General features: G+C 37.9%; 13 protein-coding genes across 14 annotated transcripts in view; 5 read left to right on the top strand and 8 right to left on the bottom strand.

The window, feature by feature from the left end:
* Window positions 1–2,739: 2,739 nt before the first annotated feature.
* On the bottom strand, window positions 2,740–7,686 carry pop4 (POP4 homolog, ribonuclease P/MRP subunit). The gene is made up of 7 exons (XM_087783130.1): window positions 7,636–7,686; window positions 7,287–7,342; window positions 5,845–6,077; window positions 5,669–5,743; window positions 5,542–5,603; window positions 3,509–3,610; window positions 2,740–3,182 (listed from the first exon to the last, which is right to left on the bottom strand). Exons 1-7 carry the CDS (start codon window positions 7,640–7,642, stop codon window positions 3,046–3,048), a joined length of 672 nt encoding a protein of 223 aa, XP_087639256.1. The 5' UTR covers window positions 7,643–7,686; the 3' UTR covers window positions 2,740–3,045.
* Window positions 7,687–8,737: 1,051 nt separating this feature from the next.
* Window positions 8,738–33,146, bottom strand: tpcn2 (two pore segment channel 2). The gene is made up of 25 exons (XM_087785432.1): window positions 32,906–33,146; window positions 25,989–26,044; window positions 22,826–22,902; window positions 22,514–22,691; window positions 21,148–21,264; window positions 19,325–19,431; window positions 18,959–19,031; window positions 18,490–18,589; window positions 18,362–18,427; window positions 18,221–18,285; window positions 17,814–17,896; window positions 17,381–17,462; window positions 16,930–17,019; window positions 16,667–16,786; window positions 16,132–16,191; window positions 15,315–15,443; window positions 15,119–15,165; window positions 14,929–15,028; window positions 14,780–14,851; window positions 13,700–13,770; window positions 13,005–13,113; window positions 12,503–12,585; window positions 12,360–12,441; window positions 11,693–11,784; window positions 8,738–11,626 (listed from the first exon to the last, which is right to left on the bottom strand). The coding sequence occupies exons 1-25, from the start codon at window positions 33,054–33,056 to the stop codon at window positions 11,548–11,550; spliced, it is 2,289 nt and encodes a 762-aa protein (XP_087641558.1). The 5' UTR covers window positions 33,057–33,146; the 3' UTR covers window positions 8,738–11,547.
* A 3,041-nt stretch (window positions 33,147–36,187) lies between these two features.
* LOC148087233 (anoctamin-9-like) lies at window positions 36,188–49,998 on the top strand. The gene is made up of 24 exons (XM_087785431.1): window positions 36,188–36,341; window positions 38,739–38,804; window positions 38,883–39,002; window positions 39,091–39,230; window positions 40,149–40,198; window positions 40,359–40,417; window positions 41,190–41,269; window positions 41,509–41,643; window positions 41,712–41,805; window positions 42,263–42,323; window positions 42,391–42,473; window positions 42,544–42,648; window positions 43,047–43,211; window positions 43,738–43,774; window positions 44,482–44,593; window positions 45,055–45,109; window positions 45,780–45,877; window positions 46,387–46,568; window positions 46,641–46,793; window positions 47,635–47,779; window positions 47,847–47,969; window positions 48,032–48,125; window positions 48,250–48,362; window positions 49,598–49,998. Exons 1-24 carry the CDS (start codon window positions 36,321–36,323, stop codon window positions 49,629–49,631), a joined length of 2,325 nt encoding a protein of 774 aa, XP_087641557.1. The 5' UTR covers window positions 36,188–36,320; the 3' UTR covers window positions 49,632–49,998.
* Window positions 49,999–52,635: 2,637 nt separating this feature from the next.
* tmc3 (transmembrane channel like 3) lies at window positions 52,636–68,933 on the top strand. The gene is made up of 22 exons (XM_087783129.1): window positions 52,636–52,748; window positions 54,099–54,245; window positions 55,066–55,141; window positions 57,704–57,785; window positions 58,200–58,306; window positions 59,111–59,209; window positions 59,727–59,869; window positions 60,426–60,573; window positions 60,658–60,701; window positions 61,087–61,234; window positions 61,532–61,641; window positions 61,713–61,788; window positions 62,068–62,313; window positions 62,968–63,096; window positions 63,219–63,286; window positions 63,936–64,064; window positions 65,272–65,382; window positions 65,453–65,578; window positions 66,730–66,808; window positions 67,155–67,197; window positions 67,457–67,730; window positions 67,844–68,933. The coding sequence occupies exons 1-22, from the start codon at window positions 52,636–52,638 to the stop codon at window positions 68,817–68,819; spliced, it is 3,474 nt and encodes a 1,157-aa protein (XP_087639255.1). The 3' UTR covers window positions 68,820–68,933.
* Window positions 68,934–72,165: 3,232 nt separating this feature from the next.
* On the top strand, window positions 72,166–78,528 carry stard5 (StAR related lipid transfer domain containing 5). Its single transcript, XM_087785429.1, has 6 exons — window positions 72,166–72,567; window positions 74,064–74,113; window positions 74,465–74,597; window positions 75,417–75,534; window positions 75,882–75,975; window positions 76,392–78,528. The coding sequence occupies exons 1-6, from the start codon at window positions 72,478–72,480 to the stop codon at window positions 76,540–76,542; spliced, it is 636 nt and encodes a 211-aa protein (XP_087641555.1). The 5' UTR covers window positions 72,166–72,477; the 3' UTR covers window positions 76,543–78,528.
* Window positions 78,529–78,582: 54 nt separating this feature from the next.
* On the bottom strand, window positions 78,583–100,728 carry il16 (interleukin 16). Its single transcript, XM_087785430.1, has 26 exons — window positions 100,586–100,728; window positions 96,033–96,276; window positions 95,702–95,951; window positions 94,066–94,184; window positions 93,213–93,342; window positions 92,854–92,925; window positions 92,676–92,757; window positions 91,944–92,086; window positions 91,484–91,594; window positions 90,572–90,686; window positions 90,387–90,460; window positions 88,579–88,813; window positions 88,396–88,513; window positions 88,001–88,133; window positions 87,762–87,849; window positions 87,479–87,693; window positions 86,775–86,906; window positions 85,847–86,005; window positions 83,862–83,931; window positions 81,867–82,849; window positions 81,297–81,448; window positions 80,995–81,157; window positions 80,706–80,807; window positions 80,075–80,288; window positions 79,888–80,013; window positions 78,583–78,754 (listed from the first exon to the last, which is right to left on the bottom strand). The coding sequence occupies exons 1-26, from the start codon at window positions 100,596–100,598 to the stop codon at window positions 78,588–78,590; spliced, it is 4,410 nt and encodes a 1,469-aa protein (XP_087641556.1). The 5' UTR covers window positions 100,599–100,728; the 3' UTR covers window positions 78,583–78,587.
* Window positions 100,729–104,387: 3,659 nt separating this feature from the next.
* On the bottom strand, window positions 104,388–194,768 carry tlnrd1 (talin rod domain containing 1). Its single transcript, XM_087785427.1, has 2 exons — window positions 194,754–194,768; window positions 104,388–106,456 (listed from the first exon to the last, which is right to left on the bottom strand). The coding sequence occupies exon 2, from the start codon at window positions 105,755–105,757 to the stop codon at window positions 104,693–104,695; it is 1,065 nt and encodes a 354-aa protein (XP_087641553.1). The 5' UTR covers window positions 105,758–106,456; window positions 194,754–194,768; the 3' UTR covers window positions 104,388–104,692.
* mesd (mesoderm development LRP chaperone) lies at window positions 107,859–110,106 on the top strand. Its single transcript, XM_087785426.1, has 3 exons — window positions 107,859–108,019; window positions 108,575–108,807; window positions 109,458–110,106. The coding sequence occupies exons 1-3, from the start codon at window positions 107,864–107,866 to the stop codon at window positions 109,699–109,701; spliced, it is 633 nt and encodes a 210-aa protein (XP_087641552.1). The 5' UTR covers window positions 107,859–107,863; the 3' UTR covers window positions 109,702–110,106.
* Window positions 110,972–185,571, bottom strand: cemip (cell migration inducing hyaluronidase 1). The gene is made up of 30 exons (XM_087785424.1): window positions 185,457–185,571; window positions 161,567–161,631; window positions 150,012–150,165; window positions 145,812–145,949; window positions 143,537–143,675; window positions 142,891–143,127; window positions 140,148–140,327; window positions 139,724–139,794; window positions 138,898–138,993; window positions 138,037–138,158; window positions 137,038–137,185; window positions 135,686–135,877; window positions 132,655–132,824; window positions 131,638–131,847; window positions 131,368–131,573; window positions 126,238–126,307; window positions 125,830–125,958; window positions 120,657–120,742; window positions 120,362–120,493; window positions 120,165–120,200; window positions 118,999–119,154; window positions 117,855–118,035; window positions 117,278–117,493; window positions 115,515–115,726; window positions 114,672–114,857; window positions 114,393–114,597; window positions 114,114–114,200; window positions 113,864–114,021; window positions 113,513–113,613; window positions 110,972–113,316 (listed from the first exon to the last, which is right to left on the bottom strand). Exons 3-30 carry the CDS (start codon window positions 150,064–150,066, stop codon window positions 113,189–113,191), a joined length of 4,047 nt encoding a protein of 1,348 aa, XP_087641550.1. The 5' UTR covers window positions 150,067–150,165; window positions 161,567–161,631; window positions 185,457–185,571; the 3' UTR covers window positions 110,972–113,188.
* On the bottom strand, window positions 193,287–207,591 carry abhd17c (abhydrolase domain containing 17C, depalmitoylase). Its single transcript, XM_087785428.1, has 3 exons — window positions 206,882–207,591; window positions 198,106–198,285; window positions 193,287–195,662 (listed from the first exon to the last, which is right to left on the bottom strand). The coding sequence occupies exons 1-3, from the start codon at window positions 207,343–207,345 to the stop codon at window positions 195,443–195,445; spliced, it is 864 nt and encodes a 287-aa protein (XP_087641554.1). The 5' UTR covers window positions 207,346–207,591; the 3' UTR covers window positions 193,287–195,442.
* Window positions 207,592–230,318: 22,727 nt separating this feature from the next.
* Window positions 230,319–269,492, bottom strand: arnt2 (aryl hydrocarbon receptor nuclear translocator 2). Of its 2 annotated transcripts, XM_087785422.1 has the most exons (20): window positions 269,109–269,492; window positions 262,532–262,643; window positions 259,668–259,715; window positions 258,423–258,470; window positions 257,002–257,215; window positions 255,492–255,705; window positions 249,502–249,604; window positions 246,207–246,272; window positions 245,413–245,498; window positions 243,818–243,894; window positions 243,314–243,448; window positions 241,291–241,365; window positions 240,934–241,085; window positions 236,400–236,475; window positions 235,938–236,061; window positions 235,455–235,557; window positions 235,176–235,314; window positions 234,718–234,868; window positions 232,112–232,257; window positions 230,319–232,035 (listed from the first exon to the last, which is right to left on the bottom strand). In XM_087785422.1, exons 1-20 carry the CDS (start codon window positions 269,137–269,139, stop codon window positions 231,937–231,939), a joined length of 2,199 nt encoding a protein of 732 aa, XP_087641548.1. In that variant the 5' UTR covers window positions 269,140–269,492; the 3' UTR covers window positions 230,319–231,936. The 2 variants fall into 2 exon arrangements, with proteins under 2 accessions (XP_087641548.1, XP_087641549.1); XM_087785423.1 differs by lacking the exon at window positions 258,423–258,470.
* A 1,871-nt stretch (window positions 269,493–271,363) lies between these two features.
* Window positions 271,364–279,759, top strand: ctxnd1 (cortexin domain containing 1). Its single transcript, XM_087783128.1, has 2 exons — window positions 271,364–271,510; window positions 278,063–279,759. Exon 2 carries the CDS (start codon window positions 278,132–278,134, stop codon window positions 278,312–278,314), a length of 183 nt encoding a protein of 60 aa, XP_087639254.1. The 5' UTR covers window positions 271,364–271,510; window positions 278,063–278,131; the 3' UTR covers window positions 278,315–279,759.
* Window positions 279,760–283,104: 3,345 nt separating this feature from the next.
* fah (fumarylacetoacetate hydrolase (fumarylacetoacetase)) overlaps window positions 283,105–288,358 on the bottom strand; it is a 6,830-nt gene continuing 1,576 nt past the window's right edge. Inside the window, exons 5-14 of the mRNA XM_087783127.1 lie at window positions 287,838–287,928; window positions 286,864–286,961; window positions 286,732–286,784; window positions 286,557–286,656; window positions 285,603–285,733; window positions 285,315–285,390; window positions 285,065–285,111; window positions 284,880–284,981; window positions 284,697–284,814; window positions 283,105–283,407 (exon numbers count right to left, since the gene is read on the bottom strand). Coding sequence (XP_087639253.1) covers window positions 283,331–283,407; window positions 284,697–284,814; window positions 284,880–284,981; window positions 285,065–285,111; window positions 285,315–285,390; window positions 285,603–285,733; window positions 286,557–286,656; window positions 286,732–286,784; window positions 286,864–286,961; window positions 287,838–287,928 — 893 coding nt within the window. The 3' untranslated portion in view covers window positions 283,105–283,330. The remainder of the gene's footprint in view (window positions 283,408–284,696; window positions 284,815–284,879; window positions 284,982–285,064; window positions 285,112–285,314; window positions 285,391–285,602; window positions 285,734–286,556; window positions 286,657–286,731; window positions 286,785–286,863; window positions 286,962–287,837; window positions 287,929–288,358) is intronic.

Genomic DNA, 288,358 nt, shown 5'->3' with positions numbered 1-288,358 from the left:
GCGGGTATGAGGGTATCTAGGTTGTTTAGAGAAAGTTTAAGTCATTCAGTTATTGTGTATGCCTTTAGGCCACGGAGGGTTTATGATCCAGATCAGGAGTACTACAGGAGAAGAGACAGGATCCACGGGACTGTCATTCCATCTACACCCACTGTAATGTCATCGTCTTCGCTCACCAGGACTCAATGTCAGAGCATGAGGCAAACGCTGGTAGAGCAAGCAAATCTGCTGGTACCAGAAACAATGGTTCACCAGCTTATTCAGTACCTTACAGTTAGTAAATATGTTCTTCCAACGGTTCTTTACATTTTCACACCATTCTTTTAATGTACACTATTCCAATCTAACAGTTTAGCAGGTACATAATTAGGCTCTATTATCTTAGACTGATAATATGTGATTGTGTGTTGTTGTTAATGTGTAGAGGTTCAAGACATCCTCAGAAGAGATAAGGATGTAGATGGAGAGGTCTAAAATAAGAATGAAACTCTCCTGGTGGCCCTTGAGCTCATGGAATAGTAGATGAATAATAGCATTTAAATACACACAGAGATACCATAGAATAACAATTACAACACACAACTAATTCAAACTAAACATCAATGCAAACTAGTTAACAACCAAAGCTAAGTTAGAGAAGATCTGAACAGAATGCCGATTATCACTGGACGCACTATGTGCAAAGTCTCCAGGAGACTTCCACACAAGAGAAGAACACTGTACCAGGATACATCTCAGTGAAAAAGTCAGCATTAGGGTTTTAAAGTTGGGGAACTGATTTATTTGTGAAGGGAATCTAATTGTATTTATATGCAGTTTTAAACTGCTTATGAATGTTGAATTTCTCTGTGAGATTTCTCTATGGAGATCAATATATAATAAAGTATATTGAATGGAAAACTTGTCAAGACCATCACAGAAAAAATAAAAAAGTCCATTGTATGTTTAGTGTGTCTTGAGCTAACTAATTTGGTTATGCTTTTACACAAATGTAATTACATTTATAACTATATTAAATGTGGAAAGCTAAGAGCCAGATTACATGGTCCCTGATCTTTTGGAAAACCTGATCTGTGAGGAATAATGTTTAATAAAACAGAGATTATGTTGTAGTTTAAATGCTGTGGTGTATTATACATTATTGGTGCAACTATACAGTGCATGAAACTGATTCACAGACATATGGTACAGCATTGACATTAACAAGGGGTTATACGTTTACCTGTATTTTTGGCCATCACATCAATTTGGCTCTATGCTACAGTGTACTGATTAAGCTGAACTGTTCATAGGGATTTACCTTATGCATTGCATTGATTTGGAAAGAATGTATTTTGTGTTTAAATGTCTTCATGTGCAAAAAAAAAAGATGTAAAACATTCCTTTGTTGGTTTAAAAATAGTTTTGTCAATCACAAATCTGTGACCAGAAGTGGAAGTGACATTGTTATATTTTATTTAAAACGCTATATAGTCCATCATATCCCTTTTTATATTTTTGTTCACACCAGTGTCAAGATTTGAGTTCCCATAACATAATCACATTTATAAATATAATTATACTTGTCTTAGTGAAGATGATATTCCTCTTCAGTGTTGATAGTTGCCAGTTGAGCTATTTTTAGGAGTTGTGAGCGACCTTAATGTATACAGTATATCAACTCTGTGACCCCAGAGTTCCAGCACCTCCTGAAGACATCCAAGGTTGATGTGGATTCAACAGGCAGGAAGTGTAAAGAGAGGATGAAGACAGTTCTGATCGAAAGACCATCCTGTGGCACACATTGGTATGGAAAATAAATGAATACACACACACACAGGGGTTGATTTATAAACATGGGCTCAAATGCCAACCTGTGTAACCTGATAGCAGCAATTTTATTTCATTTTAATAGCACAATTTTAATGCTCTCACATAATCTTAGTTAGTCAAAGAGAATCCATGGTCCAGCCCCTTACATGCAACAACTGCATGCACTATTTAAAAGTTGCCAATACGTTACACAATTAACATTTTGTTATGGAAGCAAAACCTTATGTAATGTTTTTCTCCTTCCACCCCAGTCTTCACAGCTTTGAAATTAGGCATTACCAGACTGCAGCACAGTTGTCTCATATATTCCACCAACTGCATCTTGAAGAAATTTACCAACAAATTGAGAACTCCCCCCGTGACTGACCCAAATATGGCAACCGTGGCAACAGGCCTCTTGGACACTTAAAATGGTCAATTGATATGGACAAAACACCTCTTTCATTGAGGAACTGACATTTAAATTAACTATTTTACTGTGGTGACTGCTACATGTCCTGAATCAAGAAAATCAAATGGTCTAATATACTATTTTACGGTTTATCTGAATAAAGTAAAAAAAAGAAAAAAGAATCAAAGTATGGTCTCATTGTGGTTTTGGTGTTAAGAGTATAAAGTAGCTATATACCTTGACTCTTTTTAGTTGTACAGAAGTTTTGAGATCATAAGCTTATCACATTTATCGTTTTCCTACTCCTGTAAGAACACTTCTGAAGGACAACTGAATATCTTAATTATGAGTAGATTGATAGTTCATCAAATTAATTACATATTGTCCACGGTAAAACCATAGATCGTATTTCTTCATGTCATATCCAACTGGTAACAAACTGGTGGATATGACATGAAGAAATAAACTGAGGTTGATTATTACTCATCAAACAATCCAAACAAGATAAGATGGAAAATATGTAAAAAGAAAATGACTATGGTACTGATAATTTATTGACATGAGCTACGAGAACAGATTGAATTTAAGCTCATATTTAGCTGGGCTCCGCTGTCATTGATAGTTGTATGGAAGTTGCTGAATTCCAGATACACAAAAATGTAGATGCATTGAAAGTTTTAATTTGGTGCCGGTCTCCAGGATGTTTGTCCGTAAAATAAAATAAAAGGCAAACAATACAACATGTTTTATCCCACAAAACCTAATGTACAAAATAAAAATAGGTTAACATTTAAAAAAAAAAAAAAAAAAACTGTGCGTCTCAGCCGTTCTTGCTCAACATGTCACATGTCAATGATTCCTTTTGTCTTGAACTTCTTGGCGGAACGTTCACTGGCTCGCAGTTCAAACCTGCTGCCGTAAATGTGAGAGACAAAGCCATTGATCTCTACAGCGAACACACTGTTCCTCTTTGGGATCACTGAAAGAAGCCGAAAGAAGAAATATCACACAGCGTTGTCACCATCAGAATAACAGCAGTCTTATGTACAGAGAAGAGCAAAGCAGATGTGAGATACCTAGACACCTGTACTGAAGTGTCATAGTAAGACATGGATGCATTTGATCATAGAGATCATCAGAGGAGAGTGAGGGAACGGGAAGAAGAAAAATAATGGACAGAAATAAAAATACATTAAATATGACATATTCTAGTGCAGATACATTCAAAATCTACTAAAATAGAGTAACAAAGCATTTTTTATCTCATATCTGGTTCACAAAAAAATGAAAACACTTCGTCTATACCTTTCAGTTTGTCCTCTTTGGTGATGACTTTGAAAACATGTTTGAATTCTTGAAGGAGAATCCCAGTTGTTCCCACATAGGAAGAACATTTAGAGCGGATCACTGCAAGTAAAAATGCAATTTTGCAAATCAGAAGACTTTTTAATGTACAGCAGTCAAAGATCTCATTAGAACAATGGGTGAATTAGTGGTTGGAATTGTATCAACCTACTACCCTTGCTACAAGACTAGGGCCGGACTGGTTCAATCTTTATTTATACATATTAAAATGATTGCACAAAATTCATTTAACCAAGACCTAACAATGTGTACTGTATATAAGGGGTCCCTAACCCCCGGGCCGCGGGTACGAGTCTGTGGCTCAATCGGTGCCGCGATCACCAGCTGTAGGCAAACCTGAAAGACTTCCTTCGCCACGTTATGTTAGAAATTTGGCTCTATTTGTCATAACTTTTGCTTGTCAACAGATCTTAGGGGAAGGCAGTAATTATCTAACCTAACTTATTAATGGTGCACACAGAAATGCTTCCTGCCATGATGCATCCCTGCCTAATAGCGAAAGCTGATTGTCACTAAAATATTGATCAAATATTAATACACGTATACAAGGACAAGTGTAGTTTACGAGAGTCTCAGACGTTCGCTCGAAAAACAAAATAATGGCATGATTTGTTAACAAAAAATGTATGACTAATACAAAATATAACTTTTATACGCTCGCAGATGAGCCTCACATTTAAATGAAGCACAGAGACATCCAGACAATCATCATCATCATCATCATCACAACTCAGCGCTTTATGTTACTGATTTGCAGTTTTACTTGTTAAATTTTATCTTAAGATGTTTATCCGTATATTAAATGTAAACATTTACACAAGAGCTCGTCTAGACTAATCTCCAAAAATTCATGTCAGTTATCCAGTTCAAAATCATGTTTTAATTTGTTTTCCTGATCACAGACAAGAGAATCACTGGTTCATTTAAATATCATTGACACATTTTAAGCGACCAATCAGCTTTCGCTATTGGGCAGGGATGCATCATGGCACGAAGCAGTTCTGTGTGCACCATTAATAAGTTAGGTTAGATAATTATTAATATTGTCTTCCCACAAGTTCTGTTGACAATTTCAAGTTGGAACTGCTGTTCAGCTAAAGTCTGACTTCAGCGACGGCTCGCGGCAGATTAACTGTCTTTTGTTTGACTCTAATTGCAAAGACCGGTAAAACCAGTCCGTGGTGCAATAGATATTATTTAATGATTAAATGAATAATCCAATATTTTTTAATCGCTATGCCAGTAATTTCAAGTGAAAACATTTTAACAGGCTCACAGACAAAAACACCAGCAGGCTCATCCCAGGGGCCATAGATAATTCATTTCAGAGATGACTGCACATGAGGCAAGAGAAGACATTGCAGGGAGATTTCTGGCCGAAACTGAAAGTCAGTCATACAACATGGCAGTGCAGGGAAATACAATTTTTGCTCAAAATAGTTTTTGGAAATTATCCGACTCATGTTTTACGCTTTGATAGTCAAGTTCAGTGAAACCCTGTCTGTTGTAGTTCAAGTTATTATTTAGACCCTGATAGAAGTGATGTGCTCATTGGGCTTGATTTATTTTTAAAAAGAAAGTCAGAGGAAAATCTGTACCGCTCAATCAAAAAGCTCAACATCTAATTTGTATATAACCACGACATGACTGGAAAGTACTTTTTTCTGCACACTGACCACCAAAAACAATATCAACCACATAACAGGAAATATGTGTTCTAAGAATCTAATTAAATACTAATTCATTCATTAATTCATTCATTGTCTACCGCTTTATCCCTTACCGAGGTCGCGGGGAGAATGGAGCCTATCCCAGTATTATAGGGCGAGAGGCTGGGGACACCCTTGACTTATACTGGAAATGTATTTGGGAAGCAAAAGAGAGGACTTTTGAATGCAATGGTGGATGCTACTTTATAACAACTAATGTTGCTGGTTGCATTTAGACATTTGTTTGCAGTGCAACTGACAAACCTGAGATAATGGCACCATGGAAATCAGCCTTCAGGAGCTTCTGCTGTACCAACTGTGGGTTACTAGGCACAGACACAGAAGTGAGAAGATGAATGTGAGCTGTACAAGTATACAAGTGTTTGCTTACCTGGTGGGTTTAAGACCACATAGGTCAATGATGTATTGTCTCCAGAGTTCATGCAGGGGCAGGAACAGTTCATATCTACATAGACCGGACATAGTGAAAACGTGTTTTCTTATCATCAACCTTGGTCAACTTACTATGATGATTATTGAGACAGTTTTTTCTCAATCACCGCTTACCTCTGATGTTCTTCTTTGATCTGAAAGATCTTCATTTCTCTCTTCTGCCTGGCTGTCAGTCCCTTTGACGTCTTGTTCTTCTTCTTCTGTTGCTTCTCCCTTTTGGGTTTGATGTACTCCAGAGTGACAGCTTTGTGTTTGAGGAGGTCCTCTGGATCAAGTTGGGTTTGCTGTTTAAGGCTGTTCTTTAAAAAAGCCTGGGTGAAAGTCTTGGCTCTGGTATGGCTCGGTGACTGGAGGACCGGACCAAACAATTTGTTTTTAATTTTGATGTTATTTTTCTGCCATGTTAAGCATCTTATATCATCATCCAAATGCAGTATACAGACCTATTCAGTTTCAGTTTGTTGAAGGAAGTTTAAAGAAACTAAAAACAACAACATTTATGTCAAAATTAAATATATTTATCTTACCAACTAATTCTGGGAATGTACAAAAATTATATTTGCCATCAAATCAGTCATCACAAGATGCATGAAAATGAAAATAGCAAGCAGGTATAAAAACTACATCTCATTCCCTTCAAAGTTTTTTGGCAAATTAAACCTTTTGAGTGGTCAGTTAAGAAGTCATTATTGGGGCTAATTAAAGAAGGACATTTTTTTTTTACTTTTCATAAGTCATTATTTAAAAATTGCATCATCATCTAGTGTCACATATAATTTACATTTATATAATCATTTTTTAGTGCATTTTTCTTGTCTTTTGGGAATTTTGAAATGAATTATTGGCATTAATTTGACATACTAGTATGAATGAAGAGCTCCATCATGAAACCAATTAAAACCACAAATTTTACAGCACCATTGAATTATCAAAAAGATCATGTTTCTCCATATCACAGATCTATTTTGTTTAATAATGCAGGTAAGGATATTCAGCTCAATCAGGCAATTCAATGAAAAACTTCACAAGTCAAGACATAGGAAGACAATGCCAAGGACCACAGTACTGCATTTGACACTGTTGGGCCCACAAAAATCCGCTAACACAACTACAGTCCTGTAATACAGATATTAAGTTCTTGATGACCCAAATTATTCTTTTACTGAACTCAGACAAAACTGGGGTTCTATTAGTTGGTCCACAACATATTAGACAACCCCTGACTAACTAGCTACCTTTTATATAGGACTTGCTCCTGCTGCTAGCACCACTGTAAAGAATATTGGTGTATAAGGTAAATAGAATAGAATAGAATAGAATAGAAAGGCTTTATTCATCCCCAGAGGGGAAACACACTTTCACAACAGCGCAGTTGGAAGAAAATAAAGTGCAAGGAGAAAGAAATAGTACAAGATTGGGTTTGCTGTTTAAGGCTGTTCTTTAAAACTATAACACTTATTCGATTTTAGAGCAAATGGCAAAATAAAAAATTAAGTATATTTGCTTCACCCTGCTGTCACTCACTCTATTTGATTTACAGGTGAAGGGTTACTTACCTCAACACCCAGAAGCTTCTCCAAATCTGGAGGAATCTTGGCTTGAACTATTTTTTCTAGTACAAAGAGAACAGAAAATTACGATTTTTTTTGTCATTAAGTCACACACTCACTTTCTTTATTTCAAAACGATGGTATTATCAAATCTCATCAATCACTGTAGTTTTATCACACCAAACCCATTTAATAACATGACCAAATATACACATCCACAGATGTATCGTGACAAAAACAGCAAACAAACGGAACTCCTGAGTGATTTAAGTCACTTCATTTGCAGGCCCCAGCACTATGCAAAAAGTAAGAGAACAACCAGAGAAAGAAAAGGTTTTTTGTAACTGTCAACTACCTTCCATTTGAACCACGTCCAGACTGTCTTCACGTTTGTTTGATTCGCTTCCGGGCGTCTTTTCTTCTATGGCTCTGGATCACGCTCAGCCAGGCCATAGCGCCCTCTTTGACCACATTAAGTACTACGGCATGATTTAGGCACTGCATCGTGTTTATTAAGATTTTATGGAGTAGCTTCATTAGGTTTTACTAACTTTACCGCAGCTATTATTTCACCTTTGTCCTGTCTATGTTTGAAGTACCTTACCAACATTTGTGTTATCTTAGGGGCAAAGTGACCCAAAGGCCCAAAAACAAATGTGTTTGTTTTATCCCTTGTGTTTTCTCTGGGTCAAAGTGAACGACCTCCCCGGCTTTCAGAAATACATATGCTGTGGTGGAGGTTGAAATCAAATTTGTCACGGCAATACACATGTAATAAAAACACAAAATGTTATATTGATGGTCTTTTCCCATTCATGCCAAAACTAATAATTTTAACCACCACATAGTTTTCTTTCAAAAGGGTTGATGCTAATGGTTGCCAAGTTATTATCTTGTGCTAACAATAAATATTTCTACTACTTAAAAATGGGTTCATTGAAATGACAGTGAACAATATACAGCTAAAATACATACTTTAAAAGGTCAAGAGACATAAGACAAACACAGGAGTCCCAGAAAATTAAGATCTCTTGAAGGAGTCCCATGTCTTGCCCACAAATACCATACCAGCTGCGAGTCCAGTGGTTTCTTTCAAATGTTCTGAAGACACAATAAACTGATAACATGTAAAATTGTAAGTGAACCCTAAAATACTCCCTAAACCATTTTGTTTTACACTAAATTATGTTAACACTGTTGGCCTACTTTAAGTACGTCTTTGTATAAAGAATTCAACTAATAATAATTAATTAGAACCAATGACTGGCGGTCATTAACTTGATTTATTTCACTTCAAACCAATAATATTCCCTTTCATGTTTGCTTTCAGTCTGGGATATCAGTAATTACCGTCCTGCCACGATTGCTCACATGCATTGAGTTTTGACCATTATTTTCTATTAGTATCTCTCACACAGACCAGTTTGAATAATTTTGCTAAAATCACCACTCAGTCACATGTTTCAAGAAATACATTTAAATCATATATGTGCACAGTACAGTCCAAAAGAAAAAAAAAGTTTTAGAGACAAGAAGTACAAGGTGTACAACAGATATTGGTCAGTTCAAATACAGAGTCCATTGTGCCCCATGCCAACAAAATATCAATAAAAGTAAAATAACTGTACTGCTTTTTTCTGGTAAATCCCACGTGGAAGTGAAACAACATCTGAAACATGTGATTTTAATTTCCAGTACATTTTAAAATGAATCAAATTCAATTTCAGCTTGATCATAACTACCCATTAAAGTACATCATACACAAAAATAAAATACAGTAGTTTCCGGAATATAAACTGATACCTTGTCCACACGCTTTAAACCCTGCTGCAAAGACGGAGCATAAAATTACTCCACGTGTGCTCTAGCAGGAAGTCGTTGCGAGGATCAGACAGGACAAAGAGATAAAAAAAAAAACAAGGACTGGAACTGGAAGCCGTTTAACAAGAAGAAATCAACAGTTGATTTGTTTTAAAAAAGTCAATTTGTACTTTATTTACGCACAGACACATGTGATTTTTTTTTACTTTTAATTTAAGAATTATCATTTTGTTTTTTGAAGAAAGAAAAAGAGATGCTGCATTTACTTGGTACTTGGTATTTACTCACTTGGCATCAGTAAATATATGGTAAGACATTGGAGAAGGCAGCGTAAAGATGTGATGCAAAAAACAACAAAATCCTTTAGAGAAAAAAAAGCAGATGGCCCTATATTGACTGCTCAAAATTCAAATGGAAATCTGTCTGTCATCTTTTTTAATAAATAGGTTTGGCTTGTAAAGTAAAAGTGCAGGTTATATTCAGGTTCATTTTACAAGCAAAGTGTTAATTTTTATGGTTGTCATTTCTTCTTATCCCGGACTATAGCTCACCAAAAATACATAATTAAAATGAAAATCCAGTAATCTTACATACAGTGCAAATGTGAGGAATGGGTACTGAGACATTAAGTTTGAGATGGAAGAGAATGATAAAATGTTGTCTTTCCTGCATGTATGAACAAAAATGTTATATTTTAGGATAGGTCTATTATAGGGTGGCACCAATAAATATCAAGTATTTACCTTGAGCAAAGATGATTCAGTTTGTGCCATCAATTCAGATGAGAGGATAATAACTTTTTGGAAAATTATTTGTTATCATGAGCATTGTTAATCTGCGAAGCAAAAAATATGCAATTATAGATCAAGACTATATTCTATTTCAGCTTGCCATGAATTTGTAAACAAGGACCATTGTGTTCCCTTTACTTCTCTTGTAAACCTGAGTATGCATATTTTTTTTTGCATACAGCATATTTAAAAAGGAATTAAACTTATGACTTATCTGACATAGAATTCATTTTAATTTATGTATTTTTAAGACTACAGCACAAAGTATTCCATGTTGAGTTAAGTTTATTTTTTTTGGCACTCAAAGCACAACTTTTTCACTCATACGCAACGTACATTGGCAAATCTACTGTGCATTGCACAATTTTATTCAGTTTTATATGTAAAATAAATTAGAAAATAGAAGGAAAACTTCCACATTCTTATGTTGCCAGGGGTAGAATGTTTTTATTCTACACACTATGTTGTACATTGATTAAAGGCTATACAATACAATATAACTTCTGTTTATATAAACTGTACTATTATTATTATTATTATTGGTTTTAACGTTATATTTGTAACATTGCTCCTAAGTGTCTGTTCTATTTTTGTCTTTCTGTTCTTTTTTCTCAACAGCAAAGTCAAATGTTGCCAATTTGGCACTACTAGGGTGAGACATAGAGATTTTAGTTGTGGTAAAAAGCTATTTTACCTTGTTGTGAAGAACATGTGGATGACAACAATCGGGATTAAAGGGTGGAGTTAAAGATTGGAAAACCACTGTTTCTGCTTTTCATCATTTCTGATGACATCATGACAATACTACATCTCTAGAGCCTGGAATATACAACATGCATTTTACTCAGCTCTTGAAAAAAGTTTGATGCCAGTACAAATACCCTCTATTGGCATAAGTACACTGCTCTTCAGTGTTCTGACCCAAACGCTCTTGCCTCAAGTCATTCATCCATTCAACCTTACACTCATCAGCTTTAGCAGGACATGGATTTGCTGAATTGACAAATCCGATTGCACATTTCATCTTAGTCGCTCCTTATAAACTGATACCTTTAATGGTGTAAGGCACCTAAAGATAATGTATTACATTTAACAGTTTTTTTGCACATTTGATAAATGCAACAGTAAAATGATGCAATTACAACGTATTTAAAGTCTGAGTCTTGAGCAGGTACTGAATGTTGTGTTCTCATTGTTTTTGTTATAAATTGTGTTTAGAATACTTATTATACTCATTATTATTTTAAAACTCCTGTGTGCCATACATTTTTCTTTATCCACACTCTGACACACACATTTTCTGGTTTATTTTGATTGATTGACTAAGTTTTGTTCTTACAAATGTAACAAACAATTTAGTATTGCTCTTGTTTAACGTGATCTAATATGAAATATAAATATTAATCATTATGACTTGTGCAGTAGCATTAGAGCATGACAAAACAAACAAACGAACACATACATCTGATATATATTAACGATATATATTAACTTAGGTATAGTGGCCGCTGTATCCAAGAGTTGTTCATGACTATCTGATTTGCTAGACCTACTTTGGCCAGATGGCATTTCACGAGAACAAATGAAAGTTTGAAGAATAGTCAAGTATCGACACAGTCAGCACATGCAGAATCCCTCTGCTGCGCTTACATTTGTCACCAATGTAGGTTTAAGTGCGGATGCTTGTGGAGCTGACACAGTAACTCCTCCTCTGTCGGCTCCTGGACTTGCTCTCTATGGAGGAACCAGTACACAGATGAGTGATTACAAACTTTGTGAATTGTTCGCATCTGCACCTACTTGAACATCAGCTGGACAGAAGTTTGATATCGAATCTTCTCCACATCCGAAACTGTGCAGGTATGACTCCGGTCCCATTTGAAGATGAAGTTCTGGCCAGAGAAGATTTTTTAGCATTCATCAAATTTTTTTTTTTGTTTTAAGAATTCCATCTCCAATTTAAGCGCAAAGATACGCAATCAAATATTTGGTATCATCAACAGCCTTGAGATACCTTGGGACGATCTCATACACCAACAAAGAGGAGCTTTTTAACTATAATGACAACATCAGCCACTTTAGGAAGCAACATTTAAAGAGTTATCGGTTATTTGAACTTGCTATACACCTGAGGAAGATATATGAGTTAACATTAACAGAAATTCACGTAATATTTGTAGTTCTAGATTTCCTGAGGAATCTTTTTTGTATATTTGTTTATAGCCTTTCAGTGACTACATTCCTTCATATTGTTAATTTATTTATTTACCAGCTCAAATAAGTACATGCTGTTGCCTCTTTTTGACTATCACTTCATTCACCCCAAACTAAGTAACAAGTACAACTTTGTTTGGCTTTCATTACGATTGAAATATAACAATGTGCAATACAATACAATCCAGAGATGTGGGGAGCCGGAGAAGGAATGTTTAACAATGACAAAGAAGTTCATGAACACAGAACTGACCTCTATGATGAGAGCCACAAACAGGTTAACCCACATGACCGAGGAGATGAACCACCAGATGACGAAGTAGACCTTAGACCATCTAAAAGAAGCATCCACATCAGCATGGTTGGAAGCTTACACCAGGACAGACTTATTCTTACCCAGTAGTATATCGGCTGTAGGCCTCCAGAAACACCTGCCAGTTGTTGACAACCATGATGTCAAATAGAACCACCAAAGAGGCCTTGTGAGGAACAATCGGTGGAAGATTATTTCTATTATTTCTCTGTAAATATTCTCCTTGTAAGAATTTATTTCAATTCAATTTTATATAAACGGCAACTGTGTAGATTTAAGTGTCTAAATAGATTTCGGACCTCTATTCTACTCATCAGTATGTTTGTACAAAACTCTCTTTTAATTGAAATATACATACATTCAAAAATGTACTTAAGGCCCGCCCACTGAAAACACTTTGTTTTTCTGGAGATTAACTTTTAATACTTTTTGTTAATAGAGGTCCAAGATTAATTTAAGAGCAGCTTAATTCAACACGTTAGTTGCCCTTACATTTTAGACACAGTTATAACCATAAATCTGATGGTACTAAAAATGACCATAATTATTTTCATTTTAGTGCATCCCTACTGTTTGTTTACTTACAGCAAAGTCGTCAAAGTTGTTGGGCCAGTATCCAAGCTGCTCATATGTCCCACATATGGCTGTGTAGTTAGTAAATGTAACATTGTCCATCGTGTTGTTGGATGGGAAACTTGCAAAGATATGCACACACATACATGCAATGGTTATTCACCTTGAACTGCACTTGATGGAGTCTACTGACTCCTTCAAGAAACATCTGAAGGCATTTTATTCGTGCAGGCTTTTCCTTGATTTTCTGAGACTCCTGTGTTGTTCTCAGTGTTATCTTGACCTTTTAAGTAATATTTTATTGAGTATTGTTTTTATTGTATAAGCGCTTTGTAACCCTGGTCTGGAAAAGCGCTCTACAAATATAATTTAAATTAGCTACTACAAAAACTCCATTGTTGTCCTTTTCTTTTACCTGGTGCTTTTAAACACTGTATATTTAACATGTCCCCTGTCTCTTGTCATCATGTGTCCAAAACAAATGTTGTTTTCTAAACAACTTGTGTATGTATATGTTTATTTACCACTTTTCACTTCTACTGTTAATCCATTAGATATTTAACAATAAGATCGATAGTCTTTTATTAATTTAGCTACTTTACTTAAAAGATTCAAGGATTAGAAAAACATTCCATTCACATTGAATGGAGCAAAAATTACAGTATTAATCTGAGTGAGGAAAATATGTTTCCACTCATACATCATACCTATCTGAGGGGGGTGTTATGGCGCCCTCAAACAGCCAAATCCCAAACACTGCAAACGCATAGTAGATAACCTGCAACAAGAAGAAACAACATCTACTGAGTCCTTATCACCAAACTAGATATTTTAGATGTGGCAAGCGTTCCTTTTCATTAAAATGCAGGCTTGTGTGGCAAGCTCAGATTTTCCTCCTAAATGTAAATATTATTCAAAGCTATTCAAGCTTTAAAGGCCTTTATATTGGTTTAGTTATTCATTTCAGTACAGATAGTTTCACATTTTCATTCTTCTATCATTGTTACAATATTTACTTCTGAATATAATGACAGTAGATGTGTGCACAACTAGTTATATTGTTCCTACATTTAATTACTGTTCATTTATATATTACAGACACAAATGTATTATATTGTATTCAATAACTATGTTCATAAATATCTTGGTGGTTTCCAGATGAAAATAATTGCATTTTCTCCTAAGAGTACACGTGTGAGGGTGTATTCTCAATAGGGTTGCAGTCCGAGGCCAAAGTCTGTTTGATTCAGAAATATGTCGTGTGAACACAAGACACAACCATAACAAGGCCTAACAAGCTATATATTGCAACAAGGTGAAGGAAATACCTTAGTCATTAGGCAGCAGTGTGCCAACAATAGTTGTATTGTGAGGGTACATCTATCTTCACAAACGATTGTGACACCCATTAATAACTTTTTCTTCCAACAATTGTTAATAAAATATGTAAAGCACTCAGACTTTGTTAATGTGCGTCATGTTCTTTAAAATAGATTTGGAGACATTCTGTAACATATTTTCAAAACCATATGTGTCTGATGTATCTGCCGGACCTTTAAACTGAGGGTGTGGGTGAAGTGACAACCTGCTGAAGAAGTAGCACATCAGGTGAGACAATTTGGTTGCAATTAATGAGCTAGACTTGGTGGCAGAGCTGAAGAACAGATCTCTAGAGTAACAAACTGGAGCAACAAAAATTGTTTTTGCCTTGATCAGTTATACCAAAATGTAATATATATATGCACGTTTTTATCAATGAGCACCAGTTGGGAAAAATCCAAGCTCACCACCAGCATTCCTGCGAAGGCTCTGAGGTTTTTTAGCAGGTCCAACAGTGTGCTTGCAACCAAAGCCATCAGCTGCAGGAAAATGATTGATTGAAAAAGAAGTTTAAATTGGGATTCAAACATTTACCCTTGAAGAATCTTGGTTGTACCTTGATATTTGGGATGATTCGCAGGAATCTGAAGACAATCAACATGTTGATGAAGCGGACCATCTCCCAAAGAGACATTATTCCATGGTCGGGGGGGTCCCTGTATAATCACACACATTTGCATGGAAACATCATCTATGTTTCAGAAACGATATTATAACGGAAAAGTAGGTAGTAACAAAATTCAAACCTAGAGAATGGCAGCCTGTAGGTGGCATATATAGTTATCTGGAGTGCCTGTTGGGGCCAATGAAGTATTAAGTTAATGTCCGTTACAAACATTAAAAGTTAAATAATGGAAAATAAACATACAGAGAAACTCAATGAACAGAGTCACTTCAAAACTAAACTCTCAGAGAGTTGGTGTTTATTAAAAGCAGATTTACCAGCAGCAGGATGGTAAGGAAGCCGTCAAATATGTTGTTCTTGTAGGAGATGTAGCCCTTCCAGCCGAAGGCAAATATTTTCACACTCATTTCAAAGAGGTAGTAGAGGATAAAGCATAGGTTGATGATCTACACAAGGAAAGAAAGACGTTAATAAAAAACATTTCATGAATGCATTCTCTTCAAATGCACATGCAATGTAATATATTTTAAATGCGCTTGTGGTTTTTGTTTTTTTCCTTAAGTAAGTAAGTAAGAAAGCACGAAAAGTAAGAAATTAAGAAAGTAAGAACCCAAGAAGGTAAGAAAGTAAGAAAGTAAGAAAATAAGAAAGTCATTTATTTCCTAGTACAGCAAGTACAAATACCCCTTTTTGCCAATACTCATGGGACATTTCTTTACTTTTATTCTGCTACATTTATCCACTAAGAGCATGCTTTTTGAGATTATGTTTAAGGATAAAGGCATTTAGACAATAGAAAGTATGCACATAAAAATTAAACTGCTTTTTTTCTTCTGTTTTCTACCTCAATGTTGTGAAGCGTGTGTTATATATGCACTTGTAATATGAATTGAACAATTTGAGTTATTCAAGACCATTTCTACTAAACATTTTTATTTTTTTCTGAATTTTAGAAAAATAAATTCCATGTGATTTCCTTATATTTTCATTTCACACAGCTGTAGCTGTCTCCGGGAGAAAGCTCTATTTCTCAAACCCCGATATCAGACACAGACAAAAATATTTGTGGTTCTAAATAGTGGTAGGAGTTACACCTTCAACACTCAAGACTTGAACATACAAAGTCGAGCTCACCTCCATATAGAAGTTGTTTCTCTTTGAGGTTTCCAGCTCTGAATTCAGCACCAGCACAGTCTGGAAGAAATTGAGAGGAAGAGTGGAGCAGATAAGATAAGCAAATACTGAAATAGAAAAAGGAAATAACCTATATTTAGAAAAAACAACAATGTAAAATATTTTACAAAGCAGAGTGATTAGAGCTTCTAAGGTGGCCTCAGTAACAATAATGAATATATATAAATATATATGTTTCCATATAGTTCACCAATCCTTCATTCAATTGTTCTCATTTAGTAAATCCCTGTTAGTTTAATTCCTTCTAGATTACGCTTTAACCGGTGCATAGAATACAATCATACAGTACCCTTGTGTTTTTGAAAAATATAAAACTTGCATTGAACAGGGTTCATGAAGATAATTTGGAATATAAACTTGAACTCCTCATACTCCTCATTATAAACCAGTGTTTAAGAGTCACTTAATCATGTATTTCCATAAGAAAATATATATAATTTCATATATATATTCTATACATCTTTGTGCTACTTACACATATACACATGACGTTGGCTAGGGCCACTACATTTCCAAAGACAGTGAGGTAGTAGTGACTGAAGACCACTTGAAGTTTCTGTAGAGCTGGAGATTCATAGTCCGGCAGAGGTGGGTGCTGATACACACACACACACACACACACACACACACACACACACACACACACACACACACACACACACACACACACACACACACACACAATGAACAATAACCAAGGCATTACACGTATAATTCATTGATGTAGAGCAACATTACCTCCTTGATCCGATCTTTGTCGAGCTCATCTAAAATCTTCATAAATTGTTCTCGATTCATGTGACCAGGTGTGGCATACTGGCGCACCTTCTAAAACAAACAAAAAAAAATAGTTCTATGTTCATTCTTCTTTTCCTTTCCATGGTTGTCACATCAAGTTAGCCTCTTTCCACCTTAAAGTAACTTAAACCTCACATACCCTGCAAATTCACTCTTCAATCTGCAGCATCCAGACGGAAGAACAGCTTCTATTTATTTAATTTTGTTAAAATGATTATATCTGTTTTGTATTGTTTGTGATTTTCAAAGACCCGATGTCAAAGACTGTCAAAGTAATTGATATAGTTATAGGTGTGATCTATTCACACTCTCACAAAAGGACAACAGAGAAATGGAAACTATACATCGACTTGTGTGCCATGTAGCTGCAAAGTTAAATCTGCTGACTAACCTCTGCAATGGCAGCTCTGTAGTAGCTCTGCATCTGTACTCTGGAGATGACCTGCAGCGCTGAATCAACACAAACATGCTCTCTGGAATGAAAGGAAATACGGAGCAGACTTCAACAAACACTCAACACATCAGTCTAGTTGCTTCTTCACAATTACAAATTATAATGTTTTTTTAATTGAATAGTCTCTAGTCTTTAAACTGTTTGTGTATTAGTGAAGCTGTGTTGTGTGTTTCCTGTTTTACGTGTGAAGATGTGTGTGTGTGCGTTAATTGCGTGAGTTCTGTTTCCTTAATCATGTGTTCATGCTTTAAGGTGTGTCTGGAGTTGTTGGTTTATGTGTGAGTCAGTCTACTTTGGGAGTAGACATGTTTATAGGAGTGATGAATACATTAAGGCATGACTGCATATGTGACTGAGCGCTTGTGCTTACTCTGAGTGTTCTTTGCAGCTGAGGACTTGATAAGCTGCTCGGATCCCAAGTCTTCTGCGGATGATGGAGGCCTGGACCGCCATCTAAACAGCACAAGTTAATTCATGAAAGAATACTGAACCAAAATAATACATTTCAGGAAGGCTGTTCCCCTTGTAAATATATATTGATATTTGAGATTATAATTTGAATTGATGCATTTCATATCCACATCTTGGCTGTTTGAACAAGTCAGTAAGATTAAATAGTCCCCTCCACCCATAGTCTACATTCATTTTTTGTCTTGTCATTTATTGACTCTCTTGACACTGTAAACCTGCAGCTCATCAGGAACTACAGTAGTTAGAACAGAGCTTTTTTGCAGAACACACATTTGACCACTAAAGCCTTGGCCTGGCGACAATTACCAGTAAGTATCCTCTGAACTGGTTATAGATGATGGCGGTCAGAAGATTCATCAGACAGAATGTTCCTTAAGAAAAGCACATGAACATAAAACAATGTGTTTCCATTTGTTAGCTGTGCTTAATCAACTGTGCTTAACTTACCGATGATGCTGTACAGGGCGAAGAAAATAGAGTAGGCCCTGTTCAGCGAGTAGGCAGGGATCATAACTGTGGCAGAGGGATGTGTTGAACATAAGACACCAAAGGCACTTGCTGACAGCGTGACTTACCATCAGGGTTGTTGGCTGTGGTGAGCAACACCAGCAGAGATGTGAGTGCGTTTGGCAGATTCCTGAAATGCTGCTCCCATTCTACATTTTTTTCAGGATCCTGAAGAAAAATACAAAAAATATTAGCCTTTAGTGAAGGAGTGCCTAATCTCTAATTGCATTTTTGTTTGAATGCCTAGAATCATGAATGGTTATGTAGGCAGTAGGATTAAAATGTAAATAATTAAACTAATTCAAACTAGATCTGTTTCATTGTAAAAACACATTGTAGTTCTGTGACACAACTACACTCCAGAAATATGTCACAAAACAAACGGTATTTTACATTACACTCAACAACCCTATAAAACGTCCCATGACAAGTAGTTTAACACAAACAAAATTGAGAAAGTAACAACGTTTTTGCAAAACTAGTGTCAATAAGTGTAAAATCACTATAATAGCCACTCTACTTTAGTTAAGAATTCACCTCTGTTTTTGGGAAGAGCAGCATCCCGATCATGGTGAAGATGGCAAGGTGAAGGGCCAGCAGCAGGATCACACTAGGGACAAAGAACACACGCATAAATCTTTCTTGTCTTTCTTGTCACTGGAAACTATGACACTTTTATACTCGCTGGCTGTACAGAGAAATGTTATCAGTCATAATCCCATCAATTATTAAGCAATTATTTGTTGGTTAATTATATTTAATTTACCTTGACCTACATTTATGTCTTTATGTATCTCATGTTGAGTATCAACCTGCTAACAACAAGTGGAAAGGATGCAATAAAATAAATAAAATATAGGTATTTTGCTATGCAATTATGAAAATGGATACTGCATATGTTACCTTGCTATCTCTGGCAGGGTCCTCTTGATGCATTTCAGGGTCTTCTTCATCAGTGAGGAATTTTGCAGGAGAAAGAAAGGACGAAGTAGACGACGCACTCTCAGTTTCTAGTTTGATGGAGGTCAAAAAAAAGTTTAATTTAATTTTGTTTTGTTTAAATGAAATTGTTACTTTTTCCACAGAATATACAGTAACCCTGAGGTACAAAAAACTCATTGACATTTTGTTTTATATTGTAAATAACTTCATGGCAATTCTTGGGGAAATCATTATACAAAATCAGAATCTGCACTAATCAGCAAATCTGTCCTGGTACTCCTCATCATCTTTTGGTTGATATGATTATTGAATATTTGGATTAAAAAAAAAAGCGGTTTTAATAATCATAACAAACCCCCAGTAAATAAAACATTGTCTTTGGCAACATACTTTGCAATCCTCATAGATTCTTTGTCTAGGAGGCAGAGCTACACATGGTGTTCTTTGGGGAATTAGCCCAAGGCAATTCATTAGGGATCAGGTCAGTGCCGTTTCTTGGTCTTTCTTACTGAAGTTAAGAATTTAATGTTTTACAGATTGTGTTGAACTGATGTCACTGGGATTATCCTTCAAAAACTCAATTTTAATAATACACTCCTAACCATCTCCGCATAATGGAATTAAAATTAAAACGATTTAGAACAAAACTGATAACTAAGGTAGTTATTCTGCATTAGCTATTATTGGTGCAAATCTTCATCGTCCTCATTTCAAAAATTCTGGAGAAAGTGGTAACAAGTCAGCCCTGTGATTATCTCCATGACAATGATCAATTTGAGGTGTTTCAGTCTGGTTTTAGGGAACACCACAGCCCATAGACCGCCCTGGTTAGGGTAAGTAACGACCTTCGGATGGCCTCTGTTCAGGGCCGTGTTTCAGTTCTTGTTCTTCTAGATCTCAGTGCTGCATTTGACACTGTTGACCACCAAATCCTTCTACAGGCGCTAATAAACCATATAGGCATACGTGGAACTCTAAACTGGTTTAAATCTTACCTGTCTGATAGAACGCACTATGTACATGTCAGCTATGGTGTCCCACAAGGTTCTGTTCTTGGTCCAATCCTATTCACAATCTATATGCTCCCACTAGAGGACTTGATCAGAAGACACTCTATAAACTTTCACTGTTATGCTGATGAAACCCAACTCTACTTGTCCATGAAGCCAGATAAAAGAAATCAGCTAACACAACTACTACAATAAAATGGAATAAAATTGAATTGAAATATGTATGAAAGGAGAAAGAAACTTAGCTTATTATACACACAATAAACTGTATTTTATTATACACATACATTCAAATTAACAAATATCAAAAAGATATTTTCAATGAGAAAAAACTTTAGTTGAAAAATGTTTGATCAATAAAGTTTCAAGAGTCTTTGTCTTTCGGTCTGTGGCATCAAACAACCAATAAAGATACTAGCAGCTATGGTTATACCTGCTTATTTATTACAAACCCAATTCATTGTATGAAACTGTTAGATTAAAATTATTATACACTATACGTATACACCATACTTAAATGAATGATAAAAGATAATCAAAATATAAAGTATTAGTTACTCGCTTGATCTAAGAGTGTGAACGTTTGACTACACATTCACAATCAACATTCCACTCAGACTGATTCACCATGGTTCGAGGCAAGCTTGGATCAGAATTAGAGATACGAAACCTGTAATTTAAAACATCTGTCTATCTGCAAGCAGTTACAACATAACGATTAAATGTATGTAAACGTATCCACATTATTAAAAGCAAGAGGGATTCATTCTTTACCTCATCACATTCCATGCTGATGGACAAAACCCAATCGATGATGGAGACCGATAGCACCACTGTGTAGCTAATCAGCCACTTGTTCTTCCGGAATTGCTCCCAGCCAATCAAATAGCTCTGGTAATAAGAAAGATGTCAACTTTAAAAAACAAAGTTCAATACATAGCCTGTTATACTTACCAAATGAGTACTGTTATAAAGACAGATAGATAACCAAACATAATCATGATGCACTGAATGCACTTGATGAGGTCATCAAGGAATCTGTCACAACCTATCCCCCAGTTGACTGAAAATTGAGCTGTTCACTAGCTAGAGGACTCATACCATATCCAACCAACTGGTGATCTGTTCCCCTGGTACAAATTATATGACAATTATGAAAGCATATTAGAACTTTGTGGTTCAGTACTTGTTCTTCTGGACCTCAGTACTACATTTAACACTGTTGACCACCAAATTCTTCTTCAAAGACTAGAACACCAAATAGGTATAACTGGGACTGCTTTAAACTGGTTTTAATCTTATCTATAAGCATTATGTTCATTTTAACCGCCTGTCATCGACACACACTAAAGTCAGATATGGTGTCCCACAAGGTGATGTTCTTGGTCCAATCCTATTCCCAATCTATATGCTTCTATTTGGCAACTTTATCCCAAGTCACTCTATAAACTTTTCGATTTGCTGTTACTCTATACTATCCTACTCTATTCTCTCCTATTTTCTCTCACTGTATCCTTTCCTTCCTCACTCTTTTCTTTATCCATCTGTCTTTTAGGCTATTGCTCCTAAGCTTTTGAACAATCTTCCTCTCACTCTGAGCTTTATGGAGTCTACTGACTCTTTCAAGCAACATCTTAAGACATTCTTATTTGTGCAGGCTTTTCCCTGATTATATGGGACTCCTGTGTCTGTCTTATGTGTCTTGATCTTTGAAGTATATATTTTAACTGTGTATTGTTTGTGATTGTTAAAGCGCTTTGTGACCCTGGTCTAGAAAGATGCTCTAGAAATAACCATTACTTACTTACTTATTTACACACTTGATGATAATCCTTCACTAAAGTTTACTTAGCCTATGATCTCATTTTCCATTTCATCATCACAATGGAAGTGTGTGAGATATGCAGAAGCTGACTGTGTTTTTTATGAAGATGCAGCTCTTATTTTTAACAGTAACTAGTGGTTTATATGTATCTTGTTTTCTGTACTATGATTTAATGAAATCACTCGTATCTCCTAAAAGTTTTAGTCTCAGTGAAGGAGACTCTCTCCCACAGCTTCACAGTGAAATCACACAATTTGCCCATATCGCGCAGGCCTACTATAAATACATTCTTGACTTTTGTTGTTGCTGGTTCACCTTCACGGCCAGGTCCAAACAGAAGATGATTAAGCAGGCCACCTCGAAGACCTCGGTGACACCACAGGGAGGCTGCCATGCTGGAGAACGGCGTCGCAGGTCAGATGAGATGGACAGAGAAGAGGGACGTTCTACAAATGCCAGCAACAACACCAATGCGATGGCCAGACCTATTAGCCTGAACAAAGATAAGGGCGATGTACAGTAATCCACAAATGTCCTTTGCTTGTTTAAATTATTTGATTATTTTGAATAAAACCAAATTACTAATCACAATCAGGCCATAACTTCATAGTAAGTGCCTCAACTCACCCTTGACAGATTCTTGAATAATACCATCTGTACAGACGCAGGGAATTTGCATCGACTCTGTGGTTAATCGACCGATACTGGAAAATAAGAGAGAAAGTTGTTAGAGTAGGGATTCGACTCACATTAACAGGAGTATCTCTCAGTGATACAATTACAATTAATAATATCACTGTTGGCTTATGGTGATGTGGCTTATTCATTGCATTCTTGAAATTTCCCTATTTTAAGAGTTGTTAAAATAACACAATATTGTGCACTCATGGTAGTTCCGATAAGCAAATAAAATCTAGACATGAGCAAACTGCTGTCAGAAAAAGACCAAAAGACCATAGTTCACCATTGGCGGTTAATGGCTGCTGCTTATGTGCCTTATTGTATGGTGGATGGCTTTGTCCAATTCAATACCACCCCTCAAAGAGGCAGACATACTGTGCTTTGTATCATCTGCTGCAGGAGACCTTGTTGTCTCCATAGGAGCTCAGAAAGGCTCACCTCATAGCTCCTACAATTTTGAGGATCTTAAGTGACTCGTCATCACCTTTTCCACGCCTACATCCAGCTCAGCCACCAGCATCAGCCAGCATGGCTGGATGACTCAGACACATTGTCTGCAGACACCATGCATACAAAAGGTTGCAAAGCATAGAATGGCAATACATGAATATTTCTTCTTACAATTTTATAACAAAAGAAATATAAAAACCACTGAGATTCATAGGAATTCTCTAAGCTGAAGTCAACATTAATGCCAAGCAGGCGTAACAGGCTCAAAAAGGTCTGCTGCACCCCTTAATCACTTAATGGTTTCACAATGGGACACCATTGAACCCGCGGCTAAAGAATGGAAAATGGTTTATTTTCCCAGTCCCTCCAGGATCATTGTCTTATTGATGCTCTTTCATGTTTCTTCCTTGATCAGAGCGGAGCCACAGTCCAATAGCATTTTTTTTTATTATCGGTGGGCTCCTGTCATGAGCACTTTAGGAAATAACTCAGATGATGAAAGATGGAAAAAAAAGAAAAATAAAAAAATTGAAAACACGCAACTAATCTAATCAAGAAGACAGGAGACAAGGTGTCCTGGGTCTGCCCAGGGAATAGTAAGCTATTCTACTTTGAGTCCCACTGAGTGACCTAACTCCTTGCCTCATCTTTAAGGTTGAAACCACCATACACCCTGAGAAGGAAGGCTATTTCAAATTATTGTGTAATCCATTAGGGACACATTCACAAGACATTATGATGCATTTATAAGGCTTTGCAGGAGACTTTATAGCTTTTTATTGTCTTATTTGGCAATGTAAAGCAAGGTTGATGAAGCATTATTAGTGATGATCTCAGAATCAAGGTGACTCGAAGGCCCAAAAGCAAATGTAATTGTTTTATCATTTGTATTGCTCTTGGATAAAGATGAATGATCTGGAAATATTCACCTTGAACCCTGAGATAACACAAGGGTTAATACCTACCAATACAGTATAAGTACTATCTTGCTTGCAATTTACACAATAATACTCTGAATAGATGTTCAAATTGACAGAATAAAGTTTTTCTTGATTTATTCTTCATTAATTCTACCACTTTTAATACTGTACTTGTTGCGATACCTGATTATAAACTTCTTTTTTTTTAATAAAGTCAGTCATAACATTGTTTTCATAATAATTGGATTGTATTCTAAAGTTAATTTTATTTTTACTAAAAAAAGTAAACCAGTTTGAACTATAATATGTATTTTTTTTTTAACTTTTTAAACTCAAAGTAAATGAAAAGATTGAGTTTAGTAAACAAAATATTTGTTTTGTAAAAAAGGTTGTGTAAAAACTTTTGCCTGATGTGAAACAAAGGGAAAAAAGCCCACCAGTGGTTAATATTCTCCAATAGCAGCTTCTTAATGCCTATTTTTTCGCAGGGCCAACAACGAGAACAGGTTGTGCCCAAGATGTTACATCTCTGTCCCTGTTTTGGCGTTTTGGTGTCTGACAGAGAGGTCAGTTGAACTCCTATGAAGCTCCTAGATGACTTTCTGACCCTGTCCAGAGCTTTCTTGCCAGCCCTAAAGCTGGTCTAGTGTCTATGGATCAGCCACACCACAGTAGTGTCATCTGCAAATTTGTGAATGACGTCACCGTGTTTTTGGTGGCGTGAAGAGTGAGACTGAACACATAGCCCTAGGGTACCTTGTGTTTGTTTTCAGAAGAAAAACTAGCCTAGCCTGACTGTGGACAGTCATAGAGAATGTCTATAATCCATCTAAGAAGGGGGGGGGATCTAAGAAGGTATCCTACTCAATACTCACACTGTTGAGTTTAGACAACAGTCTTTTTTAGTTCAGACACTGTGTGGAGTTGTTTGTTACCTGTGGGAGTGTTGGATTTGTATGTGAATTAGGCCTGATCCAGGCTAGACAGTGATGCATCCGACTAACAGAGCCCAAGACTATCAAAACACCACATCATAGTGGAGTTTCTTGGGAAGAGCGCCATTGTGCGGGATTTGAGACAGCTTTTAGACTTACAACTTACTACCCTTTTAACTGTGAATAAATAATAAATAAAAGCAAAGTTAATTGGCATCATCATTGTAAAAATCTTATACTTGTATAGCGTTTGCCATGAACCACCGTTTACCACCAAAAGCAGTTCACAGACATTTTTGGCATAATAAATCAATCAATATATTTACTACCTGGTTTTGTTATAAAACGATTAGCTCTTGAAAAGCCCTTTTTACAGTTAATAATGAGAGAGAAGGAAAAAATGGTTGAATAGGCTGATTTCCCCAAAGACGAAAGTATAAGAAATATCAATCTATCAATACAAGACCAATTTTTTTTGATGATTATGATTTATAAGCATAGTTAAATTATTGATATATGAAACAAATGTAAAAACATGAGGAACAATGGAAAAAATATAACAGTTGTTAAAGGTTAATGTATTAAAAAGGTGGAATTCTGCAAAATACTGTATAAATAATGAAGCTTTGAAATGCAATTCTACATAAACACTCTTCAATATCAACAGAACACTAGTCTCTTCTGTCAATTTACAATACCAGACTCAAAGTTCAGTTCAAAGCTTGTTCTTAAAAACAACACACTGCAGGTGATCACAAGGCCTCGTCATTCCCCCCTTAATAACCCAGTAGTCTCTGAACTTACCTTGATGGCATCTTCTATGAAGACAACAGCTTGTTGAATAGATAGTTCCTCATTATCTGTGGACAGAGCACACAGTGAGAGTCCGAACACCATCTGGGAGCGATTCCAGGTTTTTAGAGTGTAAACAGGATTGAAGATGGTCCACAGGTCTCAACGAGGTTCACTGAATGCCATCGACATTTCCACCTCTGAAACTAGAAGTCTCAACATCCCGTCAAACTTCAACAAAATGGAAAATAATCTTCGTCTTAGATAGATAAGCAGCAGGAGTGACTATTTGTCTGACAATTTTATTCTTTTGCCAGAGGCAAAATGTGGGAAAACCGACTCTGGAGAGGAGCAGTGAAGGTGTGGCCTAGTAATGATAACAGGATATTCGGCAAATCCAGCTGGTTATATGACTATATAGTCTCAATGCTATGAATTAATTTCAGGAGGTAAATAGTTCAGTTTTTGTCAATTTCCTACACTAGTGGTCGCTGACATTTTTAGTGTTAAGTCAAGAAATGTAACATAGACATTTAAAATGACCTAACTATTGCAGCAAGACAAAATGATTCAGCAGATTCATCACCGTTTTCTTGACAAATGGTATTATAGGAACAATCTTAAAAGACACAGGGATGTTTTATTTGATTGTTAGCTTAAAATTCAAAAATACATTTCAACATGTTAGGTAACGATTAAAAACACCAGGACAGAACTTCAGTAATCACAATGGTAAGAATTCAAGAAATGAAATGCATCAGCCAAACAAAAAAATAAATAATGCCTGACAACACATAACATTGAGCTATCTTGACGAACGAGTAGAAGTACTCACACACCAGACAATTCCGCAGGTAGGGGTTTGATGGCCCACAGTGGCCATGGGGATAAGCTCAACTTCATAACTTTCTCATGGAAATTCCAGAGTTGAAGATATACCACTTGTCAAAACATCCATAAAAAATATAAATATATTTCAGTTTATCTTATCTGTGCTCTTGCTGCTCTTGTCATGGGCTTTTTGTGAAGTGACAATGCAGTGGGTTGCAGTATTGTTACCTTATCTCAATATTTGCAGATATAAAAGGTCAACTTGTGAAAGTTCATCATGAGCATTGTTGTTTTGTCCGTGGTACAGTATTTGAGACGGATGAATAAAGTCACATCAATAATTAATGTTGTATTTTTAGTCAGATGTAGACATTTATTTAATGAAAGGACTGATGTCCGCGTATACAAAATAAGAAATTTTATCTGGCGTATGTTTGATATCCACTTGTTTAACACAATGCTAGGGTTGTCAAATTACTCTGCAGCGACAAATGAAACCATTAATTTATCAATAAATTGTTAAAGTCTTTGGTTAAAATGTTTTAATTCTGTACCGTGCTGATGCTATGTGCAAATGCCAATGTGATTAAACATTTACCATTGAGATTATCACGAGTAACCTTTAACTCTGCTTCACACTTTAAAAACAGATGTATGAACGGAAATGAATTATTAAGGTGTGACAAAAATATTTTTTTGTTGAATTACTGCCATTCCTTCTTTTATTTTTGTTTCAGATGTATTGTTGATAGGCCAGGAACACCTCATCAATAATCTTTTACCTGTAGCACGGTTTTGACAATAGAGGTCTATTCTCCTATTGCTGGAAAGGTGAACTAGTTATATTCTTATAATACTGTACTGTGATATATTTCTGATGCTCCATTGAAGCTATAAAACATAACTGCCACAGGGAGATGTACTGTATTTACCAAAGATTTAGACAGTATACATATTATACATTCACTTTACTTACATCAGTGATCTGATCCAGCCTTACACCCCAGCTCGGGCTCTGAGGTCTGTTGATCAGAATCTACTGATGGTTCCTCGCACACGTTTCAGGACCAGAGGAGAGAAATCCTTCCAGGCTGTTGCTCCCAAGCTTTGGAATGATCTTCCTCTCTCTCTGTGTTTGATGGAGTCTACTGACTCCTTCAAGAAACATCTAAAGACATTTTCATTTGTGCAGACGTTTCCTTGATTCTCCAAGACTCTTTGTCTCGGTGGTGTCTTGACCTTTTAAGTATATGTTTTATTGAGTATTGTTTTAATTGTTTAAGCGCTTTGTAACCCTGGTCTAGAAAAGGGCTCTACAAATATTACATTCTTACTTACTTACTTACATTTATAAATATATCACCTAACATATCATCAACTGGATCTGAGAAATGATTCTAGTTGTGATAGTGATGATAACAAGGGCCCCTTTAAAAACAGTACCTACAGAGCGAGACTAGTTCCCTAAGCTCTGGTAAGAATCTGCATTTGGTCTCCAGTGCTGCAATCATTCACAAAAAAAAAAAAATAATAATAATAATACAATAGTAAGATGAATCATCGTTCAGGATAGTCACTGCTGTAAACTGAGTAGGTTACCTCACAGCAACAAGGAAGCTGTCAGGAAGGAGGTGACTAAACTTCCACAATGACTCCTCTTCACTCACAGACAGAGAGGCTAGTCAAGATGTCAGGAAAGATGGGTGGGTATTAACCCCCCCCCCCCCCCCCCTGTTTTGGGTTACCCAGTGTGAAAATGGTTGGACCTTTTTTTTTTGGAAAGTACAAAATTGTCCTTTAATGGGGGATTTAGATGTGCCATGTAAACGACAGGGCCAATGGTTTTGATGTTAAATATTTGAAGTGATCAAATGACTGCTCATAAAACAACCCATAGCAAAGCAAAATTAAAGATGAGATCTTATTTATGTCACATTTACATCGACTACATATAAATGAGCACTAATTGAGACAAAAGGGGTTTTCTCATTCTTCTCAAATGTGTCTCCTGAGAATTAAGTCTCACAGTGAGCACTGTGCAAGTTCTCTAGATTCTCTCGCAGCTGTCTCTTTTCCCGATCTCAACTAAGAGAAAAAATGAGACATACTGTGCCACCAGTTATCTCTTTTCTAGTGGATCAGCAAAACAAAAAAATGAGAGGAGTGCAAGCTGTCAAATTAATCTCAACATGAGCTCAAGAAAGCCTTTGTCAACAAATGTAGGGCCAGAGCAGGCCTGTATATTATTTTCAAAATAAAAATTAGTTCAATGCTAGATTTGCACTATGATGAAACAAGTGACGATTCACTGGTTTCTCTTTTGTATGGATGGGAATTCAAGTTCAAATAAAATAAACAAATAAACAAATATGAAGTACAGTGTGGTTATTAATTGATTAATTTAAATAAATCCTGGATCAGGTGTGTTGCACAGTGCTCACTGTGAGACAATCATTATCATGTATAGCACAAGTATGGAGTGTTATTGCTCAGATGGTAGAGTGTTGGCCCATGGCCTGAAAGGCTGCCAGTTTAATCCCCAGCTCTGGATGAAATTTCGTAAGATCTGTTTTAATGCTAATACTTCTCAGATCCATCTCATTTTATTCTCTTTAATTGTCATTCAAAGGTTATCAGACATAATTAAGATCAAGGGTATCGCTCAAATGGTTTCTTCAATTCAACCTCTTTTGTCTTACTGGGGTCTTGTCTCTTTTTAGCTTATGTCTTGCGCCAAAGGGTGCTTTGGGAGAAGTAATTCAGAAGCAAATGATCACAGAATGATATGAATATGAGAATCTCAAATTGATCTCAAGAGATGAGATTGAACAACAGATGAGCAACACATTTTTCCTATGGTAAGGTCTTTGCTGCTGTATTAATTGAACTTCTACAACGACATTGGACACTGGTCTTTGCTCTGTCACACCGTACAATTATTCCAAACAGGCTTTTTGAAGTACTGCATTCTCCACAGGCTACAAAATATATAAAGGTTTCATTATTGTGTTAAATTAATGGCTTGTTTTCACAAAGTAGTCCAGTAAGGTTCTGTGAGCTTTCAAAGATAAAAGGGGGGCAAAATAATCTACCCAAATCACCATTTTTGTACACTTCCTGAGTAATACAGATATGAGGCAATGCAGTACTGATTCATGTGAGACAACTACAGGTGAGCAGACAAACAGGAGTGAACAAACAGCCAGAGCCAGAGATGCATAATAATGTTGTGATGAACACGACAAGTCAGTCTATAATTCTTCATCTTCGTAATTTTGCCGTTGCTTTCTTACCTCCAATTTTTTTTTAATCCAATAATTTATTTTCTTTAATACCAAACATTTCTTTTTTTTACCATATTTTTACACCTTATGGAAATTACATTTCATAAATAACTTAAAATCTATCCTGGGCAAGCTGACACAATGGAAAAATTGAGTTAGGTTGTGGCCTAGAGGCCGCGAGCTGCCTTTTACTTAAAAAATGAGGTCAAATTAAAAATATTTAAAGGACACTAATGGTTGAGAAATGTTACTGCAACCATTACTCATTATAACTGCAATGTCATTTTTCTTCTTCTTTGGATTGTCCTCTTTGTAAGTATTTTTTTTGTTTCTCACATAAGGGTTTTTTGTTTAATTGTGTTCCGTCTTTCTTTTGGCTTGGCAGCCTTTATCAACAGTCACGGTACATAAAGTTGGCCCTGCAGTTGACACTAACTGTGTTTACCTGTGACTGACACAGTTAGGAGCAATTGTGTGTTTGTTTGTGTGACGTGTGTGAGTGGCTTCTGCCGCTGGGTATATAGTCAGAGCTAGTGTCTGGGAGCATTATGAAAAGCTCTTAATATAAATAAACCCTTGAGGACAATAATATGCAGGATCAAGCCATTGAATGGCTGAAGGACAACCTAAAATAAGACAGAAAATTGTCGTGGTCATTTGCCTTGTAGTTTGGCCTTGTCAAAATTAAGGATTTAGTGTTCCTTCATCACCCTCAAGAGTACAGATGAGCAAAAGAGCTTGTGTTTCCCATACTTAATCAAGGCTTTTAATGGTCTTTTTGGAGAATCTCTGTTTGCCTATTTTTTTTCTATAATGTAATTAGATGTGAGGTGTGTATTGTAAGATACATTATATTTCTGATAAACAGGATATAAGAAAGACATATCTCACAAATGATAACGATGTATTACTTTTTTTTTATTAACACACATATTAAGTAGTTAATATCTCAAGATCATTGTCAAGTGAATACTTGTTGACACTAATGTCCGAGTTCTTCCTTCTTTCTGTTTTATTTTGATAGTTCACTTCCCCCTCCTAATGACAGACATGATCAGCACCTGAGAGCCAGCTTTGTTTAAATGACACTGATACCTCCTACACATTGTCAGAATGTCATCTCTTGTACTTCATTGTTTCTTCCATACTTGCAAGTATAAACCGTTTTGGAATTGTTGAGTTGTTTTCTCCTACTATTGTTGGATCTGCCACAGAGTCATTAGCTTTTTTCTGGACTTTTTTTATTCGGCAGAATGACTTCTTTCGTCATCGCTCTGTTTGATTCTCATTCTCATTGCTGGGCTCAATCCCATTTGTGTCCTACTCTTGATTTGTTTTCAAATCATTTTACTTCTTCTCTTGTGCTAGCCATGTCTTCACAAAGAGAACTAATTACTTTCTTTAGATGAATGCTCTTAAACATTATGCCTTTATACATATTATTGCTATATTTGCTACCTTAGCTAAACTAGAATTTACTAAACTGAAATTTACATAATTTACTTCAGTATTCCTTTCTGTCTGATTTTGATTTGAGGGGAAAAACTGATTTTAGTCACTTCACTGTTTACTGGCATACTCAAAATGGAAATAACTTATCAGAGGTTTGTTAGAGGTGGCACGGATTCTGGCCTAGCTAGAAATACTTGTTTTAATAAGTATCTGGCTGGGTTCTGCCTCATTGATTTCTTCTCTCAAGGGTTCCTATTTCTACCTAGTCAACGCTGCAGTTATATTGTCTGTTTATTTGAAGAGCTCCGCTTAAAAGGTTCACTTCAAATCAAATGAAAAGACCCCAGAGATAGGAAGAGTATGATTAGTAAAGTTTACCTTTCCTAGATTAGAATATCGGTGAGACGAGTACAAGATCGGAGGCAGAATCTAAACTGATCTCGAGTTTCTCAATGAATAAATTGAAAGTTTAATTGAGGGGTTGAACATGTATCAAGTAAAAGATGATATTCAGACAAACTAATATGAAGTTTAGAAGTTCTAATTTGCTTCTACCTGCTGTCTACTTGAGATTGGCATCCATGATCAAAATGTTTAATGCTGTATCAAATGATATGGATTAGATACAAGTAGTGCAATAACATTAAACGTATAAATAAAATACCATAAGAGGGTGTACATGAGCAGCAGCACCTTGCATTCACCCCTCTTCAAACCTCAAACACATCAGCACAGGAATCCCACGCTTTGCGACGAGCTTGGTCCAGCAAAAACAAAAAATCCTTCATCGACACCACAACAATGTAAGACCACACTGCCCTCTGTAGGTAACACTCGGTTCTACACTTCACTGCTTGGAGTCGAAAACGAAAGTTTCAAGCATGTTTTCGACCCAGGAAGTAACATCTGCACTAGAGATGAAGCATATCAAGGTCAGATAAGATAGATCATCGATAAGTATGTAGATGGAACATAAACCGGAACCCATTTCAAAAGTCATATATTCTTGTGATGACATAAAATCCACATATTTAATATTTCTGGGGAACCTTATTGTATTGATGAATGTGTTGTCCATTTAAAAATATTCTAATAATTAAGCGTGTTAAAAACGTTTCCCTCCTGAATGTTAGTTTGACGTACAGATGTGATCCAGGTGGTATAGAGGACATATTACATACTAACCATAGGTGCTCTGATTTCACAAAGTACACGTTGGCTGTGTGACGACGTCATGATATGAATAAAAAACATGAAAAAGGCTAGTTTTGTACTTCAGTTGTCATATCTCAAGCACTATTTTGCTGATACATAAATTTATTAACTGCTATTTTTGAAAGTCTCGCGTCCACAGGAACGTACCTGCCTCCCTCTGGACAGTGCAAGACTCTCCCACCACCTTGAAGGACATCCGCCGGTCCCCCGGAGCCCCTCCGCGCCTCGAGCCCCACCGGGTGCCATAGTCGGCGGACTCTGCGTTGACACTTTCCCCCAGCAAACTGTCGGACTCCATTCAGGAGAACCAGTTCGTATTAAGAGTATCAACTTGTGGATTGTGACATGTTCAAAAGTATGAGAAGATTCACAAGTGACTGTGTTTTGGGGAAGTAACTATTTCTCCTCCCAGCAGTGTCACTTTACATTTAGACTCCACCTCTTCTACACTCAGGAACAGGGTTCGAGTCCTCGAAATGACGTCTATAAACTACATTACCTGGTCAGCTTTTGTAATTGTGTTTGTAGCTGCCTATGTATGTTTTTTACTTCAATATAATACCTGACATTTATTAGTGATCTTCATTTTTCTTTTTTTTTTTTTTTTTTTACAGAAGACCATGTTGTTTCATCTATGGCCCTAAATAAAATTTCCAAAAAAAAAATCCTTTTTAGTGTTTTTTTTTCTGGGTTTATGTTATTCAGAATTTGATTCTTCACATGGTTTACTTTTCATAAATATATAAATATGAACACATTTAAATTATTTATATTAACTTAATAAAACACCCACAGAAATAAAGATCTATTTCCCAAGGACGATTTTGCCTATTACAGCAGCACACATCAAAGTTGAACAAAAACGAAGGCAACATCTACAAAACAAACACTGATTCCAGTGGTAATTTATAGTACTGCAACATAGGCACAGAGGATTTTCATTGTCTGTCTTTAAGGATAGAACAGGAAGTTTAAGTTGGAGAGTATTCCAAGAAATGGGGGCAGAGAAACTTTTTTTTTCTTGTTTTTATCAGAAGGGGTGGAGCAGACATGCGCACAATTTCATTTGAACATAAGGCATAATGGCTTCTGGTCCGTCAAAGAAGAGTGCTTAAATAGGTAGGAAAAAAGCTGAGAAGAGCCTTATAGACCAGAGTCATCCAATATATGTAGTATTTTCAGACAGACGACATGGAAGCTTTGGTGGGTGAAGTGGCTACAGCCAGTGAACCTCAGCACAATGATAGACTGAAGTCAATGATGGAAGGCAGGTGTTAGAGGTGCACGTGTAGACAACATTGTCATATTTCAGTATTGGTAAGAACATCGCTGATACAAGGACCTTCCTAGCTCTGAGCTAGAAACGAGACTTGTTTCTATAAAAGAAACTGAGCTTCAACCTTAATTCAGAAACCAATTTCATAACATTCTCTTTGAAAGAAAGCTCCTGATCAATAACAAATACCAAGTACTTATAACTGGTAACCAGCTCAAGAGCTCTGCCGCAGGAAGTTATTATTAAAGGTACCTTTTCTATAGGAACAGATCAGTTAGAAAATAGCAATATTTGGGATTTTTATGCATTTAAAATGTGATTATTTTTTTCTAGCTTTGTCTATACTTCAAAGGCGGATTGCAAAAATGTAAATGCTTATTCAAGTAAGGGCAGCAGTGCTAGTATGTAAGTAAGTAATTTATATTTGTAAAGTTCTTTTTACAGACCAGGGTCACAAAGCTCTTATTGCTTCCTAAAACCTGATTGAAGAGAGTCTAGAATGTTGCTTGATTCCAAAAAGTAAGTCAGTAATTTGTATTTATATAGCACTTTTCCAGACCAGTTATTTGATTAATCACAACAACAAAAAATGCAAATACTTTTTAAATTTAGAAATTGGCCTATAATCGTTTGTGTTTGAGGGTTTGCCCCATTTAAGCAGTGCGATTGGGCATATTTTCGAACTTTGGAGGTTTGTTTCTGCAAAGGCTCAAGTTGAAAATACAATTTAGAGGCTCTGCAATTAAAGCAACAAAAAAAAGATCCGAAACCATCAGGAACTGCACATTTCTTTTGGGATTACATTTTTCCAATGCACTACAAACTTCAGAAATAGAAACATAAAGTAAAGTTTTCTGCTTTGATAAAATGTTCATTAAAGCAATTAATCACATTGGCACATTTATCGGTCAAGTGTACAGAATATTAGAGTTGATGAGAAAATTTAACATAGTCTTCTCAGCGATGAAGCAAAAGGACCAATTATATACATTTAGGCTAATCTTGAGCAGTGGTCCCCAACCTTTTCCAACTCAGGGCCCACTTTTAAGTCTCAAAAACCTTTGCGGCCCACCTCTGACCCCATAAATATGAAGGCATTGTAATGCGTTCTCAGAGCACTGAACATAAAGGACTGAAATCAATAAAGGAGAAACATATTGGAACCTCCTCAGTCCCTAACACAGCATCTGTAACATGTTGCTTTCATTTCCTTGTCACATGTATACTACTAGAAGGAAAAACAATTTAATGAAAATAATATTTAAAAATGTTTAATATCCTTCTAAACTCAACGTGTTTAAACATTTAAAACATTTTTATGTGTATTTTTATTTTAATATAATTACATCCACCCTCCCACAAAAACATTATACCATTTTACAAACGATTTCGCGGCCCACTTGCAATACCCACAGGTTGGGTATCACTGCTCTAGACTTGCAGCAAATCCGATACTCCACATAATACACCGTTTAGTTGTTTTTTACATTTCATTGTAGTATTATTATTGTTACCATTATTATTATTATTTAAACTCGACATACATATACATTAGTCCTACACAAAATGTGTTCTACTAAAAGATCAGAACAAAGGACCACATGGTCATAAAAAGATAAAGTTAAAATAAAATAAAAAAGATACACATGAAAAAAGTTCACTAACTATAACAACAAAATCCAAAGTATTACGAATTCCGGTCGAATCCTTGAGTAAAACATATAAATAATTCCCGTTTCAAATATTTATAGTGTAGTTTTTTTAATTCACAAATAAAAATTGCAAGATTACAGATGCATTTTTGAAATTCATTCACTCATTATTTTTGTCTTGTTGTTAATAATAGAATATTGAGTTTCAGATTTATGACTTACTTTAATACTCTCCGCGATAAAATCTGTATTTTTTAGATTTAGGACACACAAAAACCAATGCTGTTCGTGTTGACTTTGACTGAGTTTTCATTTTGTATTAATCAAAATGGATCGAGATACTTAATCTTAGTGGCTAACATGTTTTGAATGAGCTTCATTGTTTAGGAGTTTAAACCGTCTGTATCAGCTGTGATGACGTCTCCAGGTGGAGGTGGATGGCCACGCCCACTCGCCACCAACTGCCCTGACGCTTGTTCACGAACTGGAAGAAAGTTTCACTTGAGAAAACACGGAAATCTCGGTGCTTCATTGCACGGGCCGAGTGTTGGAATCACCGAGAACCATCTTTCAAGAAGGCAGATGAGGACTTCTGTTTGGAGGTTTTCAATACCAGACAAGTGGAACTTCCAACATGTTTTCCAAGAAAGTGGAGGTAAGAAGACGGGAGCAGATGTTCAGCCGTAAGAGTGTTTTGTCTTGTTATTTAGTGTCTGGCAAAAGGGATTTCGTCGAATCAAAGGTTTTGTGTGTCAAGGGTGACATATTATCAAATCATGAAATGACAACGATTTAAAAAATGAACTCGACTTTTCCCGAAAATTGAATAATAAAAGTGGCCTTTAAATGAAAACTTTAAGCCACGTACTTGCTGCAAAAGACATCTACTGACATCTTTACTGACTCAAAGAAACATCTTCAGACATTTTTATTTGTGCAGGCTTTTTCTTGATTTTCTGGAATTCCTGTGTTGTTCTCGGTGTTATATTGAACTTTTTATTATACATTTTATTGATTATTGTTTTGATTGTCTAAGCGCTTTGTGACCCTGGTCTAGAAATGTGTTCTATAAATATAAATGACTTACTTACTTACTTAAAGGGGGATAACAGTGTGTACAAGCAGATACTATTAAATCTGATCAAAATAAAATGTGGAACGATCATTAAAAAAAACTTAAATAACACATCATACATAAGAATATACAAAGTTATACATAAGTAGAAAACATAATAAAAATGCACGCCAATAGTTTTTGAATATGACTGATGAAAAATGATTGCGAAACCATAATGGATCATATTAAAATATGTAACATGAAAAAGATCACGACACAAACAATGTTGGACACTTATATTTATTATATTTTTTAATTATATGATCACTTGCAGCATTCCGTAACGTCAATAATCTCATCCATATAATAACACCTAACCTAAGTAGGAAATAAATAGAAAGGTAGTATAGTAGAGGCAGAATTAATTAGAACTATTCTTCTTGGCTCCTTTTAAAAATAAAATCTTGTTTGTTCAGTTGATAATTATTTGATTTTCGTTGATTATTGTTTGATGAAAGATGAAATGATTAATCATAGTTGAAAATGTTTCAATGACAGTTAAAATTGGTTTGATAACGCTTGATCATTTGTAAATATGTTAAAATAGAAGATAACTCTGCAGCTTGGTATCCTATCCATATTCATATTGTTTAAATCTATATACAGTAGCTCACAAAAATGAATACACCCCTCACATTTCTAAAAATATTTTAATATTTATTTTAATGGGACAACACTCAAGAAATGACATTTTAATATATAAAGTGGTCACTGTACAGCGTGTATACTAGTGTAAATGTAATGTCCCCTCAAAAAAAGAAAAGTTAGTACACCCCTGAATGAAAATTCCCAAAGGATGGTCTCTAACATCTTTGAGCTCTGCTAAGTCAATATTGAGGAGTAGAAAAAGATATCAATGCAAACCTGTAAAACTCTAGTGCATGAAAGCGTTAAGGCAGTTCTGGAAACTAACCTCACAAAATATGGACAATTAGGGCTCAATTTGAACATATTCATTCAGGATTCTAATTTTTGTTGCCAGCAGTTTACACTCTAATATGAGATGTGCGCTCACTACTTTAGATTGTATCAAAGTCAGTGTTGTCCCCTGAAAAAAATATAATTAAATATGAGGGGTGTACAGACCTTTGTGAGATACTGTTTCTATTTATCCAGTCAATAAAATCCAAACAACAGCTTTCTGCTCAGAGTAGAAGAGGCATCATTGAACACTTTCCACTGACGAAATGTGAAGACGTAGTTGGTCAAAACAAAGTAATCCTTCAACTCCCACAAATACTGCTTGTCCCAACATGTCCTTGAGTGAAAACAACAACTTGCTTTGCCCTGTTTTATTTGTCGTTACTTCTGTGTAAGACCACTCCTCAGGATCAGTCACTCAACAGTTAACAGTTTGGTCTACGGTCCATATACAGAGATAAGTACAATGGTGTTGTCTATCAAGGTGGTAAATCTACAGCCAGATAAAAGATATCCCCCTTAGGCAACATGTATTCTTGTTAGGCCTCTGTAAGGGCAGCTCAGACTGATCACTGAAGAATGCATTTATCATGGCAGCAGCTTGGTGTTTTCAGTTCTCTTGGTAAGAATTTGTGTCAAAAGTATTAGTTCTACAAACTGCACTAGACTAAAAGCACTAAACAATTCAAATGATCTCTGTACCTACCTTTCCATCTTCTTTAAACCCTTCTGCCGACTTTTTTTAAGGGGACCGTTTAAAGTATTAATCTTCACAGTTAATATTGTTTTCTTTTTAATACTTGACTTGATTTACCTTCTCAGTGTAAAATCTTTATTATTTAGTGTCTTGTCTGGCTAGGAAGAGTTCCCAAGATCTATGCCACTACTTTGAACATGACACGAGACTTAAAGTTGGGCCCTTTTTGACAGAAGAAGTGAAGAAGTGACAGAAGTTGTTAGTAATCTCCCTTCAGTCATCTGACTTCCAGTACACTTTATGTCCATTTCTTCTAGGAGAAGTTCGAACTGTGGGGCAGAAGTGAGGCCCGGTCTGCCTCTGTGCCTCTACTTCATTCACTGGTACTATGTATTTCTTCAACTATATGTGTACAAACATGCACATGCACACAAATGTTTGATCATTATTTTCTTGAACAGCCCATACCAAAAACCTATGACTACGTCCTTGTTGCTGAAAAGGTAGATGATGAGGACCAGAGAGCTCTGAAACAAAAGGCCTTCATTGAGGAAGTTAAAATGAAGAACATTGCTGTCACGGTGAGTCCAAATACTCATCATGAGGATGATGATGTGATGATGAATATGGAAATCACACAGTTCTCTTAATGTTCCTGCTCTCTGTTAGAAAGTACTTCATGATGAAAAGGTATTTTATGGCCTTCGAGCACCAAAAGAAATATTCGAGGACTATCAGTACCTGCTAAAGGTGTCAGACTCGTGCAACTGGTGTAGTGATGATCGATGCAGTGTTAACCAAGCTACCAGGTAACACACAAATTTTGTTTTTGATTCACATTTATCTAAATGACATTTCATGTGTAAAACATGCTTTAACTTTTCTCATCGAGGTATTGTCCTAGTTAAACTATTCACTAATACTGTATCTTTTAAATAAATGACCAACCTTGTACCTTGTTTTTTTACTTTATCTAACATTAACTTTATTAGTTGCCATACAGCTTTCTTCTCTAACCATCCACAAAAACATTTTATTGGACTATATTGTAACTTCTAGGCCTAGGGTAATTTAGAATTAAAGAAATAGCAACTTTGTCTTTGTTGTTCTGTAAGTTCTCATCATCTGGCAGCAAAATTGCTCCACCCATTGCACATAACTTCAAGGCACAATTGTCATTTTTCCATAGAAGACTAGGTCTGTTTTGCAAAACACACCTGCAGAAAAAAGAAAAGAAAAATGCTGCACTCGTTTAACTTTACTGCTGACCTAAAACAGTTTTTTTTCCCTTTAACTACTACTTTTTTAGCTTTTGTTTTTTTTAACTATTTTGTAGAAAAAGTACAACCTCGGTAAAATTGATGGTTTTGTACTCTGATGTATGTACAGTATGTATGTATATATATGTATATATATATATATATATATATATATACATATATATACATATATATATATATATATATATATATATATATATATATATATATATATATATATATATATATACAATTATTCTTGTGTCAACAGTCCCCCGACATACAAGTTCAAGTCCCCCCAAAAATGTGAAATTATATTACTACTTACTTACTCAATTACTAGGTAAAATATGTATTACTTTATCTTATGAGATATAATTAAAGTTACATTTATTATTGTCTTTTCTTGTTCTGATGGTACAGAGGACAAATTGTAAAACTAGAAATAAATGTTTTCCATCCTTGCAGGATCAGAATTGTCCACTTCATCCTCTATAAGACCTTCATCAATGAAGGAGGTAAGCGTAATCATGTATCACAATATCTGGAACTAAACATTCATTTAAAAATGGTGATTTTATTTAAAAATAAAAAAATAAAAATAACCTCACATGGTCAATTTACCAGAGAATATCCCTGATACAGTCAAATGTCTAATATTGCTTTTTTCACCCCCAGAGAATCTAGATGAACTTCTGGAGAAAAACGTCTTTGAGACAATATTCTGCCTTCATGAAGTGAGAAAATGTTCCTTTTTAATTCATTGTCCTGTTGATTATCGATGTAGCTTAAACACAGTCACAATGCTGGTGAAACCAAGGAATGTAAATCAATGTGCCGTTTAGTTATTCATTATGAACTATTCAGTCAATCATTAAGATCAGATTTTTCTTGATGAAATGATTAAAGGAAATTACCATTTATGATATTGCCAGGAATAGGTCTCTTGTTTTATTCTTACTATTTGCAATAGTCTTGCTCTTTCTGTCAATGACACGTTATCAATGTGTTTTGTTTGATTTTATTCTTATTCAAAATTCATTATTTATATGTAATTAAAGTTAATGTCTCTCATTTTATTTAAATTTATTGTATTTTTATTATTTATTATTTATTTTATTAATTATTTTATTCTGTACTGCCACCACAAAAAATCCTGTGTTGTGTTTACAACACTAATGATAAAAGTTTCTGATTCTGATAAAAATATATACACACATATAAGGTAGCAACAACAATTAATGTCCAACTAACAATTAAAACTGGTGGAAAAAAAGACGATTTACAGTGGTCATTTTATCACAATGGTGATGTTGGTCATAATGATTCCAATTTTGTTCTAATATTCTTAGTGTGCTCCTGAAACTATATCTGCAGCTAAAATGCGTGAATTGTAATTTGCCAGTTAATTCAATGCAACTGATAATGTCTGGCACATTTGCGAATGTTGTATAACCTTGAGTGAAGCGAAATATATTCACAAGTGTTTCTGTATTATGCTTGGTTCAGAGGAGAGAGCAGAAGCACCTGAAGGACAAATGGGCTCGATGGACAGCACTCTTCACCGACCAGCCAGTGGATGAAGTAAAGTCAGTGCCTCTTGGTCTTTTTGAAACGTTCAGTTATGAATCTTTCAACTTAAAAAAAAAAATGCATCTCTATAGAGCCACACAAAGGAGGTCAACAAGTAATTCATACTCATTTCAACTTAACATAAATTACTTTTTAATATCTTTGGTCATTAAAGTTTAATAGTATCAAAAAACTTCATTAAAGAATTCTAAATAATAATAATAAATAACAATCTTACATCACATCCTTCCTGCAGGTCTTATTTCGGAGAGAAGGTGGCGCTCTACTACCTTTGGCTAGGCTGGTATACAAAGCTGTTGATACCAGCAGCAGTACTTGGTGTCGTGGTGTTTTTGTATGGGATGGCCTTCTTCAACACCAATCTTCTCATGTAAGCTATATGATGATTGATACACTGTGTGTACACAAAACCATGTAACTCTCCATCTGTCTGCATAGTAAGGAAGTGTGTGATTCCAATGCTGTAATGTGTCCTCGCTGTGACAAACGGTGCCCTGTCTGGAAGCTGTCGGACACTTGTACATATGCTAAGGTATGCCCTTGCTGACATCTTGCTATTCTCGGAACCACTTTGCCTTTCTCTGTCTCCATCTCAATCCTCACCCGATGAAACTTTGCCAAGTGATTTTATTTTATCTCACAAAGTTGTATGCTACAAAATGTAATCAGAAAACATTGTAAATTTTCTCATGATCCATTTAATTAAAAAACAAAATCATAAATAATGTTTAATCACCAGTTTTGGACTCCAATGAGACTGTAATTAAAACATAAAAAGCACATTTTCCCAACATTCTAAGCTAATCTGTAGTCGAATTGAGTGTTTTGTGTGCTCATCAGTTATAATGCAGTAATAACAGTATTGTGATTTTCTAACTTTTACTTTAAACTCTTAAGGGACCATTTTGCTTTTTCAGGAGTACATGTTTATGAGTTTATTTTAACTGTTTCTTAAGGAACATTTTACTGTACTTCCTCCGCCTTTGCAGGTCAGTCATCTGTTTGACAACGAGGGCACTGTAGCATTTGCCATGTGCATGGCCATCTGGGGTAAGTGTGAGAGCCACTTCTTATTCAGTGCCTTGCTTCTCTGGACTGGTTTCTGATGTACCTGCAGCAACTCTCTTTTTGGAGCTGTGGAAGAGGCACAGAGCTCGACACGTGTCCAAGTGGAAGGTCTATGACTGGTGTGAGGAAGAGGTACTGCTTAAATGAGCTCTCATGCTTAATGTCCGTGTGTTTAACCAATATTTTGTTTGTTTGATTACAGGAGGAGTTGATACTGGAAATCGTTAATAATCCAAAATGCGAAATCCAGAAGTTCAGACATTCTTACTTTCGCAGCACTCTAGTGTTGGCTCTGGTGACCCTTGTGGTGAGGAAATTACTTTAATTTGCATTTTTTCTTTCTAAATAAACCAGGGCTTTATATTCAAAAAATGGTAATGCAGAATTGAAAGAGTGTGCAAGAGCTTCTCAAAAAAACCTGTTATTGGTCTCAACTTTCAAAACTGAACTTTCACCTTGTGACATTTAGATTTTGTACACTTCCTTTAAACATCCTTTAAACTATAGCCACCCAATATTTCAAACAATTTGAGTACTTTTTTTTATATACGTATAAAAACCTGAATAATTAATTTCCTTCAATTGAACGTTTCTTAAATACTGTACATAACTTGAATAAAGCTTGTATACAATGTATCTATTTTAAAGCCTTCAGTGTCAAGATTTGATTTTTGCATTTCTAAAAGAAGATTTCTCTTTGTTCAGTTGATTCTGATCATCGGGCTGGCTCATGCCTTGGTGGTGTTCCGGGTCGTGGCAGCCCCGTTGATTTCTGAAGGGAGTTGGCAGTTTGCTCAGGACCATGCCAACACTGTCACAGTGATGATCGGAGCAGTTCTACACTACTGTACTATCCAGATCATGACCCGCGTGAGTCTGCCTTTAGAAATAATGGAACCCTATCAACTTATCTGGCATATTGATGGTGGAATTAAAATGAAAGTGTCATTATTAAGCTGATCTTATACATTTGACATTTGCACAGTAAAAATGATGTGGTCTTATTGAATAATAATGCAACTCTTTTGTTGAAAAATGATTCCCACTTTGCTGCATTTAATACGTCACTGACTTTGGAATGTGGCTGACTAATGTCTGATAGACTTTGTCATTGGATGCAGTCAGAGAAACAGTCCATGTGCAGGTGTATTTTAGGTTTCTTAGGTGTGTTGTTGAGTGTAACATTACCTGCGTATGACGCATCCCATGATTGTGTTGCTTAAGAGCTACCCAGTGTGACCCTGAAAACCAGTTTAACAAGTGCTTCAAAAGTCTTCAGTTTCTGGTTGTTAAATAATGTAAAAAAAAACAGTTTGTTGTCACCTAATCAATATGAGACAAATTTATCAAGGTTTCTGTTTATCAATAAATTACTTTACCTGTGCGTCTGCTGCAGGTGAACAGATGGGTGTCTCTGAAACTGTGTGAAATAGGTAAGTATTTTTTAACGTTATGTTTATAAATATTGTGTTCATCAAATCAAAAACATTTTAAGAGAAAAACACAATATGATTTTCTATTTTAATAACTAAGATCAAAAGATATTGGCGAATTAAATGTTAAAAAAGTCAACCAAACAGTGCGTGTGTCTTTCTGTCTTCCTCCTTTTATTCTGACTATTATTATCATCATTATGTTTTTAACTAAATAATCAAAATTCCTGCATTTCAAGTCCACACCGTGGTGGCATTCAGAGGACCTGCTAATTGTGGAAAACTATCTAATCACTAAATAAACTAAAAAGAAAATGAAAGCGCCGTTTTGTTTACATTGCTAAATATATTTTTGCTTGTCTTGAATGCCATTGAATTCCTTACAATTTCAGCTTATCATATATGTTACTATTGGGGTCAAGATGTGTACAAGACACGCTGTCTGCATTTACATTGAAAACATGGTGCTTAAGCATATGTTAATCATTGTTAATATTTAAATAAGGATGAAAAAAATCAACTATCTGTATTGTTGTTACTTAATGTTTTTGCTTTGTGTATTTCTCAAAAAATCGAAGGTTGCTTTTACTTTTTAGCCTCCATATAAGTAACTGTGAGCCGTATCTGTCATAAAAACCTTTGATTTGACTCTTTGTGTCCCTCTCTTTTGACACAGTCAATTTTCACAATATATTTTGTTCCAACAGAGAAGCATAACTCATTTGCTGCCAAAGAGAGAAACTTCACCGTCAAAATGTTCACGTTCCAGTTTTTTACTCTCTTCTCTTCCCTCTTCTACGTGGCCTTCTTCCTGGGCAGGTACTGAAACACTCTGGGTATGCTCAACTCCTAAACCAATCACTTAAATCAAATCCAAATGATTGGTGCCATTACAAAAACCTGCACCTACCCTGTACATTCACTCTTTTACCTTCTTCATTCTGTGAAAAGACTGCAGATGATCCAGAGCAGAACCACCAGACTGAGTGACAGCTCTTTCCCTTAGCTTGCCTGTATTTTTTGTGTTACGATGTTTCGTGTTTCATCGTCTGCTTGTGATACTCAAAAATATTAAAAGCATGTTATCGTTGTAAGGAAAATGTTTATATAGTGGGAAAGATCACAATTATTAAAATTGGAAATAAAATAATAATTTATGTATATTTTATCTACATTTTTTTTAAATGATATTTGCAATGAACACTGAAGTTTTCATTTTGTCTTCACTTCTAAGTCTGTATTTGGAACTCTTGGATTTAATATTGTGTGTTTTATTGCAGGATCAATGGTCATCCTGGCAACTATAGTCGCATTTCCAAATGGAGACTCGAAGAGGTATTAATGATCCCTTTTTCTGATCATTTCCCCTTCACAAGGCAGCTTCCTTTGTTTTGTTGTTAACTTAGGGACCTTCAGAACTGTGGATATCATGATAACTTTCTTGAGCTTGTATTTTGGGGTTAAACCCGACGCATTAAAGATCTCAGAGCACCCACACTAGCCATTAGCTACTGGAAGGTGCCCTCTAGGGTGACTCCATATTATTATGAAGGAATAATCATGAAAGAAAAAATAATTGACAGATCAGATTGTTTCTTGACATGTGATTAAGGTGATGAAAAGAATAAATAGATTTAATTTTGTCCCGCTTATACATTTCTGGTACCATGCTTTTCTCTCCATGGTAGTTTATTCAACACGTATGTGAAATCTTAAAAAATCTTCTTTGTTGACAGTCAGTTATCATTCGTTGTTATCAGTCTGTTGTGATTATGTGAGATTAGCAACTTGGATCAAGCATTTCATTAGAAAAAAAACATCCATTCGCTCAATGATTCACAATTTACTTTTGACCACTGGGGTAGGTTTGGTGTGGGGCAGGGTTTGTAGAGCATGTGTGTGAATGAGTAAATGCAAGAAAGTGAAAACCAATTATAACAACGAAAAGAACATTCCTTTCATTTATTTTTTTTGTCTCTCTTTCTTTCACATTCTTGTGGTTAAGTGTCACCCGAGTGGTTGCTTAACTGACCTCTTCATCCAGATGGCCGTCATAATGTTGCTCAAGCAAACTCTGAACAACATCTTTGAGTTTGCAGTGCCGTAAGTCTGTTTTTTTTTATAGATTGGTTCATTAGGCAACTGTTTAATGCAGTTTTGAGTTTCACTTGATGCATCACTTACAAAATAAATCATTTTTAGTGTAAGGACTACAGAAGTTTTTGTCTTCAAGTCACTGTAGCCACTGTCTTTTTACAAAATACAGAAAATAACAATAATGGTCAGACAGACTAACCATGTAGATTCTTTGTTTTCTCTGTTTGAAAAATGCTTGTTGTAGATATGTCTGATATTATATCTTGTTTTTCAGTTGTAGTAGACACAGGGAGGCTGATGTTGTTCACAATCCAGAGTAGAATTTACTGTTGTCTAACCGACTATTGAGAAAATTGTGAAAATATGTGATGGATTCTGATTGTGGGAATTTTTTTTAAGATACAATGTTTTCTGGCATAATCCCAGAATCATTTAAGTATCTTATCATCCAATCAAGATGTGAAGTATATATGTCCGCCCTGTAGTGTAAACTGTTTCCTTATTTCTGTTTTCAGGCTTGTGAAGCGTTCCTTTCTTAGGAAAACGGCAAAGAAACTACATAGGAAGTGCGGTCAATGTTACAGAAAGTCATGTCGGGACGAGCCCTGTGACATCTGTAAACTTCGGGACTGGCTAAAAAATTATCAATTGACCAATACTAATGCTTTCAGCCTCTTCAATGAGTTCTTAGAAATGGGTCAGTCAATGAACATTCAACAATCATCATTTTACATAAAATAATCACGTGATGCTTTTTTTCTCTCTCTAGTGGTTCAGTTCAGTTTCACAACCATATTTGTGGCGGCATTCCCTTTAGCACCTCTGCTGGCTCTCATCAACAACATCTTTGAGATTCGTCTAGATGCCATCAAGATGGTTAGGTTGGAACGACGGCTGGTACCCAGAAAAACAAACGATATAGGTCAGTGTAGCATGGTGAACTCAACAAATATGTATCCTGCTTCCCTTAGCACATGATACATATCAACCACATAACTCAGAGCACCCAACAAATAATTATCACTTTCAATACATACTCATAGCCCAGTGGCTGTATGGATATATTCAGTATTTCAAAAAACCTTCGACAAATTGTTGATTCTAAAGGGGCCCTGATAAAGTGACTCAAAAGTCACAACAAAGTAAAAGGGGGTATGAAGGTTACTTGTGCAGGAATAAAAATATAAAAAAAATAAAGAAATAAATGTCCTTATATACACTCCTACATATAATATAGAGACTGCATCCTGGGACATCATTTTTTACTCAAATGTTCATTATACTCGATTTGACATAAATTATATTTTTTAATTAATTCAGTTCTAAGCAGGTGAAACGGACAAGATTGGCGTGGGAATGAAAGAGAAGCCGAAAGAGTTTTGAGTGAGAGTTATCTGGTTCTCCTTTATGTATTTTTTTTACCAGCGTTTAATGGTCAAAATCAGGGGTTATAAAGTTTATCTGAAAATATTTGTTTCATAAGCCACAACGTAGATTGTGTAAAAGCAAAATCTCAAATCAGTTAATCACTTTTCTGAAAAAAAAAGACTTACCACAACAAAATAAAATAATGTGATGCCAAATGCCTGAAATGAGAGAGATGTTAGGATTCCTTGTTCCTTGTTCTTGTTCTGGTTTCCTTGTTAAAATACTTACAATCACACCTGCCAAATTAGATAACATCTTGATAGTTGCTGACTTGCAAGACAAAACCTACAAACCAAACCTTTGTTTACTTGAATATTGTTTATGTTTTCAATTAGGAATATGGACACAGATTTTGGAAGCTATTGGGGTTCTTGCTGTGATAGCCAATGGATTGGTCATTGGCGTGTCCTCTGATTTCATTCCTCGTCTTGTGTATCGCTACCGCTACGGACCTTGTGCCACTGGCAACTCAACTATTCCGTGAGTACAAAGATTTAAAAGTGTCAACATCTGGACCCCGTGAGAGATTCGGACTATTTTGCTACAGCTGCATGCAGGGATACATCAACGACACATTGTCAATGGCATCTATGAAACACAGCAAAGTCAGACAAGACTTCCAGGCCAATCAGATGCTCTTAGACGGTAACTTCACCGTCTTTGAGTGCAGGTAGGACCTTTATACACTTCTTGCCGTCTTGATGTGGTAGTCAGTGTATGCTATGTCTGCAGCTACAAAGACTACAGAAGCTCTGAAGATTACTCTCTAACCTCGCAGTTCTGGACAGTGCTGGCTGTGAGGCTTGCTTTTGTCATCCTGTTTGAGGTCAGAATATTATTTGATTTCCATTGAATACAACACATATTTGAGCTGCAATCATTTTGTTAAACAGTCCGAAGCAGAGTTCACCACTAAGTTCTCACAGATCTCTCTTGTCTGTTCTCAACAGCACGTGGTGGTGGTGTGTAAGTTCATAGCAGCCTGGTTCGTTCCTAACAATCCAATGCTTGTGAAGAACGAGCGGTTACATGACAAACTCGCTCGGTTAAAAGAAGAGCTCCAGTAAGTTTCAAAATCAAGAACTGTGTCTGATCTCGTTCTCACTAATGTAAAAGTGCATGCGTGTGTGAACCTCAGAATAGGTATATAGTCCTACCTTCTTTTGTTGATGACTTTTACGTTTGCATGATTTTCATATCAACACACCTTCTTGAGAAAGTTTAAACTTTGGCTTGACGTCAGTAATGCAAGGTGATGTGTCATGTGCAGTCGGTTTCAATTGTCAAAAGATACAAACAATACAAACATTGGAATGTAGGTGGAATTACATTTTGATTCACAGCTTGAATCACTGCCTTCATAATAAGACAAGTATTAATGGTTCCAGATTTATACCTCATGTTCACTTTAGTTAAGGTGTTTACTCTTTATGTCAACATGGAAAATTGTAGTATTACGTATTAATAGAACTTGATTCATGATGGTAGGCTGAACAAACCTCTGTCCATCATGGATGATGACAGTAATCCTCTGAACACCGTCATCAGTGAACAGAGAAGCAGATGAAGTGCACGAATGCTCCTCCCCAGGTGCAAAACTAATAGACTCAGGGACTCATTCATTCCTCGCGTTATTAGATTGTATACTTCTGAGTTTGGGGGCAGGAGTGGAGTGAAAGGATAATTCTATTCTATGTTAATCTTTTTATCTTTTTCCGTGTTATTTCTTTGGATCTATGTTCTTTATATTTGCACTTTGTCATCCCTTAAACTTTGTTCTTTTATTTTCACTTGATTCTTGTTCTTGTTTTTATCAAACTTTCATCTGCTGTGTACTGGAAACCCAATTTCCCAAAGGAGATCTCCAGAGGGATTAATAAAGTTAATCTAATCTAATTTTGTACACACTTAAAAAAATATATATATGGTGACACACATTTTTTTTCCAGGACAAACCTAAAAAGAATGGTTATCCATACGGTGGTGCTGTAGAGTAATCTGTAGAATTAGGGCAGTGAATAGAAGAGGGAAGATTATATAGTGGATGTTGGTGCTGAATTTTGATCAGAGTTAAAATAGGTGTGGATTGTTGGGAATAATTATAAGCAAAATTTCTGAAACACACCAAAGAGAAGGTGTTTTGGGGACCCTCAGGGCACAGAAAGGCTACTTGTCTTAGTGGTTGAATAATGAGGAACAGCAGTTGTAGTTCCATTTTATGATTAACTTTAAGTGACATATATCTAAATGGTAGAAATTTCATGAACCGCTTAAAACCAAGTGTGTTTCTCTTTGCAGGGACAAGAAACAAAACAAGTCCACAGATGTTTGAGTCACCTCAACAGATGGGCACTCCCAGAAACATTTTAAAATGCATTTTTATGTGCTTTGATCACTGCATCTTTTGCCAATTATTTGGGAATTGCATTGATGTCCATTACAATGTTCTTGTCCTCACAGTCGGGTGCAACTTGTTCAAATCAGGGGACAAATCCTTTAAGACGACAGAACTGAACATTTTGCCTAGAGATGTCTCCCAGAGTGAAGCAGCTGTAGACCAGCATCACTTCCTCGTTGGTACACTGAAGGCTACACTTTTTATAGCATAGCCATGACAATGTTTTTTACATCTAATGTGGCAGTTTACATGATACTGTAATATCTCAGGGTATGCATAATATTTTTAGAAAAATAAAATCTTGAAAAAAAAAGCACTGTTTGTAACTTTTTATTGTCTTATCAGTGTTGTGTGTGTATGTATATGTGTAAATATATATATAAATATATATATATATATATATATATATATATATATATATATATATATATATATATTAGTGATGTGACATTTTATTGTCTCATAGATGTTGCGTGTGTGTATATATATATGTGTGTGTGTGTGTTTACATCTTGTGACAGGAATATTCAGTTAGTTGTTTCCCTCTGAGGAGACAACATTTGCTTTTGTTACACAAATTCCAATTTACAGTAGGAACAGAGCCCCTTAACACAATAACCTTGAACATAAAACCCAAAAGTGTGTGGCTAATACAAAAATAATCCAATAACAAGTCTACAGGGTATACAGGGCATTGCTTTCATGCACAACAACATTGAGAGGATTCAAATTTTATCAAATTACTTAATAATATGTTTGAAAGAAATCCCAGTCCACTTCTAAAAAAAGAACTGAAGGGGAAAAACACATCCAAATGAATCAGAAACCTGTATTGCCAGTGTTGTAAACACCACAACATTAAATAATAATTATAAATAATTATAAAATAAAATGAATGAATAAGAAAATAATGTTTTAATGATTATTCACACTGAGATTATTGTGGCTAGAACTCACTCTGAGGAGCATCCACACATGACATTAATCATCATTCATGTTCATCATGTTTTGCAAATATTACATTTCGATGTCTTTAAATGCAATATCAACGCAAATAAAAAGGTGGTCTGCTATAAACAATCTCAAGTTCCATTTGAACCTGGGTGACCCTGAATTTGAGGTCATCACCATGATCATCCTGCTCATTCATACTGTGCAAGGGACACAAGCCTTGAAATAGTTCTGACCGATCTAATCAAACAGATTAGTCTTAATGTGTAGAAAGACTCCCAAACTGCTTGACAACATAAGTTTAACTTTTAGGAAATGTAAACCATATACTGCATACAAAAGAGTGAATTCCTTCTATTCATCGTAAGGAGGGGCAAATAGGATCAGTTGAACACCCCGGAAGTTAATAATGTTTAATTTAAATTCAATGTAAGCCCTATTTAATACAATTTAAAAAGGCTAGTTTCAATAATTGCAGTTCCTTTCTACAAACCAAAGGTCCACAGTAAACTTACTCTCTTCTCTCTTACAATTTTTTTTTTTTATTATTATTTTTTTTAATTTAATAATATAAATATAAATTCTACTAAGGGGTGCGGGCAAACCAACATACAAAACATTTGTAGAAGTGGAACATTAAAGCGTAATACATTTTTTTTATGATGCAATCATTGTCTGTCTGTCTATCTACCGTATCTGGAATTGTTTTTGTCCAATGTTTACACGTGGAGAGTTTAACACAGTCAGTTAAGATCAATTGAGAATTTAAATCTATACAGAAAAAAATGTTGTTTTTTTTTGAGAAATTGATCAGTGACACTTAAGGGTTAAGTTTTATTTAGTTTTTGTACAGGTGCAGTTAGTACAATCAAAGTCATTTGGAGAAAAAAATGAAAGTCATCAAGTTTGTGTTTGAACGTCTCCGAGGAGTGTGCTTCAGTTATTGAAGCACTAATTAAACGAGGACATCTGTCCAGGCTCCACTGTCTCGTCTCAGCTCTGTGATCTCATCCTTGTCTTTCAGGGCCACAGAGCAGAAGGGACATTACTGTGGAATTAGGCATTTCACTGGCTAATGGGGACATAAAGAGACATCCAGAAGTGTTTTATTCCCAGTATATTATCTAATGTAAAGATAAAAGGGGGAAGTCGTGGGAGCCAGGAAGAGAGTGAGGGGGCTGCAACCATTTTTCAGCTTTCATTTACGGACAGACGCTCAACCTTGTTAGAGGTTATCAACTTACATGTCTAAAAGTTTGTGTGTCTGTGCGTGTGTTCGATATGGTCACATTTATTTACAATCTGAAATTGTAAAATCGGATTAGCATCATGAATTAACATTTCACTGACATGGTTGTCTCTCCCCTTTACACCAAGTTTTTCAATTGTATTACTGACACACTGGGTGAACAAATCTCCCTATGGGGGAATAATGTATTCTCATAATCTCTATTTGACATTAATTTATTATTTCACCCTTTCCTAGTTGTTTCTCTATCAATGAATGAACTCGTCAATGAATCCCTGCTTTTATACTATTCTCTTTTCCTAATCCTAATCGTCTCTCTTCCTACAGTCTCTTATATTAACCACCCAATCAGCCATAGGACTCCACCTATCCACACCTTTTTAACTTGATTAAATATTGGCTTCTTTTGTAATGAGAATTATCTGTGTTAACTTAAGCACCATCATCCAACTATCTTTTCGTCCCTTCAGCTGTCTGTTTCTAATATAGACCACACCTCACACATTCTTAAATGTTTTGAAATTCCATTTTACAGTTAAACTTGTACTTTTAAAAGTGAAGTGCTAAAACATCACAATTTTCTGATGTAGTACAGACCAGCGTAAGCAAGACGTACTGGCCCTTTAAGAGTTGAGCAAATCTTCTGATGAGTGTGTTCTATATATTGGGCTGAAGAGTGTGAGTCTTCTGGGGGGTCCAGAGTAGTAAGGGGACTACACCTTGACTGGGAGAGTCAGGATGAGCTTGGTGTTCGAGCATCGAGTCAGCAGCAGGTCTGGGACCAAGAAAAAGAAAAGCATCAGGAAGAATTCCAGGAGGATTTTCTCAGCGTATGAGGATCACCAGCAAGGGTAAGTCACAATATTCTTCCACACAACATCATTGTATTTCTCTTTGTGTGCTCCCTGTCTTTGACTTTCTTTGATAAATGCATGAAACACAAACAACAAACCCATTTTAAAACTAAACTGTAAACTATTAGTTGTATTTTTATGTTTAAATTAAATTACTCTGCACAGTCGCTTGACATTCTCCACAGTCACATGTAAAACACAATTAATATTTGTTTAAGTTTTAAAGTTGAGATCAGATTATACCTGAATAAAAGTAAAAAAGTGTGTACTTGTTAATAATTTAAATTCCCCTTATGAAATCCATAGATTCAGATACAGAAAAGCTTACAATTCTTTATTTGCCTTTTTTTTTTTTATATATAAATGATGTTCAATAAAACTATGGATCAAACTGCTCTGGAGAAACATGCTCACTAGAGATTAACTGTGTCATTGGTACATCCTTCTCCAAACTCGACTTTTAAATGTGTTGAAATATTACTTGTTTTCTAAAGTAAAGGTCACACTAGTCTAGTAAAAGTCACTTTAAAGAGGAACATGAAACAATGTCATGAAATATAAAGAAGAAATTTGGTTATATAAGAGATTTTTTTTTTTTTTAATGTTTGTGTAAATGTGTGTTTGCGACACAACTATTTTTCTATTATGTTTTCCTGTGAGCTACACATGGATCGAGGGGGAAGGAGAAAATGTCAGATTAGCAGGTTATATATCCAGGATGTAGGTCCGCTCCTCCAGGATGAATGAGAGATAGTTACATCTGCACTGCTCAGGGGAAATGGCCCATGACTGATGCCCTTTAAAACACATTTGGCTATCACACTACCATGATAATTAAATATCAACATTTATCACCACGCTATGATAAGATCACATAAACCTAATGACTCATATTCATCAATATTTGATGTCCTGCACATTTAAGTTCAATCAGTGTTTTTATGATTAAAGATCTTCATTCAGGTGCTGCTAGATGGTCTTCAAGGGCAGTTATGGATGTGGAATTTCAAGGGAAACTGGAATAGGAGGTTCAAAAACAAAAGCTACCAAAAGATAACTACATATTCTGTGAAATTTCTGTTAATTTGTTATGCTCCTAAATCCATTTTTGCAGTGCAGAAACGACAGTGAATCCTTTTAACGCTCCTGCGCAAAGCAGTGTGGAAGACATGTTTCTATTACCTGTTTAATAGTGCATTACCTCTGCTAATGGATGGAGAGTTTTTAGATAAAATCTTAAATCTTTAAGGGCTTTCTTTCTTCTTCTCTTTTTAGCTGAATAGAAAATCATCTCTTAGTTTTTACGTGTGCAGTTTATCTTTTACCTCCTCTGTTTTGTCTGCCCAGCTTCTCTGACAATGAAGACAAAGATGACGAGCGGGTGGAGAGCAACGACCCAGAAGAAATGTTCCAGAACATTCAGTACCAAAAGGAAATTATTGCCAACATCAGGACCAGACCCTGGCCAATGAGACGCAAGCTCAAAGTCCTCAAGTAAGATTCAGCTTATCATTTTAATGATAATGTTTTTTAAGAGGTCACTAAATGGACAAGTATGCAGTGTTTGGTTATAAAAAGCGTGTTTGTAAAATGTTCAAATGCTCAACTGAAATTTAACATTCATGGCACATGGCTTCAAATCCTTTCTCAAAGGAAGCAGCAAACTGGCCTTAAAACCTTTTCAAACCTCCTCTCAGCCATCAAAGTGTATAGATGTGTCACCAGACCTTATTGAAATGGATGTGAGAAAAACAAATGTGGAGGAGCTTGTGAAGATAAAAAGTGATGATTATGTGTAGCCAATACCAGTATTTTATATGCGTGTGATTGCTGCAAATGGTTTATGAGCATCATCAATGACCACATTCAAGGTTTTAAACCCTCTTGAATCTTAATCACCAGTTTGTGCTGCTCTACCATTTGCTGTTCTGAGTATTGCCATTCTCTAAAACATTATTTACCTAAATGTCTTTTGATACATCTACTTAATAAGGGATACAAAATGCATAACAGCGAAAGGACAGGTGAACTAATGCAGCTTACTCACAAATTATTTATTTGGATGGCTCTCTCTGAGGGTTGCTTTCAGAGATGATAGTCAAAAACATCTCCCATTGCAAGACAGATATCTCCTTTTAAATCTTTTTTATAACTCAATCATCTCATTTCATACCAGATGTCACAATTTAATGTTGTGTGTACGAAAATTATTTTTTTTTAGTCAGAAATATTTCATTAAGTTTTTTCACCTTATCACCTTCCAACATCTGGACGTTAACTTTAAAACATAATATTCTTGTTTTTCCTTCTCCAGACATGCCCGGGAGATCGTGCTCAAGTATGAAGGTCGACTCACTCGAACCAGAGGTTACCAGACAGCCGGAGCAGATGTAGGTGATCAGTCTTCTTTAAAGGGGCCCTATCCTATTTTCCAAAAATCTCTCCTAGAGATGAACCTAGTCTACCTCTACCTAAATGGACCTAGTCATAATCATTTAGTGTTTAAATTTCGACTTGATCATCTATTTACTCTGCTGTGTGTGGGAAGATCAGTTTGGATGCATCGTTACAGAGTCAATCATCAAAGATTAGTTTCCGCTGAGGTCCTTTTTTTACCAGAATGTTTCTTCAATGAACGTATTTGCTGATCAGAGATGTTTCCACTGCACTGCAGTATCCCGATCTCATTATCTGAGCCAGAATCATAAAACATTCTGGATTCTATTTGTGCAGGCAGCACAGTTTGGGTCTTAACAAAAGCTGCTGGTTCTTCTGTCGACTCAAGATCTCTTCATCTCTTTTATGTGTCCAACACGCACGGACACACACGCCAGGCAGATTTATGTCCTGATGTTATCGCTCAGTTTAATTACAATGTTGGTCTGCTCAGGCTCATGACAATAAATTGATTTTTATGATCAGGTCAAGCATGTATTAGAAATTAGTTGTTTGATTTGGTCTTGGTTAATTAAAACAGAGAGGCGTGTAGAGAGTGTGTGGGAGCTGTATTTAAGACATGTACTTTTAGGACACATTGTGAGTGGTAGTAGTAACAGTTAATCAAGTTTCCACTTTAGGCTTGCTGTAGAAAGACCAGAAGAAATTTACACCCCAGCCAAAAACCTTTTATTCCATTAAAAAACGTATTTACAGGTATTTACAGCTCAAAGGGCAACACGTGTAAAAACCCATTTCTGCTGACTCACCTACATGTTTCAAATGTTAAAATGTTGTTAAATGTAAGTATTCCTCTCCAAGATGCAGTGAGTCAATTATCAGGTAGATGTTTTAAAGTTATTACTTTATAAAGTTCTCAACCTTCTAAATCTTGGCGAATAAGAGGTTACGAGTGTGAATCCCATTATGACACAGTAATGGCTTCACTCCACCTCCAATCATCTGTAATCACGCCCGCTTTGTTTATATAATGAGTCCTTGGAGTTGGAGACTTCCGGAATTGATGACCTGCAGTGATAACCCCGATGTTTGACCAATCACACCATAGTGGGTGTGGTAATGGTAAACAACAATTAATCTGAGAAAAATTTAAAATTTTTAGTGTGCAGGGCTTAAGTACATTTTTCTAATGTAAATATTTTAAATGAAAAAAGAGTTTTGTACAAACAGACTCATACGGATGAGTACAAAAGAAAATCAAAACATTAGTTATGCCATTAAGTCTTAAACACTAATTTCACTATAGGCACACACTCACTTTTCATTATATTCCAATATTTTGCTCAATCACATTTCAGCCTATTTATAACAGAGTCTGAAAGAATGCATTTCGAAGATGACCTTGACCATGGACAGTAACAGATAACATGAACATTTTTTGGACAGTCAAGGAGTATGACCCCTTCAAACAAGACAGTGTAAAAACCTTTCATGAACATTTCTCTGCAAACCAACATGACACAAGACAACATGGTTGCACACTCTGAAAACATTGGCCTGTCAACTGTTTCCTCAAGCCAATGTTTGCCTACGAAACCTCACAAACCTCTGTAGAAATACGTTGGATTGTAAATGTACACTGAATGAAAACTTAAGCCACTGTCTGAGAGTCCTTATAAGGTCGTGCCTCTGTCCATTGGAAAGATTATAGCTCACAGAGAGGCAATAAAGAATAACATTTAATTCAATATGTATATCTATCTACACAAGTCAGAACAGGTGCAGTTTGTCAAGTTTTAACCAACCAATGCTTACTTATCACTGAGTAGTGAACTTGATTAACATCATATTGTTCAACACATGTTGGTTATTATTTTTCTGGTTCAGGATGTAGGTGTAAGGACTTGATTACTTGGCCGCATTGAGATTCTCAACCATATTTTTTATAAGGTTAAAATATACATAACAAATTCAGATGAAAGAATGCAAAGGAGGTTTAATTATTAACCAACCAACTAGCTATAACTAACTTACTAACACGTGGTGGGGCTACTGTCACTTGAAAGAAATACAAACAGCATCTCAGATGTAACGAAAGGTATATTCCAAAATGATATTTTGTGTTGTGATTATTCCAACTTCTCTGTAGCAAACCCAGTGAGCACATAAACACTCAACCCTTTCAAGAAGACATAACATCAACAATTATTAAACCATGTTAACCAACATGTCATCAACAAGTTTACATGCAGGACAACTACACATTAGTTCATTACATAAATTGCCCAAAACTTGATTTCCTTTAATATTGGAGTTTTGAAGTTACAAGAAGAAATGATGATAATAATATGAATACATTTGGAATTTGGAGGGCTGTAGTGACAAGCCAGCTCAAAGGGTCAACCACAGAGATAATTTAAAGAAAAAACTAAAATCATAAATGTAACAAATTAGTCTTAAGATAGGATGGACGGAGAAACAGAGTTGTATTAATTAATTTAAAAAATGTATTGTTTGTCATAATACTAATTCATGTTTATTCTACTGTTCTGCAGCTTTTGAAGAAGTTGTCTCGGCTACTTTACAATATTATCGTCATCTTTATTCCATGGGAAGTGAGGATCAAGAAAATTGAGAGTAAGTTTTGATCTAGATTTCAGGAAATGTTGAAAAATAGAAACAAATAATCATTACATGAAGCACATAGTCCATAAACACATTCAACATACACTGGGTTAACTTGGTCGGTTTGATCAGCTCCAGATGTATTGAGGGTTCCTAAGCAAGACTCAATCCTGATTCTTCTGAAGATAAGCGATGTTAAGACAACATGTTAGAGGGGGCCTAGGGCTAAACGTGTGAACATGCCTTAACGGAATACTTAGTAGTTGAGAAGGAATTGTTCATTTATTTTGTCAAATTATTAAAATGTTCTGTTGGTTAAACAGGTGTTTGTGTGTGTGTTTGTGTGTATGTTTGTTTGCACTTTTGCATAAGCTTGCTCTGCAATGTGATTGTTAACATTGTATTTTGATCTTTTGTCTTCATGAGGTCACTTTGGTTCGGGTGTGGCATCATACTTTATCTTTCTCCGCTGGTTGTTTGGGATTAATATTGTCCTCACTATCATGACTGGAGCCTTCATCGTCCTACCAGAGGTCAGAACCCTTTGTTTCCCTTCACAATCACACACATACAGTTTAAAGTCCTTTATCACCAATCATGTACTTATTTTGAGAAATAAAAGATGTGTCCAGAGGAGATAGACAACAGGAAGTTGTCCTTGCCTGTCCTTCTGTGTTGTTGTGTTTAAGAGAGTATTATACATGCATTCACTTTTCTTTAAAATACAATACATTCTGTTCATGTGGCTAACAACACAATAGTGTGGGACTACAATCACTAGAAAGGACAGAGAGGGGCAAGATTAATTAATTACTAATAAATATAACCCTTACAGAAGGCTCTGACTATTACATTTTCAATTGATATATTCATAGAAGTTTAATGTTACTACTATTATATGCAAAATGTGGCTCCAACACGGCCTTGTGGTTTGTTTGTCTTCTGTCCAACTATTATTATTCTCACATTATCTTATTAACTTTCAGCCACAGAATCTTCAGTACAGATTCTGTGGCTGTATCTAACAACATAGAAACTGAGTCTCACAAACTGCTATTGCTTTTTGAGTCTTTCTTTCTTTTACACTATTTGACCAAAGGTTCTACCCTGGCTGCAGGACATGTGAGGTGTTTGTTTAGCCACATGTTTGTTTAGCCACATACTGCTCTGAGGGGAAGTTGCCAAACATATAATCCTGAAGCAGCCTCTGGAAGTCAAAAAAGAGGTCTCACACTCATTCACACCATTCATGACAATTTTATGTGGATGTTTAAAATGTTTTAAAAGATCTTACAAAATTATTATTGAAAAAATGTGTTTTTGTCTTTGTGTACAAGCTTCTGGCTGGAGCGCCATTTGGAACAACAAGAAGTAAAACTATTCCCAAAGATAACCTGGCCTCTGCTCAGGACTTGGACACAATTTGGTCACTGGGGGTAAGAAGTTTCCGCTTCTTTCACTGCCAATGTCAATGTGGATGTAATTTTCATGTAACCTCCTCTATAACTCCTGACACTCAAACAGGTTGAAAATAATCTTTACTGTGTTACCAGGGTTCTCGCCAGTGCTATTCAGCGTGGGGGCCCCTACGCTTTGATTTTAATATCCTATGGTGTGAATTAGGCCCTGATGCTGTGTCTCAAGTGGCAAAGGGGGGATTTTTTTTTTGTCGTCTTAATTGTACTGATTAATGATTTAAGTTTGAAAAAAATGTTCCTTGATCCTTTGTTTATACCCAGAGGCCCGCCTAGGCAATGTGTGAAGAGGAACAATGTAATCACAGAATGTGGCCCTCAAAATGCAGGAAATAGTGTTTCAGAGTGGTACAAATTTTCAAACTTCCCCCGGACTCCCCCTACAGTACTCGCACCGTGTACAGGTCCCCCTACACTGTGGTACTATCCTGGTGAGAACCCTGGTTACCATTAAGTCAAATCTCCTTTGATTTCACAGGGATATCTGCAATACTCTGTACTGTTCTATGGTTACTATGGGAGAGTGAGGAAAATTGGGAGCGCCGGTTATCGTCTGCCTCTTGCTTACTTCCTGGTGGGAATGGCTGTCTTCGCCTTTAGTTTCATCATCCTCTTAAGAAAGTAATTTTGATATTCTTTACATTCACAGTTCTTCAGTTCTTCTGTGTTAAATTTCCTCAAGACTGATGTGTACTACTAGAACTTGGGTCAATTAAAAGTCTTAAGCTTACTTAAATTGGAAGATGGTTGTATCACAAAATATAAATATACCTAAGCATTCGTACAACTGTTTTTTTTCCCCCTCACGACAAGCCAGATAATTTTTCTTTATAAATCGGCTACAGTGCTGAAATGAGCTTCTGCTAAGACTCTATCAATCCCTCCAGCTAGTCGGTTGGGTGTGCTTAGCTTCACTATTAAACTACACAGCTGTCTCATAATGAATTTGTTATCTTTATATGAGTGATATGAAAGGATTTATATTCTTATAAAAATGTCTGATAAAATCTTTGTAGATTATTGTAGATTGGCAATAAATTTGTGTAATTGTGAAGATGTGTCTATAAAGTATCCGTTGCCGTGAATGAGTTAAATGTGCTATAAAGACTTACTGTGTTTTCTGTAAAAAATAAACAAGAACTTGTATTTTGAATAAGAACGTATCATTATCGCCTAGAATGGCCAAGAATTCCCGTCTCAGCCTTGCCAGTGCTTCAGATGAGAACTTCACTTTCTGTTGGAGGATATTCTGCGCATGGGACTACTTAATTGGAAACCCAGAGGCTGCTGAGAGTAAAGGAGCCGCCATTGTCAATAACATCAGGGTAGGATTTTGGAACACTCAAATTTAATCATTATTGTTAAAAAAATGTACGTTTAAGATTAATTTGATACATTTCTATCTACAGGAAGCCATTGTTGAGGAACAAGAGAAGAAGAAGGATACTAGTCTGTGAGAACATGTCTTGTGTCATGACATATGCAATGAACTCTACTCTATAAAATGTGCCTTTTTATTACACATTATGAATCAGAGGTCACTGTTTTACTGTATAAGATAAGGCTGACATTTTTGCCAATTGATTTTTCAAATCCAGGCTATTGATTCAAATCGCAGGAGATATTTGGGCAGTTTACACAGCAGTGGCATTGCTCCTGTCATTTTAGGTAAATAGTTTATTTATTCACATGTATTAAGACTCCCTTTTCGATTCCACTCCTTCTTCCTGGACAGTTTTTTCAATACTTATTTAAGATTTGACTTTGTTAAGAACGCAAATCATGGATTGTCAATCATCTATTAAATGGCCTATATCTATTTGTTTGTGCGTCCACAGTGCTGTTCTTATAAGTCTCCGGATCTTAGCCAATATCCTGGTGCTGCTGTCTCTTGCTGGCAGCATCTACATCATCTACTTTGTGGTGGACCGCTCTCAGAAACTGGAGCAGGAGAAGCCGGAGCTGACGCTGTGGGAGAAAAACGAGGTAGTAGAGCAGACGTTTGTTATCTGTTGTGTTATCAGATTATCAAACACACAATAGAGTTTCAGAGAGATCCGTGTAATTGGAGACGTTACACTAATCTAAGGAGAGGTGCATTGTCAAGGACCGTATTGTTTGGTTTAACATGCTTCGTTGGATCATGACTGCAGGATGTATTTCATAGTCTTCATTCTTTTTCTAATATTAAGATTATATTGATTTAATGTTGTTTTGTGGTGTTCATTTGTTGTCCTGGGCTGTCAACATTTAAAAACAAATATGTATGTGTGTGTATTCCAGGTGAGTGTGGTGGTCTCTCTAATCACAATGATTGCTCCCTCTGCATTTGAACTGGTGGCTCAGCTGGAGATGTATCACCCTCGAACTTCCCTGAGATTCCAGCTTGCAAGGTTTTCTGAAACACGAATTGGTGGCTCATTTATCGACATGTTAGGTTGAACAATGTGTCCATTTTCCACAGAGTTCTGGTTCTATACTTGGGAAACTTGTATAGCCTCATCATTGCCCTGCTGGACAAAGTCAACAGCATGAGTTCTGTATGTATGAGTGCTGAAGCAACTTTATAATTTGTTTAATGTGCCCATCAAATGTGTTATTATATTCAAGACAATAGTGGTGCAAAACCCAATTAAGAATTAAAGCAAACATTTGAAACATTCTTTCCTAAAAGCAGAAAGGGAGAGTGATACTTTCATTACTTTCTGTACTTGTGTACAGTTTTTGAGTGAATGCATTTACATTTTAGCATATTATTTGTGGTACGTTTACTCAAATGATCTGTATGTTTAATCAATTTATTTATTATTTGTTTTCAGATCACAGTAAGCCACAGTAACTCGAGCGAGTCCAGTCCACTCCTCGCTGCTGTCTCCCAGTCTGCTCCAGAGGTCCTGTTTACTGCTGGGGCTGACCTGCTTGTTACTCATCACAACACTACCATTAGCCCAGCTGTCATAGAGCTCAGCAACAGGGTCATTCCAGTGTCCATCTCCAACCACACAGCTCTGTTTGAGAACATTCGCTCCCAGCAGGACCAGTGCTGGGAGACCTATGTGGGACAGGTTTGTTTAATGGACTTTCTGTACTAGTAATGAATGACGATTATACTTATTATCTACTCAATAAACCACTGTTGAAAAGAGGATAGAATCTAAACAGTAAGGTTGCTTACTCGAGTTTTGCATGTACTTTAGTTCATAAGAAACCTTTAGCTTGCACTAACAAAAGTAAAACAGTTGGAGTGGGCGATAGCAGTTCAACAAGAATGACATTTTGTCTGCTACAGTTGTAAAACAAGCTTCGATTTTCTAGAAAAACGGCATACCAGGAAGGGACGATTCATGGAGTCCAACAGGAAGCTCAGCCAAGATAAAATTAGTAAAGCCGTTTCCATTTGCAGCCTGAACCACTTAGACCAGTCGTTCCTAACCTTTATCAATAGCATAGCTTTGTGGTTGTTCATAGCTAAGAAGTTGTGGGTCCAATCGCAGCTCCTGATGATGCTGGTGGTACTTCTTCTGTGATTACGTGTTTAAATGGTTGAATATTTTAAAGCTCTTTAATGCCAATTAAGCAAAGATGGCTCAAAATAAGTAAGAACCATATACCATTTACAGAAGGACGTTCCCACAATTATTGGTGATGAAGATTTATTATTTTTATAACTCCTAATTTGATCTGATAATATATGTGTGTGTGCATGTCTCTGCCTGCAGGAGATGCTGAAACTGTCAATCATTGACATGATCTTCACAGTGGCCAGCATATTGCTAATCGACTTCATCAGAGGTTTAGTTGTCCGTTATCTGAGTGATTGCTGCTGCTGGGACTTGGAGAGCAAGTTTGTAAGTCAACCATGTCTAACATTTGTCTGTTACATATCACATGCAAAGTCCACATCAACAATTAATCCGTCTAAGTTTAGCAATGTATACAAATGTCATTAACAATTTATTTTTTTCCTCAGCCTGAATATGGAGAATTTAAAATAGCAGAGAACGTCTTGCATCTGATTTACAACCAAGGGATGATCTGGTGAGTTTTACCATGGGATAGAAACTATTTTTGAAAAATAACCATACCATGCCTTAAAAGATACAAATCTGGAATGTTAATTAATGAAATTTGTCTGAAAGATCAGCAATAAAATCAAATGCCAGGTGCATGACGAATACATCTCATGACATATAAAGATTTTTTTGAAAACTTGACCAAAAATAATTGGTCACAGGCTAATATGTATATGTAACTGTATATGTATGTAACAAATGACGTATAGATCAACACCAGGCCCCAGCCTGAAAAACACCTAGAAAAATCCCATTTTCGTGCAACGTGACGTTTATTCTTCATTACTAGTGAAGGGCAGCAAAACGATACTGCTATATAATCTGCCCTTGATTATGCTTCCTTTTATTATTGCTGCTTCAAACCTTTCTGCTAGAGGAGATGAGGCACAGATCTCATCAGCGGTATCTAACCCTTCCTCGCTACACTGATGCCATGAGTGTAATAGAAAATGTAAGTCACTGTCAGTGGTACTGACCACATCCTTCCTGATCCTTCACCCTCTACTGTATAGTCATTCATCACCCATGTCTCTGTACAAAGAAGAACACAATGATGATTTTCACCAGTGTCATGACCCACTATGAGTGTGTTTAAGAGTCTGTATCCACTTTAGGATGGGAGCGTTTTTCTCTCCATGTCTTCCTGCGTTTAATGTGCTGAAGCTTATTGGTCTGATGTACCTACGGAGCTGGGCTGTTCTCACCTGTAATGTTCCTCATCAGCAGGTATTCAGAGCATCCAGGTATGAAACTCACCCAATACAACATGTAGACAAACATAATACACTTAATTATTCGATTCAATTCCATTTTATTAAAGTGTCATAACAGTTATTTCAAGACACTTCACAGCCTAACTAAGACTATTTTGGAGAAAAAAAACAGATCTCTGTGAATCAACATTTTTTTTAATAAAGTATCAAAGAAGGAGTATATTTAAGTGAAATAATAAAGTAAATAATGATTAATATTAATGATATTATTCAGGCTATTAGAGAACTCTTCCACACACACCGACATATACAAGGCCAAGTTTCAAATATTTAATATGAGCTTGTCTTTTGTATAAATAGTGTGTTTTTCTTAGAGATACAGCCGAGTATAGAACCAGTCATGAAAACAGTCTGATAGATTGGAAAGTGATTTTTGGTGATCAAAGTGAGAGTATGCAGGTCATTAGAGTGGTTCAATTTCGTCAAATATGACCACAAACTAAAGGTCCATTATTATATGTTGTGAAGATTGAACAATTTAGCCATCACACTGAGAGAAGCATTGGGTGTTTAAGTGTGTACAAATCAATTTCTTGGCTTCTGAGCTATCCGCGATTTATGGGATGAAACAGTTATCACCTTCCACGGCCTTTATCAGTCACTCTCAGACCTGCTGGAACACACACTCATCACAGTTGAGTGAACACTTCATATCCATTAATTGCAGTTTTGCTGACGTACACTCACTTCTCTCTCCATTCCTCTTCATAAACTCTCCTGATTGGACACTTATAGTGGTAAACAGTGAACGCATCAGAGCTCCAGCTTGTATAGTAGCAATTCCAGCTTGACCTGATTGAATGTTTCCCAGATATCACTTGTTACTTCAGGTTTTTTCTATACTTACATACAATGTCAAATGTCAGGGTTGTGTTTTGTGTTTTTGTCTTTTGATGTTCACTATTTAGACGTATTTACTATAATATACGGTGGTCAGTGCACACTTGAGTAACTAGCTAAAAGTCTTTGCATAGATAAAAAACACCAAGTCTTGTATATTTATTCGACTTCAAAAAACACTTTACATATGAAATTTAAGTTTGGATTTAAAGAATATATTTTAAATTTGGATAAATACCACAAACAAGGCATTTATTTATTTTTCAGGGTGTGAGCTGTGTTTATTTGTTTTGTATATACACAGTATATACCAAAATGAAGCTTTCATCTCTTGCAGATCCAACAATTTCTATCTGGCCATGTTGCTCTTTATGCTGTTTCTGTGCATGTTGCCCACCATCTTTGCCATCGTCAGATATAGACCCTCCCAGCACTGTGGACCTTTCAGGTATTGATAAAAGTCTTGGCACCATGAAATACCCATACTAAGAATTGAAGTGTAACCGTGTGTCTTGCAGTGGTCAAGAGAAGATTTATGACATCATCTCAGAGACAGTGACCAATGACTTCCCCCTCTGGTTTAGCAAGGTCATGAGTTACGTGACAAGTCCAGTTGTGGTACTGCCAGCCCTTCTGCTTTTGTTGTAAGCAAATACACACTTGTTGCATGTTTTCATCCACACAAACAAATATCTTCTATCTCAACCTGAGCTACACAACACTTCACAGAAGTGTTTTTACACAAATATGCATCTTATGCTATATTTACTGAACGATAAAATTGTATTACAATGTATCTTAATGTATCATATTAACATATGACCACTTATAGATTCCATACCCAAACAGCATCTGTCTGCACTGGTCATTATTTCTAAAAATAAATGGTTTCAGGAAAAGAAAAGTCATTTTGATTTTCAAAGAACATAAACAAATAATCAAAGACAAACTCGGATGTGTAGTTTATGAATAGGTATGGCAGCTGATGGCTCAACAAGATGTAATCTGTGTAGACTCTGAGTAGTTGAATTGAGACTTCCCATACCCATTTTAAAAGATTCAGAGCAGCACTGCTGAAACCATTTTTCAATTGATGTTAGGAATAGTTGAGGTTCCCTGAGAAATCTTCACTATAATAATTTAGAGCTGCTACAAGAAACAAGGTAAACGATACATTACAATTGATTTCAGTCCACGGACGAAAGTGGGTTGTTCCTTTTCTGACAGAATATTGTTAAACAAGAATGAAGATAGAATTTTTCGATGTTATTTTATTATTTTTATTTATATTTATATACTTTGAAAATATAACATTGTATGTTTGAAAAACAACACACATATTTTAAATAAATACCATAAACTGTGTGTAGGTGTGGGTGTGTGCATGAATGGTTCTGTGTGCCCTGCGACGGACGGGCGACCTGTTCAGCCTCTAGCTTTATAAGAAACTAGCTTGTTCATCCACTTTTAGATTCTTCTTTCCAGTTCTAGATTAAATTACCTCAAGAAACTGTATTTCTACTTGACTCTTACTTTCAAAAAACTTGCCAAATAACTTTATCGTGGCATGATAATATCACCAATGGAGCAGTATTCTGGCCAAGATTTTAGACTTGCTTATTTTATTCTGGTTTTCCATATTGATCTTCTCTTTAAAGGTGTTTGGTCAAGACAAGGGAGGATGCATAGGGTAGCTATAGGGAATGTTGTCTTGTAGCAGCTACTGATGAAGAGCTCTGCAGCTTAACATGACAGCTATTGTTTGTTGTTTACATATGTGCTATATTCCTCTCAGCATGTTGATCTACTACCTCCAGGCCATTGCCAGGTCCCTGAAATTTACAAACAACCAACTGAGGATGCAGCTGCAGACCGTGAGTTTCCATCAACATGTTCTGAGCAGTAACTGTATAACAATAACTATAAACTATTTACTGTCTTTCTTGTTCTTTTCCATTTTGTTTAACTGGATGTCTTTCTTCTAAGTCTTATTTAAATGTGATATATTATTTTAAAAAGATTGTCTTTTGATGAATGTTGACATTTTACATCATATTCATCCATTTATTTTTCAAACTTTCATAATTGCCCACCCCTGGTTAGGATGGCAATTTAATTGTTGTGGCTGTCTGTGAGAATTTAGAGATTGTTTGCAGCTACATTCATAAATACATTCATGACACCTACATTTTGTGGGTTTCTTTTTTTTTTATCTTCCAGGAGCGCACTGATGATAAGAAAAAGGTGTTCCAGATTGCTGCAGGTATAATGAATAATGAATGTATTAAGATGATGGTGTGATTTCAGCATTCCTTAGCTGTATATGCTTTTAATTAGGCAGTATTATACTGGCATCTGCTGGCCATTCTAGGCTACTGTATTTCACCGTCCAGGCCTAAGCTATATGAACCGTTCCTCTTTGTTATTACATAACAATATTAAGTGATGCATTGCTGTGTAAGAAGTATGGATCACTGGTTTAATGTTTAGTGTTTTCTCATTATTTCTGCCCAAACCCTCAGCCCGTCTGCAGACTCCAGATTCAGATGGCAATAAGAATTCTGACCAACAGGAGAGTGACATCACAAGTCAAGAGGTGTCTATGAACACACCATCTCCACAAAGAAACGGCAGTGTGGCAAACTTTCAGGCGAAAGGTCTGCTCAGTAATAGCATTCACACCATCACCCAGTCAGCATCCAAGGCTGACCTGAACAGGGGTTGTGTTGCCGGCCCCTCGAGAAGTCCAACCAGGTCCATTCTGCCCAAACAGAGACTTGAGCAGATTCCCAACAGGTGAGTACAAATATGATCAATCCTTTTTTACTCAAAGTGGTAAGTGCCACAGAGAGAGTTGGTTTGAGTTCAGTTGTAGTCAGTTATTGCCTTTTAACTTTTATTGCCAACAGACAGCAACTGTTTCTTGGAGGACCAAGTAGCTCCACCAGGTCCAAGTCCTATCACCACATGGCCTTCAACCCCTCATCTTGTCATTCTGCTAACAGTCACTCAGAACCCCTTTACAGGAGGACCCCTCGACCTCTACATCCAAATGAAAATGCAGGACTCATCCCTGCACAGGGTTACAGAGGTCGTAGAGGTCATGCCACCCGCTATGTAATTCTCAATGAGCAAGAACCCAGGAGGAAGCTACTTCGCTCTACCACGAGGATTCCCCGGCATTACCTCATGGAGGAGTCCACGGAAATCTTAGAGTTGTACCCATGCAACGTTAAAAGCTACACCACCCAGACTCCAAACCTTCACAGACCAAAGTTCTCCCAGGAGCACTTGAGTGAGGAGGCAAAGGACACGGTAGGAAAAAGTCGTAGAAGACATATTTCACTTCAACAGACACATCGTTCCCTGTCTGACCTGCATCAGCCGGCCCATTTCTACATAGGTGAGCGTGCAGAAAGTCACATGTCATTGATGAAAAACAGAATGAAAGCTAGAGGACGCTACAGAACCCATGTGTTGGATCAGGATGAGGAGGATGGTGAAGAAGGGAACCAGAGAGATTTAAATTCACACCCAAGATTACAGGCCGAGACCCGAAGTGCAGGACCACATGTGTCACGTCCTAGACGCCTTATCCATTCTTCAGCAAGATCCGAACTGACCCCGGTTACAGGCAAACATATAGAGTCTTACAAAAGATCAAAGTCTATTCAAAAGATGGAACCCCCAATGACAGAGTCTGACTCCGCCTCCCTGGCTTCCAGCAGCGACCAGCAGAACAGCAGCACTGACCAATACATTCAAGTCATTCATAACAAGGAGCGCCATCCCAACTCTGACTCCAGGCAGATTATTGTCAAAAAAAAGTCTGTGACAACTTTTGATTTGAATGAGTCAAGGGACTTGGTCTGTTCCAACGTATGACAACACAAATCAACAAGTGCAATAATTAGTACAACTCTCCCATGAGTAAGAGCTGTAATTTGTCTGATTATGTTAGCCCAACCTGTTATAGGAGATTTCTCTAAGTCATTTTTTAGACGTTCTTGGAATTATATTATATTGTGGCAGGTACTGGGGGTTAGGTTTTCTTGTAAAGTGGATTATGGGAAGGGTTGTGTCACTGGAGTTTCTATATTTCATGTGTGGAGCATTTGTGCTCTCTCTGTTTTAATGCACTTCAAAATAAAGACTCTGAACAGAACCTGTCTCTGCGTTCCTCGTATTTACATATTGGTGACCCCCTGTCATTGGACATAAATTGCAATTGAGGCAAATGATAGCTTTACTTCTTCATCAGGAAAAATCTCATTTTCTTCTTCAGTGACAGTAGCTCGGATCACTTCTACAACCATGACGCCCGAGCTATATGTCTGATCGGCTTCACTGGTCATATTAAACTGCTTGAGTTTTGGGTAAAGGCTTTGGTGCATGACAGTTGGCCTGCTCTTCTTTTCGTCTCCACCACTGCCCACTCTCTAGTCGCATGGGTTGCTTGGCCCCGTAATGTCTCTATGACACAGGCTGACTGTGCTACAAAGGTTCCCCCTCCATCCTTTGTATGATGGTCCGTGTAAGGTGCTGGAGATGGGATCTAGGAATTTTGATCTTGATTTTGGTGGGGGTACGGAGAGTGTTTAATTTCTTAAGTAGCTTGGGTTGAGGTTGTCTCACCCAGTGGAGTCACATGAGTTTATATTCATGTGTAGAGCATTCAAGCTCTCTTCTTTATAACACACTTTCATTAAAGACTAGTGCCTGATTGGTGAAACGTACACATGTATGAATTCCTAATCTAAAAATATGGAAAAAGAGAAGATTATATATATATATATATATATAGTATTGAGTACATGTTAGTGTGGTCTCTCATCTAATGGATAGTGGGTAGTGACCTACTGAAGATTATATATATATATATATATATATAGTAGCAAGTACATGTTGGTGTGGTCTCTCATCTAATGGATGGTGGGTAGTGACCTACTGAAGATTATAAATGTTCATGCTGTGTAGGACTCTGAATCTTCTCTCTGATCCAATACCTCTTAATAAACAGTTGACTCCACTAACGCTTGATGATTTGAGTAACATACATCTTTGAGTATCATACATTCTCTCTGATCCAACACCTGTATATATATATACTCAAATCATATATATACAGTGCCTTGCGAAAGTATTCGGCCCCCTTGAACCTTTCAACATTTCGTCACATTTCAGGCTTCAAACATAAAGATATAAAATTTTAATTTTTTGTCATGAATCAACAACAAGTGGGACACAATCGTGAAGTGGAACAAAATTTATTGGATAATTTAAACTTTTTTAACAAATAAAAAACTGAAAAGTGGGGCGTGCAATATTATTCGGCCCCTTTACTTTCAGTGCAGCAAACTCACTCCAGAAGTTCAGTGAGGATCTTTGAATGATCCAATGTTGTCCTAAATGACTGATGATGATAAATAGAATGCACCTGTGTGTAATCAAGTCTCCGTATAAATGCACCTGCTCTTTGATAGTCTCAGGGTTCTGTTTAAAGCGCACAGAGAACCATGAAGACAAAGGAACACACCAGGCAGGTCCGAGATACTGTTGTGGAGAAGTTTAAAGCCGGATTTGGATACAAAAAGATTTCCCAAGCTTTAACATCTCAAGGACCACTGTGCAAGCAATTATATTGAAATGGAAGGAGTATCAGACCACTGCAAATCTACCAAGACCCGGCCGTCCCTCCAAACTTTCATCTCAAACAAGGAGAAGACTGATCAGAGATGCAGCCAAGAGGCCCCTGATCACTCTGGATGAACTGCAGATAACTACAGCTGAGGTGGGAGAGTCTGTCCATAGGACAACAATCAGTCGTGCACTGCACAAATCTGGCCTTTATGGAAGAGTGGCAAGAAGAAAGCCATTTCTCAAAGATATCCATAAAAAGTCTCGTTTAAAGTTTGCCACAAGCCACCTGGGAGACACACCAAACATGTGGAAGAAGGTGCTCTGGTCAGATGAAACCAAAATCGAACTTTTTGGCCACAATGCAAAACGATATGTTTGGCGTAAAAGCAACACAGCTCATCACCCTGAACACACCATCCCCACTGTCAAACATGGTGGTGGCAGCATCATGGTTTGGGCCTGCTTTTCTTCAGCAGGGACAGGGAAGATGGCTAAAATTGATGGGAAGATGGATTGAGCCAAATACAGGACCATTCTGGAAGAAAACCTGTTGGAGTCTGCAAAAGACCTGAGACTGGGACGGAGATTTATCTTCCAACAGGACAATGATCCAAAACATAAAGCCAAATCTACAATGGAATGGTTCACAAATAGACGTATCCAGGTGTTAGAATGGCCAAGTCAAAGTCCAGACCTGAATCCAATCGAGAATCTATGGAAAGAGCTGAAGACTGCTGTTCACAAACGCTCTCCATCCAACCTCACTGAGCTCGAGCTGCTTTGCAAGGAAGAATGGGCAAGAATTCCAGTCTCTCGATGTGCAAAACTGATAGAGACATACCCCAAGCGACTTGCAGCTGTAATTGCAGCAAAAGGTGGCGCTACAAAGTATTAGCGCAAGGGGGCCGAATAATATTGCACGCCCCACTTTTCAGTTTTTTATTTGTTAAAAAAGTTTAAATTATCCAATAAATTTCGTTCCACTTCACGATTGTGTCCCACTTGTTGTTGATTCATGACAAAAAATTAAAATTTTATATCTTTATGTTTGAAGCCTGAAATGTGGCGAAATGTTGAAAGGTTCAAGGAGGCCGAATACTTTCCCAAGGCACTAGGTGTTGGATCAGAGAGAATGTATGATACTCAAAGATGTATGTTACTCAAATCATCAAGCGTTTTTATGTGGAAAGCTATTATTTACTCGTGGTTTAATTTATTGTTAAATAATTTATTTTACTGTTTTACTGTCGTAAAACTGAGCACAGGTCATCTTTGCACAAACGAAGCATTACTACAACTCCCAGCATGCTTTCTTTCTCGACAAACGGGTGCCGGAAACAAGGATCCCTACTGACTTCATTCAATGAATGTCTGCTTCATAATAAAGCATTCGTGGCACTACATCGAATTAACCGAGTGTGAAACCGTTAGGATTTTAGTGTATTGTTTCATTTTATTTACGTTGTTTAATTTATTTAAACATATACAAAAACAATTGGGCTATTGAAGTGGTATTTCATTTCCAATGAGACTTATTCTGAAAATCTTTTTCGGAAAAGGTATATTTTCAGCTGATTTGACGTGTATTTTTCTTCTATTTTTTTTATATATACATATATACGTTTTTCCTACATGTGACATTTCAATTGGAAATCCATCACCTATGTACCCTAAATCTGTACAAGGTGGTTGAGTCCTTGAAAACATTTAGCGCGTTTTCCATTGCTGTCGAGTCGCTGAAGGATGCTACATCTGCACGGCACTTTCATTCATTTGCCGGCCTACTAACATTGTGTACTTTTGACTGCTTGTCATACGAAGCAACGCCCAGATACACTGATTTATTTTCCAAAGACTCAAGTGCAAACACTGCAGCCAGCAATAGACATACTCTGATCCTAGCATGGAGTATGAGGTGAAAGCGAGTGAAGTGGCAGAGTGCCTTCAAAGCTACAGAAAGGACGAGTCCGGCTGGAAAGTCTGCAAAAAATCGGTAAATATGTATTTGTTATTTAAGCACTAACACAAACAAAGCTTTTTCATTGTCCACTTTCGAAAATTATCGTTAGAATGTTCGGGGTAACATGTAATATTCCGTGAGAGGTACGTAGTTACGCCATTGTTACATGACGTAAGGCGTGAGTCAAAACTGGTAAGATTCGTCTTTCATGTTTATTTATGGGACAGAATAAAAACGTCCATTGGATGAAGGTTAAACACGACGGACACTATGACACCTGACAAGAGACTAAAGTTTACTTTGACTTAAGTTGAGACAGTTGTGGATGTTTTCATGGATCACTAAGTTTGTAGTTGAATTAGATGTATCTGGTTTAAGTCCAATAGTTAAGCTCTTTGACAATCACGTATTAAAATACCTGACAAATGAAACCTTGACAAAATTAGATTATGGAACACTTGAACTATTGCTATAGTTGAGACACTACCTTAGATCTTAACATTGTATGCATGCAAGAAGTCCAGAACATATTGAAACAATCAACCATAAATATTCGGGTTGGCTAGATGTTTTACTTTACTTTAGAAATCCAGATAAAAACTTGAAATGAAGTTGTTTTTTTCAACAGGAATCAAATTATACTAGCACAGCTCTTTAAATTGTCCAGCATGTGGCCTTGTGGTTGTTGCTTTAGTCTTGTAGTGAGGATCTCAAAGTTCTGATGAAGTCATTCATGCCACAGAACATGGTGTTCAGCTGCAGTTGTACATTTCGGATTTAAGTCAACAGTGTTATCTGGTTGTGTGCTACTGGTGAGGAGAATCTAAATGAATGGATAAAAACATCCTGCACATGTTCAAGTTTGTCTGCCAAAATATAGTTGTTTTTTCTCTCTCATTGATTCCATGATAATAACTACACAAGCGTTTATTCAAAACACATGATTCATATTATAATGCCTACATCTACGTTGGCAATTGGAATTATAGAGTGACACAATATATTTTTTTAATTGGTCTGTGCTGCTAGAGATGACAACGTATATACATGTGGATTTATTCCTTTATTGTGTCAGAAAACTAAAGATAGTGCAGAGAGGCTCTGAAACTGGTGATCCAACAATTATTAGAATAACATTAGAATAGAGCCTTTGAATGTAAATCCATTTACGTAAGTTACTCTAATAGATATATTTGATCAATAGATTTACTATAAGGAGTAACAACTGCACATCAAAAAGATAAACTTATCTTGTTGGAAGTGGGAAAAATACTTACATAATGTTTTATTTATTTTTCAAATGATTGTTATAAGGCATCTTATAAACTCTGAGCCATTCATTTATTTGTCTGTATGTTCTTGCTTTATTTACCATTATTTAAATTTTTCTTTATATGTGAGTCTATATGTCTGGTCAGGCCAATTTAATGTTCTTGAAACATGAAAGAATCCAAAACAATAAACAGCATTGATCTATTAGCTCTGCTTAATTCTTATTTCTGATGTGTTTTTTATGTATCTATTGACAGGGTGATGTGGTGGTTTCTTGGAGGCCCTCATCAGAGTATCCTGGAAATGTGTAAGACATCTCATGTTTCTCTTTGATTTCATTTTCAACCCATTTACAGCATTATCTGAGGCTTTTTGTTTTAAATGTTGTTCCATTGATCTAGAACGTCAGTTCAGTATGGCTCGAGTAGGCTGCGATTGTAGTGACCGTAGGGTAACTGAACATTTGTATTGAAATTTAAAGGTTACTGTAATGTTCCCCAGCTTTTCTGGTTCTAGTAATGATTAAATGAAATTAACTGGTGTCTGAAAACTCCTCTCCTTTACTTTGGGCTGAAAAATTCACCATGTGTTGCAACTGACGTGTGCTTTATGGTTTTAACTAATTTCTAACTAACTAACTTATCTTGGCTCTTCACAGGTACAAGGGTGAGGGGCTCGTCAGCGGGAGCCCTGCAACAGTATGGGAATGTCTCAAACCAATTCCTAATGGTCTTCGAGTCAAGTGGGACAACAACGTGAAGAAGTTTGAACTTCTGGAGAAAATAACTGAGGTGTGAATGCATATAGACATCAAACTCATTCCTAGTCACACTAAATCTTTTTTTGTTATTAATGTTTGACCTGTGACTCTGAGCTACATGCAGTCAGGCCCCTTTTTCTTTTTATATCTTCCTCTCGGTCAAATGAATGAGGGCCCCCATTCATCTTTTCACAGCTGCCAGACATGCAGATTTACGTTCCAATTAGGGATATCTTTAGATCAACCAATGCTACAGCTCAGCATTTAATATCATAATCCTAGACCTCCTGGTTCCCAAGCTGTCCAACCAGGGGAAAACGTCCCGGACAAGGACACTTTCCACCCCGGCCTGCTGCCCTCTGGCAGGTGCTACAGGTCACTGCACTCCAGGACAAATTGACTGGAAACTCTTCATTCCAAGAGCTAGTGCTGCACCTAACTTGAACCTGTAATGACAAAGTACACTGCACTTGACACATTTATATATAGTAAGTAAGTAAGTAATAGTTATTTGTGAAGCGCCCTTTCTAGACCAGCGTCACAAAGCGCTTGAACAATGAAAAACTATAAACATATAAAAATGACAATGAAGACTATTCTGATTCTGATAGTGATTTTGTAAAAGAGCATTACTAGTCCTTTCCTCACAAACCCCAACTGGCTTGTCAGAGATGAGCCTTGGCTCATTTTTAAATCCTGAACATCATTTAATACTCAACTAAAATACACTTTCCAATCCTCTATAGGTATACAGTATGTTTACATATCTTGCCTAGAATGTGCTGTATGAATACATTTCTATATACTTATACGTAAATATTTGTTCCACTCTCTTGGCTATCATTTACAGGACGTGAACATCTGTCGAACCGTCACACCCTCTGCAGCCATGGGCATCATAGCCCCACGAGACTTTGTTGATGTCATTTTAGTCAAGCGGTATGAAGATGGCACCATATCATCTAACGGTGTGTATTGATGACACATTCTTCAATGTCTGTCACTTACCTGTTCATTTACCCTCCGCCAAAAAATAATGTCTAAACCTTTTATCAAGTCACCATGTATCACAGTTTGTTGAGTTGTTGTAGCTGCTGACCATGATGTTAGTTCAGCACATACCTACTACAAAGATTTAATTGATTATCTAATTTTGGCCGACAAACCTTTGACATGCATACATAACTTACCGTTCTCGACAAAGCAGCTTATTACAGTGTCTTGTTAAGAAGAGTTAAAGTGCTTCATAAATGTATAGAGTAACACCACAGTTGTTGTAATTAAGCTAATTCCATGTGTGTTCTGTGCAACCCAGCCACCAATGTGAGTCATCCCGGGTGTCCCCCTCAGTCAGGCTTCGTACGAGGATTCAACCATCCATGTGGCTGCATCTGCGTCCCTGTTTCAGGGTGAGTTCACACATAGCAGTATGTGTATGGGTATGTATGTGTTTTTAAATAATATTTCTATTAGAATGTTTAATAAGAGTCACTTGGTTATTTCTTCTGAAATACGTATTAACTATGAATACATAAAAATGCATCTCTCACTGTATACCACAGCTTGTTTTATTGTGTATGGCATCCAGATCACATTATTTGTATTTGTATGACTAACTGTACTAGACTGTGCTGGACTTCATTATCACGTTAATCTAGTGTGAGGCTGTTGTCAGAATGAGTTAATCAGGAAGATGCATCTAGTGGATGAGTTCTCTGTAGGCCATATAATACCAACAGACCCTCCTTCCTAAAGAAACATTTCAAATGCCTGCCGTCATACATGTCAAGTATTTACTGAATGGAATTCTTTTTTTCTTCTTCAGAGATTCCACCAAAACACAGGTCTTCACCTTCTTCCAGACGGACCTGAGCGGCCTCCTCCCTCGATCTGTGGTCGATTCTTTCTTTCCCTCCAGCATGACTGAATTCTACAACAACCTGAGCAAAGCTGTCAAATCCGTCAAGGACTTCTGACACATTGGAAGAAACAATCAGGCAACTGCAACCTCACCACCCATAATAAGACAACCCATAAGACACCACATTTTTCCACCAAGGCAATTCTGTCAACTAGTCTGAACCTGATCAAAAATATCCACATGAAGTATTTTGATTTTGTTTGGATCCTTAAAGTTCTTTACTAAGTACTTTCTTAATGTTATTAAGATCAAATTGACCATTCAGATATGATGAACAGACATTTCCCAAGAACCCATCTTTCTGTTTCCAACCTGCCATAGAGGGATGGACATAATTTCCTCTGTTTCTCCTATGTGCTAACTAGCATGCACTTGGTCCATAATTTAAAAACTGAAATAATCATGTGAGTCGATGAGGTGTTCCATAGATGGCCTCTGGTCCACCTGACCATATAAAAAAACTGTATTTTCTCGTCTCTAGAAGTATATGTTGGGATTGAAAGTACAAGGTGCAGGTTAGCAGCCAAATACAGCTCTGTTTTGTTCCAAATACTTCGATATGTGAAACAGTCGATCATCTGTTAACATGCATGTTGCACAAACTTTGTTTTTTCTGACAGTTTTAGTCAGAAACTGATTTGGATTGCTGAATCAAACCTAATTCCATTTACAATTTTCTTTATGCTGCGTTCAATTGGTGTTGAAGGGGGTACTGGAAACAATCATAATTTAGTTCGTTTTTGATTTCGCAAAGCACTACAAAAAAATATAAATGTCAACTATTTCAACATAACACCATGATACTTAATTCAAGTTCCTTACTAAGAGCTTTCTTAAACTATTTTAGTCAGATATTTAAATTGACAGGATATCTCGGCCTAAATATGTCTGCAATACAGTTATTTAAACACTACAGGTCACCTTGGAACTCGTACGACCGAGACAACTCAAGCCCCTAACCCACAGTCGACGCCTGGTATCCAGATAATACTTCTGAACCAGATGTCAAGTTTGTTAGTTACTATGGTAACTAACCAACATTCAACAGTAGAAGAAGGTAGAAACATCAATGCCAGTATACCTACATTTCCTGCTCTAGTGGACCATTTTGAAATAGACACAAACATTGGATGCAGCATATATCTCTAGTTTGTGTGTAGTTGTTACTCTGTCTATCTTTTCCTGTGCTGGACTGAGGGTCAGTATTGTGTACAATTTGTCAACTAAGTTCATGTCTGAAAATACCTCAACTTAGCATAACTCATAATCGATGTGGATGCTTCAGTGCTGATAGCAGCAGCAGCAAGAGACCATGGAAAATAAGCGGATGTCTTTAGATGTGCTAACCAACTTTTCCAGATCCGTCTTTGAGAAAGCTTTCACTGATTTTGACGCTAGACCAAAATCCTAGCCAAACATTCCTTGATCTGACTGAACAAGATATTTTTATTCTTTTGATTATTGACACTATACCTGATCGAGACTGTGTACACAGTGTTTTCAACTGTGGATTAAACTAACAGTTGGTCAGTAAACTCCTAGATGCTCTGATTTCTATCACATATACAGGTTTGAGAGAAAGTATTCTCTTTTCTTGTAAAGGGGATGACGAGTGTTTATCTAGCTGCCTGTTTTATGTTATGGCTGATCTGTATAGAGATTTGACTACGCGGAAACAGTCGAATAGACAACCTCATCTTTAATGTAATACATATTTACTGACAAGAAAATATGAATATGTTTCTGATCTTTGACCTGTAACTCTTTGATTTGATTGACCTCCTGTGTCCATGTTTTGCTGCCATGGTATCGATGTGTTTCTATATTAGTGACGGCATGTTCCAGTCTCCATTGGAAAACTTGTATTTTAAACTTAGAGTTCTGAATTTTTTATATATATTAAACTCATTTCGTCTGAATCAGGCACTGGACTGGTTTCTTTTAATTTACCGTCTTACACTGTAGATTCCATGATCCCCTGAATTCTTTAAAAAAGGGAACACCAAATCAAAGTGATTAAATCTAGTATTGTTGGTGTAAAGCCTTTGTTTCACTTTATTGGAAACTTTGTTACAGAACATAAATATATTTAAGTGTCCATTACTTCTGAGCAACTTCAATCCTTCTGATCGACACGGTGACTGGCCCATCAGGTAAAGTTTTTATCAAGTTCCAGACCTCAAAGCGGGTCATTTCTTGCACATTGAGGTTATGGATGTTAACCACTTCATCGCCAAGCTGTAGGTTGTTCTGCTCTGCCGCTCCACCTGTCACACACAAAACACAAATATGTAATCGATTAATTTGATAAACATCTTCATTAAGTCAGGCACGTTTAAATGAGGTGCATGTATTCATTGTTCCAGAAATGTGATGGTTCCAATGACAATAATGCATCGGTTTGGTTTGAATCTATGGTGCCAATGACACTGACCGATTCTTGAACTATCAGATTATGTCGGTTTTTGAGGGGTGTGTAATTTAATGTTGACATTATGTCTATTATTGTGAGGTGTTTTTTTCAGTTTAAATAATTATACTGTCTTTATATGGGAAATGGGAAAACATACTGACTTGTGAAAAAAAAAAAGAAAGAGAAAAACAAAAAAAAATGTCAATAAAAATGTCAAATATTAATTCTAAACCAAAATGGGCTACACTTTCTATGAAGGTCTTGTTGTCAATGCATTATGAGCACAATCATAGACATTAAATGGAATAATAATACTTACAAGAAGCCTTATAAAATATTACTACAGTGGATGAGTGGGAACAATCTTGCAATCACGATGTAATCACAAATAACAGAATGTTGCATTCTAAAAATGAGTTCTCATTGATCATATAATTACTTACTTGAAAAACACAATGACAACTCAAAGGTCTGAAGTCATCCTATACTGAGTATACCTATAACATTTTAATTTTAATTTATTAAAAATAAACGATTCTTATATATCTGAGCAGTTCTTTGAGTCTTGAAATGAATGAAGTAATAATATTAAAATTGCAATATTCAGTTATTTGTTTAAATCTCAGTTGTCACTTTTGCAAGACTTGAAAAACATTTAAAAACAACACTTACAATAATAACCTGGTTATAAGTTGCCGTTCATAATTATGAACCAATCTTTCAGATGCATCATAATGTTCTGTGGGGTTTGTTTAGAAAGTATTACACATTCAATAGAAAAGATATATTAAAAGCGAGATTGGTGAATATGTGTGTGTTGAATACGTTTATTAATGATCAGTTTTATATTATCCATCCTGCCTAATGAGGAAAGACAAAGGGCTGCATGTTGCCCAAAGACTTGTGGAAACGGGTAGTTACATCTTTTAGTTTTTTTCCAGAAACACAGAAGAGCTAATATTTGAATTTTAACATCATCATCATCACCTGTAAATATCCTCCTAATAACCAATGGCCTGTCTCCCTGAATGGATCCTTTGCCTCCCTCCAGAGTGAAGCCCATTCCTCCTGCCCCCTTCTCCAGCACCACAGTCTTCTCAGAACCTTGGTCCTCTGCAGTTACACAAGGAGTGAGTCATGATGTGCCATTCGTGACGGACATATTCAGCCTTACCTGCAGAGACCGGCTCTTTTGCTGCCTCCCCCTTCTCTGCTCTCTTGCAGACGACCACTACGGCCAGCTTTAGGGTTCGTGCCTGGCGCAGAAGAGCAGTGGCTTCTGCGTGGGTGACTCCTCGTAGAGTTTGACCATTGATGGACAAGACCACGTCTCCTTTCTGGATTGTGCCCTCCTGAATGGCCAGACCGGTGGGAAACACTTTGTGCACCTTTAAGAAAAAGGGTGAGTTTATAAGTGAAAGAACTGTTCAAGCAGTAGGTGGGCTGAATGTCATGATTATCGACAGTAGGATTTATCGCGATTATTCTGGTTTTTGGAAGGAATCTATATCCATCCCTATAAGTTTATAGTCACTATCATCTTCATAGAGATCTTTTTGGTCCTAGCTCTGAACCTCTGGTATAGATGCTTCCTCTGACAACGTACAGTAGTCCCTAGACTCTCTGCTGAACACTGATACATATACTGGGCTCTCTCTTCAATCTCATTACAGCCAAATAAGTCATGTTATCTTTCCAGAACCGAATGTTTCATTCTTCAACATTTAAGGAGAGGACAGTGATATCTGTTAACTTGGAAGAATTACGACTGTGTTTGCCACAGCACTGGTCATGTAATCACTTACTGTAAGAGCTTTGCTCTCTAGGTCGGACCCACCAGCGAGGCTGAAGCCCAAACCTGCTCCTTCTTCTTTGTGCAGAATAACAACATGAACATCGGACAGTTGCTGCGAAAAGACAACAGTCACAGTCATGTACCTGTGTGTGTTTGCATGCAATGTGTGCATACATTGGTGAGTAGCTGTTGAATACTACAGGTGGCAAAGGAGTATTCACTCACTACACAGGTGTCAGTGGTTGTTGTTTTTATGTTGTCATACAAGATCTGGTTTAATCGTGCTCAGTGTCACTCACCCTCAATGTTTCTTCATCCAAGGACCCCACTTCCTGGATCATCTGATCGATTTCCTGCGACGGGATGGCAGAGATGACAGCCTCTGCGCAGGCTGAAGGGGTTGCTGCCTTCAGTGAACCCTCCTCTTTTTGCTCGATTGTGCACTCCCTCAGGGTGGCTAAGCTGTGAAGACACATACTGGTAAAACATCATCTGAAACAGGAAGTATGTTAAACAAAAAAAAAGAAAGAAGAAACCGCTTCCTTTTTTAAGAGCTGACACATACAGAGAAAGTTGCTACTTCTCGCCAAAATGACTTTACCTTACGGAGAACCCTGTGTCACAACAGTGGAGGGCAGGGTCATCATTCTTATGCTCGGTTGAGGGGGCATGTGTGGCATGCTGTTTCAGAGAGTGGGGCTCTCCATTGTAAAGAGGGTAATCTGGCAAAGTACGCATCAAGGCCTGTGACACCTGAAATTGACCAAGTCACATATGTAATTACAGAAATAATATCAGTTGCTAATGCTTATAGCTATATTAAGTATTGTGATTACTGAATAAACCTACGTTGTATTTGTCAGTTTAGTTTTATGTTTTATTTCTGCCTTAACAGTTTCAGCAGGGAAAGACTTTGTCCCATTTTAAATGAGACATGCAGTGGTCAGTACTGTATGTGTCTTTTTTCACTTTTAGAGTTGTTTGTGGTGTAACATGGGGATGATGAAAGATAAAAGAGTGAACATGACGATAGAAACCACTGACTAATATTGCTATTTAAAAGACATGAAGAAAGTCATTGTTATAATAAGGCATTTTGCACTTAATAAGGGTTGATGGAAGCAATAACCACAGGAACCATGCTTGTAGATTGTGACAAGTTTGTCAGTACCTGGTTACTGAAGACGAGAATCTTCCCCAAACTTTCCTCTTTACTATCTTGAGGGGGTTCAGTGAGCACTGGGGGCATCACACTTCCGATAACTCTTTGTCCCTGTGGTCGACCTTCTTCTATCTCCTCGGCTAGATTGTCCACAGCAGTCGAGATAAAGGTCTCAGCACTAAGACTTGATGCTTTAGAATCCAGATCATGGAGGTCATCTGGTTTAGGCTCTTCATCAGACGACACAATATTCAGAGTCTTTTCAGTGTCTTCGATGGCTGGCAAAGCAGGATCAGTAGAAGCAGGGACAAGTGAGGACAAGGCAGGTTCCATTCCAGACTGTGGAAGTTTTGTATGGCCAGAGTCGTCAAGTTGGACAGTGGGGGGAGCAGGTGCAGGATTAGAGTGCATTGACCCACTTGCGCTTTCAATATGGATCACTCTGGGAATACTAGCTTTTTCACTTTTTGCCATGTTTGATGCCTGACCTCTAGACTCTATCACCATCAGAGGTAAAGAAGCGGAGGACACCACTGGGCGCCTCCTGGTCCCCATTGTGTCGGGACTCTCTGTGCTGCAAAACGCCTCAAACGAGTGGATCTTTTGTTTAAAAGACAAGCTTGGGGAGGAGCTTCTGCTGTAGCCTGGTCTGAGCTCAGGGTGCATCTTTCTATCATCTTGATCAGGCTGAATCTTCCTGAGACTCTGGCGAAACCAGGCAGGTTTTGGGGCCACCGGGGGTCCCACTTTTGCTGAGGGAGGGTTTTGTGTTTCAGTGGTCAGGTGGTGTATGCTCTGTGAGGCTATATCACCGGAGACCATCTCCAGGGATTTCTCTTTATCGTCCATGCTTGAAGAGAGCTGTTTCAAGTGGGGGACCACAGAGTGAACCTCTGTCTCTGAATGGCAGACCCAGGGGTCTTGAAACTGCTCAATATGGTTCTGCCTCTTTAGAGGAACTCTCTTAGGATGAGTGTTACAGGATGCTCCACCTGTTGACATCACACAGGAATGAGGGTCATCGGATGACTTCAATTAAACAAATTTCAGGTCCACTCATGGAGATCATGATATGCAAAACAGGACGTATGGTAATAATTACCTACTTAACATGTGTCAGTTTCCACTTTTAATGGCAAACTTGTTGATAGTCTTATTTTTCAAGTTTGTAAATTAATAACTTAAATTAGCTTAAATTAATACTTTGTAGTAGTGAGGAGGGCAATATTTTGGTTTTATTGAACCAAAACACAGTTCAACCCTTTTTTAGTTACTATCTCACAACCTGTGGGTCATCATACAAATGCATATTTTTTTAATCACCTACAGTTGTTCAGTTGTTGACATGTCAAATGGTGTTTTATTGTATGCAAGGGAAGGTTATTACTTCCAATGAAAAGATGATGGTCACACTTGTCATGAATAAGAACCCTAGACTTGGAAGGCCAGTAGCACTATACACAAATCATTTTAGTTAAAGTAAGGAATTTGTAAACTTTCATTGAGATAAATATTTAATGTTATTACGTATATCCCCTAGTTTGCAAGATGTATTATTAAAAGTCTATTTAAAACAAAGTATATTTTGAACCAAGCTACAGAGTGTTAAAGTCAACCATTTTTTATGACTGATAGATTAGGCGTACAATGCAAGTATAAGAACATCAACATCCGAAATGAAGCATTTCGGAGACAAATGCTTATTTTCCCTTTATTCAAATGTTAAATTTTTAGTTCACCATTCATTGCTTTCATGTTTGACAGAAACTACTATCAACTGAAGATATACCATCATGGCAGCATTTGCGATGACATCACAAACATTACAACCACATTAAAGTTGGTGTGATAATCGGATCTGTAAACAGTGCTGATGTCCCTCATTTGCTGTTCATCAAATCTTCTTAAAGTATGTCATTTTGGTTCCATTTCCTCCCTAATAAAAACCAAAAATAAAGCCAAACGTCTGCATTTATGTAAGAAAGAATATCTGAATGGGCTCACCTTTACTGGATGTAACACTGGTGCACTCGCCTCTGTTCTTCTCAGAGTCTCCTCTCAAGACTTCTTTTTCCTGAAACAAACAGGAAACATTGAGTGTAACTTGTTCTCTAAATGTCACCGCAGAGAGGTGGAGTAACAGCAGTCAGCCTTTACACAGCAGTCACAAGAAACTCAAAATGCTTAGTAGAAGAAAGGAGTCTGCATAGAGGAGGGCTATAAGTTTGTGTGGAGTAGGTAATGAAACGGATGTTCTGAGGAAGGATCAGCGATAGAAGCAACTTAAATTGTCAATGGAGCATGGAAAGTAAAGCTTTTGAAGGAGACATAATCAACTATATCATGCTTGTAATAGTCAATGACAGACATACGTTCCTCAAGAGCAACCTCAGAATATTTCTCAAAGCTTTGTATAAGCTGCTGAAGAACTGCAAGTGACAACAAAGAAGAGAGGAAAGATGAGAGGTTAGTAATGTAAGCAATACAACCACTAAAGATATTTATACGTTCACAGTTAAAGAATGTTTCAAAGGAAAGTCAATGGAAATAGGAAGTGTAATAAAGAACAATTATGATTTATGAAGGCTTGACATGGAATGTAACACAGTTCTTTGATGACTTTACATTATAGGACATAAAGAAATATAGTGGTAACAGATCACAGGTCGGGAAATTGTGAAAAACCATAACAATAGAACATGTTATAAAAAAATCTCTAAAATATAAGTAAGTAAGTAAGTAATTATATAAGTATTTATAAAGCGCTTTTCCAGACCAGGTTCACAAAGTGCTCAAACAATCAAAAAATGCCCAATAAAAAAAAAACTTAAAAGGTCAAGACAACACCGAGACAAACACAAGGAAAAGCCTGCACGAATAAAAATGTCTAAAATGTTTCATATGACTAAGAGAGGAAGATTCCGGAAATTCGAGTGAAAATTTAAAAATAAAGTACTGCAATATCTTAGAAAAACAAAATTAGTAAAGAAAATATGAAAATGTGTGACTCATGAGTATAAGTTGTAAATAGTCTATTCTTATAGGCACCATAGATTGGCTGCTTTGGTGCTTGGGTCTTTGTTCTATTGCTTATTTTGTGTGTTATTTTATTTTATTATTTGATTCTGTACTGACACCACAAAAAAAATCCTTTGGCTATACAAGTTTCTGATTCTGATATACTAATTAGTAAATAAGATGAAATGCGATTACGACCCACACTTCACACCAGTAGGTGGCGGTAATGCACCTCTATGTTGTTTGCCAACCTCCATAAAAAAAGAAGAAACAGATGAAGATCTGATCTTTTTTGGACAAGCCAGCTGGTGTCCACTGAGGAACTAGGTTCCAAAAGGCTACTATAAGGCAGCACTACTACTGAGTCTACACATTTTGGGCCTGAAAAGTGTAACAGCACTGTACTACTTCACTTCCTTTGCATGTCTAACAACACACAAACCTGTATCTCATCACAGCTATTTTTAAGCCCAAACAGGTGATTAAGAGTCATTTCAACACACCAATAAAGTAGGCAATCGTATAACACACGCAAGACGTTTGTATCACTTGTAACAAAAGAAGTGACCTTGTATCTGACTTGTACAAATGTTTTCTTATTACAATGTGAGTCGGGAGTGACGAAATGGTCAGAAAACATAGGAATTTTATAAACTTTAAATAGAGTTTAACTCTTCAATTCTGTTTTGAAATAACAGGTTCGTATTTTACTCGTTGGTTTAAGTTTCAGTAAATAGTTAATTTTACAACAATTTGTTTATGCGAAATTCAAACAGGTGACAACTTTTTTAAAATCAGCTTTCTCTGTTTGCCATGCAATTTGCCCTCAATGTAAACATTTGTGTGCATAACACAGCGCAGGTATATGTAATATCTGCATTTAATTGTTCTACTAATCTGGCTGTGTAGACACAGATTTGCAGCATGTGGACAACAGTACATATGAATGATGATTTAAAATGCTGACTGACCAAACAGTGGCTGTGTGATTGAAGCTTCACTCCATTTGCTTCCACTGGAGAACCTCGACTAGACCCACTGGAGTCTCCAATATAGCCTTCCTCTCCTGCATCATCATCCTGATGCCAACAGTGGTGAGTTGGTGCGATACACATCCTAGCAGACTCTGACTACAACCAGAACCACAGAAAAATAAAGCAAACCACTATTTAGCAAGGTAGGCATCAAATTACATTCAAGACTAACTTTTTTGGGGTAGGGATAAAAAAAACTTTGCCATTGATATGCCCGCCTTATCTTTGGGTCTCCGTGCTAACCGGACCCACTGGAGAACCTATTTTCAATACTTTCTGAAATCCTCTGTTCATTCTCGCTATCGCATCAGATGTGTATCTTCAGACATGAAAAGCCTAATAGAACCCTTTTAGAAGTATGACATGTCCCTTATTGATAACAGTGATTTGGAAAAACGAATATTTTTCAATCAGTTAATCAAGGTTAGTAAATCAGCAATTTAAATATTAATCTAAAATGACATATTATGTTATTTTAGATGAATATTTAGATGGATTCATCAAACTTTTTAGAGAGAGCTGCAATGCAACTACAAACTGGCTTTGACTACTCAGCGATTTTTCATGTGCAAAAAGTGTTATTATATGGATAAAATATAGATGGGGAAAACAAAAAATACATTTATTATGGTGAACCTGAATGTGTTTTCCAAGAGTGATCTTGATCGCAACAAAATATTAAATAGTTTAGCTACTTTTTCAGAAAACTCACTTGAGATTAGCAATTTGCACTGGATGGCATCAGAGTTGTTATATTTACATAAGCACTTAATAAATATGCTTCACGGGGGATTGTTTAAAGTTGTTGTAATTTATAATTAACAAAAAAATGTATTGGAAAAAGAAACTTACACTCTCAACTCACCTCATTTGATCTGCGGGGTGATTTCTGAGTAGACAAATTGCTAGGTGCAGAAAGGTATGGTATATTATACTCATCCTCAGGATACGCAGGCGGTGCTGATAGTCTGTTGTCTGGTAAGCCATCTGCAAGAGACTGAAGTGTAGGATGATATCAAAAACAGTTCCCCACTTCTTCCGCCTCCAGGTGTGTGTTTAAATGATGAAAGTATAAAGTCATTAATACATTTTTAAAGATAAAACTTTGTCATAATGTACATTTTTGAGACTCCGGCTACACCTCAAACAGTTTTGACCTGGAGCTCATCCCCTCAGGGTAATCCTTCCACATATAGGTTTTTTGCATTGAAAAATCCTGCACACCGCTTGGTGCCTGTCGTTAGCTTCCTCAAGAGTCCCACAAGCAAGTCAAGACCTTCTTGACTTCTCAACTGGATGACACACAATACCTTACAGCTCATATGTATTCCTGGTCAGAGAGCTGACATATCATGTCCAAAAAGATTGAGGGATTGAACTGCCAATGCCTTTGGCTGGTGCCCAATCTCCTCTGCCACCAACATTATATTCTCTCTTGTTGGTATTAAGCCAACGACAGAGCAGATCTGCTCCATTATTTCAGGCTAATCCTGACAAGGTCCCGAAGATCATAATCTGGCCGATGATCATTACTCACTCATATCATGTCAATTGGTGGTGACATCTCACCTTGGATGTGCACAGACTATGGTGTGTGGTCGAGGGAGGGTTGGTTGGAAATCGATGTTTGTAATGGTTGTGAAGGTTGTGGTGGCGAGTACTGGTGTTGTCACTGCAGGAACGGGTCATGGTTTTCTGAGCTCTTCTGATTGTGACTTGACTGAAACTCCTCTCCAGGCAAGGGTCACATCCTATCCTGTTTCGAGAGTCCAGTCGCTGAAGTTCTGAGCACAAAACTTTGACTGAAGGTCTTTTCTTTTAGTTTTCATTTTAAATTCTGTTGAAGCCTTACCATCGATGCTCCACTGGCTCTTCTCCTTCCTTAGCCTACTGGTCTCCACTGCCCGAGCAATTGTATCATTCAGTTGCAGCTCTGAGATCTGAAGCAGAAGAGTGAATCATCAGCAGAAGAAATAGAAGTAGAAATAGAACAAATAGAAGATTTTTAACATGTTGAAGGATTTTATCCAGTTACTGCGTATATATATCATCTTCTAGCTATGAATGCAACATATTGCAGAGATGTCTTACTTTTGGGTCTGGGTGTCGGCTGATGATGATGTGGACTGGGCCGGGTGGGCACTGGCTTAGCACGGTGTAGACATCATTCAGTGCCATGTTGTAAACAACAGTGTCATTGATCTCCATGATCTCGTCTCCACAGCTGTAGTATAAAAGCCAAATATGGAATGTGAATATGGAATTCATTTAAAGGGGCCTAAACAAATAGTAAATGTTGAAAACAGGTAAAGCTTGTTTATTTCCATGCTATGTAAAACTGCCAACTTTGCCAGTTTATACATGTTAAGACAGTTAATATGTTTATTTAGTTCTAGATAAAAACACTCCGTTTTCACTGCCAGACAATTAGTAAAGAAATTGTGTAACAAATTCAGTACATAATAACAATCTATGTATGTACCTACCAAAGCCTTCCATCCATATGAGCCACAGATCCAGGAGAGAGGGTGTGGATGAAGATTCCAGGATACCCATCAGCAGTTGGAACACAACAAAGTCCAATTCCAAGACCCACGCTGGCCTCTACCAGGTAAATTCAATTAACACTGTGATCTTAAATAAAGGTTTACAATTGTCAAGCAGCTGACCTTTCAGCAGGATGATCTCCATCATGATGCGATCCTGTGCTTTGGTCTCCTGTCCAGTGTTGCAGCTAGTTATGCAGCTGAAGCTCCTGATATCATTGTTACTGAGGTGGGCCATGCCTCCAGTGGAGCTAAGGGAGCGAGACCGGCACAGCTGAGCCACCGCTGACTGCCCACACAAGGAGCCCCCACGCAGGCTGGTACGGACCACTAGAGTCAACAGGCCCTTCCGGATTTGCTGCAATAGAAACAATTGTAGTTAGTTAAAGTGAAGGGGTGCCTACAGGGATATTGTTCTGCTGACTTCAAGCAAAATACAAATAATAGCCGAAATAACGTAGTTACACGTTTTAAGATCATTCTGCAATCCTCAAAGGGCCTTCAGCCAAACTATGTCAATTCCCTAATGGCTGTGTCGGGATTGATTTACACAGTTATTTTAAGATAGAATCTAACGCAAATTGCATCATTGTAAGTAAATAACAGCATTTCAGAAATGTGTTTTAGAAAACACATTTGATACAAACATTAGTTCACGAAATATAAGGAATTGGAATTGAAGACAAATTTAAGATTTATTTGAAAACAATACTAAAATTTGCAAATAAATTAGAAACGTGTTTAAAGAAGGCCCATCTGTAATAATGCTGTCCTTCAATTTAAGTACATCAATGTATTTCTTCACCAGAAACAGTGAATTAATAGAACACAACATAAAAATGCATAAGAACGTTCTTTATATTTTACTGAACACAGATGAATTATCTGCGCATTCCAGTCACTCTCAACTACTCTGCCATGACACAATGGACACAATCATGAAGTTTGCAAGTGATTCATTGAAAATAATAGACAGACAGCCCAAACTTCTCACTACAGCTGAGGTAGTAAAATCCCAAATTGCAGACCTACACAGAACAGTTAGTCTGTGAACACAGCTCACGAATTGAAGCGGGTAAAACCGAGGCTGTTCTTACTCAAGAAGCTTTTCTTAACCTTTGGCACACTGGCTGGGTGAAGAGGCTAGACTATTGTCAGGGTTGAAAATGTTCAATAACTTTTGCCAAGAGTCTGTGACACAATGTTGTAACTATGTACACATTCTAAACCATTGTAATTACTTAAATTAGATGTCAATTCATTACGTGGCTCTACTCAACAATATTAGCAACGCTACCAAAATGTTATCCCTCCATTTGAAACATCTTATCTAACTTGAATAGAAGATATTTATTTTCAAATGGTTGAAAAGAAACAAGATAATCGCTTGCTAGAACCTATTTTTTTGAGTGCTCCAGTAAATCATTCTCCTCTGCACCGGATTGAATTGTAACGGCCAAACTGCTTTTCAAGACGATTAGTGTTTCTAAAGGGTTAACTCTTGGGGACTACACTTGGACACATTGCAATCTGCTATGTGTAGGTCATTCCGTGACCAAACACTAAAAACCTTCCCAAACTTCGATTTTTTTGAGCTGAACAAAGTTGTTTCAGGGGTCTGGTGACCCAATTCAGCTAACAGCCGTGAATGTCGGCCTTCCGCAACAGTTTCCTTTTTTTCATGTTACATCCACTGGCTTCTTACCTCCTGCTCCTCCCTGCTGATGTCCTTAACCAGTCTCATCCTGATCTTCCTAATTCGCCACATCTCGTCGTCAATTCATTCATTCACTCATAGGCAAATGGGAAAGATGCTGTTCATGCATTACTGTTACATTGATTAATGTGTGTTTGGGTTTATATAAAATTGAGGTAACACAATTCAGAACATGCGACAGAGACTGTATGACTGTTTAGGAAATATTTCTTACTTTAAACTGTAGCAGGGCATCATCATGGCTCAGACCATGGAGAGATTCTCCATTAAGCTCTAGTATCTCATCGCCTGCCAAAAACAACAACAACAACAACAAAAATAAAAAATCAAGAGCTTAAAATAATGACTAAAAATGCAGTTAAAAGTTAGTCGTTTTTAAGTGATATATGCTTTGTTTACCCTCTTGTAGTCTTCCATCTGCAGCTGCTGCCCCTCCTGGGAAGATAGTCTTGACATAGATCCCCATTGGACCATGCATGCTGTCTCTTCCACCAACTATGCTGAACCCTAAACCCTGAATAAAAAGTGGAACACATGAATTAATACAGGTATAACACCCAAATAGAATAGACTGCTGGCAACCACTGAATCTCAAGGGGAATCACAACAATAAGGGTGTCAATAGCATCTCTGGGTTTATCAATGTTTCTGAAATACCACTTTCTTAGTGTTGGAAACTTCAGCAGCACACTTAGAGATGAAGCTGAGGGTACCTTAGATGTACCCCTCGATATTTGAAGCCTATCCAGTGGTAAATTATTTAAAGAACATCCTTAAAAAATGATGTTACTGAAGCAGACAGATTTACTAACTGTTTGACGAAATATCTTGAATATGTAGTGTGTTCTGGATCTGTACATTTGCCCAAAGACCAGTAAATTGTCAGCCATATCACTTATATTTCTCAATCCAGCCAAAATTCAGAAAAAGAACAACATGAATAAACATTTAGAATAATCTGTAATGTGTCAATTTAATATCTAATCCTGAGTACAATGGTGTGTATAGCTGCTGTACATGTACATAGCACTCACATTACAATACACATAAAGAACATTGTGTGTCTATTACACTCTCAATGCAACAAGCAAGAGATAGTGTTAAACATGCACAAAATTAAAATTTTGCGACGATAGCAAATAGATGCATCCTGTCTCGCAAAACACATGGTAGCACAAAATAAAATTCATCCACGAGTATTATAGTTATATGGTTTTGTTTTAGTTAAAAAATAAGTTCGCATATGTTTTGCTGGACACGATCACATAGAAGAGATAAAATCTGTTGTATGTACGTATGTGGTGTTCTTACCTTCCCATGACCTTTCATCAGCACAATATTACAAATAATAAAGGCCTGAGCGTTGCTGCCTGAGTGAAGGAGTTGGGCCGAGCTGAGAGAACGTGACGGCCTCATTACGGTCTGGAAATACACCTTATGCTGAACAGATAATTACATTATTTGTGATGGATTAAAGCATTTTTCATATCATCTAAGCCTTCTTAACAACTGGTTAAGGTGACGACACAGTCATTTTGATAAGAAGAACAATTGGAACTCGTAAACTCTGCTACAGTTATGCTGACACAAACACACTTTGGTGTAATATTTGGCTTCATAATTTAATGTTTCAAAGATAAAATTAAGCTTTGTTTAGCATAGTGATACATATCCAAGTCAGAAGAGGTTATAAGAGGTTATTATCTCTCTATTGTTATGCCTTCTTAATTTCTTATTGTTTATTTTCAATGAGGAATTGCTGTGCAACTACCTGGGATTGGGTTTGACAAAAATCCAGCTGTTGGGAGAGTGACTTCCTGTTTCCGCTGAAACTGCTGTTCCCCTGAGTCCGGTACAGCTCAGGGCTCTTCATTATGATGCTTTCTAGATCCCCGATCCAGTATGGCCGCACACCTGCCACAGTGATGAGAATGACCTTAAAAATAAATGCTTGTCAATCAGGATTATGAAATGTTATTTTTGGTGTAGTTTAATCTGGGTCCAAATACTGAAGAAAATATAATATAATTTTACATCATCTCTGACTTGGATCAAACGGGGACCAATTACAATCATCCAGGTGACTAGTGTTGACCCTGTGATAACACAAGGGTTAAACCCATTGCAATGCTTTGATCAATTGGTCATTATATACACATTATTTGCAATAAAAAAAAAGAATTGTATGTCCTGCAGAATATTTGCATATCATGGTCATTAGTTTGATCAACAAATGTTATGTAGTCCTCAAACTTGAAAATAAAACCTGATTTCAATCCATTTGAAATGAACAATTTCCCGAAGGAGATCTCCAGAGGGATTAAAAAAGTGAATCTATTTTCATTTTTGGATTTAATTGGTAGTTAAAGGCTTCATCATGATAGACACACTCACACACACACACACACACACATGCACACACACACATATTTATATATACTTGTATGCAGTATATACTGTAAATACAGTATATATACATGTTTGTGATTGGAGTGTGTCCTACTTTCAGCCACCTGTCCTGGTGGACTCTGTTCATTTTTGTCGGACTCCCAACTTCTCTCCTCATTTACCTCTGGAATGGGAAACTAAACATGATGCACACAAACAAAGTTATGGATTAGAGGGCCCAGCTCTCTACCAGCTCTCAAGGGATGCAAATATGTTGTTGCTTAAAATGATACCTTGAGGTGGTTGTTGTTGACAATCATTTCGTCATCTGTATAACCTGATACGTTAACACACGATGAAAAATGCTGCAATAGACAAACAAGAAAACAAGATCATTTTAATGGTGTCTAATTAGGCAGAACAATGTGATTGGGAGGAGGAATCTCTGGCTCTTAAGCTTCTGTCTCACAACTCTCTGCAAGACAAAAAGGGTAACTAGAAAGTGCAAACATCTAGAAAACATTAGACGGTACTGACACATGATCTGATCATCAAAGTGGTACATTAGTGATGCATCGCTGCCATCCAACTTCCTCTTCACTTAACTCATACACAATGGAATCTAGAGTATACCTAATAATCCTTCCTTTACCTGACTGTGGTCCTTAACGTGTACACTGCTCAGCCCTTCCCCCTCCAGCCAGGCAGAATTATTTAGACACTCTCCGTTAAAGGGTGCCAGATTGTCTGGACTCATGATGCTGGAGCCTCTGAGAGGATATCTGAAATGATGAGATGAACATGAAAATAACAGCTCATCACATATGCAATTATGCTACATTTTTGTGTTTCTTTTAGATAAACTTTTAGTTAAGAAAGACTGATTTTAAATTTTTAAACACTGTGTTGAAATAACCAAGTCACCTTCTATTGGATTGCTTGAAATATCCTTGTCTATCTCAAACTCATAAAACCACATGATTCATGGATCTAACAACCATCCTCAATGACCATGTTCATAGCAGATATGCATGTGGTCTTTTTCCACGCAAAAGCTGATCGTTACATCCTCCTTTCTTGTCCAGGAAAAAGAATGGTGTCTCTCGGCTCTTGCTGTGACACTTGGAAAGATCACTCTCTCTCTGATCTTTTTATTCTTTCTTCTCTGTCTTCTCAAGTGTTTCCTGATGAAAAATGCATGATGTATATGTTTAGTTTAGATTAGAAGAATTTCAAATACTAAACTAGCTCACTGTAATAGTTACTCATTATAGTGTCAATAAATTACAAACAAACTTTTCGAACTTGAATCCAAGCAAGATCTTCTTAATTTTTCCAGGCTTGAATATGGCCTCAATGTTAGTAAAAAGTAGTAGGTTGATGTTGAAAAATAATTGTGCCTTTGAAATGGAAGATTTATAATTGTGTAATAAATGTTGTGGTATGTCTGGAACTGCTGGACGGTCAAAAAACATCTCTTAAAAGAATCACAGGCTGACATTTACCTGTGTGGGTCTTCTCTGCTCTGCTGTTGCTCAGTCAGGATACGGTTATTAGCAATTTGTGATTCATGTACCTCTTCAGATGTGCCAGTTGCTACACACATTCTCCAAATACTGCTCTCCTGAATCAAGACACACAATAAACGAATGAACAGATATAGTACGTAGGTACATACACCACACATGTGCCTTATTATCTAACAAGTCGAGGATGACCCAGAGCATTGTGGGTGCTATGAGTCATCTTGTCCTTTTGACATTTGGAAATAATGGCTTCCCTGTTTGACTGCTTTGTTAAGTCTCCGTTTGAGTTCTTACTGTTAAAAAGCAGAGCTACATAAAGCCTACATAGAACAATATACTGTAGATGTTTCTTTTTTGTTATTCAACACAATGCATGTGAATATTTATATTAGGTATATACTGTTTGTTAAACTTTCCTAATATTGCAAAGGCACTAAAAATGTACGTCGCTAGAATAACAAACAAGTGGTTAACTTACGTGTTGTGACATATAACTACAACAAACAGACAATAGATAGACAATAGATTCTTCTTCTTCTTAAAACATCAATTACTTGTTTTTTGTCATGTCTTCCATTGCAGCAGTATATTGCAGACCAGTCCATTAGGGAATTAAAGAATGTTATTGTTCTTATTTTGCTGGTACGTCTATCCTGTCTGTTTTAAACATGTATTAAGTCATTGTACAACTTTTAAAATGACAACAGTCCTTACAATATTCTATAGCATCATGCGGATGAGCTTGTTTTTGCAAACCTTGTCTGAAATGATCAAATCTGTAAAAGTTATGGACTTGCCTGGATTAAAAGAACAGCACACGCTCCGTGATCATGGTGTTAAGCAATGATGTAACTCAAATCCCAGCTACTGAAGTTTAAACTGCTGGAAAAGCTCCATGTTTGTCTATCTATTAAAGTTATAAGTGCATCACCTTCTCTATCCTGAATTTCCTTCTAGAGTAGCTTCATAGTAGGCAACACAACAGCAGAAAGCTTGCAGAATGTTTCATCCTTTTTTACAAGTAAGCTATTGGTGCAAAAACTACCCACAGGCTGATCTGAGGGGGCCACTTGACCAGTTGGTCTCCAAATGCTTTAGCCACATCACTTGCCACTCCATATAGTTTATTCATTTTAAGTCTTTTATTGTCCTTGTTGTAGCTTGCCGAGTGTCCACCGTTATCAGAGACACTTTACATTCCAACACCTCTGCTCTATGCTACCAAGTTGCCATAACCGTCGTTGTTTCCTTCTCTGCATGGAGAGACTTTCTATTCCTGACATTTTTGGAATGTGCTGAGCATCTGATCTGCAGACACACAGACACACAACAAAGCCATCTTTGTCAGGATGTTTGACATCCAGACTGGCCAATCCTGTAGCCATGCATCAATCCATGTGATTATCAGAACATGAAGAAAACATGGTGCTAGTTGTTATACACGCTGTTGACTCTTTGTACCCAGTCAGAATGTGTAGCGACAAGCCATAAAATTAAGTTCAACATTCCCCTTATGTGTGACCTATAGTTTAAAGAATATTGTCACACACATTTTGATATTCATCAGAAAAAATGGATTCAGAATGTGTAACACACTAAACCCCAGTGGTCTTACCTTGAGGCTGAATGTTCTCCTCAGGCTACGCTTGTGTTCGTTCATCTCGGTTAAACGTGGTTCGGTTACGGTCCCCATGACTCCCTCTGTCCATGAGTTCCCAGTTCTCCACTTCTCTGGTTGTTTATCGTTGTATCCTTCAGCCGATTGAATCCTGCCATCTGTGGCCCATTTTGACACATTTCTGGGCAGTCTCTCGTATTCCAGAGGGTTGTCATCGGTGGTCTTAGAGTGACATAGGATCAAAGACCTGCTCAAACCACAACAAGGAATGTATTACAATGTTGACTCTGGATTTAAAGTATTAGAGAAAAGTAGTTGTTGTCAGTACCTGGAGAGCATGACCAGCTTCTTGGAGCACTGTTTGTGACTGCTGTTCTGGTTGTTGTTGTTGTTCCTCCCCTGCTCCCTACGCCTCCTCTCCATCCTGCGAGCTGCTGCCGTACTTGCCCTCCTCTTCTGGCGAGAGTATCTTTGAGGCATGGCTGTCGGCATTTGTGTATGAGTGTGTGCTGGGATCTCGGCAACTACCACACCCCTCCCTCCTTGCCTGAAGGCTAATGGAGTGGGACGCTCTGAAAGGCAATTAGGAAATCCAGTTAGGACACTCTCACTGCAGCCCTGTTTGTGTGTTTTCTGAGAAACTGTTGAAGTTGTTGTGGATGCTGGCATGAATTAAAACATAAAATAAATAAATAAAAAGTATTCTTCAAGTCCTTTTGATGGCAGTTCAATGACACTGTTGTTTAAGGACACGCAGATGCCTAAAAATATCACATCGACATGAAAAACAGCAATAATTCTAGACTCATTTATTTTTGAATTAGTCCCTTGGTTTAGTCTATTTCTCTTATGTGAGAACAATTTCTGTGAGTCCAAAACCAAACACTGTCAATAGTAACCAGACTCTTATTTGTAAACAACTATAAACAGAAAAAAAAAAGTTCTATTTTAGGAGCATGAAGTCAGCAAAAGGAGGCGCAATCAAAAGATTGATAGCTTCGCTGGGAAAACAAATTCAACCAGATCCCATGTCCAAAGGTTAGCCTTTATGTTGCCTCTTGGTCAACAAGCTTCCTGGTTCCCAGAAATACATATGCAGTGGCAGATGTCACCTTAAAGCACAGACAACTCAAGGGATACCTCAAACACATTTGTTTTTGTGACAAACCTCATTTAATTGAGATTTTGGGGAAGTGTGAAAGCTTCATGCACATGTGCTATGTTTAATTTCGAAAGGTAACCGGTCTCCCACTTGCTGGCTTGGCTGCAGGTTTCTGTGCTCCCGCTTTGACAGAAGCCTGGTGCATTCACAGAGTTGCCATAAGCTACAGCAAAGCTGCAGCAGAACGTCCTGTTCCACAAGAAGCATCTGTCTCGCTATAACTGTCTATGACAGTGTTTCTACCAGGAATTTTTGTCCAAATGGTTATAAACAAATCAGGAAGTTTATGTTTCAATATTCATGTAAGTTACATGATCTTGTCATGTGAATGGTTGAGCTGGTTTTCAATTTGTTTAATCACCTTCTGTGAATAAGCTTTACAAGAATGTTTTCAAGTTCTTTTTTTCAAGACTCAGTTATGTACTTATAGCATTAGCGTGTGTGTTTACTTCTGAAAATAACACAGATAGTTTTTTTTAGATTTTTAGTTTTTTTGTTCTACTTCTTCATCACATGTTGCAAGCTAATTGTTTGACAGTCACCGTGGACACATCTATTTGTGTAATGGTACTATTTGTGTAACAATAAATTCTGCTTTAGACAGAGTATATTCCACGACTTTCTCTCATTAGCCTTTTGACGATTTATCAGGAAAACAACTTAGTTCTTATCTGATTTCTTATTATGTTTACATGCACTGAAAAGTCTGGCAAAAGCTAGATAAAACCAGTTGGTCCATGTGTCCCAGTTAACGCCATTGTCACATTGTTACGTTCACAGATTGATCCAGACGGACCAAGGTGAGTAAAAATAAGTATAAATATGGGTCTGAATCAAGAGACTCTTTGGAGAAATAACAAATTAAATATTTTAAAGGGACTGAACCATATACCACAATAAATAAAATGTTCTACTTCCTGACCACAAATTACATCTGGGGCCACTATGATGGAGGAACTGAGCCATCGAGGAATCCCACTGATATATCACTGTGATCTTAACCTACAGCCAGACCTAGGAAATGCGTCTATATGTGCAATCAAATGTTGTCCGTTTGTTGTTCACTTGCCTACATTCTGGTGACTCCATAGCTTTGTTGAAATATTTTAATCCTCATGTAAGTAACGGCAACGTGACCTGGAATCAGTTATAACTTCCTCTCTAATCACAACCTGTGTGGTCGCTGCTGGATGTTAGTTTGTCACAGTTTATTTGTGTTGGAGTAAGGAGTCAGGAGTGGACCAGACCTGTTGATCACCAGCTGGACCTAAGACCCTGGGCTGCAGGCCGACTGAAGCCACATAACTACAGGCTCTGTACTAAAGCTTGAGTGCCCCCACACAATGGGATAATATGAAAATTCCTTTACCTGCGGCAGCCATTGACACTCTACCTTTTGCCTAGCTCATCTTTTGGCCAAGTGTAAATCGTGGCAACTCGATCCTACTGCGGCAAGCGCACCAGCGAAGAGGCTAGGCTGCACTCAGCTGGGTTTGACCAATAGCAAAGCTTCCTTAGAGGGCAGCACACTAGTAGTAGATTTACTTTTGCTCAGTCTCAACGATATTCTTGAGAACCATGTTGCTTAAGGAGTGGGAAGCACTGCCAATTCCAAACCCAACTCCGATCATTGTTGGAACGGACAGTTGAGTTTACCTTTTTGGGGGAAAACCAAATCATGTTCATTTTACCCTTTACTACTATCAATTTATATAAGCCTAAACAATTTCATTTTAATTTTTTTGGCCAATCAACAACCATTTAAATTTTGTATTAAAAATAGGAAAATTGTTTGCGTGCGAGAGAGCTATAGACTTGAATGAATGACAATCAGCAGTGTTAGGTCACATGCCCGCACCAGACTTAACTGTGGTCAGCCTGATGTTAAAATTAGGTGTACTCAATGGGATTCTGTTTTTTGTCCTCAAGTCATCTCTGGGTTTGATTCCGATTCAGAAATGGCTTGTAACATCATGTCACATCTGCACAATATTCTGATTATATTGTGCAAATCACTGGATAAATAAGTGAATGCTAAAACATTTTATTTTTACTTTCTTTGTAAGGATTACATATACTGTATATTATTGACCCTTTGAGTACCCAAAAGCTATTTGGTTATATATACATATGATTTTTATGTGGAATGATCTAACATTTTAAACTACAATATTCAGTGATTGCAAAGTTATGTTTTCTTTCCTGGGGAGTATTTAACTGTGATCTTGAGCGTGTGTTACTAATTATGTAACCGGAAACAGAGTTCTCCGTGCTGGAGGCTCACAGGCTGTACAACAACAGTTTTTCTTGAGAGAGAAAATCAGTCTGTGTGTGTGGATGTCATGGTAAACTTGATGGTTCCTGGGTGTGGTTTCTATATGAGTCAACATTGTCCTACCAAAGACTGCCACTGAAATCACAAGTTCTCAGTCTTATATTTAATTATTTGAGGTTGTCAACTGTCTGCCTCATATCTCACAGAAATACCTGTTATTTTGTAGTTTATATACTCCACTGTTGGTGATAGGTTAATGTCATGTTTGACATATTCACCTTGACTGGCTTCCATAATCACAGAAATAGAGACAACGATGTAAAACCTTATATACTACTAATTTGGTGTGGCACAATATTTATCCCCTGATGTCCAGCTCCATGGCTAAGGTTTTTCAGACAGGGGTCCTCCTCCACCCAGAACCACTTGTGTCATAGCACACAGATAACAGATTGTGTGCCATGAATACTTTGGCCGAAGGGGAAATATTAAGGTTATGGCCAAGGTAAATGAGCTGTTTGTGATGGCTGAATGAACACTCACATGAGTTTGTGTCAGTAAGGTTCAAATAACAACAGGGCCTCTGTACAGCAGAAGCTGGTGGGATCTTCAAAAGAGCAGCAGATTAAACCTCGGCTGATTGAGAGAAGTAGATAGATGGGTTAATATTGGTATTGATGGGTGCATGTTTGTGTGTGTGCTTGTATGTGTGTGTATTAGTTTGCGTGTTTGAATGAATGTACCGTATTTGTGTGTTTGTCTGTGTGCCTGTGTTAATTAAGTTAGTGTTGGACTCACATGAGTGTGACACGACATAGTTTTCCCAGACAAGCTGTATTCTACAAAATAATGGTTATAGAGCCTAACACTTTCATTTTGTCTCTAATATACATATTTAGTCTACATTAGAACTCCTTGAATCCCTTTTCACACACACACACACATACTCTGAAACACATATACTTGGGTATTCAAACACACATCTATCCCATAGACGTACATTCATAAATCACTAAAAAATGACTTTGATGCTTACAATGTTTCACATCTTTCTTTAAAACCTTCAACACACTCAAGTCATTGTCTGTATTTTCCCAGAGCAACCACACACACTCCGGCAAACAAATACACATGAATAATGCCTTTCACATGTGGGCATAACTGTTGCTCGTCACAAATGTAATGTTCTATTGACACACACACAAACATATGAGCTTATACATGTTATATACTTTACAAACCTCTTGACATATTTTGCTCTTGCAAATTAGAAATACATGCAACTTTCCTCAAACACAAACGTATGTGCAACACACAAACACATATCCTCATCACATCCAGGAATTCTGTGCAGATGTAATATGTTAGTTACCTGGACTGCAACTCAGAGGACTTGAACCTAACCCTTGAACCTGGCAGTGAGAATTTGGGAACTGTTACTCACCACAATCTATCATGATGATGAAACCGCCACTGCTCCTTCAGAAGATCCAACTGGATTTCCGTCCATTTAAAAAAACCTGGATGTAAATAAAAAAAACGCTTTCGTCTTCTACACTTCTGATGTAATGTGCATATATACCTCCTTCTCTCTCCTTCCCCTCACACTCATTCCTCCCAATCTGTCTGGAGGGTAACAGTAAGTCTCAGTCCTGCTTGGCTCCTCAAATTCCCTTCCCCTTTCCTGTGTGACTGGAAACTTCACTGCAGTGAGCTGCACTCACACCTTCTCTGCATGGCACACACATGCCCGTCTCTACAAGACTTCCAGTGTGTGTACATGAATACAGGCTCTGTGGCCAGTGCTGGTCTTCTCCTGAACACACTCCTCGCTTGTGTTTAGGTCAGGTTTGCAATGCTGGTCAGTGGTTTAGTAAGACTGGCAAAAAAGACTCTTGTGGGAAACAAAGCATTTGGGAGTTTGTGGGACTATTTCAGGAGCTTTGAAAGTGTCCCTTTTAAAAAAAAACACATGAGACACATGCTCACACACACAAACATAAACAAACATGCACACACATGATCACATACGGTTTGAACACTTATACATATACATGTAAATGTCGATACTGTCACAGCCATTCACAGAGTATAAATTGTATGATGGAGGAACTGAGCCGTTGAGGAATCCCACTGATATATCTGGGAGTAAAAAAGAGGAATATTTTGCGCTACAAAGGGTCACTGTGATCTCAACCTACAGCCAGACCTAGGAAATGTGTCTCTATATATAGAGAGAGAGAGAGAGAGAGAGGGGGGAGAGAGAGAGAGATGGGAGAGAGAGAGAGAGAGAGAGAGAGAGAGAGAGAGAGAGAGAGAGAGAGAGAGAGAGAGAGAGAGAGAGAGAGAAAAAATGGACATTTACGTTATTATAGTAGTTTAGCCCCATCTGCTGTCAGAATGAATGAACAACATCTAATTTTTCTGCTATTGTATTTGTAATTTATTAACCATTTATTTTATAATGTAATTAAATTAGGATCTGACTTGTCATTTTCTTTGTTGGTTTATTTTCCCAGTGGCATTGAACAAGTTGAGTCAGTTTTTTTTGGTCGTCTAATCTAGGAACCATTAAATAATGTTGATTAATAAATAGCCATACATTTTCTAGATGGAATACAGCCAAAGCCAATCGTCTGTTTCCTGTACCATCATCAACACTTCTTGAAAAAGTCATAGAAACAAAATCAGAACTTTGGCCATCAGGGTCACAAAAAGACAGCCTCTTACAGAAACATAAGCAGAGGTAAAGATGGAGATGACCGGAGCATGTGGATAGAGACTGCACCGGTTGGAGGTTCTTGTAAAATGTTTCTCATAAAAGACCTACCTCAGGAAATACCTTCCACTTCTTGGAGACTCATAGGACGTTGACCTCACAGGGATGTTCTTTCTTCATAATTCATGGACTACCCAGGATGTCTTACACAATGAGGAGACCTGTAAAAGCAGATACAGAGTAGAGAGAGAACTATTAGGAAGACCCAGCACCAAGTAGCATGAGGACACCTGTGTAGACCCTTCACCAGGAAGAGACGTTCAGTGAACAGGTTCAAAAGCTATCTACCTTAGAAATTATATTTTACGAGTGTCCCATAGGCTCCAGGACCATCGCTGGCCAGAGAGTGGTCTCGACCCACACAGTGTCCTGCAACATGTATCTGTACCTAGAAGTCTGATGCTATTCGCTCAATTATTTGAATATATCTGTCACATAGAAGTTGGAAACGCATACTGCTTCATGTAGGGACGGGAGGGGATAAGGACAAGAAAGAAAAAAAGCTTCTCCAGGTGATATTTCTAAAAATGTGATTCAGTGGGTTCAGCTAGTGATTCCTCATTGATTGCAGAGGTTCAACTTATCTAGTTAATAGCCAGGGTGGGGTCCTGGTCCGCAGCAGGAAGTCATGTGTGAGCTTCTCAGAAGGAAACTCTCTCAAAGAACCCCTATTCTGTTTTTACAGCTTGCTGGGATTTACCCACAGCATATATTTAAATGTTGAACTCTTGTTTTACATGATGTGCTACATCATTTGGTTATTGAGGTTTTAATTTTGAAGCCACCTGATACCACTATATCCTCTATATAGAATAGCCTGTTTTCTATTATTATTATTATTATTATATATGTAGTTTCTTTGTGTGTATTTGTTACTAAATATCCTGCTGTAAACGACTTGAAATCCACACAGTGATTACATTTTAATAACAGCAACACGATTAACAACAAAAACATAAATTATCTAGGATCTAAGACAGAAACGTGAGAATAAGTGACAGAAATTCTAAGAATTGTTCTGGACCAGTCAATCTCTGTAAATCTGTCTGACTCGTAGAAAATATAAATGACTGTATGTACATGTAATATGAAAACTGATGCCAACTGACAATATAATTCTCCCAATACACTTTTCTCCTCACACAAATGTGTCAATCTGATAGCAGATTAAGCATATAAGAATTTAATTTAGAAGGGTGGTTATCCAGGTCACATAGTAAAGGGGATGCAGTGTCACATGGTGTGGGAATCCTGTTTGCTGCTTCTGTGATCCGTTAATATTTTTAGCATCTAAAAGTTAACGAGTGAGAGGATGGAGGTTGTGAACCAAGTAGAAAAGAAACTTGATGAACATAATTGATATTGGATGCTAGATGGTGTAACTCTAACTGTCCCACTTCAAAGGCTACTGAGCTAGCTATTGAACTAGCTCCAGTTCTGAATTATTTAAACTGTATCAGTTAACTTCTCATGTGACCACAACAGCTGATGACACAAACACCTCATAAGTCTGGTTAACAGCATGCTGACAACACACCAATGATGACTTCCCTGTTCTATATGGGGTTCACGTCGGCACTGGAGGGCTCTCCCCCGCTATATGGTTATAGGAAAATGTTTCCCTCCTGCTGCAGGAAATGGGCGAAACCTTCTCCAAAATTATGACTGTGGCATAAAGGAAGCTACTCCTGATAGCCCCAGCTATAGGTTTCCTGTTTGCCAATAGTCTGGGCTGAACCGTCTGCTGACAGGAAAGCTGAAGAATGCTAGGTCAACTTTGCAAAGAGTTGTTCAGAAGAGGATGCAGCATTTATTCGACATCAGTCCAGTACACAGGATGTAAAAAGCCAGTGCAGCTGTGAGTCAAAATACTACCAAATAATACTTGTAATATAACTTTCAAGCGTTCCAGGTTTATTTCCAGCTGAAAATTAGTAGATATAGTTTGTGTCAGATTTAAAGTTGGGAGTTCAAGTTTTTAATCTGTGAACAAAGGAACATTCATCTAACGCTATACATTCTAAATACTGTAGATGTTTTTGATAATTTTTATGTCCTGTAAACTATCACAACCCCTGAAATTATTTTATTTTATTCTTATTGTATTTTATCAGACATGCTTGTCATAATAATTAGTTGTTCATTATGTCCCTATATCTATAATCATTTGTATTGTAACTGTGCAGGCAGAGTATGCTGTATTAATGTTTAATTCTCATTAAAGACCTTAATATGAGATAATACTTGTGTAATTTATACTGATGGCATTCATTGATCATGTTTCTCCAGTTTATGGATTTTAGTATTGTCTATTAACTCTTTTAGTTGATTCATATTATTTTACAAAAACATGCTTTATGCTGCTTATTGACTGATTTAATATCCTTGAATTTGTAATGGAATATATTTGTTTTAATATACATCTATTAATGTAGATTTTTTCATATCAAAAGGCACAAAATACAGATTTTTAAGAACAACATTTTAATAGTTGAAATAAATACTCAATAACATGCAGGACCAAGAGCAGTTCAAATACTAGGTGAAGTCTGGTAAATAGTGTCAAATCTATGGTGCAAGCACACACTCGCACAGCATTTCATTCTCACACAGCACATGAAAACTGAGGTAACTTTGGAGGTTTCATCTGAAGCCAGGGTGGTGGGTGACCTTTTTGGATGAATGTCAGGGTGTGTCACATCCAGCGCGACGCTTTACCCATGAGTTCTGTTCTAACACCTTCTTGCTCAGGCTTCTGGTATTGGGCATCCACTAATTCACAGAATGAGAGTTGACCGGCGGCAGAGTCCGGGGAGACGAACGTTCTCGCAGTGCCTGAGTGAGCAGTGTGCAGCCGTCAGACACGGCACATGCAGAGTTGCGCAGTCTCTCTTTATAGTCCACCATTTTGGAGCTGTTCTCTGGATGCTGGGCTACGTCTCGGAGGCCCTGAGTGAGCAGAACACAGGCAGACACCACACTCATGGCCCCACCCAAGACTGCAGTCTGTACCCCCTTTCCTTCAGATGAGATACTAGCTGCCCTTCCAAGGAACTGAGGCTCTGTGGCGAAGCCCACCAGCGCGCTTACTGCTTGGACCAGAGCAGCACTGAAGAGAACGCAGCGACTCCTCGTCAGCTCGCTGGGCTGCGTCTTCACCTCTTTGACACAGGCCAAGAAGGCTGTGCCACTGGTGCTCATGCTCTTCACACTTAGCTTGAACTGCTCTTTGGCAAAACGGTCCCTTGACCTCTCACTGGCCAGCGATGAGATGTCAGTCAAAGACTTGAGGTTAGCAGAAATGTTCTGCGAGATCTCCAGGAGGAGCTGAGGGGTGAGCTCCAGCAGGGCCGTTACTCGGAGAATGCTGCAGCTTTGCTCCACCTCGTGCCGACAGCGCGTCACTTTATATCTGTCCACCAGACCTGGGAGACAGGGTTGAGACCCGGTGGTCTCCACCGCCGCCAGGTACGCAGCATGAGCAGAACACTCGGTCAGTGAAACCACCAGATCGGCCATCTCCAGCAGTCTGTCCCCGACCTCCGTGAAGCGGCCCATGTTGAGCTGGCTCTGGATGTCATGGGTGAGAATGGAGAGCTCTTTAGTCCTGGCGATGACTGTGTCACGGCATTGATCAAAAGTATCAGCTATGGCCGCACCCTCAGAAGTCATGACCGGCCGAGTCTCGCTGGACAGCAGCAGCAGGTCGGCCACTAACTGCATCTTGCCCTTACACGAATCGCAAACCGAAGAGAGCCGCTTTCTTTGAGGCAAACTGCCGACAGGCGTGCTGGCAGATCCTTCGCTGGCCGATTTACCAGATCCTCCACTAGCCATAATCAGTAGGAGGATGAAGCCGTTCAATGGTTTCAGTATGAGTTGTTGCTTTATATTCAAAGTGTATTAAGGTAAGACATTTAAAAAAAAAATTAAAATATGTAAAAAATAATCACTGGCCAAACAGTCTTCCTTGTACTCCTTCAAAGTAAAGTGGATATCAACTCTTGAATAATCAATCACGTTTGATAAATCTCAACATCTATTAAATTCCCCATTTATCACTACAATTCTGTTAAAGGTAAATTAAGGATTTACATCATGTGATAAGAACGTGGAAAATAAAACCTATTAGATCAGACTGCAAAACTTCAGAAAAGACTTCAATGTTAATGCCCTGACCATCATTCAAAGTCTATGTTCAGCTGTGGAACTGAAGGATTCACAGGTTGGTCGTGGAGCTTCAACTGCCAGAGATATGCCTGCTCAAGTGCAGGTTCAAGGGGAAGAGATGGTGTCAATCCTGCGGAGAAGAACTCCCAATGACCATTTGAAAAGATGAAAACACCTTCACTGCTCAAAAGTCTCCTTGTGCTGCACGTCACGCATCATCTCGTGTCCACTCGCAGCAGAGGTCTCATCCAGACGCTGGGTCGAGGTCTTGTCCTGCTGGTTCCCGCGGCTTGTGTCCGGCCTGGCGTGCTCATGCTGCCCGGGACTCCACCCGAGCCGCGCTTCTTCTGGACCGCAGCGAAAGTTCTGGTCCTCCTCAGCACCATCATGTCATAGCTTGTTGGAGAAGTTACAGTGATCCACAGAGTCGTCAGTCCATCTGGAAAGGGATCTTCTTCGAGCGCGAGCCTAAAGGTGTGACTGCGGCTCCAGAGGTCCGCGCGCTTGACCGCCTCGTCCCGCCTCGTCCCGCCGCTCAGCTGCGTGGCACCAGGCTCGCGGCACCGCGCGCCCAGAGCTTTGTTCGATCCATTCCTTTAAAGGATAGTCCCTCGCTCGAGGCTCTGCAGGAAGCAGCTGGAGGAAGTGGCTCTTGTTCCCGGTGGTTCGAGGCGAGTCCCGCCGCAGGACTATGAGGAAGCGGGGAGGGTGTGGTACCCCGCTGGACGAGGCACACGGCAGGCGACACAAGTGGCCATGGGCAGGCTTCTCCACTCTTCCCCGTTCAAGGGTTCACAAGACAACGTTGGCGAGGGGAAGTTCCATGTTTGAGAAAGGGCGAGAGTCGAGGAAAGTTTATCATAGTTTGAACTTTTGTTTTCGGCTTCGGCGTGAGAAGTCGCCGCTGTGTCAAGTCAACCGTCAACCGGCGAGAGCGCCTTTTCAAAATAAAAGCTTTGAGCACAACACATGTCTGGTCGTTTGTTCAAGCGTGGTGCTTGTAGGGTGTGTCTTTCAACTTCATTTTACGACATAAACGTCAACTTTTCAGGGTGTATTGTCTAGGTGAACGTTAACCAACATTAGTGTATACATTTTTTTTAAACATTCAGGCGTGACACGTTTATTCTTTCTATCAGAATTCATTGACAATAAAAAAAGAAACATCTTGTGCACCCTTCCGAGTCACTACCACACTTTTCTGTCCTCTTTCCACGCAGCCATAAACCTAAATGGCCGCTTTATCTTCTCTTTTCAATTTGAACATTCTCTGTCCAACTTGTCTTCTGTGTCTAAACCATCTTGCTCTGGTTTGCTTAACTTTGTGGTCTATTTAAATTGATAATAAATTACAAAATAATATCATTATAAAATTGAAGCGGTTTTGAAGTGGACAGGGCTCAAGCACATTTCCTAATGTAAATATAGAAATGAAAAGAGACACATACTGATGATGAGTACAATTGAGGTCCAACATCTATTTAAGAGAAAAACCCATCAACACATTAGTTGCCCTCAAAGACATATTCTGTCAACAGAGCTCTTATTCTTCTTCTCCACCTTATTATAGCCAAAAAGTAATATCGCCGTTAAGGTAAATAAGGTAAAGAACTATTTGTGAAAATACTGTTTCAACGGTTTCAGTCCATGAAATATGACTATAACGTTTAATTTTATGACGTTTAGTTTGAAATCCTTTTTCCTTGCCTGCCCTCGCCTCCCGGTCTCGTGACCACTGAGCCATCAGCCAATCGCTGCACTCCATCTGGAAACATGGCGTCCGACTGCAGGTTTAGTTTTTTCCTGCTGCTGTTGTGCGTGTATCTGTTGTGTTCCGCGGCTTCAGACAGCAAAGAAAAGGTCAAGAAGAAGAAAGATATCAGGGACTACAATGACGCAGACATGGCTCGGCTCCTGGAACAGTGGGAGGTACTAAAACGTTCCAGCTTCATGACTTTCCCCGCAGGCTAGTGCATCGTCTAGTCAAGATATACCTGTGAGAAATGTGAACACCTGTGTGTGTTTCTAGCTCTACTTCACAACTTCTTTATTTTACTCAAAGCAAAACATTTCTAATTGATCGCAGGTGCTCGTGGTTTAACAACTTTATTCACAACAACACTATAACTTATATTGTAAGCGCAAGACAACAAGTTTAATAAATTGTTGGTGCTCCACAAATAAACGATTGTTACAACTAAACTCATTTCTATAAACAAATGGCTTAGAACTTTCAACTACAGGCTTATTGGGGTTATATGGTCAACTATCTGGAAGATGTCAGTTATTCTCCCCTCACGCTTAATCAATTTGAAAGTCAATTATAAACGTTTTTTGGGAGCTCAATAAATAATTAAAAACATGTATGAATATAGTATATTGCTAGAAAACGATTGATTTGGTTTTCATTGTGTTTTAATCTTTTTAGTCTGGTATTACTGATTATATTTCAATAGAATTCATCATTGGTCTTCTTTCTGGCAGGAGGACGACGACATTGAGGAGGGCGACCTACCAGAGCACCGCAGGTCTCCACCTCCTGTGGATTTTTCCAAAGTTGACCCGTCCAAACCAGAGGAGCTGTTAAAAATGTCCAAAAAGGGCCGTACACTCATGGTCTTCGCTACAGTGTCTGGTGACCCCACAGAGAAGGAGACGGAGGAGATCACAGGCCTGTGGCAAGGCAGCCTGTTCAACGCCAACTATGACATCCAGAGGTAGAAGCATTTAGCATAAGTACTTGATTTGTGTTTCATTTGGAGCATTGCGCCCTCTACTATTCAAGGGTCACACTGGGTGGCATGAACCATGAACCAAGCAAACATGAAATATATAAATATGACTGGTATAAACATACATGTACAAGACAATTACAGTACTAAACTATGAATTATTTAATAACAAACTAAAGCTGTATAACACAGAATACACACCTTTATTGATACATTTGGCATCAAAGGCTCAACTTGTTTGTCATGTCCTCATGTGTGCCTCAGTATTGAAAATTCAGGTTAAAAATCATGATAATTTAAATGAAATGATGATCCTGACTAGATCACTATTTAAGCCTGTGCAATCTAGCTATATTTAATTAATGGCACCATCTTGTGGCAAGATTATACAACTGCACATACAGTGCGTATTTACCTAAATTACATCATATGGTGTTCATATTTGTCTTTTGAATGCCAGGGAAACGGGATTACATTCATATATTTGATATGTTTGCTCTCTTTATATGACGATCATCCACCTATTCAAATAATGAATGAACAAATTGTGACGCGAGGTCTTGCACTCAAAGACACTTTTATTATAAATTGTTCTTGTAATGATCTAATTACTGTCTGTCTTTCTGGTGCTGCAGGTTTGTCGTGGGTTCTAACCGTGTGATCTTCATGTTGAGAGATGGCAGCCTGGCTTGGGAGGTGAAAGACTTCCTGCAGGGTCAGGAGCGCTGCCAGGAGGTCACTGTGGAAGGCCAGGTGTTTCCAGGGAGGGCGGCAAAGAAGGAGGAGGGTAGTAGCAAACAACAGAATGAAACAAAAAAGAAGGGCAAGAAGAGCAGCACAGACAAGATCAATGTTGGCAGTCTGAAACAGGAGCTTTAATGGTTATCACACCTGACCTTTCTGGACATTAAAGACTCATCACCTTGACTGGCTTTTCAAAGACAAACTTCTATAATCATTGACAGTTAAATCCTGATCACATAATGGTACATATTTCTGTGTGGGAGGTTTTTCTCCAAAGAACCTGTTTCCTGCAGTTGTTGAACGGGTAACAAAAGCCTTAGAAAGGGAGATTTTCAATTTTTGAAGACAACTGTTAGTTGCTTTCAAGACACAACTAATCAACAAGAAAGTATTACACACCTGTCCAGATCAGTGATTGTTGTCGTGATGCACTGGTTTCTTGCAGTCTTCTTTGACTTTGATGTTGCACCAAAGGCTGATTTTTACACTCTTGATTATCATTCAATGTAAAAAATAAATAAAATTTGGATAAGATCTGAATGTCCTGCAGGCGGTTATGAAGTTCCCATTCTTGGTAAGATGGTAATAAGTTAAAAATGTATGGCATTACGACCACACCCTTAAGACTTTTATGGAGTTTTAGGGAAAACACTGTTTATTATCCATCTATATCTATAGCAATGTCTTAAAATGTGTATAAGATTCGGTATGTTTTTTTTTTAGTGAAACTACATAATGTCAAATGATTTACTATTGTATTGTAATTAAAAAATTACAAATATATAATCTAAATATGTAAACTAAATCTAATGTAAGTAATAACATAATAGCCTTGTTACTTGTTACATAAAGCTCTTAATCCTATAGCCTTTTCCCATTCCTGAAACTAAACATTTATTACATATCTAAGAAAGTTCTATGACTAAATTTCCCTCATAATGGTAAACATGTGCTATGTGCAACCCAGAACAATACTTTTTCCCTCCAAAAACTTAAAAAATGCCTTATTATTATAAATATTAATCATGTATTTCAACAAAATGATTCAAACAAAATCTTTTACATTTTTTACTTACTTGAAATGTGTTTTAAAACTGTAAGTGATAGAGTTCTATATCATGTAGTCCAAACATTCACACACTATGCTAAATTATAATATACTTTTCGACAATATGAGAATACACTACAAACGGTACGGATTATGCTCATATACTTAATTGACATGCTATTTGTGTGGAAATGTATGTCTTATTCTTGTCACTTTGTTCTACCAAAGTTTATTTGGTTTGTTTCATCAAACTGTGAAATATGGTCTCATCATTTCTTGTCATGTTGATTGAAATGTAGCTTTAAGGAAAATTACGTTTTTATTTAGTCAACAATGAGACACAAAGAGAGGTTCTCATCATCATCGTTTATTTCTGTACAAAAGTCATAAAGAAAAGGGAGGAGCTACATATAAGTTACACAAGAATGAAAGATTCACTCACCAGAGTGAGAAACCAGATGAAGCTAATTACAGAACAGCAAGGACATTACAAGTGAAAAAGATCCCACCCCACAGTGCTGTACAATAAATAAGTATAAAATATATCTCTTATCAATCTGTGGAGTTTTAAAAACAAACATACAAAACACCAATTCACTGCTACAACCTCCGAATAAAGACCAGCTATTTCGGAATTATTTTTGTTTTTTGTTTTTACTCCAATGTTTTTGGGCCAGATTGTAGCCTTTGTCAGTTGTAACCAACAGGCAGAGTTCATGCTGGTTCAGACAGACACTAAAACACCTGGACAGATGAGAACACACACAACCACATCAAGTCAACACTCATGGGTTTGGGTGCAGAACATGTCTTTCAACACCTTTTTAACACACAGATCCGATGAAGGCATGCGGCTGATGCTGGACTCACGGAACAATCTAAGAGAACTGACAGCTGTGGTAGATCGTGTGTGCAGAGGGTTTTAGGTAATTTAAAGTGACGAAACATTCAGTGGAAAAGGTTTGTTGATTCATGTTTTTCACTAATAACTTGACTATTTCTGAACTGGATTTTGATGATGAGTAAATATTGATTGATAATATTGAATATTGTTACAGTTTAGAAAATAAAAAGAACATTGTGTTATGTTTCACTTGTTCTTACATCAGTTGAAGAAGTGAAAGATGTGGATGACAACAGACTCTGTGCAAACTTTTTTTTTACCAGACATTTAACCTTTTTTGCTAAATGAAAATATTTTTATAATATATTTTTTTTATCTCTGAAGTGAAATTCTTTTAGCTTCTGAATCTTTAAAAAATAATATGCATCAAGCCATTCATGAATTGTGACAAGCCTGTCTTAAAAGATAAGTCTTTGGTTGCTAAATACACCAAGTAACCTGTCTGAAGGAATGTTACAACATCAAACTGATGCTGAGTAAAAAGTGCTTTTTAAAAAAAAAATTCTGGAACAATGTCCAGATGGTCTTAATAGGAATTTAAAACAATTCAATAAGAAAAGAAACATGATCAAACTCACTTAGACTTTGTCACTGCACCACGTTTACATTAATTCCACTTTTCAATTGTTTACATTTCTTACATTTGTATATTGTAAAGTATGACTTCATATTTGTTCCTGAAGATTCCTCTAACTGATCTTTTTGTGTTTCTGTTGTTGTCTTGGCCAGATCACTTTTGGGAAAAGAGTTATCAAAAGTGAAATCAAATAAAACAACTTTTCTTACCTGGTAAAAAAGAAGGTTATCAAGGTGTTTGTAGAAAGAAACAACAGTTTGAGAAAAGTGCTTAGAGAAACATAAACTGCATTTGACATCTGACCTCCTTTTAGCTTTTTACACTCAATATAGAAGCGCATTGTTTAAAAAAATAAAAGAAATGAGGAGGATCTCCTTATTTCCTTTAAATTGAAATCCACAAAACTCGAAACAAAAGTTTTTAACTTACTCACCAAAAAAATGCTCAACTTTGAGTGAATACCCGAAACTCTTAGTTCCAATTGCTCCTGTATTTTTCCCCCTCAGCTTTCTTCTTGTTTCTTTGAACATCCTCTTTTTTCTACACCTTAATGTGTAAGCATGGACCGACCTATTTGAAAGTATTTTGCGTCACACTCAGACCTACTAATACCAACATCAGTTCCAACTTATCCAAGTTTCAGTAGACTTCCAATCTGACTTAAAGCTGCTATCACACTTGAACACAGGCTGACTGTTGACATCAATAAGCAACAAGATCTGATGATCACAGTTTACTCCTCGTATGTCATACTAAAGATAAAAAGGGTTGCATTGCTGCTGAGTTCTCTGCAAAAAGATGCATCGTCTATGTATCTTTGCATGTAGGCAAGTAAGAAATACCAAGTTTGTTATAAAAACTCTTGAAATCATAATTTCAATGATAAGAGTTTTTCAGCAGACCCATAGCATTTTTTCTGAAAACTTCAGGAGACAAATTGTCAATCACAGACTGTGATGACAGTCTTGGCCTGTAGGTGCTGCTGTCAGACATTGTTTATTTGGGACTTTAAGTTCAAGCTAGAAGCCTTAAAGAAATGAAGTGTGTGTGAGCACAGTCTTGGGTCTGCAGAGTCACATGACCATGCTGCGCCTCATAGCTTCAGCTTGTAGACCACAGGGATGGGGAGAACCTGGTGGATCTTGGCCTGCTCAGGATCTACCTCCAGATGGATCCAGTCAGGGTGGAAGGAACCTTTGAAGCCCACAAACACCAATTTGTCTGAGGTAAGAAGAAGACAGTCAGCAACAGGCAGCTTCTATACAAAATCAAAGGTAAGGACCACTGTGACCCTCAGCAAGACTAACTCAACAATTTGAAATTATACATCTGTCACTCCTTAAAAAAGACACTGGGCGGAGAAGAATGTGTAGTTCTGATGATTAGACTTTTGTAACTAGTGTATAACCTGGGTTACCTTTGAGCTTAATATTCTTGTTTGCCCCTAGTTTTTCAAGAACTTTGGTCCAGGGTCCTCTAGTCACCAGACGGCCTTTGGAGGTCATGAGAACCACAGAGCTATAAGAGAGAGAGCAAGAGTGATCAAGGTTAATGTAGTTCCAGTCTGTAGTTCGTTGTCTGGACTGTAGTAATAAGTCTGGTAATACATTTCCAGGGTCTTCAATATACCCTATACGGACCATTACCTCAAATGAACAACAGCAACATACATACATACAATACATAGGATTACAGTTTCAGTTAAACTGGCTACCTTCTGGTACAAGCTAAATACAGCCTTGTGACACATCATGAGTGGTACTCGTACCCATCTGCCAGTCTGCTGACATAGTTGTCTATCTGTGCAGGAATTCCCTGTAGAATTGTGTTTCTGAAGCCTTTGGTCTCCAGCACTTTTCCATCCTGTCCATCAATCACTGTCAGCTGCACGCCATCTTCTGGTTGATAAGACTTCCTGCCATTCACCTTCAGAGACATGCAGAGGAGAAATGACTCATGGGACCTGGTCATGCAAGTGTTGATATTTAAACCTCTGAGCTAAGAGACAAAAGAGTTACCTCAGTGAAGGCAAAGTCCTCCTTGATGTGGAAGAAGCGAGTGTTGTACGACTGCAGCTTCACCTCCAGCAGGTGCTCAGATGAGGCCTGGGAGGACGCAAAGAGCTTTTCAGTGTCTTTGATACAACAAGATAGGTCTTTGGATCACTTGAATAATTTAACTCTTAGAAGATATTGTGCACACGTTAAGATTAACATATACATATACAAATAAATTAATGTTTTTAAAAACACATGTCACATCATTATGTTAGTCTGAGAGTAACACGTAACTCTTACCAGTTGATTGTTGGGAATCTTTTTTGGCATGGGAAAGTCCACCACAGGCATCTCTGCATGTCGAGGATAGGCCTGTGCCATGCAGTTACTTGGAGGACTCCCTTTCGGAATAACGGCAGTGATTTTCACTCTCTCACATCCTTTGGTGGAGCAGAAGGAGAACTGGTCCCTGTCATTGTGGGCCAAAACCTTTAGGAACAGCAGACTGCAGAACAAACAACATGTTCAGATCATTTGTGGATCATGGAAACATGGTACCTGCATGCAAACTTTACATACCCAGTGTCTTCCTCCCAGTAGTAGTAACCTCTAGTCAGTTGGGAGTGGTTAACCTTGTCCCTCTGCGTGGTCTTCATGAAGACGCCGGTCTTGCGTGTCTGCTTGGTGAGGCGGTTGTGGATGTCTGAGAGGATGATGAAGGTGGTGCCTCGTGGGTAACAGATTCCCACTTTGATCCAATCATTTCTGAACAGCAAAACGGATGTTAAAACAAATCTAAAATCTCTCCCATGTTACCCTGCAGCATACGTACTCCACGTCTGGAGAACTTGTCTAGGTTGTTATGTAGCCGTTGATGTAGGGGTTGTGCTTCTAGTAACCTCCGTACTTGTCCTCCTTGTCTGATCATGTTAACTCCATTCCTTTCGACCTGTCTCTCTCACTACTCAATCCACTTCTGCCTCCTTATCTTTGTCTCCAAAGTCTCCACATTGTACTGCCTGCTTTCTCCCAAAGACAACCTGGACATTCTAAACTCAGTAGTAGTACTTGTACGTGTGTCAGACGTACTGTTTCTAGGTGGAATACAGGGATGCCTCCCAACTGGCTTCTCTCTCCGTGCACCTTTTATATTCACAACCTTGTGATCACCAACCCAGTGTCAGCCGTGAATGCAAAAAGCTTTGACCACCCAGCTGTGGGTGAATAGCTGATCTACTGTTTCACATGCATGACCAAAATCACACTGGTCTCCCTGAACCAAGAGTTCAACTATTAGATTGATAATCTTGTTAAAATTATAAAAACCTAGGGCTACTGAAGCTTCATGAATTAGTGTTAATTTTAGAGCTATGTAGGTGTGGCCTCCAGTTTAAAAATAAATTAAAGTTTCAATAGACTGACTTGTTGAAGTTGATGAGCCAGACGGTGACCTCTGCTGGCGCTGGCTGATCCCAGTGGATGGTATATCCTTTGGCCAAGGTTATCACAGGCTGGAACTGCTGGTAGTGTTTTTTCTTCCCCAGAGCGCCCTCTAGTGTTAGTGGTCTGTCAGGGTACTCATCCCTCACAATGTGCATGTTCAAGTTAGCTGGGTTGCGGGTCTGAACATAGATCTGAAACAGGAAAAAGGAAGTTTTGTCTTTTCTTTTTACTTTTATGATGGCTTTTTATCAAGCGTGATATTGTCAGTGGTGGCTGGTGAAAAGAATGTGAATGAAATAAGACAATGAAAGAGTTCATGGGGAAAGTAGAGAATCCGCTGGTGGTACACAAACAGAAACGTTGTGTGGCTCAGGGTTAATAGCTGTGCATGCACCGTGGTCACACAAATTGGTCTTTATTTGACAAAACACCTCTCTGGTGCACCTCTTCTGTTGCGATTTGCAATGAAGACTTACCTTGCTGGGCTTGTTTTTGTTGGACAATATGTGTTTTACTAGTAAATAAATGTTTCTGACTTCAGGACTCACATGGATTGGAGGGAAATAAGTCACTTCAACGGCAACTAATGTGAAAACCTAACTCTCCTGACTTACTCTCATGTTTCAAATGTTCAAGTCTTCCTCTCAAGATGCAGCAAGTCCCTCATCATGAGGATGTTTTGAAGTTATTACTTTATAAAGTTCTCCCCCATCTGAAGTCTCGTCGAACGAGAGGTTATGATAGTAGAATCCATTATGACATAATAATGGGCTCTCACTCCTCCAGGCAACGAGTCCATTATAGATTAGATTAGATTGACTTTACTAATCCCTCTGGAGATCTACCTCTGTAATTAGGTGGAGACTTTAGTATTTTTGCGACTAGTGACGAACCTAGGTGCTTGACCAATCCCAGCAGAATGGTTGTGGCTATGGTAAACAAGATTTTATCTCCAGAAAAATCAGGAACGGTTTTCCTTTTTAGAGTTATAGACAAAAATGTGCGTCCATTTTAATAAACGAATGGCGACAGGTGCCGCATACAATGAACACTGAAAGCGTTGGTGATAGTTACCCGGAAGTACTTCCTGTTTAAATCACTTTTAAAGAGCATAACATATAGACTTGTTTATTTTTTACTGAACAATTCTTCTTGCCGAGGCTTCAATTCAAGATGGACGTTAAAGATGAGCAGTACGGAGGTATTTGGATGTTTTTAAGTATCTTTTTGGAGGAATTTGTCCACTAGGCGCCAGTCGCTTATTAAACTGATGAAAATCTTTGTCTATAACACAGATTAATAAAGTTTATCTATTTATCCATCTATCTAAAAATGAACAGATTACCCCAAAACATATTCCAACCCTTAGTCGAAATTAACTATCACTTTAAGCACATTTTCTAATGTGTATATTTTAATTAAAAGAGAGTTTGTACGAACAGACACATACTGATGAGTACATAGATAAATAGACTACAATTAGATGATATTATTGATATGAGAGACTTCCCATAAGAGTAAAATGATTTTGATGGTAATCTTTTATGAAAGAGGACAGATCATTAGGATAGATGAATGCAAAGGCAATTACACAATCACATTAGAAAAATAAAGAAAAACAACCGCAATTTCAAATGGAAAGAGTCATCTAGGCATTTTAGTACTGTTTTTACAATGATCTCTGGGTAAATTCTACAATAACAAACTTGTAATGGAGAATATGAATGAGTCAGTTAACCTACCTGGGCAAACTGACCACTGCAGATAGCTGCTTTCCAGTCAGGCACATCGATGCAGTCTGGATGCCGGAGCAGCCAGTTATCCTCTTTGACCAGGAAAGCACCTGGATACTCACTGACTGAGCCGTCAATGTCATGGAAAATGGTAGTCTTGTCTCCATCCATCTGCATTTTGTTGAACCACGGACCAGGTTCACCAAAGAATACCCGTGAAGTGATCTGTGGGACGCAAATCCAGAAATTCCTGATTTGAACAGACACGGATGTAAACACACCAGAAGAAGAAAAAGAAAAATGCCAGGTGAAGGAGTCTGTATCCAACTTTAAAACTCTTGAATCACATGCCTTTCTCAGTGTGTTCTCAGGAGTACTTCAGAGTAGTAGGTAATACCTTACAAACCCTTTTGATAAATGATTCGGTGGGGAAGAGGGTAAAGGCTGCAGACACCAACAGGCAGAAACAAGCTGGTGTAGAAGATGGGGATACGAGAGGAGGTATTTTTTCTGTTTTATTGTTGTAAGAGTCTGTCTATATGATCCTGTTTCTCTGAAAAATATTGTGGCAAGGAGGTGGACTCACCGGCACTCTGTCGAAAGTGATTTCTGTCACGTTGTTGTTGGGGCAGCTCTGCCAAGAGTTGTTCAGCCTGAAGCCAAAGGCGCTGCTGTGTCTTCCCTCCAGAGCAGCAAACTTCCGAAACGTACAATTCTGGACATTGATGGGACCGTCGTAGATCTGCATGCCCCGGATTGGAAAGTCGCTGTTGGGGGAAAAAGTAAAGCTCAAGTCCACAGTGTTTTCTTCTATTTGCTCAACTATATGTTATGTGTGTGGAGGAGAAGTTCTCAGTAACTTCTTTTACTGATGTTTCTAGTGTCCTTTATACAAGTGGACAGGTCCAAGGGTGTTTACAAAGCTCTGCAATAAGAAGAGCCGCTGAGTCCCTCTCTCTGACACTTAAGTGTGCAGCAGGGAGAGTGTTCAGGCTTCCTGTCGAGCAGATACACCGACCTCTTGTCTGGTAGCTACACCTGGTGACCGCCACCACAAGACAAATAAACCTACCTCCCTCTTGATCTGGATGTGTACCAAGCAGCAAATCTTTCTGGACCCAGCATTCCAATACATCAACAAACAGTATTTTTACTTTTACTTTACATCTGTTGTCATCTCACAGATGCTTGATTTTAAAGGTATTTTATTTTAAACTTAGCTATACGCTGTTGAAAAGCTATTAATCAGATTTTCTATTAAACAAAAACCTTACACTCATCATGAGCTCTGCAGCAAGATTGATTCAAACTCTCAATTCCAAAAAAAACCCATTTATGATGATGATACGTAGAGTGTATCTTAAAAGGTTGAAAAGGATTCACATCGTAGTATACTAACGTATCCTTTTAGACACATTTGCAAACATGTATGTAAAAAAGAATGACTAATAAAATTAAATATTGTGTCTGTAGGTCAGAAAATGCAACACAAAGAACTACCTGTAATCAAATTGTACTCTGAAGTCCAGGACTCGTAAGCCATGTTTAACTGTTTGGTGCTTGTTTGTTTATAAAATCTGAATATTAAAAAGCTAGAGTTGTCAAATTGATATTGCTTTATCACACGTCACTGTGACCCATACCTCCTCCATCAAGTGTATATAGGGCTCGTGAAGTTTGATAAATATTAAAATATTAAAAAGCTTAAGGGAGCGGTCAAAGTCACTTACATGCCACGTGGAAGGGTCCGGCCCTTGTGGTCAGCGCCATCCGGCCCCCAGATGTTATTGTCAGACAGCAACGTCCCACGGTTCTCACTCTCCCCAACAAACAAAGAGTTCTTCACCTGTTGGCGGGATCCATCATCATCTGGAAACGTTCCCCCACTGCAGAGACACACACTAATAAAACAGGACTCAGGGTACATGTAATGATATGAATAAGTCATTTGTATTCATAGATTTCCAGACCAGGGTCACAAAGCGGAATGTTGTTCAAATGCGTATTGAACAGTGAGGGCCTTTAATTGGGTTGAGTCTCAGAAAGTGTCTTCACTGACAGATCTTTCAGCTCAGCACATTTTTGGTTCAGCACTTGACTGTTTCATCACAGAGCCTTGTGAATATTTTATAAATTTAAGACGACTGCCTTACTACATCCAACCAATACAGTGGAGACACATTTTGAGAAGATTTGTGAGCGCTTAACAATCTAGCCATGTTCAGATCGGAAATAGTTTTTTCCTTTGCAATCCCAACTTTATGGTAGTTTTGACTGACATTTTCTAATCCTCTTGCATTTTTTTATTTACAAATGAAGACCTTGGTTTCTTTAACTTAAAAATCTATCTTTTACTTTCTCTTAGTGTGTGTCACTCTGCAGCTCGACTTACAACCTTGGTTTTGATTTCCCCAGCAGATATCCAGATTTTGAATGATTAAAAAAAAACACTTGTTGCAACTGATATTAGTACAAGACAAACATAATGGCACAAATCCAATACATAGATCTATGTAAGCCTATCAAAATAACTGGTCAATAGGATGTTGAATGGTGAAAGCCTTAATTTTGCTCCTCAAGTATTCTCTAACTTCCTCATCAACATCATCTTAATAGCATTGGCTCCTGGGAGACTAGAGGGAGCAGAAAGATGCTCCCTTGAGTCATGTTGGACATTAGATCTCAACAAAGAGAGAAATCCGTGAAAGTCATTACCGCACAGGGATACTGCTCAACATTCTGACCACATTACCCCGAACTGCTTCCCAGCAACACCTCGGTATCTCATCTCAAACAATCCTTATAAGCTGAATTCTAATTATTCTGACACAAACAACTCCAGACCGCAGACGTTTATTTTCAAGCATAGAAATATTAAATCTCACAGTGATCTTACCTCGCCAGAGTGAGGCCAATGCCATTATCAGCGAATCTAAACAAAAGAGAAGATACAATGATTGTGAGGGACACACAATCAAATGCGCACACCCATAAACACTCACTTAAACAGGACATTGCACTGACTTGGATCCATTTCCAAATAAATTGCTTTGAACACACACAAATACACACACGATTTTTCTTTTAACTCACTGGCAGTCGTCCAGCCAAACGTCCCCGCCTCTCAGCCAGGCTCCATGGTCCTGGTTCTTATACGCCACAAAGTGGTTAATGAGTGCAGGGACTCTTGGTTTGAAGGGATCAGCATCCTGATGGGGGCCGTACCTGAGCGGGGACAGCTAGCTTGAAAACAGGATTTGTGATACATCCATGCTGTAGCTAGGAATACATGTCACATACATGATCACATGGTGTATATAAAAAAACGTAGGGGACAAACTGACAGCAGATTTATATATATATATATATATATATAAACATATATTACCTGGCTCCAACCAGAGAAAGAAAGGGTCTTTTGTCCTTGTCATTGGCTTTTGTGGTCTTTACACCATTATCAAGGATGATTCCAGCCTGATATCATAGGATCAGAAAAGCACAGTGTTGGATATTTTAAATAAAACACACCATTTTCTGAAGTGAAACCCCACATGGTAAAATTAACATATATTTAATTTTTTCCAATGAATCTTTTGGAGGTTTGACAGTAGTTGTTTTTTAAGAAAAATGAAATGTCAGATGTAATAAATGGCCCAACACAGTTTTTTCAATCAGCATCTGTGAATATTTGGCTCAACGTTACAGACTCGACAGTTTTTAATAAGGCGCCTTGACCTTCTCACACCTGGCTCGGCTCCCGGAGAAGCTGCCGGCTGGTTGCTGTAATATCTGTTGGGAATTGAAATGAGCCTATGACTGTGATGATTTGAAGGAGCTTGCTTCCAGAATCAACAAGGCTTTACAGAACAAGTTATGACAGTTTTTGATCAAAAAGTTATCATGTTTTATTATCATGTTTATTAGTGTTTTTGAACTTTTTTGAGCCAAGGTACACTTTTTCATAGAAAAATTCCTGAGGCACAGCACCAGCCAAGAATGTAAAAAATGATAATATTAACACTATACACTTACGTGATTGCACTCCCAGTCACTGCAACAGCAAACAATAATGCAATACAGTGTTGCAGTTTTACTTAAAGCTCTTTAAGTCAACCTATACCGAATTATTGTGAATTGTGTGAGCGTTTATTTTCAGTTATTTCAATATACAAATTTAATTAATCGTTTCAAACACAATTGTCAATTTGGCATGGAATTAGAAAACATTATTACCTCTGATGCATTCATTCTAGCACTTTTACTACTTTATAAACCTTGTTATAAGTTGCAATACATGATAATAGATCATCATTACGTATTCTATAAAGTCTAAATACATTATAATATTTTATGCATCTGCTTGTAGGGAATTATACACAAGACCTTCATTGAATATGATGTCAAAACTACAATTGGTAACTCTCTCTATGAAGATCTTATCTATGATGCTCTACAAGCAGATTCTCAAGTCATTAAAACACTTTATGGAAGATATAATGACAGTTTATGCTGATCTTTGGCAACTTCGAACAAGGTATAATGTTATTAAGATGTCTTTAAGAGCTTAAAGTAAAGTGATTCGACTCTATTATTTAATTAAACGTGATAAAATATTTACTTTTGAATATATGTAGTGAAAATGACAGAATACAGTGTTGATAAATACACAAATAGTACACATGATGCAGTGGTGTCACTATAGTGTCCTATAGCATATTTAAGAGCTCAAAAACGTTTGTGTAATAACACAATACCTGGGGTGGAGACAATATTAGAAAGGCATATAGGAGACAGAAGCATTAGATAACAAGGATGTATATTGTTCTAAAAGCAGACAACATCTCCTGAAACAAGACGCTATCACAGTTGCCGACATCCAAGAAAAGTCTCGGGTAGAAATAACTGGAAAGCACAAGACTTGATCAATGAATACGGCTGACATCACTCCATGGACACCTATTATGTGATGGCTGACTAAGTTCCACACAGAAGTGATTTAGAAAGATCCTCAGTAGGAAATATTCCCCATCCAACTATTGGCTTATCACCTGCCTCTCCACAACACGGAAACTCCTGTCGGGCATCGTAGCGGCTAAGATTAGTGGTACATGGATCAATACGGAAGTGACACAGAAGGGCATTGGAAAAAACAGAAGTTGTTGGTTCAGAGAACAGTCGACAAATACTGTTTGAGCACCACAGCAATAGAGACCCAGAACAACAGGTATGATCCTAGGTGCAAGCTGTGCAAAGAGGGCTCTGAAATTGTTAAAAAACAACTAGCGGCATATTGGGATCAAAGATAAGGAGCAGGGGTTGCGGTAGATGAAATACTAGGGGCTAAAGAAGAACACAGTGAAAACTTTCAAAGTATACAATTTGTTATTGTTTGTGGTTCTCTATGGTCTGATGCAACTGCTTGCAAACATTCCAACTTTCAGAAGTCACTATCCTTTGTCAAAGAACTTGATAAAACAAGAAAAATAAGCTTTGTCGCCTTCACACTGAAAAGAGTTGATGCAGGGGAGCAAATATCAGCCTATAGGTTATAATATTTGAGACAAAATGCTCGCAAGAAGAGATATCTGTTTTCTTTACAACCAAACCACTACAAGAAATATAATGTTACATGTTAACAAATAAATAAAATAATGAAAGCTGGTGATGACCTAGTTCCAGCTATAGGTTTACAAACAGACAAACGCAGAATTAAAGGCCAGCATCGTGATCAGATGAACCTTCAAAGAACAAACAATGACATTATTGAACCAAAGGACAAAAAATACATATATTCCATATTTCTAAACACCACGTGACTTTCAACATGCAGGGTATAGTGTATAGAAGATTAAATCCACTAATCACAAAACCCATGAATAACAAGAATAATTATATCTAGTAAAACAGTGATTGACATTATTGTCCCTGAGAGAAAATATTGATAACTCATGCCAACCAAACAACAAAGCCATAAAGGAATAGTTGGTATACTTGGATCAGTCGTCAGCCTTTGACATAGTTGATCACTAGATCCTGCTGAGAAGACTGAGGGAAGAAGTGGGACTGTCTGGGTCTGTGTTACATTGGTTCTCGTCATACCTTTCTAGGCACAGTTTCAGTGTATCTGCCAATCAACTGAGGTCAGAGTCAGTGGATCTGTTGTGCGTAGTACCTCAAGGTTCTGTTATGGGTCCTTTATTGTTTTTGTTGTACTTGATTCCCCTGGGTAAAATCATTCAGAGATTTCTTGATGTTTCTTACCACATTTTTGCTGATGACATCCAGCTTTACTGCTCTTTTGATCCAACTGAGCCCCAGAGACTGAACAGCTTAGTCAATTGTTTGCCAGAAATCAAACAATGGCTGAGTGAAAACACTTTTCAGCTAAATGTGGACAAAACTAAAAATTGGGTTATTGCTACTGATGATAAGGTTCCAGGGTTGAGTCAGTACTTGGGTGAATTAGGTCAATCTGTCAAACTTCAAAAGGTCAGGCTCCTCCTTACATCAGTGATCTGATCCAGCCTTACACCCCAGCCTGGGCTCTGAGTTCTGTGGATCAGAATCTACTGATGGTTCCTTGCACACGGTTCAGGACCAGAGGAGAGAAATCCTTCCAGGCTGTTGCTCCTAAGCTTTGAACGATCTTCCTCTCTCTCTGCGTCTACTGACTCCTTCAAGAAACATCTTAAGACATTTATATCCGTGCAGGCTTTTCCTTGATTCTCTGAGACTCCTGTGTTTGTCTCGGTGTTATCTTGACCTTTTAAGTATATGTTTTATTGGGTATTGTTTTGATTGTTTAAGCGCTTTATGACCCTGGTCTGGAAAAGCGCTCTATAAATATAAATTACTTACTTACGTAAATTACTTACAAATTTCACAATTACAAAACATGTTAATAGTGCAAATGAAAATCCTCTGATTAGGTACTAATCAACTACATCATTAATGCTATTCAAATTTTGTTAACAAGACCACTTCATTCTTACATTGACACAAACTTTGATGTGCAATTATGTGTAATCAGAGTTAACACCAATTTACCAAAAAGGAAACCTTACATGAATGTTTAAAAGTTAAAATTCCAATTTTTACAACCAGTTATGTTCCCCATGCATCTCTGAGAATCTCATACACAATCCCAGGGTGGGAGTCTGACATGAGCTACACTCCCATTAGTAAGCTCCAAATTAAAAGTGAAGCAGAGAGAGGCAGCGGGTAGGGCTAGAGAAAAAAGAGGGTGATAACAAAAACACTTGGTCAAGGCAGTCATAAATCTCTCTCTCTCTCTGAGCTGTATTCAGTGCCTCTAGCATCTCTGAACTCTCCCTTGTCCTCACCAACTCATTGCTCTTCTCTGGCTCTGCCCACAGGTTTTCTGTTTTGTCTCAGCAAGTCACAACCAATAATGAGAAAATAGGGATGATTACAAAGCATTTTATACCATGTTTTGAGATAATTATTTATACTTTTTACGGAAGTATAAATAATGGAGCCTTGTCTAAAAAAAAGTTCTACTGATACTCTTTGTAAATCATTTGGTCTCTCACTGATACATCACCAAGTCTGTGTTGGACATGGACTGCAATGGTATCTGGAGCACTTGTCTCCGGCACATTGGAACAGCGATGAGTTGAAAATCAGTGTGAGGAGTTTGGTCTTCCTACGGCATTTAATAAAATATGTTCTCTCATACAGTGGTTGGGATGGGCACATTTAATGTACTTATTTTTCAGTTTACATGAAGTCTCACTACTCGTATCGAGGAACACCTTGACAGGTTTCTGTGTTGAGCAGCTGGTGTTAGCTCTTTCCTAAATGGGTGAGGTGCTGGAGAAGAGGGATCGGCTGGTTGTAGGACCTCAGATTCAAGAGGAAAAATGTGAATTTTGTCAGGGTTGTCGCACATAGAATAACTCTTAACCCTTTCAACTTTGGTGAAGGGATCATGGGCATATGCAAGTCTACAAGTGCTTTGTTGATTTGGAGAAGTCATATAACTGTGTTTAAAGGAAGGTGGGGCGCCTAGAGAGAACATGTGAGGGGGTTTCAATGGAGATCTTTCCAATCCCTTTAGTAGACAGTGGAGAACTGTCAGGACCATCAAGGGATCTCTGCTGGCCTAAACATACTCATAAAAGTAAAATGTGTTAGTTGTATGTTGTCATATTATATTCAGTGTCAAATATCATTGTGCTGATTCATCCAGTCAGGTTTCAGCTAGCTAGTGATGTCACTGACATAATGTGTGAGGCCAGCGAAATCAAGATTGCTCGCTTTAAAGGAATTATTCATAAATACCAGGTGCTGAATTATTAAAATAATAGTGAGATAAACAGCAGTGTATCAACAAGAAAATTAGTGGCAGTCACTATTCAGTAAATTAATCTCCAGCAAACTGCACAAGTATATAGGGAAATTTTGTAGGCCAACTATATGCATTTTAAACTATGTACATTTTTGAATAAAAATACATATCCTGATTCTATATTAGAGGGACTCTTAAATGCTTGTGCTTCACTGACATGAACATGGGTTGCATGTGTATCTGCACTCACCCTGTAGTTGGAGTGGGCTCTGTTGTTGGTGAAAAGGCCCATGGGAGTATGCTCTGTCTTCCCAGGGGAGTAAAGCCCCTCGGATGGTCCGGTGGGCACATTGTGGAAGATAAACCAGAAACCTGTTTCCTAAGAGTTAAAAAGTAGTATATTACTTCATGCACTTGCACTCACTGAAAAGCACAGACACTGTCAGTTGATGTTTTGATGTTAGTGTGTATGTAAATGAGAGGCATTAGTACGCAGGTGAGAATACATGTGACTGAGTTCAATCTCGTTAAATCCCTGTATTGTTGTAATTGGCACTCAATCATGATGAGACTACGTTAGATTTTGTTGTCGGCTTCAGACTAAAGTTAATAAGACTGCACACACCATTAATTGTTTGAATGGGTGGTAGAAACTCACCTCTGAGCCTGCAGCTGCACAGTTTATCAGGTTGTTATTAGGGTTTGCGATCCAGAAAGTAGAAATAGCACTGTGAGCACATAATTGGGAAAAAGGTTAGATTTAATTGTTATTTCGACAGATGTCAGCAATGTTGTCAAGAGCGATTGTGGACGTCAAATTCGAAATATTCAGAAGGTTTCATTTGTACTGTGGGTATGGATAAATAGGAGTAAGTAACATTAAGTGCCCTGCCACTTGAAATTTGTGATTTGCAACATACAGTTTTTGCACTGATAGATTGCCAGTAACTCAAGTGCAAGGATGTTGTCGATGTGTGGTTGGCAAAAATGAATGATACAATTATGCAATGAAAACACCAAAACATGAACAAGGAATGGATGCTAAGGGAGCAGCATCGAACATGGCAGCCAGAAAATAAATTGGACCTCTTTTATCGAGACATGATTTGAACCACTCTCTATACTCCCCACTGTCCTTGCTGGAGGATGATCTGCAAAATCTCTAAACAAAAGACATTAGTAAAGACCAAGATGTTCTAGACTGGGGGGCAGTTTCAAGTGAAACATCATCAGGCCGGTCAACCTGTCGAAATTTGTGGAGGGTCAAATGCAACACTGTTTTTAAAGAGTTTGTTAGAAGATCCTCGATACTAAGAACACATTAATGAGGAATGTAAATTTTGAGGACAGAATTGCCTAAATGCGTCCAAGATGTTGATTATTGAGATACTAGACCAAGGTATTTTTACTATGCCCTAGTTGTAACAGCAGTTGTAGACTGACTTCTTTCAAACAGTTCCTTTTATTGCAGTATAAGTTGCAAATAGGATGACATCATGCCCAGGAGCATCCCAGATATCGGCCATCCAGTCCGGAATATTTTCAATATCTTTTACCCTGATAAGACAACCATAAATGGAGTGTATGGACATTAAATTGTAATGACAAAGATATTAGATTCACATTTTCATTTCAGCAATTCAAGTCCACCAACCCTTCAGAGCAATTGAGGAACCACATAAACAGATGCAATTTTATTTCAGTGTGTGATTGAGTTGTAAACTCTTGTAATGGTTGTGATTGTAATTGGTGAAGTCATAACAATGATAAGATTATAAGGTGTCAAAGGGGCCAGTCTCTACCTTTAATTTAACTCTTGCATGTTGTTTATCTTGTTCTGTCTTATGTCATTTTGTTTATTAAGTGGATGACTTGAATGGTGCACTATTAAGCTACAGCTGTAGGTACATAGAAACATCTCTGACTAAAGCTGTGACTCTGAACAGAAGAGGTGGAGAGCAGGAAAGTACAAATGTCTTGTTAGTGTACTCAAGTAAAGTTTTTTTAATCTCTGTACATTACTCGAGTAAATTCATTAATTTCTGAATACCACAAACTTTTATTCTAGTACACAAGGACCACGATTCATTGATAATAGTTTTGTAGAACTTCAATCTCGATATAGACAATAAGTACAATTAAATGTTTAATTGAAAACCATTATGGAGTATGCATCCAAACTGAGAATACACCCATTGTGTGTCATAAAGAAAATAAAATCTGCTTAAACATTTGTGTTATTTATGACTATATTTTTGTGGCTGTAGTTTTTTCTCAAAGCTTTTTTTTTTTCATTGCACCTCCTGGTTATTATGTCAAGGTTTTTTTGTTTAATGGAAAAACCTTTGCTCAAGTAAGAAAGGGTCACTTTTACATTCACTAGGATAGAATTTGTTAGTTTTCTTTACTCTTTCTCAAGTAACATTGGAACAATGAACACATTCATGAAACGTTGAAATGCATCTAAAAAACTTAGAGAACATTGATCGCATGTATTTCAACGTATAACAAGGTGTATTAACGCAGAGATATGGTCTAATTATCAACTTAAAAACACATAGAAGCTAGTTGTATATAGAATGCTGTAACCAAATACTACATTATCAGTGTAAGTTTGCAAAACAAGATTTTTCATTCTCTTTTCATGACTACGCCTAATACAAACAAGATGCTAAATTTATTTCCCTACTACCTAAAAGGGCAACTAATGTGTTGATGTGTCTCTATTGATCGTGGACCTCTATTGTACTCATCAGTATGTTTCTGTTACTCTGTTTGTACAAAACTCTCTTTTCGTTGAAATATTTACATCAGAAAAAGCCCTACTAACTGAAAACGCTTGAAATCTCATTTACCATAACCACACCCACTCTGCTGTGATAAGTCAAGCAGTGAGGTTTGTCACTGTGAGTCATCAATCCCAGAAGTCTCCACCTTCAAGGCACTCTTTGTATAAACAAAGCGAGGCATGACTACAGTTGGCTGAAGGAGTGAAGCCATTATTACACCTTAATGAGCTTGGTTCTTGTAATCTCTTGTCAACTAAGATTTCAGATGGGGGAGACTCTTATGAACTAATTTCAAAACATCGTCATCCATCATAAGGGAATTGAATTGAATTGCATTGAATTGAATCACTGCATCTTGGAGGGAACGATTTGAACATTTGAAACATGTGAGCAAGTCTGGAGAGTTTGGTTTTCACATTAGATTCTCTTTAACTATAACCGGCTCAGCGAGATAGGGGAGAGGTTGTCTTGGATAGCTGTCTGTTGTCACGTCAGGCGTGTATGATGTTTCGCAGGAGAATTGTGCACTGACTCAGTGCTAAAACACGGACACAATGGAACAATAACTGACAAGAGAAACAGTGGGAGCCTCGAGGGACTTTGCCTGGATATTAATCATCATAAATCTTTACGTTGTTGTAGTAGTAATTATTGTCTGAATAAATTGATTTTTTTTAGCAACAGTAACAGGAGGATTTGGAAATAATTAATGGTCATAGTGATCCGAGTGACATGGAAAAAAAAGCCCAATTAGCCATTCAACACATTGTAGTTATAATTGGATAAACGAGAAAAGCCTAGGAGAAGAGGGTTCAGGAGTAGAGGGGAAGATAATGATGTGAGGGAAGAGCAAATCCTTGCGGTGAGCAAATGTTGCAGAGGAGGCGGATAGTCGGGTATCAGAGAAAACCAGTACCATAATGCTGGTCTGACTTTGGCTTATAAACTCTTAAATTGAAGGCACTGGCAGATAAAAGTTGTGTGACTTGGATTAAACTGCTTTAAATTCATTGCTGCAACATCCTAATTCTTCAAATATAACGCATAACTAACCATGAGGAAGTACACGGAAGGTATTAAGTACTTAGAGTCTGTGTGTGTGTGGCTTCCTCGTTGCCATATGTGAATGAATACTTCCGAAATAATTTATTGCAACCTTAGACAGGCATTTAAAGCAATTCCTTATTACTTTTCCTGGGGTCTGCAAACCGTCTCTCTGTTAAGCAAACAGCTTCAAACAAACTCCTGCTGATCACATCTAACTTAATAAAGCAGGTATATGGACAAGAGTTGAATGTTCTTGACAGATATTTTAATTCTTTTTTAAATTAAATTAAATTATAGGAAGTCAGACCATTTGTTTCAGACCAATAAGTACAAGTTATTCCTGTTCATCATGTTTGAATAGGCCCCAAATCACCCACTGTCATCCAACCCGTGGCAGTTAACTTACTTCAAGGCAAAAGAAAAACTGTGTTATTGGTCTCCATCCAATAATCATGATAATAATTCTTCCACACTTTTGATTTTGCCAAAGCTACAGGGAGGAAAAACTAATTATTAGTAACTTTTATAACACTAATTAATTTTCCTACTGCCAAGCCTCTCCCATCTAGCTCAGGTCCAATCCAATTAGCAAACTAATCTCATTGCTGTCCTTTGAAAAATGTTTTAATCCATCAGAAAAAACAAACAAGCTTAAAAACATTATGCCATGTTATTTCTAAATAGTCACACTGTCTATTTTGCAGACATGTGGCAATAATGGTCATTTGCAAGTGGAATGTGTATTTTTGGAATGATAGAAATGAAAATAGCAATACATGCATTGTATGAAATTGCTCTTTAAGCTGACAACAGTTCAAATATATCTGTGGTTCATGTGGAAAACTACATGTTATTCCACTGTAATTATAAAAGATTTTAGTTATTAAAAGTGATTGGTGTAGTGTAGTTCTCCACCTTACATTCTATATCACTTAAGAACCAGGCAAAAGATCAAATGATTTGAATGTAATTTAAAAAAAGGCTTATTATTAAGGTTTTGTCTGGGTTGGGACAGCTCTACAAAGTGTATACGCTTGATCATGTGGTTTAAACCCATCAAGACCCTGAGAAATAAACATCAAACTTACATTCATAATAATACAACGTTGGAAATTGGAGAGTTTAGAGATCAGCAACTGTCAACATATATCTCGAATATGTCCACATTTTGGAGTTGTGTGGTACATGAGATTCAGAAATCATAGCCCTGTTCTGTCAGATAATTCCGCTACAGATGACTTTATAATAGCCCTTCCTAATCCTTTCAATCAGATGAATTAACTAAACTCAATTTGTTAACAACTTTCTTACAGCTGAAGCTAAATCCCTTCAAATCCTTTATATACTGTCTGGGTACACTCCATTCAACCATGACAAAACAATCCCAGCCAAAACTCTGTTTAAACAAATAATTATTCACCCTGGCTAGTATGATTGCTTTATTGACAAAACCATTTTTATATCTTACATGTCCATTGTCTATCTCTTGTGTTGATGAGTGTTTAGTGTATTAAATTAATTCAAACAAAAACATCACTCTGACAGCACACACAGTAGTTCCTCTTAAAAGTTGATCTCAAATTATTTTACACAGCAAAAGAAAGCACAGGGAAAGGCCACCCAGTAAACTGAAACAATATAAACTGAACTCTAGACAAACATTTTGTAAATATAGTCACATGAAAGTTTGACTGATGCTGTATTTTGTAAACATGGTTTAAGTTTCACTAGTTCTGAATGGAACAGACTGCATGACCAGCAAGCAGCAACGCAAGTAAATTCAAAGTGATTCCTTCAAATGTATGTAAGTTGATAACTATTCCATGTGCCATTATTAACATTTGCTGAATATTTTGTTGAAATAACTTCAGAACCTTTGATAGGATTTGTTAAGATAAAGGCAGACAAAAATGTTGGAAAAGTTCATTTAACTAGAGCAAATAATAATTTACCTGCAGTCTTGTCGAGGGTTAGGCACGTATCCAGGAAATGCACCGTCAGTGATGTCGCGACACATTTTGCCATCCCGGTCCGAAGGCAGCAGAGTGCCAGCTCGGATCATCAGACCCAGACAGTGATTAAAAGTATTTCTTTCCTCTGGGCCGTCTTCAGTGAAGAAACAGTGGCCCAAGGTGTCATAGCCGACCACGTCCTTTATCTGCCGGGGCAACCAGATTTGCTTCACTCAGCAGGCATGCTAACAAAGATGAGAAGAGACTCACCATCAGTCCGTTAGTGCCATGAATGGTGACGCAGCGTGAGAAGGAATGGTGAATAGACAGGTCACTGACGAAGGTGAAAGGGTGGTAGCCCCCTTTTTCATCCACGTCTCCATTCATATGGAAATGAACAGGATAGTGTCCCATCGTCTGCTGGCCCATGTGCTGTAGCTCCATGCCTGAGATATGGACCGCCTTGAAACCACGCTCCACCTGGTGACAGCAGTCACATCATTTTCATCAGACCAGGAGCACATAAGGTGAGGTAGACCTTAAGTTTACATCACCGTTAAAGTATCTCAAGAAATTTACAGTTTTTATGTTTTAGAGAGAGGAAAAACGGGTCCCACTGAGGAAAAACTTCCTTTACTAGACAAGCCCTCAAGCAAAATCAGACTCAGTGTGGACACTTGTCTGCTGTGACCGGCTGGGAGGGAGAAGAGGGAGACAAGACAATGAGAGTAGAGCAGCCGGGTCTTCTCTCCCTTTCATTCTCTGCCCTTGTCCCTCTCTTGAAGTTAATTCTAGCTGACTGTTAGAAAAGGTCAGTTTATTTAAAGCTGACTTGTTCTTCCATTTCAACTCTTCCAGGTCACAAGTCCTAGAGAAGAGTATCCATGATTTTATTAGCTATTGTGTCACAGTTCCTATTTGCTTATGTATATTTTAGCTTAATGTACGCTCCTCTCTTTGAACTGCTTCACTTCTGTGGTGGAGAAACTAAAGCCTCACAATGATCCTAAAACAATACCAGAGCTCTGTGCACCTGCTCTGACGTGAGACCAGTCCTACAAGGACCGAAAAGCGAGTTAAGCTTCTTCATTTCAAATTAAATATGTGCTTATCCATAACCTCTAAATCCATAACAATTGTTATGCAGTTATTTTAAATGATGTTTGGTCGTGTTTTGCCTCGCTTATTATTTTGAGATAAGTGAAAATAAATATACGATTCATATTCCAGTAGGATGAATAGATGAAGGGAACCTCTAACACAGAAGTCCTTGTCCTGCAATTGTACCTTTAAATGTCCTCCAAATGTGTCAAAGTTGAAGAATTTGCAGGCCTCTGTGCCATAGCAGCTGGGCTCCATCTCACCACGAATTAGGATGTTACGAGTCAGCAGACCGATCTCTGCTCTCATGTCCACCCCATCTACCTCCTCACCCATGTGGATGAAGTGGGCTTTACCTGCAGAAAAACAATACATTTTGCCAATGCTCCTTGCCCAATGACATCAATTTTCAGTACCAAATTTGTGTCAATTGTAAACATACAAAGCCATTTATGATGACAGTGTGCAACAATTATTACATCACAAGACATGCTACAACAATGTCAATTCATGTCAACAAGTCAAGTGCAAGTACTCCTTCAATTAAATATGTATCAATATATATATATATATTTTTAATCCAATCCATACAGCATGCAGCTCAGAATAAAACATATGTCACATGAAATAAAATAATTTGAAAGGACTCAAGGAAGAAGAAAAAAAAAGTAAGAGGAGCAGATGGACAGTGTCTTCCATTACATATGTACTTACATTGAGGACATAATCATTCAGGACATATCTGGTAGGTAAGCAATCTTGTGTTTTATATTTCTTAAATGTTACATACAGTTGTATTGAACTTTAGGAAGAGAAACAGAAAATTGATCAGTTATCTGTTTTGTATTTATTTCTGAAGTATTTTCCATTACTGGCAACAGAGCATTTTGGCTCCTCAACAGTTCACACAAAATTCGGTTAAGGAATGATTCTAAGATGCTACTAAGTGAGGAGCACAGCATCTTCCTTTACTTCTAATAAAGTATGACATTTAACCTGTCACAAAATATAACTCAGACACTTGTGCTGAACCCAAAAATAGCCGCAGGCAGTGTTTCTGTCATCTACAGTCTTTCACGTTGCCAACAATGAAAAAACAATAACCTTTTATTTGTGCACCTATTCATCTTAGAGCCCTTAATTTATTAATATTATTTTTTCCATTGAAAAAAGACGCACATGCGTGCACAACCATGTCAACTCCTGTGATATTTGACATTACAAGATTATAGGTAAATTTTACAGAGTTTCTTTTGCACCAAAGTCCAGATCTATTGAGCTAAAGGCATGTCAGTGGGATTTGTTGGCAGTATATGTAACGCTGAATTAAGATGACAATCATTTCCTCCCTTTAAAAATTAACATTCTTTGCTATACACTCTTTGATTAAAAACATAATTCAAAGGCACCATTTTGGATTCAGGCAACTGTAATGGTTGCTGAGGTAGGTCAGGTCTTCTTAAGAGGTAATCCATAACAAGATCAGTCATCCATGATAAGTCGTAGAAGCTATTTCCCAACAGAGAGCCAGTTGATGTTTTACTGAACCCTGCTCACCTACCTTTAAAGGTTAGTCAGGTAAGACCGAATGCCCATACATGGTAGAAAATAAGACAACATCATCTCTGCTTTTATAACCCTTTTGTCACAGGCAAATTAACCATCAAGAGGGAAGGTTATGGAAGACTGACTACATATAGATTTGAAAAATCATTGTGATAGAAGTAAGAATATATTGTTTTATTACTAAGCCATCCAGGATAGAGGATGAGACCTCAGACCTCAGAGGCAGTCTAAAAAAGTGACACACACTAATAGGAACTTATGATTAAGGAGTTTAAAGATGTGTTGCTATAAAATATACATAAGTAAAAAAGACCCGAGCCAATACTTGAGTGAGTGGGGTGAAATGATGGATATCAGAGCAGGGAAAGAGTTTTAATCCAGGAGGTATGTGATTGGGATTGAGGGAACAAAAACTGCTGAAAACGGATGTCCTGCTGCTTGAGTTTACTCTTCACAGGTAGAAGGACATTCCAATTTAACTAATTTGTTATATCATCTTATGGTTTTCAACTTTATACTGCTTGTTCAACGATATATTGAGCTGTGTTACGCTAACAACCCCCTATGGTTGGTCATGGGTTGGACCTTCTAATTAAAAGTGTAGCTTGCTCAATATGTGTTACGAAATAATGCACATTGCTTTCAAAAAGCTCAACCTAATGTGTTCCTAGTAGGAAAGATGGTTTCTCTTTGATTTTAATGTGTTCAGACAGAGAAATGTGACCTTACTGTTGTTTGTTTACAACTGCACTGCAGGCTGCATCTCAACTTAGAAAAAAATATATTCTCCATCTTTTATAGAGAGCATGAAATGTGTTTTATGAGGATATATCAGTTTGTTGTTGGCAGTGTAACTTGTTCAATCATGTATTTGTGTACTTCATGGATACAAAACACTAAAGCAAATGTCGACAAGGGAAGAGGAGAAACTGAGAAGGGAGCAGTGAAAGCTTTACAGAAACTTTGACATAGACAGAACGCACCACCAGTTTAAATTGAGGGTGATTTTCACAAAAATATAAATTATCTCCCAAATCAATCTTAGAGCAATGGAATTATTTATCACAATAACTATCTTCAAACACTCTTTCATTAAAAAAAAAAACTCTTGATATTCCACTATATTGTAAAAATAACTTTTATTTTTAGTACAGTATGTAATGTATATAAAGATATAATATAGTAATTGTGGAAAATTAGCTTAAACTTAAACATGTTGAAGTGTAGTCAGACTTATGGGGCGACATAGCTCAGATGGTAGAGTGGTTGCCTGCAGCCCAAAAGGTTGCAGGTTCATTCCCAGCTCCAGACAAGCTTGTGTCGTTGTGTCCCTGAGCAAGACACTTTACCCTGATTGCTCCTGATGGTGAACTTGGCGCAAGTGTGCAGCCTACTCCCATCAGTATGTGTGAATGGCTGAATTTCCCCTCGCGGGACTAATAAGGGTTTCTACAAAAAAAAATCTTTGAAACCACCATAACACAAGTGGCCCACCCAAAAATATTTTCATAAATCTGATTCTGTCTCCTTGCCAAGCCAATTGAACAAAATCTAAATTTGCTGTGTATTTTTGAGACATTTTCAGATGTGCACTCACATCTCACACAGATGCAGCTGTGTAGCTGCATAGTTGTGCATGTGTGGCATTTACCTTGGACTTTGATCTGGTTGGTGGTGCATGTAGGACAGGGCAGAAGACTAAATTCCTCAGTTTGATGCATGGAATAATCTGTACTGGCCACCACAACCCGGTCTCTGGGGGCCCAACCCAAAGGCTGTTCGGCAAGCTCCAAGATGCTGCTGTTAGACAACACATCTACAGAAATTGATGCCTCCGGACGAACTAAAGAAAAAAAAGAAAGATGCAGAAGATTCATCTCATCTGCAGCACTCTAGTATTTAAAATAAATAAATAGAGTTTAGAAATCCCTATTTCACAAGAACAACAAATATATTTTAAAATTTGAGATATTTGCACTTTTGGAAGACCAAACGAAATGAAAGATAAAATAACAAACCAAATTTTATCAATCTACTTTAAGGAAGTTGATTAAAATAGGAAACAAAACAAACGCAGGGAAATGTTTGTTAAAACATTTGTGGTTAAGAGAAGGTTAAAACAGATCCATACACATCATTTGAGAAACATAGTCACATTGATTGTCTGCAGGCCAATTACAGTAACAAGTGCATGCCTCTCTTTTAATTATTTCCCTCCTCAAAAACCTTTCAAACCATTGACAGTAATTATATATTATAGCAAGTTGAGATAAATCAATGTCATAATTACTTGATGTTAGAGTAAGAGTGGGTTTTCTCTGTTGTTAACGCTCTAAATTGACTGTGATTTATCAACTCTATAGCTTTCAGGACAGGTACAGGTGTCAGTGGAATTTTCAGACTCTTGTCTTTTCAGACTCTTGTTTTTGTTGTATGATTAGGATTACTGGGTAGAAAAAAACACAAGATATTCTCAGTGATTATCCTTTTTTTCGTTTTGTTTTCTTAACTAGATTAGTTAGTTACCGGTTGTAAACAAAATATTGCAATTTATATCATAATTAATTACACATCTTCCTTTTGCTTTATTTTAGGGCAACTAACACCCAACTCTCTTGTCTTACTTCCTACTCATGTATCAAATGAAAAGTCTTTCTCTTCAAGATGCAGTAAGTCCCTTATCATCATAATGTTTTGAAGTTAATACTTTATAAAGTTCTCTCCTGACTGAAATCTCTGACGAACAAGAGGTTACGAGTGTGGACTCAAAGGATTAATGACGCGCAGTGACAAACCGTGACAAACCGTGACAAAACTAAGTGTTTTCAGGGAGTGGGGCTTAAACTTTTTAAAACAATTTTCTAATGTAAATATTTCAATAAAAACTATTTGTGCAAACAAGAAGAGACATTATTATTTAAATCCATTGTACCATGGGATAGATTTAACCCTGCATCAGTTTAAACTGTCTGTTGTCACGACCACAAGAAAAACACAACTGACCAAGCTTTCCACACAGGAATCGAACCCTGTAGTTGTGGCAAGTGCCATGAGGCTGGTCTTTATTGAGACACACAAAGCCGTAGTCCTTGTCCATTTTGTGGATGATATCACCAGTGCTGTTGGATCGTACACCATCATGGGTTTCAGCCTGTAATTAAAAAAAAGAGGTTTTAATTAGATTTATTCTCATTTATGGCAAAAAAAACATAAATTAAATCTACATTGTGTGATTGGTTGGAACTAAAGTTGAATTCTTCTCAAATAGAAACAACCCTGAAGCTCCTCCTATATGCATGAGGCTGCAATCATTGAGTGTTTGGTGGCAGACATCTGGAAGTCATCTATGCCAGGCTTTATCACAGCCGCTGCCTTCTATTGTTGTGGCCTGAAGAGAAACCAGGTCCATACAGGCATAAGTGATACAAAAAGGACTATCTATACCTTTTTACATTTTTGAAAAAAATTGAATTTTTCATTATGGAAATAATTGGCACAAACACCATAATTGGCTGATAGTTAATGATGTTGCTGTGTTTAAAACGATCAAGCTTACTGGTAAAATAATTTTGTATTTATGGTGATAGGATGTTGTGAGGAGTAAATGCCAGCATATCTCCATGAAAGGCCAACACCTGCTGCTTGATGGTGCCAGGTCCCAGCCGCAGAACATTACAGCAGAAGACTAATGGACGGTTTACTAAATTACACAAGCACCATGGTGATGTGATTGGTGTTGAAGTGCAAATAAAACTATAAACGTGCATAGCCACGTAGCATTTACTGCGTCTATCTACAGATGTGATTTGAAGGCCCTTGCAGTTCTAGTTGTTTTGAGTGGCATCTTATTAAAATGAAATGCAGAAGATACATGACGCAGATGATCAACCTACAGTAGGGAATAATTAATCACAAAAGCTCTTAATGGAAATTGATATATAGATATTTGATAAGACGGACAATGGACGGAAGTCAAGGAAAACATATGCGTTCTGTCTTTACCTGGATATCTAGTGGACTGCCACACAGTTTGTCTGGATGAGCCTCATGCAAGTCTTTGAGTTTTTCCCAGTCTCCAGATCCTCTCTCATCATCCCTGTCAAACCATTCAGTCCACTCCGCCTCTGTGGCAAACAAGCAAATACAAATACTTTTTCATTCATCGCATTAATGCTGGATCTCTGACATCGTCTGTTCAGACAAAAATAAAAATAAACAGTACATTTACTGTACAAACACACAGACAACAATCTAATCCAGAAGTGGTAAACTAACAGACTGCCCCTTTAAAGTTTACCACTAGATGTGCCAGTTGAACCACGCAATTCAGTTTAGCAATTTATAATATTCAAGTTTCCTTAATCCACATATTGGTGTTGAGCTATCAGAACACATTTTCCGCAAAAAAGAGATTAACTAATTTTTTCGCTGCAAAGCAAGAAACCCCCTGTAACTACTGGATGAAATTCTGTCCTCAACCTCTCTTTCTAGATGTTATACCACCAACTTCGGCCAAGATCTTTGATCATAGATATTTCTAAAATTTTCAGCAGCTGAAGATCCTCACATAGTGAAATCTGATGACTCACTACTGATGGTCTCCAGCTTGTGTGAACATCCGTACCCTAAGAGAGTGACAGTTTCATTAAAAAGCTGCTATCTAATTGGAATCTGATATGAAGTGCAGGACTGATAACAGCAGAGTGCCAGACGACTGTCAGTGAGGAAGACATACTGATGAGACATGGAGATGACACAATGCTGCAGAAAAGGTTACCTGTCCTATTAACAAGAACTGCAGCTGGTCCATCGCACCATGACTAAAAAGGTTCATAACAACATCAGACAACATCAATGGTTTACCTTGCACCCACTGACTGACAGCGGTGATGGTGAAACGCTCCCCGTAACTTGAGTGGATCACCTGAGTGCTACGAGCCTCAGAAGAGGCCTTGGTTCCTGCCAAAAGTCAAAATCACAAGAGGTGAAGAAAAGATGCAAATGTAAACATTTGAAAACAGCACAAAAGCAAATATGTTTATGTCAAACACTTTAAATATTGCTGAATAATAATGTTTTATTATTATATATTATAATATTTATTAACAAGCAACAGAGGTAATTCGGCAAAAGCAGAGCTATTCAATTTAAACAATTCACAAGGATTATACAATTTGGCTTTTACATGATACTGACATATGTAATTGACCTAAAAATGATTATTAAGACTGTTAAAATATACTTATCCATATACTGATTAACACACTGAACAAAAATAGAAACCAAACAGTTTTGTTTCTGCTACAATGTTTTTTGAGCTGACCTCAAATATCCAAGATATTTTTTTTACATACACAAAAGACCTATTTCTCAAATATTCTTCTTGACAAATCTGTGTGAGTAAACACTTATTTTTTGCAGAGACAACCCTTCCCACCTCACAGGTGAGGCATGTGAATATGCTTTTTAGGGAGCATAAATGGTGCACAGTTGTGCCTTATTGTGTTTTCATACTTGGGTTTCAGTGCTGTGGGCAGCTTCAGGCATACTTTTAATCATGGGGCCTCAACAGCATTTAGATTTATTGGTGCATGAATTATTTTGGCATCAAAGAAGTGTTCACTTACAGATTTGTGAACAATTTAGGTCATAATGTAATGGCTTTCAGGTTTACATAAGTTGTCCCCACCCTGATAGACAGCATGATCTTCCACAGCTGAGGAGAGGTTTCCTTTGGTCACAATGAAGGTCCAGGGATGACTGGAAGAGCGGGATGAGATAAGTGAGTGAGAAAAGAAACATATTTGAATATAAAGATCAATTAATGACATTTTAAATGAAAGCCCAAGACAAAATGGCACCCATTTTGAAGCTCAGGCTTATTTTAACTGACTAGGCATGTGTGTTTGACACTAAAGTCTCTGTGTGTTGCAAGAGACAGAGGAAGTCTTATCAGTATAGTGCAGAATCCACCTCAGGTGCAAAGGTGCGAGGATTCAATGAGAACAGTGAAGTGAACGTTGAGTGGTCGAGGTTCAAGTACATTTGAACACAAAACACAAAGGCTGCAGGGACCTCAACTTATTAAGTTTGAAAAGATATCCCTAACTTACCGGAATCCCAAGGTGCTGATGTGCTTGCTTCCAAGTCTGATTAAGCTTTTCTTGGCTGAGTCATCCAGATTATTTGAGCCCTCATCATTGATCACCATTGCCAGCACGACCCCAGATTCCAAGCTGTCCAGAAACACAGCTAGACGATGGCTCTCTTCCTTGCTACGATACGTGTCAAACCTGATTGAAACAAAATTTATTTTAAAGTTACATCACTAGCACTTTTTTTTATTATTATTAATTATGTCTACATTTTACAAACAAATCATTAATAATCATAAATAGATCATAAATGTCTGCTTGTATTATAAGCCAAAAAATGATATTACAGTTAGCTCTTATCCCTTAGGCATAGTTGTAACAATTTGAATAATATTCAAATAAAATCTTAAAAGAAGTTCATATTTCAATATGTCTAATATGCAGTACACTACATGGAAACTTTATGATACACGAAATGCATTCAGAAATTCATACAAATCAAATTAAAATTGGATCTTTAAACCATATTGAAATAGAATTGTTACTTTTGTATCCCTCATAAAGCTAGCAAATATATTTGTGATGTCTTGTGATCTTAAGACTGGGTGTTTGAATCTGGTTCTGTCTGATGAAATCAGATTTTTCTTTGGCTTGTGGTACATCTGTTATCACAGCAGGCCCATCACTTTATTATTGAGGTTGGAATAGTCAGAGAGTGAATCCTTATATAAGTTGAACGAGATGTTATTCTTCTTCAACAAAACTTTGATTTATCACCTTTGCCCAAATCCACTTTAGTTTTCTGAAACCAAGATGTCCTTTCTGCACTCAAGGTCACCTTCCAGGATATGTATAACACTGATATGATACAGGTAAACAACAATTAAAAGGTAAAGATGATGTAGGAGGTAGAGCACTAACTCCGATCTTAGGCAGAGTGAGTTCAAGGGTTTGATCTGAAGGGCGGTGCGCAGGGGAGGAGGTGGTTAGTGTGAGGGCGTAAGCAGGAGTGGCAGTGTGGTGAGGATATTACGTGATGGGAGTGAGACTGTGTTGGTGTTGAATGGTATTTATCGAGGAGCCAGTGGAGCTGAATGATGTTTGGGGATTTGGTGGGTGGATGGTTTTTGTTGATGATGAAGGCCGCCAATTCTGAAACTTGTAATTTACAGAGCCTGAACTTTGTGGAACTATACACTCATTTAGTTTACAAAAGTAAGCTGAAAATCACTGTCTTTGATTCAACATCATGTACTGTAACTGTAGCGTGATATTGACGGACCTGCAACAACAAAGGAATAAAATGACAAGCCTCATTGCATTCATGTTGTTGCACATGAGATCAGCCAGACATTTTCAACAACAGACGTAAATACAGTCAAACCAGTCAAGATAGCTGTTAAGAGGAAGATAATCTTCAGAAATCTTCAGTGCTGAAATTATTAGATTGGAGATAAAAAAAATGCTCTTTATTTAGAAATAATGACTTGTATAGCATAACTTTGTGATATTTTCAAATTGAATCTGTACATTTAATGCACTTTTTGTGTCTTTGATCCGTGTATTCAATGGTGAGAGGAAAGTACAGCAGTGGCAGTTTCTTCACTTTCTTCGTGACAGACATCCTCTTTGGCATTATTGCAACTGCATAAAGTTTCTTTAACATTGTGTAGTATTATCCAGTATTATCAACATGTTCCTGACTTCTAAACATCTTTGAAAATGATATAATTTGAATTAAAAAAAGTTGTATTGAATCCAGTGTCTTTTTTTCATTTTGAACAAACTTGATTCAGGTTGATTAAAAAATGTACATAAGTGTCTTTGATGAAAAAAACATAATTTTAAAGACCTTTCAAGAACAGCACATGTTAGCAGCATTTGTTATAGGATCGTTTAAATATTATGTTCAGGAAGTGTTCTATTTCATTATTTTAGTATGACAAGAGTGTCTATGCTCCACATGGCTGCTATGAAACTTGTTTTCAAAAATGCAGCACCTAAATATAAAATAGAAGCTAAAGAAATCGTAGTTCTTATCGTCAAAAAAAGTATATAAATCAATCACTTGTTCAGCATGAGTGAAGACATATTACAACTCATAAAAATTATACATTGAATTTTATACCGTTCATGAGCTGTCAGTCACATCATAGTTGCTGTAGTGCAGAAACTACTTTGCTGTGTTAAATGACTTACATGTGTTATATTTACAGTCGTTCTCCTCGCAATCATGCATTTAAAGAGTAAAGTCTTCTTCTGCTCAAACAAATAATGAGTATCAGCCAACAGATGTGACACACCGGCTGGTTCGCACTGTACAGTAATTATCTGTCATTCTCATTTACTCTAACTTCAAGATGAAAATACCAGCTGTGTAAGGCGAGTTGTGTCACAGCGTGTTGGAACAAATGTCTTCTCTTTAATCTGAGAATGCATGTAATGTTTTTTCAAGTCTGAATACTGAACACAGAGGCAACCAGTGTATCATAATTAATAATTATTGTCTTAGGAGCTGAAAAGGTTCACTGAAAAAACATTTTAAAATATTCAGTGTTCATTTCTTTTAAATTGTCTAAAAAGTGGTTCTGTTGTAATAAAATACATAAAGAGTGTAAAACTATTTCCAAAAGAATTTAAATTTGGTGTGGTGTTGCACGACAGTAACGCAATATCCTGAAACATACCTCCTTTTTTCAATATATCAAGATAAACTTTAACTTTCATGCATCAGTTTTCAGACAAGACATTTTCCAATCACCTGTCATTCTGTAACACCTCTCCAGTCTTGGGGTCAATAACATGAATGATGATTCCTCTGCTCCCCCAGCTCCCTTGGAACAGATACTTATTCTGGTGGCTTTCTTCTGGGTGAAGGGTCTTGTTGAGAAAGGTCCAAGACAACTTCTTTTTTCCATGCACTTCCAGGGTTCCTCCTGTCCCCACACCAATGAACTTTCTACCAAAGTAGCTGTGCTCCTCATCGCTGTCATCAGATCTGTGAGGAACAAGGAATGTAATGAAATAAACAATCTTAACAATCTTATCTTATCTTAACGAGTCTGTTTTAACAATGATTGAAATAACCATACAGTAGTCACAAGCTGCTAAATAGAAAAGCAGAAATGAAATGGAAAAAAAAAAAAAAAAATTTAATAGGACACATTACATTTAGAACATTGTAATACGAATAGAAACATAATACAAGCAGGATAAATTCCAAGAGGTATTAAATTATCACAATCGACTGCAAACCAATAAAAATGAGTTAAAACCCATTTAAATCCAATTAAGAGTTGAAAGGCAAACTTATGTAAAAGTAGTGAGATCATTTGGGTGTGTTTTGTGTGTGTAAACGTGAGCTTTAGGTAATATGTGGGGCGCAGACAGGTTTATCCAGACTTTACCTTCCAAACAGAGAAATTGTTAGGTTTCCTTTATATGGGCAGTCAGGGCTTCCAACGTGGAGTTCTCCTTTGTTTCCAATTAGAATGTGTTTGGTCCGAAGCAGTATAGGACGGTTGCTGTCAGCAATGACCAGTTTTCCTACAAACCAGAGAGAGAGAGTTGAGAGGACACCACACGCATTTTTGCATTTAGTGGCATAATGCACAGAAGCAAGAAATGAACATTTCTGCCCATTTATAGAGAATGATTTCACAGTTAAACGTTTCAGAAAGTCTCAGAAGAAAGAATAAACTGAGCAGCAAGACCAATTTGACAGTACTAGGGTGTTTGAAATATATTGATATATATCTATCCCATAGATTACCAGTGACTGAGAATTTGATAAACAAATACATTCACACGTGAAAAATTGAAATATCAGAGAGAAACATTTCTTGGTGCAAAGGGTAAATTTGTCTTGCTCAAAACCCAGTTTTAGAGCTGGACATGTTTATCCATAAGCTTGGACGGCTTGCTCAGAATGGACTAAATGATGGAGATGTTTTCAAGATTCATGGCTAGTTTCCTAATTCAACCCTCCCCTTACCAGGGATGTAATCAGGAACCGGTTCCACATTTTAGATTTATTTGTAAAGGTTCAGATGCTGCTATGCTAACTATATATCTGACTTGATCCTCTTGTTAACACTACATAAATGGTGAAAAACTGACTACATGTTTATCAATGAGATTTAACAAAAGTGTTCTATGTGACCTTCTAAATATATAAATATTTCAAAATGAATTGTAATCAAAAGCAGAAAAGCGAGATGTATTTCGATAATAAGCGCTGTGTTATGTCATGTGTGATCAGATTTAAGCAGGCACTTGGCATGGTGCTCTGACAGCTTTAATGGTTTATTGACGACATGTCAGGAATTGACAGGTGCCAGCCTCCCATGCCAGGGTCTGATTATAGTTTGGACTATCATTTCCTACAGCATGAATATAGTTTGTATGAAAATCATCAAATGATACACATTTGTAAATTATACTATTTAATGATTTGTGTTCCACAGTTTCAGGCAGAAAAGGGGGCAGATTTGTAAAAATTTGAATGCGAAATTAAGTTAAGACAAAAATGTCATTATTAAATAAGGCAGTGATGCACTTGGATTTCCTTATTATATTTTCATATTACCGTATTTTTGAAGTCAAATTCTAAGAATTGAGCAATAATGTACAGTCACTTTACTTTAATTGAATGAAATAATGTATGTAGACATAAACTGTTATTACACCACTCACAGCAGGACGGCTGAAGTAAACTCAAACAATGAGCTGTCATGTTCCATGAAATTATTAGGTGTCCATCCTTCACTCACTTTCCTGGTATCTCCATTACCAACATAACCAGTCCAACACGTTATCCTTCTACATGTACAGTATGTAGGGGGTTTTATAGTAGCTCGGGCAAAATGTGTTGCTGAGGATAAGTGAGATTAGCTATATAAGAGCAGACAATGCAAAACACAAGAGATATTAATATTAATGCAAATAATAAACATCCTTCAGCCATCAAAGTGCTGCACCTGTAGAACACAACCGTTACAGTGTCTCCATTGTCTGTCCTCCGTCATCAATCATATCATGCATGGTAACCTCATCTCCAGCTTTAGTGCTACTCCAAAAACGCACACTTTCAACACGTTCTATCCTGCTCTATACACAAGTGCAGCACTGTATCAAGTTGAGCTTTAATATAAATCATAAATATTGTACAGTAGCAAATAGCACTCAAGTCTCATCCTGCCAACTGCATTGTGATTAGTTGAGGTCACACTTCAATCATGCATGTCAGTGCTCGCTCTGACTTTTCAGATTGCGGATAAGTTGGTTAAAGACACAGATAAAAAAGCTAATACATGGACTTTTGTTTTTTTTACATCACCCAGTCATTAATGGGATTTTATAGCTGAATAAAAATGTAAGCAGAAGGACCTTGATCAAACTCACGAGAAAGCACTTACACAAAAATATTGAAAATGTAGAGAAATTTGAGTTCAACAATCATCTTTCACTTGGATTATTGGATAAAAAATGCTTGCTTGCGTTATCATTCGATTCTCTATATTATTCCATCTTGCTTATCAATTGATGATCCCTTCCACTGTATTATTTTCAGTTTTATAAATACTAAGAAGTAAAGCATGGGAGTTGAGACATGTGTCAAGTGTAGTAGAGGTGGAAGAAGAGGGTTTCCTGATCAAAAAATAATGATAATGAATATCGAACCTCCGTTCACAATGTGGATGGAGTGGACAGTGGCTGAGGTGGTCAGGAGGACCTTCCTCCCGTAGCCAATTACAACGTGGTGGTCCTTATGGTGACCAGGCATCCATGGCTGCAACCCTGGCTCCTTATCAGGACACACTAGAATTAAAGAAAGAGAAATATAATTAAAAGTCATGGACCAGAAACACAATGTTACTTGGTGCATTGTCAAAAATAAAAGATATTTTACAGGTTCCACTTTACAGAGTCAAGCTGCTATTGAACATCAATGTAAGCAGTAAATACTTAATTTAAGAAGAAAACATTTTCATGTTGGCCATAATTCAATTTAAGTGTAAACATTCCACAACCTATTTGATGTCTCAGATCATAAAGGGTCAATATCATTTTTCTTTATGTGGAAAACGCAAATGCTGTAAAGAACACAATATTTTTCACAGCACGTCAGTGTGCTGAGGCATAAATGGTACCAAGTTAACGTCTCTGAATAAAAGTCATTAGTCTTCAGCTTCTCTAATGAAGCAAATCTTACTTTAATGGCTATATTATTCATGTCCTTTGCATATTTTCACTTAACATACTTTACTGGAGTCAAATGTTTTTCTTTTAAGTGTTCATAACATATATTTTCTGTCATGTTCTAAAACTGTAATGTTTTCACCAGCTCAAGTTTTCCCAGCAGGGAACATAAACTTCTATTTAAGGCAGTTAACACGAGGTTCTAACTCAATATCCTCTGCCTTCTGTGTCGTTCTTTGGCCATATATCGTACAACATTACAAATGATCAGGCAGGAGCTCTCCCCAGCTACATATTTCCTGCCATAATTCATACTTGCAGTCTACAGCAGGTGCTGACTGAAGTTGACGTCATTCATAAAAGGATTCTGTCATGATGAGGATCTTAGAGAGCACCATTTACTCGGGCAGGTGTTCTCCATTTGAAAGATAAAATTTGTCTCAAGTTGAGCTGTGCGGACTACAGCAAATTCAGCTGAATATTGAATTCATTGTTGAATTTATTTGGAATGAAAAAGATGTGACACATTTAATCTAATAATATATATAAAAAAGTAATAATAAAAGACACCCAGCAATTGTTGTAGCTGGTTAATAAAAGATAACCAAATAGTACAACAGTTAGCTATTTAAAAACAACAATTCAAAGTTAGTATAAAGGGTGAAAAAAAATCAGTAAGAGCATTAGAGGTGAAGAAATCCTGTACTTAGGTAGGTAGGTAGGTAGAACTTTATTGATTCCTCAGGAGGTCTCCTTCGGGAAATTGTTTTTTTCCAAATTATCCACAGCAAATACAGCAATTTTTCATAAAAAATAATCAAAATAAAATAAGAACAAGAACAAAGAGAAATAAAGAGAACGAACAAGATAATACAATCTAGGTCTAAAGATAAAGATAAAGAACATAGATCAAAGAAAAATAACAAAGACAAAGGATACAAAGATTAAGATAGAACAGAACATCATGATACTTTTACTCCACTCCTGTCCCCGAACTCAGAATTGTACAATTGAATAGCCCGAGGAATGAATGAGTCCTTGAGTCTATTTGTTTTGCACCTGGGAAGGAGCATTCGTGCACTAATTCTGCTTCTCTGCTCACTGATGACAGTGTTGAGAGGATGACTGTCATCATCCATGATGGACAGTAGTTTGTTTAATGATCTCCTCTCAGCAACTGTCACCAGTGAGTCCAGCTTCATGCCAACCACAGAGCCAGCCCTCCTGATCAATCTGTCCAACCTGTTGACACTCCTCTTGGACACATTCCTATCCCAACACACCACAGCATAGAACAGGACACTGGCCACTACAGACTGGTAGAACATACAGAGGAGCTTCTTGCAGATGTTAAATGATCAGAAACAGTCTACTCTGAACTTTCTTATATACATGGTCTGTGTTGCAGGACCAGTCCAGTTTACTGTCCAGCCACACACCGAGGTACTTATAGTTAACAACTATCTCCACCTTGTCGCCTCTGATGGACACTGGACGTGGCTTTGTCCTGGACCTCCCGAAGTCCAAGACCAGCTCCTTGGTATTTGAGGTGTTCAGCTTCAAGTGGTTCCTCTCACTCAGTCCACAAAGTCACGTATTAGACTCCTATACTCGTCTTCGCTGTTGTCCCTGATGCATTCAACAATGGCAGTGTCGTCAGCATACATCTGGCCGAGACTCAGCTCTGAGTTGTAGCAGAAGTCTGAAGTGTAGATGGTGAAGAGGAGAGGGGCCAGTACTGTCCCCTGAGGTGCTCCTGTACTGCACACCACAATGTCAGACGTGATGTCCTTCAGCCTGACATACTGTGGTCGATCAGTAAGATAATCCTAAATCCAGGAGACCAGACCAGGGTCCACATGCATCTTTGTCAGTTTGTCCTGCAGCAGAGTGGGCTGGATGGTGTTGAAGGCACTAGAAAAGTCCAGGAACAGGATCCTCACTGAACCGCTTCCTTTATCCAAGTGGGAGTAGGTCCGATGCAGGAGGGGAAGGATGGAATCTTGTACACCAACTGCTGGCTGGTAGGCAAACTGCAGGGGGTCTTGCGCGTGCTGGACTTGTGGTCTGAGATGTTTGAGGACTAGCTGCTCCAGTGTCTTCATCAGCTGCAACGTCAGTGCCACTGATCTGTAATCGTTCAGCTCGCTCGGCCGGATATTTTTCGGGACTGGAATGATACAGGAAGTCTTCCACAGAGTTGGTACTTTCCCCAGCCATAAGCAAAGAACTTGTGTATTTGGTACTTACAGTACCAAAACAAGCTGGTGTTTTTGTGCCAATTTGGTGTCTTGTAAAAATAACACTTCGACAGATGATAATGAAAAATAATGAATGTTTGTTATGCACCTTGTTTAAATAGAAGGTGAAAACACATTTTAACTATACTGTGATATACATCAAACAGAATAAACCAAATTATTTAAACAAAGGAAAACTCCCTGTCCTTTGCTTCACGAAATCATAGACACGTTCCTCCAAATTATTGCAAACCGATACATGGAAATACCAAATTAAAAAACGAAATCCAAAATCAAACTTTTCAAATAAAAATAAAGATGAGGGGATATAGAGAGATTCAAACCGGCTAAAACTCACGTCCTCATAATCTAAAGATTGCGAGCTACTAAGCTTGACGAAAATATAGAATAATCACTGTTGGTGATTATTTTCAAAGTAAAAATGAATAAAAATAAATTTAAAAAACAGGAGATATCATTTATAGTACCTGTCTAGCCTAGCCAACACTAAAAAGGTGACGTCAACCGACTGCTGGTCATTGATTGGTCAGATAGTAACATCATTGAAGGTTCATTAGCGGGACTCCGAACATGAAGGAACATATGTCTGTGGATGAATGAAATTCTTAACAATGATACATTTAAATTGAAGGTCACCTAGCAGTTATATGTCAAAATATAATGGTACAAAAACACTCTCAGAGGACAGACAGCCTCAATCAATCTTGTGTCTGCAGGGATTTGAATTTGACATCACATGCTGTTTTCAAGGTGTTTTTGGAACTAATCCATCATCATTTTTGACAGCAACAGCAGGGCGTAAATGTGACAGCCAATGCCTTAGACTTTTACTGGACACCCTCTCATACTTCTAAGCAAAAAAAAAAAAAGATAACTTTACAATTGTTAGTTATACACAGAAAATCCAAATGAAATGTGCCTAATTATTTTGCAAAAACTTCTGAGGACTGAAGATCAAACAAAACCAAAATTACCTCTGCCTACATTTCCCCAACCTTTTTCCCTTATTTCACCTAATCTGCTAAAAAGCTTAATAGCATTTGTATATGTGTATTCATTATCTGATTGATTACATAAAAGAGTTAACCTTGAAAAATGTAATCTAGACGTCAAATTCCCCATATCATATCATATAATATCATAAAGAGTTCTGTGTTTACATACAATGAAGTCCAAATATATGTTTTTGCATTTTACCGTGTATGTTACCGCTAACTTTATATAGATGAAAACATAACTCAACTAATATGGATGTTGTGTTCTTTGGGCTTTTCATCCAGTGTGCACTTTTACTTTACCTTTATTTTAGTAGTTCAATTTAAGCGCTACTGTATGGTTATCCTGATTAGTATCAGGATTCATTTATTTGGCTAGGACAATCGAGATCCAATGAACATTTGGAAAACTTTTTGGGACTCACAGGCGTAGACGGCGGTGAGCAGCAGGGTCCCAACAAACAGGCCGCACCTCTTCATCTCTCTGTGCAACGTCACTGCAGAGGTCGTACGGATGATGCAGACCTTCTTCAGAGGTGGTTCAAGTGCAACAGTGTGTGCACGATCACCAGGTGGCACCTAAAGATTAAAATACAGTGTGGCACAAGTGTTTTCAATTTTTTTTTGTTTAATTTTCAACAAAAAAAAAAAGTTTCATCAATAGCATCCAAGTTTTCTGCATGGCTCTAATCATAGAAGAATGCATTCTACACATATACGTGCATATCATTTAATCATGTGTTCAGCAGATTATGACCCAGTGTTACTTACTTATTGCTATATCCCTCAGAAACCAAATCTGCTTTCTTAAAACTATTTTTATTTTACATATTATTGATATCAGTTTGTTTCTTCCTGATACGTCTTTTTGCAAGGTTAATTTTGTAGTATAATGTTAGTAGTATTCTTTCCGCAGTTAAGATTTGCGAAACAATTGGTCCATAGATGTATGTTCTCTTCTATCTGTAAATGTTGGTGATTCAACTGTTTAAGTCCACTGGAACCAGAATATTAATTAATTTAATCACCATTATTTTCAGCCATGATAGGAGTTGTTTGTTGACTGCAGGAACCCAGTAATGATTATAATGTGACCTTAGTATATTTGTGGTTCTAACTCACTGACTATTGGCAGCAGGTGGTGCAGAGCTACAGACGATTTTCAGAGCGACACTGATTTAACAAGCCAGAGTCTCTGTGATGATTCATGGTCTTTGTTACCTCTCCTTGATGCTGCAAATGTCAAGATGCTCCCTTTAAATCAGGCTGCTTTATGACAGCAATAGAAACACAGATGCTTCAGAGGAGGTGTTGCACAAGGTTGGTTGAGCAACTTATGTGTTGAGGAATCTATCGATTATCGATTCCATGAAAAACCTATAATAAATGTCAGCTTGAGGAGGAAGGGACGCTGTTTCTATATTTTACAATGCCTTTGTAACATCTACAAAATAGAAAGGACAAAAGTGAAAGTTATCATTTTAGACTCCAAATACTGTTACTTTCTACTACAATATTTGACGTATCCATGTCATGTCAGTAATTTAAAGTAAAATAGGTTGGTGGATATGTGTCACTCACAGAGTCTCCAGGCAAATCGTCTAGACAATGTTATTATGGTAAAAACCATTATAAAAATAATAGATGGAGAGATCTACTACATGAATGAATACAATTATAACAATAAGTATTTAATCATTAATCAATGATTTATGTATTTCCTTTATTTCATTTTCTATTAATGTAATCCTGTTATTTTAAACAGAGTTGAGAGATTTTTACTTTAAACCTTCATTTTTGTTGTTGCATGATTTTATTCAAGGATGTATTCTTCTTATTAATTAATTAATTCTTATCTTATCTTCTAATTTTCAAACTTCCTTTTATGGGAATGACTGATGTTATTTATTTTTCATAATTTCTCCATTCATTCATGATATACAAATCATTGATCAAGGACAGTGAGCAAATGTTTGGGTTGCATTTACAATACTCAAATATTGTCACTGATGACATGTGCTGGAATTGTCAGAATGAGGCTTGAACATTACTCTGTGCTTTGTAAACACTCAGGAGTGAATCTCTTCTTAAGATAAAATGTCTGCAGCAGGCAACGAAAATAGATAGTAGCATCAGTGAACACACAGGATGAGTCACTCCAGCACATAACACGCGGAGACAGGAGACACTTAGTTGAAGTAGTCTTGCACAAATAACATGAAGCTTGTTCCGTCTTGACTTGGAAGTGTTCAAATGGTTTAAATGGTGTGCAGTGATGCTGCATTGTTGCCAGACAGTTCTCATGCTAATAATTCACTGCTCAAAAACGCTCAAGATGTGTCAACATGATGTGATGCTGTCAACTTGCAGCTGACACACGTTGAGGAGTTTGTTTTTATGCACTCCAGCGGATCAAAGATTTAGTAGGGGGCATCGTACACAAAGGAAAACCTTCTTAAAGGTTGGCAATTAGACACCCCCTACAAATGTCTTGCTCTAGTATCAATCATGGCGAGATTCTACTGCAGGAAATCCCATGTAAAATACAATCTAAACTAGATGAATGAAACATTGGAAATATAGCACTTTTCAGAGAGCTGCAACTCAAAGTGATTCGTGAAATATAACAGTAGATAAGTCACAGCGATTACAGGCTTCCAAAAAAGACTATAAGCAGCAGACAGAGGACTAGAGAGTAATTGTCTTCACAATCCATGAAAGCAGCTGATTCAGTCTGATACCTTCAAAATCACTGTGACAATGGAGTCTCAGCACAGGTGAAACAAATACTGCATGGGTAAGTAAGCATAATATCTATAACTCAGCCAATCTATAACTTATTTCTGCACTTTATTTCATTTTGTGGCCAAAAACATAATGAGAATAAATAAAGTAAAAAGTTGATTTTCAGAAACTAAATATTCTTCAACTTCAATAATGTTTTAGCCACACCTGCATCGATAAAATCATACATGTGTAACAAACATATATTCGAAAACTTCACTTTATGTTTTGACTCATATTGTGGTTTTTGATAAAACACATTGGTCAGGACACGTTTGAAACTTTTAGCACAGTCTTCAAGCCAGAAACCCATGTGGGCTCGACGTGTCTCACATTGCATTCAGTGACCACAGACCGCAATGGATGAAGTATTTCTTATTCACTAGTTCACACCTGCAAAACACTATGCTTTAACAGCACATTTTTCAAATGCTATCAGACTTTTTTCAAACTTTGTTCAAAACACAGTCTAAACAGAATGATAACACTGCGGATTTCTGCTGCAGCCACAATATTGGTGTTTTTGCCTCTATACGGCCCTTCTTAAACCCCATTAAATCATGAAGGTTTGTGATGGCTCACCACACAACCAGCTCTACTTGCTGGATGCAATGAATTCTGGTTGCTGAGGTATTCTCCCAAAGCCTGCCAGGGATATATCAGTCATTCAAGAATATTTTAAGTGCCTTGCCAGAGAACATATAAGATGCGATGTTGAGGAAAAGATGTGGCCAAATGCAGATAAAAGGGTCACAACATTACAATATAAATGTGTTGTTTTTAGGTTTTCTCTCTTAATGTAGTTTGTATTTTACCCCTGGATTTCTGTGATTCTGCATTATGTGTATGGTACATTTACAAAGTACTTTGGCAAAATCCCATTTAAGTGCAAAAAATTGTATATAAAATAGTGATTTACCCGACATTAAATTAAAATAAAAGATGGATTTGATGTATTTTTTTTAAGTATTTTGTCGTTCCCCTTTGTTAAAAGTCAGTTTCGGAAAAAGAATCGCTTAACAAAAAGTTTATTTGTTTGTAAAGTATACAAAGATAAAACAAATTCATCTGTATACATATTGAACGTTTTTTTATTGTATGGTTTCTAAGTGGTGCTGCTCACACGACCAGCTCCAGCAGAGGTAGGATGATTTTTTTCACGTGAATATGGTGACAAAATGTGTTTTTTTTAGCATTATGGCATTTCTCAAAGCGAGATACCCTGGATACAGTAAATCTGAAAATTCAAATTAACAAGTTGACCTTTTTTTATGAGCCGACAGGATTCTTGAATGATGATTGTTTTATTTACATGACTGTTTGCTGTGGCTTTATCATGTGTATGTGAAAGTGTTATTTCAGTGACTTCATAGCTGTTTACATCCCTAAAAACGTTCCCAACCCTTGCATATGCTCAAGCTGCTTTTTATTAGGGAAGAATTATTGCTGGAAAAAAGATGTGTCACAACTAGAATGAAAAGAATGGGCTCAGAAATTGGCAGATATTTATAGCCACGCAGACAGGTCAGATCAGGTTCGAGTCAATGATTCTAGAGCACAACAGCAGGCGTGGAAACTGTATGAAAGCCAAGCCATTTGGAAGTGAAAGAGAAGAGTTTGAGGCTATGCTTATGCTAAATAAAACAAAATATGTGTGTTCTGCTGCATGACGCTTGCTTGTGGTCAGGGTTCTCAGTTGTCATCTATTCAACTGAACTTTTGCCATTGCTGGGTTTTTAAATAACATTATGAATGATTTTAAAGCACAGTTCGTTTTTTTCAGCACCAAGGAGATGCTGTTAAACGGCAGGCTGAAGAGCTTGTGGTCGGCTACTTCTGCACAATGGACCCTGAAAGTTTAGAAAGAATTTTAAACACATGCTGACTTACTTCTAGCAGAAATTACCACTTTCATTGCTCCCTCACACACACCAGCCATCACAGAGGGTGGAGGCTGTTTTTAAGACTTCCAAAGTTACAAAGCCCTAATTAATTTCTTGTACAAACAGAGTTAAGTCCATAAATAGTGTGTAATAACATCTCTGCTAGTGCTGGGTGGAGCTCCAGGAGCATTTGAAAGCTGTGAAGTGGAAGGATATTTGCTGACTCAGCAGCCACATTTGAGTGTTGTAGGTACATTTTGTCTGCAAAAATGTTTTAATCTTGGTCGGAAAATGAATCTACTTCTACGCTTTGGGATGCTACTCCTTTGCTTTACAATTAATAATGTAATTGCTTTAGAGAATGTTTGTATATTTTAATGTATATTCATACTTTTTCATTACTCATATGACGGAATTGCAATAAAGCACTAAAATAGGAATTATAAAATAAAAGGAATTAACATTCTTCAATTTATGATATGCTCTATCCCTGCTTTTTCCAGCATTTCTCGTCAATCACACATCATTTACAACAATTTCTAGTTAACATACTGATTTTCACCTACAGCTGCAAATAGCAATGGTAAAAAGAACAGAAGAATTAAGAAACCTTACACATAAAATACCTGCAAAAGGTAAATAAGGTACAGAAAACAATGTATATACAATGAAAAACAGAAAGGCATATCACAGTGGAGAGTGTCATCTCAAAGGGATCAATAAAGTGCAGTCTAAGTCTAAGGTTGAAGTCATAAGTGCTGAGGCTGGTTGGTGAATGAACATGGCCTGGTGTTGTGCAGTCTGATTGCAGTTGGAAAATAACCTACAGAGGTGTTTTTTTTTATTATTATTGCGAAAGGAGTTGCTTATCTTGTGAAAGTGTGAGAGGGGATGACCATGATTAATCCATGACACTCTCTTAGACTCTACGGCAACAGGTCAAGACAGACACTGGCCCTGCTGACCAGTCTGTTGAGTATTTTTCTGTCCCTATCTAGCCCTATAAAGCACAACAGACAACAGTACAAACAGGTCTGACACCGCCACAAAGTCCACAATAGTTTTTTGCTCTTCTAGCAATTGTGATCTATGTTGTGTGTCAAGTCCAGTCAGGTGTGATTGTATTTTGTGCTCTTCCACGATGAAAGTCTAAGCACTGGATGTTGGCTGGTGCAGTTTGAGGATTCATTCTGTTGATCACACCTCCTTGTTTTGTTGTGGTTCTGGTCACACTGAGTGACAACATTTGCGATGTAGTGATCTTGCACTGTCAATAGTTGATGCTGGTGAAGCCAGTGTTGGTGCCTTGGTTATTGGTGCTGCCTAAGCATTGATTTAGATTTTGATCATACAATTGTATCTGCAATGTCAAGACTCCTTCGTATTTATTTCGTGTTTTCCCAAAGAGCATTTGAATAGTTTACAAATGAAGATAAAGGATCTTACTGAGTCAATATCTTTCTTTCTTTTTATCTCCTTGTAAGTTGAAAAAGTCTCAGAGTACTTCATAAAGCACATATTTAATAGCTGTTTTGATGGCTCAATACTTAAGTGATTCAACAATTGGTGATTATTGATGATGTTATAGTAGATTGAATTACATCTATTCATATCACTATTACTCTAAGCCCTTGATTTGTATGCATCCGACCATGAGTGTTAAAAAAAAGCCGCCCTCCTATAATGTGATGAGACAACTTGGAAAGTTTTAGGTCTTCATCAGCAAAAATACATTCTCCCTAATTCTTCCTAATTCTTCAACAGCTGGGCTTGTAGAATAACTGATAAACAGACGAGGACTTTGGAGAGCATCTGTCTTTCCAAAAGCACAGGAGATAAAAGGGTTTGTGCAGTTGGAAGGGTTTCTAGAAAGTAGCAGAAGTGTGCTGCAGTGCTCCTCTCCACACTGCAGGTCAGCACAGCTTAAGCCCTATTAAGGTTCAGTTTGGAGTGTTCTGGCACAGGACGAAGAAACAAATCATATCGTGACAAACCATTTGGAAAGTCACAAGCAGAGAATGTGCAGTTGACAACATCGGAGAGCACTTTCAGCCACCGTTGAGTTCTATCAATCTATTAAAAATAAAATAGAATAACTGCCACATAAGTAGACGTAAATATTCAGCATCAGTGGTGTGTACACTATTGCATTGGCATTCACACTGATACTTTCCCATTAGTGTAAAAGTCAGATCTTCCAAAAATCATGCAGGAGTTCATCAGCGTTTGAGCCATATGCCTTGACAAAGATGTAAAGCATATACATGTGCAGGTAACCATTGAGAATGAACCAACCTTTGTCCCTTAAAAAGATGCTTGTCAATAAAGCACAGAGGTCTTAATCAGCTGCAGCCAGATGCTCCTCCACATTTCCAAGTCATTAAAATGAGGGTTGGAGTCTGTGTTGTCGAACTTGCTATACAATTAGCAAGCAAAGGTCAGGTCTCTATGAAATGAATCAAATTGTATATGTGTGTGAATGTCTTTCTGGGTGTGTGTCTCCTTCCAAGTTTTCACGTGCCGTTTCTATGTTTTTCCTGAAAAGAGTGAAGGAGAAAAACATACACATAGTGAACATACTGTCCTCCACCTGATCCAGGTTCACCTAACAAGGTTAGCATGCCTCATGAAAACATGCTGTGAAACTCAGATGGATGTGGTCTGACAGTTAGGAATGCCCTAACTCCCGACACACACACTCGCATATCTCAGATCAGAGAAAGCGATATGGCTTGTCATGCCGGCAGCCTCACATGCAGAATGAAAATCCCAAAGAGAGCATGTGCAGTAGCAGAAACACATGTACACACACACATGCACACATGTACACACACACACATGCACACAAGCAGGCAGACAGATGTGCACACACAGGGATATTTATTATGACTATTTATGTCATTCTTGCTTCATGTAATGCCTCTAACATTGAACTGGACATGGACTCTGTTATTATTACAGCTCCCTGGTCCATTAGCCTCACGCACTCTCATTTGCAGAGCGATGATTGTCAGCACATTACATTATTCCATCAGTTCACTCAGCAGGCGGTGCACTTAAATCTGTATTTTAGGGAATAGTTCCATTAAAAGGTGAACATTATCAACACGGTCTAGACACCATGTAAAAGATTGGGATCAGTGCCAGTGAGTTGATCTGAGGAACACCTGTTGTCGCTTGCATTACCTGCTATTCTTCAATTCCCCTGCAGCAGATGTCTAATGATGAAACCCTGTAGTTGTGTTAAAATTCAGGTGAAATTACCTCATTTGCGCTGGAGCATAAACACCCAGCTTGTGAGTATCAACAAGACGCAGCGTCACACTCAGATTACAGGGCCACAAAATGTAAGTGTGATGAAACTGAAACTCATGCTGCGAATGATGAAAGCAGCACGATGCACCTACGGGGAGGGATGCTCCACTTAAGATCTTCTTGATAGGTCTTGATTATCTTTAATGTGTAGGTGTTGTGCCACTAATGGAATGAAGGAGAGGTGGCAATAACACCAAACATGTGCATGTGTAAATCTACAAAATGATTCACTTCCACCAACAAAGTGATTTCGAAACAGAGCAGTAAAGGAATTTGTAAATTAAATGTACGAAATAGTGTTTATGACAGTTGCAACATAGGCTGTTAACGAACAATTCAAGGGAGCATTTGTTTTAATTTTTTACAAGAAAGTATGTTACTGCATTAATACAAAAAGTTCTATCCATCCATCCATCCATCCATCCATCCATCCATCCATCCATCCATCTAGCAAATTAATATATGAACCATTCGCTAGGCAATTTCTCAAGTTTTGCTCGTGAAAAGTGTCCTTATTATGTCCTGAAGCCAATACTAGTCACTTTGACACCTTGGTGTTATAAAGCAGTTAATGACAGAGTAAGCAGCTAAATCGCAGTTTCACAACATTGATGACAGTCCTAGTCAGTGAAGGTGTGCACAAGTGAATCATCAAAGGACGCACATTAGATCAACCTTGAGATCAACACCATACATGAGACATTTTACTAACTTTGATCTTTTGTGTCAACTATCTAATTGAACAAGGAAGCCATATTAGTCACCTACACAGGCTTAGAAACCTTTAAACTTTCATTTCAAACAAGAAGCTAATGATGTATTATCTCGCTAATCAGAAAAGGTCATGCGATATTTCAGTCTTATTTTCTTTTTTCTATTAAGGCCTGTTCAGTACAGAAACCAAGTCAAACCGCGACAAACTTATTCTTAAAGGGCAACTAAATCTGTTTACTTTATAAAGTGCTCCCCCATCTTAAATCTCTGCGAACGAGAGGTTACGAGAGCAGATCCCATTATGATTTAATTACTCTTCAGGGGCTATATTATGTAACATTAGTATAAAAAAACGACACTGCTATAGGTTTTGTGAGAGCATAGTGTGTGTGTTTGAACGTTGTTGAACCATTTTTAAGTAGCTATTGTACGACAAGAGGTACTTTCTTAGTGTCACAGGATAGTGTGTGTAAAGGCTCTGGTGGATGAAGGATCTTCTGAAAGAATAGTACATCTACACAATTAAATTTCACTTTAGCTCCTCTGAGCTCAAGAATGTGTTCTTTTTAGATTCCTTGCTGGTGTTTTATTGGGACGAAACCTGCAGGATAATAAATCTGCCGGAGAGCAGTGAGGAAAAAACCTCCACATATTTATCTGCCTGGAGACATTTTAATGACACACTGACATCCCGCGCTGTCGGAAACAGGATCGGCACTCGCAAACAGATGTTGAAGTGCAGCAAATAAAAATCTCCATGTTATTACCACTGTTCACACACTTCGTCTACACTCTGTCTTCTAATCTCAGTCTTTCAGGTGAAGTCATATGGTGCATATTAGACATTGTTGATGATGGGTCCTCCATCATCATCATTATTATCACCTGGTTCAGAATTTGCTCATAATTTTCAAATATCAGTATTGGATTTGGGGGAAGCTAAAATGTCTCAAGTGTCAAATCCTCATTGCCAACATGTTCCTCTGTCACAGACCAATACATGGACAATAAAAAGGCAGCAAAAACATCAAGAAGCAGATTTGGAAGAATAAAATGATGTCTGACTATTTCATGTCAGTGGCCGACTGTGCTGCTGTTCTCGTGCTACCTCGCTGACAACAGGAGTCGAGAGTTTTTTCAACATCCCTCGAGAGACAACCCTACAAGGACCTCTGAGGAAATCGGAGATGGATGCAGAAACATGACATTGGGAACCCCACTGAGCACACGTGCCGATGTAATAGCACAGCCCGTCTTCAAACACACACAAAAACACATGCATGACTGTAACATACCAGGTCCTAAGCAGGTTAAACAAAGGCATAGATTCTGGTTTAAAGGACTTGGATGTGGTCTGTTTCACATTAGAGGAGTAAGGAATGCCACTGCAGTGAAAGAAAACCAGACTTTAACGGTCGTGGCAAACTATTTAGTTAGTCTACTCGTGTAAGTAAAGACGATAACTCTGAAAGTAAAATGTTTCACACTGTCGGCATCAGGACATTGACTTTAATATATGTGACTTTTAGTGTCTACATGTATTAATGAAGTCGCAGCGTCACAACACCAATGTCTGAGTTAAAGAATGAAGAAGCAGCACAGAAGAATTACTTTGAGTCTAACTTCTGTGACCGGTGGCTTCACATCAGACTGCTTTTGATAAACAAAGACTGACCACAGCAAGAAGGTTGCTTGTTCGCTTCCAGGCCGAGCCAACTTATGACCTTTCTGTGTGGAGTTTGTTTGTTCTCCCTGTGTTGCTTGGGTTTACTCCGGGCACTCCGGTTTCCTCCCACAGTCCAAAAACATACAGAGGTTGATTGAGAACTTTGGGAAATTGTCCATAGAAATGAGTGTGTGTGTGAATGGTTTTCTGTCTTTGTGTGCCCTGCAACAGAATGGTGTCCAGTCCAGGGTGTCCCCTGCCTCTCGCCCTATTATACTGTGATAGGCTCCAGTCTCCCCGTGATCCCGATAAGGGATAAAGCAGTTGAAAATGAATGAAAAAAAAAGAATGAGGAAGTGCAACAGTGTCTATGAACAAAGATGTGTGTCGTGATTGACCTGAACAAGTATACCACAAAGCTAATAAATGAAAGTGATAAGTGAGATTCTACAATAGTGTCCAAATGATGTTCTTCTTTTCAGTGGATGCTTATACAACAGCACAAGAGCTTCACAATCACATCAAAGAATAAGAATAATTTGCTTCTTTTTTTAATCGTTTTGTTGTTTCTGCATTGAGATACCTGAAATGACAGATTTTGTTTAGAAACCATTCTTATTAAACTAAAGTCACCTTCACTTTGGCAATTGCTATGTACTATCATCTGATTTAGAAAAATCTGAAGGAGAATAAAAAGTGTTAAAAAGGTAAAACAAGTATTAGCATAAGTTGAAAACAGATTTCAAGACTTAAGTTAAAGTTCAGTTTTGATGTTTATATTATCTGTAGTGTGATCTTACTGAAAAGACACAGGCAGGATTAGACTCTGAAGCTACAGTATTTGTTGGATTTTAATAATATTTATATATTTATCTTTAAGTGAGAGTGATTTAAAATACAAATATACTAAATTATCCATTTTGAGGACCATTTATAGATAAAATAGTTAACATAATAATTAAAAGTAGATAACAATTTCCAATACACTTTCTCATTAACTTGTTAAAGGGCAACTAATGTGTTGATGTGAGCGTCTCCAAAATGTATCATGACTATGATTTCATTCTGAGGGTAATGGGGGCGGGACTAGATAAGCTTCTGCTTCTCCCACATTTCCCTTTCAGGACATGTGACATGCCCGAAATAAACAATATTTATTCATGACATAAGAGTAGCTACTTCAGAGGTCCACTAGTCGTGTAATGGCCTGCTGTCTTGAAATCCTTCGAAGGTCAACACACTGGCCACTCACTGCGCTGGTCATCAAATGTTCTGCCTCTCAGGCACCGCTAAAGTGCACTTGCTGCTGTCAGCGGCAGTAGAGTGGTGGGCGGGAGGTATTTTGACGCTAAATTGCCTCGTCATCGACATTGGGCAATCACGTAGAGCTACTTTCAGGAACAGCTTGCAATAGAAGACATGGTAAATGGACGTTTAGAGTGATGTGCCTATTTTCCAGAACTAGAACATCTACTGAAAAAACTTTTCTGCTGTAACTTCACCAGTAAGACATGTATACAAGCATGTTTAAACATTTCCAAAAGTAAGCTTCTAATAATTTCATGACTAAAATCCAAAGTTTCTGCAATACACAAACAAATTAGTCAAATAAACTTACCTAGCAATGTTCTCTGCTGCCTTGGTTGCTCAAATGTGACCATGAATTGGATCTCCAGCTGTCACCTGCAAGGATAACAAGATGTCGAGAATTATCTTCCAGAGAAGGAAAACCTTGAACAAACAAATTATGCAGCCTCTTTAAAAAATGTTTTCCTGAAAGAGAAGTTAAAACCGTGGCCTGTGGGTCTGAGAAAAGTGCTCCCCGAATGGCTTCATCACTCACAATTGTTCCCTTAATAACCGGCAATGATGCCACCACAACAGAACAGGGCAGGGCACTGACCAAGGGTAGAATTCTAACCTGTGTCTTTCAGTATTAGTCATTCCACTATCTGTCTCTAGTTTCCTGTGGACTCACATTTAGTGATTTACTAATCATTCAGTGTGATTAAAGAGAGAACGGGAGTTGCCATTTCACATGAGGAATCATTTGAATGCCACCAAACTATGGCCAGACTTCATGAAGAATTGTTGCACTTTGTGAGAAAGGGAATTTTTTCTCTTTTAATTTTGTGTCAGTAAGTAGTGAGTGAATATTTTTCATACGGTTTGCATTTATATAATGATTAACTGTTCCTTGCCTGAACAGTTTTTCTACTCTGAACTTTTGAGGTTCTCCTGTGAAGTGTCCCATAACACCCCCATTAGACTGAAGGAGAACCCTGCTGACAAGTAGTGCGTTAGTTAGCTCTGAAGTGACTTGCAGACACCTCCCTGTCAGACAAGCCGGCTGCTGGGCTCAGATGTGGGCTGTCGGTTGTCAAAACAATTCTTCCGCTTCAGAAGCAGCTTTGAAAGCTTCAATTCACAGATCAGGTGAGCGTCTTAGTAGCATTCCTGTTCACTCTGACAACATTTAGACAGAAAAGACAATACACAAGCTAACATCTCCAACCAGACATTCTATGGAAAATCTTACATCAGGGCAAGATAAATGCATGAAAAGGATCATAATACAAAAACTACAATTCCATAAATATACTAAGTAATATACATCAAAGATAGGATACTTCAAGCACCCGAGTACTGCAGTAAGAGCCAGGGCCAGGTTATGTGGAGTTGACTACTTTCAAACTACTCATCTCACATCTGGACTATTGGAGCTACTGACTGGGATGTGCGTCTGGTCTCAAACCAGCTAAAATCATTCCAGACAAACATTTGCAGGGCTGTGTTTAATAGTGTCATCTGTCAAAAGGCTGGTGCTTGAATATCAGGCTGTGGATCAGGCCCAGAATACATCTGGGACGTGGATGAACTTTATACTGGCATGAAGTCCACAATGAGCATCAGCCAAATGACTTTCTGTTTCCTCGTCTTTTTGAAGGAATCATCAATAACTATAACTGGTTAAAGAAAAATGTATGAAAAGTTAGCAAACAATTGAGTTGATGTAACCTTTGTGTTATCTTCGGGTCAATGTGACCCAGAGGCCGAAAAACAAATGTAATTGAGATATCCTCTGTGTTGTCTCAGATAACACAAAGGTTGAAAAAGACGAACACTTGTTTTCTGCACAATTATACAATGAAATAGTTTCGCTAAAAGTTAATTCCTAGATTTTACTTTTCATTTAGTCTCCCACAGTTTTGTTTGTACAGTGCCATTTATAAAAATCGATTTTTGTTTTTGTCTAGCAGCCAGGTAAGATGGTAAGAGAGAAGTAATTCTGAAAAAGCTGCAGAAGGAGATGCCGTGATAAAAGTGCTACAGACTAAAACCATTAACGAGTAGATCCATTTGCTGACCTTCACTTTATCACGGTGGGTTTATCAAAAGTCAATTTTCAGGCTTTTACAGCACCTATGCCTCCAGCTTGTATCTAACAAATGACACAATAAAATAACACGCACTGCTGGTGATGTTTTGGAAAATACGTTTCCATCGTCCAAACTTTTTATCAAACACTTACAATTTTTACGTATTTTAAAAGTAAGAACTATCATACAATGTTATCAATTTTCTTTTTGTATAACTGGTAAAGCTGATAATACACTCATCCCATCTGACACACAATTTTGCATGGACATCATCACATAAAGATCCGGGACACTATAGCGTAGTGTCTAGTTCTACCTCCTCATGGCAGGAAGGTTGTAGGTTTGCTTTCAGCTTGAGGCAACATGTGTCCTGTCTGAGTTAGTATGTTCTCCCCATGGTTGTCTGAGCACTCAGATTGAAAAACTGTAAATTGTCTGTATGTGTGTGAAGGAATACAGAATTCATGAAAAATACCTGAAAGTCATTCGCCTCACACCTGCTCCAAAGTTGCTCTCTATCCAGATGTTTCTTTTCACCCTGCCTAGTAATTATGAGCCTAGTAAATATTTGTTATTCCTCTTCTGGGTGATAGTTGAAAATACCTTCCATTGCATTGTTGAGAATTCACTGGTTTAATACTTAATTGACTGCCCTGTCAACACTTGTACATGAGTGCACCAGCTCCAGCATGATCCAGATAACATTACCGAGGGCTTAATCTAGGTCTGGACATGCAAAAATAGCTGGAGATATATAATTGAAGATTCCTTTTCCTGAGCGAAAAAATGGAGTATAAAAGAAAAGCTGTAGTAACTTAACATGGGTTATTTTTTAAACTGAGTTCACAGCCCTTGCAAATATTTTGTATCATTGAGGTCTACCTCATCATAAAGAATAAAAAATTCAATAGCCTACTTTAGGAAAGTTTGATATATAACAATGAAAGCAGTCTGTAATTACTCTGTAATGCCAAATACGATAAAGTCAATGTTTGACAAACTTATCTGCCTTCAGCCTAAAGTAGGGCGTTTGAAACAAGAGATTACAGACGTGCTTCCAAGGTTTACAGATGCAGTCAATCTTACTTTCACAAGCTTCAAAATAACTTCATTAAGAAAAATCAAGCACATTTTCATTGCAGTTGCGAAAAGCAAATTGTTGCCTTAGTCTGACAGAGACCAGACATTCTACAAATGCAATGCTGAATATGGAAGATCATTTCTTACAATCAGACTAAGCTACCTGTATAATTATAAGTAAGTAAGTAAGTAAGTAATATTTATTTATATAGCGCTTTTCGAGACCAGGGTCACAAAGCGCTTAGACAATCAAAACAATACTCAAAAAAGTACATACTTTAAAGATCAAGATAATACTGAGAACAACACATGAGTTCGAGAAATTCAAGGAAAAGCCTGAACAAATAGAAACGTCTTAAGGTGTTTCTTAAAGGAGTCAGTAGACTCCATCAAGCGCAAAGAGAGAGGAAGATCGTTCCAAAGCTTAGGAGCAACAGCCTGAAAAGATTTCTCTCCTCTGGTCCTGAGCCGTGTGCGTGGAACCATAAGTAGATTCTGATCCACAGACCTCAGAGCCCGAGCTGGGGTGTAAGGCTGGATCAGATCAGTGATGTAAGGAGGAGCCTGACCATGAATAGCTCTGAAAGTAAGAACCAGAATTTTAAAGTTGATCCTGAAAGAAACTGGAAGCCAGTGAAGAGTTTTAAGGATCGGAGAAATGTGAGTTCTTCTACTTGAGCGGGTCAGAATTCTCGCTGCAGAGTTCTGAATCAACTGCAGACGAGACAGCTCCTTCTTGTTAAGACATGAAAACAAACAGTTACAATAGTCCAGACGAGAAGAAACAAACGCATGGATTACAAGCTCCAGATCATGTTCCGACAACATTTTCCTAAGTTTAGAGATTTTTCTCAGTTGAAGGAAACAGTTTCTGGTCAGTTTTCTGCAATATCGAACAAGAGACATGTCTTTATCAAATACAACACCCAGGTTTCTCAGGCTCAGTTTGACAGACTGACCTAAGTCACCCAAGTACTGACTCAACCCTGGAATCTTATCATCCGGAGCAATCACCAGAGTTTCAGTTTTGTCCACATTTAGCTGTAAAGTGTTTTCACTCAGCCATTGTTTGATTTCTAGCAAACAATTGACTAAGCTGTTCAGCCTTTGGGGCTCAGTTGGGTCAAAATAGCAGTATAAGCCTGTGTCTCCAGTGTACTGTTCACATATTTGTCTAGATGTGTTTGTTCCCATATTTCTTCGGTTGCAGGACGGAACTTGCCCATTGTTTCCTCTGTACTCAATTTCTTTTATCCATTGTCATGTCTTTTAGAAATATATTATTCAAAACATCGTCTCGCTTTATCAAGAATAATCACAGAGATGGAGACATTTTAAACCAATTTAAATTCAATTAACATCACTGGAAGCTCTGGTGGGGAAGAGGTATCTTGGTGTGGCTGAATGTGTGCACAGCAGCCTTATTGTAGGTCTCTATGGAAGAAGAAAAAGGCTTCTACTGCTACTCTATGGTTTGAAAAGGTTAGGATGATTGATAGCTAACCTGTTTACTTTTACAAGGTATTTTGGTCTGTTTAACTTCAGTACTTCCCCTCTTCTTCCCTTTCCATTCATCTCTCTATTTCTCTCCTTCTCAAACACATGCACAGACACATACACACATTAAACAGTGTAAAGCTGAACCTGGCACTACAACTACAGCCATGGCACTGCCTGGAATTACAAAAATATCCCTTGGAAAGAATTTATCACATGCCCTACAACATCCCACTGAAAGACTGCAACTACCATTTTATTTGAAAAATAATGTGTATCTATAATAATGACCAAAGTGTCATCAGTGGACAACAGAGCAGGGTGAAAGTGAAGAGAAAAATTGATTTAGAAAAATCTGTTTAGTTGAGCATGGATACACTGAGCAGAAATTTTAGGTTTTCAAGAGGGAATATCCACTCTTATTTACAGTACTAATTCAAAATACATGCAGGTCCATCTTTTAAAAATGTGTGTACAATCTGTTTGCTTCTTTTAATAAAGACTCATATGACCATCTTCTAATTGATTAGGTCACAGTATTTTGTTCTAACTAATACTGACAAACATAAACAGATAATTTAATTCCAATTAGCAGAAAGATTAGCTACTAATGATTGTATTTTAAAAGGGTATTCACTGCTTGACTTCACTTGTAATTTTTTTTTCAAGTTTGGGGAAAAGACTAAAAAACACAACAAACTCCAATAAAAAAGAGTGAACATTGACTTGATGGCAACACAGTCAGACAAGGTCAGACGAGGAAAACCTTGAGCATTAAACAGTTAATTAAAACCTCTATTATTAATTGGAAACAATCCCACACCTGCTCAATGATAGGAAAACATTTAAAATATATATAAAATATATATATATACATTTTATTAATTACTTGTTATTTTTATTGTAAGCTGTTTAAACGGCTGAAAACGTAATACTGGTCACAGCTTCCATTCAGAACCAAACTTGTCATTAGCATCCTGTATTAATTACATATGTGATATGTGATAACGTCAAATTGACTTCAAGTCATGATCCTTATGTATTGAACAACCAATTTCAACTGACACCTGACCCATCCATGTTCAACTTCAGAAAGAAAAGTACAGATGGTACTCAGGACACCACTCAAATGGAAATGTAATAGTGCCACCATCAACATTTACTGAGGATTTCATTGAAATACTCAGGACTGTAAGTAATTTAATTTAAGTCAACTCTGACAATGACATATCTCACTTGGTTGATGTAGAGAAAGTCAGAGCATCACAAGGTAACTTTAGGCTTACTGTTTGTTTTCAATTTAATATGGAAAGACCAAGAATGTATTCAGTTGCTGACAAACTTCAGAAAGCCTCTGCAACCAATTTGTTGTCTTGAAATTATATTTTCAAGAGTCTGTCACAAACCACCACATTTGTTTATTTAACAATTAAACAAATCCTTCAAGTCAGACCATGTCAGGAAGTCTCCGAGAGGACCTCGGCTCACCCTGGAGTGCTGAATGAAAAGAGCCAGGTCTGAAGGGCTAACTGGCCATTCTGGGATTTAATGTTGAGCCTTTGTGTGCTCATTGCCAGATACATTAACCCGACATGGTAAAAGGAGAAGCAGCAAGAATACACTCAACCAAAAAAGCTGTGTAGCAAATGTAATCCCTCACATTGGCTCATTGCACTGAAGTAAAAAAATATCCAGTAAAATACAAACATGAAAATATAATTAATAAGTCCACTTTTTTTTAAATCCTGACGTTATTAAAATGACTTTGTTGAAAGAGACGAGACGAGACTCTACAGAATGAAGAGCAGTTTGATACTGGCTGTCCTCAGATCAACCCGTCCTCTCATCATGGAGTCTGAACTTGGAAATTTTGGCAAAAACAGAGTGGAGCTAGACTCGATCTCAACACTGAGAGCAAACAGTCCATCCAACATTCCTAAGGAAGAAGAACGAGTGAGAGCAATTGTAGTTGCAGTTGTAGAGTCCACACGTAGTGTCTGTGAACAGTGAACACAACACCTAAGGAAACAGATGAATATAAAAAGAACTATAGTAAACAACTCATTATTAAATTTACTTTAATGGTTGTATTTGTCTGTTGCTTTCATTGTTATGTAACTCTTCACCATGTGCCCAACATTTGCCCCTAACATTGGTCCAAATGTATTGTTTAAATATCAGAGCATAACCAGGGACTTCAAACTTTTGGCCCGCTAGCATTTTGCGTCCATGCCATGATATTCTGCGGCCCTCCATTTATTGTCTTTTTTGATGCGGGCAGACCAAGTAATTCCATTTTTGTTGCATTTGTATACATTCATTGAATAAGAGATAAATGAAATAAACAAAACAAACACAATTTCAACATCAATATCATGAAGGGTCTCTCTTCTCTGCTATGAAGCTTTACTTTCCATCCCTTTACACACACTGGAACAAATATGTTCCTAATATTTCTACTCCCTCATTTTCCCTCTTCTTTCTGCCTGCAATTCTCTTACCTGTTTATGTTTTTCTTTGACAGGTCTTTAACTCAAACCTACACCTCAATTTTCTGGCTCAATCACGTCTCAGTCAATTCTTATTTTAATTTTAGATGGTTTCCCACACACTCAATATTCCCAAGTTCTTCTTTGAATTACACCATCTTAAATGACCATGTGTTGTCTATATGTATATCTTCCTGTTGATTTAAAACTTGCCACTTTTCATTCTATCACTCTGCCTATCAATTCAATTCAATTCAATTCAATTGTATTTAAAGTGTCTTATCATAACAAAGTTATCTCAAGACACTATACAGTTGAAATAAGACTACAGTTGATTAAGGAAAAATAGATCCCAGCAATTCAACAAAGAGCAAGAAACAAAACACTGTACAGTGAGCTGTACAGTGAGCATCCTTCTCTGAAACCACCTAAACAAGCGGACATCATCTTTTCAGTAATCAAATCAAGAATGCACTTATTAACTTAATTTATCCATCCAATGCAGATAGCATTACATGTCATATATATCTGCCACAGAACCTAAACATCTGTAATTGAGGTTTTACAGAGAATTTTCATGCACATGTTTCCTTCTGGGCTGACATGTCCAGAGCCACCTCGAAAGGCAACCTTGAAATTCTGCATTTCCCCCTGAGGGTTTTTATTAGCATGATGACAGCAGAGCGACACTGAACAAAATAAGACATACAAAGCCTATAGAAAGTCTAACCTGCGGGCCCGTCAACTCTCCCGGTTAATGGGTTCTTCAGTCCTGGGGGAAGCAAGCGTCCTACTTTGTTAAGAGCAGAAATTTCCACCCTCATCTTTTTCAGTTGGCATTTTCATAACGACGCTGCCAACACTGAAGACCCAGAATAGCTGGTTCATTCCACTGTGTCTTAGTATCACTTCTTGTTGAGGCCAGTATATTGGATTAAAAAAAATCTGAAATCCAAGAGACCCTAACCAAAATACCACAGACTAAGTAAATATTGTACTGTACTGTTAAAGAATTCTGCCAGAATAAGTAAAAAAAAAAAAAAACACCGTCCTCCACAATAAACCTAGTAAAATTTGTTTATATCTTGTTGTCAGTGTCTGGTGCATTCCTCATGAATGTCAGTGACATATTTAAATACTTGTCCAACATCCCTGTAAAGAAGTAGGAACTAATAAATGGGTTACTGCATACCTTTTAAAACACAGAACCTCATGTTAAATGTGCTGACACTGGCATTCCAATCCATTCCATTTCAGTCATAACCTACAGTAGTAACTCTTTTCCGTCAACAGTCTTCCCTTAAGTATAACATTAGTTTTGATGGTGTGATAACAAAGTTGTTTTGCTTTACTAGAAGATGTGAGGCTAGACTATCTCGATGAGGATAAACATTTGTGTTTTGTGCCTATTATGTTCTCTAACGATAAGGTAGAATGTGATAAAGTCAGTCAAGCAGAGTAGAGATTACTCCTGGAACAAATTTCACTATATTGACTCCATCATTTCATCTCAATTTCAAGTTTTTAAGTACTTTTATGTACACATGGTTACATTTAAAAAGGTTTATGCCTTTGTTTTTGTTTTTTTAAACCCTTGTGTCAATAAATACTTATTTATGTTTTCTTTTTTCTCATGTCTTCGACCCACCTCAAATCAAACAAGAATATCCCCCTCCTATCAAGTGAGATTTGTTTCTTCTACAGAAAACTATATTCTTTCTTTGCAAAGCTCATTTACCAGCACTTTTGTGGGTCTGAAATCAGTGTTACCAATGGGAAGAACTTGTGAATCATATTAGCAGAAAGATAACTCTTTAAGGCAGAACCAGACGGGGTGCGTTGTAAAAGATTAAATGTTGGACACTAAGGCAGCAAGAATACTGATTTGAGTTCTAGGAGAAGGCTCTGGATGGACAGAAAGAATTCCTGGATGGTTGGAACTGTATGGCAAATCCACCACTTGCTGCTCAGTCACCAAACTACAGAGCCCACCGAAAAGGGAAGGGAAACTTTCCAGTCCAGACAATAAAGCCGTTAAAATATAAATAGAAGGTCACGGACTGTATTATGTGGCGGATATAGATCATCAGCGCAATAATTAGAGGAGTCATCTGTTGTCTCGTTTTCTTAATAAAGTTCACTTGAACTGAAAGCACTGTTTGATTTATGAACATTGCACGTAACTTAGATTAGATTTGATAGACTTTATTAATCCCTCTGGAGATCTCCTTCGGGAAATTGGGTTTCTAATTCACAGTAGACGATGTACAAATAAAGAACAAAAAACAAAGATAAAGCTAAGGAAAGGATACAAAGATTACAAAAAATACAAAGATTTAAATATAATAACAACATCCCTTCACTCTGCTCCTGCCCCGAAATCCGAGTTATAATTCAGGAGGCTATCAGGATGATGATCTGGTGATTTTAATGAACACAAATCTCACTGGCTGCTCAACTTTTGCTTTTCAGGGCGTCAACTTAGCTGTTCATTTTGCGCCAGTCATGCAGTTTTACTTTTCACCATAGACTGATAAAACGCTTCAAATAGAAAGCCTAGCAATCAACCTTCTATTTATTATTGGCTGAGTGAAGTTTGCAATAGATCATTTTATTGAAGACGTGTTGCTCTTTTGTCATCTTTTCGAGACACCTTTTGCTCACCTCTTGTTACTTTTTTCTTTGTACAATTAAATATAGTAACATTTTTTTCAGTATATATAAGAAATAGTTGTGGTACATTGTCAATACGTTCTAATATATTTTATTTTTTTCAGTACCTTAAATCAGTAAACCTCTTTTTGCCTATGAAAATGTCTAACAGCTCCAAACATCATAGATACTTCCTTGCCAAAAGTAATTAGAGGTGGAGGTTTGTGTATATCTACATCACAGACTTAATATAAAAACATTGTTGTGAGGTGATTTCACAGATAAAACAAGACATGAAAGATCACCACAGCACTAGAAACCATGCATCATCCTTTACCAATCTGAGGAGAGGGCAATGCAAGACTCACCTGGCTTCACACAGCAGGTTCAGGAGCTTTATGAAACTGCAACAGGGGCACAAATAACTCTAAATGTTGGCACAGAGAGAAGCTTCATGAGCTTATAATCCATCCTGAGCCGCCACAGCCTGTAATCAGACCTGAGCATTCCTTTGACTGAAGAACAGGCTGTTTAATACAGTGGCTGAGTGACAGACGCTCACACAAATATAACTATTCAATTGCACTAATCACACAGCAGCAGGTAATTGCTGACCAGGCTTATGACGCGTGGTCAACACTTATGAGAGGCTGTTGTTCCTCCATTAAGAGGCTCCTGCTGGGTTTGAGGCACTCTTTAATTGGATGTGCAATTTTTATACCTGAGCTTTGAACATGATCATTTATTAGTGGAACTGGGATGCCAGCTGCAGGCAGAGCGACAGACACAGGAGTCTCACTGCTGATGTGATCTCTGGCCTCGAGGGCTGCTCAAGGGAGAAGTAATGATTGTGAAGCTGTGTGTAGTTATAGTTCCCAGGTGCCTGAAGAACCGACAGATGTATATTACAACAGCTTCTGTTGTAACTCCTATTCTAAATAGCTTCACCAAACACATCTTTCTCATTCTAAATACAGAATCATGTGTGGCTAATATCCCAGTGACACTTCAATGATCCTTTTGGAGGTATAAAAACATCCATGTGGAGTTATTCTGTGGTTTGTGCGGGGGTGCTGCTCCGAGCAACTGTGCAGTTGGATTAAGATCCTCGTAAACACAAGTAAAGCCAAAGAATTCAGAAATATATCTGAGATGCCAGATGGAAAGAGACACAAGGATTGAAGCTCAAGAGCAGTGGAAATATCGAAAATTTACTACCACTACAACTTCAAGGACAAACTGTGAAACATGATGAAGGTTACACAGAAAAATACATTTTCTCAATTTTTTTGCAGATAGCATAGAAAATTATCCAGCGTATATTTTATATATATATATATATATATAAATGGGCCATTAGCTGTAGTTTTTTCAAATAACCTAGAAGTAATAAGAAATCAAAATCTCTAGAAAACATGGAAATTTCAGCAGGATGAAAAAACTGACCCTCTCTGTTGAAATAATGTAAAGAAATATATATCATTACCAAAACTAGTTTTTGAGATCATGACATTGACAGTATAAATCAACAGACATTTAATACATTGAATTTGTATTTATCATCTGGTTATTGATTTTTCTCTTGTGAGGTGTTCCAGGCATGTCCTACCGGGAACTCAGAGAAGACCTAGGACACATACAATACATCCTAGGTCTGTATATTTATTTTCCCAGAAGGAATTGGGTTTATGAGAATGGGAAAATGCTGGCCCCTTTGCGCTGGCCAATACAACTTCATATAGGCAGTAGAAGATGAGGATGAAGATATTGTAAAATTAGTTATTTACTTCACTGCCAGAACATTTTTCATCCAGGACAGGCACTCTTGTGTCAAGGCTAGTTGACCTTATAATACAGCAGTTCTCTCTGTTAGGTCAGCGGAGGATCAGGGTGGAGGTGGTGGTGGTGCATTAATCCTTTCTCAGTATAAGTACTATGTAAGTGAAGGGCAGACATATTATTTAATTTATTGGAAAATTATTTTTGTCTTGCTGACTGATGCTATACCAAAGATTTATTCATGCTAATGGTGGACAGAGCTCCATTCACATGATTTCAGAAGAAGGATCAAAATCGTCCTCCACAGCTGTTGTGGTCCTTAAAATTACATATGACATCATTTTTGACAGAACATTACAATAAATCTGTGGTAACTGGTATTACAAAGCAACCCTTTTCTGAAATAATATTAAGGTGACATTTAAAACCTCTGTTAATGGTAAAACATTTATAACGACGCTCAAGCGCACTTCAGGATATAAGCATGTAAATGATCTTAACTGAGATGGTGACCATATTATATACATCTACAGCCAGGTTCAATTGTGTTTTTTTAATTATCCTTTTATTCAGGCACCCAAGGTGCCTAGACTTTGCAAAACCATTAACACAAACAACATAAAGGGTACATGCGAGAGCAAACTCTATGCCTATTAGATAAGTTTTATGCAGTGGGCCAACAGGTTTAATTAATTGTGTTGTGAGCAGTCTCTTGAAATGATGTGGATTAGTTCTGAGGATTAGAAAATTCCAGGGAGAATATTGTTGAGACAAACCAGACACTCCAGACAAACAGCTTAGTGTGATACCACATTCAGCATTAAGCCATTCAACATTTCTAACAATGTACAAAAATCAGCATGGAATGCACATGTGTATCATAGTTCAGAAATAAACTTCAAGTCAGAATTGTAAGAACCGGATTCAGGATTGATTCAATGATCATATCACATATTCAATGAACATGTAACATGTTCCCTGTTTCAGAAAAAAATGTAATACAGTTAACACATTATTACGTTATAATATCCTTGTCTATGCTGTCCATCATTGACTCAAGTGCGTAGCACCAGAGGGCAAGAAGATGTAAATAAGTAAGTAAGTAAGTAAGTCATATTTGTAGAGAGCTTTTCCAGACCAGGGTAAAAAAGCGCTTAAACAATTAAAACAATACCTGATAAAATTAAAAGGTCAAGACACCACGAGACAAACACAAGAGTCTCAGAAAATGAGCAGAGAGAGAGGAAGATCGTTCCAAAGCTTAGGAGCAACAGCCTGGAAGGATTTCTCTCCTCTGGTCCTGGACCGTGTGCGAGGAACCATCAGTAGATTCTGATCCACAGACCTTAGAGCCCGAGCTGGGGTGTAAGGCTGGATCAGATCACTCATGTAGGATGAAAACTTAAGTGAGATTAAATTTATGTTTTTCCGATTTCTACAGCAAAGTCGTGAGTAACTTTACAAAAAACTTTTGTCCTGAAGAAATTATTTTTCGGAAATGCTCTTCAGTTTCCATCTCCAGGCCCCAAACGAGGAATATGGCACGGGTTCAACACAACAGACGAGCATTAAGTGGAGTAAGAGAAAGAATGTCGCTAACAGAGCCCAGCACCTGTCTGGTACCTTGCTCCTTCCTGATGACTGCTTGAAGTGGATGTATTTCTCAGACTGTTAGTGTTGGAAGGACAAAGGAATGTCTGACTCGTCATAAGCTTTAAGCAAGGGTCTGAGAGGAAGGAAGTTACTTTCAATATTTAGCAAATGCCTGATAGTGAACACGTGAACTGCAATTGATGATCCTTTTCTTTTAAACATCCATAGTAGTGCTTGTGTGTGTTGTTTGCATATATATATACACAGTGGGGAGAACAAGTATTGGATACATTGCTGATTTTTTAAGTTTTCCCACTTACAAAGTATGTAGAGATCTGTAATTTGTATCAAATGTACTCTTGTGACAGAATATAAAGAAAATACAGAAAATCACAGTGGATTATTTTTTTAATAAAGAATTTACATTTTATTGCATGACATAAGTATTTGATCACCTATCAAGTAAGAATTCTTTAAGAAGCCCTCCTGTTCTCCACTCATTACCAGACACATGTCCAGACACTCAAACAAACTCCAACCTCTCCACAATGGCCAAGACCAGGGAGCTGTGCAAGGACATCAGGGATAAAATTGTAGACCTGCACAAGGCTGCGATGGGCTAAAGGACAAAAGCCAAGTAGCTTGGTGAGAAGGCAACAACTGTTAATGCAATTATCAGAAAATAGAAGAAGTTCAAGACAATGGTCAATCTCCCTCGGTCTGAAGCGCCATGCAAGATCTCTCCTTGTGGGGCATCAATGATCATGAGGACAGTGAGGGATGAGCCCAGAACTACATGGCCGGACCAAGTAGATGACCACAGTCTCAAAGAAAATCATCAAAAACACACTCACTGACCATCTGGATGATCCTAAACAGGAATGGGAGAAGGTCATGTGGTCTGATGAGACAAAAGTGGAGCTTTTTTGTCTGAACTCGACTTTCCGTGTTTGGAGAAAGAAGAAGGATGAGTACAACACCAAGAATACCGTCCCAACTGTGAAGCACGGAGGTGGAAACATCATTCTTTGGCGATGCTTTTCACCCGGGGAGAGGATGGATGGGGCCATGTATTGTGAGATGGCCAACAATCTCCATCAGTAAGAGCGTTGAAGATGGGTCGTGGCTGGGTCTTCCAGCATGACGACGACCTGAAACACACAGCCAGGGCAACTAAGGAGTGGCTCCATAAGAAGCATCTCAAGGTCCTGGAGTGGCCTAGCCAGTCTCGAGACCTGAATCCAATTAAAAATCTTTGGAGAGAGATGAAAGCCTGTGTTGCCCAGCGACAGCACGGAAACCTGAACGCTCTGGACAAATAAAGGTTTCTGTACCAAATATTGAGTTCTGTTTGTCTGATGTATCAAATACTTGTCATGCAATAAAATGGATATTAATTATTTTCTGCATTTTTCTTTTAGATTCTGTCCCTCACAGTTGAAGAGTACCTTTACATAATTTGTAAGTGGAAAAACTTCAAAAATCATCAGTGTATCAAAAATGTTTCTCCTCACTGTATATATATATATAAAGGTCAATCCATTCAATCAATTCAATACTCAAGCTGTCAGGGGGAACAAAAAGGGTTGGTAAAGCCTGCATTAAAGCATCTATGACTGAACAGTAAAACAATTATCACATTACAAACTCGACATTTGTTATAATAATCTTTAGGGGCAACTAATTCAATTCAATTCAATTCAATTTCATTTAAAGTGTATTATCATAACAACGTTATCTCAAGACATTTACAGTTGAAGTAAGACTATAGTGGAGAAAGGAAAAACAGATCCCAGCAATACACTAATGTGTTGGTTTAAGTGTGTCTTAAGTTGATCTTGGACCTCTTTTGTACTCATCAGTATGTGTCTGTTATACTGTGATTGGCCAAACATCAAGGTTTGTTACCATGTGTCATCAATCCAAGAAGTTGCCGACCCCAAGAGACTCTTTGTACATAAACAAACTGGGGCGTGATTACAGCTGCCTGGAGGCGGAGTGAATCCTATTAAGCGAATTTCGCAGCCCATGGTCACAAAGTGGTTAAACAACAGAACAATACACAGTTAAAATGGAATGAGCACCACTTAAGCGCACAATGAACAAAAGCAAGTTTTAAATCTGGCAGATTGGAGGTATCTATTATGTATTATAGCTGATATAACCTGCCACAGCACTGGGAACTGCAGCTTTATTCTTTTTTGGATGGCCCCAAAGGATTGTGTGTATTTGAAGCATCCAAAGTATATCCCTTTTCTGAGTTTACAGCAAAACGTTAAACTATAGACTCAAGAGACAGGGAGTGGAATATGTTCAAAATCGTTTTTCTTTGTAATCAATCTGCTCATTCAAGCTGTGCTTGGACATGGAGGTAAATTTACTAGTACAACTACTACCACTGTCACAAGTACATCAATTAATATCATGACATGTATGGCTGGTATGTGTGCATATGTGTACCCCGAAGTTCACTATCTTGTATGAATTACACCCTTTTATTTTTTTTAACAGGAGATGCAGTCAAAGATGACAGTGTGACAAGAGACAATATGGTGGAGCCAAATGCGTAGAAGTACATAAACAGTGCGCAAAAAGGCCTCCGTCTCACTATAGACATGCCTCCAGTTCACTGTGCGCACACCTTCACTGTCTATCTCTTCTGTTCCCTTAAAGTGAAGCCTCCTGCTTTCTGATTGGTCAGATCAGGTCAATGCCAATCCGAGGCAGAATAGGGCAGGTCATTGAAGCTTGAAAAAACCCTTATCATGGCGAAACAATGAAGTCGAATAGAAGGCCTGAGAATAGCATTTCTCTGGATACCGGCTCATGTAGGAATAAGAGGGAATTAAAGGGCTCACGAATTTGAGAAAAAATCAAGTTACATTGACATCATCAGTGGTAGATGACTATACAGAATACAAAATAAATTGGATAAATGATAAAAACATGAGAACCCGAAGAGACAAAACAGTTATATCACGGTTGAGATTTGGACACACAGGACTTAAAATGAAATGATCCTAAAATTGTAATATATATATATATATATGGAGTAGAGAGAAAAAAAAGTATATTTTGTGGTTGAAATTTTTGATTTAAGGATATATTAATTCGAAATTTCAGCGAGAAATTTTACGATTCTGTACTCCACAACATAAGTGTCCTTTTAACACAATTAAGTTTATCCAACTTAAGCTTGTAGAGGACAAAGCATATCAACTGCAATATTGAGGAAAATAATTGCTGTTTTTGCAATGGTTATTTTACTAAATCTTTAATGAATATACCTACGGAAAAAAAATGTTTTAAATGTCATATGAAATACCTTATTGGTCACAAATTGAACTTTAGCATGGCTTCTCTGTGACACCGTGGATGGTTGTGGGAGACTTTATTCTCATGAAAACCACAAGCAAGAACAAACCTCCACTTGTTTGGGATGGGAACGTTTGACAGTCTTTTTCCTAAACAGGAGGGGGAAGAGTGAAATAAACTTATAACCTAACATAAAAGATTCTTTCAGATGTCAAACAGGAGTGGTCGGACCACTCTGTCCTCTGACTCCTGTCGGTTATTTTGAAATGACATGGGGAAAATAAGGCATATTGAGTTTTGTTGAATGTATTACTATACTATTTCAGAAACACATTAATCTATTAAAAAGCCACACGCAGATGCTGAACAACTGACAGTACCTGTGGTCAGATCCTCTTTGAAGAATGTCCAACCTCTCAACAAATCTTGACTGAGTCAGGAGGTTCCACTCAACAAGAAATCATGGTTTCCATCATCGTCTTCCAGAGTTTTTTTCACTCTTTCAAGTAATATATTCTGCCTGACAGTCACCTCTAAAATAGTTTCTAAAAAGCTCAATGTGTTTGTTTCCATAAACTTACCTTGGACAGCCTGTCTCAAAGGATGATGATGTGATGGTTTTTATGGAAAAAGGTAAAGTGGGAAAAACAACCAATCAATCAAGAGCTTTGGCTCTTGGCTAAGCTCTTTCTTCACCACATTACCCATGAAGATTTTGGAACAGAACCACATCATCTGCCAAAAGGTCTAATGGACAGCTAAGGGATCTATCGTGTTTTTGCAAGAAATGAAACATTTTTTAAACACAGCAAACAATCTAATTGGTAATTCCAACAATTGTTAACACAGATGAATGCATGTGATAATTTAAACCAATTTGTGCATTTTCCTTAGATGACAATGATTAGCAATTGCACATTAACTCTATTTGTGTGTGGTGTTTATCTGTATGTTAAACCCATCTGAATCATGAATGTCATTGAGGGAAATACACAAAAGAAGACAAAATTAATAAGGTTTAATTTTGCATAACGGGAGTAGAAACACAAACAGGAGTAGAAGTGTAACAGTTTATTTGCACTGACATTTACCATTATAGAAAGTTATAATTGTAAGCTCTAAACATCAACACACTGAGCCCAGGGCACTAAAAACCTGGGGAGTGAGCTCTAAGTAGCTGACTCATTTACTTCACGCACACCTACTCCCCTCTATCTCCTCTCACACTGTTAGACTGAGGCTAAATCCACCGCCTGTACACATCATTAATGCCATCGATTTGACATCAGGATGAATTATGAGCTAGAGGAATGGAGGTATGACTACATCACTTATTGACAAAAAAGAAAAACAATTTTACACAGACAGGAGCAAGAACCCAGCCACCGAGCGGGCCAATATCTACCCAGCTGTCAATTGGCTTTCCACTAAGACACAAATCTGCATCACACAACACAAATACACAAAAAGTTAATTGAAGTATTTCTCAAAGACAAGACCAGAGATTCACTTTTTTTCTCCTGAATAGATCAAAGTCAAATGTCAGAGTCATCACCAAGCTGTGTTATCGATAAATGCTAATGTATTTTCCAAAAGTCTGCTGTCTTTGTTTCTGCTTTCACCGAAAATATTGAATTTTCAGATGTGAGGCAACACTTTAGAGTCACGGATCAGTAATAATTCCTCAATTTGACTGGAAAGCTTACTGCTGAGACACAAATCAGAGTTGAAACTTTCAGAAAATGTCCTTCCTATATTCATAAACATTGTATTCTCTTTGTATGGAAGTGGGAAAAAACATGTCTTAAGTTTATCTCACCAAACACTAACCATTTATAACAGTAGTAATCATTTTCATAATAATAATAATAAGGCTTGCACTTGTAGAACCATGTTCACTCACTGAGTTGAACGCGGTGCCTCATGGATCAACTCACACATAAACCTCACAGTCAATGTGTTTACAATCACGGTCTGCTCAGAACAAAACATTTCTATAGACCTCAATGCACTTTCTTATGAGCAAACCCATGTGCATCTATCCATCCATCCATCCATCCATCCATCCATCCATCCATCATTTCATCGTAGCCTGTCCCTGGACGGAAATCTCGGCTCACCTACTGACCTCTTAAAAATAGGACATTGACTCAGGAAGCCTTATTAGCCCATCACGAAATAACATGTTACTTGCAAGTTTTGTCGTAATCACTTGAACAAAACGTGATTATATTTTTTTTATATTTTAGATTCTGATTCTTAATGCAAATCTCTATTGATGAATTTCTATATCATTTTGACATTGTAGGGTCATTTTATTTAAAACACCTGCTAGTAATGAATGAAGTTTTCAAACCTATATATTTCATCCAGTGTGATCTCAGATTTAATGTTAAAATGCCTTCTTTTTATTTTACAAGCAAACACTTTTTTGACCTCAGTTAACATCCTTGCCTGTGCATAAGAAAAAAAAAAGAAAATAAGCAGAATAAGTTAGAGGGTTGATGAAGCTGTGGAGAAGGAGTATGACTTTTACGATTAATACGGTCACAACCTGTACAGAGTTTCATCAACACCCAGAAGAAGTAACAAATGGACTGCTGGGTGTTCGCCAAACACAAACTTCACTGGTGAAAAATGAAAAACACTGGAAATGAAATATGAGTTGGACTTTTGCTGACAGTAGATGCTAAAAAACACAAACATTGTAATGTTGCTCCTGGTAAGAAGGAGTTGATGGTTGAATAACCAATAGCACATAAGGACACTTTTTCTTAGAGCTAGAAAACAAATAGACACATCAAAGAGGGATCCAGTGGTGGAGAAAACAGACTCAAGAAAACAGACAAGGCAGCAGGCTGCTCAGGCTTTCCAATAAAGCAGCAATGTAAACACAAGAAAACAGAAGCGTTAATCTAATGCCAAGTAATTCAGTTCTCCAGGCTACAGGTTCAGGACATTTCTTTTTGTTTTCTTGTTTTTTTCGTGAACAGTTTTCTTTTCTGATTCTTCTAACTATTTCCCGAAGGAGACCTCCTGAGGGATCAATAAAGTTCTACCTAACCTAACCTATAATACCTTCAACAACTGTCAAAGCACACATACATACTAATATCGGATCATCTTCACACCTGCTAATAAAACCTTTGTTTATGTTTTCAAATGTTGGTGTCCTGAGAGGAACTCGGACATCTGCTGAAGAAAGAGTTAACTTGTATTTTGATGAAGATATCTGATCCGAGGCACTCTCTCCAGACTGTAATTAAGGTGGAGGAGAGCATGCTGAGAGTTGTGCGATCAGAAAAGACAGCTTGTTATGACACTCTTACACACTCATCTCAACCACTGGCACGCACTTGTTTTCGCCACTAAACTGGTTATTACCCTGATTAACAAATCATTTCCTCACACATTTCCTTCCCAGCATTGTTCCGTATAACTAGATTTCACAAGAGTAATGAAGCTATTCCCAAATTCAATTAACGTTAGAATGTGTCGAGGGTGTACAGGGGGGTTTGAGTTAGTACTTTCCGATGAGAGAGTAACACTTCATATACTGTTGTTTGTGTTATTAAGGGTGAGGGAACACAGTCATCATCACAGCTATGTGAGCAAGCCATAATTTCTCTGTTTAGAATAGGGCTGCAATAGTTTAATACGTTTGCAGCTGCTCTTATGTCACAAACAAGTTGTTTTGTATTGTAAAACAGAAATAGACATAACACAAATATTCAGTATTTTGATCGATTGTTTTTTTCACTCCAGAAGTTACAGTAGTATACATTACTCTGACAGCTTGACGGAAAATCAAGATTTAAATAAGAAAGCAAAAACAATCAGGAGAAGGTGTAACACCAGTATCATTAGATTTTTTAAAGTACTTTGATGGGAAGTCAAATGTATTCGGGGCATTTGTTTTCGCTTTGGATAAAGATTTTAGTTAAAAATAAATATATAATTAAAGAGTAAGAACTTCTCCTTCCCTTTAAAGTCCATAGTGCTGTGCCTGTCTGGCACTTTGCTTTTTAACAAATAATCTCTGCCGAGGAATTCCTGAAATGGGAGCAACAGGGTGTGTGTGTGAGGATTACAAGACTAAATCTCCTGACAATGATTTTATGAGGCCAAACATAATGATTACACTATTTTAATTTACCTTTATATTTTGTACTGTAGATTGATTATTACGTCATCCTGCTGGGTGAGCAGCATAGTAACCAGGATCTATCTATTCTGTAGTTCAGGAGAGGCAAATCCAATGTTACCTCCATTGTTCTAAAGCTGCCGCCATAAACAAAACACTGAGTCCGTCACAAGAACCCTTGAGACACGTTACAATCGTTCCTGTCTTAAAAGTCAACTATGACACATTCAAACCAAATTATGGTAAGTGGACCAGATGTAAATCATAAACTTGAGACATCGTAAAAGAGAGTGTGATCCTGCCTCAGATAAAGAACTGAACTGGTACATTAGCTGCTGCTCCATGTAGGGATCAGGTGGCATGTTGCAGCAAGACGATGTGCCAGTGTGTTCTGATCACGACTGCAATGGGCTTTTTTTTTCATACACCAGAAAGCTGCTTCATTTCTGTCCATGTTTGGGGAGGAAGCAGAACTGCACCTGAACACATCCTCTCATCCCAATTGGACAACAAGCTCAAAACTGCCTGCAGGATCAGGCTGATTTCTGCATTAAATCTGCAGCTTCTGTGGAAGCTCAGCCTCGATGTGGAGGAAACATTCATCAAAAACATCTGTCTGAACTTACACGTGTGCACATTCTGTATCAATTCACAAAGAACCTCAACTCCCCACCTCAGAACTATGACTTGAGTGAACACAGTTTGATCCCAAGTGTGGAACAAAATGAGGAGCAAGCACTGAAACAACACAACACTTTACCAACTCATTAAGAGGGTGATAGATGCACAAAGAGACTGTCTGAATGTTCTGGATGTCAAATGAAAAATATATTATGGGCTCTGTATTTGGAGCAAAGGACACAGCAGATTGAGCACTGCCGACTGACCATGAGGGTGAGACATTTAATTGAGGGGTTTCCTAAAGCAAATATAGCCTTTGGCTGACAGCCCAGTCATTCACAGTAGCTGCTTTCTATGCCTGTGTGTATGTGTTTAAAAGAGAGGGAAGAAATCGGAGGGAGCTTTGCTTTCCAGTCGTCATTTTCTTTTCTATCAACTTCACAGGCACAAGGTCAAAAGACTCGGCCATAATTAAAGGTGCTAATGAGGCTGAAACAAAAAAAAAGCACATTGTAGAAGTCGACAAGATTGAATCTTTGCTTCCAAGACAAAGAGAGATTTTCTAACGACTTGACAACTTTTCCAGAAAATCCCACCAATATCCTTTTTAGTTACTTTGATACAGACAAACACTGGCAGAATCCTAACCTCGGCAGAGGTCAAAAGCAGTTGAATAAGCATTTTGAGTCTCATGGAAAACCAATCGTCGTGATCATTTTTCCACAGTCAACATTACCAACGCCAGCGCTGCCGCAGTTTCCATGCAAACAGTGTGAGTGTGCTTGGGATTCCGCAGAGGGCAAAGCAAACACCACAGTCACAGCATCCAATCGTTTGAGTTGGCAGATTTAACCCACTGGTACTTCCTCCACATCTGCCCCCCCTCCTGTTCCAGATGCTGGTTTGATTAAGTCGTGCAAGAGCCAGGTTTCTTCATTCACTGCGGAACAACAGCTTCTAATCAGAATATGTTTGGTCATACTATAATAATGGAGTCTAAAATTTCATTACTATTATTATTTGGACTGTTTTATTTTCCTAAGGAGGATAAATTAGGAAAATGTTCAGTGTCTGTCTAATTGTTTCCAGCATGACCTCTAGTACAAGAAGCTCATGAAAATGTGGTTGTTTCCAAAAACTTTATTCTTATCCATTTGGTCAGATCCAAAAATAGACACAGACACAAACTAAACTTACACTTAAACACTATTATTATCATGATTCAGACATAAATGTAGTATTCTACATAGTCTGTAGATCCCAGCAATAAATGTGTTTCCTTTTCAGTCCAGTAAAAAAGATGGATCTTTCCAGACTGTTCACCGCAAAGACATCATTGTGTGAATCAGAGACGCAGGAGAATGGCAGAGGAGGAGTTCATTAAAACATTAAGACACCATCACTTCTATCCATCTATATCTGCCTCAGTGCCGATGCTCAAAGACGCTGGTGAAATAGAATCCAAGGTAGATTAAGCCTTGGAATCAATGGGGACAAAAGTCCCATTTACATTTTTAATGAGGTATGGTTCTTAAAAATGTTTTGGGTTTTGATCCATGGACTGAGGAGAAACTGAGGAGCAGAACTGACAGAATTGTGGATCTGCAGCAGCAGATTAAACACACAAGAGGAGCATCATAATATCAAAAAGGTGCTTGCAGCCGGAGCACACAAACACCAGCAGATTGAGCAGCAGCGTGTACACGTGCAACACAGCAGCAGTTGAAAGGCGCACACTTGCAGCTCAGCTTGTGTTATCCCCACACTTTTGCACAAGAACATGCCCATCTCACTCGCTATCCTGCTCACATGTGCATCATCATCACAATTTCAAGATGGTACAAGTGCTTTGAGCCTTCATTTTTTCACATAGAGAACATGTAGTACTGCACTTCTATCACCTCCCAAATAAATAACTATCAACACACTATGAATCAACAATTTAACACACATGCTTTAACGCAATAGCTTATCACCAACCTAAAGCCTGTGTGAATGACATATTCAAACATTTAATAAAGAAAATGAAATATAGAATATAAAAAGTTAAAAGCTGTGTTGCCTAGTAATTATATAAATAAATAACATTCAAAATGAAATACACAGCCGAGTCTCACACCTGCATTGGTTCTCTTAAGGTCTTTTCATGGATCAAATAAAACATTGACAGTGTCTTTCAGGCAGCAATATGGTCTAGTAGTTGGTGCTAATGCCTCACAGCAACTTGAGATGACTTTTGGAGGGATCTGGATTCTTTCTGTTTGTTGGTGTTCCCACTCCCAAATTCTTCCCAGAACAGATACGAACAAATGTCAAATATGGGTCGAACTCGACTGTGTGAGTCAGTGTTTTTTTTTTATTTCTTTAGGGGGGGATTCTGAGAATCAGGTACATTGCACAGATTAACTAAATACTAGAAGATTTGCGTGTTTATTTATAATTAAATCATCAGTACGTATTATTTTTAAAGGTTGCACTGAGATCACAAGGTTTTGTAGAGACGTAAAAGTTTAAGAAGCTCTAAAAGCCTAAGTGTTGACTGACCAGTTATCATTTTAGAAAGCAGCAGCACAGATGTGGGTTCATGGAATTCGCTGTAACAGCAGTTTCATCCTCTTCTCATACATTATTTTATTGAAATATTGTCACCGGGTGCGCGTGACTGGTCCAGCAGGCTGATAGTTCTGCGCCCACGCGCACCCGGGAGCCGGTGGTCCAGTAGTTGGCAGGAGCCGGAGTTCACATACCTTTGCCCTGCAACTCGTGGCAGGACGACACAGGTCTGTTGTTCACATCACTGCTCGTCCTGACAAGCTTCTCTGGATCAGAGTTTAATAGGCAGACGACAGCTCCTGTGTCTCGCGAGTCATCACCTGTCTCTCCACACACTCCATCGCATCCCCCCCCCCCACAAACACACACACATCACCTGATCCAAAGATGAAATGGAACACCTACCTGCTCCCTGACTGTCTGGTCCTGTGCCTGTGTCAGTGCTGTGGAGGTGAGGTGCGTGCACGCGTGCGTGGATGTGCCGGTGCGAGCGTCCAGACTCTCTGCCATTCTGTCAGCTGCTGCCCGCTTATTTACTCCAGCTGGTAGAGACACGCCCACGGTGGGCGTGTGCGTGCTCGCGCGCGTGTGTGTGCAAATTCCAGCGTATTCTTCGAAACACTATCATTAAGGTAGAAAGAAAACAAGCCTCGCTCTCGACACTATAGACACTCACCAGGCTCCTCTGGGAGTCTGACCTGAGCAAAGTGCGCTCCACCATCACTTTAAATGACAGTCTAGTCATGTGGCTGCAGAACTTCAAATGTAGAGAAGTGAAGATGATTATTGTTCTATTACATGAGGTGTTTCAAAGCACTTCACTGAAAGGATAAAGTAGGTTTATTGCCTTGTTCAGGAGCACAATGGCATACAAACAGCCTTACCCTGGGATCTAACTAGAAACCTCTTACCACTATGGCATTGTGGCACGTGATTATAACAATCTCCATGGCAATACAAGAACCCAAAACTCTTATTCCTGATGAAACATTTTCTGGACGGATCCTCTGCACATCATGGACGTCAAAGTACAGGTTGTCATTCACAAGTTTAAGTTCATCGACTTGACCTCTGAATTTCCATTATGTGATAAGAGAAGATTTCTACAGTACATTAGGAGCCAGTTTGGGGTTCCTTGTCAAGCATACTGGATCTGCAGCAGCAGATTAAACACACAAGAGGAGCATCATAATATCAAAAAGGTGCTTGCAGCCGGAGCACACAAACACCAGCAGATTGAGCAGCAGCGTGAACACGTGCAAGACAGCAGCAGTTGAAAGGCGCACACTTGCAGCACAGCTTGTGTTATCCCCACACTTTTACACAAGAACATGCCCATCTCACTCGCTATCCTGCTCACATGTGCATCATCATCACAATTTCAAGATGGTACAAATGCTTTGAGCCTTCATTTTTTTACACAGAGAACACGCATCGCCCTCTCTAGTACTGCACTTCTATCACCTCCCAATTAAATAACTATCAACACACTATGAATCAACAATCTAACACACATGCTTTAACGCAATATCTTATCACCAACCTAAAGCATGTGTGAATGACACATTCAAACATTCAATAAAGAAAATGAAATATAAAATATAAAAAGTTAATAGTATAATAGCGAATAGTACCAAGGGCAGGATTCAGGACACAGTGTAGAAACTTTTATTATAATTTGTTTTCGCAGTGTGAGATTTCCCTGCATTGATTTCATTTAATTTCCCAGGTATGAGTGTTCGGCCTGATCTAATCAGGCAGAATAATGAGTGTCTTCTCTAGAGTGTCCAACTGAAAATAGCTGGTCCTCTCATCAGCTTTCACAAATGTTGTTAAGAATCCCAGACTCACCAGCAGAACCAGCCAACCAGAGTATAGAAACAACACCGACTGGCAATACTATTAGGAGCTTTTCGAGTGCCCAGGGGAGACATTGTTGGGAAAAAGTTAAAAGTGGTAAAACTTGCAGCTTTCTTTAGAAATTAGCAATTTGCTGCATGCCGAATGAGAAAAGTAGTAGTTACATTATAATAACAATACTAACTATAACAATAATAATATGCATAATGCATCAATAATAACAATTATGAATAATAGTGATTAATATCACAATTACAACATAATAATTATTTTTAATTATTATCAGTCCAGTTTCTTGAAAAGACTGCTTACAGTGTATTAGTCTGCTGCCAGTGGAACATAAGTCACTTTTACATATGGAACATTCGTTCAGTGTGTCTCTGGCCGTTTAACTACTCTCACAGTCACCTAAGGTGCCGAACTGATTAATTTCAGTCACCTGATGTTTGTGTAACCCAACCTGAAATAAATAGTGCAGGCCTGTGTTGCCAAGTCCACATGAAATGGCATCAGTAGTATATACATTTTATTGATATCTTCTGAATGTATCTGCTGCAACCAAAGGAGTCTTTTTACGTTAACATTTGAAACTTGTGATTCAGGAAAGTTGTGTTTTCACATTTAATGCCCTTTAACATATAATATTATTACACGCTGAAATTAAAGAATGTTTTTAGCTCATCTTGTGTAACTTTTTTTTTTTACCTGATCAGGATAATTATATTATATTAAACAAGTGTATTGTATTTAGATATTCTCTTTTGTTGTTCTTGGTTTTTATTATTTATAAGTGCATATGCAAAGAACTTTAAGTAGATATTGATGATTGAAAAGTTTAAATAATTCAAGGATTGATCAATTAACTAAGAATGAAACACATTCTGATTCCACAGTGAAGCTTAAGTCTGTTTTCTTGTCTGACCCTGAGGTGGGAAAGTAAAATAGAAACAAGAGAAGGATTGAGCTGAAAGACAGATCAGCACATTCTACTAAAACATCGACAGCTGGGGTGTGAGAAGATAACGGTGCCAGCAGCCGACCAAGGCCAATTTCATGCAAATGACTCTGGCATGAGCAGTGGTTCACCCGCTTCATTAAATGGAACATGCCACCACGGCCGGTTTGGTTTGGGTAGCGTCCAAGATAATTCCACACTTCTTCATGGGCTATTGGTTCAGCGTAATGCTACTGTGGACATCTGCATCCTCACGGATACTGGCGTGTCACTGGAACCAAATGCCCCCTTTGAATTGAGCAATTGTTCCATGTTGTGTTCAGGGACTGCAAGCTAGTGTAAATATGCTGCTGGTTGAATTAGCGGCTGGCATAAGATAAGGCAGGTGAGACAAGATGAGCTGTAGAAGGCGGGCAGCAACAAATCACACATGATCATTGAAGACAAATAATTCAAAGTTGTCAAAATATAGGAAAACATAATTGTGTATGTGCAAGGTGGCGCAGTGGTTAGCACGATCGCCATCGAAGGTTGCTGGTTCACTTCCAGGTTGGGAGGGAGCAAACTTGTGACTTTTCTGTGTGGAGTTTGTATGTTCTCCCCATGTTGTGTGGTTTACTCCTTACTATCCAGTTTCCTCCCACAGTCTAAAAACATACAGAGGTTGTTTGGGAACTTGGGGAAATTTGTCCGCAGGTATGAGTGTGAATGGTTCAATGTCTTTGTGTGTCCTGCAACAGACTGTACCGACCAGGGTGTCCCCCGCCTCTTGCCCTATGAAACTGGGATAGGCTCCAGCCCCCCCGCAACCCTCATAAGGGATTAAGCTGCATAGAAAATGAATGAATGTATAATTGTGTATAGTGAATGGTGTAACGTCCTTCGCTAAAAGGATTATGTCAAAATGAATTCATTTTTATTTTCTACAATTGGTTGTTAGGATGTGATTGTGTATATTTTCTATGCACTGTTAGCAGGGTCCTGCCAAGGGTCCTCAGAAAAAAATGCAAAGGTGTCGTTCCAATATTTAAACAATGGTATGATGTTTTCTTGCAAAATACATATTTGGTTGTTGTTAACATAAAATAAAGACAAATGTAACTCTTATGCTTCAGCTGTAATGACACATGTAGTGAAATAGCTACATTATAAATGCTGAACATGAAACAGAAACAATATTTAAAAAATATTTGTACAACTTTGAGGTAAACCGGTGAATTTCTGTCAATTCTGTCAAAAAAAACAAAAAACTTCAGTCCCTTGATGAGGGACTTAACTTGGGCCTGCAGCACATGGACAAAACGGTCCTATGCCACGACATCATGGCATGCAGGAGGGATCATAGCTGACTCTTCTCACTAGGGACACCCCTGTTCCAACTGCTCCCCTCAGGCAGGAGTCGATGAGATAAGACCGATGCAGACGAGAACATCCCGGTTCAAGAACCCTATCTACCCACTTGATGTCCTTATCACAAATACTATTTAACCTAATTTAATTTAAAACATTTTTTTTTTATTATCAATTATTTTAAGTACATGCCACTTTAATTTTATGTATTTTTATTTTATTTTTCATCATCATTGTTTATTCATCTAATTGATCTAATTTATATTTATTCCATTCTTTGTATTTTTACTGTCATCATCATGAAAAATTCCTATGTTGTTTTTACAACACTGGCAAAAAACGTTTTCTGTTTATATCTGCAGTTACACAGTCCGATTGATCTGTGTGTTTAGTCCGTGACTTTCAGATGATTTCAGCAGACATTACTGAAGGAAGTGCAGACAGACTAATCTGGAAAAGACTTCAAATATACAATACCAAGTTCATTGATATAATGGAATATATAAAACTGTTTGAATTGGATTATCTTTTTAATGTCTTGATTTGATTGGTCTTAATATTAAGTATGATGCAATTCATACTCCACCGTGATGCGCTGTCGACCCATAACGTATATCAAAGATCATGAAATATGATCACATATAATATTAATCTGACAGGTAATGCATCATGATGTTGTATTCATTTGTTGACACTTATATCAATATTTAGTCTTTTGCGGTCTACTTTGTTCATCCAGAACGTCTGCGCTTTTGCTCTCCAGGCGTCTAAGTCACTGCAAACACGAGCATCTGTCTTGCTGAAAAACAAGCAAAAACACACATAGCGTGCACAGAGAGTCATCAATTAGTGTATAATGATGGCTACTTCAAATTCTGTGTCTACTACAACATCTGCTTGATACAAATCTATTCAGTAGGATTAAGGAATGGAGCCTAAATGACATTCAGCAAAAAAAGGGAATGAGTGGCACCAAATAAAACAAGTGAAACTGTAACAGATGGACAAATCCATTACCACATCTGAAGGACAGGGGAGACGTATTATAGCTTCTTCTGAGAAATGTTTGGCCATGAAGATGTTGTGGGTGGGAAACATTAACAATCAGAACAAAAAAATGTTATTTTATCACCTCCATCCGTAAACCTTTTAAATACTTTAGGACTTCATGAAAGAGACTTAAATTCCTGTAATTTATTGTAGTTAGTTACTGTTAATATTTGTGAGACAAGGATACTCTGATACTTCCACTTGCAGTGTAGGTAGATATTTAGACATTCCATACCATGCAGCCTTCATAAACATTATCTCTCAAGAACAAACCTGTTGTTCCTGAAGAGGACTTCAAGACCCGAGGAAGCAACCGAATCTGATACAACTGAGGTGGAGTTGGCAGACAGATAGCGTTTTCTGGGACCGCAGGTCACAACTAACCTAAACGTGGCTTGTAACACCACTGCCACAGTGAAAAAAGGATCATCAGGGAAACTGGTATGAACCACTGCCCTCTCATCCAGGCCTACAGAGGACCAATAGACAGCATTCTGACTGCAGGTATCACTGTTTGTATGGAAATTCCACACAGGCAGAAAGTATGATTATGAAAATATTTATTGGGTGGATTAAGGGGTGGATTAAATGGTACAAACCTCACTTCCATGACTGTACGCATAGGCAGTGCTGTAGAAGAGAGCAGAGGAAATGATTCTCCTATCATGCCCAAGTCCTAGTATATAAATCGTTCTATATCTCCTTTTTTCTCAATAAAGTGTATTTTGAAATTTGTACAGGGATTTATATTTTATATTTTTATTCTTCTTAACCTAGTTCTTAATTTCTCACTCCTTAATTCAGAGAGCCCTGCGCACGGTTCACTGTGTCTCACAACTTTGACCTTAATGATGATGACATTTCTTTTTTTAAATGAATGCACGAACACTCGATGCAAAAGATAAATAAATATATAAATTATAATATTCAGGTAATTCAAGCCAGTGGTTTCCAAGATTCAGTTTCTTCCACTGAAATCTATCTTAGGAACCTCCTGTCTCTTCTATCCTCCCTCTTTAACACATCTTTAAACGTCTTCTATGGGAAATATATTTTCAGGTACACCGTTTTCATAAATATTGAAAGTTTAAGCTATCAAGCTGTCAACCTATTACTACTAGTAACGAAGGTCAACCACACCCCCTCACTATGACAGACTTAGACTGAGTGAGAGCATTCCTAAACTAAAGCTGGGTCTCAAATCGCATACTTGCGTAATTAAATTTAGTATTTTTAGTGCATAAGTGCATCTCATTTCTGAGTATGCGAAATGTAGTGCGCCATGCACACTAAATTGGCAAACTAAAACGCCCACAAAACAGAGTATAGATCGGACACTTTCTAGGAAGTTATGTATATACATATATATGTATATATATATATACTTACAGGTGCATTTTCAGCCAGCAGTAGGAGGATGACACGTCTTCGGTGCTGATACCGGCGTAAATATCTTGTTAATATTTTGTTTCTCATATTTCTCGATCCAAACAAAACGTACTGCCAGCAGGTGTCGGCGATAGTGTTCCTACAGCTGGTTGCAATCATCGTTAAATAGAAGAAGAAGAAGAAGCTGTCGCGTCTTTTCTGGTTAGTGCGTAGCGCAATGGTTGATTTGACACACTATATGTTGAGAATTTGCCTACTAGTTAGTACGTACACTATCCTGATGCATACTAACCACCAGTGCATTAAGAGAAGTATGCAATTTGAGACCCAGCATACTTGCTATTCATTTTTAGGGCAAGATAAGAGCTCTCCGAATACAGCCTCCGGTTCGTTGACATTCTCGTGCTATACCTAACAACTTTAAGTCTCACCAGTTATTGTATATGAGATTTGCCCAAAGAGATAGAGCTCTATCCTAAACTGTATCTGAGAATTCTGGGATTAAGGCCCTTGATTTTGCAGTGTGTGCGCCTTATTGTCTAGGCCACCTTCTCTCTTTCAATTTCTGTCAGCTACTCAGTTGTCCTCCGGGAAATTTCATTCTATCTTTTGCTTGCAGATTCCTTTATCTACCACGCTGAGGTAGCGTTTCTACTCCGTTTTTATCTTGCAGATTATACACCCAATTGTGTCTTTTAGAATCCTTAATCTTTATAAAGAAAGCTTGTTCCTTCTATGACTTTTTTGACCATTTCCTGGACTTCACAATGTGGCAAAGAAAAAATTAATTGTCAAGCATAGTGGTATATCACAGTTCTTTTAAATCTGCTCAATTACTGCTGGTTATGCTTCGGTTTACATCTACAGCTTCCGGTAGCATTTGACCAATTAAGAATCAATATCTTAATACGTTTAAGTGTTGTACAAACAAAAAGGGATTGTTTGTGGTGACCGTATAAAATAAAAATAAAACATTTAAGTTTTTAAATCCGAAGATATGTCGTCACATGCATTTCTAATGAAGGAAATACAACCGCAAACATGGGCAAAATCATGGAGAAGAATGGTAGGAATCTCAAATATAGTCCGCTTCAGTCTGCAAAAAAGATCTTCAGACCAGGGACGGCTCACACTCAAATTTATTTTGCACTTTAGACTGGTAAAATGCTGGCATCCATTTTTGTGAACTGGCGCTTAAGATTCATTAGTTTAAAGACGTAATGCCAACGTAACCAAGAAAAGCATCTAAACAAGAGGCTCAGGCTAATGTGTGTTGTAGAAAAAATAAAAGTTTTATTCTTTTTCATTTTAAACATTAAAAGACTTTTCAGACAACAATAATCAGTAGGCCATTAATTAGATTAAGTATTTGTTTCCATTTTTTTGTACAGGCTGGTGACAATTTGGTGAGGGATCACAATTGGTTCATGGGGAGGTGGTTTGGGACCACTCTTCTCAAAGGCAGGGTTGGGCATTTTGTTGTTGAGAGCTTGACATTTGCCAGGAACAGTGTTGTTAGCCAGCATATGAATTAAATAAAAAAATATAAAACATTCATGAACCCAAGTATCCAAACTAATATGAATGAATGTGGCATTAAAGAGAAACAACATATCTTCATGCATCTTTATTCCTTCATTTGAATTAAAACATGTCATTTTGCAACAAGTAGAACAATCAACTTTCCAGTATTTAAGGCTCAACAAAATAGTACAACATATCTCCGACCATGAGCTTTTAGTTGCATATCCAGTGTATAAATGAGTCAATGCACTGCATGAGAACAACTTAGATTTTCATGGCTTGCTGACATAAATATTACATTTAATAGATAATGTGACAACTGCAAAACTGTAAAAAGTGAAACATAGAAAAGGTTTAGGACCAAAAATAGGGCCTTCATATCCTGTTAAAAAGAAGAGTGATGAAATCCATCACTTATTGGGGATCAAACTGACATTGTACAAGACACCTCCTCAATACAGCAATACATCATCATAAGCAGGCGTCAACACTTTAGTACTATCAATGCGTTTCAAAGTCATCATTTAGGCTCCTGCTCAAGTGTTTTTTCTGGACATTCTCTTTGCAAAAAGAGCACAATTCAAATACACTGAAAATCAGTAGTAGTAGCCAAGTGCATGCCGTCTCAAGTCTTTGGAGTGTGAGCTGTCGTAACCGCAAACATGAAATGCTGAAGTCTCCCGACTCCTCAAACTGGTGGAGCTCACAGTGACAAACTGAATGCTAGCAGCAGTTCAAAAGAGCAGAATGGTCACCGCTCTCGTTAATTGGGCGGATTAGGTGAAACGTGTAAGGCTTACAGCTGATAAGGTCCTGTGCCTGTCAGACATTTATAGATATCTTGGCATGGATTCACATATTTCACACGGTATACTCAAGTGTTTTTTGTTCCTAAAATCTTGCATAACCTCAAGTGCATTTCAGACCCTGATACATGGTGCTCTCTTTTTCGAGGTAAGTTGTGTGACACCTGAATCTTCTTATTGATTAGCTAGGCACTTGCATAAACTGAATTTCCCAAGGGTGTCTTTGTCAAAACATACTTGTATCCAGCAGCTCTAGTTAGCTCATCCAAAAGAAAAGCAATCATTGTCATTTGTTTGGTAATGAGTCAACTGTTTTGAAGCTCACTTCGGGTAAAAACAACCGTGTGATATTTATAGGCATTCTAACTGGAGACCCATAACAAAACACAGGCCTTGACCCTTGTACAAAAGTCAACGGTTAAAACAGTTCTTGCCGAGGTATACTACACAAAATTGTGGAGGTTCAGTTGTCGTACAGTCATGATTAAAAGTATAAATCCATAGATGAAGGTGTACTGAGAGATTAGGCACACCACCACCAGTTACTAAATAAGAACCAGCCATGGCGTATGACCCCATGGGCAGAAATCTTGTGTGTACAGGCCTACTAAATTGCCCTTTGTGAGTACTTTTGGTGAGTGTTTAGGGCCACTGTACTCCGTATTCTTTATACAAAATGCCCGCTGTTGACAGCTTCACTCGTAACTGGTCCATACGTTTAAACTTACAAATAACCCTAATTATAGTTAAAAAATAATAATTCATAACCCCCTCCCCCCCATCGTAGAAGGGTATTCCAAAATGTTGCAGATATTATTTAAAGTCAATTTATGTGATATTTTATGTGACAACCATGATTTAAAGAATTTTGCCTTTGAGAGAGCACCATGTAGTGGGGTTACAATGGTAATTCGTTAGGTTGTACCCCTCTTAACCAACTAGACAGAGAACGTTAATTTGCAGCAATCAAACATGATGTTGTCCAAAATACAAACACACAAAAATGTTAAACAAACGGAAATAATCTGCATGTTAGTTTAATTAACCCTAAATCACATTTAAAAGTCCCTAAACAAGATAAACAAAAGTTCTAAAAAGGTGCAAAAAATGACTTTGTATAAAGAAAATAGAGATTAAAACAATTAAAAACAGGAGAATAGTTTCATGGAGATCGTAGTTAAACTTAAGTGAAAAGGGATATGAAAAGAGGCTGCAAATTGAAACTATGAACATAAAGGTCGAGATCACTTAAAGCACCAAGTTTCACAGACAGTAGAGGTCTACCTGGTCCAGCTTTTAAAAGACACTCAACAATCTGAAATTCAGTCCACTTAAAACTGGTCAAGGGTGGATAGAAAATAATACTATCAATTTACTCTGAATTCCCTTGTGGTGCTGGAACATTAGGATAAGCATTGAGAGCTCTCTCAAGATGAGATCCCAAAGCTACCACTGCCTTAGGAGGTGTTCAGCTCAAAAGAGATGAACTGCTTAAGTCTTTCCAGGTACTGGGCATAGAGTTCAATATCATTGTGGCCGGCACCCTCCACCCATAGTGGCTCAACGGCACGTGGACAGCGCTCATACATGGCCAATCCGTGGGAGAAATTGATCACTTCGTCCTCGGTTCCATGGATCACCAGCACAGGAGAGGCCACCTTGGAAACTTTGTCAATGCTGTTGAGAACAAACAAGTGATAGATTAGATTATTTTAACATTAGATTAGATAGACTGAGACCCTGAGTCTATTAGTGTTGCATCTGGCGAGGAGCATTCTGTGCATTCCATCTGCTTCTCTGCTCACTGATGACAGTGTTCAGAGGCCACCACAGACTGGTAAAACATGCAGATAATATTATGGCAGAAGAGAACAATCACTTAAATCCCAAGATTAAATACTAAAACTCTGTGAAATATTCCAAACAAAAGAGCAAAAAAGCCATTATACAAGGGGTTATGCGTGAGAAATATAAAAGATGTTCCTGTAAATGTTAAATAAATTTAAAAAAAATTAAAAAAATTAAGGGAAACATTTTATTCAAGATGAAAAAACAATTATAAAAATGAAAAACGATTCAACAATATACATATAGATATTTTTCACATTTCTGTATCCACATTCAACAGCACTCTATGGATTTTTTTGATTTTTTTGACTTCTTTAAGGTTTAAAATAACAATTTATTTTGATCATAGTACTTTTATGTCAGTATGACCTCCGCAGCTAAAGGAAAAATAAAATTCCACAAGCAAAATGTATCGCGATATCAGTGAATCACTACAGGCCAAAAATGTAATTCAACATTAAAACCTCTGCCCTCCTAGAGCACACCTCACAGTTGTCTTCATACACGTTCTTTACAACCAATACATAAATAGTGATCCTGACCTCCTTGTACAATTTCACACTACCTTTCTAGGGACTTTTCCTAGTTCCTAAGGACACTTTTCTATGCAAACATGTGATGTTTTTTTGGCCAAACCATTCTGCTGCTCACTGATGGTCACTTCTCTTAGACAAACCTAAACATCCACTTCCTAATCCCTGCAGCACATTCTAGTTTAGCCCTGGGCCTTTCTCGGATTCGAACAACAGTGATGAAACCCCTAATGGACCAAACAAAACTATACAAACAAGAGTCTTAGTACATCTCAACAACGCGTAAATACTTGAGCGCACTTTCAGCCAGAGGGGTGATATTAAATATCCTTAGAGACAATATTAAAAAATCTGTGGCGAGGTAGTCAGGAAAGGTTGATAATGGGATAAATACAGACGTTTAATCTAGATACTCATTTGAAGATGAATCACTCTCTGGAGAGATGTATATAAATAAAATAAAAGTACAGAAATAGTAGGAAAAGTAGAATTAAAAGTTATTTAAACAAATATGAAATGACTCAGTGATGTTTGCATAGGTCCCGGAGGGGTGGCACACCAAATATAATGACATTTCAGATTTAATGGACAAGCCCGTCTGTGCTCCAATCAAAATATGACCTATCAAAACCACCTCAACCAGGACCGAAGTTTAACAGCTCAGTCTTTATCAGGCACCACAATTAATGTCGAGGTTTGGTGGCAGATTCACACACAGAACCAATGGAAGTTAATTTCATCCAAAAATGGAACGAAAACATAATCGTGGTAGCTGCACCAGGGGAGCGCATATTGACAGAATGTCACTGGCACAGTGGTCATTACATGAATTCTCAAAATAGCAGCAAAAAGGGAAGCTGGACAGGATTATACAGTTTTATGTCAGGGAAATTGGAAATGTGGACCTTAAAGAAGTAATGGATCATATATATACATTGAGTTTACAGGCCTTCAGGTCGCTTCTAGATTGTGAAGATTGACCAAGGGTCATTCTTCTTTTGAACAGAGGCTGCCGTTTGCAGTGCAACCAAATTAAATCACCAATAATTAAAATTTAAAATACTACATTGGGTCTGAAAAGTCTTGTTGAGCAACTATTCCGGGTGTTTGGAGAGGATTGTACATAATCTCTCTAGCCCATGTGCCGTTTTACACCAATGTTTTCTCATAAAGTATATTAAAGTTTTTCCACCAAACCAGAAACTGTACGACTCTGACCCTGATGTACATATTTGAGCTGAATTCATATTGTTAATGAATATAGATACACATGAGAATGTTAAATCAAATACATTACAACTAAAATAATGATGCACCTCAAGTAAACGTAAACTGCAGCCTAAATCATATTTGGACAGATTTCATAATTTTCAATGACTACAACTTTAAATATTATATTCCTTGAGCCAATTTTGATCAATATAATCAAAAGCAAACAGAGTTTCAAAGATAACTGGACATGGATATCATACCAGCATGATACAACATACTTTTTGAATGCCAAGAAAGATAAGAGCTTGAAGAAACAGCATGAACATTTCTTGAGCTTGAACCTCCTCAACCGCATCATCTAGTCTATAGTGGAAAACTCTACTTATGGATATCACACAGGATTTATGCATCTCCCTGTCCAAACTTGCAATTTACATCAAAGGTTGAATTGGTTCAGTAGCATGTAATGTTTTTCAGTATCAGAAGTATTCGCACACCCAAAAACAGCAACATTTAATGTGTCACACCTGGGGAAGGCATCGAAACAGTAGGTCTTGCGTGTATCTGGAAATGCCACTCTGAGTCCGGACATAAGTGGTGAGTGCAGGATGACAGCAGCACACTCATAGCGGGCAGCTAGGTCCACCGTAGGTACAGTGCCTATGCTTTGACCGTACAAGATGATGTTTTCAGGCATGACACCGTATCTGCAAGGAAATAAGAAAACACACGAGTTAAACATCAAATCATTTTACAAAATGTTTTCACTCTGCAACACAAAATAACATGGCTTATTACATGTATCATGACAATTAACAGTTGTGATCAAAGATCATTAACATATTGAAAGTTATAAAATGAATCCATAATTCAACCACAACTTCCAAAATAAACATAATAAACATATTTAGAGAAAATATTTACATGTATAAACAAACTAAGTCACCCCATCGATAAAAAGTATTTAGAGAAAAAACTTAAACCGAAGGTAACGCCTGTTCTTGTGGAATGGTTCATGGATTTAGGACCAAACAATGACTCAGGGAGGTTACTGAAGGACTGTTCAGGTTTCAGGCAGCCATGCCTTCCTGCATGAAAAACGTCACCACCACACCTGTAACTAAGAGCCATCATGCCAACATAGCCCTCACAGGCGTGTAGGGCAGGGTTCTCGCCAGCACCATTGAGCATAGGGGCCCCTAGACCGTGATTGGGGCCCCAACGCTGTGTCTCAAACAGCGTAGGTGGGATTTTCTCCTATATTATACAATTATTTCACAAAATCTGGCCATCAAAATGCAGAAAATAGTGTTTCAGACTGTTAAATATTCCAAATGTATCCTTTATAATGTATGTGAACTAATTTGTTAAGAGTGTAGCACATAAAGAGTACAGCTAGATGATATTTATCAAATCTTCAAAATATATTGCAGTTGTCCTTTGTTTCATGTAGAAAATTACTATATGGTGATATTGAGTTTATGTTAAGTAGCCATCTTTAGTCACAGCACTTTCATCTCTGGAAAGAGATAAACAAGCACACCTAGTTATTTTCCATTCTTGCTCTATGAACAACAATGTTTGCAAAAACTGTGACTTAGTCATTAAAAAAATCATTCAGGACACTCATCAGAACACTTGCAACTTGTTTGAAATATGTTACTGCATAGATCCAACTTGCAATAGTATTTAGTGTCAAATAGAAATGTTTTTAATTGCCATTGTGTTCATATGACTGCTTAATAAAACAAAATAAATATAGTTTGTATAAATATACATTGGCATGTATAGGTAAAATCAATATCATACCATTGATATCTTGATGAATCACAGAATCATCATATGGTCTGGTCTGATCAAACACAATTTTTAATTTGCATTATTTTTATTATAATAATGCAAATATATGTGCTGACCAATAATGCAACAACATTTAGGTTTAAGGAACCACTACTCCATTCATTTTGTATGGATATACTTACAAGGTTGTTTTTTTGATTGGAGAAAAACACCTGACCAATACTTTATAATGAAATATGTAGTTACGTGAATTTATTGACAAGCGAGATTGGCGAGCCGTCTTCCCTCAACAACCAGTGGATCTACCGAAAGATCAGCTTGTTGATCTTCAGAGACGTGGCTCACTCAGCTGATCCAGGAGGTCTGATCACGTACATGACGTCAAGGATGTCAGTTTGAGGAGAAGCTGAGTGGGGAACAAATATGAGAGGTCTAGGATGGTGTTAGAACCATCACTGGACACAAGATCTAGTCCTCTCTGACTGCAGTGGACAGGGTGGAGGAGGCAAACTGTCTAAACAACTTTTTCAACAGGCTTGAGGAGGTCACCTCACTCTCACTGCTGCCCACTTCAGAACCTGCCCACCTTCCTGTGCCCCCCTAAACTCCACACAACCACTTCCCAACATCACCTCACTCCAGGTACGCAATGTACTTTTTTTTTTATCCATCTTCGGAGGAGGATTCGTCCAGGGAAGGCTGCTGGCTGATAAACACCTGCGCTGCTGCACTAGCTGAGCCACTCAGGCATGTCTTCAACCTCAGTCTACAGCTGGGGAAAGTTCAAACCCTGTGGAAGACTTCCTGTATCATTCCAGTCCCGAAAAAGATCCGGCCAAGCGAGCTGAACGATTACAGACTGGTGGCACCGACTTCACAGCTGATGAAGACACTGGAGCAGCTTGTCCACAAACATCTCAGACCACAAGTCCAACACGCACAAGCCCCCCCTGCAGTTTGCCTCCGGCCAGCAGTTTGTGTAGAAGATGCCATCCTCCATCTCCTGCATCGGACCTACTCCCAACTGGATAAAGGAAGCGGCTCAGTGAGGATCCTGTTCCTAGGATTTCTATTGCCTTTAACACCATCCAGCCACACTGAACACTGTCATCAGTGAGCAGAGAAGCAGATGAAGTGCACAAATGCTCCTTCTCAGATGCAACACTAATAGACTCAGGGACTCATTCATTCTTCATGCCATTAGATTGTAAAAATAGTTTTGAGGCATGAGTGGAGGGAAAAGATGAGGCTATTCTGTGTTAATCTCTTAATGTTCTTTATCTTTAGACTTAGATTGTGTAATCTTGCACTTTTTTTTTTTTTATAGAAACTTTGTTTTTGTATCTTTATGAATCTATCCTCTGTGTTGTTCTATGCTGACTGGAAAATCAATTTATCGAAGGAGACCTCCAGAAGGATTGATAAAGTTTTATCAGTCCATCTACCAAAATCTAAACTTTAAACAGAGAAATTGATAACGAACCTTGACTCTGGATGAAACGGAATCATTTTTGACAAGAAAGAAAAATAATTGTCTGCAACCCTAGCTGATAAAAGGAGACAGTAAAAGAGGGCATGGTGTAGTTCCCTGTTCAATCTCTAGAAGGTACCAAGTGTTATAAATCATTTGAACCATGCCAAATCTCCAGGCAACTAGACAGACATAAGGATTAGAGACAGAACAGACAGCCATGACAGAAACAAGAGGTGCTGGACCATATCTGTCCTCCAAAGCGATGCCATCATAAAAGCTCTTCAGATAACAGCTTGGGTGTGACTAAGCTGCTGGCTTAGACAATTCACACTTCTGATAAGAAGCAAGTCAACTGAGCAGTTGTTCACCGAGATGGCAGATTATGACCACACTTGGGTGGACCAAGTACCAGACTGTTGCTTCGCTATACAACACTTGTAATTGATTATTCGTGATGCCAGACAGTAAAAGTTAGTAGTCAAGTGGATTTAATGGTACCCACATAGGTTATTTAATCAATCTGTAATTTGACGTATAAACTAAATCCCACTCCAATTTAAATAGTAACTAGGGATGTGGCCAAAACAGCAGACACATAAACCATTGAAAGTTTACAGCAAAATATACCAATCACAATCCTCCACAGAAACAGAAAGAAAGTATGGTCTTTGGGCAGTTTTACTAACAGCAAACAAGCCAAATGATAAGCGCAACAAACTGATGGTGGTCATTGCAGTAACCTTTTGAATGACAGAGAGCTGTGATAATGCCATTTCTGAATTAAATGGACACATTGAAATTAATCACTTTCCCGTAATTTTGTATTGATAAAATATAAAATTTCAGTAAACATAATTACCTCAAACCACGCTAAATTACCTCTGCAAAGGAGAGTAGAGTTGAGGCCATAATTAGCCCCCTTAGAGTAATCAAGAGAATTGTCTAATTTCACAAAGGAAATTACAATTAACAAGAAGTGTTTATATTGCATCCATTTCCAAAATACAAAAGGAAAAATTTCCACTAAGTTTGATTGTAATATTTTATTAATAGACTAAATTGAAACAAGGAAGGGCAAAAATGAGACGTCCAAAATGATAAGCCCCCTGGCCAATATTAAATAATGGTGTAGTATCTGAGCCACAACTGACAAGAACTTCTTAGAGTAGATCTTTACTAGGTTGACACTTGTCTCCTGAGAAATTTTGGCCCATTCTTCAATAGCAAATTGTTCCAGTCAGTCCAAATTGTGTGGTTTCCGAGCATGGACATTCACCTTTAGCCCCCGCTACAGTTTCCTTTATTCGTTTTGAAACATGTCCAAACATCAGCTTTAAAAGCTGCTGGAGTTAACTGTATCCTCTCATTCTCCAGGATCTCAAGGGATTTTAATGATCATTAAGCAAATGTCTATCTTTAAGGAAAGCATGATACAAGTTAATGCTTTAATAAATACTGAAAGTTATTTAAACTTCTCTATAAACATTGGCAAATCCGATTGCTGCTTAACTATGATAAAACATTTTATATGGAAAATCAGTTTGAAAGTAGAAACCATCTACCAGCTGAGCCACACACATAAAGACATTTTTACATGACAAATTATTCAACTTACATCTTCTTGAGTTATAGCATCACATGTTTCTTCTATTCGCAAAGCTTCTTATACTGCATTCTTCTCTATTTCCTTTTCAAACTACGCTATCGCACTCTGCACTCTTAAACATGGTTGTTGCCATCATGTGGAGGCTTGAAGTAGTGACTCTGTAACAATCGGATTTGTCGCAGAATATTTTAAGACTGGCAGTATTTAAAAATTTGGCGCCATTGTACATATAATGTACTATACAAATTAAATATACATTATACAATGTATTTACACACATTTTGGCACACACTGTGTTGATAAAACATCAACAACAAGGAAATGTATTGGGGTTTTTTTTACGTGCACGTCCTAACTTACGAGGGACTGAGGTCCATTCTGTTTGAAGCCTGATGTTTAGGATCTATATATTGTAAATTACTGAAACAAAGATCACTTTATAGCCTTAGACTCCTCAAAACAGTCTGCAGATGAAAAATGGCAGAACAGTTCATAGTTAACATTTGAACTTCATTCTCGTTCACATTTTTTGACGATGAAAACAGGCTTAAAAATTTACAGAAGCATTTGGAACACACCCTGTGTGTGTCTATTTCTTCACTGATCTGGAAGCTGAACTGCATGTTTACATTGACAAACAAGTTAGCCGACAATTTGTTTTTCAGTTTTCTCCCATCTGTTCCATATTTTCAGTAACGATTATTCTCATCTCTGACACACCTTTTTTCTAATGCAATGACTGAGCTGGCCCTCTTTCCCAAACATTCATCAAGATTACCCTACTTGGCTCTAAATTCTCCAAACTCAGCACAAAGCTTTTTAAGCTCCATTAGCACGGGAAAAATATCAGTCTTCGAGATAGTTAGACCTAGAATATGGGTAGAGCAAGTCTGATATACAACAGTTGGGTTTGTTAAAAGTTGATCAGCATCACTACACAGCGCCACCGAAATTAATTTAGACATCCACTAGTACCCCAATACAAGAGTTTCCCAACTAAAATAAGCCATTATGAGCGGTCTCTTGAGCATTTTTTTTGGGTTGTGTCCAAGATTGTTGTGTCTTCCATTTTATATTAAAGGGCACCTAATGTGCCGATTTAAGTGTCTCCTAAATTGTTCTAGGACCTCTATAATACTCAGTGTGTTTCTTTTTGCACAAAACTCTCATTTAAAAAAAAGATATTGACATAAGAAAATACGCTTAAGCCCCACCCACTTAAAATGCGCCGTTTTGGCTGAGATGAAGTCTCGTCCAAGCAACCACGGCTACTCTGCTCTGATTGGTCACAAAACACGAGTTGCATTAGGACTCTTGCAAATTTCAAACTCACCCCTAAAACTCCGGTTTTGCACATTAAAAACTAATAATAAAAATAAGGTATGTACACATTACAAAAACACCTGAAGGCAGAAGTAACTCTCACCATGTTTACATAAATATTTATTTTGTTTTACGATTAACATGTAGGTTCTTAACCGATCTAGGGCTTCTAGAGGAGGACACCTCCACCAGAGTGACGTCAGAATGTTTAATTTTAGCCGTAGTCTTGTTTGGCGAGATTTCAGATGGGAGAGAACTTTATTAAGTAATAACTTGAAAACGTAGCAATATAATGATGAATGACCTACTGCATTTTGAAGAAGACGACTTTAACTTCTACAACATGTGAAAAAGTCAGGAGAGTTGGGTTTTCACATTAGGTGCCTTTTAATTTTGGTGATAGGTACCATAATAATATGGAACATTCCTAACTAGGGCCTTCTGGGTGACAAATGTAGTGCTGCAGGTCACATATAAACTTCCCATGTCTAAAGAATGATAATGAAAAATCATACAATGACTACAAATATTACTTACTTATAAACTATAATAAAGAATTGTTATACAATATTATGGCTGCCAACATTAGTCTATAAAACTGCTATGATGTTGCCTACAAAACTGCCAACAATATATTTAGTAGTTGACGCCTGTTCAGGCCAAATCAACGTCCAACTAACAGTCATAACAGCCATTAATTAATAAGCCTAAACCCACTTCTAGTTTGTGCCGCAATGCAATTATTGTAATGTAAATAGAATGTTACGGGCTATACTGTGTAGTGGATTTAGATCATTATCATAGTGATACGAGGAGTAAGTTGTTGTACTGATGGTACTAGTCTTTACATTTTTTTTCTCCAAATCCTTAAAGGGCAACTCATTTAAAAAACCCAGCTCTTCCGAATTTGCTCACGTTTCCAAAGTCTTCCTCTCCAAGATTCAGTATGTACCTCATTATAACAATCTTCCACTTTGAAGTTATTACTTACAAACAACTCCCCCCTCTGAAATCTGAGAATAATGGGTTATAAGAGTTAAGCCTATGATCAAGTAATAATGGCTGCACTCTTCCTGACAGCTGTAATAGATAGATAAACTTTACGCCCCATTTTGTTTATACAACAAGTCCCTTGGAGGTTGACAATTACGGGATTGATGAAGCGCAGTGACAACTGATAAGTACAATAGAGGTCCAAGACACTAAAATCAACATTAGTTTAAAAAAGTTAAACCGAACTGAAAGCACTTGCGTGTTTGATTCACAAACATTAAATTACAACATTGTTTTTTGAATGGAAGCAAGGGTTTCTCCAACAAACAATGCCTGCAGGCCAGTGCCATTAACTGCATGATTCATTATATTCTTCACCATTAAAAAAATTGAGACAAAACAACAGTCTTAACTTTCTTTCTGCAGCACTTCTGTCATGCAGCGTCTTGTTCTCTTGCATGAAGCTTAACCAAACAGCCGTTTGATTTATGGGATGGATTTCTCAGTGTTTTTCTGATGTATTAAAATGAGTCAAAGACATTTATTAGATTAGACTCATGACTAATCATCAGGGCTTGTTTCTTTAGCAACATTATAAGACAACGGAGTGAAGTTTAGTGATAGTAAGAATTAAAAGTTCTGTTTCATAGCAGTATGTTTAGTTTACATCACTTTAGTTCCTTGCTTTTTCATTACAAGTTGATTGACCCATCACACATATGTCTTTATTTTCAGTTAGTGGATACAATACTTAAAGCTGGAACCCATTTCTGGTTGTATAACAGAAGCTGAATCATGGATTTAAAGGCTGAAATCTAAGATAAGAATGTATAATCCCATTAGTCAAGTGATGGAAAATATAATCAGTAGATTATCAAAACAACCCTAAGTGGCAGCCCTAGATAACATATTTGACTTCCACCCATTTTAATGGAGAGAACAACTTTACACTAAGAAATATGATAGTGTTGGTAGTGTCATCTATACTTGACAGAAAACTGTTTTGCACTACATTTTAATTTAAAAAAGTAGTGTTTAAAACAAGGTTATTACATCCACCCATTCATTTTCTGCTGCTTATTCCCTGATAGCTTTTTTTTTAATGAGGTTGCTAGAACAACAAGATGAAATCAGCACAGCACGTCCAAGAGTAGACGGGCACAGACACAACAAGATCGGGCAGACTGAGGCAGCAGCCACGAGCCCGGTGTACCTTTCTGCATACAAGGAAAAATGACTTCGGTAAAGGTGGGTAGGTGGAGAAAAAAAAAAGCTGATCACATTATCAGTCAGTCACGGTACCTTTCATTATGACTATGACACCCAAATGCAACTATTTAAATCCCTAGGTAAGGTAAAACTTTATTGATCCATTTTGTTTAACATCCAATGAACTAGAAGTGTATCTTTTTAAAAGCAACAGCTCTACTCAACACAGAACAATCTGTGATTCTATTGCAAGTCTCTTCCCACTTAACTTACAGTAGCTGTAAGGATGAGTCCCATGGATGGAATTCCAACCTTGGATTTAAATGAATTGAATTCCCTCCCAGGTGCTCCAAATTCTGCTGCCAGTTTTCCCAGGTTATATAAAACTAAAATTTCATAGCCTAGTATTAAAAAGAAAATTCTGCCGTGAACCAAATATACAACTTCTAGTTTTAATAATGTTTTTATACCGATTTATGAAGGCAGATGAACATGATGGGTACCAAGGAGTAGGATACGGTGTTATGAAGTAGTAAGAATCAGGTTACATGTTCGTGGTATTAAAAAAAAAAAAGAAAAAAAAAAAAGTAGAGCTTGGAATTAACTTGGACACATCAGAACCATTTTCTAGATTTTGATTTTAAATGTTCGCTTAAGTATTAAAGTACATATTGGGTCAACGAATATTAGAAGCAGTACGTTTACGTATGTAAGAAATAGACGAGTTTCTATGATGTGAAAACATTTGGAGCCGCTTTACGTCATGAGTTGTGCATAGTAATGGAGGAGGGATCGAATGAATGGACGCCAGTGAGTCGTCTCTGGCGAACAGTCGACAGTGTAACAGGTCTCGACGCTTGAACCCTGTCGAGGGTTTGAATCCCTGCAGTCTACTCACTTGGTCCTCAGGATCTGCCAGGCCGCCTCGATGTCCGCGTACAGGTTCTTCTCGGAGGGCTTGCCTGAGCTGACTCCATACCCCGAGTAGTCGTAGGAGAACACGTTGCAGTTGATCCTGGATCCGAGGCCGATGTAGAAGCTGCACATCTGTCCCAGGTCCACGGCGTTCCCGTGGGAGAAGAGCAGCGTGTAGCGGCTGTTGGGGGCGCAGCGCACGAACATGCATGCCACCCGGTTCCCGCGGCTGCTCCTGGTGCTGAACACCTCCACGGCGTCCAGCTCCCGCTGGGAGTACTGCCAGTCCGCCCGCTCCGTGAGGCTTAGGCTGGTGGCTCCGGTGGCGTCGGTGTGCACCGAGTAGGTGGGCTCCGGCGGAAGGAACGCCAGCTTGGCCGCGATGCGACTGGGACAGGGCGGGCAGCAGAAGAACCAGCAGAGTTCACCGAGAGAAAAGCCATTCATCCTCGGGCCTGGCTCGGGCTGCAGGCGCGGGACAAGCTTTTAATTCAACTGGTGACAGGTGGCTCTGATGCTAATGCTAACCAACTCAACCATTCACTCTCAATATTCACACTCCGTTTCAACTCCAGCAACAGTTAGCGTAGCGACTCTTCCTACGCTTTAAGAAACGAATCCAAACACCATGTCTGTGTCCCACAATAAACGTATTTAGAGAAGAAAACAGCTGAAACAATCCTGCAACCTACAGACTGGCCGCTCTTCCGCTGTAGCAGGATATCCGCCCGGCTGCTCTTTATCAGCAGCCGTTCAAATAAAGCGTTTGTTTTTGGAAATTATTATTGGATAACTAAAGGTTTTGTAGCTTGTTTATGACAAATAATGAACGCATTCATTTGAAGAATAAAAAACAAAAACGCAATGTGCATAATTTCATTTTAAATGAAGGCCATTATTATACCAAGTAGACAAGTTGTTTGTGTGTCAAAAGCAGATCTGGGCAAAGTGGGGCCCGGGGGCCACATGCGGCCCTTTGACTGTATTTATGCGGCCCTTGTAATGTCAAAGTATGATCATGTATAAATGGTTCTAATGCATTAAAAAGTGTATTTTGTATTTATAATTAATTAATTTATGAATCCCTCAAAATAATTAAAGTTAGTTGAAGAAATGTTTTGAAAAAAACTCATTCAAGAATAAAATTGCAGCTTATTTAGCTTAATAAATGTCACGGCCTAATGACGCTTGTCCTTTTTTTTTAGGGATTTTCTCGTCTGTCTTTTTCTCGACGGCCCCTTACAACATTCACAGAATTGAATGTGGCTATTGAAGAAATGTAATTGCCCACCCCTGGTCAAAAGGAATGATTTTGATTTATACTACACAGAATAAAGATATACATTAACCATATCCGGCATAAATAACAGTTTTTACAAATTATTTTAAAATCATTTGAAATTACGATCAACCTTGTGGCAGTCCCAGTAGAGAATCGGGATGAAATGATTATAAAAAAAACATTTAACCATAATAATATATATTATCATTTATGTCATTATATACAAGAATCAGGTTCTTAGAGAAGTAAGTTGAATTTTAAACTGATAAGCTATATCTATCATTGAAGTAAATTAAAAACAGTAATTATATTTAGTGTTAAATGCTCTTTTTATTTGCACTTTGTTATCTCTTTGAACGGTGTTCTTGCTATTATAATCAAATTTCTCAAAAGAGATCTCCAGAGGGATTGATAAAGTATATTTAATTTAATCTAGGGTTTAATGTGAGCAAAGACAGCTGTACCATTGTGACTATATAGATACACTGCATTAAAAAAATGTTTGCGGCCACTTAGAAACACCAAGATTATTTTCAATGAAAAAAAATTCAAATATCAGTTAAGTCCAGCTATCGATCTTAGACTGCTTATTTGAGGTAGTTTGCTGCAGCATCAAGTTTAGGTTTTTTTATTTGTTTGAATTTTGATGTTCGAAGATATCACATAACCATATTAGGAATTATTATATAAATAACTTTATTCGTCCAACATTTGTGACATTTTGGATTAAAATACAGCCTGTCCAATAGAACATCTAATGGACAAAGCCTTGTAACACCAACTATGAAGAACAGAGCTGACAGAAGTCCCACCACCTGAAAATATTAAAGCAAAGTCATTCGCTGGTAGGTTGAAGTATGGCCTGGAATAGGTCTTCCAAGAGCTTAAGAACACAATCGAATAGGGTACAAACTGACTTAATGATAACAAGGTTAACCCACACATAGGGTCACAAAGCACTTAAATAATAATAAAATAAAATAAAAATATATATGAATATACTAAAAAGATCAAGAGTGAAGTGAATGCTTTTTTTAAACATCTGTTTCACACTAAACAAGATCCTGACAGAGGTATTTTTCTTCAGCAAATGAGGTGCAACAGATGAATCAACCCTGGACTTGATAAATGTTACCTTTTCATTGCAGTGCGTGCATGCAGTCTGTTCATGGTATATTATATATATCAAATAAGAAGGTTTTGATACCAACATCTTTAAGACAAAGTTGGGACTATGTGCTTGTAATTGTTTAAATGTGGTCAGAAAAACACTGCAATGCATTTAGAAAGTAAGTACATTGATTGTCACTGACCTGGTGACCCCAGTTGCAGTCGAATAGATTCAGCCATATTCTCCACCCTTACTACTAAACTAATGTTTGTTACTGGCTCAAAATCGGTTATGTTTCTGATAACCCAAACACAAATCGTTAAATGCTTTATCGCAACAATGCTGGAGTTTTTGTGTATAGATAAATCCTTCCATTTCATTTGGATACTAAGGTTTGAAACACACATTATTTTGCAAACGAGGGTTGAGCAATATGTTTTAAAAACAATGTTCGTAACTAAATTGACAACATGCTGGAATAGACGCAATCGTTGTTGTCTGATCACACAGATTGATTGTGGTTAATAAATTGGTAAGCGTTCGACAACGAGAGAAACGGTATTGCATTAAAACATTAATAACTAAAAGTTAATAATTTCCATTATCAATAATGAGTTCAGGTGTTTTTCCTCAGCACACTGCACTCATGATTCCAGGGCATTGGATGCCCAGAGGGAAATTGACTTGATGACAGTATAAACACAGCTGGGACAAGACTGATCATAACCAGAGACAGGAGGAACATTCTTCGGATAGAAGAAGAATTCAGCGGCGGATTTGCTGCACACGCACATTTCTTTCTGGAGAAGTCAGTGATAAGCCTGAGCAAAGCTGGCTCTCTGTATCATTGCCCGGAGGAGGAAAGTCATTACTGTTCCATCTAATGTGTTCACATGTTCGACTGCAGCAAGATCTGGCACGGCTTCAACACAAACACACTCAGTGTCAATCCTTCAACAGCATATAGCTGAGACAGGCAAGTTTACTTTTCACAGCATACAAGTAGCATAATTAGAAGTCTGACATGGAACCCTCAATCTGTCAAATGTCTGAGTGTATAGAGTCTGCTTACATTCTTTCATCTCTGACAGAATGTATGCATATGAAGCTCTCGTGACCATGGGACACAGTAATAATCCCTTCTGTTGAAACTATTGTATTTTATATACATTGAAATACTACAATTATACAGTGTTTGTATTCTATTTTGACTTTTGTTTTTCTAAATCTTTGGAGAAAGAATGCCACGCCAGGTTCCATAATGTATGTACGTCTTACATTCATACACATGTATTTAATGTTTTAATTGGAATCTCGTCTTGTCAATGGAAATCAGCTTTCATACATTTGTGATTTACATACACTCACACACACATTTCTACCGTGATAATTGGGATTTATGGTTTGTATAATCGCTGTCATCATTTACACATTTCCATTTCAGCCAACAATATATATATATATATATATACTGTATATATATAACCTTTGTTAATTATAGATATAATATTATAGATTCCAGTTCCCCATTCTTGTTTTCTTCACTGTCATATGCTTGCGCCAGGCTTCATCAGGTGTATTTTAAGATTTTTTTATTGAAGATTTATTTTAGGCAGTTTATTTGTAGCTCCATACCAACTCTCACTAACATTACCAACACTGTTCATTCTTGTGTGCAATTTACTTTTATTTGAGAAATTTAGAAATATATATTTCTTTCAATGCATTTTGAAGGATATAGAGATGATGCCATTTACACATTAACTAAATTATTCGTTGTTTGTGTAGATTCTTAAACTTTCCCGGGGTAATATTGTCCCGAAGTTATCAATACCTTCTTCAGTCCTTTCTGAATGAGACTAAAGTCAATGATCAGTCTGCTTATGTCTAACCCCAGACTCACACCAAAAACGTTTTTTAGTGTGGAGAGGGATGAGGCGGCACACATTTTTGCACACATCTGCATATACAGTGGTATGAAAAAATGTGGGCACCCCTGTTAATTTTCATGATTTTCCTTTATAAATCATTGGTTGTTTGGATATAAAATTCCAGTTAAATATATCTTATAGGAGACAAACACAGTGATATTTGAGAAGTGAAATAAAGTTTATATGATTTACAGAAAGTGTGCAAGAATTATTTAAACAAAATTAGGTATGTGCATAAATTTAGGCATCACAAAAGAAAAATAACTCAATATTTTGTTCATCCTTCACAAATAACAGCCTATAAACGATTCCTGTAGCTTCCAATTAGGGTCTGGATTCTGGTGGAAGGTATTTTGGACCATTCTTCTTTACAGATCCTCTCCAGTTCAGTCAGGTTTGACAAGATTCCCCATCCCTGCACTGGCCACACAGCCCCACAGCATGATGGAACCACCACCAAATTTTACTGTAGGCAGTAAGTTCTTTTCTTGGAATGCTGTGTTCTTTTTCCGTCATGCATAACGCCCCTGGTTATGCCCGGATAACTCTAAAGGATTACTCTTCCATAAAGCATCTCCTTGTGTAAAGTGCGCTGAATAGTTGAACGATGCACCATCTGCAGCAAGTTGATGTTGCAGGTCTTTGGAGCTGGTCTGTGGGTTGACTGTAACTGTTCTCAACATCCTGCGCCTCTGTTTATCTGAGATTTTCCTTGGTCTGCCACTCCTGGCATTAACTAGAAATGTGCCTTTTCCTCACAATGTTCCTCACAGTTGAAACTGAGAGCTTAAATCTCTGAGATAGCTTTCTATATCCTTCACCTAAACCATGATTTTTAACAATCATTGTTTTCAGGTCATTTGAGAGTTGTTTTGAGGCTCCCATGTTGCCACTCTTCTTCTGAGAAGATGCACAGAGGAGAAACACTTACAATTTGCCTCCTTAAATACCCTTTCTCATGATTGGACTCACCTGTGTATGGAGGTCAAGGGTCACTGAGGTTATCAAATTATGCAAATGTGCATAAGCACTTTTCTCCGCTGGACTACTGTCAGACCATACCGTTCAGGCAAGGGTAAACAATTAGTATAGTGCAATTTAAAAACAATGTTTTTGCTATGAATTCAACTGAATAACAAAACTTGACACTTAATGTTAATGTATTCTGCTGATATCCTTTAGACCGTTTAGATGGGAACGGCAGCATTGACATTTCCATTGTTTATTATTTATGTTGAAACCCTATTTATCACTCACAACAGCATTTCCTACACATTTTAGGAAACTAAATTCCATCCTGGGATTTTTTTTTTAACTTCCAGTGGGCTTCAAAGTTTGGAGAGAACCACTGCTGAGAACCAGACGAAAAAGAGTGTTTTGTGTACCCAGGGTCTTACCTCCCTACCGTTCCGCCTGTAACATCATTTGCTAGATAATCTTGAGAACACATTCTCTTCAGATAGGGTTTCACTCAGGTGCTGGCTGAGAGGGGAGCATGGTAGATGGCGCCTATGGATGCTTGAGATATGGCCTGAGTTTATTTATGAACAATTCCCCAAGTATCAGGATCAAAACTCATCTCATGACCCCTTCTTACTAGTTATGAAGGCACGGTTCAGAGTGAAAGAGACATAAAACACTGAATATTTAATTGTCACAACATCGCTTTTCAATTTCATATGTTGTTTTGTATGCATAGAAAAAACTAGAAAAATCTGGATCTTTGATGGATAAGAGCATGAGATAGTCTGACGCCACTCTCAACTTAACTGTGCTGAATCATGTTTTTACCAAATCGTACCTTGCAACATTTATATAATTGATCAATGGGCTCAATGGTAGAAATTTTCTTGTATTTATGAAAAACACACGCAAGAGTAAAATGCCAAAGTGTTACCATGTGGGCGAATAAATATGAAAAGCTAGCCAAACACACACTTCAAGTAAAAATTAAGACTTGAAATAGTTTTGTTTTCTTGTTTTTAATAACTCTCATCACACATGAACGAATTGTTGAAATACCTTAGTCTCTGTTGGATTCCAAAGAATTTAGCAAAATTGATTCACAAAAAGTTTCCAGCATTGTTTATGATAACTCAAATATAAGTAATCCATTCCTTGAATGAAATACTGTAAATATTGCAGTTGTTTGTTTTATTCAAATGGACACTTTTATCCAAAAGTTCTATAACATAGTTCCCTCCCTGTTCTCGAGTTCACCAGGCAAAAGAGAAAGAATCCTTGATTTGATGTGAGGCAACGGTTCAACTCTGCTCTTAAAATCACTTCTGATCGTGTGGCAAGTTACCAGCCACCCACGTTTCATAGACTTCCGAAAGAACCTGAATAATATTTGCTTTGATTTTCCACATCTTGTTCTCCCAATTACCCATTCTCAGGAATATACTTTACAAGTTTGGCAGGACCTGATTTAAATTAAATAAGTCAGGCTGTGTCAGTTAAAATTGAGTTTTTTAAGCACTTATATGTTTAGAATATGCTCTCACTATGCATGTCTGAGGTCACAATACCGTTTTAGTATCATTAAATCTCACTTGAGCCATACATGTTTGAGAGCATTTTGATTCGATCCATGTCTGACTTGAACAATCAACAAAGCTGGTAACCTTTCTCTGCACACATTAGATGTGGAGTCATGTCTTCGGCGTATGGGAGAAAGACAGAGTATCTGAAGTCAACCAACATAGGCATGAGGAATGCAAACACATGACAGGAACTTCATCTGAGCATTGGTGCAAAGGTCCAGCAGTCAAAACCCTGCAGGACATGTAAAGGGACATGAGGGAATGGTATTTTCATGAAAGGGTGGAACTTCATCAACCTTTATCCCTGTAAGTAAGTAATTAAGTTTTATTTGTACAGCGCCTTTCACAAACCAGGGTCACAAAGCGCTTTGACAACAAAACAATACAGATTTTTTTTCAAAAGAACATGCACATTTAAAACTTAAAAGGCCAGGATAACACAGTGACGAACACAGCAGCACTAAAATATTCAAGGAAAAGCCTGAAGAAATAAAATGGTCTTAAGATGTTTCTTGAAGGAGTCAAGAGACTCAATCAAACACAGAGGGAGAGGAAGATCATTCCAAAGCTTAGGAGCAACAGCCTGGAAGAATTTCTCTCCTCTTGTCCGGAAGCTTGTTGGTGGAACCATCAGCAGATTCTGATCTGAGCTGGGGTGTAAGGCTGGATCACATCCCTGGTGTAAGGCGACGAAGGCTACATATTCTGTAGTCCAAACACCTGGTCCAAAAAGTATCGGAATAATTTTAAATAAATGTTAGGAGGAGACATCCACAGGTCTGATTGATCTAAGCTAGTCTTCCACCACAACAACTGCATGCACCTCATCACCGTCCTGAAAGCCAACCAGAATAAATCCCACCGGATTTGGAGACAGAAGAGTTTCTGTTTGAATAAATGAAAGCACACTTCTGCTGGTGGACCTCATTAGAACACACCTTGGCTGTGTCTCAAATCGCCCACTTCTCTGAGTGCAATGATTACAGTACACGTTAAGACAGTGGAGGCACTTACCCAGTGCGCAAATTTCGACATGTAGCACTGTCTCAAATCCAACACTGCCACTACACACTTACCGGAAATGACTCAACATCATCTTCTTCAACTACTTTTTAACGCTGATTGCAACCAGCAGTTGGAACCCTATCACCGACACTTGACAGCACTTTTCGCCAATTTAAGTTATTAAGTTGTGTTTTTTTTTTTTTACTGTTGTTGTGTTGTTTTGTGCTAAAATTTGTGTTTTCTGAAACCAGTATCTGCTCAGAAGAAGTGTCGTCGGTTACCAAGCTTCCGTTTAGTGTCATCTACGTCATAAAGATGGCGGTTGTTGAGGTTGGAAAGTGTCCATTGATCCACTCTCAATTTTCTGGCCAGTTGAGTGCTCCAATTGAGTGCACATTGCACATTGCTTATTGGGACGCACTTGTGCACTCAAAAAAGTATAAGTGCAGAAGTGAGCAATTTGGGACACAGCCCTGGACTACTACACTAGTGTGGAAGGATGGAGATTCAACAGCTACCGGCAAAGTTTTTGTTATTAAATAAATTGTAGCTTATACTTTTCCAGAGTCAAATATCGTTCTATTGTTGAGAGTAAATTGTTTGTTTGCAATAATTGTTGGTGAAAAGAATGAATTATGTTACCACACTCAGGAAACAGTGGTGGGCCAATTTGTTGTCTCTAAACATTAAAAAATAAGAACATAAATTAGGAGCCTGAGATCATTTAGATGGGAGAAGGAACATTGGAAAAATAAAAGCTCACTATAAGCACCAAAAGAACAAAGATCAATGTGCTTAGTGTTTCACTCCAACAGTAAAGACCACCAGGACTACAAATGCTCTTTCTTTTTTGTAAATAAGTAATTAGTATTTATAGAGCGCTTTTCTAGACCAGGGTCACAAAGCGCTTAAACAATCAAAACAATACTCAATAAAAATATATACTAAAAAGGTCAAGATAACACAGGATTTGTGATTTAAAAACCTTATCCAACTTGGAACTCCACCAACATAACACCAGCAAAATGTCCCTTTAACAATTCCTTTGAATTGTATTACAATTCAATAACTTTTCGAGTTATTTTGCTTGCAGAGGGATCAGACACACATGATCACGTAACCTCACGTAACCTTTGGCAGACGTTAAAAAACAGGGAGTGATTTGTTTTCAACTGAACAAAGGAAACAGCGGGCTTCCACTCAGCTGGATGTCGACTCATAATTTTTGAAATCAGACTGAACTCTGTTTGGTTTGCCTTGTAATGAATGTTTTTTGTTCTTAACACAGGTTGACCCAATCATCATGCTCTCTTTGAGACTATCTGAGACTGTGAAAAAATCAACAGAAACGCAGCCTAGATCAAATATCTGTGGGAGCAGTCGCTGTCAGACTTGATACAACAATCAAGCACTGTGCACGCCGGAATTATAATTCTGGTTCTCTCACTTGCAGACAGTTGTGACTCTGGAGATTAGATCTGCAATTCAAACACAGAGGAGAACTAAGGCAAACTGAAGGGACTCGACATAAGCAGAATATATTTACATTCCTTCACCAAAAGCTTCATCTAGATGCGGAAGGTGAAATCTCAGCATGGCCAGTTGAGACAAGAGCCAGGAATGAAAACGACATCCAGCCTTTGCTATTATTAAACGATTCACCTTGTGAACTCGATCTTTTAATTTAAAAAGTCTATTTTTACGAGGTCAACAGACATTTGGTTACTTGTTCAACTGTGGAAACAATTTTTGGAGAAAGCATCACCCTCATCCTCCAGCACAACGCTGTTGGCGTTTCTCCTGCTTCTACAATGAATGAATAAATCCCTTTGCTTCCAATATTAGCATGATGACATGAAAGCACTCAGCAGGATTTAAATGAATATCAACTCAACACCTGCCGATTTATGCTCACATTAGAGCCAAGATCATCTGCTGGTTTTGTCTGCGTGCAGACAAGATGATTTCTACATTACCCTGCAGGTAATGCTCAATGCAGGCTAATGCAGTCATGCTTAAGGTTTCCAGGTACATCTGAGCAATATAAGAGAGACAGTTAAAGTCAGGCTGAAATACTATAATAGCCGAATAATTACTTAAATGGTGATTCCATGAGACCTTGCTTAAAAGCTCAACTGGGAAAACAAGCTCTTCAGGTCATCCCTTCAGTCACACTACTAAATTAATTTAATTTAATTACTTTTTTAACCATTTAAATGAATTAATACAAACCCAAATGACCATTTCCAGTAATTGATTTATGGATAAAATTACTATGAGTCGGGGTATACATATTAAATAAATTATATATTTGTAACCATGCCTGTTTAGTCTCTACCGACCTTTGTGTCCTTCTTTCCTGGTGTGAAACTCCCCGAGTACATAAGAGTCAGTAGACTCCATCAAGCACAGAGGGAGAGGAAGATCGTTCCAAAGCTTAGGAGCAACAGCCTTGCAGGATTTCTCTCCTCTTGTCCAGAAACGTATGCATTGATCCATCAGTAGATTCTGATCCGCAGACCTCGGATGCCTCGACAACATCCATCCATCGGGTACGGGGGAGCCCCCGAGGCTGCCGCCAAACTGCCTATTTGGTATCAAAGTGTGGCTCGGGTGGGTTGATATGGTGGGAGGCGGAGAACATGGCTGTACCAGCGTATCATACCGGTACTTCTCGTGGTCCTGGCAGATGGATGTGTTGCGAGCTCCATTTAGGTGGCGGTACTCATTCAGGTCACCTTGAAGGTGGGCAGCACACCGGCTGTCGATGATGTCGAGGGTTTCTTGTGAGAGCCACGGTTGTTTAGGAGAGGGTCTGCTTTTACCTAATGTTTCTTCAGACTTCAGTTCTGAAGAGCTGCCAATCCGGCGTTGCTTCCGAAGCAAGGGCACTGTATCAGTTTGTGATGGCACACCTGTAAGTTTCTTGGATCAGAGGGTCTTTGTGTCGGGAGGAGACAAGACAGACTTGCCTTTTGTTAGAAGGGTCAGCCTTAAGCTTGAGCCTCATGTGAGCAATTAGTAATCTGTGGTCTGTGTTACGAAGCTGGGCGCCTCTGTATACTCGGCAGTTGGTGACAAACGACTTCCAGCAGCTTGATGAGGATGAGGATGTGGTCGATGTCTTTCCTGGTTCTCCCGTCAGGGCTGTACCAGGGCCAGTTATGGATCCTCTTGCACGGGAACAACGTGTCGGCAATGCAGAGATTTGTGGCTCTACAGAGCTCCAGAAGGCGGCTGCCGTTGTTGTTGGTGGTTGTATCCACAAAGATGGGATCAATAACATCCTGCTGAGAGGGGTTCCGCTGACAGGGTGGCGTTAGCATCTCTGAGGACTAGGGTGATGTCATGAGGTGGGGCATGCAGGACAGCTTTTGCAGCTGCTCATAGAACGCATCCTTGTCAGTATCCTGGCCGACCTCAGTTGGTGCATAGGCGACAATGACAGTCATCTTCCCATGTTTGTGAAGAAGGCGAGCTGAGAGCAGTCTGTCAGAAATGGATTTCCAGCTGATAAGTGATGCTCTCAGACCTGTGGGAATAGCTAGGGCTACTCAGTAGAGTCCGGTTCTGTCCTCTGGGCCGCACCATATGACGGTGTGGTCTCCGACGATGGTCTCTCCTGATCCGGGCCATTGAACTTCGCAGATGCCAGCTAAGCTAAGGTCATATTTGGACAGTTCATTTGACATTAAGCGCGCAGTAGTCGATTCCCGGAGAGGGTGGGGCTGCCACCTCACAGTATGACTGACGGTCCACCCTTGAGTGACTATCAAATCTCCAACCTCTCATTCAAGGTTACAGAGTAGGGAGGATGCACCTACCCCAGGACAAGTAAATCAGTACATTCGGGCTCTCACACCATGACAAGGCGGATGGACCGGGAGCAGATGTTCAGGCATCCCAGTGAGAGCCATTTCAGTAACGCAGGGGCCAATTATATAACACTTTAACAGAAAGTCTACATGGAAGGATGTCTGACAAGCAAGAGGAGAGTTTCATCTTGCTCACAAGTACGGAAAAAAAGCTGGCATTACAATGTTGAAGGAGGACCACAACTTGGAGACAGGCTCAGTGAAGTCAGGGGTTCCACATAGAAGGGGAGTGATTTTCACTTTGATCAATTTAATTTTGTCAGTAAAAAATCTCAACAAAGCATTGCTGTCAGCTTCACAGAAGACAGGGGTGATTGGAGCAGCAGGGCACATGAGAGAATTGATCGAGTAAAACAACACTTTGGGGTTTAAATTTTTTGTTCTTACCAGTTTCCGAATGTAATGAGATCTGGCAGTTTCCACCATCTCATTGTATAGGGACATCATAATGCCTAAGTGAAGTCTGTGCACTTAAAGTTTAGTGGACGCTCAGTCTTTTGACAAAGTCTCTTCAGACTAAAGATTTGTCCAAGGGCACGGTTTTTTTTCGGAATTTTCAAGTTTGATTTAATAGGTGCCACCTGATCCAGTATTTCAACACAATGAATAGTGAAACAGTGAATCAAATTGTCTACATTAAGGCAATCATTGAAGAAAAGAGGGTCAAACATAGCAGAAAAACTGTCTGCAGTATCGGCTGAGATAACACGCCTCTAAGACCTAACCTTTAAGGGCTTACGTTCAGGGATGAAGTCCAGGTTAAACAATACAAGAGAATGATCACTCAGATGGACATCATGTACAAGTACATTAGAAATGTCCAGGCCAAGAGTAAAAACTAAGTCTAAAGTGTGGCCTTTTTGGTGAGTGGGTTCAGAAACATGTTGCTCAAATTTAAAGGCTTCAGTTAAAGTTAAAAGTTATTTAGCAGAGCAAGATGTGACATCATCAACATGAAGATTAAAGACTCTGTGGCATCATGAATTCGTTCTGAGCTAATTAGATCTCCCAGCCGACCACAGAAGCAGGTGGGAAACGCCCGCTTATTCTCTTGCTCTTTGGAGGTTTGGATGTGTTAAGCCCTTGAATTTTCTGTTTGGTTATATTATATTATTAGTATTATTTGCATTTTTTCTCTTTTGATTTACCTGTCTCTCTTGTTATTCAGGTGCTGAAGTCACAGTGGTGGATCTGTGTCCAGGTGTGTCCCTCATGTTCGCTGTGTCTTCACTGGTGATATGGTTTGAATCTTTATTTTGTGTGTTTTTGTCTTTGGATTCCCCACTTCGTTTGATTCATCCTACTCTGTGAGCCTCAGCCCTGTTCCCTGTTCTTGACTAGGTTTCTTTTATTGTTAAGTTGTTTTAAATAAGATTATGATAATAAAATTATTTTTGTATAAACTGAACTGCATCTCTCTCCCTGGTGCGTCCAGGGTGGCGTTGGAACAAACTCTAAGATAAGGCTTATTAGCCCCATCCCCGTGACCCACATCTCCATAAGTAAGAACAGATTCTATTTAAATAATGGAAGATAAAAAGCCCCTAAAGTCATTCAAGAACACCGCCGCAGGACCAGGCGGACGGTAGATTGAAACACAATAGAAAGGTATCGTAGAACCGACGAAGATCATCTGAGACTCAAAAGAAGTAATTTCCTGTGTCTGAATCACTTTGCATGAACAACTATCTCTTTAAACAAAAGCCAAACTACCCCCACAACGACAGGGACGGGGCTTCCCTACGACAACGCAGCCAGCAGGACAGAGTTCATTAGGTGAATAAATTCCTCCTCTCTCTGCCATGTCTCTGATAGACACAATAAATCCAACTTTTCTCTCGTGAAGAGATCATTCAGAGAAAAGAATTTATTTGCAATGGAGCGAGCATTCAACAGACCGACATGCATCACTGATGACGTGACTGAGGCTAACACAAGGAAGCACTGCTGGACCTACTTCTGCGGTCACTTGGGTTACAGCTAGTTAAGGGTAGCTCTGGTGCAAAAGTGGTGTTATTGTGTTTATTTTAGAGAATTGAATCTAATTTGTGGAGTGAGATATCAATTTTTCGGTATAAATAGCAAGATAACACATAGTTATTGTTATTTAAGTACATAAAACATTGGACCTGATATAACCAGAGCTGCACAGCGTATATTTTTATGTATTTAAAATATAACCATTCTATAAAGATTTAACGTGAAGATTCAGGCAGGCAAACTCCCACATTACTGCCCTATTCCCCGGCTGCCACAAAAAAAGGCACCCGAGCATCAGCTTCTTCTCTCTTCTCTGCTTCACCTCTACTCCAGAAAAAAACTGCTTGGCTGAGACCTGACCCAGAGTGATGCCCTGATACTTTTGTGTAAAGAGTTATTGTTGAGTATTGTTTTCTTTACTAAATCTCTGTCCTGTCTTTTCTAGTCGGCGGAGTGCCATCTGTCATGATGGTCCAGGTGGTGACGGGGTCCCCTTATGTGCTGTGTGACCTCGTTTGGGAATAAATAAAAGTTGTCTCTTCCTCATATTGACACATAAAGAATTTTCTCTTTCAGTTGCTGGAATATCCCCTCCAATATTTTTTTATCCTTGTATTCAACCCTTTGACATTCTTTCTACAATTAATATGTATTTTTTGTTATATTTGTTGACACAGAATGACTGAGAGACAAAGACTCAAATCATTATTAGCTGAGTATTCATGTAAAATCAACTTATTCCTTAGTGACCGATTCATTTTCTTGCCGGGCTTATTCATTAATCCGCTAGCCGCAATTTTATGCCAGAACTCTACAATTACTATTCCCACTTTAAATCTTATAATCTTGGTCAAGTCAATGTTGGCCTTGGACCCCTCTTGGTGTTCATTCTCTTTTTCAGTCCAAAACTTCCATTCCTACTTTAGCTTTTATGAAAGGTGGGAAATATGGTGTGTGAATATGGATATGGGCAACTTCTTATAGCTTTGTGGAAACTCTCTCTGAGCTGTTCCTTGATTAGCACTTTAAGCTGCAGCAACAGAACACAGCACCCACGACTCAGTGTGATCGCAGAGCTTGTAGCAGTCAGTCAAGTTACTAATGGCACTTTGCATTCTGTTTTATATTTCCTTAGAAATGTCATTTCCAGTTTTAATGGACAAAATTGATACTTTGGAAGATAAAGTGAGAGCTAAAATGTTTGCCGACTAAATGGGTTGTTAGCAGGCAGATGAAACAGTGGAAGAGGGAGCTGTAATTCAATTACAGATGCGGCTAGAGTGATGGAGAGACAAAGACTTTTAGTGAAATGAATTCACATGATGGCTGGAAGACACCAATCAGACAGTGAGAGGGAGGCAGTGGGAGATAAAAAGGGACGCAAATGATAACTTTTATTTTCTGAAAAACATTCTCCCTAGAGCGATATACAAGAATGCTTACTGAAATAATTTGGTCCTTTCATCACATTTAAAAAAAATTTTTTTTAACTGTCTTCGGTTTGAACCAGCCCCTATCAAGGTAAATTTTGTGTTTTCTCCATGTGCTTTCCTGGTTGTCCTCTGGATACTCAAGTGTCTTCTCTTTCTGAAAAAACAAGTAGAGATGATATGCTTACTCTAAACACACAAACTCAACCACTTAGAAAGTTGAATCCAAGTTGGTTGTCAAAAGCGAAAATTATGTTAAATAGTATAACATTTTGAGCATTGAGCTGTATATTTAAAGATCTTGCCGGCCACCCGATTACAATCAATGGGCTGGAATAGCCATTTCAGTCTGAAGTTGTAGTCACATGTGCTGGAAACTTGCTGGTTACTTTTTTAGTAAAGTACTAGGGCTTCTTCGTTCTGCATTGTGGATGACCTGCAGAGTCTGATAATTCAAGCAAGCAGACCGGCTAGCCGTGTGCACGGAACCATCAATAGATCCTGATCCACAGACCTAAGAGCCCAAGCTGGGGTGTAAGGCTGGATCAGATCAGTGATGTAAGGAGGAGCCTGACCATGAATAGCTCTGAAAGTAAGAAACATAATTTTAAAATTGATCCTGAAAGAAACTAGTAGCCAGTGAAGAGTTTTAAGTGAAAATGTGAGTTCTTCTACTAGAGTGGGTCAGAATTCTTGCTGCAGAGTTTTTTATGAACTGCAGACAAGACAGCTCCTTCTTGGTTTGACACATATAAACTGTTACAATAGTGTAAACGAGACGACACAAACGCATAATATAAGCTCCAGATCTGCAGTGTTGTACTAGAGAAAGGTCAAATATAACACCCACGTTTCTCAGGCTCAGTTTGACTGACTGGCTTAAGTCAGCAAAGTAATGCAAGGGAGGGTTTCATCTTGCTCACCCATGCCGAAATATCAGAGTTACAGTCTTAAAGAAAGGGCACCTAATGTGTCTCTTAACGTGATCTTGGGACTCTATTATACTCTCCTTTTTTTTCCACAAAACTCTCATTTAATAAAGATATTTACATTGGAAATGTGCCTAAGCCCCACCCACTTGAAAAGGTCTGTTTTGGCTGAGACAAAATCTCAATCCAGCAACCACGGCCACTCTGCTCTCATTGGTCAGGGGTCAAAGGTAGTAGTGACTAGACCACACCTCTGCCTCATGGTGCGTTCACGGACCCAAACAATAGGTTCACGTAGCACCTGACGTCAGTGAATCATATACTACTATTTGCATACATTTTTTTCTTTTTGATTAGGTGTTTGTGTGGGAATTACATCATGATGACAACTTACACCAATTACATCTGCAGCAGAGAAATAAATATGGTAAGTAAGTAAGTAATTTGTATTTATAGAGCGCTTTTCCAGAGCAGGGTCACAAAGTGCTTAAACAATCAACACAATACTCAATAAAATATATACTTTAAAGATCAAGATAATACTGAGAACAACACAGGAGAGAGCCTGCAGGAATAAAATGTCTTAAGATGTTTCTTGAAGGAGTCAGTAGACTCCATCAAGTTCAAAGAGGGAGGAAGATCATTCCAGAGCTTAGGAGCAACAGACTGATAGGATTTCTCTCCTCTGGTCCTGAACCGTGTGCCAGGAACCACAAGTGGATTCTGATCCACAGACCTCAGAGCCTGAGCTGGGGTGTAAGGCTGGATCAGATCAGTGATGTAAGTAGGAGCCTGACCATGAATAGCTCTGAAAGTAAGAACCAAAATTTTAAAGTTGATCCTGAAAGAAACTGCAAGCGAGTGAAGAGTTTTAAGGATCAGAGAAATGTGAGTTATTCTACTTGAGCGGGTCAGAATTCTCACTGCAGAGTTCTGGATCAACTGCAGGCAAGACAGCTCCTTCTTGTTAAGACATGAAAACAAACTGTTGCAATAGTCCAGACGTGAAGACACAAACGCATGAATTACAAGCTCCAGATCATGTTGTGACAAAATTTTCCTAAGTTTATAGATTTTTCTCAGTTGAAGGAAACAGTTTGGGTGGGATCAGCCATTATTCAGGCCTACCAGGCAGCAGGTGGATCTGATCCTAGCGAATTAGAGTCACATTTCACCCGTGGTGTGGCAGCTTCAGTGGCACTTTCGCGGAGTGTTTTCTTGGGCGCTTCTTGGGCGTCTACCTCAACCTTCGCGAGAGCCTATCACTTCGACGTGGCGACAGGATGTCGTTTTTTGAGCGATTCCGTCCCCCCGAGGCCCGCAGCCCTAGTAGATTTGGATCCTGGGCCGGCAGGGCCATAATGATGCTGCTGTCAGGAGCGGCGTCTAGCTGGGGGTACATTGATCCCATCGGGCTTCTCCTTGGGTTTAAACCAATAGGGAAGTGGTTAGAGGGTGGAGCACCAAATGACATAGAACCCCTGAGTTATCATCATAATCTCAGCTTATACAAATTGGTGTGAAGCCCTCTAACCTCGTCGCCCAGCAGTCGCCTTTCTCACTGGGTTTTCAGTTGGAGGATATGCGGCAGGGTATTTCCTGCCTTTATAGGAAGTGGGCTGCACCCTGCTGGATGGCCTTAAGACCTTAAGTTGGGTTACTTTCTCAGGGACAAGGCAGGGTCTCGAGGATAAACCAATGGCGAAGCGTTTAGAGGGCTTCGCACAAATTCGTACAACATGAGCTTATGATGATGACTCAGGGGTTTTATCAGCTCTTCAGTATCAGGAACTATAAAATACAACCACAAACAATCATTTTGATTCAGTTCAAAAATCGGTTTTGTTCATTTCAATTTGTTTGTGTTGGTACTTCCCTTGCGGTGTACGTACTAAAATATTGACCATTGACTTAGAATTGACGAGGTTGACCAGAAATTAGTACATTTTCACGGGTTATATTAGTCCATAACTTTATATTTATCACAGTAAAATGACAGGTATATCACTTGAATTGTCTTTAAATTTTTGGATACTGGTTTAATTTAAATCAATTAATCTTTTTAAATTTTAAACACATACCTAGACATATATTTCGCTTACACTGTGCTTTTTAACCAAACTAGCCCAACAGAAGCGCAACATCAGTAGCAATATGTTAAATTCATTACACAAAAGTTAAAACATACCTGCGGTGGTCATGTCTCTGTTTTCATAAAAGACGCCAAGCTTGTGTTGACACTGGGTAGCGATGTTTCTATACGAGACAAAAACATGACATAATAAAATAAACAAGTACAACTGTAGTACCTTGAGCTCTTGAAACAACCAGACAAAAACACTATAATACACTATAAAGTTAGAACAGCAAACACTTTGTCTTCTTGTCTAGGTTGAGTTGGAGTTTTTGCACATACATCCACTGGGAAATGTCAATCAGGAAGTATGATATTTGTTCACTTTAGACTCGGAAAACTCAAAAAGCAAAACATTTGTATGTATAAGCAAAGCATGAGCGCTAGTAACTGAGCCAAGGAAGTTTATAGATCATTTATAATAAAGGATTGTTCCACTGACTAGGAATAGAGAATGGAAAATGATGACAACAACACAACGGCATGAGAACGATACAAAACATAAGTACATGGTTAAGTAGGATGGTACTGAAACTAGGCACATTTGAGAGCTGTGAACCAGTGTCTGGCATGTTTTTGCAATAGGGTTTCTTATTGACAGCCGACGTTTATCTTTCTTAGCAAGTCGGCCTGCAGCAGCCTCTTTTTCATCTCCTGCTTTAGCCTTTCATGTGTCTTTGATGTTGTCTTTATTCTCCATGCAGAACTGCAACAGGCTCGTGTCCTCAGGAGCTTCAGGGATTAGCAGCAGCCGTTAAGTGAGAACTAACTTTACTCTTAATCAGTTCAGCTAAGCTTCATTTCATGTTGATCCATCCATGCATCTGTCTGTCCATTATTCCACCTGTCGGTCCATCCTTTTGTGTACCTATGATATTTTTCATACTCTGAAACCGTAAAATGTGAAACAAGCAATCCTGCAACACGCCTGGTCCATGACTGACTCGACATTTAAACCAGCAGTCAAACTAAATTGATTCAATTTGCAATGTTGGTATTTTGGTGGTTGTTTATGCCAGTAAGCAGCTTTCAAAGTTGGAGCTCTCAGACAGCCGTCTATTTCTGTCTATCCACCCACCCCTCTGCTCTTGTTGTGGAACATCATGTTCACCCCTCAGGTGTTCTGTAGCACCTGTTTGCCGTCACACATGTAGCTTTAAAATGTCCCACTCCTACATCAGCACCACATAATGCATTAAAAATCCTGTGCAGTGCCTGCGGACTGCCAAAGCTGCGATGTGTGTTTTCTCATCAACATTCGTTGGCAGCTTTGGCATCACGCCTGCTTGGCATTTTTGTGCACTTCTATTCTGGCGCAGTCTTCAACTAACTGCGAGGATGATTTGAAAGAAAATAGTTTCCTCGGATTCCTTCCTGACACAACACGCACTCCTATCATCCGTCTGAATTCCACCGTGACATTCTCTCAGCCGGGAAACATTGTGACGGACCGACATTTATATCTCAGGACGTCTTCATTGCTCCATCTGCAGATTGTCAGGAGGCAATAGCCGAAGAGCGTCTGTTTGTTTGGAGTAGTCTCTAATGTGAGTGTGTGCGATGTGTGTGTTAAAAAAGTATCCAAATGGCATTCAGTGTCTGAGCTGGGCCCAGCCTCGAGCTCCCCCGTCATAATGGAGCTCGTTCTGTGTGTGCGTGAGATAGCGGGCCATTTGCATAAGCCGCTGACACGTTGTTGTTGTGTGTGAGGAGTGTGTGTCTGAGCTAGAGCTGCATGCTTATCAGAAGTCAGCACTCTGACAGATCTTAAATCACAATGGGGTGAACACTCTGACAACCACGTTTCAATTTAAGGAGGGAAACACATCTTGTTGTTTTGAGTTCAACTCAAATGTATCAATATGAATGTTTCGTTTTCGATGTGTCTGCAGCTGAAGTAGCACATGAAGCTCTGGCCTCATTTACCACATGAAGAACAAAGATCAACCTCAGGTGAAGTTTCTTCACATTCATATAAGAATCAATGGCTGACACATGACTACTGCGTTGACACTTAAACGATCTTGTCCTTCAGACTCCTCACGCATCCCAGCTGGTTCTGTCAGACTCACATCCGCTGCTCTTACACACCTCTGTTGTCACAGTTACTAGACTCATCTGCTGTTTGTGAATGAACCCCTGCAGGACTATTCTTTGGCTTTTCACTCCACCACTTTAATTTTCAGCTAGTGTGCAGATGAGAGCTGTCATTGCAGTCCAAAGAGTGTGTACTGTAATGGAGCCCAACCAAAAACTACAGGTACTTTGCAAGTGCTGGATGTGAATAATGACAACTATACCAGAGTCAAATGAATCAAGTGTATTATTGAAGCAGGAGGTTTTCATTATGCCTTTTGTAAAGGTCCAAAAACATTTCTCGTAAAATGTAAATAAGAAAGTAAGGTTATTTGTAGTGCCTTTCTAGACCAGGGTCACAAAGCGCTTGAACGATCAAAACCAATACACAGTTAACAGGAGTCCCAGAAAATTAGGAAGAGGCCAGCACAAATAAAAATGTCTTAAGATGTTTCTTGAAGGAGTCAGTAGATCCATCAAGCGGAGAGAGAGAGTAAGATCATTCCAAAGCTTAGGGGCAACAGCCTGGAAGGATTTCTCTCCTCTGGTGCGGAAGGGTGTGCGAGGAACCATCAGTAGATTCTGATCCACAGACCTCAGAGCCCTTGCTGGGGTGTAAGGCTGGATCAGATCAGTGATGTAAGGAGGAGCCTTTTCATGAATAGCTCTGAAAGTAAGAACCAGAATTGTATGTGAGTTCTTCTACTAGAATGGGTCAGAATTCTAGCTGCAGAGTTTTGTATCAACTGCAGGTGAGACAGCTCCTTCTTGTTAAGACATGAAAACAAACTGTTGCAATAGTCCAGACGAGAAGAAACAAACACATAGATTACAAACTCCAGATCGTGTTGTGAAATCATTTTCCTAAGTTTAGAGATTTTTCTCAATTGAAGGAAACAGTTTCTGGTCAGTTTTCTGCAGTGTTGAACAAGAGACATGTCTTTATCAAAAACAACACCCAGGTTTCTCAGGCTTAGTTTGACAGACTGACCTAAGTCACCCAAGTACTGACTCAACCCTGGAACCTTATCATCAGAAGCAATAACCAGAGATTCAGTTTTGTGAAAACAATTGACTAAGCTCTTCAGCCTCTGGGGCTCAGTGGGATCAAATGATCCGAATGATTTTACCCAGAGGAATAAAGTACAGCAAAAATAATAAAGGACCCAGAACGGAACGTGGAGGGACTCCACATAACAGATCTGGTGATTCAGACCTTGATTGGCAGGCAGTACCACTTCATCCCTCAGTCTTCTCAGCAGGATCTGGTGATCAACTGTGTCAAAGGCTGAGGACAGATCCAAGAGAACCAGAACAGTGAATCATAACAGCCGGCATCATGATGTCACTGGACAAGCTCGCTCTGATCCAGGATAAAGACAGCTGCTCAGACACCACCTTCACCTTCTCTTGGACAAGAAGGGAAATCAGCCGGGTCTAAACCTGGCTTTTTGAGCGAAGTCTCCACAATGGCATGTTTAAAAGCATTGGGAAAATACCCAGTGGAAAGGGAGAGGTTCACCGTATTGGTAACCTAGGGGCCAATTGCACCGAACACTTTAATAAAGAGCCTACAGGGAATGACGTCATCTGAGCAAGAGGAGGGTTTCATCTTGCTTACCAGCGCCGAAATATCAGCCAGAGTTACAGCCTTAAAGAAGTCTAACAAGGTGGAAAAAGTCTCAGTGACAGCAGGACTTTCACACAAAAGGGGAGGGATTTTCTCTTTGATCAATTTAATTTTGTCAGTGAAAAATCTCAACAATGCATTGCTGTCAGCTTCACAGATGACAGGGGTGATTTGAGGAGCAGGAGACACAAGAGAATTAATCGTGTCAAACAACACTTTGGGGTTTTTCTTATTTTCTGCTACCAGTTTCCTGATGTAATCAGATCTAGCAGATTCCACCATCTCATTGTATGAAGACATCAGATCCCTGAGGTGAAGTCTGTGGAGTTTAGTGGACCTCCAGAGACGCTAAGTCTTTCAACAAAGTCTCTTCAGACTCAGGAGATCTTCATTTATCCAAGGGCACCGTTTTTTTCTGAATTGTCAAGTTTGATTTAACGGGTGCCACCTGATCCAGTTTTTGAACACAATGATTAGTGAAATAGTGAATCAAATTGTCCCCGTTAAGGCACTCATCGAAGAAAAGAGGGTCAAACATAGCCGAAAAATTGTCTGCAGTTTCGGCTGAGATGACACGCCTCTGAGACCTAACTTTCAAGGGCTTAGGTTCAGGGATGAAGTCCAGGTTAAACAAGACAAGAGAATGATCACTCAGATGGACATCATGTACAGATACATTAGAAATGTCCAGGCCAAGAGTAAAAACCAAGTCTAAAATGTGGCCTTTTTGATTAGTGGGTTTAGAGACATGTTACTCAAAATTAAAGGTCTCAGTTAAAGTTAAAAGTAATTTAGTAGAGTAATGTGTGACATCATCAACATGAAAATTAGAGTATCAAGAGTAACAACAGATTCCATTTGAATAATGGAAGATAAAAAGTCACTAAACGACTTTCAAGAAAACCGCCGCAGGACCATGCGGGAGGTAGATTGACACACAATGGAAAGGTCTTGTAGAACTAACCAAGATTATCTAGGACTCAAAAGATGTGAATTCCTGTCTGAATGAATGGTAGCAGCTGATGTGCTGATAAAGCTTTCAGAGCCCACTGGCAATCTCTAATGTGGATCATCTCTTGTTTTGAACGACTGGCCAGCTACTTAGCTCTAATCTGTGTTCAGTACAATGACTTATGAAACTTCATCAGTCCATCACTTGTACGTAATCATTAGATCACACAATTGTTAGCAGTGTTAACATGATCCTTACCGTGGTATTTTGCGATTAAATTTTGATTTCTAATTGATTTATATAATTGAAGTCATAGTGATTAGATCCTTTGAGCCTATCCAGATGCTTGTTTTGGTGACGTTTACTGTAAAAAATAAGCCTGTATGCTAGTGAGAAAGTGAAGGTTTTTCTGAAGGTCTGTGGTTGAAGAAAGGTTGTGGACCCGTGCTGTGGATGACTATCAATGATTGTGTACATTTGGCATATCTTTCCATGTGTTTGTATGTGAGAGGTCAGAAAGAAAAGTGTTGACAGGAGCGTTTAACCAATAAGGATTTATTGTCACAAGCACAGTTTGTTACACAAAAATAATGACACATTTACACAGTTTATACAAGTCTAGAACTGAGTGTACAAGGACCAGACTAACTAAATATCCATTGTTAAATATGTACTCACATTGCACACAATAGTATTAAGAGCTACACAAATAAAACACGTACCATGTGAAAGTAACACAAGTGGACAAGAAAATCACTTTATTTACAAAAACATTGGATATCTTTAGCAAAAGTCTCCTCGCAGTCTACTCCCTTCCAACTGTCAGACCTCATACAATCTGTCATGAGAAAGCTTCCTGCTAAGAAAACATACTCATAGTTGAAAAGATTATAAAGTAATAAAGTCAAATAGCAAGAGCTGAAGAACACCAAAAGGACTAGTATTAAATACTGCGTTGCTCGACGGATATGGCGGTTTCTCCCTTTTTCAAGCAGACTGGTGAGATTAGCAGTTATGAAGTGCACTTTGAGCTGTTAGCTTAGCAACTGCCGGAATGACAGTTTTCTGTGATTCAAAGTACCATTTTCTGGAGTGTGAAGTCTACATGGGAAGGTTGATGAGGCGGCTGTTGTCGATGATGATGTGCAAGAGGCGGCACGGCGTGAGTCTGTCCTGTCACCACAGGTGGTTGGCCATTTCCCGTTCCACGCAGACACAAGTGAATTTCTGTCACCATGGACATCAGTAAAGAACTGGGATACACCAAAATGTCTTCATAATCCACCTCTGTGCACTTGTGACACTTAACTTACATTTTGACCTGGAACAAACTCTACTGGGGCAGGTCAGTCGCAATGTCAGAGGAAGACAAAGTGTGAAACACAACTTGGACTCTTTGGTGGTTTGATCAAACAGCTGAGAAGAGCAGAGGTCAATGCTGACAAGGTGACATGTCTGACACACATAGCTAAGATAAGAAAATGCTTTGTCTCTTAAACTGTACAATGTATCCTCGTCGAGAAGATATGGGTGATGTCCGAAAATCTGAAGGTCGACATTTGACTCACAGCCAAACTAGGTGAGCAACAACTAACAGACTTGTTGCACTGATGATCCACCTGAGCTCACATCTCATGACCTCTGATAATACAGATGATGCAACTATGAATGATGAAAATCAAATGGTTTAATAGAAGTTTGTCATCCTTCCATAACACTGTAGAAGTTCCTCTTCTAATAACAAGACAGTGCAAGAGTGCTACACAACAGCAGCTGAGCTCAAGACAGATAATTACTTGAAGTGTATATTGAAATGAAGTTAAATAAGACTTTCTATTCGAGCAGCATCACAAAACACATTCCTTCTCTACTAGTCCTCAGAAATGACCAACCTCCCGTGATTACACATGGCTCATGAATGTTCCCTTCTGCACCGTTTGACTTCATCAGCATGCTACAGAGCGTGGCAGTGACACATGCTGACAAAGGAAGAGTCCACAGAGATGAGGTACAGACACATCCTGCTCAGCACCACTGGCTGAGTGTGTGTGCACGAGTATTGCTGAACCGGTCACGATGAGGCAGAATGAGCAGTGAGAGCATCAGTCCAGTTCATCCAGGATAGTGGAAAAGACACAACGCAGTGGGAGGAGGGGGTCACTCGGAGAAGGGGGGGAACATGCCGAGGTCGGCAAAGTCTTCAATATTGTAGTTGGCTGTTCCTTGGGTGGGATCACCAGCCATGGGCAGCATGTCCTGCACAGACACAGAGAGGATTAGAGTGGCTTTTTACAAACATACGTGTTTAAGTATTTGGGCGCATGTGTTGTACCTGGAAGACTTCAGTCTGGCTGGGGTTGGGGTGTGTGTGCTGTTCTCCAGCCTGCTGGGAGTGGTGCTGGTTCTGCCACTGTGACCAGACTTCACTGGGGCGTCCCTGGAACTGAGCCCCGCTCTGACTGCCCTCTCCTGACACATCTGCACACACACAATCATGTAAACAATGATTGAAACAAAAGCTCTTCCACACTTGTGTGGTCGTCTTGTCAACGTGGTTGTGGTGGAAATATTTGTCGTTTTGTTGACTGGCTGCAGAAGTATCAGACGCAGTTTTAAAAAACATATCCTTAGGCAAAACATCCAAATTGAGAGTGACAATTAACACAGCGATGTGGAAAAAATGCAGCTGAGACCAAAACCTCCAATCCACCAGAGACCTGGAGAAATGTTCCGACCACAGAACACCAAGTTCAGCCATCTTCTCAAAAGTCATTCTCATGTTAGTAGTTTAGTAAAGTGACAACAAATGCAGGTATTAAGGATGTGAGGCTGAAATGACCACTTGTCACTCGTCTCCACCACAGAAAAACAAGTTTGGTTTGAAAAAAACACCAGAACACAAACACACCAGCCCAACATTGAGTATACACAACACAGAAACAGACTAACCATCTTAACACTGAAACACACAACACAGAAACACACACAAACCAAACGTATAATCACGTAAACACGTATACAAAAATACAAAAATCAACCACATTGATAAAGAAAACCCACACACACACAAACTAACAATCTTAACACAGACACACAACACAAAAACATACATATATCAACCACCTAAACAGAGTAACAAAAGTCGCACACAGGAAACAGCGAGATACAACAGCATTCTAACATGACTTAAGTGCAAGCAGTGACAGAGGCATCAAATTCTGTTTTATCATTGACATGTGGCATCAAAGAGTAGAGATGGACAACACATTTGTCATACACTGATAATATAACAGGCCCCAGAATCATATAAACATATATTTATTCTTCATCAGTGTTGATATCTGATTCATGCTGACGCCAGTGCAGAAGTGACTGTTTGAGTTCAACTACTACCAGACTGTTATTGCAGATGTCTGCTATGCATGGAGCAAATGACCCGTCCACCGATTGCTCCCGCACATCAAACGTAAGGTTGTTTTTGGTCAGAAGCAAAAGCAGACTTCATGTTGTTCTTCTCACACATCCTCATGACTCACCACACAAAGTGACATTTGTTTGTGCTGGATCATCTGTTCGACAGCCTTTGTTTGATCCCCTATGAATGTTAGACCACGTAATGATAGGAACTTCTTAGGGTGGCGCTCTCTTCACATGCAGAATCCTGCTCATGATGATGGTGATGTGGTCTCACATAAAGTCCTCCAAATATCATCACAGTTCCATACTAATTCCTACTCCAACTATAGAAATATATCTTGAAATCAACACTGTTGACTTTATTGGAACTGTTTATTTTGACTTTAACTTTGATGGGAGATTAGGTGTAACACGCGAGGATGCAACGGATGAATAGAAATTCATAGAGAATTTCAAGCATCATGAAAATTTATGCTTCATCCAAAAATAAAAAATAGTATAAGCGCCAGAAGAAATGTGATGACACAGACCAAAGAAAGATAAGATTTATGCCAAATTTCAATTTGACCTGCTATTTTTTTTTAATATAATATTTTAATCTATCATGTTTTCTATTAACCCGTGTAGTATCTCAGGGTTAAGCTGACGTGGAAAACTGTAAAAAAAAAAATCTACTGCACCAAGTCAGTACTTTTCTTTATTTTTATATTTTTGACCACTGAATAGTCCAAAAAGTCCAAATATGTATGTGTAGTGGGTGGACTCTGAGGCTTAAGGTCAATAAAAAACAAAATAATCAGCTCAATGAGATGAGTGTTGTCTTCAAGTACACATCCATGTGGATGAGGGAGTGAGGGACGGAGCTAATCTTATTTGAAACATTTTTTGTGCATTGAATAAATCCTGCAAGCCTGAAATGATTCCTAAATTGCAGGAAGAGCAAAGCCATTCTTCCCCACTTGTTTGCTTAATGTGTCTCTTTTACCCCTGCACACCACTTGTGTGTCGAGTGCTTACGCTCACAAAAGCACTTTAGAGTTAATGTAAAACTGTGACTAACTTCCTGTAAGTATCAAACCAGAGTTGTGGGAAGATTTTTCTGTGAGCTTTTACTGTAATTATGAACAAGAAAACCATAGGAAGTACTCTCCTCTACAGGTACACAAACTTAAATACAATATAAATAGTTTTTACTTATCTCCAACATGGTCAGAAAAGCAAACTTGAATTGGACTGCAGCACTCAGCAGCAAACAATATGTGAGTAGGCAAGCCTCTAAAATATTTCCATAAAGTTCACTTGGACACACAAGCTCTCTAAAGGACACATCAGACTAATGTGTGTGTTCATTAAAAGACCATCATGTTGCGCTCAGACATAGCTGGAAGACACAGAGCTAATGAGCTTTCACTGCTTGAACCCTCAGGCTCCTCCTCACAACCTCTTTGTGTTGATGCTGTTTTCAGATTCAGTATTAGAAAGTTGCAGTAATGGCAAGGATTTCAAGAGGTTGAAACTCACCAAAGGCTGTGCTGCGATTTGTCAGGCCTGAGTAGGCGTTCCCACTTGGAGAGGACGTGGCTGGCGATGACAGAGGACTGTAGGAGGCTGGGTCGGTCTGGTAGCTGTGGCCAGTGCTGATTCCAAATGGACTGGACTGAGCTTTACTGGACTGGAGAGGAACAAGAACTGTTAAGGCATCCATTTGAGATGGTTAATAATCAAAACAAACATTCCAAAACCTAAAAATGATTACGGTCCAATCCAGGTCAGTAGATGGTATTTCCGACTGTTCAAACACCACAGTTTGGAGTTAAATAAATTGCATTTAAAAAGACTAAGAGTGCTATGTAAAATGTACTATAATTTACTGAAACGTTTTTAGACAATGAAATATTAGTAATAGCTGTGACCCATGGTTATTCAGGAATTATTTTCTCGCACACTAAAAAGTGTGTACACCAGTGTTGCTGTGTTACCTGTCCAGTGAAGGGGGGTCTGTTGCCCGACCAGGCAACCTGTCCTGGATTGAGCTGTCTAGAGATCTGAGCTAAATTCTGATTTGATGAGCTTGAAGGCTGGATGTCGTTGACTCCTGGAACATGGATGACAGAGGAACTGTGGGCAGAGAGGTTTTTTGGTAAGGAAGAGAATGGAATAGAAAAACAATATATATTTTATGTTTTTATGTGCAGTTTAATTTTCATGTATTATCATGGTCATTAAGAATTGAAGCTGTCAGTGACGGCCACACTCACCCGAAGCTTTTAGCAGAATGACCCTGCTGGAAAGGTGAGGTCTGAGAGTAGAGCTGCTGTCCTCCAGCTGTGGACGAAGGGACCATCATCTTCTTCTCCCCAGCTGGACACAGTAAACCCAGTGTGAGAAAGTTCATAATAATGACAAAGAAACTGGTGTCATTCAGTTATCCCATTGTATTAAATGTATACCACAATGTAATGTGTTTAGCTTTGGAAATGAATTTAGTTAAAAACAATATTATTATATATATATTATATTATATATATATTATTATATATTATATATAATATATCATGTTATTTTTACTGTAGCAGAGTACAGACGACTACGGACACTGTTCTTCTCAATATCTTTAATCTCACAGTTATTTCTTTTATAAGCAATAAAGAAATAGGATTTGGAAATAATCACCTATTTTTCATTTAAGTCGTATTCATTTTGTCTACACATAATTTTGTTTAGGTTGTTTTCATTCTTACAGCCAGAGATGCCGGTGTACATCTCAGCAAAGCGAGGGTCTCTCTCCTGAGAGAACAGGGTGTCACTCTTGTCGATGTTCTTCCCAGTCTCATGGACTCCACTGCTCACACCTGCTACTGGCACCTAGACATGAAGAGAGATGAATCAATCCTACAGTTACTGTATCAACAAAACGGAATTATCTTCTGCTGGAAGCATGATGAAAATATTGATGTATCTGAACACGGAACTGTCCTCGACTCATCTCCCTTCAGGCAGCAGCCTCTTCACAATGATTATCTTCAGGTAAGCAGTAGCTAGTATATACAGTATGTGTTGCAGGCTTTGTCCATTCTTTTTCAATCAAGTGCACAATGTATAACACAGATTAATGATAACCTGTCCGTCACTTAATTTTTAAAATTGTAGTCGTTAATATTAATACATATATATAAGTTGAATGAATAAATGTTGTGGTTTACCTGAGAAAGGTCGTAGGCAGTCAGTCCATCTCTCTGGTGAACCTCCAGCTCCGCCTGCTGCTGCTGCTGAAGTTGTCTTAAAGACAGAAGACACTGTCAATCACAAGGCTTCCACTTCTGTTACACTCATTTTCCTGACACTGTCCAAAAATCTTCTCAAGCCAGTGAGGAGATTTGGCTTCTCTCTGCTGGCCCTATGTCCTTCCCAATGTTAGTCAGAAAAAGCTTAATTTTGGCAAACATAGGTTTCTCATTGAACTTGTTAAAAATTACTCTTGAATTAATCCAACAACCCGCTTGCCATCAGTCTTTATAGGTAATCTTTCAAGATTGATTGTAAAAAAAATATTGAAAAAAATAAACTCAACAACCTTGTCTACTTTAAACGGACATACTATCCTGCAGGAACTTTATCACACTTCACACTAGATCCTAGAAGACAGTGGAAGCATTGATGCCACTTCAACTGGACTAAAGTTTCAGATCCGACAGGGAATATTCTTCATATTGGAGAAAACCATTGAAAGAGGAAGGTTGTCTTGTAGTGGAATTTTTGACCACAAGTAACGACTGTTAACTGAACAGAATTTTATTAATTGATTTATTTATTATTTGGTCTGAGTGTGTGTGCACGTGTTGCTGAAGGTTTAACCATTAATGGATTTACATCATTTTAACGTCAATGTCAAGAATTACTCGTTAAACAAATGAAGCTAATTTACATCAAATGGAAGTCACATCATAACTTCAGAACATATGGCAGATGAGGGACTCAACAAAATGAGCCGTGAGCAGCCCTGGAGCTGCTGGTAGTGGAGCTTAGATAAAAGAGACAATGGATACATCCATAACAAATGAATATCCATCAATAATGAAAATCAAAACAATTAACATCCCATTTGCAAATAGACAGGTAAAGTGCAGTTTGCGTTGGCTGCTCTGAACATCATAATGATTTATGATGAAATGCATTGAAGTGCTCTTCCATCCCAATAATTATGTTATCTTTGTCTAAAAGTCACAAAGAAAAGCTAACACTGATTATCAACCGAAGCATAAAACCATTTATTAACCATTTTTGAATTCTGAAATGTATTACCCAAAGTGGGGCTTGTCTATGTGTGAAGCTGTTGTTTTAGTTTGTATTTGTTTTAATACCATCCATATTAAACCTAATATATTAAAGTTTATTTTCAAAAAGCTGAAAAAGAATGTAGATGAATCCCATGAGCACACAGGAGCTTTCTAAAACCTACACAGTAACTTGACTCTCTTTTTATTCAAAGAAAAAAAAGTTACCACGTTAGCACCACTAAAAGTGATGTGTCATAATGTCGGTACGGAGGCATTTTGCATCGATTTTATTTTGTAAGCCACAGCTGTTGATTTAGCTTAATTTGCAATAGCTGCCCTGTCTTAACTGATTGTGTTTGGGCACCGGATGTTTAGATTGCGTATGTGAGTGCCTTTCAAAACTATCACAAACACTCAAATCGCAACGTTTCCATTTTTGTGTGTAGCACAGTTTTTAGTAGGAAATCCATGTAATTTTTAGTAAAGAACAGAGATGTTAATGTGGATGTACAAGGAGGTTCAACTGTTTTCTGAGTCTTGTCTATCTAACGGAGAAGATACCTATACAAAATCACCAAATCATAGCTTTGGTAAACCTGCCTCTGTCCCAAATGTTTGGTGGGAGACACAACAAAACCATCCTAAAAATATTCATTCTCTTTCTTTCTTTTTTACAATTGACAGAAGTGCCAAGTGAATGATTAAAACCTACAATACATAAATCAGACCTACATTTATTGTCATATTTACATAGAATTCATATAAAATGTCGCCCATTCAATAAAAACAAAATGAGTATGATAACAACTTAGATGATTTAAATACTTCGACATAAACCATTGAACAATCAATGAGTCAATTTCTATATGCTCTCATCCTCTTCATTGACATATTTCTCACGACTGAAAAAAACGCTTTTTCACTTAAAGGGCAACTAATGTGTTGATTTAAGTGTCTCTTAAATATATGTTGAACCTCTATTGTACTCATCAGTATGAGTCTGTTTGTTCAAAATTCTCTTTTCATTGAAGTATTTTCATTAGAAAATCTACTTAAGCCCCGCCCACTGAAACCGCCTAGTACTTCCGGAGATGAACCCTCGTTTACCGTGACCATGCACACTTGTGAGGTAAAAGTAAACAGTATTAAAAAGTTGTTTCAATGAAGTGAATGGCAAAGTCAAAGACCAAGAGAAAAAAATGCTGTATTTTAAGAAGAATAAGGTGATTAAGTGAACTGACGTGTTCAGCCCCTTCACTCTCAGACAAAGAACAGCTTTTGTTGTGACCTCAAGGTCGAGCCACCAGTGTGTATGTCCCTGTATGCTGCTGCAGGGCAGCTCAAGATCCATTTAAAGCGTGACCAGGACATCACTTTTGAAGGCCGAAGCTAGCAGCAACAAGAAGGCTGCTGATGATACCTTGTCTGGGGCCTTAAGAGATTGTTACTGTAACAAGGCATGAATAAGTGAGGAAAGGAGCAGAGTCTATGCTTCAGCAAAACTATTCTATAATTGTGGCTGACTCCAAGTGGTGTTCTAATGATTATATGTTTGCAGAATGGGTCTGCTGTAATTTGTGAATTTCTATTTTGCTTCATATTTTTTTGGACTTCTTTTTATAAATTGTATTTTCTTTTAATTTTTGCGTAATGTCTAGTCTTTATTGTAGAGTTGACATTTTTGACATTATTTTTTGGCCTCCTGCCACCTCAGAAAGTTGAATACAGAAATGTGTCTCACTGAAATGGAAGTCTGTAAGCACATTGAGTAGATGAATAGGCATAAAAAAGTGCTAAGAGACAAACAGACACAGAAAACAGACATTAATTGATACTTTTATCTGCTTTACATTTCAGCCACAGCCCTCTCATCTGTTCTGATTTCATAGGCGACTCCAGCTTGATGGAAAAACAGTGCAGCTTGTTGTTTGTATTTTTGTTAACAAAAATCCATGTAATTAAATGATCATTTCTGATCTTCTTGTTGAACTGTCAACTTTTGAGTAACGCTTTTTCAGACATGTGTCACAAAATGTCCCAATAAAATGGATGTTTGCCCAACAACATCTTTGTTCGTCATTTAGAAAAACAACAAATATCAAGCAATGACATAAATAAAATAAATGAACTTAATTATAAGTGCTCTTAAGCAGAATATAATACGCATTTAATCATAAACAAATGTTCCACATCTGAAGTATATGTTTTCTACCAAATCGTTCATTTGTGTCTTCGACATCGCCAGTGGACTAAAGTGGTAGTATTAAGCCCGACGGGAGGAGGATGGATACCGATGAGGTAATGAATCAGATTGTGGAAAATGAAATATGATATGTGTTATGACGGCTTTGTAAATAACATAACTAACACCACAACAAGCGATATGTAGCATATTCACACCATCCCAAGAACTTTTACAGTGAAAATAAAAATCACAATTATTTTTAAGTTGATGTGTCATCACAAGTTATTTTAGTACAAAAATATTAAGGTACCCAAAACTACCCAGTGCTGATTTAATGAATAACTACAGGATAAGCAAAAAAAGAGTACAGAAAGCACTTTACTGATGCCTGGCTTAACAAGAAACATCTCTACATGAAAGTAAAGAAGTGGAAACACTGCTCCCTCTTAGATCAGCATGGAACTCATGGCTAGGGACCAACATGTCTATATCTTTTTGTAAGCAAAACAGTAGCTGTATACAATTAAAATGTCTTCTTATTCTCTATTGTTGAGATTATGGTATATCCTTAATGCAGTGACATTAAGGAATTAAAAATATTGTTACTGTTATCCAAAAAATGATTGAGTCGAGCAAAGTTAATTTTTGAGGCCTGGAAATGGCAGGGATACAACAGCAACAGTTTATTACAACTGTTCAGGAGACACAATTGGTATTTAAGGGATTGCGGTGCTTTGTACTGTTAGTAAAAGTTCCTATTGTCGAAGTAGAGTCCTCGCTAATATTCAACTGGAATCAATAGTTCAATGTTCGTTATCCACACATTGTATAAAGTGCCTTTAAGTTACACCAAAACTGTACACTTATATATGATCCATGAGTTTGAGACCCCTTATTTTAGTGTTTCCCTGCAACCAAAAACAATGCATTATCTCACATTTGCAGGAATAATAATTTGACACTTTTGGACTACAAATGATTCATTTCTGAGCTCACGTGCTTCATTTGCATTCAGATGGTGAAACATAATTGCAAAATGTGTCTCTATTATAAAACGTCTTGACAAAACGGATCTTGCTTTTGATAAATGCACATCTCTTCTTTAGTGTACTCAATAGACAAAACAATAGCCAAAACCATCAAAAAGATACAATCATTTTTGTTCCTCACTGTTTCAACCACAGTAGCCTTATTCATTCAAGCACGAGGAATTATTGTCAAAATACATCTCATTCTGATATTCTGTCATATTTGCATCTGTGTGCAGAAACTTACTTGACATTGGTGTTGGTGCAGATGATGTACTCTATCTCATCAGAGTAAGGATTCTGGAAGGTGAAGCTGCTTGTTCGGATCAGCATCCACTCTCGATTCTTCATGCGAAAGCGGTACATGACTGACAGCACCTGGCCCTTTAGCTTCACCACCTACAATGCGACAAAGAGTTGCATGCTTATTGTTGTGAAAGCTGACTTTCTGCTGGAAAGAGTATTTCGGAGCGACAGTGAAAAGATTCATGGATTTGTGCATGCCCATTTTCAAACTGTATTTTTTCCAGCAGGTGGCCAGTCAATGAGTGACTGCCTGACTATATATGGTTACCTAGAGACACACATACAAACACAGATGTACCTGTTGGAAACCTTCTCTCAGGTGACTCTGGTCCTCAGGATGACAGAACTCCAGGATGTCTTTTCCTAGCAAGTCCTGCAACCATTATTATTACAAAGATTAATACACATCAGCAGTAGGGGCAGGATGGATGACAGAAGGACACCAAAAGAAATGAGACCCATTGGGTCCCGGCAAGGAACCAACTCCAGACACTCAGATCTGATTGTATATGTATTTGATTGAGTGTTTGATCCTAACATAACTGTCATATCAGATGATAAATATATAGACAATCCAATCGTAGTCTTAAAAGACAAACCGCAGCAAATATTTAATCAAATTAACTTTATTGCGGTCTGTTGACTCTGTAGAACCACAAATCCTGGGTGAGACCTTAATGATTTCGCATGAAACAGGAGGCAAATAACACACAAAAGAAACACTTCCGTCACAGGAGGACCGATCTCACAATCCAAAATATTACCTGCTGATTCAACATTCATCATGTGTAAGAATGCGTAAACTATTGACAAACATTATTTCTAATTTACAAACTTTTTGTTATTATCTGACACAAGATTTGAGCTACTAAAATATTGATGAATGCCAAAATGCCGTAAATTCGCGCTAATCACGTTTTACACACAGATTTTTCTGCTCACGCTTTATAAATGAGATTTGCTGTGTTATCTACAGTCCTGTTTTCTTCTGCCTGCCTTGTCTCCCTTCTGTGGCCCTCTAACTCCTCCCAATTCGCTGTTGTGGTATATTTTTAGCGGCACAAAAAGGTGGTTGTGGGGTATTTTGATGAAACATAAATGCAGAGTTAATGCATTTTCTACAGTTATCATTTTTTATCCTTTCATTCACAAATGACTTTTACAATAAGTTGTTGCTGTTTTTTGTTTCATAAGGTTATCTGTTAACAACTTGTTCATCTATTTGTGCAGATGCATGTTGTCTCAAATTTCGCTTTTGGGATAATTAATGCAATTAACAAAACATTTGCTGATATCTTGACAGCCCGAGTTGGAATGGTATGCAAACATACGCCTCTTAAAGCATTTCGATTTGGAAGTCAAACTTTTCAATTTCTTTTAACAAAGTGAGACCAGAAGGAAAACAAAGCAGTCAATCACATTTTGAGAATTAGTTTTCAATCATCATCAATGACTCATCACTCTCAGTTGATGTCTTTGCTCTTATTGAGTGTTTGTTTTTTTGTCGTTCCAATTGATACCTGTCTGCAAATTACCATTAACAGTATGAATAGAATCAAATAAATACTATAAAACATTCTAAATCAATCTCTGGTCTGAGATGTATTTGTGCAGTTCAGCAAGCATTAAGTAATCCTGTTTGCTATTCAGTTGTTTTGCACATACCATTGTGGGCAAAACAAGTGTTTCCAATCAAACGCCTGTGTACATCCTCTGTCAACACACATCTGAAGACCAAAACTAATCAGGCAAAGAAATTCCAAAACTCTTTCTTGAATATTAGCTAAATAAAGAGGTTTGTTCTTCTTGTTGGGCTTAGAAATATCAAACAATCTTGGGATTTGGACTTGTTTTGGAGGTTTACAGTTATCAGTCAGAAATAGCTTGCAGTAGCAAAGTTCTACAGCTATAAACATTCTCTGACCACCAAGGTGTCAGCTCGAAAAAGCTCTGCACAGCTTAAAAATGAAGCTTAAACAGAACAATGAGAAAAAAAAGGGTTTGTTTTCAACTTCCAATATTTTGTTCCTGAAGTCAGTCTGGAATGTGTCTGGTGAGTTTGTTGTTCTCATAAATTTGAAGTTCGAAGTTAAGAATAGCATTTGTCGCTTTCTGTCTGAAACAGACTGAACGGAAAAGGTGTCAGACACATGTTGTCTCCATGAAATTCTATTGTGAGGGTTTTTTTTTTAACAGACATCTGTCTACCGTCTGCAACTAATGCGATAAATAAATAAAGTAATAACACTCCATGTGTCAAATTCCAGTTCAGAATTTTGCCAGTGATTGGTGACTACAGTGATCTTTCAAAAACAACTCACTTGAGGCTGGTATCCAATGACGTTGATGCAGCGTGGGTCGACAAAAGTGATTATACCATCTGAGTTATGACGAGAGAGGAACTCTGTGGGCACAGACAGGCCATTCATGTCCATGGACACCGGGGAGCTGGTCACCTGCAGACGGGAAGTTCACATATAAATATATATATGCAGTACATATTTAGCACTTGTAGAAATTCTTAGTTCAACGATCAAACATTTGGCAAAATTCAGTGTCCAATAGGACACCTGGTTTGTACAATGTTAAAAATAGTAATAAGGACTGTTGATTAGAATTTAACTTGTAATGCATGCTGGGATTAAATCAGCAAACCATTGATTTGTGAGAGTAACACACAAAAACACTGACACTTGATTTGTGACAAGTTGTTTTTATGTTGTGCAGTGATTATTAAATTAACCGCCACTGGCAATTTCTTTATATCGTGACACTACTATGTGATCGCAGTTTAAGGCTCTGAATATAAATGTTCATATCCACACCTGCAGCCTACCGATAGCCACAAGACAGTATTTCCCTGTCTGTCCGGCCTCTGTGTCTTCATCTGGTATTGTCATACCTTAGGGGAGAATGAGAAACAGAAAAGTGTCAAGCAAAGATGATGTAGCAATAAGCAAATGTAAAGATTTAGGTAGATTTGGTGGAGTAAGAAATGTTTACAGGCAATTACAGTATATAATCTCAATAAAATGATATCCCCAAATATAATGAAGGGAGACTGAAGTCACTAATTGGAATGAGCGCCCAAACTTTTGTACCAACCAGATTCAGTTTATTGTATATCATGGTTTAACATAAAAAAGGTGAAAATGTATGCATTTCTGTTATTTATAATATGTGAGATAAGCAAAGTGCGACAGAAGAAAATGTAAAATACAGAAGAAAACACCAATTTTGCTCTACCGTGTCTCATTTTGTTCCATGTTCTATGAATACTAAGCAGTAAATCATTGACTGTCTAAAGGGATCGGTACGATTTTCTAAACGCCTGATGGATTTGCTTGCGTATGAGTATGTAGAAAAAGTCTTCATCCCAACACCTTTATCTACTGTTTCTCGAATTTCCATTTTTAGAGAGGCTGTTCATATGCTAAAAGATAATGGAGCATCCAGGTTGAAGGTTGATGATGGTGATGTAACATAAGTGTGAGCAGCATGTGAGTCTGCTGTTTACCTGCTTGTAATGGAGTGAATGGACCATGACCGTTGATTAGAATAGTGTCCAGAAAATTCCACATGGAGCTATGCAGTGAAGCATGTGGGATTGATCTCAACAAAAATGTGTTTGCCAGGGGGCATTCTTGCAATGTGGATGGGTTTTGTTTTTTGTGTGTATATTATTGATGACTAAATGATACGGAATGTGATAAAATGATGTTGTATTTAGGACGTTTGGAAGATTAATGAGACTATATAACATAATGAAGTAAAAACACACAGTACTAGGTAATGGTATAATAGATTTATTAACTAGAGAATGTTGAGAAATAATGAATGAATAAGAATTGCTCACTCGATATCTAAAAAACACATTTTCCTTAGTCTCATCATTTTAGCATCATATTGAATCTATGAAATGTCAAATCCTCAAATGAATATTTGTTGTTTTGTTTATGCATATTTTCCATTTATCAAAAGAGACATGCTTCAATTTAAAAAAATATGTTCAGCAAAGAGAGGAAAACCACCACAGCAAGTATCTAATATGAAACACATGGCGGCCATGACATAAAGAACTCCAGAATACTTTACTAAGAGTTGTCCTTATTGATTGATAATTATGTATTAATAGGGATGAAAGCAGAAACCGAAAATTGACTCACAGAGGGGATTGCACCTGCGGCGTTAATATTTGTTTACTTAAGATGTACTGTACGTGGCACTATTTTTAGTTAAAAGATTAAAAAAAGAACAGGATTTTGTTGAGAAACACACAGCTGAGCTCACATGCTTGCACCTGATCCAGAGCTATAACAGAGGTTAGATCCGGTCACAGCGGTGCTTGAGTCATGCAAGCTAGTCGAGCTGGGGAGGCAACCGCTCGCTGTGTGGAGCAACAGTGGGAATGTTTATCTACCTGCAGGGGGCCACGCTTTGATATATCCGGTGCAGTGAACCACAGAGTACTGGGCTTCTCCCTCTTTTGACGGTCCAAGGCCGTTCCTGTCCATCAAACACACAAAGAATCAGCAGGTTAATAACAGACATGAAGCTGTTGAGGGGCCTCAAGGACACACACTGTGTATGTGTGTGTGTGAGAGAAAGAGAGTGTGACTGTCTGCTGATTCCTTCAAGAGACATCTTGAGACACTTTTATTTGTGCAGGCTTTTCATTGATTTTCTTAGACTCCTGTGTTTGTCTCCGTGTTGTCTTGACCTTTTAAGCATATATTTTATTGAGCATTGTTTTGATTGTTTAAGTGCTTTGTGACCCTGGTCTAGAAATGCGCTTTACAAATATCACTTACTTACTTACTTACTTACTTACTGTGTGTGTGAAAACACATCTATTTGTATGTTAGCATAAAACAAGAATATAGCATTTTGATAAGTAAGGCAACTATTACCAACCTAAATCGTCTAGTGTGTATCAGATGATTGGATCATACAGATAACTTGGAACAAAAAAAAGCATATAACTAGTTTGATTAGGGAATGAAAGCCTGCAGACAAACTTGTGAGTTGTCACTCATAGAACTTGAAATCAGCTGGACTTATGCGTGTTTGCTCAAATTAAAAATGTGTTAAACAATTAGTTACTTAACACAGTTGTCCATTTAATTTATTTCAAAGGAGAGACTGCAGCACTGTGATTCTGTTCTCAGAGGGACAAGCTATAAGTAAGAGCTCAGGAATAAGATGTGAGTTTACCTGTATCTCTTCCTCATGTTAGACAAACGGTTTAGAGATATGTGGTCCAGAGGAGCACTGCCACACCTGCAGAGAAGAATCACAGACAATTAAACTACATGGGATTGTTCACACCGCCTCTCTGCATTTCTAGACAAATATTGATTTTGGTGCACAGAAAAGAGTCTGTCAGTGGACAAGTGCATTAGTTAATTGGTGAAAATGTTTCATTCACCTGTATTTTGTGCTCCCACCTGGAACCTGATATGATGAGGTTTTATTTCATTTAGTTGTCTTGTAAACTCATCAAGGTCCAAATGAGAAATTCATCTCGTTCCTAATAACATTGATTTGTTGGATTCAATGTCGCTGAAATTTGAAGTTTTCAAATTGACTTGCTTTACTTTTTCTTAAGAACATGATGTGTTTAGGGTAACCATTCTGGGTTTTTTTCCAATTTTTTTTTTTTGCGATTGTGCAATCCTTACTCTTAACAGTAACACTTTCACCGATCTTGAACTCCACAGACAGATAAAGATGATTTCATTGTTATGTTCCAAAGAAGTACAAGAGAGGTTGAGTCAGAGCAGTCTAGACTCCAGTGGGGACAGTTTAAATCTAATGCTTGGCCAAATGAGCAGTGAGTATTCATATGAACGTTACACAACCCTTCCTGGATCTAATTTTCCCTCCAGCCTCGTCAGCGCTCTGTACCGTGCTTTTCTTTGACTTGTTTTTATCACACAAGTGGTTTGGTTTTACCGTTTCCCTCACCCTCCTGCTTTCAAGTAGGCCCAGCAGCATGTTGTTTGAATTATTCAGAGCTTAGAATAGCAAGAGATCAGAGGGGAAGTGCAGGTCCAACAAAATCACAACAACAACATTTTGCAGATCTCTAATGCAACTGGCAGGCTTTGGTGACATCTGCACACAAAATGGTGGAGCCTCATATAACACTCCGGAATGGGCAATGGTTGAAATGACAACAAAACAGTTCCTGGGCAGTAAAGCTGAGCTGCTCCCCTTTAGAGACCTCCGGACAATGAAGCCTGATTTGATGCAGTTTGTAGACAGCGAGTAATGAGGGTTACTCTTTGCACATACAAGGGGGACTGAATCTGCTGAAAGTAAATGTTTGAAAGGGTGGAAAGGTCACGTGTCTGGAAGCCGGCAAAACTGAGCACAATAAAAGTGAAACCTACCTAGACTAATTATCCTGCAACTGCAAACACATCAGTCATAGGACCAGCACTACTCAGAAATATTAATAGCATTACTGCGGGATGAAGGAGCGCATGGCTTCATGCTCACGTGGTGTGAAATAGGTTATGGATCCATGAACATCTCAATTTTGAAAGAAGACATGAGTCGTTGATTGTGCTTTTGCTGTGTGGGATTACATTTCCTGTTGTGTGAATAAGGTGGGGATGACAACAGTTTGGAAAGTTTGCAAGATAGACAGCAGACTGCATTCATCCAATTCATCTTCATCTAATTAAAATGAGGATACCAAAAGCTTTTTCATTCCTGATGTTTTCACATTTAAAAATGGATATTCAGTTATCTTATTAAAAACAATTATAAGAAAATCTTAATTGCTTCATGTTACAAAAAACAGAAAGTTAAAATACAAATAAAACATGGTTAACAAGTTCTAAGAAAGCAATTTGTTACCTTAAAACTTCCCCCTTATTTTAATATCGGATACAAAGAAATATACAATCATGTTAAGTTTGTGCTCAGTCTGTCAGCGGCGCCTTTTAATGTTGGTATAGCTTGTCTTAAAACCATAAAAAGAATTAAATAATTTGAACGCAAATGCCGTCAATTCTTTCTAACAATTCATGCCACCTTTCACCCCTTTAAACCTCTCTGAAACACGTGTGAGTGAAGCCGACTCTCAAGACTTCACACTGCTGACACTGACGACTTTTTAATGTAATCTTGATTATGAAACAAAAAATGTCCAAAGATTTGGGGATTTGTTAATAAAGATCATTTTCAACCTCAAATGCTATGTTAAAAAGAGACTTGTGACGCATGAAAGATTTTGAGAATCCCTCTCGTCAGGGATCAGCCCTGCTACATAACTGTCATGAGACTAGAAATCATAAACAATGTCATGTCTTTGTTTTCTTCTTTATTATATGTTCATATCTCATCAGCTGTTCCATGTTCTGTATTGACTAATGGCTGCAGGAGATGCTGTAACTTCCACTATGATCTCCGCTTCAATATCAACCTGAAGTTTATTGAACTGTTTTGTTTTCCTTTTATTGCGGTATGCTTTGGGTTGGTCACTTCCTAGCTTCTCCCTCTCACTCCCCTGGGGCTTGACTGATGGCACATGGCTGGAGCTGATCTAGGAATCACCTGCAGCATTTCTACCACCTGCCTCAAGACTAGTGTGCCGGACCAAAATGTTTCCAGATGTTGGTAATTGGCTCTGATTCTTGCTCTCATGTTTCTTGGCTTGTATTGTGTATTTTGCCATTTTTCCCAAATGAAGTTATTATGACCTATTTTATGTTCTCTTTTTAGATTACCTGTTCTGGTTTTTCATTTTTTTTCATTTATTCTTCAAGTCGAATCGTTTTTTTTTTAATTGGACATACAGGACGTGACAGAAACTGCACAGTGCAAGTGTTAGTTAAACTTTCACACATGTCTATGCATGTTTAGTGTTTATTTTAGTTGAGATGTTTTTGTTTCTGTTATATCCTGTATAATAATAATGAAAGGATGACAGCTGTATGCTAATGCATAGATTTATATAAAAATCCTCTACATGTAAATCTTGATGATGTATAAAATAGTGGGAATTTGAGCAAATAAAATCCAATCAGTTGTATGAAAACAGGTTTGAAGACATAGTCATTCATTTCTGTTTAATAAAAAGTCAGATTCTCATTTATATGTGGTTAATTTCAGTTAAGGTACAAAGTTCTCCGATCATCATCATGTTTTTTTTCCCATCATCCTCAAGTCAAAATGTACTTATTTGCAATAGACAATGGTGAATGAGATAGTGTATGTCAGTGCAGATGGAAAGGTAATTTCTTGTGTGTTCTCTTTCATTTGTTAGGTGACCTTACATTAAACTGTTGGTTACCTGCTATTCTTGTCCACAAATAGAAGAGACCTCTAGTTGTTCTGTATGGAGGTTGTCTTTAGACTAAATGTACATGTTTTGCGATGAACTCAGAACAATGACTCTCAAATACTGGAATCGGAATTTCATCATTTGAACATTTAAAAATCACTTTAGATTGGATGGAGACGTCACTGTATAGAAAGCTAGTTGTAGGACGCTCACCTCATGCGACAGATGAAGGAACGTCTGGAGCCCATGCACATTCTCATGGATGACTGTTGACCCTCTTTCTTTACTGTACCCGTCTTCAGATCCAGAATCCGACCTGAGAACAGACAAGATATAATAGATTAGGACCATAACTAAAATCAGAAGAAAGCACATTGGCGATCATGAATTGATCTAAATGTGGAGACTATATTTAAATACAGATGAATTAAACATGTCACTGATGGCGACAAGGGACAAGAGCTACATTGCTAAACATCTTAAAACCTGATGTGATTCTTCAGTGTTAAGTTCTCCTGAGTACACATGCGAAGAGTTACTTTGTTCAACAAGAGCAGACGGACACACTTGCAACTTTGTGGTTTTGCTGTTTTGGTTTTTGTTTGTCTCTTTTCCTCCATTCGGGACAGAGACTGCATCAGATTGTGCTTGCTCTGCTATTTAGAGCAAGTGTTTTTCAGTCAGATTCACATTTTAAGCACTTTTTGTGCTAAATGTGTGGTCTTTAAAGTAAGAAAGTACAGCTGTCTTGTCTAGTTTCCAGTAAATCTTCCAAGTCTTAGAAATCTTTTCACTTCTGATACCTAATAGAAACCAGATTCAGGTATTTGATGAGACAAACAGCTTGGTTTGTTTAGGAATCTTTGGGTTTCTCATAAGACTGTCGAAGTGAATGAATGAATGTAACTTAAGTAAGTGAGAATCAAAATAACAAAACCCAATAAAAATATATGCTTAAAAGGTCACTTGAGTCTTTTTTTTTTATCTATCTAACTTGTATAGAAAGTAACTTGTATAAAAAAAACTTACCTTACTTAAAAGCATACCATAGTCGGGCTATTATAAGGTCAACCCCATTTGGAATCTATCTAATAACATTAATCCAATACATAAACCAATCTTCCTTTTATGGTCCCGATATGACTCCAAATCCTTGGCTTTGAGAATTAACTGTTACCGATCTGATACCAGTGTTAAAATATTAACTTTTTTGCCTTTATGTTGAGACAACACTTGACCTGACTAAAAGCAAAACTGATGACAAGTTAAAAGTTAACATTTATTGTCATCTGAGAGACAAATTTAAAATTAAACGCTTGAACATAAATCTTAAACTTAACTATTTTATAATATTCATATATAGTTCAGGGTGCATGATGCATCTTTAGATGCTCAACTAAGTTATTGGTGTTGGATCTTGTGGTGGGACACGATCGGTGCATCCCTAGATAATACCAAACTAAATCCAGTTCAAGTTCTACTTTAACTTGTATAACAAAGACTGGAAAATGGTTAAATTACAACAAAAAGAGAAATTTTGTTAAATAACATTTAAATTCAAATGGCTATGGCAGATGTAAACCTAGAAGAGCTATGCACTACCAGTTCAAGCAAGACCCTGCAACCAACAACAAGAGATTTAATGCATTTATGCATCATGAGTAAACTACTCATGGTGGAGCGAAAGCTATCATTAAAAAAAAAAAAATGTTATCTCTCTTGAAATGTAATACTACTAGAAGATTACTCTGACTACGATTATTTTATCAACGAGTTGAGTGCTGACGAGACTTGAGGGAATTCAAGCTTTGAGAATTCATAGCTTGCTAATTTTTGAACATACCCCACATGTTAGTAGCCGAATATCATCACAACGAATCGTACTTTAAGGGGAACATACTAAGCAGGACCTCAGTTCGCTGAATTGCATGAACACATGAGTGTATATTGAAGTTGGGCTTGTGGGGGATAAAGATGAAAAGAAGGAGACCCTTTGTTCTATTACTGTAACCTGCACTATCAGGCAACAACATCATTTAAACGTGACTGATCTCTTCCAGATGGAAACAGAATTTTCTGCATTGCTGTTGACTACCACTTCACACGCAAATGTGTTGTTGCTTTTCCCCTACAGATAGAGATTCTGATGACCAGGCTAATATATAAACTGGATCACTTCATCATTATTAAGATGGCGCAAAACATGTGGGCACAATCAAACTAGCACATCTGTCTAACCAACATTAGCAGAGAGGAACAAACAGACCATGAAGACCTTGAGGTATTTTAATATCAAACAGCTGCTCTGTTGAACTAACAGGAGTATTGAAAGTATGCTATTGCTGTACAGCCTGGAGTAACTCTTATCACTTAATGTTTTTCTATTGATATGAACTTACAAAAAAACACAGCTCTTTTCTGAGACTGAAGGAATAAAAGAGTGTTTATGGATTTGTTTACATAAAATTAGTTGACTTTACATAAACATTGTCATGCACATTATTGAAATACTTTAACAGTCAAGATCTGAATCTTGGCCCTCTGTAGTTTTGAAGTCTCATTGTTTGAGATTTCATGAGTACCCAAAGTGACCTCTTATGGTTTTACCGCATGGTTTTGATGTGGTTTCAAAATGTCAGTCAAAAAAGAACATTTATAGAAGCTAGCCACCAATTCTGTGACTGCACCTGAACCCTGGCAAAATTTCACCCTAAAATAAAATGGACAGAACATAACACGTTCAATTGTACATCACTTTTAGTATGTTCAAAACTGTTTTGGAAACCAAACTTGAGGAATGATTGTGTTGCAATGGTGCAGATTTGGTGAGCTGTACAACCTTTTGCAGAAGAGAGTAATAGATTACTAGATGTTTTTGTGATGAAATGTATCGAATTCCGGATAATCTTTGGTTTCCTGTAACTCAAACAAAGTTTTGAGCCCAATAACCGGGGAAACATTACAGTCATACTGTTGAAATTGTTTTCCCTCCTTTCCTGAGAACTTATTCGGCATATTTTTGCACAGGCTTCTGACAAACACTGTGTTCTGTTTGTATATAAAAACTAATAGGCTATCAAAGTATTTTATAGATCCCATACATCAATCATATTTCTCAGTAAGTACAAAGTCACCCTTGTCATCTGCTATTTGTCTTCTCACCTCAAGATATAGAAGATTAGAAAGAACAATTGAGCCTGGGCTCCTAAACCATGCATCATAATTCTCCAGGAATAAGGAAATGCATCCTTAATATAACCTTCTCCAACATAGACCAATTATTTGAATACCTTTAAATAAACAAAAATATTTTGAAGAAGGAGCTGATATGGTATCTAAACTGTAGTAACAATAAACATATTATAGCTAAAATAAGACATTTCAATCACTTTGTTTTGAGTTTTCAGCTCTTACCACAGTTCAACAAGACTTGAAGAGGAAACTAGATAAGAAGCGTAGTCAAAGAATGCAAGCTTTTAACACTACTTCTCTTACAATGGAGCTTTAAACACCAGGGATTGAGTAAAATGATATTTGGTGAATGCGTTGTCCCTGCACTCAATGACACTCATGGTAAATTTAAAATCCCTTTGTTGCTACAGGGAACAGAGTGCTCACCTCTGAGAAGGGTTTGCGCACACAAACACTGCAGTACTAAATACCCAAAAATAACCAGAGGAATATGGTTACAAGGCTGCGGTCAAAACTACCACATAAGGCATTTAAATGACCTTTTTTATTCATCAGCGTAAACGAATGAACCTTTCACTTTGGATTTTTTTCCCGGCAGCAACAATATTTGTTCTCCTACAAATTACGTGTCGAGGAAATGTAAAAATAGAGGGCGCCTGAGGACAAAGCTGGGAATCCACATATTCAGCTGGATGACAGCTGCTTCAGTCTGAAATTTGATAAAAGATACTACCCACTACATTTTGAAAGCAATGGAAACAGCCAAAAACAAGAGACAGACTTCTTCGTGTTTTTGTCTCGCTTTCAGTGTCCCACCAAGCTGCTCATCATCAGCTTTCAAAGGTTTAGAACAAAACATCCATGTTTTTAAAATCTGCACGCTTATCCAGAAAGAGAAGGAAACTAAAAGACTTAAAGATTTATGCCTGTTAAAAAGACTTACATAATCAGTTTCTTAGTTTGGTCCCTTTTAATTGTGTTAAATGGACCGGGACCTAAAACCAAGACATTATTAGAAAAAAAATAGATGACTTTATTCTGTGTTGTCAAATAAAACATACAAAAGAAGTGTTCATTTGCTACCATTTCCTTCATTGAGTTTTAACATAATGTTGATGATGTGGTTGATAAAACATTTTTGGAAAAATATGAATTAATATAAAATAAATAGCTTTACTTAGCTATAACACTACAAACTCCTCATTGTGGAAACTCACTTGCTGGCAAATCCTTAGATCTTCTTGACAAGCAGTGGTCAGTGCAGATCTATGGTGCACAAATAAGGGAAAGCTAACCAAGCTTAAGGGTGCGGTAAAAAAAAAAGATTTAAGGTTTCTCTTTGAATTTCCAAACTAATGCATTATAAAACTCATGATTAGCAATTTAGTAGGAAACATCATGAGCAGGAACATTAAAAAATAATGCCAGGCTGGATTAATTCACGCCAAAGCTAATAAGTGGATGCTTGGACAAAAAGAAACGGAGAAAGTAAGCAATCTTCCGCGTCATGCTGGACAATGTTATTCTTTATTTCCAACTCACTGAGTTGGAATAACACGCTGCGGGCAGAAAGACAAGTTCAGAGAAAATATACGGCTTTGGTTCCACTTTTTGCACTGAACAGAAAGTACGGCTAAGGATTGCGGTGTCTTCAAAGTGTCTGCACGAGGGAGTGCATTTTCCATCAGTCACAGCTCGACATGGAAGTAACAGTGTTGAGGAGATTACTCAGCCCTGCAGGGGGCTCTCCGTGGTTGACGGGGTCAGAAAGACGGACAAAAAGAAAGTTGAAAGGATAGAAGGCATAGAGAACATACTAAACTTGAGACATCAGTGAGACACTAGCCCCCTCTAGTGAGCATCTTAGGAAATACTTCTCTTGCGTCCTTGATTGATGGGGATTGTCTTGCAAAAACAGCTGCTGAAGACACTACAAAATGTGGATGAACTATCAAATCTAAACAAAGCAGCTCTGTATAAACTTGTAATTTTCAAATCAGGTTTGCATATTTTAAACTTGACATCAAAGCAAAATAAAAATGAAAAAAAAATTCAACAGAACTCAAATAAGGTTAAGATTAGATTCATGAAAGTGCCAGTCTAGGTAGCCTTTTGCATCAGCTGACAAGAATATCATATAGATATATTTTTTATTTTATATATAAATATATATATATATAGTTAATCGTTTATATTTGCCCAAGAAGATGATGAAAAGGGGGTGTGAAGAGGCAGAGAAAAGCACTGAGGGAGATGAAGAAGGACACAGAAGTGGCAGACCGGAAGAGGGTGATGTTGTGGAAAAAAAGTAACTTTCTAGATTGAAAGGAAAGCCAAGAACAAAAGCCAATATGCTGTTGAGGATGACACTCACACTCTTAAAATGAAGCTAAGCGAAAGTTCAATCAGAAAGACTTCTTGTGTTTCCTTCTTTATAACTCTTTCACACAGTTAGGTTCCCCTCTCCATGAATTTTCTGCATCACTCTAACTGCAAACTCTGTCCTCTAACTGTCTAGACTGCTACTCTGCTCCAACTCAAAACTTTGTCTATTTTGACTTGCTCTTCTTCTGTCCCAGCAGGTTGCAGCAGAAGGCCGTTCACAAAGATCCTGCCACTGTTTAAGGTTTCTGCCTCAGAGGAAGTTTTTCCTTGCCATTGTTGCTCTTGTGATTTCCTGGGACCCTGTTTCCTTAGATTAGTTGTTGATTAAATAACTTAAGTTAACTCAATGATTTAAAAAGAGTATATAAAATATACAGTTCTCAAATCTCTGACCTCCTATAATTCATTAAACTCTGATGACGGTGTGTAGATGCCAAAGATATGTTGCAAACTTATAACATTAAACTATTTTTTAAAATCACAAAATATGTAAATTTGAGAAGTATAAAACTTTTTGTTGCCCAAAAAATAAACGTAGGAAAAGCCTGGGTTCATTTAATGTTCTTGTCAGCTCATTTTATCATCACATATATTTAGCTTGCATCGTCAGACTTCCTGCTTCTCACCTGTCATTGAGTTCTCTGAAGTGCTGAGCTGCTCCCTCAGCTTGTCCACATCGTCAGGGTGAACCTGTTCATATAGTGTGCTGCCGAACCACTCGGCCTGGGGATGATTAAGAACAGGAGTCACAGAGTCTGAAACGTAGATCACACGGCCTGTCTCTGCTGCCACCACAAACAGGAAGCCATCTGCTGCCTCCAGAATGAGATGCTTCAGCTCCTGCATCAACACAGAAAAAAATATATGCTTTATTATTCAGCAGTCCAGAAAAAACTCTCGATTTCTATTTTTTCCGATTCTATTTTTATTCTTAAACGCATAGAAATATGTCTGCTTATACCTTACAAAATGTTTGTTGATATTATTCATGAGGGGTAAAACTAATTATTACTATTATCTATACAAGTATGCCATAAAGTGTTAGCAATTAAAGAAATAATTCTTGAATGAACAAACTAAGTGTATTTCCCCCGTAACACAGTAAACTGAAAAATTCCAATGACCTGTCAGGAATCATAAGCAGCAAATAAAATACTGTATCTACTCCATTTACCAATGTAACTTTCATGGTCCACTTTCATTTTGGTTTCATTTGGTTCTCTCCTTTCCTATTTCCCCTGAGAAGACTAATGTCACATGGCTGTACCTCATCAGTAATCAAAACACCTACTTCAAACAGTATAGAACAAAGATTTCCCTGGTTTGTGGTTGTTTCTCTGGTTCGCTTACTTGGATTATTACTGTTGAGCTTGCCTTTTGTGTCGGAGTTGTTTGTTGGTTTTCTGGTTCCCTGTTCTTTTCTTTGTTTCCCTTTATACCCAGTGAGGTGGATGCTTTGGTGTTTGGACTTTGATATATTGGACTATATTTTCACTTTTTTAGTGTTTGTATTGATTGGATCAATTGTTAAATATTATATTGTTATTCATTTCATGTATAAAGTTGTCTGCCGGTCACTCTCGCCTGCAATTGGGTTCTGCCTCACACAGATTGTAACCGTAATATTTTATACTTACCTTCCTCTCAACATTCCATTCTTTTCATTATTGTTGCTTACATTAATTATTAGCTATTATTTTATCTTATTTTAGACTTATTGTTACACTTTGGCTTATTTTTCTGATGGTCAGCCTCTAAAGGGCAAGTCTCCTCTGAGTTTCTATAAATTTTGAAGTATGTATTCTGTGACCTTTTCCTAAAAAAGCTTCTTTCTCTATTACAATGTGTCCTTTTGTATACCACCTTTTCTTGAATTATAAGAATCTCTCTCCTCTCCCGCAGTGTTTACTTGGGTGACATGTACACATGTGCCCCATTGTATTCTTTATTTTGACATTTGTGCTTTTATTTCATTGCATTGTTTCTGCATCTCTGCTTTCATTTTCTCTTGTTGTTCACAAGTTCAGGCTATATACTGAGCCATAACTGATCCAGATTCTTCTTCCTTTGTATGTTGGTGGTTCTACTACATCATTTATCAAAAAGATGGATACAAAATAATGTAAGAATGCTCACCTGCTCAGTGAGAAATGAAGGTTTGTAGGCTCCATCAGTAGACGTATTGCCAGTGCCTCTCATCGACTTCATATGTGACACAGCCATGCGCAGGATGGTCAGCTTGTCTGGTTTTCTCGCCAGGGCACTACAGGTGGGCACCATGTCGGACAGCTCTGTGATGTACTGGGTCATTTTGTTGCGTCGGCGTCGCTCAATCTCACTGTGGTTCTCTCTATAACAGAGGATGGACTGATCAGATGCTCACAAGTAAAGATTAATCTGCCACTGAGAAAGGAAAGTTGGATTTGAAGAGAAGGAAACATTTTTTTTAACATTTTATTTGTGAAGACATAATTTAACATGTACTAGTTGTCTGACTACAGTATTTGAATAATGGTCAACAGAAAATGAGTTTACCCTTTAATAAAAATTTAACATTAATATCAGTCTTGGTTATCACATATGTTAAAGGAAAACGAATGCGTTTATTTAATGATCTCTGTTGTACTCAGTATGTGTCTGTTCGTACAAAACTCTCTTAATTTAAATATTTACATTGGAAAATGTGCTTCAGCCCCGCCCATAACACTTTTTTTTTTCTGGAGATAAAGTAAGTAAATAAGTAAGCAATTATTATTTGTAAAGTGTCTTTCTCAGACCAGGTTCAAAGCGCTTAAACAATCAAAAACAATACACAGTTAAAATACATACTTTAAAAGACCAAGATAACTTGGAGACAAACACAACGGCCCCAAGATAACTGGGAAAACTCTTTTGTTTACCCCAACTACACCTACTCTGCTGTGAATGGTCAAACATTGAGGTATGTCACTGTGCGTCGTCAATCCCAGAAGTCTCAAAACCAAGGGACTTGTTGTATAAACAAAGGGGGGTGTAATTACAGCTGGCTGGAGGAGTAGTAAATCCATTATTACATCATTATGGACTCCGCTTTCGTAACCTCTCATTCGCCAAGATTTCAGATGGGGGAGAAATTTATAAGAAATTACTTCAAAACATTTTCATGAAGAGGGGCTTACTGCATCTTGGAGAGGAAGACTTCAACATTTGAAACGTGTGAGTTAATCAAGAGATTTGGGTTTTGACATGGGTTGCCCTAAAATAGCCCTCGCCAGTAACGGGTCACACGTAGTTTAGTTTTGGCTTTTTATAATCCTTTTTAAATTTATGGGATCAACAGCCGATATGTAAAACACAAGTTGATGTATCTATTGTTCAAGTGTAGCAGGAAATATAAGTAGAATAATTAGATCAGAGTCAGTGATCTTGCACTCAATAATCCAGTATAATCCAGTGTTTGAAAGCCTATCTGGACGTTAATCGACTTTGCTGCAATAGGAGGCGGTTTAGACTTCTGCTGCAGTTTGTGGTCAGCTGATCCCTGAACATCCTTGGTAGTGACAGCTGGCTAACCCTACCTGGCATATCTCTCCTTATCAGCACAAGTAATCTGATCATCATCATACCTGGAGAGGAAACAAGAAAAGCCAATTTTAGACTGAGCAAGAAGATAATGAACACAAATGTACAGCATCTTATTCCATATCGAAAGTTACAATGTAATGGCCAGAAGCCAGATGAATGAGTTTTATGGAAAAAATTAAAATTGATGTTTAAGTGAAAGACCTGGTTTAGATGCTACTACAATGTCTTAACGTAAATAACTAATTTGGCCTTATTATTCATACTATTTCAGCTATAATAGTTATAATAAAGTTCCTAATGCATAAATTGCATAACTTTAACTTTTTTGAGCAGACAATACATGTGATACTGTAAAATATTGTAGAAAAAACTTTCACTGTCAATAACAGAACAAATGCACTGTTTTTCAAGCATACTATTTATTCTAAGTATTTCACTTTGAAGTGTCAAAGTGCTTGTTACATAGATATATTGTAGTTACCTAGCCTAGGTTTAATTCGATCTATCATCAGTTACAAAAATTCTGTTATTACATAATACACCCTTTGTAAAATGTTCCTAAGATGGTCCTTTAATGGCTGGGTCATTAAGTCATTTCATGAGCAAAGGCTCAACTTTGTTAATACATAGTTAACGTGATAGTTGTTAAAACACACAATGCATCCCAAATGGTTATGTATAAGGACCACTCTATTCTTAATCTTTGTAATAGACAACCTGCAGTGTTCCTACGCATTTCACTATGGATCGGAACTCCATTCGCTATGAGCTGGTCTCAATTAATGTTTTGGGATGTGGGAGTAAACCAAGAGAGAGCTAACCATGTAACTAGTGTAACTTGTACCAAAGACTTTTTTATTTACATCGTCATTATTTAAATTTCATATAATCTGGTGCACTTTGGTAAGAAGTTCATAAAAAAATCTTAAAAACCATCATCGGTTCTTTTCTGGACCAGCAGAGGGCCTTCTCTCCAGTGTTATCTGAGCTGGCTCTTACTTACAGTACAGTGCCACACAAATCTGAGCAGACAACTGAGATGCTCTAAAACACAAAAAAAACACCTTGGTGTAAAATAAAATGAGAAATGGTATGAAAATGTAGCATTGGTTAAAAACAAAAGTAATTAATTCACAACATATTTTGACTAAAACAGGAATGTACTGTATGTCAATTCAATTATAAATAAAACAGTAGTTTGATTTTAATTTTTTTGTGCTGCGTTCTACTTGTCTCACCTTGAGAATTTGCTAGGACCCTCGCCATCTTCGTCGTCAAAGTCCATTCTAGTAGAAAACCAAAGAAAAGGCCTTTAAGATATTCCCTCCAAAGGAAGAGGAAACAACAAACACTGACTCATTTCAGATATGTAATAGTGAGTTGAGAGAGAAAATGTCAACAAAGGAAGCTGATCTATGTACTTTTATTGTGTGTGTGTACTCTGTGTTTCAGAAAAACAACAACATACAACTACACGGTTGTAACCTTATTGATATCAAGCCAAAATGGCATTGAGCTTGGAATAAATTCATTTTTATTTCATACCTCAGACAAAAACAATCTTTTTTAGGAATGATTGAAAGCCTGACAACAGCCATAAGAGAATATATGGACTCTCTTATTTACAGTATTATTGTGTGGGTGTTAGCTATAAAAAGCTGCTTAGTCATTTTCTACTGACTCGCATGTCGTCTAAGGGTAGTGAAATTTGAATTTTGGCTGAACTATCAATTTAATAGTTGGTCCTGATTCAGGATAAAGGACTTGGGGTCAGATTGCACAGTATTTTGACCTCAGGGCAGCATTTGCCCAAAATAATTCCTCCCTGAAATCCTTTATCAGAATGTTATACATTCTACATTAAATTTAGTTGAAAAAATGGATAAAATAAGATACATTTTCAAGCAAACATTTTATACAAACTACTCCTATCGATTTGAAGAAGTAGTTGAATAGGACACAAAAGGACACTGAGCATATGCACAGGGATGTAACAAAATATATCCCTCCGCATCGCCAAAAACAGCATTATATGGCAACCAATTTACTAACCTAGTGAAATAGATGCTGTCAAGAATTGAACCCATGTAAGCATTAGATTTCTCATCAGAACCCAACCCCCGCTGATACTATCCTTTCATTACTGCCTTTGCATGCATGATCTGGCTGACAGCACTCTGCTCAAATGCACTGTGGAGGATTATTGTGCATGTGTGTTTTAGTGTCTATGTGCGTGTGTTTGTGTGGAGACCTGGGACTGTGCTCACCCACTCGCACACCAACCCACCATGCTCGATAAATAAACAACAATGGGATTGACAGAAATGAAGCTCCCTGGAGCTTTGTTGTTTATTCGCTATATTGCCCAGATCCAGTGTGGATTATTTATTTATGTTTCTGTAGGACTAGCCCCTGTTCAAATTGGCCCATGGGCCTTTAGGAATTGAGTTACAAGTTACTCAACTCTTGTAATCAGTCAGTCATAAAGCGAAACATCTAGATCACTGAAGCACAACCTGGAAACCCCATTTACATATAAACTGAGAGTTGTACAGAATCTTTCTCTCACACAACTACATTCGCTGGCCGAATGAGAACTTAATCCAAATGTCACCATAAAATTCTACTTTACTCGAACTGCCTATTATTTACTTAAAGTAAAACTAAAATCGTAATTGAATATTGAGAAACATGGCCAAAAAATTAAAAGTAATAAAGATAGACTACCACAGCATATTCACTAGATCTTTCAATTGATGACACATTTGTTTTTGGGAATAGGTAGGAAGAGATAAGAGACACAGTACAAATGAAGAGAGCTGAAGGTTCACGTCTCTAGTAAGCCACTGGATTTGCAAAGAGTCCTGTAAAGCAGACTCCTCCAAACTGTCAGCGGTGAAACGATTGCTGCAGAGTAGACTATACTGTCTGTATTTCTTCATTAATATGGAAGCTAAACTACTTGTTTACATCGGGTTGCATAAATCACCTGAAATAACTTCTGTTCCTCATACAATAACGGCGTGTCTCAGTATATCACAGAATTAAATCTTGATTCACATCTAAATAGTTCTTCACTTATTTACCATTAAAATAAAACAGAACAATTTGTAGAACTTTCCGGACGATTTAAGATGTAAATACTAATACAGCAAACATTAGCTGTTGTGATGTTTTTATAAACCACTGCAGTTAAGCATAAATTTGACCAATATCTATTATTGTTGATAAGAGCTTTCACCAGCTGATTCTCAACAGGGATAAGGCCAATGTGTGGTGTACATGTGTAAGATTTAACTAAACCACTTATAACATTTGAGCCTTTAATCCAGGCACAGTTATCTTGGTATACCATGGACCAGCTAATGATTTTTATATAATACAAAAAACTACAGCCAGAGTGTCCTAATTTTCAAAAAGTCAGGGGTTTTTTTTTAAACTGAGGTATGTGCGTGTTTACACACTTTCGTTCTGATTCAGGTTGTAATCCACCAGTGCTGCTTAGAAGTATTTAATTAACTAAATTAGTATGTTGAAAGCAAGCTTGTGACACACTATTCTATAATCTGTGTGTATTTTGGAGACTGGCATGTTGCCTACACTGTCCTGGCACCGACTTTCCTCTGATCCCTAATCTTAACCCTTCCTCCAGAGTATAGTACTTCCAACGAATGAACAATGTTATATAATTGTAAATACCTACATGTCTCATTCCCTGGTGAACACACTTATGTGTGCTGTTTTGGCAACTAACACCTCTCCAACACAATTAAGAGCCAGATAGAGTTAGAGTTGACAGTAGAATACAGAATTGCAATGTTGGGGTGAGAACACCTCTCTTTTTTAAATGGATAGACTCAACTCTCAACCCTTTCAACAATAGTCTTCAATGGTTCATGCATTCTAGCTTATTCAGTGAGCAGTAGCACTTTTTATTCAATTTGCTTGGATAGCTGCTTTTTTATTTTATTCTCTCATTCCTTCGCAAGCGTGCAGGTAACCAAAACATAAATTGTGAAAGTTCAAAATTATGTCATCAGCACTTTGAGTTATAATGTAAGACTTGTGTTCTTGGTTGCTTCACATTAGTTAAGATACTTACCCTCCTGATCTTCTTTTGCCCCCACGGCCTAGCACGGCTCCTCCCATCCTCACCGGGCCACTTCCGACTGCCCCTGGCATTGCTACTGTTCCCGGCAACTCACTGCCCATCTCTGATAAGAAACACAGTTTAATCAGTAAACATGTGTGCACTCGAGGTGAAAAAGATAGCTGTCTTTGGTCAGTCTCAATCTTAAAAACACAATACATATCATACATTACATATCTTTAAAAAAAAACTCAAAGAATAATTCACAACTCAAAAGAACATTTGCCACCAAGTGACAAATCAAGCTTATGTTCACTGCGGTCACTTACGTCACTTATCAGTCGTTGTTGTGTTTTTTCAGAAAATCAATACATCGTCAAGTTTTGATAAAGAGTGAGTACCGAAACCTTAGGATATATATTGCTACCAGCATTCTGGTCGTTGCCTCCAAAGAACCGGATAAACGCTATGATGTACTATTCTTTTACTAAGAAATTGGCTATTAGAAAAAAAACAGAGACGACACAAGGGATACCACAAACACATTTGTATTCAAGCCTTCGGGTAACCTTGACCCAGAGATTACATGAGTGTTTGATGTAAGTGTCAATTTAACTTCTTCATGTGTGCCATTTATGTAGAAGAATGTCCTTATTATCCTATTAACTGTTACATGTAAATAGTTCATACTTTTAATCTCTAAAAATTGTGTATGATTATCGTGGAAGAATATATAGAATAGACTTATTCCTGAGAAAACTGATGATAAAAGGAATGATATATCATTTAGGGTTGTGTTACTATTGTTTTATATTTAGCCTCTCTGTTAATGTACAGTTTCAACTGGTCTAGAAAAGCACTCTACAAATATTACTTACTTACTTACTTATATGTAAAATGACATTTTTAATGGGGCATGAATTATTTGTATTCTGTGAGAGGAGTTGTTGCAGAGGTGACTGTCACTTAATGTTTGAATATATCAAAGGATCTGCTACATGACAGGGTTATTGTTTTTTTGCAGTTGTTACAGAAGTTAAAAGTGCACCTAGTATACTTAGAGAGTTGAATGAGCTGGGTTATGTGGAGATTCTGTTATTTTATTGAGACTTGATTAATTGTCTAAAGTCCATTTTCATATGGTCAGCACTATACAACTGCAATCTGTTGAAGAATTGATTCAATCCCACTGGAGGTACCGCATAGTCTGTGATGCAGTGGGTAAAGTGAGCACAGGATCTTTCATCATTTTTTACAATGTAGCTTTAAACCATGAATAACCTCACTTGTATTGTCAGCCTCCAGCGGGTGTTTACATCTGTTCTCCCTTTCCCTTGTTTTAACCTGCTTGCTCTGAAATGCATCCATTTCCCTCTCCTGCTTGCACTTTATCCACAAAATGACTTATTCACTCAAATGCAATAGATAGGCCAAACAAAACCTCCATTGCACCTCATTGCACCAAGTAACATGGTTAATATTTGATAGACTCTGCATTCCTCTCTCTTTCTTCAAGAGAAAATGCAAACACTCTTTCCCTGCCTGCCATCTTTCAGTCAAGAAGGACTAAGATGCCACATTTAGTGGTACACCATCGATGCACTAACAACAAAAGTTCTAAAGTTAAATTAAATGTATATGTCCTCCATGTATGAAATCCTGAAGAAGCTGAGTAAAAAAAGTCTGGACTGTTAGTATGATGATAGATACAGCCGCTTTATGCCAGAAGCAAATTTGTGCACCAATATTCATTAGAAGATATTCATCTTTAACATGAGGATATGAAGAAAGATTCTTAGGAATGGAAAAAAAAGGACTAAAAACACTTTAATAACTAAATTTCTGTAAGTCTGTTAGATTTCCAAAATTTTGGTAGGTCAACCAATATAGTCAGTGGCTCCTAGTAAAACAGGATCCATCAGAGGATTCTGTCTGCATTCAAACACTTCCTAATGCCATTGCAGCAAGGCCGTTATAGTAGTTATCAGACCCAAATATCTTGTATAACCACTTCAAGTAGGTACTAAAATATAGCCGACATAACCGATACATCACATAAGTCCCACATCACGTGACCAAAGGTTAGAAGTCGTTTAAACAACTATTGTCGCTCGGCATATTTGGAGTGGGGCATCTCACTTCATTACAATCCTTGCTGTGCTGCAGGGTATGCAAATACGGTGGCGACTAGAATCTACGTGCTCTAAAACTTTGAAGGCTTGAAAGCATTTGACTTTGGAGATGTCGAATAAAAGGATTCGGCAAACGCTGCATATCATTGCAGCATGTCTGAGATGCACATTCATTTAAAGAGAAACAAATCTCACAACCATAAGGCTGAGAGTACAATCTGTTTCCTATAGGCAAAAATAAAATAAGCATTCATCTTTCTTTTGTTTATTAACATTTGCACATAAGTTAAGCATCCTCATGCTATATTTAAAAAAATATTCTTTCATTTTCTGATTAGTTCACTTATGGTTTTTTGACACCCCTAATGATATATAACTATAATAATATGAAATATTCAGAAAAAAAATCTCCTCTCCTGTCACAGGTATATACATTCCTGCAAGTGACACAGAGCCGCTGTTGACCAATATGGTGAGTGTGTTTGGAGAAAAATGAAAAGACTTGAAAAATATGAAGTGTGAGTGAAGTTATGTGATTTGACTGTTATGTTATCTATAATTTAGTACCCATTTTAAGTGTTTCTAGAGGAAATGTAAAAGCCCTGGGGTCAAACATTTAAAACAGTGTACCATAGAGAATGAGTGACTTCCAATCATTGCCCTTGTTCTCCGTGAGCTGGTTCTGCTCTCTGGCTGCTACTTCTTATCTGATCTCCCTCAAGACTAGAGCTGTCAGATCTAACAGCCTTAGGACATCTGATTGCTTGAGGCACTATTTTCATAGAGAAGGGCCATACATAAATGTTTCTATTTGAAGAATGATGAAAATGAGTAAGACATTTCAGGACTTAAATTAGCATGTGTTATATGCACCTCGTTTTTACAAAAGTCCACCTAAATAGTGAGTTAAACATGGCATGCACTTTATACTTGTTTCATAGTGCATCAGTATTTTACCTGTATCGTTTTATTTTGAAGGTATGTTTACACGTTACTATAGCAACCGGAGAGCATGCGGAAGAGCATGATAAAGACAACAGAGTGGATGTTACTTTCTGTTTTGTTTTTGGTGTGATGTTGTGAGTACGCTGTAAATAAAGTTGTAAAAGAGTTCACAGCGGGTTCAGGTGTATTGTTATTATATTTAACATACAATAAACAGTTTTACACGGGTCATATAATTATTGTATTTGTTCGGCATACACTGCAGTCGCACCGGCATCCAGACACTTCCTTCGTGGTGACATCACACGTTGCAAATGCTAACATCTTCAAAAAAACATTTTGATTAGTGAAAATTATTTCAATTGTGCGATTAAAGAACACTTTCTACAACATATTTCACATTTATATTGTATGTTTTATATGTTTTTTAAATCATAAAAAAGCTTTTGAAAAGACATTAACGTTTGTGAAATGTGTTGTCATCATGTAGGAAGTGCCCGGACTGAAATGGTACTTTCACAGGTCTGCGAAATGTTGTCTGACATTTAACCGGTCCGTGGTGCAAAAAAGGTTGGGGACGCCTGATCTACGGTATTTACAGGAACCATATTCTTGAAGAGGTGGAATGTGATTGCGTTTGTTATGTCGACCTCTATGCCTTTTTTCCTCATAAGCAGTCTCTTTAGCGAAACACTTTAATGGACGTCTGACTGCTACTTGCAGATTGAGCAGTGGATGTGGAGGTTACACTAAAACTCCTGGTGATCTCAAACATGTTTTCAGGTAAGGTGGTGAAGTAAATTGCTATTGTTGCCACCGCTGGCTACCGTTTGCAAAATCGAGCACATTTGCAAAAAATTTTGTTGGTATTAGTTTATCGGAGGCAACAACGTCTGCTTTCGCTTTGGGTGCTCTCCTGTTGATGTCGTTTGGGCTATTCACAGTTACAGCGGTATAGGAACAATTCATATCATAACGAAAATAAAGACCGGTTTTCAGTATGAACCAGTATACCACACAGGTCTATTTTATAAATAATAAAAACACTGTTTTATCAGCTTTGTGGCCACGTAACTACTGTAATTACAAGCATTGTCTTAATATCTTGAACTTTCTCATTCATTTCATGTTTCAAATGAAAGTTGCTTCAAACACTACACTGTATACAAGCACTTATGCAGTGACACGCCACCCTCATTAGGTCATTTCTCTTGTCATGTCTCACATGCTCTTACACCAATTGGATATGGGTGAAAGCCAGCTGGAGATAATCCTGCTGTGACACAGCGTTTCTACAATCTGCTCACACTGGTAGTTGCACCTGGCTGCCCTGTCATCTAAGGTGGGGGAGCTTCCGACTTGTGCTCTGCTGCTCATTACAAACTCAGATCAGGAACAACAATTAGGTCATTTAATCAGCAACCACTATGCTGTAGCTTTCCAAAATATCTAACAAAACTAGAGAGCAAAAATAACTTGTCTTTAACCATTTATGCAGTTTTCACTGTACAAAAATAACAAGGAACCTAAGTTATCTTTCATTGTTAATTCTGTCCAACACTTCTATGCATCATTATACATGCATCGGGCATATCAATAACCACAAAGGGCTTTATTGAAATTCTTATTCATTGCCAGTGAAGGTTAAATGCTTTTGTTGTGAAACAGGAGTCAAGGTTTTTGAGGCGTTTAAAAAGCTGCTATGGAATGAAGTAAAATCAAAATCATAAAATAATGCAAAAAGGCCAAAATAATGTAGGGGTAAGTATATTCATAGTAGCATTTTGAAACATCCATCAATCTTCCAGGTCCCTTCTAAAAATAACGATTAGAAAAGTCTAAATAAGCATGAATTTCAGTGGGTCTCCATGCAAAATCAGTGCAAGCCGTGGCCGGAAAACGTCAACTGATCAAAGCTGGCATATAATCAACGGTAACCGTGTCCTTTAACAAAAACATAAAACACCCGGACCTTGTACGAGCCCACGTGCAAGCTCTCCCGAACAGTTGACCTTATTAGCAATAAGCGACACTGTGCGGTTCACTGAGGCATATTTCAATAATCTATCATTGCCTGTGAGTCTGTGTTGCTGTTGTGTTAACAACAATGGTTCAAATGAACACTATTAAGAGTTGTTGTACACAACAAAAAAATCACATTTTACATGCTTAACAAAACAGTGGTGGAAGATGCAGATGGACTCTTGAGGCTACTTCATTTTTGAACAATAATTAAAGAACCAATGACCATTAGTCATTTTCGATTTTTCAAGCATAATCAGCAGAATCAGTATCATTTTTTTTTTAAATTGTGCACACATAAAAAGGATACGTGGCTATATATCAAACTACCAATTATCAAATTAAAATTGGTATTTTATTTTTTGTTTTTATAGCATAAAGTTTAATATAAAGAAAGCAAAATCCTTATCTATGTATGTATGTATGTGTGAATGGCTGTCAAAGCGCTTTGTGACCCTGGTCTAGAAAGGCGCTATATAAATAGACATTATTATTACTATTATTATTATTATCTGTGACTCCTATTTTAGTAAGTAAGTAAGTAATTTTTATTTGTATAGCGCTTTTCCAGACCAGGGTCACAAAGAGCTTTTGTGTTATCTTAATCTTTAAAATATATACTTTATTGAATATTGTTTCGATTGTTTAAGCGCTTTGTGACCCTGGTCTGGAAAAGCACTATACAAATAAAAATTACTTACTTACTTATCAAAACAATACTCAATAAAATATATACTTTTATTACTTTTATTCATTTCATTTTAGCTGAACAAATATCCCTCAATTCACTTTACAGCAAGATTTGATTACATTTGTTGTTTTATTAATATACAAAGTATACACCTTTAACGAATCTAGATCTACTTAAAATGCTTCTTGATAAAGTATTTTATTAAGAATTGACTAAATGTAGATGAATTTCATTCAAGTCTTAGGGTGACTAGAATAAGCTCTGGTGTGATTTGAAAAACACGGGGAAGAACGTATAACAGTGTAGCTTATATTACAGCCTCTTTAAACACACAATACTTTTATTCGACGAGTAGACACCACGAAACGAGGATGAAGACATCCCGTTATATCGCATGTATTACGACGTGTGACTCGATCCTTCTTTATTTGTATTTATTTGTGTTTTCCACTTTCCGTGCAAGTCGTCGTGTAATAATATGCAAATCACCTTTTGTACGGCGGAGAGCGAGGGTCCTCGGATGGTTTAGCTAACACTCCAGTACTACAAGAACAACAAAATAGCTACAAATCCCCGCTATTGCGAGAAAAGCGAGTCTCGCGGGCACTAGATGCTGTGGATGTGTTCGGTGAATACGGGAAGAATGGTCGTAAAGCGGTGCTTTAGCCGGGAGTGGCGCGGATGCTGTAGCCGGGCTTCGGCGGCCTGGCGGCGGCTCCAGCCCTCGCCTGCCCCGCTCCCGTGGAACCGTGATACACAAACCAAAACACACAACGACAGCCTTTAAAAAAACACTCACCAGAAGGATTCACCGCGGCGGGAGTCGCCATTTTCCCCTCGCTGACGGGAAAACAACAGCACAGCAGCGCTGGAGATGACGCACAATACGCTCGGGCTGCCCGGAGAAAGAGCGACTAAACACGGCGGGACTGACACGCAAGGCTCGCTCTCACCGCCTCACACTCGCTTCCACGGAGCCGCTATCAAGCTGGCAGACCCACGATTCATCCACGTCCCTGATAACCACCGCACGCCGCTTTGTCCTTTATTTCAGGCAAAATAAGCCTTCGAGGGCAGATTTAATTTAATGCAAGATGTCTGAATGGTAGCACCGCGAGATTTTCGGGCTCCATGAATACATTAATCTATAGTCAGTGGACCATGGGAGGATGCAAGCTCGTGGAAACATCCATGGATGTCACGAACGACACGTCATACCGTTATTCTATATTTTCTCCCCGAAGCAAGGCAAACTGTGGAACCCATAGACCTTTCCAAGCTAAAAATAAAACAATATAAATAATTTAAAAAATCATCAAAGTATATATTCTTTTGACACCAGATTGGCATATTTATTTATGTCAGAAATGTTTATTGATTTTTAATCCTTTGGAAAATCTCTTAAAACATTTTAAACATCACAGTTATACGTTGTAGTAAGTAAGTAAGTAAGTAATTTTTATTTGTCTAGCGCTTTTCCAGACCAGGGTCACAAAGCGCTTGAACAATCAAAATAATATTCAATAAAGTATATACTTTAAAGGTCAAGATAAAACTGATAACACAACAGGAGTTCCAGAAAATCAAGGAAAAGCCTGAACAAATAAAAACGTCTTAAGATGTTTCTTGAAGGAGTCAGTAGACTCCATCAAGCGCAAAGAGAGAGGAAGATTGTTCCAAAGCTTAGAAGCAACAGCCTGAAAAGATTTCTCTCCTCTGGTCCTGAACCGTGTACGAGGAACCATCAGTAGATTCTGATCCACAGACCTCAGAGCCCGAGCTGGGGTGTAAGGCTGGATCAGATCAGTGATGTAAGGAGGAGCCTGACCATAAATAGCTCTGAAAGTAAGAACCAGAATTTTAAAGTTGATCCTGAAAGAAACTGGAAGCCAGTGAAGAGTTTTAAGGATCGGAGAAATGTGAGTTCTTCTACTCTAACAAAACATAATTTATCTGCAAATAAAAGAAAAGAGAGCTGAGATTGGCTGCTCTGTATGTCAATCTAATGGTTATTGGACCGATTGGTTGATGTGCAGTCCTAAAAAGAGATCTGCATAGTACCATTTTTTTTAACGTTTTGGGTGGTGGTGTGCCTCATGTTTTTTTTAAGAGAAAAGGTAAAACAAAACACTGCAGTACAATACAGTGAATTTCATCAGTTTCAAAGGTCAGTAGATGGCACTCTCTGTAATCATTGGCTCTAAATTCAAAATTTGATGCGGATAGAGCCACTCATATTATAACACTGATTCATAAAACCTAACCACTGTTTCATGTTGCTACATAATCCCAACCCAACATTTTTAATCTACCTAATATATCCAAGAGACCTGGTTTCTCTGAGAAAAAAAGTCCAGCTGCATGACATGAATCATTACAGAACCTCAGTGAAATGTTTTCTTAAGTTGATTTTTGATCATCATGGCAGACACCTCTGGAAAGTGCATATTTGTTTAATATTGATGGTCTCAGGAACGTAACGTGGAGCTTTGCTTTTAAAGCGAAACAGTATAACATCACAGATTTTTTTTAATGATTGTGTAAAAAGAAGAAAGAGCTGCCACATCATCCTATTATTTTTGTAATAAAAGTTTACCAGTCAGGATTTTTTTAAACGGAAAACAGTTTTTTTTAAAAGGTATTGTAGAATTGCGTTTATATATCGTTCATTTACACCCTAATATACCTACCACACAATGATCATCCTATGCCTTATACATAGCCAACTCCTCAGCATACATGATGTGAACAACAAATGCTGAGCTCATCATCTGCAATTTAGCGTTTCCTTTTTCTGTTTGAAACATGAATCATTCTTCTGTCATGGATCCAAGATTTAAGCCTTTGAGGTGGCAGAGCATTGATACCTACATGTGTTTTGCACAAAGGGAATTATTAATTTAGTTGGCATTTAAATAACCACTCAGAACCCGATCAGTTTTTACAATGAGCAGGGTTTATGCTTCGCCCCTTCAGTTTGTGGAGCTCAGTTTGACGCGAGTGGTTGCAGCAGTAAGTGCTTCTCTATGAACATTGATCCTTCTGCTTCTTTCTCCCGCTCTATTTCTCTCTCTTTCTCTTCAGACTCCTCTTTAACTTCCCCTTCCCCTTATACCTCACCTGCCTTGCTCCCTGGCGTCGTGTTTTCTCAGCAGGGATTGGGATTTGATCCAGAATCAGTGCATGATGTGAGAGAAGCAGGTAAGAAGCCGAATTTCTCTTTTTATGCACTGCACGGGCAACAGTTCATCTTCTTTTGCTGCATGTACACACACTCACTGATGTATTTATCTAATGTTCCCTTTTATGATAGAAAATATATTTAAAAAAATCGTAGAGTTTGTAAGGAAAACAAGCTTTAGTGTAGAGATTTCTAAAGTGGATTTGTTAGCAGTTTTCTGGACCAGAGGCAAACTGCATGTTTGCATAAGATAGGTGGCTTGAGGCAACTCCCCCAAGAGTTTTGTTTTCAGATGTTTAGTAATGATGATGTAAAAAGGAGAAAGAGCTTCTGCTCTGATGGTTCACTGATGTTTCAATTATCATACCTTTTGTTATAATGGCTCAACTGATAAGTCTTTAGTTTAAAATTTAGATATCTAGAAACTATTGCTTATTACATTAGCTCTTGTTTGTTTGTTTTTCAGTTTTGACGATGTGATCTTAGAAATAAATGATAATGCATTAAAAGGTATTTTTCCATATATGGGTAAATACTATATAAAGAAGCTTGGACTGTTCTATTGTCGTGATTCAGTTATTACTTTGTTGCACTGACAAGGTACTTTCAACAGGAGGAATCGAAATAGTCTGCACCTTAAACTAGTGATGGGCTAGTACATAGACAGCTAGTCTACTGAAACCTCCCCCAAACCTTTTAAACTGAGGCTAATGGGCTCTAAACATATAAGGTAAGGTAAGGTAAGGTAAAACTTTATTGATCCCTCAGGAGGTCTCCTTCGGGAAATTGTTTAAATTCAACATATAACACTAGTTCATGATGCACACGTCCTGGGGTAATTGTTATTTAATTGTAGACAACTTGGTGAGCAACAAGGCCCATAGTAATTTAAATGTATTAAGCAATACACTAGCTAACAGGGATGAATGCATGGTTGAGCTAAAGATAGATGGTTGTTTTTTTGGTGATTTTCCATGTTCGTCCTGCTGCGTAATAAACACAGGCAGATTAGAAACATGTGAATGAATGATAACTTTAACATTCAGGGAGAGAGAATATTTACTAGTGATGTGTACATAAGGCCTTGAAATAGAACCAGTTGTTTGATGCTGTATTGTGATGCAGTGTCTTAATTTGAAAGGCCACTAGATAGCAGTCTCAGTTTGAAAATGATGCCTGAGGTTTCATTGAGTAAGTATATCAGATATTATAATGCAGAATGCTATCTAGTGGCCTTTCAAAATTAAGAAACTGCATCATCATATGGCATCAATTCATCACTAAATTCTACCAACTGTAGAACATAAGGATTCACTGACTTTTTTAAATGGTCATTCCTTTCACTAGGAATGGAATTAAATTTGCCACCAAGGCTCAGTGTCTAGCAAACAAGAGTAAACAAAAAGTAACATTATTTATTAACCCTCCTTGTAGGAACTTTTACATAACGTTTACATTACAGGTGGTCCACATCCTCCTCACAGAAGAAAGAGGGGAAAACAAGTGAACATGTGCAAGGTGGATAGAGTCATTCATATTTGGAGCAACTCTCCTCCTGCAACTGGTGCTATAGATGTCCATATGCTGTTCTTAGTTACCCTTAATGCCTCGAGGAGAGCCTTTTCCCCATTGCAGGAGCTGAGAACAGATAGTTGTGAGAGTTGACGTGAATCAACTCTCAACTCCCCACTGTTGACTCTACAGTGGAAGAATAGCCGTAGTGGCTTTTCTTAAAAGAATGAATGTGTCTGTGCTTAGGTGAGGTCACGGATGAGGGAGACACACAAATATTTGTAGACCGCCTCCCTGTGCAACTTGTTGTACTGACTCATGTAATCTCCTTCTCTTCTATCAAATTCCTCATTGAATCTCCTCAGATCTTTTTGCGAAGCCCCCTCCTGTTAACCCTGCTGGCATATGATTACTTCACCTGGAATTTGAGACAAAAGTGGTGGAATGCAGCAATAACAAAGACGAGTGTCAATACAGACAGGAGGAGGACATCTAGAGCTGCATTAATGTGAAGAAAATAAAGGTGATGATTGTGGACTTGAAAAAAAAAGGAGATGTTATCTCCCTCCCGTGCACATCAGAGGAGCTGCTGCGGAGTTCGAGTCACAGAAGTGCTGCGTCAGTGGAGCAATTCTGCCGGTATGCACATGAAGATTCACAGTTATGTTGATGGTGCGTTTAATGTGGGTCATAACAATTCTTTCAAGGCACTTGGAGGTTCGATAGTCATTTATCCCTTTCTCTTTGAATCGCTGTTGGTAGAACATTTCTTCCAGTGTAGGACCTCTGCTAGGGAAAGGTAAATTCAAACGCTAAGGATACCAGCAGCAAATTCTTTCACACCCACCCACAGACTTTGTCAGGGTCAGTAGCTTTACAGGGGGTTTTAATCTTCCACTTAAAACATCAAAGAAGCAAGATCAACCTCATCTTCATGCACCAGACCTGCATCAGCTCCAAATACGAAATATGTTAGTTGTTAGTACTTGAAATGTTAGATATTCTTTATTGTGTTGGATCAAATACCATTTGTCTTTGGACAAACAGCATCAGGTTCTCTGTTACCAATAAGCCGTCAATAACAGCTTTAGACAAATCACATAACAACTCTAAAGCTCCACACAACCACTTCCCAGCTTCACCTCACTCCAGGTACACAAGTACTTCGGAGGATTCTTCCAGGCGGCAAGGTTGCTGGTCCTGACAAGGTATCTGCTCGACTGCTAAACACCTGCGCTGCTGAACTAGCTGAGCTGCTCCAGCATGTCTTCAACCTCAGTCTACAGCTGGGGAAAGTACAAACTCTGTGGAAGACTTCCTGTATTGTTCCAGTCCCGAAAAAGATCCGGCCGAGCGAGCTGAACGATTACAGACTGGTGGCACTGACTTCACAGCTGATGAAGACACTGGAGCGGCTGATCCTCAAACATCACAGGCCACAAGCCCAGCCCGTGCAAGACTCCCTGCAGTTTGCCTAACAGCCAGCAGTTGGTGTAGAAGATGCCATCCTTCACCTCCTGCATCGGACCTACTCCCACCTGGATAAAGGAAGCGGCTCAGTGAGGATCCTGTTCCTGGACTTTTCTTTAACACCATCCAGCCCACTCTGCTTCAGGACAAACTGACAAAGATGCATGTGGACCCTGGTCTGGTCTTCTGGATTTCGGATTATCTCACTGATCGACCACAGTATGTCAGGTTGAAGGACATCACATCTGACACTGTGGTGTGCAGTACAGGAGCACCTCAGGGGACAGTACTGGCTCCTCTCCTCTTCACCATCTACACTTCAGACTTCTGCTACAACTCAGAGCTGAGTCTCGTCCAGAAGTATGCTGACGACACTGCCATTGTTGAATGCATCAGGGACAACAGCGAAGACGAGTATAGGAGTCTAATACGTGACTTTGTGGACTGGAGTGAGAGGAACCACTTGCAGCTGAACACCTCAAAGACCAAGGAGGTGGTCTTGGACTTCGGGAGGTCCAGGACAAAGCCACGTCCAGTGTCCATCAGAGGCGACGAGGTGGAGATAGTTGATAACTATAAGTACCTTGGTGTGTGGCTGGACAGTAAACTGGACTGTTCCTGCAACACAGACCATGTATATAAGAAAGTTCAAAGTAGACTGTACTTTCTGAGGAGGCTTCGATCATTTAACATCTGCAAGAAGCTCCTCTGCATGTTCTACCAGTCTGTGGTGGCCAGTGTCCTGTTCTATGCTGTGGTGTGTTGGGTTGGGAATGTGTCCAAAAGGAGTGTCAACAGGTTGGACAGATTGATCAGAAAGGCTGGCTCTGTGGTTGGAATGAAGCTGGACTCACTGGTGATAGTTGCTGAGAGGAGATCACTGGACAAACTATTGTCCATCGTGGATGATGACAGTCATCCTCTGAACACTGTCAATAGTGAGCAGAGAAGCAGATGGAGTGCACGAATGCTCCTTCCCAGGTGCAAAACAAATAGACTCAAGGACTCATTCATTCCTTTGGCTATTAAATTGTACAATTCTGAGTTTGGGGGCAGGAGTGAAGCGAAAGTATCATGATGTTCTATTCTATGTTAGTCTTTGTATCCTTTGTCTTTGTTATTTTTCTTTGATCCATGTTCTTTATCTTTAGACTTAGATTGTATCATCTTGTTCTTTATTTTTTATTTATTTATTTTTTTTATTTTATTTTTATGAATAATTGCTGAATAGCTTTGTCTAAATGAAAAAAAAAACAATTTCATGAAGGAGACCTCCTGAGGATCAATAAAGTTCTACCTAACCTAATATTCATTATGTACTGTAAATTCCCGCCCAGTACTTGGGTGCTTCAGCTCTTTGAAAAAGTGACAATATTTAGACCTTATATACCTTATATACCAGCAGCATAATGTACAACTCTGTTGTGTGTGAGCTACATAATCAAGTCGAAAATCCAGTTGCGATTTCCATGATACTAATTACAATTATAGTAGGTCTGGTAATCTAGTTTTTTTGCTAAATAGGCCACAACAGGACTTTCCAATCTTCGAGAGGAGGAACTGACAAAGGTTTGTTTTATTGACTGAAATTCCAGTCGTAAGTGAAACATTCCTCAGATAAGGAAGTTATAGGAAGTATAAGGAATTGTTATTATTATCCCTTGTTTTTACCTACTTTTTCAATCTTTTCCTCTTAAGCCTTTCCTTCCTGAGCCTCCCACCCCTCCTCCCCAATCGTTTCCAGGTCATTATTTCTCTGTCTCCACACTGGCGGATGGGCTGTGATAAATGGAGGCCGCAGACTAAAACCTTCACCTCTATCAAAAGAGAATTGCATTTAAGGAAAGGATGAGCGAGGCTCGCCCGAGTCCAACTTTAATCCACGTCTTTCCATTTTGCACTATTTGGAGCAATTTTTGGCCATGAAAATATGATCAGTGCGAGTCCTTTCAGAAGCATTATTGAACAAAGCTCATTAACCAGGGTGAAAACACATCATTTGTTGATAAGCAAATTCAACGTTTCAATGTTAATCTTAAGTCTTTTTTGCCTAACCCTAGTGGTGTGTTCGTCATGACACTTGCGTGTAAATTGATTGTAGCTTGTGAATCACTACATTTACATTTTCGCATTTTCATTGGACGTCACACCTAATTACTGATTGATCTTGAACTTTTTTTCTTCTCTTCTTTTCTCCATTGAATTGACTTTACACCACCATCTCACCTAAACCCATTTCTACACCTCAGCATATTTAGAGATTTGACAGCACATTCGAGATGTGAGCAATGTTTTTTTGTATAATGTATTTTATACAGGAGTGTGTATATTCAAAAAGTTCCTCTAAACGCCTACAACAGAAAACATATTACTTTCTTTTCCTCAAATTTTTTTCTATCATCCTCCTATTTTGCAGACTAGTTCAGTATCGCCATGATTTTCACAAACTGGCCTTGATAAAAGCAGCAAAAATAACATGGCATTCACTACTCTAATTATTTTTTGAGTAACTTTGACCAAAAGATTGTCTCGATATGTAATAAGGACTTTGCTAAAAACCGTGTCTCAAAATACAACTCCCTTTAGAAAGTAATAAACATACAATAAAAGTTAAATAATCTCTTTTTGTGCAGCTTGGTATCAAATGCCTCGTGGATCAGTACCCGTCAACAGAACTATAAACAGACCACTATTATATAGCATCCAGACACAAGTTATTTATGAAGATACTCTAAAAGACCAACCCAAAATACAGGGCTTGAGAATATAAGTATTATTATATTATAAGTAGTAATGTTTACTGTGTTCATAATTAAATAAATGTAAATTGAGAGTTGATCATTAGTTTAATTGTTCCTTTTATTAAAGAATGGTCTTTATTGCGGACCCTTTCTAATACCCCCACAGAAAAAAAGAAAAGAAAATGTTTGTGCATTTTTATACATTTCATTAAAACTAACCTAAATCCTGGGATTTTACCCCTAATGAGACTGCCTTCTGTCTTTCTTGGCTAATTGTAATGTGGATCTTCACGAGACCATAGTTTGCATCAACAATGCACGACAGGCTGTCAAGTCTCTAGCGTACATACAACTAGCCTAACTACACTGAACATACACGTGGTCCTCTTGGTGCAGTTTGTGTTGTGGTCTCCTTTGTATTTTCAGTTCAAACCCTCTCATGTCATCAGTAGCTTAATGTTGATATCTCTGAACACACTTCCCTCTTGAGTATCTATTTTTGATGTCCCAGCATTATATTCTCACGTGTGGTTTTAGTCTTGAGCCGAACCAGTCAGTGTTCCTTTTTCTGCTTCTGCCGGGTGTGACTGCCTTTCCATGTGTGGAAACCTTTTTTGACATTATAGACCTTATAGATCTGTTCTTAGTGTTGCTGATTCTGTGCTTACTGCTCCCTAGTTTAGTGGAGGAAATCCGCTCTCCTCATCAGGTGCAAGGAGTACAGGTTCTGTTGTGTCCGTGTGAACAGTGAAGAAGTCCAAAAAGTCTAGTTGAATGTGTATTGTTTGATAATTTGAGAGTACCTTCACTACCACCCTTAAGGTTAACCATTTCTTCTTTTGTCTACAGTGCAGCTGTCATCATGGTTGCAGGAAGAGGGTATGTGGCTGAGGACAGCAACAGATTTCCAACACCACCATGGAGGTGGAAAGCACAACAGAACCGGATTATGTGGATGTGGATCAGGGCATGACTTTGGTCTGCATTGCCTTCCTCTGCCTGCTGCTTGTGGCCATGATCATCCGCTGTGCAAAGGTCATCATGGACCCTTATAGTGCCATTCCTACCTCCACATGGGAGGAGCAGCACCTTGATGATTGACACCTGACATCTGATTGGGACACCATCAAGTGTCACAGTGAAATGATTTCTTTCCTCCTTCTATTTCTACTTTATATTGCCACACATGAAACAACCAACAGCATTTGCATCTCAGCTTTTAAGCATGAATATATCAACCACCAGCCAGAAATTGATGATATATGTTTTTTGGTGATGGTTACAAAAACATTTTTCTGTTTTGTGAAAACAGAAAAGAGCCTCTCCTAAGATTATTAATGGAAGAAGAATAGCTATTGTCAGAGAATGATACAGTGAAGTAGCAACAGCTGCTCTGAGTGCTGCCCTTGATGGAGTGATTCGATTACCTCTTCGGAGTAAAGCACATCATTTTACCCACTCATCACCTTCAAGCTTTATCTTCCAACTGTGCACAAAAACAAAACAAGGCTGACTGACTAACAGAGCGCACTTTCCCTTTACTTCAATACGAATCAGCATTGTGCCAACAGTTAGACCATTGAAGTTGGTCATACTGTACTGTTTGCACATTCCGTAATTGCATTTAAAAGCACTTTATTGGTTCTAGTCTTGAACACATATTGATACCAAATTTGTGAATCAGGGTTTAACATACTCTGAAAACACAACTGACAATGATTATGACCCTTGTGGAGTGTAATAAACTGTAGGTCAGTGCCAGATAACATTGCTATCAGCCGGTAGTTCATAGTCTTTAATCATGTGATTCAAGTTGTAAGAGGTTCTACTGCAGACTTTAAGGAAGATTTAAAAACAACTTTCTTTTACTGCTAACAAAAGATCCAGGTTTTATGTTTACAATTCTGAAACTCAGAAACAACTTACAAGCACAAATGGAATGCACAATAGAGAATTTTTACATACAATTTTTCAAAATATTTCGCTATGTTGCAGGGACAAATTATTTGCCTTTTTGCTCAGATCACGTTTATTATTATTTATTTTCTCATGACCTTTTTTCACCATGTTTACTCTGCAGATTTCTTATTTTTATAGCTTTGTTATTTTAATAAATGTTAGCCAGTGCAATACAATGGGTTTGGATCCAAAAATGAAAATGTGTGCAATGATGTCCATTTCTGCCTTAAATGTTTTTAATAGAGTGGTTTGACTTGTCTTGCTTGAGAGTGCCAAAGCTTCGATTACATTTACATGGAGCCATTTCACTACTAGCACTTATTTATAAGCTTCCAATGTACTTTTCATTAACAGTGTGAACATATGTGGTTTGTCATGTCAACATGCTTGTGGATAGTTTTTTTTATAACTAACTAACACAACCTAATCACAAACTATGTGATTCTTGAAATCTCTTTGGCTTTCTTTTTCTCAACCTCTGTTAAAAAAAGTGTTGACGTGTAATCTGCACCCGCTTGTTTGCCTGTTTTTTTAAATGCAAGAACTACTAAAGTGTTTCTTTTTCTGCTCAGTAATGACCTGACTAAATTGCACATCAATCCTGACTGAAATAAAAGTTTTGAGTTTGCATGGTTAAAGTGCCTAGACATTTAAAGCCATTTAGCACAAGGCTAAGTTTAACTCCAGCTTTAAGCTTAACAAACTTTTTTCATTTCAGTGTGTTTGGCTGTTTTTGCTGAATAAATGAATGTTGAAGGAAACAAAGACTGTGCTTGATACTTGAACTTGTTTGACAGGCTCAAGTTTTCCTAATACGTTTTTGAAGGTTCCAAAGTGAGGCAATGGACTTTTGAGTTTTGGGAAGATGTTTATCTTCCATAATCATACATTAATAAATACAGTTTTAATCATAATTAAAATGGTATAAAATTAAAAAAAAAGAGAAATAAAAAATGATTATTATATATCAATCCAGATGCCTGAAGGGCATGAAAAAAACCCAATTAAATACGGAGATGCATTGTTAAGCAAGGGTCAAAAGTATTGTCACACACCAAACGACTGGTGAAAATTCTTTAAGGATTTACCTACAGAAATTGCTTCCCAGCACAAGTCTTTCCATTGTTTTGAGATATGAAAATCTCTTTCGCTTTCAGAGTCAAGGTTATTCCTGGCATTGAAGGCCTAGCGTGTAGTATGAGCAATGCATAATGAGCCTCTGTCCTCATGGTGCGGAGGTCGAATATTGATTTGGTTTTGCAATTAAACTGTGTACCGCTTGTGGCGTTTTTTCTGGTCTTGTCAGATTATAAATGTATTTATGATTCAAAGGAACCCTACTATGAGTTTCCATGTTTTAAGAGTTGTATTTGTTGTTTGGTGTATATTGATGTCATGATACCTCAGAGTCACCAGAAACTTTTTTTTGTTTGTATTAACAGTTTAGTTCAAACCTTCTCTAAAGGATCAGTAAGTCATATTTTCTTTTTTTAAAGGACAACTAATGTGTCGATTTGAGTGTGTCTTAAATTGAACTTGGCCCTCTATTGTACTCATCAGTATGTTTGCACAAAACTCTCCCTTAATTTAAATATTTACATTAAAAATGTGCTTAAGCTCTGCCCACTGAAAACACTTCCCACTCTGCTTTAATTGGTCAAGCATTGTGGTTTTTCACCACACATCATCAATATCTGAAGTCGCCACCTCCAAGGGGCTCATTGTATAAACAAAGAGGGATTTGTTGTATTAGTTCTTTTACAACTTTTATTTCTATTAGTTCTAGTTCTATCTATTCATCTATGATTATAGCTGGCTTGAGGAGGAGTGAAGCTATTATTGCGTCATAATGGAATCTGCTCTCGTAAGCCCCTGGTTGTTGAGATTTCAGACAAGGAAAAACTTTATAAAGTAATGACTTCAAAACATCCTCATGATGAGGGACCTGCATCTTGGAGAGGAAGACTTTTAAAACACATTTGAAGTATGAGCATATGTCAAGAAAGTTGGGTTTTCACATTACTTGCCTTTTAAAATAGGGCAAATAGGATAAATCTGCATAGGATTATGGATGGATGGATAGATAGATAGATAGATAGATAGATAGATAGATAGATAGATAGATAGATAGATAGATAGATAGATAGATAGATAGATAGATAGATAGATAGATAGATAGATAGATAGATAGATAGATAGATAGATAGATAGATAGATAGATAGATAGATAGATAGATAGATAGATAGATAGATAGATAGATAGATGGATGGATGGATGGATGGATGGATGGATGGATGGATGGATGGATGGATGGATGGATGGATGGATGGATGGATGGATGGATGGATGGATGGATGGATGGATGGATGGATGGATGGATGGATGGATGGACGGACGGACGGACGGACGGACGGACGGACGGACGGACGGACGGACGGACGGACGGACGGACGGACGGACGGATGGATGGATAGATCTATTAGTGTTGCATCATGGGAGGAGCATTCGTGCACTCATTCTGCTTTTCTACTCACTGATGACAGTGTTCAGAGGATGACTGTCATCATCCATGATGGACAGTAGTTTGTTCAGAGATCTCCTCTCTGCAACTGTCACCAGTGAGTCCAGCTTCATTCCCACCACAGAGCCAGCCCTCCTGATCAACCTGTCCAACCTGTTGACACTCCTCTTGGATACATTCCTATCCCAACACACCACAGCATAGAACAGGACACTGGCCACCACAGACTGTTAGAACATGCAGAGGAGTTTCCTGCAGATGTTAAATGATCGAAGCCTCCTCAGAAAGTACAGTCTACTCTGAACTTTCTTATAAACATAGTCTGTGTTGCAGGACCAGTCCAGTTTACTGTCCATCCACACACCGTGGTACTTATAGTTGTCAACTATCTCCACCTCGTCGCCTCTGATGGACACTGGACGTGGCTTTCTTCTGGACCTCCCGAAGTCCAAGACCAGCTTCTTGGTCTTTGAGGTGTTCAGCTACAATTGGTTCCTCTCACTCCAGTCCACACAGATTCTCTCTTGAGTAAACAAGACGATTCTCTCCATGTTCAAGAGTATCCATCGAAAAAATTATAATAAAAACTATTAATATAAACCAGAAAGTTGTTTTTGTAAAGGCTTTCTTTCTGTGACCTGAATACAAAAATCTAAATTTGTTTTTTTTTATGCAAGGCACTTCCTGGTTCATGTTGCTAATTTATGTTAGTAATTATATTTTAAAATGTATCTATCAAAATCAAATCTATCATGTCATCATTTCACTTTTTGGGGCTCATTGTCCTGCCAGCCATTTCAGGGAGATCAAAATTGGCATGCTGCAACACCTTTAACTGGCTGTACCCACATTGAAAAGAACATAACTCCCTTGTATAGAAGTGATATTAAAATGTATAAATTATAGTTATTTAATGTCACATGGTCAAGGAGAACGACCTACCTGGCTTCCAGAAATACATATGGAGTGGTGAAGGTTGACTTGAGCCTGAGACAATACAAGTGATATCACAAACACATTTGTTTGTCTGGCCTCCGGGTCACCATGACCCAGAGGTAACACAAGGGTCAAATGGTTTGAATTGGTAGTAGGGTGAAGGACCTTCTACCTGTGTCCAAAGTTTTCTGGATTGCAAGCAAGACGACTTTTTAATTTCAACATAGATCTGAGTTGTATTAATCTGAGGAGCCACCATTGCACTTACCAAAGTAAAGTTATGAAGTTGAAAGGTATTTTTCCCATTTTGAGTTTTACCAGACATTTCTTTGTGATTAATATTACATTTATATTTACTCATATTGGACGCATCTAGTGAAAGTATGAGTGAAAAACAGAGGTGCGTTCATTGGCATTCAGTTGAAACTCTGAATTTTCACTGAGCTCTGAGCAACAGTTCACAAACAAGACAGCTTTGATTTGCTCTTTGTATGTTTTATTATGTAATTTCATTAAAAACAAATTATAAAAGTGATTCAGGGAGAGGAATAACACAGTGATGTGCTGTGGGTCAATACTGCAGAGGCTCTCAGTAACAGGGTCGGCTCAACAGAGCTCAAAGAAGTGAGCATCAATTATTAGTGACGATATTACATAACTGCTGCTGAGAAATGTGTGTGTGTGTGAACAAAAATGAGTTTCAATGTAGCCGGGCAGGCAGGATGGTTCCAATGCAGCTCCCAAAGCCCACCCTGTAGCCTTCCTGTTCACAGTGTCCTGAAGAGAGAAAGAAAGATGCAACAAAAGGCAACACAAAGATTTAATAATAATAATTCTGACTGGTTACTCAAGCTATTATATAAGTTACAACAAGTATTTCAATCCTCTCTAGGATTATCATTTAAAGCAATCAGCTTGATCCAAACTTAACTTCCCACTCCTTTTTAACAGTCTGTGCACACTCGGTTGTTTCTGTTTTTTGTCCAGCTTCTGTTGCTGTTCGACTCTTACCCCTGCCTCAGGGTTCCCTCATCCTCTCTTCACTCGTCACTCAACCTTTTTTGCCCTAATCCATTCTTCCTTGTTTCAATAATACTAAAAAAGGAATTGTTCTGTCTCGGTCTAAACCTAATTTCCATGAGTATTGTCTTTATACATGTTTCATTGATATGCGAGTTCTACACACAAAAGAGAAATTATTTGGTCTTCAATATCGCACCACAGTGGTTAGCACTTAACAATCTCACTGAGATGTGTTTTTTTTTACATTAAATCCCCCCATTTTCTGATATAAATTATAGGATATTTTAATGCTTGTCAAAACTATTTAAATATGAGGGACAAAGCATTTTACTCAAAGGTATATATAGTTTATATATTTTTTATATTGGATTTAATCACTAAACTAACTAAATAGACTTGTCACTTAAATTGTATTATCCAAGCATTTAGCTGCTACAAACTTGTTAAATAAATTGGAGCACATTTAACAATGTTTAGCTGGTTAAATTGTCTTAATCATCATTATTTATATGTGCACTGGGTTAGGAAAGGGGACAATTTATACATGTAAGAGCTATTATTAGCCAAAGAAAACAACAAAAGGTTGGGGTTTTCATTATACTTCAGAGTAACTTTTGGAGACAAACCTGTGAACTTTCTGTTTCCTCACACAAAATCCAAAAGAGGTTAGTCGACAACTTTACATTTTAGATTACAAGGTTTACAAAATGGTTGTTGTTTTATTGTGGGCTGAAATGGACTGGTGGCCTTTCGAGGTTGCCCCTGCTAGTTGCCCTATATAGCTAGGATACACTAGGCAATTGCAACCCTGTTTAAGCACCAGCAGACAATAAATGTTTGATCCTTAACTTGGTTGTAACCATAAATGCCTTTTGACTACTGTAATGCAGTGTATGTACCACAGTGTTTGTAACACATCCCATATGACCTGTGCCCCTACATTCTTTCTCGATTTTGATAATATCCACATTAAGCTTACGTTTTCTATTCCTGAGATAGTCAACAGACCAGGATAAGAATTTTAAGGAACTTTTTATATTGACCTGTGATGGTAACTTCATCTCCATCCAACACAAATGTTCTAGTTCCTCCTCCTGCAAGATCTATTGTTTTGGAGCCTCTCCATGATAGCTCCAGCATGGAACCAAAACTCTCCGGGTCCTGGGTTAAAAGAGATAGACATCAAAACTACTAGTGTACACAAATCCGGTAACATTGGCACTTACAGGCCCACTGATGGTTCCAGAAGCCATCAGGTCTCCTGGTCGCAGGTTACAGCCATTAACGCTATGGTGGGCGAGTTGTTGCTTCATGGTCCAGTACATGTACTACACACAGAAGACACATGTGTACTCTTTGACAGCACAACAGTATTTGCCCTTTTTAATCTGACTTGAAAGCAAATTCTTACCTTGAAGTTTGACTTACAGATGATCGCTGACTCAGCCATGTCCTGTCCTAGAAGAATCAAACTATTACTACTGGAGGAAAATACATTATGTTACTCTTACTAGACTGTTAACCAACTATTTGTGAAGAACTCATACAGTGGATTAAAATGTGAAAATATTGAAAAATTTACATTATCTTCATTTGTGAAAGAGTAAAAGGAGATATGGGTTTCAAAAACACAATGGAAAGAGCGTGATGTGTGTTTGTACCTTTTAATGAGACAAATAGGTTAATGTTGAAGGTGTAAGGATCTTTGTGTTGCAGGTATGGAAGGGGCTCTGGGTCCTGTAGGGGCACAAAAGGTGACAATGAAAAACGACATTGTGACACTTGCAGACATCCCACATTTGATCATGTTGTCACATGGGGTAGTAAGTAGGTAAATAAGTGATTTATATTTAAAGAGCTACTATATAGTTACTATAGTACTATATCAAATAGTAACTATAGCCTTTGACTGGAAGTTCTACAGACCAATATGACATAAGCAAAAGTACCTGAACAGCATTGGGTTCAACAAATGGTAACAAGGCCTCCATCGGAACAACCCATGGAGAGATGGTTGTTCCAAAATTCTTCCCGAGGAAAGGTCCAAGGGGAACATATTCCCATGATTGGATGTCTCGAGCTGAAAAAAAGAAGGAATACTTAAAGTTACAAAAGTAACTATTCCTCAGAAATCGAGATAACTGCAAACGTGCGCCCAGACACTTTCCTAATAGGTCACAGGATTCAATTAAGAGGAGAAACAATAAAGGCAGAAACCAATTTAGAACAAAGTGTGATATCACTGGTACCAATTTGGGAAATGCCTACAGCGAACACAGCACGCACTGATGTTCTGAGAGCATTCGCGATGAAGCGTGAAGCAACAGCAACATTAATTCAGTCACCAGCTGCTCGCTCAGCAAAAACGTCAGGGTGAAACATATTTAACAGTGTGGAGTGCTGGGATTTAAACTGGGGCCCAAGGAGGAGAGGTTTCTTTTGCGGAAATAATCTCCTCAGAGGGGTGTTAGATAAAGAGGAGTGTTATAACTCTGCAGGCTGACGGTGAGTTTTCTAATCTGTGAGTAGATAGAATGGTTGTTGGTAAAGATCAAAACAAAAAAGAAGATGCCTCCAGGAGCCGGTTCCATTTGGGCTATAAAAAATAACATAATGACATACTGATGCAATAAAAAGCAAACATGATTCATTTATTACAATTTACAAGACATGAAACCATTTTGTTCTTCTTGTCTATCCATGTGTGTCTTTTGCATTAATTAATTAATTCACAATGATTGATTTGTCTGAACTTTTCTATCATCTCATCCGTTTATACAAAATAATAGACTCGTAATGTTAAACTTTAAATGCATAAAAATATGCAACCCTTTGTATCATATTTTGCTTATTAACTTCGAATGCATCCTTTGTGCAAAAACCGACATCAGGACTTCTCTTACCACTCCAGTCGTTCATCAGTACCATGCCAAAGATGTGCTCATGGGCCTTCTCAATAGGTATGGGCTCTCCAAGAGTGTTTCCTCCTCCAACAAAGAAGGCCTTATTGGAGACAATACAGAACATCTTATAATCCAACAGATACTCTGAGGATGTCAACAATAGGTTGTAACTCACCATCTCTAACTCGATGTCCAGCTGCTTTGAAGGACCGAACACTGGAGGTTTGGCTGCAAGATGCAAAGAGGAAGAAGGTAAGTCTTCAATGAAAGCATAAAAAATAGATATTATATTCTGCTGCAATTGTACTTTGGTCAGGTCTCATCTGCCCCGATGGCCGGTGGAGGGGGGTTCCAGAGACAACCACAGATGATGCTCTGCCGTGGTATCCAACTGGAAGTCTCAGCCTACAGATATTATAAGACGATCACAATGTTAAAAGATTTAGCCTGGGTTGCTTTTGATAAATTAGCACATTGAAAGATATGATGAAAATATTGTACTCAACTAGTCAAAGACACAAGCTATTTCACACAAGATACTTACCAAATCTAAAACCTAATCAAACATGACACATTATGATAGAAAATATAACAAACAAGTCAGAAAGGGTTAAATGTACATATAATATTGATATAATTTACTAATACCAAAATTCAAAATGATGTAGTAGAAATTTATAAAAAGGAAGGAAAGACGTATTTAATTAGTATTATGTAAGCAAGTTAGTAAGTAAGCTTCATTATTATTTCAACACCGTGAAACACAAGATTGAAATATTGTATATGTTCAGTATACAACGAATTTAAAGAAAGTCGAATAATAAAAGTCGAAGAATAAATATAACATAATTATCTTGTCATCACTCTGTCTCAGTAACAAATACTTTCAACCATTGGATAGACAATAAATGGCGTCTTTAATTGATGTTGGACCTCTATTGTACTCATCTATATGTGTCTGTTTTTCAAAACTCTCTTTTAATTTATATATTTACATTAGAAATGTGCTTAAGCCTTGCCCACTGAAAAAGCTTTGTTTTTCCGGAGATTCAAATCTTGTTTTCCATAACCACATCCACTCTGCTATGATTGGTCAAGCATTCAATAAAGGATATCTCCACGCCCAAGGGGGATTCGCTCTTGAAACCTCTCACAGTCAGGAGAGTGAGAGAGAGTTTAGTTGCCTTTTAAGAACCTTGCATTCTTGTTACTTGACATGTTTAAAGTGGTCACATGATCAACCCAGGGCCCAGCCCTACACTTGAACAGTGACACACGTACCAGTTTGGCATGAGAGCGTTTTCTTTGCCCCGGAACATGGTGCCCACGTTTGTGGCGTGATCTTTGGAGGAGTAGAAGTCTGTGTAGTCACCTGTGACAAGACAAGAGGGGTGTACTTAGGTACGACGCAACACAGAGAAATCATGTATCGCTATCATGATTCAATTTCCACTTGAGAGTCAACAGCGCCCTCTAGTGTTACTGACACTGTTAACCCTGGTCGGCGGTGTGCCCTTCTGTTACTGGTGCTCATCGATAAGCGTGACACCACATGAACTCCAAGAATAATCATGAACTCTTTTTTCACCTTCCTGTTCTACCTTCCAATAGAAAGCTCAGCTTAAACAACTATTTGTCGACACATTTCATGAAACCTTTTTCTCATTGGCATCACATTGCCTCACACCAAAGCAAAGCACTGACATAAAAGCATCATCAGACTCAGAGAATGCATGTGGATTCAGTAAGCATGTATTTGCATTAGGAAAAGGTGTCTGGCAAACAATTAGTATTAACAAGAA

This window comes from Callionymus lyra, chromosome 2, assembly GCF_982586985.1.
Source record: "Callionymus lyra chromosome 2, fCalLyr1.hap1.1, whole genome shotgun sequence".
Lineage (NCBI taxonomy): Eukaryota > Metazoa > Chordata > Actinopteri > Syngnathiformes > Callionymidae > Callionymus > Callionymus lyra.
The sequence above is the reverse complement of the archived record's forward strand: the minus strand, read 5'-3'. Positions and strand labels throughout refer to the sequence as shown.

Excerpts from the sequence above, each read along its gene's own strand:
- tpcn2 (XM_087785432.1), bottom strand. The coding sequence starts at position 33,056 with ATGGAGTCCGACAGTTTGCTGGGGGAAAGTGTCAACGCAGAGTCCGCC. Across the intron at positions 22,903-25,988 it reads TCATAGAAGATGCCATCAAG|TATCGGTCGATTAACCACAG; the intron begins GTAAGTTCAGAG and ends CTTATTTTCCAG. Across the intron at positions 12,442-12,502 it reads TACAGCCGATATACTACTGG|ATGGTCTAAGGTCTACTTCG; the intron begins GTAAGAATAAGT and ends TGCTTCTTTTAG.
- LOC148087233 (XM_087785431.1), top strand. The coding sequence starts at position 36,321 with ATGTTTTCCAAGAAAGTGGAG. Across the intron at positions 41,644-41,711 it reads TTCAACACCAATCTTCTCAT|TAAGGAAGTGTGTGATTCCA; the intron begins GTAAGCTATATG and ends CTGTCTGCATAG. Across the intron at positions 45,110-45,779 it reads CCAAATGGAGACTCGAAGAG|TGTCACCCGAGTGGTTGCTT; the intron begins GTATTAATGATC and ends CTTGTGGTTAAG.
- tmc3 (XM_087783129.1), top strand. The coding sequence starts at position 52,636 with ATGAGCTTGGTGTTCGAGCATCGAGTCAGCAGCAGGTCTGGGACCAAG. Across the intron at positions 58,307-59,110 it reads CCTTCATCGTCCTACCAGAG|CTTCTGGCTGGAGCGCCATT; the intron begins GTCAGAACCCTT and ends TTTGTGTACAAG. Across the intron at positions 59,870-60,425 it reads TTCATCATCCTCTTAAGAAA|AATGGCCAAGAATTCCCGTC; the intron begins GTAATTTTGATA and ends ATTATCGCCTAG.
- il16 (XM_087785430.1), bottom strand. Across the intron at positions 90,687-91,483 it reads TGATGAAAGGTCATGGGAAG|GGTTTAGGGTTCAGCATAGT; the intron begins GTAAGAACACCA and ends CTTTTTATTCAG. Across the intron at positions 82,850-83,861 it reads CAGTGTTACATCCAGTAAAG|GTGGAGCATCCTGTAACACT; the intron begins GTGAGCCCATTC and ends TGATGTCAACAG.
- ctxnd1 (XM_087783128.1), top strand. The coding sequence starts at position 278,132 with ATGGAGGTGGAAAGCACAACAGAACCGGATTATGTGGATGTGGATCAG.
- cemip (XM_087785424.1), bottom strand. The coding sequence starts at position 150,066 with ATGAAGAGGTGCGGCCTGTTTGTTGGGACCCTGCTGCTCACCGCCGTC. Across the intron at positions 143,676-145,811 it reads CATCCACATTGTGAACGGAG|GAAAACTGGTCATTGCTGAC; the intron begins GTTCGATATTCA and ends TCTGGTTTGTAG. Across the intron at positions 132,825-135,685 it reads CAACCAGATCAAAGTCCAAG|GTAAAGCCCACTTCATCCAC; the intron begins GTAAATGCCACA and ends GTTTTTCTGCAG.
- abhd17c (XM_087785428.1), bottom strand. The coding sequence starts at position 207,345 with ATGAATGGCTTTTCTCTCGGTGAACTCTGCTGGTTCTTCTGCTGCCCG. Across the intron at positions 198,286-206,881 it reads TGGCAGATCCTGAGGACCAA|ATACGGTGTCATGCCTGAAA; the intron begins GTGAGTAGACTG and ends ATTTCCTTGCAG. Across the intron at positions 195,663-198,105 it reads TGTTTCGATGCCTTCCCCAG|CATTGACAAAGTTTCCAAGG; the intron begins GTGTGACACATT and ends TGTTCTCAACAG.
- mesd (XM_087785426.1), top strand. The coding sequence starts at position 107,864 with ATGGCGTCCGACTGCAGGTTTAGTTTTTTCCTGCTGCTGTTGTGCGTG. Across the intron at positions 108,020-108,574 it reads GGCTCCTGGAACAGTGGGAG|GAGGACGACGACATTGAGGA; the intron begins GTACTAAAACGT and ends TCTTTCTGGCAG. Across the intron at positions 108,808-109,457 it reads GCCAACTATGACATCCAGAG|GTTTGTCGTGGGTTCTAACC; the intron begins GTAGAAGCATTT and ends CTGGTGCTGCAG.
- tlnrd1 (XM_087785427.1), bottom strand. The coding sequence starts at position 105,757 with ATGGCTAGTGGAGGATCTGGTAAATCGGCCAGCGAAGGATCTGCCAGC.
- pop4 (XM_087783130.1), bottom strand. Across the intron at positions 5,604-5,668 it reads TGTGGTCTTAAACCCACCAG|TAACCCACAGTTGGTACAGC; the intron begins GTAAGCAAACAC and ends GTCTGTGCCTAG. Across the intron at positions 3,611-5,541 it reads CCATGGTGCCATTATCTCAG|TGATCCGCTCTAAATGTTCT; the intron begins GTTTGTCAGTTG and ends TTTTACTTGCAG.
- arnt2 (XM_087785422.1), bottom strand. The coding sequence starts at position 269,139 with ATGGCGACTCCCGCCGCGGTGAATCCTTCTG. Across the intron at positions 245,499-246,206 it reads AACATGAGGAAGAGATACAG|GAACGGCCTTGGACCGTCAA; the intron begins GTAAACTCACAT and ends TTTGATGGACAG. Across the intron at positions 236,062-236,399 it reads CTGCCTACGACCTTTCTCAG|GTGCCAGTAGCAGGTGTGAG; the intron begins GTAAACCACAAC and ends CTTCATGTCTAG.
- stard5 (XM_087785429.1), top strand. The coding sequence starts at position 72,478 with ATGGAGTATGAGGTGAAAGCGAGTGAAGTGGCAGAGTGCCTTCAAAGC. Across the intron at positions 74,598-75,416 it reads TTCTGGAGAAAATAACTGAG|GACGTGAACATCTGTCGAAC; the intron begins GTGTGAATGCAT and ends TATCATTTACAG. Across the intron at positions 75,535-75,881 it reads TGGCACCATATCATCTAACG|CCACCAATGTGAGTCATCCC; the intron begins GTGTGTATTGAT and ends TGTGCAACCCAG.